This window comes from Sceloporus occidentalis, unplaced genomic scaffold, assembly GCF_023333645.1.
Source record: "Sceloporus occidentalis isolate IW3139 unplaced genomic scaffold, rSceOcc1.0.p SCAF_73, whole genome shotgun sequence".
Classification (NCBI taxonomy): Eukaryota; Metazoa; Chordata; class Lepidosauria; order Squamata; family Phrynosomatidae; genus Sceloporus; species Sceloporus occidentalis.
This window is the reverse complement of record NW_028317053.1, coordinates 4845435-5071914: the sequence shown is the minus strand read 5'-3', so window position 1 is coordinate 5071914 and position 226480 is coordinate 4845435. Positions and strand designations below refer to the sequence as shown.

General features: G+C 40.1%; 3 protein-coding genes across 13 annotated transcripts; 2 read left to right on the top strand and 1 right to left on the bottom strand.

Annotated features, from left to right (window-relative positions):
• The first annotated feature begins 19394 nt into the window (after positions 1–19394).
• Positions 19395–54590, top strand: GOLM1 (golgi membrane protein 1). 4 transcript variants are annotated; one of them, XM_089494577.1, is made up of 10 exons: positions 19395–19568; positions 32031–32181; positions 33472–33651; positions 37709–37763; positions 41552–41654; positions 43292–43430; positions 48247–48397; positions 51259–51573; positions 52900–53025; positions 53407–54590. In XM_089494577.1, exons 2-10 carry the CDS (start codon positions 32050–32052, stop codon positions 53475–53477), a joined length of 1272 nt encoding a protein of 423 aa, XP_089350703.1. In that variant the 5' UTR covers positions 19395–19568; positions 32031–32049; the 3' UTR covers positions 53478–54590. The 4 variants fall into 4 exon arrangements, with proteins under 4 accessions (XP_089350703.1, XP_089350700.1, XP_089350702.1 ...); XM_089494574.1 differs by having other exon boundaries at positions 19484–19568; positions 51259–51564; XM_089494576.1 differs by lacking the exon at positions 52900–53025 and having other exon boundaries at positions 19484–19568; positions 51259–51564.
• Positions 54591–55866: 1276 nt separating this feature from the next.
• On the bottom strand, positions 55867–89345 carry NAA35 (N-alpha-acetyltransferase 35, NatC auxiliary subunit). Of its 3 annotated transcripts, none has more exons than XM_089494544.1 (24): positions 89139–89345; positions 86689–86772; positions 85119–85252; positions 84531–84564; positions 81705–81819; positions 81331–81405; positions 78934–79101; positions 77823–77889; positions 77639–77682; positions 77222–77272; positions 76646–76729; positions 75944–76058; positions 74021–74199; positions 73477–73536; positions 73284–73390; positions 71917–71983; positions 65083–65181; positions 62982–63160; positions 61816–61952; positions 60189–60256; positions 58381–58521; positions 57983–58105; positions 56945–57025; positions 55867–56168 (listed from the first exon to the last, which is right to left on the bottom strand). In XM_089494544.1, exons 3-24 carry the CDS (start codon positions 85240–85242, stop codon positions 56109–56111), a joined length of 2178 nt encoding a protein of 725 aa, XP_089350670.1. In that variant the 5' UTR covers positions 85243–85252; positions 86689–86772; positions 89139–89345; the 3' UTR covers positions 55867–56108. The 3 variants fall into 3 exon arrangements, with proteins under 3 accessions (XP_089350670.1, XP_089350672.1, XP_089350673.1); XM_089494546.1 differs by having other exon boundaries at positions 86689–86769; XM_089494547.1 differs by lacking the exon at positions 58381–58521.
• Positions 89346–89390: 45 nt separating this feature from the next.
• Positions 89391–194284, top strand: AGTPBP1 (ATP/GTP binding carboxypeptidase 1). Of its 6 annotated transcripts, XM_089494543.1 has the most exons (29): positions 107094–107279; positions 112954–113115; positions 119007–119105; positions 125336–125463; positions 127582–127649; positions 128416–128479; positions 128704–128850; positions 132645–132776; positions 135762–135855; positions 136876–136913; positions 140228–140436; positions 142415–142592; positions 143352–143449; positions 145819–145935; positions 147998–148701; positions 149538–149576; positions 151500–151583; positions 152521–152607; positions 152691–152839; positions 154384–154471; positions 154811–154955; positions 156441–156594; positions 157746–157926; positions 159516–159645; positions 161396–161521; positions 168321–168497; positions 169289–169449; positions 189847–189914; positions 192005–194284. In XM_089494543.1, exons 3-28 carry the CDS (start codon positions 119074–119076, stop codon positions 189881–189883), a joined length of 3567 nt encoding a protein of 1188 aa, XP_089350669.1. In that variant the 5' UTR covers positions 107094–107279; positions 112954–113115; positions 119007–119073; the 3' UTR covers positions 189884–189914; positions 192005–194284. The 6 variants fall into 6 exon arrangements, with proteins under 6 accessions (XP_089350667.1, XP_089350669.1, XP_089350664.1 ...); XM_089494538.1 differs by lacking the exons at positions 189847–189914; positions 192005–194284 and adding an exon at positions 179721–180040 and having other exon boundaries at positions 107096–107279; XM_089494539.1 differs by lacking the exons at positions 107094–107279; positions 189847–189914; positions 192005–194284 and adding exons at positions 112550–112641; positions 179721–180040.
• Positions 194285–226480: the final 32196 nt, after the last annotated feature.

The window sequence follows — 226480 nt, the reverse complement described above, 5'->3', positions numbered from 1 at the left end:
AATTAGATATCCGGATCCCCTCTAACTCTATGATTTTATTATTAAGATCTGAGCTCAACGTCCAGTAGTGTTGAGAGGACTGTACTCACTCAAAAATAACTTTCTGTCACAATGCTGTAGCGGTCTTCCCCCCCCCCCCCCCTTTCATATTGTTCTCTGGCACAGAGAGCTGCTGTAAGCAATCCTGCCCCAATAGTAGGACAGTCTACCTCCTGTTGTGATTTGGAATGTCCCGTCCGCCCATCACAGTAGCTATCATAGTGACTGAGGGCACAGTCAGTTCCACCGTCACCGATGCCTTCTTTTATCCTTTATCATTCAATCATCCTTAAATATGAAGGGGCTTACAAGCACAATGTGCATTTAGACATCCCCTCCACATGTTCAAGGTAGCATCTGTTGTTGTCTGCCTTCAAGTGGTTTCCAATTCATGGCAACCCTAAGGCAAACCTATCATGCAGTTTTTCTTGGCAAGATTTATTCAGAGGAGGTTTGCTATTGCCTTCCCCCGAGGCTGACTTGCCCAAGATCACCCAGTGGGTTTCATGGCTGAGTGGGAAATTGAACCTTGGTCTCCAGAGTCATAGTCCAACGCTCAAACCACCATGCCATGCTATCTCTCTCAATGTAGATTTACATAGGATAGAGTATATGTAGCCTTAGTTATTCCTGGGGAGGTTCAACAACAATGGTTGTCATTTGTATGTATATATGGTCATTTAGTATACTTTTGACTGATAATTCCTGAATGGGCTTATCTGCCTAGGAATCTTGGAGGTCAATCTTACCTGACCATTTTAGGGAAGGAAGGAAGACCTCAGTCCCTCTACCTAGTTTTGCAGGGCCTCGCCCCTGTTCTGATTCAGAATACTGTGTTCAACAGCCAGTTGGAAGAGGCCTGCTCTCTTAAGGCCAAGGGAGACTGATGTACAATATGAAGGACATTTCAACATCCAAAGAGATTGGCCACTCATCCTCCAGAACAGTTGAAATTGATCAATGATTAACAATGGTTAATTATTCTCCCAAATAATAATTGAATGCTCTTCTGTTAATGATCATACTAGTGCTAGAATATTAAATGAATTGGAGCTGCCTGTTATGCACATTTTAAAGTAACAAGCTTGATGAAAACAGGATGTGCATTTTGGAAGGAAGATGTGGCTTATACTTTCGGTTTTTTAATTTTATGACAGCATGTAATAATCTTGTACTGGAGAAATAAAAAAGTAGATATGTGCTAATTAATATTGCACATTTTGCCATTTTCTCAGGCAAGGAGTACTCAGAGGTGCTTTCGATACTTCCTTCCTCTGAAATATAGCTTACAGCAGCTGGTATTCGTTGGCAGTCTTCCCTCTTAAGTACCAACCATGGCTGATGCTTCTAAGCCTTTAAGATTTGAAGGCACATATGCAAACACACACACACAATCCAGCATAATTTAGTGATTTGACATTGGACAGTTATTGGATACCAGGATTCAAAACCCCACTTGATCATGGAATTTCACAGGATGACCTTGGGCAAGTCACACTCTCTCAGCTGCAGAGGAAGCCAGAGGGTAGCCCCTCTAAACAAATCATGCCATGAAAACCCTGTTACAGCTACACCTTAGGGTCACCATGACTTGGAAATAACAACACTCCTAAGGGAGAAATAAACATAAAGGAGCAACTTGTAGAAGCCTCCGTTCAGTTTGTGGTTTGTAGGATTGAGAACCTCTTGATTTACGAAAAAGAAGTAACAGGAAACAGTACATGAAGGAAAAGAAAAAATGGCCATGACAAGTAGATAGCAGCATTCTACGCATTATTTGTGTTCATTTTTTCCAATCTTTATGTAAAATATGATAATTTATCTGCTGCATAACACTAATGAAAATATGTAATTACACAATCTGATAAAATTTTATTATTGATCTTATAGTGTGATTATATTTAAGTAAAAATTCTAATTTATTAGATCAGCCCACTGATAGGATATTGAACTAAGGGCTCATTCCCACTTACATTTGAACTGGTTTGTGATTTGCCTCACTGCGTGTTGGTAAATCAATTCCAAAAGGTCCGTCGTTCGCATTATGAAAATGATCATAGAATCATAGAGTTGGAAGAGACTGCAAGGGCCATCCAGTCCAACCCCCTGCCATGCAGGAAATCACAATCAAAGCATCCCCGACAGATGGCCATCCAGCCTCTGCTTGAAGACCTTCAATGAAGGAGACTCCACTACACTCCGGGGGAGTTTGTTCCACTGTCGAACTGCCCTTACTGTCAGGAAGTTCCTCCTAATGTTGAGGTGGAATCTCTTTTCCTGCAGTTTGCATCCATTGCTTCAGGTCCTAGTCTCTGGAGCAGCAGAAAACAAGCTTGCTCCCTTCTCAATATGACATCCCTTCAAATATTTAAACAGGGCTATCATATCACCTCTTAATCTTCTCTTCTCCAGGCTAAACATCCCCAGCTCCCTAAGTCGTTCCTCGTAGGGCATGGTTTCCAGACCTTTCACCATTTTAGTCGCCCTCCTTTGGACACGCTCCAGTTTCTCAATGTCCTTTTTGAATTGTGGTGACCAGAACTGGACACAATATTCTAGGTGGGGCCTGACCAGAGCAGAATATAGTGGCACTATGACTTCCCTTGATCTAGACACTATACTTCTATTGATGCAGCCTAAAATCGCATTGGCCTTGTTAGCTGCCGCATCGCATTGTTGACTCATGTTCAGCTTATGGTCTACTCGGACTCCCTTTCACACGTAGTTTCATTCAGCCAGGTGTCCTCCATCCTATATCTGTGCTTTTCGTTTTTCCGCCCTAAGTGCGGTACATTATCTTTTCATTATCCTTTTGGAATCACTTCTTTTTTTTTTTTTTTTGGCACAATTGTTGTCCCCACTAGTTTGCACTGCTTCAAAATGCATGTCAATCATCTGTGCATCATCAGTGATGTAAGCGGCAGCCTGGCTTGGGAACGTAATTGCAAATACCATTGGCCCTCCGTTTTTGCAGGGGATCCGTTCCGGACCCCTCTGTGAAAACAGAGGCTTGTGCTTATTCAAGCCCCATAGGCTTGAAGGAGCGTGCTCCTGGGCACGCACACCATTCCAAATAGCGGAGGTCACCCCTCCACGTATATTCAAGGGCACGGATCTCAGATCCCCACATTAGGAGGGGTGACTTTAGTTGCAAAACCAATGAATCAAATCTTCTATTATTATTATTATTATCCTTTATTTATGAAGCGCTGTAAACTTACACAGCGCTGTACATGCAATCTTTTTAGTTAGACAGATCCCTGCCCTCGGGTTTACAATCTAAAAAGACATGACACAAAAGGAGAAGGGAGTGGTGGAGGGAAAGGGTAAGAGGTCCAGCAGTTCCTCTCTACCTCTGAGGCCTGGACCAAGGCAGATGGACTGGAGGGAGGGCTTGGCTTAATAATGGATGGTTAATCATTTTCCAGGGAAAATACATACTCTCAAGTAGGATAATGCATATACAGTACATAGCAATACAGGAAATGGTTTGATAAACAGGCACCAAAAGAACATCAAATAGTAAGCGACAATTATGCAATGCCTGGGAAGGCTTCTCTGAACAGGATGGTTTTCAACTCCGTTTTGAAGCTGGTTAAAGAAGTGATGGCTCTTGCTTGTGGGGGAAGAAGGTTCCAGGAGTGAGGGGCAGCAAGTGAAAAGGGGCGAATCCGGGATGGGGCAGAGGAAATCCTGGGCTGGGACAGCAGACCTTGACTACCAGAACGGAGGGCCCTGGTGGGAAGGTGAGGAGAAAGAAGGTCTGATAAGTAAGGAGGGGCCAGTCCATGGAGGGCTTTAAATGTCGACAGCAGGAGCTTATACTGAATGCGGAAAGGGAGGGGGAGCCAGTGAAGGGATGCCAACAATGGAGAGATGTGGTCAGCGCGGTGGGTGGAAGTGGTAATGCGTGCAGCTGAATGCTGAACAGAGATTAAAGGACGGAGGTGAGAAAGAGGAAGCCCAGCCAGGAGGACGTTACAGTAATCAAGTCATGAGATCACTAGGGCATGGACCAGGATCTTGGCAGTAGAGGCGGAGAGATATGGTCAGATTTTGGCAATATTGTACAAAAAGAATCTACAAGCCTTGGCTGTGGTCTGGATCTGAGGGATACACGACAGAGAAGAGTCAAAGATAAAACCAAGACTGCGGGCTTGCTGGACTGGTTGAATAGAAATGTTGTCCACAGAGACAGAAAAGGAGAGTTGAAGGGTGGGCTTAGGAGGAAAGACAAGAAGCTCTGTCTTGGACATGTTGAGCTTCAAACGCCGATGGCGCATCCACTGCGAGACAGCTGCGAGACAAGACGAAACTTGCTGTTCAAGCCTTGGAGAAAAGTCAGGGGTGGAAAGATACAACTGGGTGTCTTCGGCATACAGATGGTAGGAAAAGCCAAAAAAGCTAATGAGTTTTCCTAAGGACAGTGTGTAGAGAGAAAACAGAAGGGGACCCAGAACAGAGCCCTGGGGAACTCCAACAGATAAGGGAACAGGAGAAGAAGTCTGACCGCCAGCAACCACTGCAAAAGATCTGCCAGACAAGTAAGATCTAAACCAGTCAAGAACAGAGTCTGAGAACCCAAGTTCAGAAAGTATATTAACTAGAAGAGAGTGATCAACAGTGTCAAAGGCTGCAAACAGATCAAGAAGGATGAGAACACAGTAAAGGCCATTAGCCTTGGCCTGTAAAAGGTCATTCGAAATCTTAGTGAGAGCTGTCTCAGTCGAATGCCTTGGGCGGAAACCAGACTGAAAGGGATCGAGGATGGAGTTGGGTTCAAGAAACTCAAGACAGCGAGAATAAACAACCCATTCCAAAACCTTAGAAAGAAAAGGAAGAAGAGAAATCGGACGATAGCTAGACAAAGAGGAGGGGTTGAGAGAAGGTTTTTTCAGAATTGGGGAAATGAGAGCATGTTTGAAGTCCGAAGGGAAGGAGCCTGTAGAGAGAGCGAGATTGAAGATATGGAGAAGCGAGGGCAGAAAGGAGGGAGCTATAGAGATTAGAAGACGAGTAGGAATTGGATCAAGAGAACAGGTTGCATGTTTGGAAGAGTTCAGGAGTGTAGAGAGTTCATCCAAAGAGGCAGGAGGAAACACAGAAAATTTGTTAGGCGAGGGCGATAAAAGATTAAGAGAAGAAGAAGAATCAGGGGGGACTATCTCAGAGCGAATAGTGGAAATCTTAGAGATGAAATAATTAGCAAAGTCATTAGGAGAGAATGATGAAGAGACAGGAGGAGAGGGAGGTTTAAGCAAAGTGTTGAAGGTGGAGAACAAACGCTGCGAGCGCCTCTCATTGGCGGAGATCAATGATTTGTAATAATTCTGTTTTGCTATAGAGAGGGCGCGTGAGAAGGAAGAAAGAACAAATTTGAAATGGATAAAATCAGCCCACTCTTTGGACTTTCTCCAAAGACGTTCGGCCGCTCTAGAGCAGGACCGGAGAAACTTAATGTTGGGGGTAAGCCAGGGCTGAGGTCTAGTCTTAGAGGAAGAAGTGCGTACAGAGACAGGGGCAAAATGGTCAAGAGTTGAGGAAAGAGTGGAGTTAAATAAAGACATAGCTGAATCAGCAGAATCCTCGAGATTTAGGGAAGAAAGAGATGAATCCAGGGTCAGACCAAGATGGTTAGAGTCGACAGATTGAAGATCACGAAAATGGCGTTGAATAGTATGGCAAGGAGGAGGAGTATAAGTGAGAGCAAAGGAGATTAAATGATGATCGGATAGTGGAAAGTCAAGTGCCAGGTAGTCAGAAATGGTGCAGTTTGCAGCAAGAACTAGGTCAAGACAGTGACCAAGAGAAGGAGTTGAAGAGTTGGAATGTTGTTGGAGGCCAAAAGAAGCTAGCAGAGAGTTAAAGCGAGATGTTGTAGGGTTATTGGAATCGTCAACGTGGATATTGAAGTCACCTAGGATCAGAGTGGGGACTGAATCTGAAAGAAAGAATGTCAGCCATGATTCAAAGTCTGAGAGAAACTGGGTGGCAGAGCCAGGAGGGCGATAAATAACTGCGACCCGGAGCTGTAGAGGAGAAAAAAATCTATCAATTTTTTTTAAAAAATAGCAGATTCACTTCATTGGTTTTGCAACTACATACCTCACCGATTACAAGTAGTTGCAAAATCAGTGAATTGAATCTATCAAATATATATATATATATATATATATATATATATATATCACGCACCCATAGTTCACACCACAAGCACAAAGTCAGTGCCGAGAGCAGGGGGATGGTGGATCTACCAAAAACTGAGGAGGGATAGTAAACACCCCTCTGCTATTAGTCCCTCTCTTTCAGAACGATGCAATTCAGATCTGTCGTTCCCACTTGTTAAACATGTTTCGGAATCAATTTTTTTCAAAAGAACTGCTAGGAAACTAGTGTCTGGAAAAAACATTTTTGTTTTGTTTTGTTTTTTATGTTTGCCTTGTTTTATCATGACAGGAAATGATCAAAGTAGGGTCGGAACCAGTTTCAAATGGGAACGGTCATATAACCTGATCAGCGATAATCTTTAAATCACAGTGGGAACACGCCCTAAGTGTCAATCCTGTCTGCTCCAGGTTATTTCAAAAGCAGCACCTTCATAAACCTGAGCCAGCATAAACAATAGTGAATATAGTCCAAGAACAATTGGAGGAGCACACACTTCCTTCATCCCATTGAAAGTGGGAAGGGGTTCTGACTTGTTCTTTGTCTCAAACAGGAAAAAACATTTTACTGCAGTTCTTTTTAAGTATCCATGGAGGACTCTGCAAATCTTAGAAACATGGAATCATAGATTTGAAACAGTCCCCAAAGACCACCTAGTCCAACCCTTTGCCATGGATGCAATTACATTACCCTAAAAGGTGGCCATCTAACTATTGAAAAACCTCCAACAAAGGGCAGTCCATCATGGACTGTCCATTCAGACAGGCATTAAAAATAGAATAATTTTAAAGAGTGGTCTGGGGTACTGTATTGTTTTAAAGTATTTTAAGCATTTTTATCATGTAGACGCATGGCCAGAAAAGTGCCATGACACTGCGTGCCATGTTATGCAGTGCATGGTGTCATGCTGGCCTGGGGGTGGAGTTGGTGCATGCATCATGTGGATGCCAAGATGAATCAACCTTGGAGTTTTCTTGGTAAGATTTGTTCAAAGGAGGTTTGCCATTGCCTTCCCTTGAGGCTGAGAGAGTGTGGTTTGCCCAAGGTCAACCAGTGGGTTTTGTGGCTGAACAAGGAATCAAACCCTGATCTCCACAGTCAGTGCAATACTCAAATCACTGCAACCATGCTGCCTCCTTTAGTCTAGATCAATGGTTCTCAACCTTCCTAAAGCTACAACCCTTTAATACAGTTCCTCATGTTGGGGTGACCCCCAACCATAAAAAAAGAGGTTCAGTTTCTATGATCTTTGGAAATATGTGTTTTCCAATGGTCTCAGGCGACCCTGTGAAAGGGTCATCAATCCCCAAAGGGGTCGCAACCCACAGGTTGAGAACTGCTGATCTAGATGTAGATGCTTTACTACTGCCAACAGAGAGGAAGGGATAATTTAAGAGGGACACACAGGTATCTTATCCTCTTGGTTCAGTGTGGGGAAATATGAAGCCTACTAGATGTTGTTGGACTTCAACTGCCCAGTAACCTGTCTGCTCCTTAAACCCTGCACAAAAAAGATCGTTCTAATAACTTTTAATCAAATCAGGATGGGTTGTTTTATTTCTATTCTGCCTTTCCACTAAAAATAAAACAACAATAACATACAGATCAAATCAACAAAATTATAATTCAAACATTAAAAAGACATCAAACAAAGATAGGATGAAGAAGATAATAACAGCACCCAACATACAAAAAACCCATTTCAGCTGCAAATTGGTTTCAATACTCCCAAATGACCTGAATATAAATGTCTTTGTGTGTCACATAGCTATGGTATGATTATGAATTCAGAAGGTGGTCCTCAGCTAGTGAAATAACTAGGACTTCCACAAGGCAAATCCAAGCTTGGCTATACTATCCATTGAACCTCATAACAGAGCAAGGAGGATCAGAAGATAAGTCTCTCATATCTGAGACTGCATACTGCTCCGTCATTCACTACACTACATTGGTACAGTATGTGCGTGCTCTCGCTCATGGCATTTAAAAAGCATAATCTATGGGAAAATAAAGCTCTTCTTTTTCATTTGGCAAGAGCAGCTAGCTTCCAATATTTTATGCTCATATGCAGACTTTGAAAAGTGCAAATACTTTGCATCTTATGTTCCCCAAACGGCAATATAATCCTTTAAATGATATGCACACACTATTCGCATATTTTGACTTACAGTTAGATTTGAAAGCTGGAGACCCCATATTGTGAAGGTGTTGTCAGCAGAAACTCAGAATGACAGCACTTCTGATGGCTGGTTGGCAGGACATGTCAGGTTTTCTTGGCTGAGAAATGAACCCAAAAGGAGAAGGGAAGGAAACACTTTGAATGTACCTGTTGTTGTTATGTGCCTCCAAGTCTTCTTTTACTTAGGGCAACCCTAAGGCAACCCTATCATAGAGTTCTCTTGGCAAGTTTCTTAGAGGCAATTTGCCATTGCCATTGCCATCCCCTGAGTCTGAGAGAGAGTGACTTGCCCAAGGTCACCCAGTGGGTTTTTTTAAATGCTAGACTGGTGAATCAAACCCTGATCTCCAGAGCAGCAGCCCAACATTCAAACCACTATACCATGCTGGTTCTCCATTTGACCTCCTCAAATGGCGTCTGACTCTGAATGCTCTGTTTCCATTCTACTCCCTTTACTACTTGGGCAGGAGTGCCTATCCACAGTCTGGTATTATCCTGACAGCCCAAGCACATGATGAGAAACAATGCAACAACTCAGCTAAATGACAATCCCACTAATAGCTTCTGCATTTCAAAAGCAGCATTACTAATCACCCAAACTGTCAAAAAGTGAAACAGCCAAACACACTGAAAATTGAAAGTGCTATAGGTGATAACTGGAGCCAGCATTGTGTAGTGGTTTGAGCATTGGAGACTAGAGAATAGGGTTCAAATCCCTGCTCAGCTATGAAACCCACTTGGTGACCTTGGGCAAGTCACATGCTCTCAGCCTCAGGGGAAGGTAATGGCAAACCTCCTCTGAACAAATCTTGCCAAGAAAATCCCATGATAGGTTTGCCTTAGGGTTGCTGTAAGTCAGAAATGACTTGAAGGCACACAAAAACAGAAAGAGAGAGAGAGAGAGAAAGAGAGCAGGACTGAATTGGACAACAGTGACTTTCTCTTTAGCCTGGAACAGACAGCCCAGAAGGAGCAGCCAGAGGCCGCTCTGGGACCATGACAACCACATAGCCAGCTCCTGAAGTGGGATGCCACCGTGGTCCCAAGCTCACTGCTGGCAGGAGCAGATTTAATCTGTGGAAACCATTGGCCTACTGGGGGCCAAGTCAGCCTCTCAGCTCCTTTGTTCTATTCATTCCTTTCTGTCAATGAAGACTGCCTTTTCCTGTTCCTATGTAAACATTCTGTCTCATCTTATAAGCAGGCTGCTGTCTTTACAGCAAAGCACTTGCTCTGTGTGCCAGCAGCAAACCATGGACTTTGCTCCTTGCTTCCATCCTGCTTGTTCCTGCTTGACTCCTGGGCCTTGCTGGTTCTTCTGCTTCCTATTTACCTCATGATTTCCTTCTAGTTCATCCTCCATCTGTCCATTTCAGTTATATTTAACTTACCTGCCTGGGCTGCCTGGATTTAAACTCCTCCAAAGGAGCCAACTAATGATTGGATCTTATCCTGTATATCAGAACTGGCAATATGTCAGCTTAAAGCAGGGGAAGGCAAGTGTGGAAGGCTACGGTCTGCATTAGGAGACTTTGGAGGGCCCGACTTGCTCCCACAAAAAAGCCCCCAAAGGCCTCTAAGGGGCTTGGGGGCATTTTCATTATGTTTCAGGTTTCAAAAAGCCCACTCACCTGTGCCTAAATTGACCCAGGGCCCCCACAACATTTGTGGGACATGCAGCCCATTTCCACTAATGAACATTTTGAAGCATTTGAGGGCAAAACAAATTTTCTGAACATTTTAGCAAAAATTGTTTTTCACCCCTACTGGGACCAGGTGGCCTCCATACTTTGTGTAAAACACATCCCTGCAGTGTGTTCGGGAGTGTTTTTAAAATATTTTGGACCCCTGGGAGGGCTGTAGGCAGCCCATGAGCCACAATTTGTATGCTTCTGGTTTAAAGGTTTTCTAAACTGTAAAACTTGGAACGTGACTCCCGGTCACAGAATGGAAAGGATATAAATTAGTTTTATTAGAGACTACAAAACTAATAAGTGCAGTGCCCATGAGACCCCAATACGATGTATTTACCAACTATAAGCTGAGGCTATACTATAGAGTTTATTACAAGTCACTGGTGTACCATTTATTTTACTTAATAAGGATCCAGCATTACCCAACAAAAGGTGAGGAACTGGGGGGGGGGGGGGTCCTCATCAAGTATATCAGCATGTTGGTGAAATTATCTTTTGCAAGAGGCTGGGTAACCTTTAGGACTTTTTGCACATGTATATACCAGTAATAACTAAGAATTGTATGATTATCTGGATCATTCATATGCCTTGAGTCTCGCTTCTTTTCTCCTGGGAACCCAACCTAGTATTCTTAAAGGTCATTGTGACCTATGAAAAACATGCTGGCTCCAGGTAGGAAATATGAAATATGGGGACCCAAATTACAGCACTGGGTTTGCAGGGTGTGCAAACATCTGCCACCAATATAGAACGTAATTCAACAGTTATGTCCTGCAGCACACCTTTTGCATCTTCAGTGGAAAAGGGGATGGCCAAGCCCTCTGATTTTCAGGTGAAAATGAAATCTTTACCAAGACCTGAGATAAAAAGTTCAAAACTTAGGTGTTGTTCTTGGTTCCATTATTCACAGAAAAGGTTCTGGTGACTCATGTGAAACATAATGTCTTTCACCAGCTTGTGTTGGTATCTCTGTGATGACCCTATCAGAAGATGGTTAACTTGGCTGCATTGATCCATGTTCAGGGTAATCTCCTGTTTGGACTATTGCAATGCATTGTATATGAGACTGCCTTTGAATGCAGTTTACAGATTACAACGTGTACAAAAGATGGTTGCAGGATTCAGGGTGTGATAGTGTGAACATATATGTGAACATATGATGTGATCATCAGTCCTGCCTTACATTTCACTTGCTTCCAATTTATAAGCAAGGAGTACATGGAAACAGTAAATAATACTCCCATTTCTCTGCTGTCCCAGACGCCTGAGGTTTCTTGCAGGTGAGCAGGCACAGCAGTTCCCATACTCTCTAACTGTCCTGATTTGGCAGGGACAGTCTCAACCAATTTTCTGTCATTCCAGTTTTTAAAAAAATCCAGTTTTTCTCCCCTCTTTTGTCCCCCTTTCCCCTGGTGTGCTTCAGCTGCTGCAAGCTGAATTCAAAGTGCAAAAGGAGTTTGCATTCAATTAAATCAGCAAGGGGGAGAGAAGAAGAGAGGTGGAATCTGGCCCTTCCTAGTAGGATCAGGCAAAAGCAAACTGCTGAAGTGTCTCCTAGCTTGTGTGTTCTTCCCCATTAATACCTTTTGCCATGTTGAACACACTCTGGTGTTGCTTGGCCACACATATCCTGGTTTTTATCTAGGAAAATGTTGGGGGATATGAATGACAGATAATAATGCAGTGGGCTGCACTTGCTTCCCAGCTGAAGAACACATCAAAGAATTTAAAACTTAGCTTGAGAAGAAAGCTTCAAGACTGGTGCACTTTGCAGGTTATAATAACAAAGAGGTGATTGGAATCAAATGCTCCTGCTGGTTGTCTTCTCTCTGTTAGTAGTTTGTTCAGCTTTTCCTGCTGCCTCTGATTGTACCTTATGAGACCTTCCTTGAAGAATGATTCACTTCATAGTTTAGCTCAGGCATGCTGGGAGTCAGGTGGTCCCTCAGATGTAGGTGACTGCAACTTTCAGCATTACTAGCTAGGGCAAAAGGGAGTTGCAGTTCAATAATATCTGGAGGGGTGCATGATCCTCACCTCTGGCCTAATGATTCTACTACCAATTCCTCTGAATTGGGGTGGGCAAAGTGTAGTCCACAAAGGGGACTTTTGCAACCTAACCCTGACTGCTGGGTTATATGGCTCTAGTTCATTCAATGAGTGGACCTATAAGGCCCCCGTGGGCCTCGGGTGCAAACTATTTGAAAGACCATCTCTCTAATGATTTTGACACCTTTTTCTGATGAAGAAGCCAGTGGAGTTTCAACACCTTAAAACTTTTTATGCAATTTGGTTGGCCTGATAAAGGTATCACTGTTTTGTGGATTTTAGATGTTACTGTACTTTGCTTTATGGCCAATACAGCTGGCCCTGGATATGCTTCCAGGAAATGAGTTAACCTTTTAAATAGGTACATAAGTAACAACTCTCCATTTTTTTCAAAGACTGTTCAGCCATTTTGTCTCCACCAGTTTTTTGCTTTTATTGAGTAGGTGCCACAGAGTTCCCAGAGAATTTGGGAGGGGGCAGAAAAACTAGCCCTTGGATATCCAGAACTTGCCTACCCTTGTTCTGTACCTTCAATCAACATTCCTCTGTGTTCTGCAGGGTTAGTATATTTAAGATATGTGGCATCCAGTGTGGTGTAGTGGATCTCAGTGTTGAATACAGCTATGGTGACCAGGGTTTGAATTCATGCTCAGTGATGGAAATCTGCTAGGTGGCTTCAGGCAAGTCATACTCTCTCAGCCTGACTGAAAGGCAAAGATCCTCTGAACAAATCTTGTCATGGAAACCACATGATGGGTTCATCTTAGGGTCACCTTAAATCAGAAACAACTTGAAAGCACACAAAGACAACAATAACAACAACAACATTTAAACGGGTACGTATCCAGAGGTAGCTGTGTTGGCCATATAGCAAAGTACAATAATGTGCAAAATCCACAAAGCAGTGATACCTTTATTGGACCAACTTCACTTTAAAAGCTTGCCAACATGTATTTTACGCACATCCTCCTCTGGCAGAACATGCATGGCAAACAGCAAGCACTCAATTTTTCTCGTGTAGCCAAAAGGGTACCACAAAAAAGGTTTCAGCATATTGGGGAAAATACCAAGCTGTGCAAACACACACACACACACACACACTAAATGCCTAGTAGCCATGGAAAGCTGACAGACAATTTGGGGGGGGGGGAGAGGAAAAGTTGGGGGGAAGAATCGAGAGAATTAGGGAATCCTCTCAATGAGGAGATGTTGGTTGAAACCCTTAGTGGGAGAAGGGCTTCATATGCTGCTCTGTTGCAGGTTCCACATGACCCTCTCTTTAAAGCTAAGCAACATTCCAAACATACCAAACATAGGTTGGTTTTTTGTTTTTGTTTTTTAAGAAGGATTTACACCTAACTCTTAAACAGGCACTTCACTGTTCCATAACCTCTGCTCCCATGGCTCCTTTGTATTTCCTCCTTCTTTGAGTGCAAACAGAATCCTCCTTAAACTGAATTACATGCAATAATGTAATTCCTTCCTTTAAATGGATGCCATTCTCATTGTTTGAATTATGAGTACGTGCAATAATGTTACCTCTTCCTTTAAGCTGCGGCCATTATGACTGTTTCTTCTTCTTCTGAAAGCCCTATGTAATATTGACATATTAAAAAAAAACTTTTTTGGCTTAGAGGGACCCCTGATGTCATATCTACATTGTAACCAATGTTGTTGTTGTCATTGTTGTGTGCCTTCAAATTGTTTCTGATTTATAATAATCCTAAAGCAAATTTATTGCAGGGGTTTTGGGGGCTGAGAGGGTGTTTCCATGGCTGAGCAGGGAATTGAACCCTCATCTCCAGAGCCATAGTCCTGTGGTCAAACCACTGCACTGGTTCTGAACTTGTACATGGCAGCAAAACAAATGTAGGGAAGTAATGCAAATGTTCCCCATGAATGCAGGGAAGCTCTTCAACTTGTCAAAATGACACTAGTTCAGACTGCAACCCTATATAATTTATGTGGGAGTAAGCCCCACTGAACTGAGTGGGTGTTACTTCTGTAGACAGGCACTGAACGCTATTGTTAAAGATATAAACTGTTAGTATGGCCATCTGGGAGCCCAATTCCAGTCAACCTGTTGAATATTTATAGCTTTTGTGGTGATATTTAGTTCCATTTCTTTCTCTAATCTCCTACACTGAGGGTGAGGCAGTTTCTAGTTATCCTGTTTGTGACTCAGAGTAATAATTTCAAAGCCATGTAAGTAAACACCAAACTTTGACGACATCACCTTTTTTTGTCAACCTTTCCCAAGAACTTGTTCCGCATTGCAGCTAACAATACTCAAGACTGTCTTTCTGGTGGTGTAAAAACCTTGACAGAATATAATGTGCCACTGCCTTGCCCAAACAACATCATGCCAGTTCACTGTAATAAAACCTGTCACCAGGAAATTTATGCCAGGAAAGGTCTAAGGAAAAAAAACAAATTCTTCTCATAGCTGAAGATATAAATCTTCCAGAGCAATTATCTATTTGTTCCATCTGAAGAATTCATGTAATTGTGATTTCCAGCACATAACAAAACATTTCAAGCTAATGACCGAGGAGGACAATGCATTTTAAAAATCAACATACAGTCGCTATTATAGGATATGCATCTTGTCAAATTGGGGTTCTGAATGAAAAGTTAGCTCCAAATGATGTAGAACCTCATCAAAAATAAATAAGGTGACTATTGCTCAGAGATGGCATGGATAATGCAAAGCCCTAATGGGGCTTTCTCTCTAGAAAATGTATTCTTTGGGTTGCAGTCATGCAGTATCTATTTCTGCTCAAAAGACCCATAGATGAAATCCATCCAGTCAGTTCTGTCTAGGGTAGACCAAAGAAAATAAATGGGGCTTGATATAGCAATGACTAACAGGTCCCATTAATTTCTGTGGGTCTTCTCGAGGTAGTACTAATGCTGGATTAAGCCCAATGTCTCTGATGAGTTTACTTCCATAAATGAGTGTATAGGACTGCAGTCTTCATTTATGTTTACTTAAAGGACATGCATCTATTCAACTTATACAGCCACGATGATCAGTTTCTAGTCAATATATCCTAAGCAGAATACAGCAAGTATAAAACAACGTGGGTTGAACTTTGTTAACAATCCATCACTTGTTTGTATTGGATCAATGTAAAAGGGGGAAAAACCTTGCTTTACTTGGAAGATTACAGGATCTAAAATAGTGGTTCTCTGGCTTTGAATTTCAGCTGCCAGGCTCTGTGAAAAGTGGACACAGTGGCTGGGAATTCTGGCAATTGAAGTCTAAAACATCTTGATGGTGAAAGCTAAAAAGATTGTATGTACAGCGCTGTGTAAATTTACAGCGCTTTATAAATAAAGGTTAATAATAATAAATAAAGCTGCTAACTACGGCTCTAAAAGCAGTATCTTCCTGCAATGAAATTACAATTAAGACAGATGACCACTGTCCCACAAACACCTGCTAATTTCTACAAGGTTGGGCCTAAATCTATGCTGAATTCTCTCTCACCTATGCTCAACCATATTACATGCCATTTACATTACAACTAATAATGCATTAAATTTACAATTACATTACAAGTTTATTCACCTACATATGAAATATTTATTTCCACAACTTGAAAACATTCATTTTCCTTTGCAAATGACAAAGCGACAGTTTTATTATGAAACTAAAATATGATATATGCTGAGCTATGTTATGGCCAATAATGTATCCAAATCATGGATGTACATCACAGATAAGTGCACCATGACACTAAACAACCAAGTTAGCTATTTAGCTAATGGGGTGCAGGAAACAGGGAGATAAAGTTGCCTCTGCTGGATAAATGGTGGTGTAAAATCTGGTATGTTCTGATTAAGTTAAAGATACCATTAATAATAAAAGTCTAGGCTGGACATGATCGAGCTTTGATCTTGTAAAATGAAAACAGGTATAAATGTGGCATTTTGGAATAGATTGTGTAAGGAAGGCATGTGGTTTGAAATTTTGTCAGTCTTACATTTTATTTTTAATGGAAGAAATCATGAGTCCATATGTCATTCTTGTGCAGGGATGATGCTAATCTTCCTGGATCAAGCATGGTGGTCTTAGAACAATCAATTTGTATAATCAAGTTTCTAATAATTACACTGCATTTGAAAATGATTTATAATGTTTCAGTAAACCATTCATGACCCTTTCTCTTGTCCTTTCCCCACAATCTTTCTTTTAGATTAGACTCAGTATTTTTGGGTTACTCACTTAGTCACATTTGAAATAACTGCTTACTTTCTTCTACATTTTTTTTAAATCTACCTATCTAGCTACAGAGTCACACTATTTACACTATTTACCTAGGATGCAGCCCTAGAAAGTTTAATTACATTTGAATCTAGCCGGTATGTAATTATAATAAAGATAAGGCATGGCTCACCTTCCAAAGATAAAAACACACATTTTATGTCCAGTTGATTGCCTAAAGGAATAAATAAATGCATTACATGGTAGCATATATAGTAAAGTTACGACACTGTAGTATAAGTATTGCATGAATAGGGATTAGGCCTTTCAATCAATCAAACAAATAAACAAACCAAAACCAGCAGTCTTTGCTTCTACCAGGGATAGCTGAATGAGACTGGAGAAATAATGTTAAACTATTTTTTAGTTTTAATATTTGGGGAAGTCAGGACAATAGAGAGCAGAACTCATTTTAATATTTTGTTTCAGTACTTAGGAGACATTTATTTTTTGGCTGACAACTCTCACACTCTCCTAGTCAGCAGGGCCACTATAGCCATGCTTTGTTGTTGTTACTAATTGCCTTGGACCCATATTGTTAACTGACTTTGACCCATGGCGACCCTATGTATGAGTGACCTCCAAGTCGCCTCAGCCGCCCTGCACTCTTGGCTTCTCTGACTATCCATTTGGAATGCAGTCATCCTCTTTTCCTATTTCCCTCCACTTTACCAAGCATTATAGACTTTTCTAGTCATGATACGGTCAAACTATGACAATCTCAGTTGAGTATCTTTGCATCCAGAGAGAGTTTGGGTCTGATCTGCTCTAGGATCCATCCACTGGTCTTTTTAGCAGTTCACTATACATATTCTCAGTTCTCTTCTCCAGCCCCACAACTCAAATGAGTTGATTTTCTTCCTATCAGCTGTCTATCTTCGCTGTCCAGTTTTCATAAACATACACAAAAATAGGAAATACAATGGCATGCATAATCTCAATTTTGGAGTTTAATAATGTATCTTAATACTTCAGGATCTTTCTAGTTCCTTCACAGCTGCCCTTCCAAGCGCTAGTCTTCTGATTTCTTGACTGCAGTCTCCACTCTGATTGATGACTAAGACCAAGTATGGAAAATCTTGGACTATTTTGATCTCTTCACTATATGTTTTAAAATTATGTAGTTTGTCTGTGGAGTTTATCATGCTGGGAACGAAGACTGGAGCATCACGAGAAGCTCCTGTTAATATTGCACAATGTCGCAAATATCCCACGATTATCCCATGAATAAGGAGGAATTATAGTGCTGCTTTGTATTCATGGGAAAATCTTTGCCAAATGGCACGATATGGACGGAAGCATCCTGTGATGCTCCCATCTTTGTTCCTACTGCGATCATAATTTAGGCATGTTGCCTGGGGGGATTTTGAGAGCTGTAGTACAGAAACTCAGAAGGAGGAGGAATTGAGATAAAAGGAAAGAACATCAACAGTCTAAGATATCCCGATGATACCATACTAATAGCAGGAAACATCAGAGACTTGGAACAATTACTGAGGAAGGGCAAAGGAATTCCAAAATGTACTCCATTAGCATAGCTAAGAAGCATAAATTTACATTTATATCAGTGGTGTTTTTTAAAGCTTTTCTTTGGTCCTGCCCTCCATTTTCTGGAATGCCCTCCATTTCAAACTCCTGTCTAGGAGGAATTCCACAATGCCCTCCATTTAGGGCAGAACTAAGAAGCATGAATTTGCATTTCTATGAGCGTTTCTAGCTTTTCTTTGGTCATGTTCTCCATTTTTTTCTGGAACACCCTCCATTTCAACCTCTAGTCCAGGTTGCTGTTGTTTTGTGCCTTCAAGGTGTTTCCAACTTCTTGTGGGGTTTTCTTGTCAAAGTTTGTTCAGAGGAGGTTTGCCATGGCCTTTCCCTGAGACAAGTGTATAACTTGCCCAAGGCCACGCAGGGGGTTACGTGGCTGAGCTGGGAATCGAACCCAGGTCTCCAGAGTTGAAGTCCAATACTCAAACCACTACAACATGCTGACTCTCCTCCAATCCAGGAGGAATCCCCAAATGTCCTCCATTTTGAGCACGGCTAAGAAGCACGAATTGATAGCCATATGAGTGTTTGTTAGCTTTTCTTTGGTTGTGGCCTCCATTTTTCTGGAATGGCCTCCATCCCAACCTTCAGTCCAGGAGGAATTCCACAATGTCTTCCATTTTGTGCAGGACAAAGAAGCATGAATTGCTATTTCTATGTCTGTGACCTTTCCTTTGGTCATGCTCTCCATTACAACCTCCAGTCCAAGAGGAATCTGTAAATGTCCTTCCTTTGGAACAGGATTCAGAACTATGCATTTACATTTCTCTGAGTGGGTGGTTATTTTTTAGCTTTCCTTTGGTTGTGGCCTCCATTTTTCTGGAATGCCCTGCATTTCACCCTTCAGTCCAAGAGGAACACCACAATGCCCTCCATTCTGAGCAGGACTAAGAAGCATTCATTTACATTCCTGTCAGTGTTGTTGTTGTTGTTATTATTATAGTTTATTTCTATAGTGCTGTAAATGTACACAGCACTGTACATACAGAAAATCAATCAATAAAAATATAAAACCTGCCAATGGCATACAATCTACAAAATACATATAAACAGTAGCTTTTCTTTGGCCACGTCCACCTTTTCTTTTCCAAATGCCCTCCATTTCAGCTTCCAGGAGGAATTCCACAATGTCCTCCATCTGGAGCAGGCCAAAGAAGTATGAATTGCTCTTTCTATGTCTCTTAGCTTTTCTTCGGTCCTGCCCTCCATTTTTTGGGATGCCCTCCATTTCATCCCTCAGCTCTGGAGGGGGAATCCTCCAAGTGTCCTCCATTTGGAGCAGGACTGAGAGGCTTGCACGGCGCACCTGGCCCTCCATCCCCCTCCTGCTTCCTGGCATGGGCTCCTTCCTCCTCCTCCTGGTGGGCCATCATCATCATCCTCATCATCATCCCCAGCCTTTGCCCATGGAGATGGAGGAGGAGGAGGAGGAGGAGGAGGGCCGGGAGGCGGCCGCCGGGAGGAGAAGCGGAGCTGGAGGCGTCTCCTTCTGCTTCTCCTCCTCGCCCTGGCGCTTTCCCTCTCTGGCGGCCGGGGAAGGAGGCAGGAGGAGCCATGATGCCCTGCTGCTGCTGCTGCTGCTGCTGAGCCCGGCCTTTGGGGGAAAGGCTGCCCAGAGGCCGGGAAGGTGAGTCCCTTCTTCCTTGCGGGAAGACCCTCTCTCTCCCCTTCGCATTTCTCCATTGCCTTTGGCTTTGTTCCATCCCTGTGCCGCCTTTCTCCCAGAAGGGGACCAAGGCGGTTTACAGATTGGGGGGGGGGGAACATTTGAAATAATAATAATAATTTGATGATGAGGATGATGATGATGATGAAGATGCTCAATGCCTCCCTCCCTCTCCCCGTTTCTTCCCGGGCTTTCCCTCCTGAGGGTCTTTCTTCCTCTCTCCTCTCCTCCTCTCTTTCCTTGTCTAGGTTTGCTTCTGCCTTGGCCCTCACTCCCTGGTCCTCCTTTTCCCGGACATGCCTTACAGCCTTTCAGCCGAGAGGGATCCCACAGTGGCCTTCATTCTGAGCGGGGACTAAGAACTGGCTTTACATTTCTATATGAAGTGGGTTTTCTTTTAGTTTGCCATGCCCTCTGTTTGCTTGTCTTTCCCCCTGGGACGTCCTCCATTTTGTGGTGCCTTGTCCTCCTGAGGGGTTTTGGCCTCAGTGGAGAAAGGGCCCCTCTCCCTGAGGAGAAGGCACTGAGGGGCCTTGGCTTAGCTTTCCTCAAGAGAAGCCCTGCTGGCAGCAGGGCCAAGAGGACAGAGAAGCAGAGATGATGGGGACCCCAAAGGCCATCCAGTCCAGCCCCCTGCCATGCAGGGAGACACAGACAAGGCCCTCCCTGGACAGATGACCATCCAGCTCAGAAACCCCCGAAGGAGGACCAGACTCTGCCAGTCCAATGCCCAGCAGGGCTTATGTCAGGAAGGTCTTCCTCACCCGGAGCTGGCATCTCTTTCCCTGTTTGCAGAGGGATCTTGCAGCACCTTTCAGACTAACTAGTTTGTCACATGAAGGAGATCGGGAGTTTATCCCGTGAATAGCCCAGAAAAACTGCGTCATTACACAAAATGATTTTACACAACGTCACACAAAACCCACCATTAAACTGGTCACAAAGAAGCCTTAGCGTGCATCTTTTTACTCTCGGGATTTCAATGCATTTCCAATATCACTTTATTTGCACATTTGCCTGTGATAATCATTCACGCAGTTACTCGCCATCTTTGTTTTCTTTGCGGGATGCTTTAAATGCACTTTAATCTCTCTTTAATGCCAAAATTAGCCCCGGTGTGATAAAGTCCTAACTGAAAGAGAGTAGTAGTTGGAGTCCATTGCTCTGGGTCCTGTTCTCTGGAGGTGCAGAAAACAAACTTGCTCCATCTTAAAAGCATGACATCCTTTCAAAATATTTAAACTGAGCCATTGTATCACCTCTTTGCTGTCTCTTCTCCAAGATAAGCATCCCTAGCTCCCTAAATCACTCCTCACAGGGCATGGTTCCCAGACCTTTCACCATTTGGGTCACCTTCCTTTGGACACGCTCCAGTTTCTCAACATCCATCTTGAATTGTGGTGCCCAGAACTGGGCACAGTCTTCCAGCTGAGGCCTGACCAAAGCAGAATAGGTATATGAGTATGTGGCAAAAGGGGGGGGGGGCTTTCCCAGTTTACCTGAAGAAAGAACTATTAATACTCTCTTTTTATTTTATTTTATGTGCCTTCTCAATTCAAGAGAGCAGCCTTTTCTTTCTGCTTCTTTCTGCCCCTTTCATCTCCAGCTGCTCCCTGTCTGAGACCCACACTGACTCTTTTCATAGTCTCAATGGGGAGTTGGGGGGAGACACAGGGGTCCTTCAGTTCAAGTCGGCAGCCCTGATTTCCTATCTATTCCTACCCATCTAATCCGGTGGCACAACAAAAGCAACACCTGCCAGAATTCTGGCTCTGAACTTCATTTATTTAAATTTAACGGAGAGAAAGACAGAGGAAGAAACCTTGGCTTGAGAAGCTAAGCAGAAGCTTCTGTTTGGAATCTGACATTTCTAAGCAGAGCTGTAGCTCTTGATGGTTGGGAAACCACCCTGTTTCCATACTCATTCCCAAATGCCAACATCAACACTGGTCTCATCTTGCCACGGCTGAGAAAGTTTGAGGCCAGTGTTGATGTTGGCCTTTGGGAATGAGTATGGAAACAAGGCAATTGTAGCATGTGGTATTGAAGTCTTTCCTTATACCACGAAGGGAGGGCTATCCTATAAATTCAGAAGATACTCTCTTCTGGGGAGCCTGTATTTATGTTTGAGCTACTTTGGTTGCCATTACTCAGACCCAATTACTCATAAAGTGGTTTGACTTTTGATAGGACTGAGAGTATGGCTTGAAAATAAAGAGCCTGTAGTTTCCTTAATGTTTAAAATACCCCCTTCTTGGTGGTATGAATAATGTCTACCCAGTGTTTCAGAGCTTGCGGCATTTATTCTTATTAGTGATTTTGTGAAGGTACTCTTAGCCAGTGTGGTATGAAAAGGAGGAAGGAAGGGGAGAAAAACAGAAAGTAATAAATGTGGTATCACCTTTAAGACTGTCTTCTTTGGATGCAGTACCAAGTGATAATAAATGCTTAGGTATAAAGCACATTTGCACATTGTGGGAGTGGAATAGGATGTAATAGGATCCAGAAAGATGCAAATCATGACTCTTGCCCTAAATTTTCAGAGGGCTGCATAATGTGATAAAGGTCCTTCACATCTTCCCAGTGATGAATTAGTTTTGATGTGTGAATGCAATAAACCTCACCAGAAGTAAGTTTCCCAGGGTTGAAAACTCTCTCAGATTCCTTTTTGTTATATGTGCAGTAGCAAGGACTCTTGTATTAATGTATGTAGTGTACCATGAAGCTATTGTCTTTGTGCATACCTTTGCTAGTGGATTGGAAATTGTCAATGTAATTCAGTTCAGTGTTTTCTCTTTCTAGTCTTCCTTTGTCCTTGTTAAGGACAGCAACCTGTAAATCCCTTACTGTGTGTCCAGGAATGTTGAAATGTTCTGCAATTGGCTATGGGGCATTTCTAATGTCAGATTTGTATCCATTAATCTTCTTGCATAGAGACTGTCCTGTTTGTCCAATATAGTGTCTCAAGGGGCACTGCTGGCATAGATCACATTGGAGGAACAGCAAGTAAATGTACTTCTGATGTTTTGAGGAATGTTATTGGCCCCTGTGGTATTGCTTTCAGAGTAGATATGGGAACAGAGTTGTCATATGGGTTTATGACAGTGTCTTGTCTCTAGTATCACCACTCATGTTATGGGAGCAAGGAAGCACGCTTGTTTTCTGGTGCTCCAGAGAACAGGACCAGGAACAATGGATGCAAGCTACAGGAAAAGAAAATCCAGCTTAACATTAGGAAGAACTTCCTGACAGTAAGGGCTGTTTGACAGTGGAACATACTCCCTCAGAGTGTAGTGGAGTCTCCTTCCTTGGAGGTCTTCAGAGGCTGGATTGCCATCTGTTTAGGATCCTTTGATTTAGATTTCCTGCATGGCAGGGGGTTGGACTGGATGGCCCTTGTGGTCTCTTCTCTACGATTCTGTGATTCTGTATCCTGCCGTGAGTAGATGTTTATGATTTGGATGTTGTCTGTAGGTCAATAAAGGTCTGCCTCCCAGAGTTTGTGAGAGGGCTATGTCATTCTACAGAACTGGTTGTACCTCTTTGGTGATGTGTTTGAGTGGTCTCAGTGTTCTGTCAGTTTGTGTTTTGATCTGTCTTGTAGGAAATGGTTCTTGCATTAGAGTAATGGTTGCTGGGTTCTTTTCAATTTGTTTCTTCACCTCCTTAGGTGGGTATTGTTATTTGAGAAATGCCTGTTGTTAATCCAAGAGCTTTGTGCCTCTGTCTTGTGGGTCTGAGTAAATGTGGTTATACTAGAGGGCTTGACTGTAAACAATAGACTTGGTAGTGTGTTCTGGGTGAAAACTGGAGGCATGCATGTATGTGTAGTGATTAGTGGGCTTTCAATAGAGTTTGGTACTTAGAAGACCATTATGTAGTTGCATACTGGTGCCAAGAATGTGAATTTGTTGTCTGCATTGTTTCTGGCTCAGGTTGGTGGTAGACTGGAAGTTATTGAAATCCTGGTGGAACTTCTCAAGTGATTGCTTTTCATGTGGCCAAATTACAAAGATATCATCAAGAAACTGTAGGTAGAGGTGAAATTTTGGGTGGTATATATTGAGGAAGCATTGTTCCAGGTCACCCATGGAAAGAATTGCATACTGTAGTGCCATGCAGGTGTCCATGGCAGTGCCACTGACTTGGAGATACATATAATCCCCCAAAATGAAGTAGGTATAATGACAAAGTGGCAGGATTTGGTGGCTGGATCTGTTGCAGCCTCATTCAGGATGGTATTCTTGATGGCTTGTAGTCCTTCCTGGTGTGAGACGTTGGTATATAGGGATTCCACATCCAGTGGCTAGGATGGTGTTTTCTGGGAGGTTGTGGATGATATAAGGCTTTTGAATGTTGGATGACAGCTCTGCAGACCAGAGTTTGGCCATGAGAACCCACTGGGTGACTTTGGCCAAGTCACACTCAGCCTCAGAGGAAGGCAAGGACAAACCCACCTCTAAACAACCCCCTCCTCAGAAAAACCAAAACCAAAAAAAGAGCAAGAAACAAACCATGTGATAGAGTCACCATAAGTCAGAAATGTCTTGAAAGCCTACAATAACAATGAAGATATTGGAAATGTTTTATTGGCTGGCTTATCCAAATGTGCGTCACCTCAGATAGTTGGGTGATATATATGAATTTGATGTTCTTTAATGTTTAGACCCATACATTTACTGCACTATGTAGTCTTGTGGTATATGGTTTTAACAAAAAAGGAACTTGTGGTTATCGGTTGGCCTATACTGCAGCTATGCAAGCAGGCAAATTGTTTTAATTTTTTAAAAAGTGCTAAAAGTTCACGTGAAGTAGTTTAACTTGCTTTGCTGCTTTGGCGTATAATGTTTGTGTTGCTGACAAGGGAAGTATATGATACTTTGTGTGAATTGTTAGTGTAGTATTTTTCAGATTCCCATAATATATACTTCATAAAACAAAGATCTTGAGATGCAATCGTATAAAGATGACAAAACCATTATCTTAAAAAAAAACTTTATCAGAAGTATGGTGGATTCTTGAGATTCAGCATTATTTTGTACTGAGAGACTTCAACAACTTCAGGGAACTAGGATTTAGGCATCTCGATAAATTACCTAAACATGAGTGAACAATGTGATGCAGTGCCTTTTCTTAAATGCTGCAGCAACAGAAGAATAATGTCTAGATCAAGGGAGGTAATACAGTCTACAGGGTTTTTTTTTAGCCATGGATTCAACCACCCATGACTTGAAAATATTTCAAAAAATAAAATTTCAAAATTCAAACCTTGATTTTGTCATTTTATATAGCAGACATCATTTAACTACACCATTGTACATAATGGAACTTGAGCGTCCATGGATTTTGGTATCAACAGAGGGTCTTGGAACCAAACCTCAATAGATATCAAGGGCTTGCTGTAGTACCATTCTATTCTGCTTTGATCAGACCTTATTTGGAGTGTGAGCACCACTGTTTAACATGGATATTGATAAGCTGGAGTATTTCTAAAGGATGGCAACCATGATGGCAAAAGTTCTGAAAAGTGAGCCCTGTGTGGAACAATTGAAATAGCTGAAGAAGAGAAGACTGAGGCTGTGTCTACACTAAAGAATTAATGCATCTTGACATGGCTTTACTTACCATGGCTCAGTGCTATGGAATTCTGAGATTTGTAGTTTTGTGAGATATTTAACCTTTCTCAGAGAGCTCTGGTGCCACAGCAAAATACAAATCCCAGGACTCCATAGGTTGGGACCATGACATTTAAAGCAGTGTCAAACTGCATTAATTCTGTCTAGTTTGACAGCAGTCTGAGAGATGATATGATAGCCATCTTCAAATGAATAGCTGTCATGAAGAAAATAGAATGAGCTTGTCTTCTGGTGCTTCAGAGTGTAGGATCCCAACCAATGGATGCAAATACAAGAAAAGAGATTTTGAACCAAATATTAAGAAGAACTTCCTCACAGTAAGAGCTGTTTTAAAACCTCATATGAAAGAGAGTCCATAAATCTCTGAAGTACTGTAATGTACTGTATTTCCCTTTCATACCGCTCTTTTGAAGAAGTTAGATGGACACCTCTCAGAGTGGTAGCTTCCCATATTACATTTTATAAGAATGTTGAGATCTCTCCCAACTCAATGATTCTATGAAAATAAACATATGTTCCAGAAATAAATGAATTATTAAGAGTCTTGCAGCACATTAAAACTAACAAGTGAGGGCTGCAACCCACTTCACCAGATGTAGGAAACATACATAATCTTCAACCAACTAACAGGACTACCCCACTTGGAAATAAGTAGAGTCGAACCTTCATATCTATGGATTCAGCCATCCATGAATTGAGAAATTATATATATATTCCAAAAAACAAACCTTGATTTGGCCATTTTATATGAGGGACACCATTTTACTACACCCTTGTATATAATGAGACTTGAGCAGCCACGGATTTTGGTATCCACAGGGGATCCTGTAACCAAACCCTAGCAGATACCAAGGAGCCACTATAAATCTTCAGGATTGCAGCCTTTGGCTGTTAAGCATCTTTGTATTCTTAAGTACCAAACTACCCCACCCACCCCTCCAAAACAAAGAAGAAATGTGAGCATAAATACCAATAATGAGTACTCTGCACTGTTAATCTTTCAAACTAATACAGTACTAAAGTTTTAGAAATAGAACAGTAGTGGTCTAGTCTAGATTATAGGGTGAGGTAAAGAAAGATCTTAGAGTAACAGTGTGGTTATAAATGTCACTGGTTGTAAATGTCACTCATTAACTTCCCACTTACAGTATGGTTTATGAAAGGAGATGGTATGTTAAAGGAAGTGATGGCTGTGTTTGACTTGTAGCAACTCATTGTAAGAATGGTTTTATGTATGTCTTTGCAGTAGGAGATCAAGCTTTCTGAGCTAAGCCACAAAAAAAAAGAGTAAAAGTGGCACTGAAAAAGTATAAAATTTAATAAAATGGTAAAAATATCCAGTGTGAAGACATATTCCAAAGGTGTTGAAAAAAGATAAATAAATTAAAAATAGGTTACATAAATAATACTCATATTGTGACCAGTTATTCTGGTGCACAGATTAACACAACTACCCCTTTGGATAAGAAAGATAGATAGATAGATAGATAGATAGATAGATAGACAGACAGACAGACAGACAGTGTGTGTGTGTACATACATACATTTCCTTGTTTTTATTATGACAGTTTTTCATGATTTCCCCCCCAAAAGAAATTGAAGGGAAGCTTCCTACCCTATTTTCCTACCCCATTTTAGAACATGATCAATGCTGTACTGATTATTTTCCCAAATGGGAACAGGAAATGGGTTTGTCTAGCAGTATTTTTCTCTGTTGCATACACTTAGGGTTGACAGGGGAGGTTGCAACCCAGAGAGTATGTCTGCAACTCTAAATTTCACAGTGCTGGAGAAAGCCTGTTTCTTCCTCCTTGCAGACATGTCCTGTGGTCTGAGCAGGAGCTGAGGTTGGAAACAGACAGTAACGTGGAAGAACTGAATGAATATGCACAGCTGGCAAGAATGACAGAAAGATAACAAGAGGCTTGAATGGGTCTGAGAAATCATGGCTGCCTTTTATGTTGTGCTCTATTTCTCTCACGCTTTCAGAGCTGCAAACACTGAATCTTGTTCTTGAAAAAAACAGTTGGCTTGTGCATAAGCTATTGGCATGTTTTATTTTGTCCAAACTAGAAATGCCAATGATTTCTCCCATGTATTATGCTTCTCCCACAAGATGTGGAGAACAAATCTCATAGAAATTTAGATATCTATTCTTGGCATGAGCTTTTCTGTTTAGTAATTCAACATGTGCTTACCAGCCCTGTCTGCTTTTTGTAGTATATGGAAATTGTGCCTCTAGGAGAAAACTTTCAAGTTCTCGTTTCAGAAGCTCAAACAAGTCATCTATATGCAATGTCTACCAGTTTTATGCTGTTGGTTACAGACTTTTGGACAATTCATCACATAACTAGCATTTAAGTATGGCAGCAGTTATTTAAACATAATTTGCAGCATGTGGTAGACGAGTACAATTTACTTATTGTATATTTATTGTTATGCATAACTGCCAAGACACATAAAGTAATAGAGACAATTTGCTTTCTTCCTCAAGCTGTTGGCTCAATAAATGATGGGGGGGGGGGGTATAAAAGGTATTGGTATTTCCCTTTACACACAGGTGAATATTCAAAAGGATGTATTCTTTAAGAACAGGACTATTTAGGAGATTATCACACATGGCTTTTAAACCACAATTATAGTTGTAAAATAGCACCTTTGGTGATCCTTATATGGCATTGCCTCCAACCCATAGTTACGGTGTCTGTGAAGAGTGATTAGGGCCTCTCTTTTTATTGATGGGGGAAACCCATAAATAACCTCTCATACATGCAGCAGTCCCATTAGACTCCATGTGCAAAATGTTGCTGCTATGGCACTTGCAATATTGGATGTCACATGGCATCCGTGTCTCCTCCCTCCCCCCCCCCCCCCATCCTACCTCCCCCTTGCAGTTCCTAAGCAGCCGGATTATCATTATTATTTTTAAAATTTTAAATCACATTTGCAGAACTCCAGAATTGTGTTTAAAAATAAATAAAATAACATTTAAAAAAACCCAAAAGGCCCACTGGGTAGGGCATAGGGCAGGGAGGTGGAGTTAAAGAGGAGTGCAGGAGAGAATGCAATGGCAGAAATAGCCCCAGTTACATGATTGCAAAGACATGTGATAGTGGCTGCCCTCAAACCGGTATGTTTCCAATTTTGTTAACTATTGCAGTTATGGCAAGAACAGGGCTCCTGGGAAAATATCCTTAGTCACTAAAAAAACAGCTAAATAAAAATGTCCGTTTTGGACAACTATTTTTGACTGAGTTGATAAGCAATCTCAGAGCCTTTTCCGTTCATGGAAGCCTTAGATCCAGTGGCATCCAAACTTTGGTCCTCCAGGTGTTTTGGAATTCAGTCCCCCAAAGCCCTAGCCAGTTTGGCCAACACTCAGAAATTCTGGGAGTTGAAATCCAAAACATCTGAAGGACTAAAGTATGGAAACCACTGTGTCTCTCCTCAGTGACAAAGGTGTTTCTGCTCTTGCTGAAAATAGTTGGAGAGGAAGTAACAGCACTTCCACCTGACAGTCTCCTCCTATACTCTGCCAGAGCTGGGGAAGGTAATTGGCCCGGAGATTCAGGAAGTTGTAATCCACCAAAGTAACTTTTGCAAGTTCTGTTCTTGGTCATATTCACACCAGTTAAGTCTCTGATACAAGGCATTTTGCACATGCCTATTCATTTGAAGACCCAAGTGAGAATATTTAGAAACAAATGTGTCTGATAAAGTTGATCTTAAATCTAGTATTACTTTGCTTATCTTAAGCCTTATTAACTTCAGTGAAGCTTGTGCTTGTTCATCCCTCTGTAGCACTAATTTCCCTTGTTGGTTTTCTGGATGTTTTTCTGCAAAGTGATTAGAACTTAACTTTGTAACAAGCAATTATGTTTTTAAAAAGTTGCATTGAGATTATGTACACATAGGCTTGCCATATCCCGCCTGGGGGCGGGACTTTCCCGGTTTGGGGCAGGTCTGCATGGTCCCGCCCCAGTTTGGCCCCGCCCCCGGGTTCCCCCCCCAGCGAGGCCCTGGAGGCGGCTGTGCGTCACCCTCCCCACCTCCCTGCCTGGCGTAGCCTAGAGAGCAGGTCTTCAGGACACCTGCAACTCAGAGCTTTTGCCCGCCCATGTTGGTATATATGCCCTGCAAGAGGCATTACTTTCCAGGTTTCAGTGAGAGAAAAAAAGGCCACAAATCGTTCATGTTTCACTGGGAGTCTAAATGCCTCATCTTTTAAATGTATACTGCGTCAGTATTCTTGTAATTCTTTATCACAGGATTGTTTTTGAGGCCCTAAACACCTTTACTTGTAATATGCAAATTTCTCCCGAAGCAGACCAATGGGAAAGAAGCAATCAGCCCTCTATTTGGGTTGGTTTTCAATGGCTTGGTGAAGGAAGAGATTTTGCCTTGCAAGTTGCTGGTAAATAATAGAAGGCTTTGGGGTAGCAAAAGGCTGCAGAAATAGTTTGACCCCCCCTTAAACATCCATGGCTCAGTGCTATGGGATTCTGGGAATTGTAGTTTCTTGTGGGACCAGAGCCCTCTTGACAAAAGGAGGCTGAATGGTCCACAGAGCTACAGTTCCCAGGATTCCATAGCCTTGAGGAGGAGGAGGAGGAGGAGGTGGTGGTGGTGATGGTAAGTGGCCAGAGGCCTCAAGGTTTTTTTAAATTTTATTTTGCGTGCTTTTAATGCTAACAAGTCTCCCTTGCTTTGACAATGACAGTGTGGTGATGGTGATGATGATGAGTGAGCTTGAGAGGCATGCAACTACTGTTTCTGAAGCTGAGAAAGTGTCACCTTCCAAAGTGTGTTTTGGGTGCTTTTAATGCTAACAAGTCTCCCTTGCTTTGACAATGACAGTGTGGTGATGGTGATGATGATGAGTGAGCTTGAGAGGCATGCAACTACTGTTTCTGAAGCTGAGAAAGTGTCACCTTCCAAAGTGTGTTTTGGGTGCTTTTAATGCTAACAAGTCTCTCTTGCTTTGACAATGACAGTGTGGTGATGGTGATGATGATGAGTGAGCTTGAGAGGCATGCAACTACTGTTTCTGAAGCTGAGAAAGTGTCACCTTCCAAAGTGTGTTTTGGGTGCTTTTAATGCTAACAAGTCTCTCTTGCTTTGACAATGACAGTGTGGTGATGGTGATGATGATGAGTGAGCTTGAGAGGCATGCAACTACTGTTTCTGAAGCTGAGAAAGTGTCACCTTCCAAAGTGTGTTTTGGGTGCTTTTAATGCTAACAAGTCTCCCTTGCTTTGACAATGATAGTGTGGTGATGGTGATGATGATGAGTGAGCTTGAGAGGCATGCATCTAGTTTCTGAAGCTGAGAAAGTGTCACCTTCCAAAGTGCCTTTTCTGTGTGTTTTTGGTTCTTTAATGGTGATATTGATATCAGCAAGCCTCTGAGGCTTGGCCAATGTAAGTTGCTGTGATTTTTACAATCTCATGCGCAGTGAAGAAAAACCACAGTCCCTTGACCAAGTACACACTTCTGAGAAGTACACTTGGGGCAAGAAACCTGAAATGGCAAATCCACTTTTTGTGAAACCACCTTAACATGTTCAATATGCATAGCCATGTTAAACCATGCTAAGCGTTAAACCCAACAAGGAGTTTGGTTATGGAATAAGACTCTGAAATATGCAAGAGATTGCCATGTTAAGTAAAGCCATGTTCAATGCCCAAATGTGCTGTTTGGAATGGAGGGAGGGGGGGGTGGCCAGAAAGGGAAGTACATTTCTGCCATCTGTCTAGGAATAATGCCAAAATGCCTTCCATTTTGATCATGCCTAAGAAACATGCATTTAGATTAACATTTTTAAAAAATCACCAATTTTTCTCGCGTGTCCTCCATTTTTAGAAATGTTGTCCTACACTTGTCCTACATTTGTCCCGGTTTGGAGGTCCTGACTTATGGCAACCCTATGTACACATAATATCATTTTAAAGAGATTCCTAATAGTTCATGAGCCTAGTAGAACTCCAGTATTGTTCTTGTTTGTAGTGATAGTTACAGAATGGACTTTACTTTTGAAAAGGAGTACCAATGTAATTTCTAATTTAAGGTTGCATGCTCCTCCTTCAAACTACAGGATATTTGTATACAAGAAACAAGTGCTCATTTCATTATATGTATGTAGTGGAAAGCTAAGGTGATAGATGCATACAGATCCAATGTGAGGGACAATGTTTTAAGGTGGTAGAATTCAAAGATCTAGCCATGTTAGTCTGTAGAATCAGTACATAGAGAGATCTTGTAACTAACTGAAAGAAAGAAATTGGCAGCATGACCTTTTGTAGACTTCAGTCTACTTCCACAGATGCATACTGAGGAAGTAGACTGAATTCTATGAAAGCTCATGCTGCCAATTTCTTTCATTCAGTTAGTCTGAAAGGTGCTACAAGATCTCTCTACTTCATTAAGGTGAGAGAGAAGATTATATCACCATGCTAAACTAGATTTCAGAAGCTAAAATAGATGAGCCTAGTTAGTATATGTGAGAGACCACCAGGGAATCCTAGTCATCTCCAGGTAGGTCCAGGAAAGAATCCTAACCCTAAGGAGCTGTCATTGTCAGTCAGAGTTGACAATACTGTAGTGGGCTAGATAGACCAATGGTCTGACTCAGTATATGGCAGCTTCCTATGCTTCTATGAATTTCCACATCCATTTGAAAATACCGTACCAGTTTATGTGAAATTAACAAGGCCTAGCTCTGTTTCTCCACAATGTTTAAAGTTCAGTGAAGGGAAATATAAACATGCCTTTTCCTTTTAACCTGCAGAGATTCAGATCTCCTCTTTATGATGGTGGGACTAGGAAATAGCCGTCGTGGGATGAAGGCTCCGCCTCTTCTAGTAGCAGCACTTGTGGCTTGTACCATTGTTCTGGGATTCAATTACTGGATTGCAAGTTCCCGAAGTGTTGATTTGCAGGTATTGCTTCACTATTGGTTTTCAAGTTGACTGAACTGGCAAAATGGTTCCAACCCCCTTTGTTTTTGACTGACAGGTAATAACTCAAGTTTCAAAAGCTCAATCCAGCTTTCAGATCTTTGCACCTGACACATATTGGATGTTAGCCATAACAACAAACAAGGAAGGGGGAAAAAGTACTTGAGAAAATACTGTAATTAAAATGACTAAATACTGTGCTGCATCCTGGTTAACCAGGAAATTCTGTAGTTTTTATGCTATCAGTGTTGCCTGGTATCTATACTAATATAAAAATCACTTTTCTGTTTGTTTCTCAATCTGTGCTCATGCATCTGCATGCAGAAACAGACCTAGTGCCAAAGGTAACATTGCCTGTTTTAATCAGCATATGAAAATTGTCCTTCAGCTCACCGGTGCATTGATTTTGCCCTGCTGCATTATTATGCATGTCTGCTGCATTATTATTACCAGTTATATATTCTTCTCCATCTGCTACCAATTTTTTATTATTTTTTTATTGAAAAAACAAACATACAACACATACAAACAAACCTACAAACATATTAAAATACATCGCAATTATACAAAGTTTCAACCACATTTAAATACCTTTATACAGTCTTTCATACGCTTCCAATAATTATTTGAGTTTTTAATTCTATGTTCTTCATTCTTCGTTTTTCTCATTCTTCTCCTTTAATCCCCTACTCCTCCTTTCTTTATTCCCTCTCATTTTCTTTTTTCCATTTCTTATATCAGCTTCCTTAAACCTCATCTCCTAACATCCTTCTCCAAAACTTTCTCCTCCTTCTTGACTACATTCCCTTCATTTTAACCTCCTTTCAACATACTTTTATCCTCTTCCACATACATTACCCCCATATATCTTTGACCCTCAATTAGCCTTTAATTTCTTCACACTTCTTCATCCCATACAAGCATTCATTCAAAAAAAGAAAGAAAAAACAACACCTAAGACAAACATCTTCATTCGTTTGACTTCACTTCCAGATATTTCTTCCTTGGAAAGCTACCAATTTTCTCAAATTCTGTGATACCAAGGCAGTTTGCAGCAGGGAGGGCTGGCTCTCTCTCTGTGTTTTTTTATATTAACTACATATTTATATCTCTAATGTGTATGCCCCTGTCTGTGCATATCTAGATAGAGAAATACAATTTTGCTTTCTCTGTAAGCACAGAAAGGGGCATGAAGTTCTGATTACAGATATTTCCCAGGCACACTATTTAGAGATGCCTCTCCCCCTAATTTTTGCATTTGCTACCTCATAGAATCGTATAATGGAATTAGAAGGCAGAGTCCGGAGGGCAGCAGCAGAAAGAGGTGCTGTGGAACTGAAAAAGAATGAATTCCAAGGGGAACTAAAGAAACAGAGAGAGCAGATTGACAAAATCCAGTCCATGCATAATTTCCAGATGGAAAATAACAACAAAATGCACAGAGATGAGAAGGTAGGTGGTTCCCCCCCCCCCCCCAGCTTTTAGTTCTGCTTAGGAGTCACAGTACGATTTTTCATTAAAAACAACAAGTTTGGGTCTTGCTGCCGCCCCTTTGCTCACTAGGTTGGGTCTGCAGCAACTGCACACCACACCCCCAACATGGCTGGTTCCCGGCGCGAAAAGGAGTAGCAGAAAAGGGTGCTGGGAAAAGAGTGTTTATGCTGCTGCGGCAGCGGGTTTTTTGTGTGTTTCTTCAGTGCAGCATGTGCAAAAGCTCTGCCATGGAAACGCTGCCCACTGTGCGGTTAGGCGGGAGGCATGACGCCACTTTGGGGGTGGAGTCAGAGCATGTGGCATGTGGTCACCATGCTCCCACTCTACTCTGACACCGACTCATAGTGCTCATCTGTACAGCCTCTCAATTTAATTCTTATGTGGAAGCATCACCAAACTGATTATGTGTTCATTCAGCTTGTGACATACTTCCACTTCTTTTGGCTTTTTCTACTAATTTGCTTTTTGATAACAGTTCTTCATGCTTGCCTATGGAAGAAACTGTACTTCTTTGGTCATGTGACTCTTTCCTAGTCTATGAGGCAATAGGAGTTATCCCAAACATGGATGTATCCTTCCTTGCAAACAATACACACAGTAAGGGGCTGTGCAGACCGGCAGGAAAAACCAGCCTGAGGGCGGAGTTGCGGCATAGTGTCCATATGATGCACGCCCTGGCTTCGCCTCCAGGCCAGCATGACACAGCACATCACACCACACAATGCGTGGTGTTATGGGGCTTCTCTGGCGCTGTGTCTGCATGACACAGTACCGAAGGAGCATTTTAAATCTGTTGCCATGACTATCTTTCCCTTTGCATGGTGCAAAAAATAGCCACTTTTGGTGGCTCCTTTTTGAGCCCTGCAAAGGCCAGATTGGGGCTGTGGCATGCAGTTGCTGCAGCCTTGATCTGGCTGCACATCCCTACATTCTCAAAGTTCCAGTTCCCTGCATGTGTCACTATATAATCTTTTTCAAGGGGAAGCCATTTCCAAAGGCAATGAAAATAGGAAGGCCTGGAATAGATTATTTATACTGACTGCAGCTAGATTTTTATAGTCCCATTTACTGTCCTGCTAATTTATAAAGTAAATCTAACACACTATGAAACCTAGATCAAGGAAGCATGTTCATCGTGGAAATCTGGGACGAGCTCACCTAATTACTAAAATTTTATAATATATACTCTCCTCCATCCCTGAGCCTCAGGATACCAAGCAGTACTTTTTAAAAACCAGATGTATCCTTACAAAACCCTGGAGAAAAGACAGAATGGTTGATGATTCTGTTTCATATTAAGGGAGGTAATCTCCTGGGTGAGGCTATGGTGGAAGTGGGATTTAGTTCTGGGTTTCAGACTCTACCTTCAACATAGATTTAGTGAGCGATTTAGGACTTGACATTCTTTAGTCACAGTTTTATGGTTGCAAAATGAGAATGAAAATGACCTACTTTAGAAGTTGATCAATCTAATGAATGGAGAAAGAGTTCTGAATCAGTCTGAAGAACAAAGTGAGCTGTAAGATCCTGTCTTTCCCAAACAAGTTCTGAAAGGATCCTTTGCCTAACGATGAGTAAAAACAAGGTGGATTTGTTTATGGGTCTAGCTGCCTTGTTGAATCGTCCCTGACTATAAGGTTTCAGGTGAGGTGCAAATGGATTTTGTTCAGTTTCCAATCAAATGTAAAACCTTATAAACAAGGCTTAATATTAGTCTGAGATTGTTGTTGAGTTTATACTGGCAAAAATAGGGAGAGATACTTATGGGATTTACAAAGTGCCAAAATAATCAGGCTGGTCACTACTTGGATAATGACTTTGGGCAGGAAGCATCTTCTATTCTGTTTCAGGCAGCAAAATGCCTTGGGTCATCTCTGCCTGCCAGTACTATACAGATTTTCTTTTCTATACTACATAGGCCTTGTAGTAACAATGTTATTCCAGCTTTATTTTGAAGTTTTGTGTCATATTTTATCCATTTGAATAAAGTGATTTTAGCTTGTAGAACAGTGGCATACAAATGTTTTAAACAAAAATCCTGTTATGTAACAGCACAAATCATAAATAATTAAAGTTGCTGGATGAACAAGGAAAACACCACAGGCAGTGCTGGGTTGGCAACAGAATACAAAAGGATTTAATTGTCAACTTCTAATGTAAGAAGTGTTGTGTTGAAGCATCTGTTAATCTTGATACTATGCTGCTACAGCTTTCTTTCATTTTTGAGTAACAGTATGTGCATGGCTGTTTTAGGGAGATCTTGAAATTTTTAATTGTAGATTATCTTTTGTTGTTGTTTTAATAACAACAGAGCCACTCTAATATATTTCCACACAACTGAGTTGTTGTGAATAAGGAACAATAGATTCTATTACTCCAGTAATCCAGGTATTGATCTGACAAGCATCAATTCTGAGTTCCCTTGTCCCTGTTTGGTATGGTCCTATTTACCACAGCCAGTTTATGGGTATTTAACTCTGCCCAGGACTGTTCCCTTGTCTTTTAGTTACTCTGAAATTCCCCTCCCAATAATTTAAGATTTTCATTAGCTGATCTTATTGACTATATGCATTTGGACATGTCACTATTTCTCAAGAACCATATAGAAGTGAAATCTGTGTTCATGACCACTGGCGACTTTGCCTGGGGCCTATTCATGCCTTGTATTTTGCTTTTTGTAGTTTTTAGTTGTCATTCTTTCTGCAGGAACTCACTTTAAAAATGTTTTCAGGGTGCCATTTCCACATTTGATGTCTAATTCTGTGCTTGCACAATTATAGCCCATCACAGCCTAAATCCATAATATTTTTATGCACTGGTTCTGACACATACGTGGTACTTATACACAGTGAAGTATTTTATACATTGTCTAGAGCAGTCATTCCCAAAGTGAGTGGTACCTCCCCGGGGGGGGGGGAGGGCGGTGGGAGAAAAAGGGGGTGGCAGGGGGGCCTTCAGTCAAAGTATTGGTATGCAGGAAAGACGAGGAGAACCAGTGGTCTTTAGGATCATAGTGGGCATGAGGATTACATTAAACGTCTTTTCAGGGCTCCCAGAAAACCACCGTACAGCCTCACTGATCATTTTGTGTGGTGGTGTGTCCTGCCTTTTGCCTGCACATATGCATTCACTCCTTACCGGCATTCTTTGCTAGTACGTAGTGGCATTTGGGAAACCTGTGTGAGGCTTGGTCACAGGGCATTGCTTCTGTAGCTGAGAGCAGCACGATTTTGGGACAAACTGGAGCAAAGAGTTAGAACACATGGTGGCAGGGAAGAAGTGGTGGCAAAAAAGGATCTTTCGAATTTGGCATCCTGCTTAAACTCTGTGATCTTTTCTGGGGCTTGGCTAGTAGGTTGGAATTGCACTGCTGCTCCTGATTTCTTTCATCAGACAGAAACTGTTTCTACTATGGTAATTATCTTAGTGGATACTGTGATGAAGAAAAATGTAGAGCAGGACAATTTTCTTGAATGATCATTTTTTAAATAAAGTACTACTGGAAACAGTTCTAATTATTTGTGTTACACCCATTCTTGTGTTGTTTTAGGCTGAGGTGGTTCTTTCTGCATCACTTGGGGATCTATGAGAAACTAACTTAGTTCTTGTTTTCTTCAAAATCTGCTCAGGATTTTAGATGTTCTTTCAATAAAACATGTAATGATGTTGCATGTGCATTAATGCTTATGTACTAATATTGTTGGGTATGTGGCCAAAGGTAGTCTTTGTTCTTTTTATTTTTTTACCAATCTGCAAAAATGGTTAAGAGTTATTCTACTCTTTTTTGAGGATGAGCTGACATTTATACTTTACAGGGATAACAGAGAAAGTAGATGTAAAGTCATGGAATAGATCTGTACTGAGCCATACTTAAAAGTAGACTTATTGAAATCAATAGAACTTCAGCTAGTTATATCTTAAGTTAAATCCCATTGATTTCAATGAATTTAATCTGACTAAACCTGGATTCAGATAGAATTTATCAGATATTTAATTTCCTTTTTGTTTCTTTCAGGCAATGTTAATGAATAATATCACAATAAGTGACAGATTGATCCAGAATCTTCAAGGTAAAATACAATAAACAACCGCTCACGCATCGTATACTTTTGCTTGCCTCTGTGCTTATGTCATTATATATCTACTAACAGAGGTTTACATTGCAGACTAGTAAAGCTTCTAGTCCCAGCACAGAATTATACATAGAATGTTTACAGTGGTGTGACCTACAGGTTTATTCTTTGAAGGACCAGTTTAGAGAAGAAATTGGAGTTCAGTGGTTGTGTAATTTATTTCCTTTAATTTTTTAAAAATAAAAAATAACCATGGAAGCACCTGAGTTGGATCAAGATTTTAGTGTTGGGAGAACACATTTAAAACTATTTCCCACATACCAACATCGTTCATGTAAATCACCTTCCCCAGAACTGCTGTTTACCAGCTCACAGAAAAATGAAGACTGAGGCTGGGGGGTAAGATGGGGTGGTATGTTCATGAAAAAAATGTGTGGTTGAAAAGTTTACCCTCCAGTGCCATGTTCTCAATCCAAATCCTATTTGTCCTTTTTGAAACTTTTAAAAAGACAGTGATCCAATAGCTCATAGTTTTAGTATCATGATTAAAATATGTGCGAAAGTGGTATACAGGTAACTAACTCACTAAGGATTCTTTTTTAATCAGAAGCCTAGATACGGATGACTATAACTAATTAGACACTCCCTAACCTACAAAGAACATCAGTTTGTGAAAGATTGAAACCAGGGTTGAAATCATGTGGCCCTTCAAATGTTGTTGAACTGCAACTCCCAGCAGCCCTACACAGCGTGGTCAGTGTTGAGGAATATGTGAAGGCCTACATGGTTCCACCTGTGATTTAAAATATATAGTTGCACACTATATTGCAGTTATGGATTCATAACCTGGAGTTACAGATCTGTAGCTGCTCTGTTTTCAACTGTGCTACCTATTCAATAAATTGTGACACTGTTGCCATGATGTTAAATGCTTCCTGAAACCCACCTTAATCTTCAGCGAATAGAGAGAGGTCTATGATGCAGTTGAGTGGGTGATTCAGGTTGACATGGCCAGGCCCCTCCCAGCCACATTATCTTGAGGTACCTCACTTGACTACTCCACAGACCTCTGTGGTGAGTGGTTCCCTGAAGTGTAAGATGGATTTGGGGGTCTATTCCTTAGGTCACTTGTGGGTATGTTTACATAGCTGTGAATGTGATGCAGGATCTTGATCTACATTTTTTATTGCTGGTAGTATATTAGAAGCTTAAATCCACATAATTAATGGAGAAAGAGCCAATAAGAATAGGAAAGATTGCATAACGATCACTTAAAGGTTTTTGTTGAAGGGGAAATGATGGAAAGGAATGCAGTTTATATTCTTCTAATGGGAATTTGAAGTACAGAGGGCCCCTTGGTTCCACCATCCCCCGTGGATACCAAAATCCGTGGATGCTCAAATCCCCTTATATACAATGGCAAAATCAAGGTTTGCTTTTTTGATTTTATGCATTTTTAATATATTTTCAAGCCATGGATGCTTGAATCCATGGATAAAGAATTGTGGATATGGAGGGCCAACTGTATACTCTACTAGTATTCATTAGCATCATAAAGAGATGCTTAAAGACCATTAGGAAAAAAATGGTGATTCTGATCTTTTACGGGACAGTTTGGTATGGATAAATAAATTGAGCTCTGCAATGTCAGATTATTCATCTATCCTCTTGGAACAGTCAGTTGTGTTGCTAAGGTTGTAGCGCTAAATGTACATGTTGGGATTTTGCCTGAGTGAATATGGTAAGACTTAGCTTTGAGTCATGTCATCACATCAGCTAATAGGAGGAAAGGTCCTGATGAATAACCTGAACCCAGGACAAAAGGCTACTGTCAGGACAGAATACAATGACATGAAATAATTTCCCATTGGCAGAGGGGTTAGACAACGCTGTATTTTATCACCCTATCTGTTTAACTAGAACATTGAATGTATCATATGTAAAGGTGGATTAGACTCCACGAAGGAGGTGTGAAAATTGGAGGAAGGAACATCAATTTCAAATATGCAGATGACAGCATACTACTACTGGAAAATAGCAAAGACTTGGAATGACTATTATAGTAAGTCAAGGAAGAATGTGCAAAGGATAGATTACATCTGAACATTAAGAAAACAAAGATAATGAGCACAGATTATTTACATAACTTTAAAGCAGGCAATAAAGACATTGAAATAATGAAAAATTTCCAATATCTTGGCTCAGTCAATGGAGACTGTAGTCAAAAAATCAGAAGAAGACTAGGACTTGCCAGGGCTGTTAATCCTTCAGGGATTAGATAGGATTTTCGTGTGTGTGTGTGCGTGTGTGTGTGTGCGCGTATGCGTGCATGTGTACGCACTCACTTGAAATTCTTGTCTAATTGCTTCATAGCAGCTCTACCAAGTCCTAGTCTTCTGATTTCTTGACTATGGTATCCATTGACTGAGCCAAGGTATAGAAAATTTTTCACTGTTTTAATGTCTTCATTGCATGTTTTAATGTTATGTAAATAATCTGTGGTCATATTTTGTGTATGATATGTATATTATATACATATTGTGTGTATGTATATGTATGTATATGTGTAAGTGTACACACAGACACACACACAAACATATACATATAAAACATGCACACACATTATGTTTAAAATATACATAAAATATATAATTGAATATCAAAAATCTGGATTATCTATGCCATTGTATTTCTGGTTTCTATGCATGGTTGTGAACGCTGGACAGTCAAGAAAGCCGGTAGGAAGAGAATCAACTCATTTGAAATGTGCTACTGGAGAAGAATTCTATGGATACCTTTGACTACCAAAAATGCAAATAAATAGGTCTTAGAGCAATGGTGGCAAACCTGTGGCACACGTGCTAGAGGTGGCAGTCAGAGCCCTCTCTGTGGGCGCATGTGCTGCCACTGCAGCACAGAGTTCACCAGAGTTCGTTATTAAAAAGCCAAAGGGATGCGGCATTTGGCGATAAATAAGTGGGTGTTGGGTTACAGTTTGGGCACTTGGTCTCTAAATGGTTCACCATCACTGTCTTAGAGCAAATCAAGCCTGAACTCTCCTAGAAACCAAGATGACTAAGGGCCACAACAGACCACTCGAAAAGGGCAGATTGGAGCCACCCCAGCACCACTCAGCCTGGTGCCATGGCAACCACACACCACCGCCCCAGTCCACCCTGGAGCCAGCCCAAATAAGACCTTCTTGGGCTCATAAAAACCTGCGTTAGCTGATCCGGCCGCAACCCCAGGGTGGCTTCAAACCATTCCATCAGTTTGTGGCATGTAAAGGCCGTGCTCCCAGAGTGTCTTGAAGCCCTCCACGTCTGGTTGATCAAGGTGGCTTCCGGACCTCTTGGGTGCATGCAGCATCTAAACACCATGCCCCCAAGCCGCCCGGAAGCGGGCTTTACTGGCCAGTCTGTTCCAGTCCTAAACTGAGACTATTGAACTTTCGAATTTCCTGAGAAGACATGACTCATTAGAAAATATATTTGTTAAGATGTAAGGAGGTAGGAAAAGAAAGAGACCACATTACAGGTCAATAGATACAGTTAAAGAAGCCATGGCCCTTAGTTTGCAAGACCTGAGCAGGGCTGTTGATAACAGGGTGACTTGGAGGTCTCTCATAGGGTTGTCGTAATTTGAAGTCAACTTGACAGCAGTTAACAGCAACAACAACTATAACTGCTTGGTGAAAGAAATAAGCCTTTCCCATCCGTCATCCATATTTCCTTTTTTTCATACTTTTATATTTGTTATTTCTTGATTTTTCCTTGTCTACTCAGAACACCTGAAAGAGTTGCAACGGGAACATGGAAAGCTCCAATTGGATGTATACAGCTTTCAAAAAAACCAGACTAACCTTCAGAGGAAATTTACGTATGATATGTAAGTTTGTACATGGCTACCCATAAGCAAAATGGCCAGAAACCAAATTAATGTTAAGCTTACATTTAACAAAATTATTTAGTAGGTGGGAGGCTGCTAGTCTATTTTTATATGTACTTACATGGGAGTACATTCCGATTAAATAAATGGAAATTACTTCTCAGTATACATTTATAAGATTTATGACATTCTTGCTCAGATTAAATCAAGGTATGTGGATTTAAAGTACACTACTTTGCATGTGTGTTGTGGATCTAGTCCTCAAGTCAAAATTAGAGCATTGTATTATGTAGAGATCAAAATGACAAGGAGCATATATGATCTGTATTCAAACTGAGGTTATTCCTTGCTGATTTATACTCCTAAAATCTGAAAGGTGTGTCCAAAGGTAGAAAGAAAATGGCTAAGAGAAAATGCATATTCTTTTTAATGAGGTTCCTTTTTTAAAGTAAGCATGCACAACTTGTAAATGTAGAAGCTGTATGCAGATCCCGAGCCATGTACTGCAGCCCATGAATGGTTCAGTAAACTTCCTGATTCTGCAAATCTCTCAAAGTCAGCCAAAGTATAAAGATTTGAGTATCTTCTGGATACAATATGTGCTTAACAGGCTAGGTTTCGATTATTTATATGTTATTCATAATCTGCATCTCCTTCAGTGAACTCTGTCTAGTATGCAAGTGCTTTTAGCAATGAAAACAATATGTTTTGGATAGTTCATTAACTTTGAATAATTAATGCCATTCATGTAAAGAAAAAAATGAAATTGTTGACAACATTAATTTGTGGAGCAAGGTTGCACAGGCTGAATGTAAGAAACAATGTAAGTGGCTGCAATTATACATTACAGCCTATGTAAAAATATGATTTACCTTCAGAAGAGAACTGGATGGAACATAACCCTAAAAATGTTGTTGAAATTGATGAAGCAAATATTTTATGGGAATTTAAGAATTAAACTGATAAACAGACCATAATATGCCAAAAATAACTGGTTGAGAAAAAGAAAGCCAGGATCATAGTAGTAGGAAGTCTGAGGGAACAAAAAAAAAATGAAGAAAGAGGCACAGGAAAATTATGAAATATCAAACTTACAATTTGAAATTCAGCACTTCTGGGTGCAACTGTGGCTCCATTGGTAATAGTTGCTGTGGGCACAGTTCCAAATAGATTGATAGAACATCCGAATGTAATTGCCACAGACAAGTTCACTATAATGCAATTACAAAAAGTGATACTATTTGAAACATGAGCCCATTTGAAACCCAACAATACCTCACTGATTCCTAGATCCTTGGACAGAATCTAAATAACCGATGGTCCAAAATTCTGATCAGTAACACCTGATAGACTGTGAAACCATGGAAGTAGTGGGGGTGATGATGATTCTGATTCTCCTACCCCTCTCCACAATGTTATCCTCTCCATAACCCTGTGAGTTCAATTAGGCTGAAAGAGAGAGTAGCTGGTCCCAGGTACTTCAATGAGCTTCATGGCTGGCTTATGATTTGAACTAGGGTCTCCTAACACCTGACTTGACTACTGTACTGAATGTATTTGGTGTCTTACAAGTTGTGTAGAATTTTGTGTAAAAAAAGAATGCACCTGGATATCTGTATTCTGTGCTTTGATTCAAGGTCTCAGTGTATCAGTCAGATGAAGGAACTAAAAGAACAGTGTGAAGAAAGGATAGAGGAAATCTCAAGAAAAGGAAATGAGATACCACAAGAAAAGGAGAAGAAAAACATCTCAAATATATCAGACAAAAATTATCACGTAAGTTGTACAATTTAATTTTAGAAGAGTATCTTTTACACTAGCAGTAACCGAGCCCTGTCAGCCCACTCATTATTCAGCACACTGCATTAGAGTCAACAGCTATTGTGACCGAAAGTGATTCTGAGGAGTCTGATCTTTTTGAGGTTTATAATTTCTTTAATGCTATGCTTTGTTTTGATGAGCATAATGATGGCATCCCTCTGCCCTTCCCATGGACTCCCTATTCAGGGATGAATGGTCCCCATTTATTTATTTATTAATTAATTACATGCAGCTTACAAGATGCCCTGACTAAAAGAAAGTACCTGCATAAATGGCACTTAGATGGTCACCTGATTGAGCAGTGTCACAGTTTTTAATATTTAGGGATACATTGTTCTTGTAATGGAAATGGAAATGCCATGTAATAACAGCCTGTAGTACAGCAAAATAATGACTAATCTTTGGAAGGGTTATGGAGGTTCTCTGGTATGAGCCATCTTTATTGCCAGAGTTTTGCCACAGCTGCTCTATGGAGTAAAGATATGGGGGTGGGAAACATGCTGCAACTGTTGAGACAATTCAGAATAGAATTTTGAAAGAACTGCTAGCACTCCCTCCAGAGCAGGGGTTCCCAACCTGGCGGTCGCAACCCCTTCTCAAGGGTCGCCAGGTTGGGAATCCCCCCGCCTCCCCCTCCCCTTCTCCCTGTGGGTGTGGGCGCTGGCGCTGGCACCGCGCGGGGGAAAAGGGGAAGGGGGCGGTGCTCCCTCCTTTCCCTTCTCCCTGCGAGTGCCCACGCTGGTGCAGGCACGCGCAAGGAGGAAGGGGTGGGTGAGGGCTGCCTCTTCTCCCTGTGGCTGCCAGGCAACCGCGGGGAGAAGGGGACTGGACTGCAAGCCCCATCGGGCTTTGCGGCTGGAAGTCCCGCCCCTTTCCCCTTGGCGGCCTCCCTAATTGGTTGGGAGGCCGGGAAGGGGCGGGACTTCCAGCCGCAAAGCCTGCTGGTGATTGTAGGCGGCCAAAAGTCCTGCCCCTTCCTGGCCTCTCAACCAATCAGGGAAGCCGCGGGTGGGACTTTTGTCCCCAATGGGGGTCACGGCCCAACAAAGGTTGGGAACCGCTGCTCCAGAGGTACCCACTTCATTGCTAAGGCTGGAAGTTGATCTCCCTGCTATTAAGGCTAGAATGCATAAAGCGTCCATGTTGTTAACTGCCCACGAGTCAACCTTGACTCATTGTGACCCTGTGGATGAGACCTCTCCAAGATTCTCTGTCCTCCACTGTTCTGCTCAGGTCCTGCAGGCTCAGGCCCATGGCCTGATTGAGTCCAGGCATCTGACATGTGGTCTCGCCTTTCTACTGACCTCTACCTTTCCTAGCATTATTGTCTTTTCCAGTGATTCATGCCTTCTCATGGTATGGTCAAAATACAACAACCTCAGTTTAGGCATCCTGACTTGGGTTTGATCTGTTTTAGAACCCATTTGTTTGTCTCCATGATTTCCTTGACATTCTTCTCCAATACCACATCTGAAATTAATTTATTTTTTTCTATCAGCTTTCTTCGCCGTCCAGCTCTTACATCCGTACATGATGATGAGAAGCACAATGGCTTCCATACTTTATGAGAAAAGATCGATATACTCATACAGTACAGCTATAATGTAGTGAAACTTTGTTTCACTGAGCAACTCACTTAGGGTGTATGGACTCTTTATTGGTCATCATTGTCCCAATCTTATTTTGAGGATGTTGAGACTTTTATCATCCATAAGGACAAATATTTTATTAGAGACGGAATTTTTGAATTTGATTTTTATGAAAATGTACTTGCCAGTCAATAGCAAGTGTTATCTCCATGGTACAGCCTTGTAAAGAGAGAACAATACTGCCAACAGTGTTTTCAAGACTTATCATTGGTTGTACTTAGAAAAGCTTTTATTGCATGCCATTTTCAAACAATGCCATCAACTTATCTTGAGGGAAGGTATAAAGTGATCCCCTACACACAGTGATTATGTATCTCTGGTTCTGGGGAGGCGGAAAACTTAGTCCACTATTTATTACACTGCCCATTAAATACCAAGCCCAGGAGGCATTTTTTGGGGGAGAACTCTTGAGAACGAGGGTGGGTTGGATGTTGCCTGATATTTCTGGCCTGTTGGCAGATCGTTCTAAATCCATTACACTCATGGTTGCAACCTTCAGAGGAGCCCAAAAAATCTGCTGCAAATTCTTAAAAACATCAGCAGTAGATTGTAAAGGGGATCAGTTGTAATTGCCACTATTATTGTTGGCCCAGCATTTTATCATGTAACTTATTGTTTTGTTCTTGTACATTTTAAACAACCTGCTTTGTAATTCTTTAATTGAATTATGTTAATTGTATATGCCCTATCCAGTGATGACCATATTCCAAGCATTCTCGCTATTCTACCAGGTGTCCATTATAAGCACTGTATGCATGTTTTCCTTTAAAACCCGAAACATTCCCCTATCTTTGCTTGGAGGCATCTAGCATTTGAATATAAATACCTATTTTTGTTTTCTCTCTCCAAATGTATCTGGTGGGTACATTTTCCTTATGGTCCACTGGCCTTATTGCCTGTGATATATATTTTACTATATGCTAATGACCTATTTCCAGACTTTTGAACATTACTTATTACATAAAAAAGGTAATAGTGCTGCCAGCTGTTAACGTTATTTGCAAAAGGAGCGTACGACTCTGCCTTACACAGAATCAGACCATTTGTCCAACAATACCAGTATTATTAATTCTGACTGATGGTGATTTCTTGAGGGTCCAAGCAGGATTCCTTTCAAGCCTTGCCAGGAAATCTCTGGCATTGCTCAGTGGTCTCTCATCCATGTATTAAACAGATCCAGCACTACTTAGCTTCTTAGTTCAGAAGAGATTGGAGGGTGTTTGGGGGTGGCATGTCTGCTGTTATGCTCTTGTGAGCTTCTAACATCAGACAAAATGTTAGTTCCATCCTATTCCTATATCTGTTTTATATCCACTTGGATAATATAAATCAGTCATCCTCATCCCCTAAGGAAGATTCAAATCTGAATCACACAATCCCTAACACCCACCAGAGTTTAGTTTAAAAGCTTTGTTACCACCTTTTGATCTTAAGTAGCTGAAATCTGATTCCCTTTTGCTAAGACTCTCATGACTTCAGAGTTGCTGTCTCACAGGAAATAGGGTGCTACTATCAGATCCTGAAGGCCTTGTCTGCCAATTTCTGTTTTCTTTCCATTGTTCCAAGTCATCAACCATGGTCTTGAAATAAAATTGTTCCCAGAGAGCCAGGAACTCATTGTATTAGACACACCCATGTTTAGTTTATTAAACTAAAAAGTGAAGACATTATCAAGATGAGGAAGGGGTTAGCTAAGGTGTTATTAAACTAACAGAGGGGTTTAAATCACAAGTGCGTAACTTTTTCCTACCAGCTTAATGAGAGCCAGTGTGATGTAGTGGTTTAAGCATTGGACTACGGAAATTATCAGATGGGAGCAAAGCATCCTTATGCCATCCTTAAGCTGTGGTATTTGCACAATCAGGGGGAAGATTATCACCCCTCGTGCTTGTCCCGTTCTTCTCCCATCCATAAAGAGTAATGGACCCATAATTTGCTATTAAAGGAAACTCCCATTAATACCAAATGATGGGTCTACTACTCTTTATGGATGGTAGAACAGGATAAGCATGCAGGGGTGTGCTAATCTCCCCCCCCCCCCCCCGATCACACAAATACTAAGGGTTAAGGATGGGATAAGGATGCTTTGCTCCATCATCTGATAATCTCCAATGACTCTGGAGGATTTGAATCCCTGTTCAGCCATGGAAACCCACTGGGTGAGCCTGGCAGATCACTCTCTGAGCCTCAGAGGAAAGCAAAGGCAAACCCCCTCTGAACAAATCTTGACCTGAAACCCCTCTGATAGGGTCACCATTACCTTTGTTCACATATCTGCTCATTCCAGTCCCTTAGCAGCGGTATGGATCAGATCCCAGCATATTAACAATGTTGGCAGACTACTGCTCCTGTCTGTCTTTACAACAATAATGGACACTTGCAACATAAAAATCTTGTATTTCTTTTATTATCCATGGTTAGAATGATTATGGCTAATGGATGGAAACATGCTGAGGAACTGGATCGTGCATAGTGGAGGATGGTGGAGAATCTGGCATTAAACAAAAAGTTATCAGCCAAGTATAAAGTTCTTAGAGCAGAATCTAGGACAGTTATATTGAAATATGGCAGTCTTAAATTGCTTTATACACCTGATATCCTTACCTGGGTTTTATCAGAAGTATTGAAAAGATTTGTTATGGGATATTTTACTTTCAGTAAAATTTGGGAAAATAATTATTTACTGTGCTGGAAACATGATAATATCTCTGTGAGGATCTCTTTAGAATGTTATATGATGGAATACTCATTGAGTTTATCTTTTTGTTTTGTAGTGGTATAAGATGTAAGATTGTTGTTTATTTTAAAGAGTTTATCACTGTCTTCTGAGTTGGCTGCTGTTCCTTTTCCACCACAAGTTCTCCATGGCTCCCAAGCATATCTGTATACAGTGATATGGATACAACCTGTTATTTAAACAAGTAGTCTCAATTTTCAAGCCACAGTACAGTACCGGGTAATACAAACTACCTGTTCTTGTATTTTGTTATAGTATTTAGTTCTGCCATATAACATTATTCTGTCTGATGGAATTTTTAAAAAATAAATAAGAAATATATTTAGGGTATTCATTTGTATTAATAAATCAAATGGGTGTGGTATTGCTGTTGGTTATTTTCCAGGTTAATATTCAGGTGCCAACATTTGGAGAGCCAGAGATTCAGCATCATGATCTAACAAAAGAAGAAAATGAGCTTGAAGAAAAACCAGAAACATCAAGGCCATCACTCACTGCAAAAAATGTAGCAGAACTGGATTATCACAGAGAAAAAGGCAAGAATATAGCAACAAAGATGACATATGATTTCTGATTCTGTTGACAGAAATAGATATGAGATGTGGATCTGTGTTTCATGAGCCAGACTTTCACTGAGTTGTAACATGTTTTCCAATACATTGGCATCTAATCACTTCTCAGATCAATCAGTGGTTCTCAAATCTGGTTTGTTATAAAGTCCATGCTTTTCAGTTTACACCTTTAGGCATCCTGTTAGTGTCTTAACACTGACACTGTAAGTCACACTTTTGGTTGTTGCAGGTCAGAATTCTCTACCAACCTTACACAGTAACCAAAATCTCACTCCAACTCACCTTTTAGCTGCAGGTGCCCTCTGCTGTAGTCATTTGGTGATGGGTGGAAAGCAGGGAGAATGAGAGAAACATTTGGCTATGTCCCTGTACTGATGTGCAGAACAATAACATCCATCAAGAATTCTCAGAGGGGGAAGCTCTTCATGTTCTGGGTGGTGGTGTAGCAGGAGACATATGAGTAGTTCTGCATGTTGAAGTTTTGCTCTATGCCTCCACAAAGCAATACCCAGATTAATATCCCATATGATGAATTAATGTTTCCTGACATAACATTACAACTTGGGCTGATGGTGAATTGATTTGACAGATTTTACCTACTTGTGTCCTTTGGATTTTGTTCATCTGTGGGTGAATACTAAAAGTGAGTTGCAGTTAGGACACATTCCCACTGACAGTCGGGAAGAACCTGACTTCTGCTGATTTCCTCTTTGCCCCATTGCTCCCAGAACCACCTGTCATACAATGTCACAGGGCTTGATGGAGATGGCATTGGGGGAAGAAGTGTAGCTGCAGAAGTTGTCTTCTTCTCTGTCAGTAAGATCCCACCACTGGTTCAAAAGTTTTCTGTGGATAGAAGGAGGCTTCTCCTATGAGGAAGGTGAGGTTTGGATCCAACCTATTATCTTTATAGCTGTCAGGTTCTGAGATTACCTAGACTAGAAGTGTGGATTTTGTTCTAGACCTTGATGTTGTGTTTTCATGATCTGCAGGAGAAAGGAATGGACTTTTTGCTCCTTAAATTAGTGAAAGGAATGGGATAACAGCTAAGGGGGATGAGGAACAGAACAGTTTAATATTTTTTATCACCTTTGGCTAGTGGACCCATTCTCTTTCATATGTTTCCCTTATGGAGTTTTGAAAGGCATTTCCTCTAGATTGTCCGTCATCACCCTGTGATACAAGGTGTGGCTGATTTGTCAGTCATACTGTGTCCATGTCATTTGGGCAAGATTACATTGATCTGGTAGACTATAAATATATTCCCCCTTCCCTATATGATCAGTCTCTGTCTCAGATTACAGTCAGCCCACTATATGCATAGATTTTTTTATCCATGGATTTAACCATCTACAGCTTGAAAATATTCCAAAAAATATAAATTCCAAAAAGAACACCTTGATTTTGCCATTTTATATGATGGAGATCATTTATCTACACCACTGTACAGAATGGGACTTGAGCATCCACAGATTTTGGTATCCACAGGGGGTCCTGGAAACAAAACCCCAGAGGATACCAAGGGTCCACTATATGTACTTTCTGAGTAATATATAAAGAAATGCTCAGATTACTTCTAAATTTGCGAGTAGGCCAGGAATGCACAGATTAACTTCTGTTGGGGAATCTGTGGCCCTCCAGAAGTGGTTGGACTTGTAATACCATCAGTCAGTTCCAACCAATGAGGGACTGTGAGGGTTGTATTTCTTTGTCATCTTTAGGATCACATGTTATGCAGCCCTGGCATAGGCTATGTCTTGCTGCCTTGCCACATTTCCCTTAAAATTCAAGATCTTACACCAGCTTCTTTTTGTCTAGAGCAGCTGGCCAAAGAATGGCTAGTTCTGTTTTTAGCCACTAGTAGCCACCCTTGTAAGGAGTTAAGCTGTTAAATTGTAAATCAGTTGGGGCAGCTTTATTCTAAAGATCCATGGCAAATTCAGCTGTTATCTCATGGATGCAGCTGTAAGTTTATTTATTATTCCCTGTATACTGTGGAACTCTGAGAGTCCCTGACTACTTTTGTACTTTGCAGATGGAGCTGTTTTGCCAGGCCAAAATAAGAATCCTGAATCCCCCTTTTCTTTTTATCTCCTTAAGTAAGGCCTCCCTATTCCTTCTCTCCTTTAGAGATTTTAGTAGAATATGCTTAAAGTGGGAAAATGAGACCCAGCATTATGTGCATGTGTGAGTTATACATCTGCTGCAGTTTCAGTGCATCCCCTGACATCTGAACATCTTTTGTGGGTGTTAACACCTGCCCAGTACACATCAAGTAATACAAATATTTCCTGACACATTTTCTTTGCTTGAAAATGGAGACACCTTTTGATTGTAAATGGAAGACAGCTTGAATATGATATATTGTATTTGGTGGTTACAATAAAAGAATTTTTAAAAATGGAAAGAGAAAGTAGCTACATATAGCCAATAACCCAATGGTGTATGTAAATTGTCTACACATCTGCTTTATGCAGCAGTCAGGATAGAGAGCAGATTATGCATTTTTCCACTTTTGTCCTAGTCATATAATTGCCTCTGTCTATGAATAGGTATCAACACATAACTTCATGATGGTCTGCAGAATGTGGAACTATGTGCTCAGTAATTAACTGGTCTGATAACCCATTTTTAAAAATCAGTACTAGATCAGCTGCAGGCCCCAGAAACAGGACTTCTGAATTTTATTGATTTTCTGAAACTGCCATTCTGTGAAATAAACTAAGCAAGGGGGAAAAACAGATTATGTGATTATGCTTAAAATGCTTAATTTTGTTACCAACATGGTTCTTAATTCTAACTGTAGTTTTTATGATGACTTATAGACGGAAATGATGATGATACTGCTGTCAGCAAAGAAAAACCTACGAAACAGGTGTCAGACCAGGATCATTCACAAATATCTGTGAAGCCCAGCTCAGTTAATAAAGAGCTGCCCCCAGAACCAGGGATAGATCTGAATCCAAATGAGAAAGTCAGAAATGTTAATAGAGAAGTAGTTGAAAGGCAGACTGGCAAACGGCCAGAACCTGTGAGTCATCAAAATACTAATGAAGCCAAAGCAGACGATGAAGAAATTGAACGAGAGCAGCTCTTAAATGATGATCTGCAGCAGGATGACCAAGAGCCCAGTAAGGATGGTTGGTACAAAAGCTTCTTCACTCTATATGTGCCCTTGATCATATTGGGGGCTGAAAATCATTCCTGAACATCTGCAATATCTCTGTTAACTGTAGTTTAGCATCTGTCATAGTAAATTTGCAAGCCATATAGTTTAACATGGCTAGGAAGGGATACACCTACATATAGTCATTAGATTTGAGAGCTAAAGAAAACAACTTGTTCAGAACCAGCATTTCTGAGTAGATGTTAAATAAAATGTGTTACCATAGTGGCCTGTTTCTATGTTCCAAAGAGCTTTATTATTTATTTCATTTATATTCCACCTTTCTCCCAAAACTTACCATATATACTCAACTATAAGTTGAGACATTTATGCCCAAAAGTGTACCCTAAAATCCTGGGTCAACTTATATATGAGGTTAATACACTAATACTGCTTAGTAAAGCCCTGAAAGAAGCACTGCCCTGTTTCAGTGTAAGCTTATCTAAAATGAGATGGAGACTGTGCAGGATGGTTTTTTAAAAAGTAATAATCTCTTAAAAAGTATGATGGGGCAGGGAGAGTAGTATGTATATCTGTAGGACTAACACCACTTGTATTTGTCAGTACCTTGTGTTACATTATCACCCATCATCAGTCTGGCTTTCAAATGAAACTATAATTTAAAGGAGTAACCAGAGACTCTCTCCAATGTTATACTAGATATATTAATTTAAGAGAAGATGCTTGATAATCCAGCCTAGCCTCTGCCTAACTACTTTTCAACAGACCTTGGCTTGACAGAAAGATCACTCAGCATCAAGCAGGGACTGTGGAAACACTGGTGCATCACCTTAAACATGCTATGTTAGTGCATAACAGCCAGTGTTTTTAGGAGATTATCACATGCCTCCGTGCCCAACTCATCCACGTTGTGTACCCAATCCAGACTCCTGGCATACTTTTCAAAGAACAGGAAAGTATTGTTCTTTGAAAAGTATGCCAGGAGTCTGGATCAGGTATGGGATGCGGCTGAGTTGGGCATGGAGGCATGTGATAAGATCCATTTAAGCCTGTGCCCAACCTGTGCCCGGATTGGGCGAAAAGAGGCATACAACAATCTAATCCAATGCCATCCTTTAGTGATAGTTTATCAGGATACAGATGCTATAGGAGAAAAGAAGAACGTTGATTTTCTAAAAACCATTGATAATAGAATTTTCCTCTTAAATTCTTTAATTTAATTGCAGAAAAAGCTCCAGGCAAACATAGCAAAACAACTGTTTGAAATTCTAGAATGATAAGTGGGTAACTTCTCCCTAGCACAGACAGACAGAGGTATTAATTATATATGTCTTTGCAGATGAATTTGGAATAAAAAGAGTGGACCAGGATATCAAAAGAGTGGACTACAACTTAGATGTAAATGAGGCAGAATCTGAAACTGATAAGCAAGCTGCCCTTGTTGACCAGCAAAATAAATTCAATGGTAAATTCCTGTATCATCCTTCCTGAATTGTCCTCATTGTCCTAAAAGTTTTAGAATCCTACCAAAATTACTTTGCAATTTGATTTGTCTGGCTTCTGGTTAGCTTTGGTGCCTTTGGAAATATTTTTTTTCATGTTAAAATAGGGAACTTAGAAATGATTTAGCAGTATGGAAACAAACTGCATGGTAGCTGAAAATTCTTTCTGAAGAAAATTATTTTTCATTTACAAATGAAAAAAACTTTGTCTCATTTGAAAATACTAATAGTGCGCTGTTATCCAGAGATATACAACATCTGTTATGCAAATATTCTGTCATAGATGCATGAGTTACTTTAGCATTTTCAAAATACAATTTCATTAAAATGTTCTTCTTTTTCAGTCCAGAATCTTCATGATCCCAAACTGCAAAACCACTTGTTTAACCTTGGAGACCATCAACAGAAACTGTGAATGAGTTCAGTGTGTGACTCTGGCAAAAACTACTACTATTGAACCCATCTGCTCAAGACTTGAAAAGTTCAATTCAACTTGATAACTATTAGGGTTTATTTAAAACATTCTGACCTCTTTTATGGACTTGTCTTCTTCTGACTTAACTAGGCCATAGTATTGTTCTAGGATAAATAATTTTTTCTTTGAGGTACATGAAATGTTTACTTGTTCTTCAGCTGCTTCATCTGGTTTTTCCTTCCTGAACTAATGTGACGAAACCCAGTGACAAGACAACTTTCAGCTAGGAAAATTGTTGCTTTAGAACTCTTCTGAGTCTGCACCCCTAGCCCATCTCATATTGCGTCATGTCTTTGTGGGTTCTTGCTTTTATAAACAAAGCAAACTTAGAGAATAAATTTATATTTATTTTGTGTAGTAATTTCTTCCAGAACAAACTTATCTACACAGCATTTTGGGGCTGTTAAATACCTTGCTTTAAGGTAAATTATATTTATTGCTGTAGGGCTTGAATCAAAATAAAGATGCATAAGACTTGGGTATATTTATATATCCCATTCAATTAAAATATTCTCTAAAGTTTTTTGTGTTTTTTTCGGGCTATGTGGCAATGTTCTAGAAGAGTTTATTCCTGACGTTTCGCCAGCATCTGTGGCTGGCATCTTCAGAGAAGATGTTCTCTCTTTGGAAGAGCAGGACTTTACAAGAATGATCACTGTAAGCAATGGATGACCTGGAGTTCTGTAAAGTGGGTTTTAAACAATGGAGTTTTCATGTACAATAATTGCTGACCCTGTGATTATGATCTTGCCACCATTTGGATACATGTAGAAAAAGATCCTACAAATCCTACTGTATTTGCTGCTTCATGACAATTATCTTATTGGAGTGCAAAACGAATAGCTGTAATATTGTCAAATGCTAAACTGTTACTAACAAAAATTTCATGAGAAAACGTTTGTTCCATCAAAGTAAAATTTCAATTACTTTAGTAGATTATCAAATTTAACAGGTTTTGTAGATCACATTGTGTTGATTTTAACTGCTAGTGTTTAGGAAGGAAAAATCTATTACAGGATCAATGGTGAATTAATGAGTTTACAAGAATTTACTAATCTGGTTTATAATGTTTTATTTCCAATAAAATATTGCACACAGTGTGAAACTGTGTACTATGTGTCTGGACTAGTTATTTGTTCTTTATATCCAAGCAGTCAACTTATATTCTTCATAGCATTCTCAAGCTATCTGCTTATTTGAATAGACAAATCCTTACTTTTCAATATTGTTTCTTAGAAAACTACAGTTCATACTGAATGTTTTAATTTTTTATGCTTCAGAGATGTAAAACAAATATCCTAATTATGGCTCAAAGCAAATGTTAACACACTGCATAGAACATTTAGCAGACTACACAGGAGCGCATCCAAATGTAGCCTTCACACTTGACAGAGAATCTGCTTTTAAAAAAAGAAGTGGAAACAGGACTTTGTCTAAAGTATCTAAAACTAGTACAAAACCCTTCATACCCATCAATACATTCAGATGCCTATTAATAGCCAGATGAAGAAGGAACCAAATAAACAGACAAAAGTAAATATTGCACCTTTCCTGTGTTTCTGAAATAATGTATTTTCCGGCATATAAGACAACTTTTGAACCCTTTTAAATCTTGTCAAAAGTTGGGGGTCGTCTTATACGCCACGTAAGCCCAACTTCCTCAGGCCGGAAAAGAGCCTCACGGCCCAGCGCACGCACCCAGCCTCCTCCTGCCCTCCAGCCCTTCGGAGGCCTGCTCCTTCCTTCAAGGCCTCCGAGGAGGCTGGAAGGCAGTCCCGCGGCCCGGTGCCCACCCACCCTGCACCTGCTTTCCGAGGAGGCCAGAAGGCAGCCAGAAGAGAGGCCACAGAGGCCGGAAGAGAGCAGCGCAACCTGGCGCATGCAACTGGCCTGCTCCGTGGCCTGGCATGATTGCGACCGGCCTCCTCCCACCTTCCAGGGGTCGTCTTGTACGGCGAGTATATAGCAAGGTCTATATTTTTATTTGAAAAGTTGGGGGGTCGTCTTATACATCCTGTCGCCTTATACACCAGCAAATATAGTATTAATGAATGGAGCACAGCAGTGACCAAAGAGGAAGAAGGATTTGAGTCTCCTCTATCTTCAATTTTAATAATGTGCCTTCAGAAATTATGTATTATATTTTATGTTTGGGGGTTCTTAGGGAAACATTCCACATTGCCACTAAAGCATTTCGATGTGTTTTGGTTAGAGGTGTAATCTGTGAAAACTCCCTTGTACTGTACTTTCAAAGTGGTCAAGTATGTTATGAAATGTATATAATTGTTCTGAGACCTTTCACAAAATTTATAGATAAATGGACACAAGATCAAAACATACAATGCTTTAATAATGAAATTGATAAAATCTGCTCCAGTGGTAGGATGTTACATAATCCGCTTTAAAATAGTTGTCCTTCCGGTTGTGTAAGGAAGCCTGCCTACTGTTGCTTCCAATGCAACAGTACTTTTGTCCAAGAGTACCATGTCCTTTTTGAGCACAGTGTATGTCTACACAAGGCAGCTCTGTTACACAAATTACAGTTCATTTGTTCTTATAATCCTTTGCCTTTCAAACAAGCTTCACTACAGGGAAGTATCTATGAGGAGAGAAGTCAAATTCTGGTGGAATCTAGAAGAAATATTTTACAATAATTTAGTGACCTCTAAATGACAGTTTATTAAACTCCCAATGGTTCTTTAAAATGCCAACAAGGAAAGAAAAATTCTGAAGCAAAAGCTAAACCACAACCGGGGAAGACAAGACTAAAATCTGAGACAAACGCATTGACTCCACCGAACTCGCATTGGTTTTAGAAACAGAGATATTACAGATAGAATTTAGCAGAGACTTTGTGATCCCAACTCTGGCAGAACTGAACCAGACAAAGATATAATCTCTGCCCTGAAAAAAGGATACTGTCAGGATGAAGTCAAATCAAGATTTCTTTTGCTATAACCACAGGGACAATCAATCAGGAATATGGCATAGCTCTAAGGAACATTCAACAAGATGTATACTTTGTCCCTACTTGCCCCTATTGCTCTGCTCTTATACAAAGTGTAATTGAAAATACCTAGATTTTCTACCACATGCTAAGATTCTATGAAGGCTGAGTCAAGACTGTCCACTGATAGTCAAATATTAAGGTATGTAAGGTACAAAACTCACTGGAACATCCTTTCAAGTAAACATTTAACATTCAGTGGTTATTGTAATTACAGTAGTGTACCCCACCACTGTGGTTTGGCATCAGCTATTTGTATTGAAACTGAACACTAATAGCACTAACAACAAGCCATTAAAGTACAATGATTAGTTCTGGTGCCCTAGCTTGTGACATATTTGTAGTATATCCACCCCCTTTGATTATGTTTTCAAAAACACTTTAGCCGTGATATACTTACTTTAGAGTCCTTTTTGTGACCACCTGCCAACAACTTCATAACAACAATATTGGGTTTAGCAACTTTAAGAATACGGTTGACCTAGACAGAAATATTAAAGTTTAATAGTTTAGACAAGAAAATAAATCTTGAGCTCAGTAGCAATGAATACTTAATATGACACTTGCAGTCATTATTGCACTGAGCCACTGAAAGAGATCTTTGACATTTTTTTACTAAACCACTTATAAACCAGCAATGTACTCTTTTTATAAATACCATTAATCTGGTTCCAACACATTAGAGCCAAATTGATACAGTACTTTTCTTTCAACAAATGAACACTGATAATATACCAGTGTACATGTATCTATGCTAAAGCCACAGTGAAATAAGCAGGACTTGGGCATATTGAACAGCAGCATTTCAAGGCTATACATATATTTGATAATATTCTTTTTTCACACTGGGTGATGGGAAGACCTTCAGTGTCCCTTCACCCAAATCCAAAGTTTTGGGGACAGTGGATATACCACTACACAGCTGGCTGTCTTCTGACTACTGAATCAACTGACAAGAAAAAAATCAGCCAACTTGCATGCCACAAGCCAGGAATCCTGATTTATTTGTGGACGCTACTTGATAATTTTTGCTGCAAGCTGTTTATTATGAAATGCAAATCTCCTGGTCCTATTTTCTGGTTTATCCCACAGAAAGAATACAGCATTTGTTCTTCATTAGTTGGGAGAGAAACAAACCAGACCAGAGGAAGCTGTCCAATAAACAAATTATGAAGCAGTCTGTTTAGCCAGAAATGGTAAAGCATATTACACCAGAGAAACTGTTTGAACTTGACAAGCCAGGATTCGTGCAAATGTCATACCAATAATAAAGCTTCCCACTGACAGGAATGGGTAGGCCCTGCCTGTTTCTGTGTATGCCAAGAAAATTATAATTCTGCAACAAAAGCCATTAAAATGTTTAATGTTTAAATTCACAACTCATGCAAGTGTAAATCCTTTCACCTCTCTATTCCTATGTCTAGAGAATGTGTCTTACCTCCTGGTCTGGGTTAGGAATATTTTCTAGTATCATCTTAGCCTGCTGGAAGTGTTTGCTAGCAGCCATGTAGAGATCAGAAGACTGGGGAGGAGGACTATATTTGTTTAGGTCAGACATCTCCTAAATATTAGGAAAAAAGTAAGTATCCATTAAAAGAAATTGCTCCCCAAAAGAGACAGATCTTTGACTTATTCAAAATTAGACTGTCATTTAGCACATAGATGAGACCAAATAAAAGTGAAGATTGCTCACTAAGGAGGAAGGAGAAAATATTGGGACAATTAAAATAAAAGTGCTTAAAACCCCTGAAAATCTTTTCAATTAAGAAAAAACATAAAGCAACACTGTTAATAAACAAATGGCCTAGTACAGTTAGTAATTTAACTATGATTCACCTTGAATTGCAAATAGTGTACTGGTGGTGGTGTTATGACACTGTTGAATGGTGCAAACCTGTGTTCATATCGAACTTGTTCACTATCGAGTTCAAACTTCGGCTTTCTCACTTTGCCATCCATGTCAAAAGCAATCATAGTCTTCAGAAAAAAATGGGGAGACAAAGGAAAAATAACCCAGCAAAATGAGAAATCTGCTTCTTACAACACATCTGCAACAGAAGCACAGGTGAAGGCAGTGGTGCACATTACCCCACAAAAGTTACTCTGAAAAAATGCTTCCTGAGGACTAAATGTAGTCACAACACAAAGAAATGTAATACACTTGGATTCTATTCATCTGTCCCTCTCAAAAGAGGTGTAACAAACTACACATATTTACCAATCTGCCAAACTGACCCTAATAGGCTCCTTGAAAAGAAATGATGTCCCATGCATCACACACATGAGGATGAGCAAGAAAAGAGAAACACAATTCCTGCCCCCCCCCCCAGCAATGAAAAAATTGAACTCCTGCTTGATGCCTCCACCAAACTGAAAAAGATTTCTGAGATAGGAGATTTCTGAACAATACAATAATAAATAATAAAAATTTTATTTGTATACCGCCCTTCCAACGATCAGGGCGGTGAACAACATGTTAATAACACAGTACAATTACATCATAAAACACAATAGAAATACAACACAGCATATTAAAATCAAATTAAAACCCTGTCAGCCAGCTACCACTGCCGTCGAAGGGGGAAGACTAGCTGGAGCTTGCTTCGGGGAATGCTGATCGAAATAAGAAGGTTTTTAACTCCCTTCTAAACTGAGCCAGGGAGGTAGCCGAGCGGAGCTCTATGGGCAGCGTATTCCAGAGGGCCGGGGCGACGATGGAATACGACCTCCTCATAGTGGAGGCTAGTCTGGCCCCTGGGGCCCTCAGTAGTTGCTGCCCAGAAGTTCTGAGGGTGTGGGGCGGAATGTATGGAGAGAGGCGGTCCTTCAGGTATCCTGGGCCCAAGCCATATAGGGCTTTATAGGTTATCACCAACACCTTGTACTGTGCCCGGAAGCGGATGGGCAGCCAATGCAACTCTTTTAGTATAGGTGTAATATGACTGGCCCTGGAGGTACCAGTAACCAGTCTGGCTGCCATATTCTGTACCATCTGTAGCTTCCGGGTGTGGTATAAGGGTTGCCCCATGTACAGCGCATTGCAGAAATCCAATCGAGAGGTTACCAGAGCATGTACCACCGTTTCAAGGTCTCTCTGGGCCAGGTATGGGCGCAGCTGCTACTTTTAGTTTCTCATCACAAAACAGAAAGATTGCCAGATATTCACATATTGATAATTATTATGTGATGTAAGTTACATTCTCAACTTTGAAAGCACACATGCTCCCTTGATCATTGTTTTTGGCTTCAATAATCTAATATATTGACTAATTCAAAATTACAGTTCACAGAGTCAGAACAATATTTAGGAGAATGTTATTGTATATAATGGTGCAGATACTCCCTGCAAATTCCTTAACTACAGTATTACAGCATCTCATCACACCAATAGTAGACATTCCTTTGTCAGGCTTACATTGTACAATATGCTGTTTTTTGACAGTAGTGTTAACACAGTTAAAACTAAATTGGGGTCCTCTTTACCCAGAAACTGAATTTGTTTCACCAGCCCCATGTAGAACATTATTGAAATATAAAATCCTTTAAGAATGTTCAGGTGCAATTCTCAATTTTTAGAATTCTACTTGTATCTCAGGATGTATTTTTTTAAAAGATTCATTTTATTACAATCCATATTACATCACCTTATACATCCCAGCACACATGTTTTGATAGGCTTGGCTCATGGTGATCTCTCTGCTCAAAGGACGAGCTGTAAATTTAATATATGAAAGTATTTTACTACAAAGTTATGAAAACTTCACTGACATTAAAAATACAATAACTCAACATGTAAGCAGATTTTGACATAGAAACTGGGCACTATGATAACACATTTTATTTAACATCTAGTCAGAAATGCTTGTTTTCAACAAATTGTTTTCTTTAGCTCTCAAATCTAATGGCTATTTGTAGGTGTATCCCTTCCTATCTGTGTTGAACAATACGGCTTGCAAATTAATTTACTATGACAGATGCTAAACAACAGTTAACAGACATATTTCACATGTTCAGCAATGATTAGGCCAAATTCATGCTAAAACTTCTCAGGTGGTAACAAATGAAAATTCTATTCACACAAAGGCTTGGCTTTTCTGGGGGAGAGATTATGGAGTTACACTAAACTAATTATCAAAATGGAGTTGCTGCATGGGGTGAGGAACCACTTTCACAGGCAAGGGAAACTTGTTTTGGCCCACATTACATCAGTAGTAGCCTATAAGGAATTTAGTGCGTGGGGATGAAGGCAAAAGTAAATGGCACAAGTGTGGGTAGCATACCAGATCTCCTCAACATTTAACTCTCACAGCCACTATCACACCATTCATTCATTCATTCATTCATTCATTCATTCATTTGTTCGCTCTCTCTCTCTCACACACAAATACACAATGACCCTGTTGCACTATACTTAATCTTTGAAAATGTCTTCTAGGCAAGCCAAAGAAAGCTTTGGGGTAGGGAAGTGTTACCGCTGGAAAAGTGGAGTTAGCCCTCTATTTCCAGCTGCAGACCTTTCCCTACCATGCCCAGAGAGCTAGAAGGCTTGCAAGAAGTCCAGCATTGGCTTTAATAGTAGTTTTTTGCCAAGCCTACTTGTGACATTTGGGGCTGGACAGGAGATAGTGATTATGTAGTGGAAATGGGAGGTGTCCTACCCAGCAGTGATGTCCCCTGAAAATGCCAGCTCATCACCACCACCACCACCTAAATACATAATCACTGGCAGCAACAAAATTTCCTTTGGCAACAAAGGGGACACTGGGACAGAAGAGAAACTGCGGGTTGGATCAGGAAGGCCCAAATCACAGTCAACTTGTAGCCTGGTGAGTCTTCCATTCCTGAAAGAACTTGGATGACAAATAAATAAAATAGAGTTTTGTAGCATTGCAGCTAGGCCATATGGGATTGAGTACTGCAACACAAGTTTACTGAGTGTAGAAGTAGGAATATTGGAAAGTGAAATCCATACTGCCAAATTTAGGAAGCTACAATCCAGATTCAAAACTTAATTCAATTTAGGAGTAGTGAACAAGAACACAGCAACCCTATCATTCAGTCCTATGGAAAAAAATCTTTTTCACTCTTCAGTTTAAAATTATCAAATAAAAACATTAGATGCAGCTGCGAAATTAATTCAGGATGAATTCAGCCTTCTAATTTAGATGGCTGCATGAAGCTGAAAATAAATAACCACCATTATTTTCAGGTGCTTTAAAAGAAACGGGGGGGGGGGGGGGAGCACACAAATGATCTGAACAGCATATATACCTTTTTTCTTTTTCTTGGATTTTTTATTACTCCGGCCTTTCTGCTGCTCTTCCATTATTCTTTCTTCTGCCATCTGTGAACTATCAGCCCGACTGAGAGTTGACATTAGCCAGGCATAGAGAAACTCCGAGAGATACCTACAGTGATAAGATATTTTGTAATCAGATTATTTGAAGACAACTCAATATTTTCAGCATACAGGCCCTTTAGAGCAAAACAACTAATCACAACTGTAATTTTAAAACATTTCTGCTGGTTTTCCTACAGACAACCTTTTCACCTATAGCCAACCATTTTCCTAAGGGGAAGTTAATCAGCTGAATCCAAAGGTTTGGATTCTAATGGAACTTAACAGAAGGGAGTTAAGAGAAGGATAGGTCACTTATCTGTGATTGTGGTTCTTCGAGTGGTTATCTGTGCCTTCACACAAATGGGTTTTTGCACCTGAGCAGAAACTCAATTGGAATGTTCTAGAGCTGAGTAGCTTGGCGGTAACCCCTCCCTCTACCTGTCAACCAGGCATGTCTAAGACCATCAAGCAGCTTCCCTCAGTTTCAAAGTGCACCAGAGAGTACACAGGAACCTGAACCAGAGGGAAGGTAGGGAGGATTGTGTGCAGGCACAGAAGGCCACTCAAAGAATGATACAGATCAGGGAAAAAAAGAAAAGAAATGACCCCACCCCTGCAGCCTACAAAAAGGCTCTCTGCATGGTCAGAGAACCCTCTGAGCTCTATGAGATGGGACTTTTAAGAAGAGGGTAATAATAATAATAATAATAATAATAATAAAGATTTATTTCTAGCCCGCCCAATCACGAAGAATCCGGGCGGGTTACAACAATAAAATACATCAAGTTACAATAAAGCTAAAAAACCAAACCCTAGATCTACCCCCTCCCATTCCCAGTACTAAAACAGAATTAAACAGTAATAGTATAAAAAACATTAAAACATTAAAAACAGTATAGTAACTTGCCTTTCATGAACTTCTTCAATTTAGGATCCAAGCCTGCTTGTGGGGGTCATTCTAACGGAAAACTATGCCTGGATCCACCCCTATATAAGTGGCACCTAATACACACCTATGGTGCATGGTCCAGTCCATTGTAGAATGCACTGTGTTCCATTACTACTAGTTAGCAAAGTACCTGCTCCCAATTCTTACCAATATATGTAGTAATACTCATGCATACTGTATAGCTCCAGTTCAAACCCACTCAGAAGATACTGTATCATTATGCGTAGGTTGTGGTAAAGGACCCAAGTGCCCAGACATGCCAAGTGTTGCCTTTGGGGTTCTTGTTTCAGCAGCATACTGTGAAGTGCTGCATCTACTTTCTCTGCCTAGAAGATCGAAAGGAACAGTGTTCAGAACAACCATCAGAATTGACAATTTCACAAATTATCCTGACAAAATCCCAAACTCTGCACCCTGCACTAGTCCTGACCATAGGGCATACTTCAAAGTGCATCTTAGAAACTAAAATGCCCCAAGTAACTAGGGATGAGATTGGTCCAGCCTCATGCTATCAGACAGGTCATTTCAGTATCCTGAAAAGTTTTATTGTAAAGCTTCCATAGAACTAGACCTACAAAGTAGGCATTTCATGACTTTATTGCATGAGAAAAGAAAACCAAAACAGAGTGGGAGGGCAGTGGCTTTCTCAATGCTTCTCTGCATACTGTCATAGTACTTCCATTCTTCTTCCTGAGGCAGACTGTTGTATCTTTTTTCTAGCTGGAAAAATCCATTTGACAAAAGGCAAAATTTTACAATTGTCTCCCTCAGGAAAAAAATGGAACTGCTATGATGCCATGTACACAGAGAAAGCCACTCTCTCCCACTCCAATTTAGCTTTTTCTCATGCAATAAGGCTCTTTGTTACCTCCAGAGTGTTACACAGTACCCCTGCCACCGACTTGTACTTTAAAAGGAAAAACAAAAATGGGACAAAGTCGTCTTATACGCCAGAAAATACTGTAAGACGACCCCAAACTTTTCCAGTTAAAATATAGAGTTTGGGATATATTCGTCGTATAAGACTACCCCTCTTCCAACGCACACCAAATAATTTTTTTTAAAAAAATCAGATTTGATTTCAATATGGTAATTTTAATTCAAATGCTTATGAAATGCAGGTACGTAGCAGGAAAACTTGTTGTATACAAAGCCTGCTTGGATTGGTCAGCTCACCCTGCCTGTCCAGCCCTCCCTGTCTCCAAGACTATCAGAGCGGTAGCGCAAACACAGCTCTTTTTTCCATACCCCGCGGCTGTTTTTGAGCTCCCCCCACCATATGCGGCAACCACAGATTCTCCAGTCTGGCTCAGAAGTTTCAGCACCTGTCATATCAGATGACCCCCTGGCGTATAAGATGACCCCCAACTTTTGAGAAGATTTTCCTGGGTTAAAAAGTAGTCTTATATGCCAGAAAATACAGTAAATAACTAGAAGAGGGTTATCACAGGTTGTGGTAGCAGAGGGACCAACCAAATAATAGAGATTGCCTCCCAAGAAGGACAAGTTCCTCAGAAATAAAAAATTTTCACCAGCTTAGAACTGGCAGATGGTCTGCTACCCAAAGGCTAACATAAATTAGAAGCATTTGACAGAATAAGCCAACCTCCCTCTCCTCGTTAATTCTGCAGTGATGCAGCAGATTAAAAAATCCAGTAGGTATTGCATTTGTTTGCAAGGAATACTGTAGCATGAAGTATCATGTTCTGATTACTTGCAGAGTGGCTGGAACAAAGAGTGCACCTTCATTGCTGGATCTATTCCTCAGCAGAGGAATATTTTGTTGATGAGGTACCCAATGGAACCATTAATTTTATGTCTACCTACAAATAAATATGTCTTCCTATAGAAAAACGGAGAGCTATTTTCCCTCAGGTTTTATGTCTCTTTCAAAATCTGTTTGGTTAATAACCAAATTTTCAGTTGAAGACTAGTATTATTTTGTAGTATACTGAAATTCCATTTGTAACATCATGTTTGCAGGAAATGACATCTGACAGCTGCTCAAAACAATGTTATGTCTTATGTGCACACATGTTTTCTGGGCATCTGGGTTTTGTGAAGTACTTTCATTATCATCTGACAAACATGCATGGGAATGTGAGACATTTTCATTCCACTAGAATTCCCATGAGGAACGTAAATACCCCAGAAGTCACTCAATGCACAGGAATGGGGGAAAGCATAAAAAGCAAAGCAGTTGTCATAATAACATATTTTGCATCATATTCCCTGCCTCTTACATTACCTCATCTTGCAAAGTAGCAAATTCTTCAAGAATATGACCAAGTTTATCCCTCTGACGAGCCCTATTGTGCCCGTGAATCTGAATTAAACTACAGAATGGCTGGGGAGGAAAAAGAAGACAAGTTAGTTTTTAGACTTTTACATCATTCTCATATCACAAACTTGATTTGTAACACAGATCTTCAGATCAATACTGCAGGCAACAAGGGGCAGGCTAACACTGTATTGCATCAGTGCAAATCTGGAACCTTTTGAAATACAGCTACAGGAAATTTGACTGAGTTCTTGGCTCACCTCCAAGTCAATTCTGATGTCTGACAAGGCAGACAGGATACTGATGACCTGAGCATATGCACCTGTTGTAAATCACAGAGCCAAACACATTTAGGACGGCACTGAAACAAGCATTTCCAGGAAGAGCATGTGCAATATGATGCCAGTCAGATGGTACTTTCAGTGCTAATGCCCTCAATAGAACTGAGCACATGAAGTACAGTTTCTGCAGATGTCTAGCATTCTAAGATAACAGCAATTAATATCATTAGCAACAACAGGGATGAATCACAGATTGACATGGCCCAACATAGACTTTTTATTTTCTGTTCTATGTGAAAAGCTCTTGACAGCTTTACCAAATACAATATGAGGGGTCAGTGAGCCATGGACAGCTACAGTGATGAATATTTGTTATGACCCCTATGACTTTGGTTTGGCCAGAAAATAATAGGCAACAAGTAATGTTTTGCTCAAGGTTGGTGATCTCCTTGTGTTTGGTGTGTAATTTCATTTACACTGGTGCCTCGGGATACGAAATGATCGGGTTACGAAATTTCCGGGTTACGAAAAACTTGGATTGGAAAAAACTATTTCGGGTTACGAAATATTTTTCGGGTTACGAAATGCATTTCGGCGCGAAATTCAAATGATGCAAAGTGCAGCTACAGGCTTTCCAGGGCTAACGGAAAGCTAAGGGGGCTGGGTTAGGGGTTAGCTTTGGCGCGAATTTTGAATTTCGTTAGCAGCAGTGATGGGCTTGAGAAATCAAGCTGATCATCTGGATTGGCTAACGAAATTGGGGGGGTGGCCTGGCTTGAGAAACAAAAGCCGGCTTCCATTGATCTGCTCCTTTGTCTGGCCTTGTGGACTGTCTGAGCAAGAGTTTCTTCTGAGCTCTAACTCTTGGTTCCACTGTTGGTCTGGACTTTTCCTGGCTTTCTGCCTTTGGACTTTGCCAGGTGTACTCTTCGGATCAAGACCGGCCATCAGGAATTTCTCTACAGGTAGGTGGATGGATTTTTACCTTCTTCTTGTGGGGTGAGACAGTGTGAGCATGCTTTTGCTGTGTGGATTATGGGCTTGGGGTGCTGGTTTGCTTTTTTTTTTTTTTTCTTTGCTGTTTTCAAAGTGTGGAGTGTGGGTTTTAAAACTTTGGCCATGGTCCCATGTGGGCCAGAGAGTGTGACCTTGGGGTGGCATTTTCAGATTTTGGGTTTCTGGCCTTTGGGTTTGTGTTCTTGGGTGCTTTGGTCATGGCTGTGATGATTTGAAAGTGTGGGCATCCATTTTTGCAAGTTTGGCCTTGGTCCCATGTGGGCCAGAGAGTGTGACCTTGGGGTTGCATTTTCAGATTTTGGGTTTCTGGCCTTTGGGTTTGTGTTCTTGGGTGCTTTGGCCTTGGCTGTGATGTTTTCAAAGTGTGGGGTGTGAGTTTTAAAAGTTTGGCCTTGGTCTCATGTGGGCCAGAGAGTGTCACCATAGGGTGGCATTTTCAGATTTTGGGTTTCTGGCCTTTGGGTTTGTGTTCTTGGGTGCTTTGGCCTTGGCTGTGATGTTTTCAAAGTGTGGGGTGTGAGTTTTAAAAGTTTGGCCTTGGTCTCATGTGGGCCAGAGAGTGTCACCATAGGGTGGCATTTTCAGATTTTGGGTTTCTGGCCTTTGGGTTTGTGTTCTTGGGTGCTTTGGTCATGGCTGTGATGTTTTCAAAGTGTGGGATGTGAGTTTTGCATGTTTGGCCTTGATTTGATGTGGGCCAGAGAGTGTGACTTTGGGGTTGGATTTTTAGATTTTGGGTTTCTGGCCTTTGGGTTTGTGTTCTTGGGTGCTTTGGTCATGGCTGTGATGTTTTCAAAGTGTGGGATGTGAGTTTTGCATGTTTGGCCTTGATTTGATGTGGGCCAGAGAGTGTGACTTTGGGGTTGGATTTTTAGATTTTGGGTTTCTGGCCTTTGGGTTTGTGTTCTTGGGTGCTTTGGCCTTGGCTGTGATGTTTTCAAAGTGTGGGGTGTGAGTTTTAAAAGTTTGGCCTTGGTCCCATGTGGGCCTCAGAGTGTCACCATAGGGTGGCATTTTCAGATTTTGGGTTTCTGGCCTTTGGGTTTGTGTTCTTGGGTGCTTTGGTCATGGCTGTGATGTTTTCAAAGTGTGGGATGTGAGTTTTGCATGTTTGGCCTTGATTTGATGTGGGCCAGAGAGTGTGACTTTGGGGTTGGATTTTTAGATTTTGGGTTTCTGGCCTTTGGGTTTGTGTTCTTGGGTGCTTTGGCCTTGGCTGTGATGTTTTCAAAGTGTGGGGTGTGAGTTTTAAAAGTTTGGCCTTGGTCCCATGTGGGCCTCAGAGTGTCACCATAGGGTGGCATTTTCAGATTTTGGGTTTCTGGCCTTTGGGTTAGTGTTCTTGGGTGCTTTGGTCATGGCTGTGATGTTTTCAAAGTGTGGGATGTGAGTTTTGCATGTTTGGCCTTGATTTGATGTGGGCCAGAGAGTGTGACTTTGGGGTTGGATTTTTAGATTTTGGGTTTCTGGCCTTTGGGTTAGTGTTCTTGGGTGCTTTGGTCATGGCTGTGATGATTTGAGAGTGTGGGCATCCATTTTTGCAAGTTTGGCCTTGGTCCCATGTGGGCCAGAGAGTGTGACCTTGGGGTTGCATTTTCAGATTTTGGGTTTCTGGCCTTTGGGTTTGTGTTCTTGGGTGCTTTGGTCATGGCTGTGATGATTTGAAAGTGTGGGCATCCATTTTTGCAAGTTTGGCCTTGGTCCCATGTGGGCCAGAGAGTGTGACCTTGGGGTTGCATTTTCAGATTTTGGGTTTCTGGCCTTTGGGTTTGTGTTCTTGGGTGCTTTGGTCATGGCTGTGATGATTTGAAAGTGTGGGCATCCATTTTTGCAAGTTTGGCCTTGGTCCCATGTGGGCCAGAGAGTGTGACCTTGGGGTTGCATTTTCAGATTTTGGGTTTCTGGCCTTTGGGTTTGTGTTCTTGGGTGCTTTGGTCATGGCTGTGATGATTTGAAAGTGTGGGCATCCATTTTTGCAAGTTTGGCCTTGGTCCCATGTGGGCCAGAGAGTGTGACCTTGGGGTTGCATTTTCAGATTTTGGGTTTCTGGCCTTTGGGTTTGTGTTCTTGGGTGCTTTGGTCATGGCTGTGATGATTTGAAAGTGTGGGCATCCATTTTTGCAAGTTTGGCCTTGGTCCCATGTGGGCCAGAGAGTGTGACCTTGGGGTTGCATTTTCAGATTTTGGGTTTCTGGCCTTTGGGTTTGTGTTCTTGGGTGCTTTGGCCTTGGCTGTGATGTTTTCAAAGTGTGGGCATCCATTTTTGCAAGTTTGGCCTTGGTCCCATGTGGGCCAGAGAGTGTGACCTTGGGGTTGCATTTTCAGATTTTGGGTTTCTGGCCTTTGGGTTTGTGTTCTTGGGTGCTTTGGCCTTGGCTGTGATGTTTTCAAAGTGTGGGGTGTGAGTTTTAAAAGTTTGGCCTTGGTCTCATGTGGGCCAGAGAGTGTCACCATAGGGTGGCATTTTCAGATTTTGGGTTTCTGGCCTTTGGGTTTGTGTTCTTGGTTGCTTTGGTCATGGCTGTGATGATTTGAGAGTGTGGGGTGTGAGTTTTGCAAGTTTGGGCCAGAGAGTGTGACCATGGGGGTGGGGGTGGTTTCCAATTGTGGCTTTTGCTCAGTGCCTGTGCCTTTTGTCCTTTTTAGGCTTGAGCTATGGCTCCCAAGAAAGCCACAGATAAAAGCGGCGGTGACAAAAAGAAGAGGGCTCCCTTGTCCTTGGAGGACAAGAAGGAAATCATCGCCAAGCACGAGAGGGGCGTGCGCTTGGTGGACATTGCCAAGGAGTATGGACGAAACCCTTCGACAATTGGCACTGTCCTCAAGCAGAAGGAGGCCATCAGAGCTGTTGTGGCTCCAGCGAAAGGCGTGACAACGATTGCCAAGCAGAGGACACCGAAGCACGAGGAGATGGAGCGCCTGCTGCTCCTCTGGATTAAGGAAAAGGAGCGAGTCGGGGACACTGTGACCACCTCGGTCATCTGTGAGAAGGCCACCACCATTTTCGAAGACCTGGCCAGCAAGGAGGCAGGTGAAGGAACTTCTTCCCAGGAGGAGCCAGCCACCCCGGAATTCAAAGCATCACGTGGCTGGTTTGAAAGGTTCAAGAAGAGGACCGGGATCCACTCTGTCGTCCGTCACGGCGAGGCGTCCAGCGCAGACCACCAGGCCGCCGAAGCATTTGTCATCGAGTTCAAGGCCATGGTGGAGGAGGAAGGCTACGTCCCGCAGCAAGTGTTCAATTGCGACGAGACGGGCCTCTTCTGGAAGAAGATGCCTCGCCGCACCTACATCAGCCAGGAGGAGAGGAGATTGCCAGGCCACAAGCCTATGAAGGACCGCTTCACACTTGCGTTGTGTGCCAATGCCAGCGGGGACTGTAAGGTCAAGCCCCTGTTGGTGTACCACTCTGAAAATCCAAGGGCCTTCAAGGCACACAACATTCAGAAGGACAGGTTGCCAGTGATGTGGCGTTCCAATGGCCGCACATGGGTCACACGCCTCCTTTTCGTGGAATGGATCAACAGTGTCTTCGCCCCGACTGTGAAGCGGTACCTGGAGGAAGAGGATTTGCCCTTGAAGTGCCTCCTCCTCTTGGACAATGCTCCTGCGCACCCGCATGGCCTGGAGAAGGACATCCTTGCAGAGTTCTCCTTCATCAAGGTCCAGTTTCTGCCGCCCAACACGACCTCCCTCTTGCAACCCATGGACCAGCAGGTGATTGCCAACTTCAAGAAGATCTACACCAAGCACCTGTTCAAGCGTTGTTTTGATGTGACGGAGAGCACACAGCTGACCCTTCGAGAGTTCTGGAAGCAGCATTTTGATATCGTCGTGTGCTTGAAGATGGTGGACTTGGCCTGGCAGGAGATCACCAGGCGCAACCTGATTGCTGCGTGGAGGAAGCTGTGGCCTGATGCTTCTTCCTTGGAAGGGTCACAGACCGAGGGTGCTGAGCCAGGTGAAGAAGAAGAGGTTGCTGAGATCGTCTCCATCGCAAGGTCCCTGGGACTCGACGTGGACAACGAGGACGTGGAGGAACTCATCGAGGAGCACAGCGAGGACCTGACAACAGAGGACCTGAAGGCCTTGGCGGCCATGCAACACTCGGCCGTGGATGAGGACGTGCTCCATTTCGACAGGGGCCAGCAGGAGGAGGCTGCGGGGGCATTTTTGCCAACAGCAGAAATTAAAGACATTTTGCGGCAATTCCACAATGTGTCTTCATATGTTGAGAAGCACCACCCTGAGAAGGTGCTCACCAGCCATGCCATTGCCCATTTTGATAATGTCTGCCTTAGCCATTTTAAGAACGTGCTTAAGGCCCGGCAAAAGCAGACATCCTTGGACCAGTTCTTCACTAGAGAGGGAGAACCGTCATCCAAGAAGGGAAAAGGTGACCCTTAAAAAAAAGGTGACCCTTAAAAAAAACACCAAATTTTTAAAAAAAAAATTGTTGTTAAACTGGTTAACTTTGTTAAATTGGTTGCATTGGCTAAATTGGCTGAATTGGTTGAATTGGCTAAATTGGCTGAATTGGTTGAATTGGCTAAATTGGCTAAATTGGCTGAATTGGTTGAATTGGCTAAATTGGCTGAATTGGCTGAATTGGCTGAATTGGTTGAATTGGGTTGAATTGGTTTAAATTTGGCTTTTTTGGCTGCCCCTCTCCTCCTCCTCCTGCCTCACTCTGAGATGCCAGGACCAGATGCCAAGACCAGCAAAAGATAAGTCAAAAACATTTTTTTTCTTTATCCTTTAGAAACTTTAGAATGGACCTGCCAGTCATTGTTAAGCTCTTTAGTGCCTCAGGCAACTTTGTATTACATTGTATTGTAGGGTACTTAGCTTAATAGGCCTCTATTGTACCTTTGTTTTCACTTGCAGGTTCAGTCTGAGGTCATAGAACGCATTAGTTATTTTCAATGGAAAAAGCGTTTCGGGTTACGAAATTTTCGGCTTACGAAAGGAATAGCGGAACGAATTAATTTCGTAACCCGAGGTAGCAGTGTATTCAGTAGCGCAGCAATCTAGCAAAATAAAAGCTTGGCACCAAAGGTTTGCAGTCTCTGGACATAACAGGATACAGGTCTCTCTTTCTTGATATGAGGGCATATCTTGTCCTACAGCACCTAGTCAACAGATCCTAAGAGCCCTCTGCTTTTCTAATTAAGAGAATGAATTTCACCTTTTTTTTGGGGGGGGGGGGAGCGAAAACAAAAGTTTAATTGCCCTTAGTAGAGACTCTGTCCCTTTCCAAACTTAAACCAATAAAAAGAGACAATCTGAGAATTTGGTGTAGAAATCATTAGCTGAGGTGTCTCATGTTCTTTACTGAGAGTGCTTCCATCAACTAGATAGGGAATTGTTGGGGATTTATGCCATTTTTAGATTTTAGGTTTTCCAGAGAAATCTCCAATTTTACCATAACTGTGTTTGGGCATCAGCATTTCTATTCCTAAACCAATGATCACAAATTCTTCACAATACCACCAATACTCACACGAACACAATGTGTGACAAAGGAGTCAATGTAATCCTTAGCCTGATGGTTGTTATATAGACAACACCTGAGAGGGAATGAACAAAATACTTCCAGTGAAAATCATTGACCTAAGGATTATGGTTATACCATATAACACACACACCAAGCCTTGTGAAGCTCTTTCTAGCAGAGGAATCCTATTTTCTATTGAGACCCCATAGCAGGGTGGATGGTTTCAGAGCCCAAAGTGCCACCATCTCCCATCCTTCATGTTCTCTCTCCTTCTTTTCTCTCTTCTTCCCAACATAGAAGGCTGTTTGAAGAGGGACACTCTGATCTGAACTAAGCATCTACTTAGCAAATGTGAAATTACACTAAGATCTATGTGTAGCTCCAGGACCAGTGACTGCCCACCCTCATTCAAGGGGATTAGTAAATTACAAGAGCTAGACTGTTTAAAGGAATGTGGTCCTTGGCTTAAATTCTGGTATATAGCTGTCTTAGTGAAGACGTTACATGTTGCCTTCCACATATTAAATTAAGGGTATTTAGTAAGAGGCAAATATTTGGTAGTTATCCAAAGCCTGCAGTGGAAAAGAAAGATGAATCTAACTTCCAGACTACAAGTTAACAACCACGGGACTTCTTTTAGAACTGCAACAATATTAACCATTATTACTTGTCCAAACTCAGGGAGGAGCTATGTTGGTCCAAAACATACTGTAGAAATAATCCATTTTGAGACTACTTCCCAGGCCTTGCCTGGAAAGAAGAAGAGCCCTCCTTCCCACCACCATCTTGAGGGGGAGAGAGGCAGGCCAGCAACAACAGGCCTTGCCTGGAAAGAAGAAGAGCCCTCCTTCCAACCACAATCTTGAGGGGGAGAGAGGCCTATGAGAAAGAGCAGATATGCTGGACTTTCCCCCTTCCCTACTGTCATTCCCTTCTCCTTTTGTGTCTTGTCTTTTTTAGATTGTAAGCTTGAGGGCAGGGAAATGTCTAATTAACAAATTGTAAGCCGCTTTGATAGCCTTGGCTGAAGAGCGGGGTATAAATAATAATAATAATAATTATTATTATTATTATTACTACTACTACTACTACTACTTGAACTGCCATGGATCAGTGCTAAGGAATCCTTGGAACTTCAGCACCAGAGCTCTCTGACAGAGAAGGCTAAATGTCTGACAAAACTACAGTTCCCAGAATTCCCCAGCATTGAGCCAGAGTAATTAAAGCGGTCTCAAACTGGATTATTTCTGCAGTATGTTTTGGACCATTTATTTATAAGAAAAAGTGGATTTTATTGGAACGTATACCTTTTTAAACATTGAGACATGCAATAAATATGTAGACAAGTACCAATCCTAAATTATACTACTTACTTAGGTGAAAGCACTGGAGGACTGACAAATGATCTTAGGGCATCTTTGACCATGTCTTGCATGAGATGGGTCCCAAATACCTTTTTGTTATCTACAAGAAAAGTAGTCTGCAAGAAGGAGTAGTTGTGTTACTTTCCTCAATTATGAACACACAGTTAAAATATTTTAATGTATATGGTATTTTCCTACTTGCCTGTAACAGTGATCTTGAAAGAACACAAGGTGACTGTTCACTAAATTCACAGAAAAAATCCTAACACATAAACAGAATGGAGATAGAAAAGAGCCATTATCAACACTACACATATAGCTGGACACCTATAAAGAGAGGAGTTAGGTAATTGTTTGGAAATCTGCAGTTGTCGAATGAGCACAGACCCTCCCTTCAGAATGTTATGAGTAAATGTTACATCTTTCAGGGAACCATCAATGCCTATGTGATATCAGCAGCCATTATACCCCAAAAATCCCCTTATTAATCTTCTAAATGTTGTTCTCTGCGTCTATAATCCTTATACATTTATATACTGGACTCAGCAGGACTTACTTCCAAGGACACACACATAGGATAAGACTGTAAGCTTCCATTATATTTTACTACTAGTGTATGAAACAACAGACATGGAAGTGAAAACAAGAAGTGCATCAACACTTCTGTTCAAAAGTCCTAGGAATTGTTCCAGGTAGCTATCCTTATATTCTAAGTCTAAAACAAACTTCACAAATTTCAAACTTACCAGTATGCAGTGCAAATTAGTTAAAGTAACAACTTCACACACAGTTTTTATTCGGTCAATAAGTTTTGAAAAATAGTTGACCATTTCTTCCCTTTTAATAATCTTTGCATATCGAGGAAAAGTTGGAGGAAGCAGTCTCTGATTAACAAGGGGTTCAAAACCCATCATAATAGGATGATCTAAAAAAAAAGTAATTCAGTTACTGTTACTAATTCACATTAAGTGATACATCATACACCAATAATTTGAATGAAGGGGAAAAACATTTAATTTTATTTACTTAAAAATAATGGACATATGTCACCAATCAGGACAGGGCCATAGTTGGCCAAAGGCTCTGGAACAATCACATATTTTGTAGGCAAAATTTTTGCATCTGTAAGCCAGTCAGTACTACATGAATAAACTATGTATCATAGGAAGGCCTAAATTAGATCCCAGTCTCAGTTAGAGCAGACCCACGGAATTAAAGGATTCTGTAAACACAATGTGTCTACTCTAGCTGGAACTAGCAAACAAGTTTCAGTTAGAGATGGGAATGAAGTGGCCTTCCAGATGCTGCTGGAGTGTGGTCTTTTCAACACACTTGTGCTGCCATCTGAAAAAAATGGTTGGGTGAGTCAGTCTCACCTTCACATAAATGGTGGCAGTGGTGGCACACAGTAAAAAGGAGTGAAAGATTTTAAGAGATTTTGCCAGTGCACATTGTCACCTTCACACCTACATTTTATTTATTTATTTATTTATTTATTTATTTATTTATTTATTTATTTATTTATTTATAGCATTGTAATTCCACTTTAAATGCTACAGCTACAGCTCATGGAATCTATGGTTTGTAGTTCTGTGAGGCACCTTCACACTAAATAATTAAAAATGATGATCACACTTTAATTGCCATGGCTCCATACTATGGAATTGTAGGATTTGTACTTTCATGAGGAACTAGATCTCCATGGCAGAGCATTATTTATTTCATTTCATTTGCATGCCACCTTTCTCCCAGAAAGGGCCCAAGGCAGCTCACAGGTAAAAACATTTTTCAAAAATTACAATAAAATTTAAAACTGTCAAGGTCATCTAAAAACATTATAATATTACAATAAAATATACAAAAGCTAGAAGGCATAATTAAAACACACATAGTCAATAAAAGCCAACCTGACATGATTATATGTTGAATGTCTGCTTAAATAAAGAATTTAAATAGCCCTCACTAAATGACAAATCCCAGGATTCCATAGATTGTTAAAATGGAATCATAAAACTATTATTCTGTAGTTTAAAAGAGACCTGTAACTCTCAGCACTCCTTACTGCTTGGTAGGGCTTCTGGGACTTGCAGCTCAACTACATCTGTTCCTCTCTCCTCTGTAGGATTCCCACCTTTGGTTTAGGCCAATGTTTTCACCTAAAACATCCATGTCTAGAATGCTTGATAAAACTAACATAATAGATTTAAAGACAGAAAGATCAGTTACTGTAAGTACTGTATAGCTCTCCTGAAGGGGCGGCTTGAAGCTGCTCTTTCCAAAGACAGATTGGGGCAACCACATGCTGTGAACCCAATCCATCTTGAAGCCAGCCAAAAAAAAAAGCAGCAAAGATCCACTCCTTTTTTGGCCAGCAAAAAGCTGGCTTTTCCAGCCCCGCCAAAGCCTAAAGCCAGCTTCATGACACTTCAGTGGCATGTGGCATATAAATACTGTACTGCTGGAGTGTCATGAAGCCACCTATGTGTAAATGGCCAGAGTGGCTTCATGGCGGCTTCCAGACATGCACCATCAAAACGCCACACCCTGAAGCCGCCCAGATGGCAACTTAAAAGGGCTGTCTTTTCAGCCCCTAAGTGTACTAAATACTTTGAATTTCAGAAGGCCACAAAAAGAGGGAGAAAAGAAAATTTCTGAAGATAACTGCATACCTCCTTTTGTTGTGTCATTCTGAGCCTGAATGCCATGGTGTAATGAGTTGTGGATAGCAGAAAGTAAGTCAGTTGCCTGAGTCATCAGTTTCTGAGCTTCTGCAACTGCACTAGTCTGTTAAATATCAGTTGTATAAAAAATTACTGTGTCAACATTAGTAGGCAATAACCCATCATTACAAAAATAGTGTAAAACAAAAGAATATTGATCACATAATTAAAAAGTATATATTTGGTATCTGTGCTAACCTTTTAAAAATGTTGCATCTGACAGTCTGACATGCAAAAATTAGAAAGTAATGTTACTGGCGTGATTAATGTGGTAAGAAATGGTTACTTCTAGAAATATACTGACCCACTTCTCCTCACACAAGAAATGGCCTTACACTGAATCAAACCAGTGAATCATCAAACCAACACTGCCAACAGTAGAATTCCTGGATCAAAACAAGAGTATATCTAGGACCGCATCCTATTTCATTTAGCAGCCAACAGATGCACTGGGAAGCCCAGAAACAGGGCATGATGGCAAGAGCCTTCTTGCCTCCCACCCATCACCTCCTGCTTGCACACATCATCTAATACAGAGAAAAATACAGCCTCTGCATATGAAAGTTCCATGTAGCAATCAGGCTTAAACACTCACACTGCCAATATTTTGTAGCATAAACATAGTTAAAAAGTTACCAAGTAATCACATACCTCTTTTTTGGTAAAGGCTATCAGTACAGTCAGTAATACTCGGGTAAACTTCACTCTACTGAATACTGCAAAGCACTGTTGATGCTACAGGAAATCAATCCTCAAATTAATACTTTTCAAATGTCTACACAACAAAGGCAAAATACTTCAAATAAGCTTTTTTACACATGCACACTAAACCTATTTTATAATTTTGGAGATCAAAATCAAATTTGAATGTAAATTCACATTCTGAGATCAACTAATCAATTCTTTCTGAAAACAACTCAGTGGTTAGTAGTAACAAAATTTGTTATACCAAGATCTTACAAATAATGAAGTTAAATTATTACATCATTTATACAATGAACCCGTGTAGTTACTATTTAGTCTGATACATAATTCAAGTCTAACCCAAATCAAGATAAAATCCTCTTCTTTCAGCATCTTGTGATTTTTAAACACAAACTGGTCTTCTTCCATATTTCCTTTTAATTTCTTAATAAGGAGATATATATAATTATAGTGCACATTCCAGAAAAAAAATATCAAGGGACAGATGTTATATGATTTTGAAGAGCATATAATCAACCTTACCTCAAGTTCCACTTCTGGATCTCTTTCTTCTCCTTGTCGGCTTCGAGTGCTCTAGAACAGTTAGAACAATTGCATGATACACTAAACGAAAAAACAAGATTTCTCTCATGGTCCAAGTGTCACTTACATATCATTACTTATTTCTTTCCAATGATCAAATAGGAGTATTCTTTACATATAAATATAACCTTTGACAGAATATATGCAGATCACAGCCAGTGAATTACACACTTGGACAAGGAAGACATGGGTTCAAATCCCCCGCACAACAATGCAGTGACAGGAGGCACATTTATTGGCTCTCATGTCTGCTCTGAATTAAGGTGACCCTATCCTAGAGTTTTCTTGGTAAATACTTGGAATTTCTATTTAAAAATAAAATTATTTTAAAAAATACCCTGTCAAAGAAGTATATACCTTAACTCGTCGCTGCATGTCATCTTCAACATCTTTCAGCATACCTGAAAAAAATCAGTTCAGATCAATGAATCTCAGTTGGAAAAGCTGGTTGCCCACCTAGGTGAAGATTTACATCCTGTTTTCTGAACCATTAAGCAGTACATTTTAACGAAAAAGTGACTATGAGTTGCATGAGCTTTACCTGTAACTCGAAGATCAGTCACACTATTTGCCATTTTAAATCCGTATGTCATGGATTGAAAATCTTCCTAAACATAAAATGGAAAAAAGGTTACAACCAAGGCAACACTTGCTTCACAGCACTCCTGAAAAGTTCAGAAATTCAATATCGAGCTTTATGCTAGAGCTATACCTCTAGATATTTCCAAAATATTACTAGAAACTTGCAAGAACCAGGATTCTGCTGGTGACATACTCTACTGTACACCTATTAGGCCAGCATGTATGCTTTTTTCAGTTGTTGTAGAAGAAGCTATCAAATAACTCCCTGCACAACATCTTCCACCCCCAGTGCACATCCCCAGTGTGCTGGAGCTAAGGTGCAATTCAACACCTGATCAGTAGCCAGCAAGAAGGGAGGAAAGGGCACCTGGAAATGTTTCGGCTGCAATGTTGAAGCTAGGAAAAAGGAGAAGCCACTGTAGTCCTGGATGTGTGGAGTATTTCTTGACATTAGTGAACTGTAGAGACCTAAAATTACTGATATTTTTGAGTGGTGGGAAAATAAATCCACTGTATTTTTTTTCTGGAAAATACAGTAATGTTTTGAAAAACTGTAATATGTGATAGTAATATCCTTTACAGACTGACAGTCACACTGGTGGGATACAGACCATCCAAAAAGGACAGTCTCCTGGCACCTTGCTTTGCTACACGAGGAAGCCGCAGTGGACAAACCAAAAGCAAAAAGCGGGTTCTTTCTGCGGCGCGATTATGACACCGCAGTGCGCCAATGACACACTCGCAGCATCATAATGGTGCCGCGACATGCGGACGCTAAGCGTCCCTCACATCAAAATGGTGGCGCCCATGTGTACAGGGCGCCGCCACTTTTGACGCCCTCATCACGTGTGAGGGGCAAGTTGCATCTGGAAGCGCCGCCCCTCGCACGTAACGACGGCGCCCCATAGGGCCCGTCTGTAAAGCGCCTTTGTTACTTTAGGGACATAAGAAAGAAAATTTCAAAATAAAATGATCTATCTTATCTATCTTTTAGAAAAACAGATAGGAACTACAAGAAAAAGCAAGTTCTGAGGGAAAAATAATAAACTGATTTTTTTAAAAAAACTTACCTCTTCAAACACAGCAGCTTTATTCACCTTTTCCCTGGCAATGTCACAGATTTTTAGGATCCCCAGAGCAAAAGCCTTCATGGCTGGGTCCTCTATAAAATCTGGATTATGAATGTAAAGGCAAGTGAATACTGTCTGTGCTAAAGAATGGCCTTCCAACCATGTTATCTGAAGAGATCAAAAACATAAACATTTTAGTGTATGCTGTAATAATAACCTCATTCAAAAACATAAAAGAACAGCAGGCCAATTTTGTCACTCAATTCAAATATTTCCCTCAACAACAATTCAGTATTTAATTTCCTGTCCATTCCATGACTGAATACAAGTGGGGAAAACATTAGTTGCAAAATTGCCTACTTTTTCTCTACAAGCGACATGGAACAAAAGATAAGATGCTCTGATTTTTAACATGTTGCCTACAACCAATATATTTCAGTGAAGAAGTGATGGGGAACAAATAAATTGAATATCGCAGTAAAGGATACATACATAATCTGAGACTTGGGGGAAAACACACTGTGGTAACCCCAAGACATAATATTTTTACAACCATCTTAAAAGTTATTTTAAAAATTGTTAATCACTACTAACATCAGCAGCAGGTTAAGTAATTATTAGAATTTCACATCATTTTAATTTCTCACGGGGGGGGGGGTAATTTGAGGGAGTTCTGACAAATTTTTATTAAGACATATTTTTTAAAATCCAAAACCAATGTGTGGGCAACGTGATATAAAATTATTAACATTGACAAATTAACAGACTAACCATAGCATTTCCAGTGCCTCAGAATATACACGAGACCCATGGATTAAGAGACTCCAATATCATTGCTGAATTTCAAGAGCTTCAAAAACACTGACAAATCATTGGGTTCTGCCATATCTGTGCAAGGCATAAAATGGCACACAAGGTAGGCTTGACAATGGAAGCCCCACCATGCCCTTCACCACAGCAAAGCATCAAGCTACTTGGGTCTGTAAATAGAAGTTTCCTCTTAGAGTTCAACAGTGATGAACACTGCATGGCTACAAGAATCCTACTGTCATTATTACAGCCATTTCATTTTGGACATTACAGCCTCGAAGCAGGAAAGGGCCAGTTTCACAGAAAGGAAAAGGTAAACCTCCTCTGAATAAATCTTTCCAAGAAAACACCATGATAGATTCACCTTAGAGTTGCCACCAGTCAGAAATGACTTGAAAGCATACAACAACAACAACAACAACAACAACAACAACAACAACAGCGGACCCTTTCTGTCTCTTCCCATCTCGCAGAGAACAGCCCTACTCACTACGCAAGCACCATTAATTGACACATTCTATGATTGTCCAGCTTGTTGGGGACAATTGGCTTACACATTGTAAACCAGTTAGGGAGTGCTAGTTCACTGATAGAAATGTAGTTGCTATTGCTATATGCCTTGCAATACTAATTTTTTCCATGGGCTGCACTGGCATAAGATCTGATGCATAAATTACATGTCATGGCCCATACACGTATTATGGGTTCCAGGTTATAATGCATATACAGTTGATCCTCCATGTCCACAGATTCTGTGTCCATGGATTCAGCCATCTATGGCTTGAAAACACGCCTGCCTCCCTCCAAAAATTCCAAAAAGCAAACCTCGATTTTGCTATTTTATATAATGGACACCATATTACTATACCAGTGCATATAATAGGACTTGAGTATTCAGAGATTTTAGTATCCACAGGATGTCCTGGAACCAAACTCCCGAGAATATCAAGGGGCCACTTTTTTTTTCTTTCATTGGAGAAATAAACACTACTTCTCAATGGGTAAAGATATCAAATTTTATATTGCACATAACTCCATGGTATTAAAGGGTTGACTGCTGAAGCAGAACAATGTTTTTGAAATGAAAAATTCAAAGAGGATGTATTGCTGTTTTAATCTGGACCCAATTTAAAGTACAGTTGTATGCATGCTTACTCAGAAGTTATCCCACTGTCTACCATGGGAACGTCTCCCTCACTGGTTTGTTTAGGACTGTGCCATTAGAAATTACTACTGTAGTTAAAACTCATTGGGAAATTTTAATTATGTACTCTTTTTAAGAAGCTTTTGATAAGTGGCTATTTTATTACTCTAACTTTAAAAAGAGCCAGTGTGGCATACAGGTTTGGGTGATGGACTATGACTCTGAAGACCAGGGTTCAAATCTCAGTTCAGCCATGAAACCCACTGGATGACCTTGGAGGAAGGCAATAGTAAACCCCCATCTGTTCAAATATTGTCAAAAAAAACCCCAAAACCACCACACCCTGTGATAGGTTCGCCTTAGGGTCATCATAAACTGGAAATGACTTGAAGGCACACAACAACAACAAAACTTTAAAAAGTTAAAAACTTTAATATGCTTACCAAGCAGCAAAAACAAGTATCCATTATCCCGATTAACTCAGGTAGGGATAAGTCTTTAATTTTAATGGTGCCATCCTATAAGAGAATAAATGAGAGAACATGCATGAATATTCAGTCAGTAGAAAGTGATATTTAATCAGCCTAAAAATAAAGCACCTGCTTAGACAGTAGAAAGACGAATCTTCTTCTGGTCTTGTGAAATAGAAAATAAGATTCTTTAAAGTGAGGTCTGGTGAAAGAACGAACCCTGGATGATTTACTGTAGCTCAGCAAATTTCAGGCTCTTGGTTGTCCAGTAACAACACCAAAAAATAAATAAATAAATTCCACACAAGTTTGATAATGAAACTGAGTAAAACAGAAATGATGCCAACCTTAATAGCTTGTTCAAAATTCAGAACTTTTCGGTTGACTTGGTTTCCAATCATACCAGCATCCATCTTAGGGTCCATCATTTCAATAGCAGACATGGCTTCAAAAAGACCAAAACTAAAGAGAGCAACATAAAGGGAAAAAATCTGTTGGCACAACTAACTTTGTTATTAGAATAGTTTCTATAAAACAAAAACGAATAATCCTTTTACATGATTTATGCAATTCCATAATTTTTAGGTATCAATTTAAGTTGACATGACATTCGAGAAGCAAAATACCAGCTAAAAAGCAGAATTATTCTTTCCTTAACAACACAATCCTTTTCATGTTTACTTAAAAATAAATCCTACCTTAAAATGGGGTTTGTTCCATAATAAGGGTGTAACAAATAAGTATCAAAATCTAGCAAGAATGAATGTATTCTGCACTGAAAGTTTAATAAAATATATACAGTAAATGGTGATTGGTTATTACTAGAAAGCAGGTGAATAATACTACTATTCTGATATGTAACAGCTATCTCCTTTTATTCAAACTGATTTTATGTCAATAAAATATAAAAATATATTTTAATTGGTCTAGCAGCTTCCACATACGTATTCAGAGATAAATAATATCCTCTCATTAAATCTTAGATAGATTCAAAATTGTAATGAGAGTTCTGCCTATGCTTGAAGAAGGGAGCAGGCCGCAACGTCCTTGAGTTCCCCACTTTGCCCTGTAGTCCCCAAACTACTTCCAGTGCTAGCATGGAGAATTGAATGATAAGGCTGGATTTGACTCATTAAGAAAATTCATGTGTAATGCTGGAGTTTAGTGCTATAATGCACAATTGGAAAGGAGACCACAGGAACCAAGTCTGTGTGCTTTCCTTATTCCCTCTTTTCTCGTGCACAAGGTTTAAACCACACTTTCAATTTAACAGACTCCTGACTTCTCATTATGTGCAAACTAGAAACCACAGTTCAAATGAGTTCAGTTTAGTTGCTAGAACAATCCAACAACAAATCTTGGCTTGTTCTCCTAGACTGTTTAACATCTCACAACTATTTCAAACGACAATGCTTGGTTTGCACACAATGATCAGCAGGAAATCTGCTAATGAAAAACATTTTTTTCCTCCTACCAAATTTCCTGGTGGTGGTGGTGTAAGCAGGTATCCCTTTGCACATAGCTTTTTTTGCAAACAGCACTGAACTGTGGTTTAGCATTGCACAGAAATGCTGTCATCTCAAGGATCATAGAACAATGAGTTATTTGTCACCAAATAGTTTTATGCACTATATCCATAGGATGTATTTAAACCATTACACATTCATAATTTATTTTGAAGAATAGTGTAAACAAATATAGATAAGAATCAAATTTAGCTCCAATTTCTTTCCCTAATTTTCATGGTTATCATAATCTCCCTCAGCTTTTACAAACTCTTACAACTTGTTTACACCTCAAAGCCATAAGAAACTGGGAAATCGAGAAGTAAAAGCAGATACATAACATATTCATGTTTTATTACTATGAGCCGGTAACAAGAATGGTCAATACCATACAGGTCCTGTGTGCATTTTACAGTTTAAAACACAGTTCAGTTAGTATTTAAGTGGTTGGTTTTCCATCAACAATTTAATTACTATTGATTATATCTTTGATTATATTTTTAATCTGTGGATATCATGCAAACCTCCTGTTGTAGTCACATGACAATATTTGATAATCTATAGCAGTAGTTCTTAACCTGTGCTCCACAGACCCCTGGGGGGCTCTGATGTCTTTACAGGAGGTCTGCAGTACCCCACCCTTCCTCTTTCTCCTGTGGTGGGATGCATGTGGAAGTGCTGGGCTCTGCGAAGGGAAGGAGCCCAGGAGAGTCGCATGGCAAGTAGAACCCCCTCCTCTGCCAGACACTGTCACCACTATGCTCCCCAGGGGACTCACTCACCCTCCCCATCTCTATCTCAGTCTCCTCCCTCCCTGCCTCTTTTTTACCTGTCCAGGGAGCATGTGGAGGCATTGGGTGCATCAGAGGAAAGGAGCCCAGGAGGGTGGGCTGGGCAAGCAGCAGGAAGCAAAGCTACCCCTCTGCTGGGTGCTACTGTCACTGTGTTATTGGGCAGGTGGGTTCGCTTGACCTCTCTGCCTTGTTCTTTCCTCCCTCCTTTCTCTGTCCTCCCTGTCTCTTTCTCCAGCAGCTGGGGCACATGTTGAAGCACTGGGTGCAGCAAAGAGCCCAGGAGGGCGGAGCAGGTGAGCGGTAGGAAGCGAAGTTCCTTTCCCTGCTCCCTCCAGGCACCACCCCTGCCATGCTCCCTAGAAGGCTCACTTGTTGTCCTTGTCTCTTTCTCTGCCCACTCTCTTACTCTCCCAACCTCTTTCTCCTGCGACTGAAGCACAACCCATGTCATCCCAAGTTAAGGTGTATGGTAAGTACAATATTTGATGCACTTCAGGGTTTTAAATCTTGAGTTAAGTCTTGGGGTTAGGTATGCTCATGGCTAAGGCATACAAATCCAATTTTGTTTCTGAATTGGGCACTCTAATCCTCAACAGATTATTTTCCTGAAAGAATTACAATCAATAAACATGGTCAAATCCAGATTTACTTAATTTTTACTGAGTTTAATAGGATTTATTCCCAAAAAGCACTCAGACTCAAACCCAAGTTGTGTTCAACAGAGTTTTCAAGCAATGTGTATTCATGTTCTTCCAGTACATACGGAAGAGAACAAGACTGAAACTGTAAGCACTGGATGTAAGTGATTGTACATTTGTTTAAGATGGAGACCTAAAACATGTATTAGGAAGCTGCATTCTTATGGTACACTTACAGTTTATCATGAAGCAACTCCCCCAACTTCAATTCTAGAAGTCAATAAAAAAATAAACAACTAATTATAGCAGTATTCTTATACTCAGCATAGTCATATCATTGAAAATAAATAAAGAAAAACATAGCATATTGTCATATAAATATATAAATAAATAAAAATATAAACTGTAAAGATAAACAGAAGGGGTTTTTTTAGTGTTCTCAAGTAGAACAGAGACTGACAACCTCCAAAGGTCTTGGAGGCTCTGATCCCTCTCCTTTTTTATGTGTAAAATTTACACAGGCATTGAGTTAAAACATTGAATCTACTTACACAAAACTGTTATAATTTGAACAATGTTATTTCCTGGTAAAATGTTAAAATAGGAATATACGGGAATGTGCAAATAAAAATAAGAACATTAAAAAAACAAAATATTTTTATTCATATGCTACATGGAGGGTCACCATGAGTTGCGGGCAGATAATAAAAAACTATGTTGGTGGGGGGCATGACATACACATGTAAATGTAAAGGGGGGATGTCCCCCAAGGGTAAAAAGTTTGGGTACCACCAGCTTGCATCCACCCGCATAGCGTGATTTACCTCTACAGCAATCTTCAAAATCTTGGGTAATATCTACCCAGCTTGTGTTACTCTTCTCCATCTTCTCTGGTATGTTTAGCTCCCATCCTGAATCATCGTCTTCTACTGAAGCCTTCATAACCATGATCTGACACCTGTGCAGACACGGGGCACCAAAAACAGGAGAGACAAATGTCAGTTTTTGGAAAGCGCAGGGCAGGGATGATGGTGGTGGGTATTTATTTATTTCAAGGATTTATATCCTGCCTTCCTCCCACAGTGGGATTCAAGGAGGCTATGATAGCCATGTTGTAGAGGTTTGAGTGTTGGACTGTGACTCTGGAGACCAGGGTTCGAATTCCCAGCTTGGCTATGAAACACACTGGGTGACCTTGGGTGAGTTAAACTATCTCAGCCTCAGGGGAAAGCAAAGGCAAAAAAACCCCATAACTATGAGGAGGGAAGACAAGACAAGAAAGGTCGAAGGGGGAAGAAATAAGGAGGTCAAATTAATATGAATAATGACGAAAAAGAGGAAAAGTAGAAGAAAAAGAAAAAAAGGTTGGAAAGGTTATAAAGAAGAAGCTAAAAGCAAATGAAGATGGTTTAGAGAAGATGCGAGGGTATGAGGAAGTAGGAATTATATGAAAGGAGGTATACACAGGTAAGGTGACAGGTAAGAGTAGAGAGATAAGTGGATTAGAAAAGAAGAGAGATAATGAGTGAGGTAGATAAAGAGATAGAAAGATGAGGTGAATAAAGCAAAAGGTTTTGGAAAGTGGAAATGTGAGCAGGATAGAGGGAAGAGAAGGTAAGGAAGAAAAGTAACTGAAAAACCAAAAGTAAAATTTAGAAGAACAAGATAACGTTAGACGTTCCAGACACCATCATAATGAATATATTTTTTTAAAAAAAATAATATAAGTAGAGAAGGAAGAAAGGGTCAAATGGTGGTTTGCTGGTTCGTTCATTGAAAACGGATCTGCTTGTTTATGTTTTACCTCTCTTGGGGATTTAGAGTGTGAACTCTTGTATAGACAGTATGTGAAGTCGCAGGCTTTCATGGCCGGCATCCATATTTTTTTGGTGGGTTTTTCGGGCTATGTATAGGCCATGTTCTAGAAGAGTTGATTCCTGATGTTTCGTCAGCATCTCCGGCTGGCATTCTCTGAAGATGCCAGCCACAGATTAAATTTAATTCCTTTTTAAGGGAGGGGAGTAAGATTATTATTATGTACTGTTTATTATATATTGTATTGGTTTTTGTTTTAATGTGTAAGCCACTTTGATTGCTATTATAGTAGAAAAGTGGGATACAACTAAAAGTTTTATTATTATTTTAGATGCTGGTGAAACGTCAGGAATAAACTCTTCTAGATCTTGTGTATATACAGTATATGTTTGTATACACACACACACAATGAAGGGAAAAATAAAAAAGAAGAAGGAAAGAGGGTTAAAACAATGTAAACCCTGTCAAAGCGACTATCTCGGGTGAAACGTAAAGGAGTGAAACGGTGGGGAAAGCCTTTATGAAAAAGAAAATAGAAGAATAACAACCAATGGGTTAAGTAAACACATGTTTACTTACAAACTCTGGACATACAAGGAGGGCAGTCAAAGGAAAAAGTGTAGCCAGTATTCATCTGCCGCTTCTAGGCTCTGGAACGACCTGCTGGACGAGATCCATCATATTAGGCCTTTCCTGAATAGACACCCGGCTACTAAAAAGAAAACCAAATTTGTTGACCCTGGTTCTGCTACTGCTATTGTGTATTGTTTATATTAATGTTATTATTTTAAGAATGTTTTAAAATTGTAGCTTGTTTAATTGTATTTTAAGGGAGGGCAGGAGTGGGAGTCATGGGATTGTATATTTTAGTGCATACTTCCCCTAAAGGACGAAGTTCGCAGTTTGGGAGTACTCCTGGATTCGTCTCTACAATTATCATCTCAAGTGGATGTGATGGCCAGGAGTGCTTGGTACCAACTTCAGTTGATATGCCAATTGCATCCCTACCTGGACCAAAAGGACCTTGAAACAGTGGTACATGCACTGGTAATCTCTCGCCTTGATTTCTGTAATGCACTCTACATGGGGCTACCCTTATACCAAGTTTGGAAGCTTCAATTGGTTCAAAATGTGGCAGCCAGATTGGTCACCGGTTCATCCAGGTTTGACCACATAACACCTGTTTTAAAATCTCTGCACTGGCTGTCAATTAGCTTCCGGGCACAATACAAAGTGTTGATCATTACAGTTAAAGCCCTATATGGATTGGGTCCGAGTTACTTGCGGGAACGCCTCTCCCTTCATAATCCGCTCTGCACTCTCAGAACAACTGGGAAGAATCTGTTAGAACATCAACCAACCATATTTGTAATGACTTCCCAAAGAGCTTTCACTGCGACTGCTCCAAAATTATGGAATAGTCTTCTGGAAGAGATCTGTCTTATTGCCTCCTTGGAAGCCTTCAAGAGGGCACTTAAAACAGATCTCTTCCGACAAGCATAGCCCCTTGACCTCGTGTAAGAAATACTGTTCCACTTTCTGATCACCATGTAATTGTATTGTATTGCTGTATGATGATGAGCTAGTTTTAATGTAATTATCTTTATTGTGTTTTATTGATGTGTTCTTGTATGTATTTTATGGGTTGTAATCCCACCTCGATCCATTTGGGAGAGATGGGAAAATGTAAGTAAATTATTATTATTATTATTATTATTATTATTATTATTTTAATGTTGCAAGCCGCCCCAGTTGCGTTGCGCAGAGGGGTGGGATATAAATTTATTATTATTATTATTATTATTATTATTATTAGTCTAGAAGCCTTTAAAAAGGCTGTCAAGACAGATCTCTTCCGACAGGCCTTTCCAGATTAGCCCTTTCAGATGAGCCTCCCCCTCACTGACATCAATGGCTCCATCACCCCAATAAAAAGATACTTGTTGCGTCTCAAATTTACCCCTAATTTTAGAAAAAAATTGTATTTAATTTTTTAAATTAATTTTAATTTTTTAATTTTTATTTTTATTGCTTTTTAGCTGTTAATTTTCCTAAATTCTTAAGACTAGGGAGGGCTGGGGTATGGCATTGTTTATAATTGTGCATTTTTATCCTTTATTATATTTTACTGTTTATATTTGTTCTGTAATCCGCTTTGATTCCTTTGGGAAAAGGCGGAATATAAATAAATTATTATTATTATTGTTGTTGTTATTATTATAACAATGTGAGTTACGTTGAGACTGTGTGCTAATAAATATAATAATTCTAAATGGTTACATTGTTAAATGGGATTGTATTGGTGCATGCCATACTGCTAAAGAGGGAAGTGTAATAATAATAATAACAATATAATAATAATAAAATAATAATATGCAATACTGCTAGAGAGAATAATAATAACAATAACAATAATGTCATAAATAATAATAAAGCAGTACTGCTAAAGAGGGAAGTGTAATAATAATACTGTAATAATAATATAAATAATAAATAAAAATAAAATAATAATAAAGCAATACTGCTAAAGAGGGAAGTGTCATAATAATACTGTAATAATAAATAAATAAATAAAATAATATGCAATACTGTTAAAGAGGGAAGTGTAATAATATAATAATAATAAAATAATATTACGCAATACTACTAAAAAGGGAAGTGTGATAATAATAATAATAATAATACTAAAATAATAATATGCAATACTGCTAAAGAAAGAAGTATTATAATAATAATAACAAAAACAATAATGTCATAAATAATAATAAAGCAATACTGCTAAAGAGGGAAGTGTCATAATAATACTGTAATAAATAATAATAATAAAATAATATGCAATACTGTTAAAGAGGGAAGTGTAATAGTAATAACAATATAAATAATAATAATAATAATAATAATAATAAAAACCACAGCCCTCTGAAGGAATCTTGCCAAGGAAACCCTTTCATAGCTTGGCATGAGTGCTAGGGGGCCATGGAGCCACACAACTGCCATTGCTTTGACATCCCTTCCCTTCATAAGGATACCTTGGCAGCCCCCAGGGAAACCACTGACTGAGAGGGGATGTATGCGGGCCTCCCACTCGCCCTTTCAGGCCAGGTGAGCCTCCTCGGCCTCCGTAGACGCTACTCCTCCGACCGGCAGCGCGCGACGACAGGCAGAGAGAAGGGGGAAAGGGGGCGGAGCCAAAGCCCCACTGGCCGCAGACAGAGACCCTTCTCTTTGCCTCTCGCACCGGCGCAAACCATAGAGAGCGAGAGAGACAGAGCGGACGCGCCTTACTGCACTTGCCCGAAGCCAAGAGGCGCCGGAAGTAGGGGGGCTCCACTTCCGTTCTCACATAGAGCTAAGAAAACAAAGAGGCGTGTGAGTTTGGGGTTTTTGAGAAGACAGACCTAGGATTCCATTTGGACTTTTATTTTATGTTATTTTTGTTGCTGGAAGCCTGTTTAAAATGTTGTGAGCCGCCCCTTTTTGGCAGAAAGGCGGCCTAAAAATGAAATAAGTCAATGTATGTGTATATGTCTATTGTCTTTCATCTTTGAGATTTCCTGCATGGCAGAATGGGGTTGGGCTGCATGGCCCTTGTGGTCTCTCCCAACTCTATCAGTCCATAGGTCCAAAAACACACTGCAGGATGGAATAACCCAGTTTGACACTGCTTTAAGTGCCCTGGCTCAATGCTAGGGGATTGGGGGAGATGTTGTTTTGTGAGACATTGAGCCAGGGCAGTTAGAGCGGTATCAAACTGGATTATTTTCTGCAGTGTGTTCTGGACCCATGATTCCATGAATTAATTAAAAGTGTAATGGTAAAATATCTTTTGGGGTTTTGGTTTATTTTCTTGGAATGGGGGGGGGGATCCCTTTTGTGTTAGTGTTTACTGTTTCAGTTTACTGTTTTAGTATTTGTGTTTTAACTTTAGTTTTAATTATACATAAGTATATATATGTGTGTGTGTGTGTGTGTGTATCTATATATATTTCTATTTCTCTCCCCGCCCCCCATCCAAATGTTTCTTTGGTTGTGAATTAGATTAGAATTAGGAATACACTGACAACATTAGATCAGTGTTTTTACTGGTGTATAGGAGGCATGGGGTTACTTGTCCTCACTGGTTTTGTAACCCAATAATGTGGCGCATTGTGAATTGCAATTTAGAATTGTTACCTCTGTATTTGCAAGATTTGATGTTAAGAAGTATATAGACTTGTCCCAAGTATATACATTTGTTTACATTTATTTCATTTTGCAAGTGTATTTTGTCAGCCTAAAAAGTGTGCTTGAATCGTTTAGGATGGAAATGGTGGCATATAGAGAGACTGACTGATCAATAGATCTAGTGTCATTTTATCTGTTTCTGACATTCACTTCTTAATATTGTTACTTAGCCAGAAACAGCATTAACTACATGCAAGGATATGCATGCTCAAAATTCTGCAGCATAGACTCCAGCCATCCAGAGGTTCAAGCGGGATTCAGGAAAGGAAGAGGCACTAGGGACCACAATGCAAACATAAGATGGCTAATGGAGCACACAAGGGAATTCCAAAAGAAAACCAGCATGTGCTTTATAGACTGTAGCAAAGCCCTTGACTGCATAGATCATGAAAGGCTATGGAACGCTCTTAAAGACATGGGAGTGCCAACACATCTGTATTCAGGACAAGAGGATACTATCAGAACAGAACATGGAGAAACAGGATGGTTCCCAATTGGCAAAGGGCTCAGGCAAGGCTGCATCCTTTCACCCTATCTGTTAAACTTGCATGTAGAATATATTATAAGAAAAGCAGGCTTGGACACAGAAGAAGGAGGAGTGAAAATAGGAGGAAGGAATAGCAACAATCTAAGATATGCAGATGACACCATAAAACTAGCAGAAAACCTCACAAACATGGAACACCAACTAAGGAAGATCAAAGAACAAAGTAAAATAATTCCCATACCTGAGATCAAACATTGAAAGAAATAGGGAGTGCAGCCAGGAAATCAGGAGAAGATTAAGAATGGGGAGGGCAGCTATGAAAGAACTAGAAAAGATTCTAAAATGCAAAGATATACAACTGAGCACAAAAGTTAGAATCATGCAAGCCATTGTATTCCCTATTACCATGTATGGATGTGGGAGCTGGACAGTTAAGAAAGAAGATAGGAAGAAAATCTATTCGTTTGAGATGAGGTGCTGAAGAAGAGTGCTGAGGATCCCATGGACAGCCAAAAGGACAAACAAATGGGTCCTAGAGCAGATCAAGCCAGAAACCTTCCTGGAAGCCAAAATGACCAAACTGAGGCTGTCTTACTTCGGACACATCATGAAAGAAGGACTCATTGGAAAAGACAATATTGCTAGAAAAGGTGGAGGGAAGTAGGAAAAGAGGAAGGCCACATGATAGATGGTTGGGCTCTATTAAGGAAGTCATGGGTATGCGGTTGCAGGAATTAAGGAGGGCAGTGGAGGACAGAGGGTCTTGGAAATGTCTCATCCATAGGGTCGCCGTGAGTCAAGATTGACTTCAGGGCAGTTAACAACAGAGAGACTGATTGATAAATAGATCTGGTGTCATTTTATCTGTTTCTGACATTCAGTTGTTACTATTGTTACTTAGCCAGAAACAGCATTAACTACATGCAAGGATATGGAAGAACCCTGTTTTTTGTACAAATACAAACAATATTTAGGAACGAAACTCCAAAGATAGCTAAATGTGGTAGTGACCACTGAAGACTGACTGACTATTGCAGGCAGGTGCCTGTGCAGGATCAGGTGGGACTCCTTTCTCTTCCCCACTGGACCCATTGTGCTCCTAATGCTTGTTAAACAGCTACAGTTTTCCATAGCTAAAGGAGAGAAGTAAAAAAACTGCTATATCAGGCAACATATTCGAAAATGGAGGGGGTGGTGGCGGCTTGATGTGAAAAGAAGAAAAAAAGGGATACTTTTTTTTGCACTGGTCGGTGAGGATCAGGATAAACCCATCCTACTGGATGTATGCTCTGCACTGACTAGAGAATGAAACATAGCACCTTACAGATGGACATGACTGATTCACTGGAATAGCGAAGGAGGAGGAGCACATTTTGTTTCAGTTCCCATATATTTATCTTTAAAAAATGGTTATTCAGTAGAAGCCTGCAACTATATGTAGTAACCTCTTTCCTTTGTTATGTACGTATTTAAGGAATTCATATTGCAGCCATTTAGCTCCCTCCTATTATTATTATTATTGCATTTATATAAACCAGAGGTGGCAAGTGTCCGACCCTACAGATATTACTGGACTGTGGTTCCCATCAGTTCTAATTAGCATAGCTAATTGTGAGTGATGTTGAAGATCACAATATCTGGAGAGCCATATGTTCCCCTGCCCTGCTGTTTGTTGTTGTTGTTGTTGTTGTTAGCTGCCCTTGAGTCAACTTTGATTCATGGCAACCCTGTGGATGAGACACCTCCAAGACTCCCTATCTTCCACTGCTCTGCTCAGACCCTGCAAATCCATGCCTGTGACCCCCACCCCCGATTGAGTCCATCCATATGGCATGCGGACTTCTCTTTCTTCTTTACATTTCCTAGCATTATTGCTTTCTCTAATGATCCATGACTCAATTTGATCATCTTGGCTTCCCAGGAGAGTTCTGGTTCGATCTGTTCAAGGACCAAACTGTTTGTCTTTTGACTGTCCACGGTATCCTAAGCACTCTTCTCCAGCACCATATCTCAAATGCACTGATTTTCTTTCTGTCTGCTTTCTTTACTGACCAGCTCTCACATCATACATGATGATGGGAAATACAAAGGCCTGGAAAATTCTGACTTTAATACTCAGGCCCCATTCAGACTCGCTATTAGCCCTGGATGGAACTGGGCAGAATCGGGCCCCCTCCCCCCCGAATCTCTCCAGAAGCAAGTGCTGACTACGAAATATCTTAATCGGGGTTATTTACCCCTGGATGTCATTGCAGTTCCTAGAGGAGAGTTCACATTTGTGGTAACCGATTTTAAAATATCCTCCTTTGCTGTCAATCAAATTCTCTTCCGCTTTGGTAAAGGTGACATTTCTTACAATGATTGGACAACAGGATGGGTGATTTCCCCCCTTTCCCCCCTCCTTTAAAAAAAAAAAATAGGCGCCCAGTATGCGCACATTTTGTCAAACCTAAAAACCTTCTGTTTGTGTTGTGGGGATTTGGGTCACTGCAGGCTATGGCTCCTCCCTTGGCCCCGTTTTTAACCCCAAAATGCAATCAAATTTAAAAACCTCTTGTGTGTGTGTGTGTGTGTGTGTTATGGATCTTCCCTTGGCCCCATTTCCCCCAAAATGCAAACTAATGCCATCTCTGCATCCTGCATCCTCTCTCCTTGCCACCCCAGAATGCCTAATAATAATAATAATAATAATAATAACAATAATAAATTCCTCACCTCGGAATGCCAGAAATGCCATGCATCCATTGCTTTCCCTAGGCTACCCCTGAATTCCTTAGAAACAGTAACAAAAGCATTCTGTATCAATTTGCCAAATTGGAAAGAGCAACGTTTGTAACATTCGCATTGTAGCATTCTCATAGAAAAAAAGCCTTGCAAATGCCTTTTGCAAAGTGCCTTGCTGCTGGAAGCCGAAATGAAAAGGAAGCAGGCAGCCAGCCGCTTTCTATCTATCTAATATCTACCTGAAGCTAAAACCATGCACATAGTCTGCAAAAAATAATTTAAAAAAATTAAAAAAGAGAGAAATCTGCCTGGTGGGAGAGCAGAGGCTTGCTCCATTTGGTGCCCTCCCTCTGACCTGCCCTGAGCTTGACCCTTCATCTTGCTCCTTCCTCCTCCTCCTCCATTACATTCTATCTATATAGCTATCTACCAGCTGCAAAAAAAAATGCACATTTTCTGTCAAAAATAATTTTTAAAAAATAAAAAAAGAGAAAGCTTCCTGGTGCTTCTCCTCCTGGTCCTGCTCCCGATTGCCCTCCATGGCCCCCTGCTTTCCCCCGGCTCCTTCATCTTCCTCCTCCTCCTGATCCTCCTCCGTCTCTGGGGACCCTTTGGCTCCTTCCTCCTTCTCCGATGAGGGGGAGGAAATGCTCTGCCTTCTGCCCTCCCTCTGCCCTAAACCCCTCCCATGAACTTGACCGGATCATGCTTGAGGGCAAGTTCATATTCGCAGAACCCGGGTTTTTAAAAAAGAGACGGCTTTTTCTCCAAGTTGAAAAGACCCGCGCCAAGGGACATTTGCCCCTGAACTGATGTGAAAGCCTCTCATTCGCTTGTGATAAATTCGGGGCCAATATGAACTTCATGTGCAAGATTCGATTTCTGATCTAGGGTAAAAGGTAGTCTGAATGGCCCCTCAGTTGTATATCTTTATTCTTCAGGATCTTTTCTAATTCCTTCATAGTTGCCCTACCTATTTCTAGTCTTCTTCTTATTTCCTGACTGTAGTCACTTCTCTGGTCAATGTTTGATCCTAGGTATGGGAATTCTCTGACTATTCCGATTTCTTTATTGTATAGATTGAATGTTTCTATTTCTATGGTCATTATTTTAGTTTTCTTTATATTCAGCATTAATTCTGCCTTTGCACTCTCATCTTTAACCTTCCAGGTTCCAATTCTGTGCTCTTTTCCACCAGTATTATTGTGTCATCAGCATACCTTAGGTTGTTGATGTTCCTTCCGCTTATTGTTGCTCCTTCTTCTTCTGAGAGCTAAGCTTTTCTTAGCTTTTCATGATCTATGCAGTCAAAAGCTATATAAAGCATATGAATGTCCTGCTGGAAACCTCAAATTATGTGAAGAGAGGAACTTGTGGTAGATGTGCCTCATTAAAGTAAATAATACCTTAAGATCCTAAGTTTGTACAAGAAGTAGTGTTCTTATCTTAGCATGTTAAGAGAGGATGGCTGCATTTTATATAAGTAAGTCATACATTTTAATTTCCTTTCATATATCATGTGTATATTGTTGTTGCTGCTGTTTTTCTGTGGCTTCAAATCATTTTCAACTTACGGCAACCCTAAAACAAATTTATCACAGATTTTCTGGGGCTGAGAGTGTGTGATTCACCCAAGGTGACTCAGTGGGTTTCCATGGCCAAGTGGGGAATTGAGCCCTAGTCTCCGGAGTCATAGTCCAGCACTCAAAACACTACACTACGCTGGCTCTCTCTCAATGTACAATGTACTCTTATTAATTTTTCAGTTTATAAATAGACTTCATTATGCAATACCTCCAGCCTTCAGTTTCCAAGAACTCCTAAAATATAAAGAGGATTTTGAAATGCAGAGATGTACAGACGTTTCAGAGTCTAACACTCAAGTGTGTTGACTAATTTTTAATTAAATATAGACAGCCTAGTGCAATTTACAAAGCAATTTATGAGTATTTAGTCAGAAGTATGGTCCACTATGTTAAAATGAATGTACTCCCTAGTAAATTTGTCTAGGCTGCAGCCTTAGCCTTTTATCATGAACCATTTTAGCTTGTTTCAAAAGACTGTTTTTGTAATTTTTCATGGAAATCAAAATAAATTTATTTATTGTTATTATGGTTCAAACAGATAAAAATTCCTATCTGTTTGGATCATAGCAGTAGATTTAATGCAAAACTGTAGAAAAGATGAGGGAAAACAACATTCTTATTGCTCAGAAAATGTTGAGGAATGTTTAAAGTATCCAAGAAAAATGACTGTTCGTGGGAAAGAAGGTAACCTGCTATGGCCTATTATTAGTATGTTCATTTTATTCCCAAAGGCTAGATTATTTCTGTTTGTTATTTAAAGATTGCTTAATTTCCTATTTAGGAAGTGTTCAGAAACAAACTAAAATTTAGTGTTGGTTTGCTTGAAATACTCTCTGCATTTCATTTTAAATTTCAGAAATCTTTATGCTGTCTACTAGAGAATCACTCAAGGTGGCTTACATATACAACTGAATACAACATCAGGCACTTCTAACCAAAATAAGCAGTTTTAAAATAAACATATGGGTGAAAAAACATAACAGTAAAGATGACAGTAACAACAGTTAAAATGAGTAAAATATAATCACTGTTAAGCATTTGGGTTCAGATGTAGTCTGGCTTCTAAAAGGTGGGAATGAACATGCTGTGCAATCATGTCTGTGGGGAATGTTCCACAGCGGAATCCAGGGCCAGCCATTGGATGGAAGCAAAGGAAAGTGACATTCTCCAGGACCACCATTGCAGGGGTTGAGGGGAATATATGAGGGCAGCAACTAATATCTAAATGAATGCTGGGGAGCCAGTTCCTCTCCAGATCCTGCCAAAGTTCAGTTCTTATTATTCCTAGCCACTCTGGCCACAGGACAAGACTAATAGCAATAGCATTTACATTTCTATTCCGCTTAATAGTGAACTCGGCGCTCTCTAAGTGGTTTACAATATGTAAGCCAGTTGCCCTCAACAAGCTGGATACTCATTTTACCGTCCTACGAAAAGATGGAAGACTAAGTCAACCTTGGAGCCCTGCGATTGAACTCGCAACCTTGTGGCTGCAGTACTGGCATGTAACCTCTGCACCACCAAGGCTTCTTGCAATGGGACTAATGGGAGTTGTAGTTCAGCAACACCTGAAGTCCACAGGTTTTCTAGTCCGGACCTGAATGAATCATTCAGCATTGGCTCCAGTAGGAGGAGTATCGTATGCTCATTTTGATCACTCGGAATCCTTTGGCCATGTACCATTGGCCATATATCTTTCTGGGGATGAAAGAGATTAGGTGACTCTATTTTCTGCAGTTGAAGTTCCTAAAAGTAGTATCAGTGTACGTCAAATATGGTGGTGGTTCAGCTTTCTTCCCTTGATACTTGTATTAAGGGTTCTATTATGTTTCCTATGTCTTTTAGCAGCTGTACAAAGCTGCTAGATGATGTCATTCGGAGTGAGGTGTCATCAATATGCTGATGACACCTAGCTCTACTTCTCTTTGTCATATGAGCTGGATGAGCTTGTGAAGCTGCTGAATCAGTGTCTGGATGTGGTAATGAGCTGGATGAGCACCAATACATTGACTCCTGGCAAGATTGAAGCACTGTGGGTAGGTCATTCTTCTGTCTGGGGAATTGTTATTTTTTATTTGGACAGGATTGCACTCTCCCTGAAAAAGCTGCCACAAAGTCTGGGTTACATTTAGATCCAGATTTCTCATGGGGGCCTTGATGGCCTTGGTAGCATGGTATGCCTTTCACAATCTGGTGGTGCGCCAGCTGCAAACGACTCCTGTACGTGAATAAATGCAGTCAAGGACCTCCTTGGATTACTACAAAGCAATGTATATGGCAGTGCCCTTGAAAGATACAAAGAAATAGCTATTTTAGTGTCTTGCAGCATAAAAAGGAGTAAGGGAGGACAAGACAAAAAATGAGTGTGGCAGCACCTTTAAGACTGGTTTTTATTTTAGTATAAGTTTTCATGGATATAAACCCACTCTTTAGATGCAGTACAGAGGGATTTTAAAGCCTTAGGTTATAATGCATATTTTTACAATTATGGAAGTGGGATACAATGTAATAGGATCCAGAAAGATTCAAATCATGTCCCTTGCCTTACATTTTCAAATGGCTGGGCAATATGGCCTTTCAGTTCTTTATAGTGGTCAGTTACTGTTGATGCGTGGAAGCAATAAATGTACTTATCAAATGTTAGTTTCTCTTGGTTCAGAATTTTACCTGAGAAAATATCTTTTGTTATATGCACAATAGCAAGAATGTGAAGTCGAAGGCTTTCATGGCTGGCATCCATAGTTTTTGGTGGTTTTTTTGGGATATGTGGCCATGTTCTATAAGCGTTCTTGCTACTCTTATAGTAGCAAGAATGCTTGTATTAATATTTGTGGTGTACCATGAAGCTTTCCTGGTTACTGCTGAATCCTGAGTCTCCAGGCTCTGGGCTGAATCCAAGAGTACCCACAAACTGCAAACTGGTGTTTTGACTGGGAGTGTAATGCAGACTGAATCCCTGTTTCCAGATCTGACTCAGATATGTCTTTCAACTAACCAGGAGCACCTCTATCTTGTTTGGATTAAGCTTCAGTTTATTCATCCTTATTACAGCTGTGCTTTAGCACAGAAACAGCTTCCTTGGAATTAGGTTGAAAGGAATAATAGAGGTGGATATCAGCAACATAAGGGTGACACCTATACCCCAAACTCCAGAAAAACTCTCCCATCATTTATGTGATAATAGCATAGTGGACAAGAGAGAGTCCCAAGGGATTCCATGGGCCAAGGAGTTGAGCAAGAAACCCCAGCACATACTTTTGAGAACACGCCTCTAGGAAAGAATGGAGTCACTGTAGACCAGTATTGCCAAGCCCCATCCCAACAAGGTGACCTAGAAGGATACCATGGTCAATGGTATTGAAAGCTACTGAGAGGTCCACAAGAACCAACAGGAACAGACCTTTCCAGTTGCTGGCATAGGTCATTCACCAAGGCAACCAAAGCCATCTTTGCCCCATAACTGGCCCTGAAAACAAACTGAAATGGTTCTAGAAATCTGCCTCACCAGGAATTCTTATACTGATTCATTTTCAGTAAAACAGGTCACTATTTTTGGGATAATTTATTCAAAGCTGGTATATGCACATTGAATGAACTTTCATTTGAATAAGATTGTCAAGCACTCCCTTTCCCATGTCTGGTGTATATATCTTGGCTAGTTTTACAATATTAACAATAACGTGTTATCTGATGGCCAAACTAATATTGGGGAAGGAAGGAAGCCACATATTTCTTACTTGCACAGGTGTGCTGTTCATATATAAAGAAGAAGGTAAGGGTTTTATTTTAATCAAAATAAATGTCAAGTTGAGATGAGATGAGTATTCTCTTACTATTTTGTCTTCTCTCCTCCTTGCATGCCATTGTTTAAGATGTTAAAAATGGAGTGGGAAAATGTGTATGGAATAACAGAGGATGGAACAACATGAAAAGATATGGGCTTAAAGAAATGGGCGTGCCACAATATTTCATTGTCCTGATGCTTAACCTGTATGGTTACCTGTATGGAGAAACAATAGTTTCTAATTGGGAAGGCACTATATCTCTTCAACTTTTATGCCAAAAATATCATACCAGAAGCAAGATTAGATTCAGAGGAAGGAAGCATGAAAATTTGAGGAAGGAACAACACCATACAGATGGCACTACTACTAGCAGAAAATAGTAGAGCCCTGAATTTATTACTGAAGAAAAACCAAGAACGTAAGTGCTAAGGCAGGTTTAATACTGAATGCTAAGAAAACAAAAAAATAATGACCACAGATAATATACATACTTTTAATGTCGACAATGAAGAAATTGAAATAGTTAAATACTTTCCATACCTTAGATCAGTCATTCATCAAAAAAGAGACTGTAATCAAGAAATAGAATAAGACTAGTATTTCGAAGAGCAGCTATGAAAGAACTAGGCATGATTCTGAAATGTAAAGATATATCATTTAATACTAAAGTTAGAATTGTCTGTGCCATTGTATTTCCAATTTCTATGAATGCTTGTGAAAACTAGATGTGAAGAAAGCAGCTAGGAAGAAAATCAACTTATTTGAAATGTGCTGGGGAACACTTGAACAGATATTGTGGACTGCCATAAAGAGCAAATTAAAGCTGAACTCTCCCTAGAAGCTGACTAAACTGAGACTTGTACTTTGGACATATCATGAGAAAACATGACTCACTAGAAAAGACAATAATGCTTAGTAATGTAGAAGGCAGTAGGAAAAGATGACCGCATTTCAGACAGATAGTCTCAATCAAGGAAGCTACAGCGCTGAGTCTGAAAGGCCTGAAAAGGGCTATTGAGAACAATGTCTTGGAGATGTGTTGTTCATAGGGTCACCATAAGTCGAGGTCAGCTTGAAGACAGTTAACACACACATCACACAAATCCATTTAATGCTAATAATCTTCTTGTTTCATGAGAATAGAAGGGTTTATACCATTTTAAAGTATTTACATTTTTGCAATGCAGGTGGTATGATAAAGTAGAGGAGGCATGCATGAACCAAAACTTCCCAAGGTCTTTCTGGCTTATATTGGTTACAACTTAACTTGTCACATTGGAACAGTGGGGCTTAAGTAATAGAAATGTTTTCGGGTTTGTTTATTTGCTTGTCAATCTTTTTCTCGAAGCAATGAGTATTTTTAGTAATTTTTCCCTGCTGTGAGAAAGTCTTTGAACACTGCATAAGTGTACTTCAGGACTTATTCTGCATAAAATTTGCACTTGGTGTTTCTTCACAGAAAACAGCATTTAATGTGTGGAAGAAAATTTTGTTTCCTGCACAGAAAATGCTGCAGGTGGGGACTTATTCTGCTGAAAATTCACACATTGTTGTTTTGAGCAGCAAACAGCACTGTATGTGCAGATAACATTTTCTGCATGGAAAAGAATGTTTCTGTGCAGAAATATTATTGTCCACACTTACAATTCTGTATCTTGCACAAAAGAACCGTTTGCAAATTTTACACAGAATCAGTCAATGACAACACCATTTTTTGTGCAGGAGATAGCATTTTCTTCATGAAAAAAAAATCCTGTGCAGAAAATAGTATTTTGTGAATAAAACAACCCCTTGCAAATTTTGCCTAGAATAGGTCCCAAATGGCAAGGATTCTTTTCAGTCAAGATTCTTCTCATCAAAGCTTTTCAGTGCTTCAGAAACACATTTTAACCATTTTCCAAGTATTATTTTCATCCCTTTTAAGCACATTTTTCTGTGTATGAGAACAATGGATTTTGGAAAAAAACCAGATGTTCCAACAAGCCAACAATATTTATGATAACCCAACAAAATGTATGCTTTGTAGATATAATGTTTTTCTCTGATGCTCTGAGAGGATTTTACATAAATCAAAAATATTGCTAACCATCTCCCACCTTGCTTTGTGTCCTTTGCTACAGAATGCTGCTCATTAGAACATAGAGCATACAAGGCCATGTCTCAAGATATATATATTTTAAATTTGACCTTCCAGAATGTAAGAATGTGATACATATTTAGTGCTAAATGGCAAGTTAACAAATGCATAGCTACGGCATTGTTGGTGTGGGATATGCATATTGTAACACCACCACCACTCAGTAATGAAGATGAAACCATTTAGAAATGTTCAGTTTCCTTGATTGAACATGTTTGGGTACTTTACTACAAAGGCATAAATAATACTAATTCTAAACACATTTATTATAGACAAAGGTCCACTGAACGATATGCGTCTACCACCAAAGATGCACACATCATCGGGAAAAAGTGCTCCAAATGTTCACATATTATTAAAATGCTGTGCGCAATCTGCACCAATCTCCCTTCATTTTAAAAAAAGATAACTCTTCAGCAAATCAGCCTATATATTGATAGAATTAGTTACTTTACTTAGAAAATTACAATTTCCTAAGGGCTATTACAGATGATTAATTCTCATGCAGAAGATCCTTGTCAAAAACCAATCTTACCAGTTCCCCTACCTAATGGGTTATATTAAGATATAAAGAATATTAATATCTCTATAAAATGTCCATGTGAACCCTGATTCAAACCACTACTTGGAAGCATGTGAAGAATACTGTCTTAATCCACTTGAAATGGTGTTCAGAAAACATTATTAAACAGTTAAAAAATTATTTAGATCCTGTGCTTTACATAAATGAGATTTACTGTTGTAGTAAATATCCTGCTTCTACTATAGGACAGAATTTGTCTGTTTACTTATGGTTGAGTATATACAGTAATTAAAACTGTATATTCAAGGAAGTGTTTCTAAAGATTGCTAGAATGTAGTTCCAAAGAAAGCCATTTATTCCATAGATAACTTGGTTTAGGATTCTGTATTTTTACAATGGAAAAACATGCTTTAACCTAACGTGATACACAATACCAGAGTATACATAGCATTTTTCTGCAAATCATGTAGATTTGATTTATTAATCCGATAGAGCACAAGCTATATTTTAGATGGGGAAAAACAGCACAACATTCTCTAAGTAAACATTGAAGAAATTTGCCAGGCATATCCTGGTAACAGTCTATATATTTATATGACACTATAGCCTGTAATACCATTCAGTATAAAATATTTAGATTCTGTATATTGCTGCTATAGCTGTTTGATTCTTGTCTTTGTTAATACTGTGATCATATTATTCAGCCCTGTGAAGTATATGTCATTAGGCTTCCTATCATCCCAGATTAAATGCCTTTGCAAGACCTTTGTCACTTTTTAGTGTCACCTAACAGAATACATTTAAAGACAGATCATATAGTACAGTTATAAATCTTTGCTTATTTTGTTTCTGTATGCAAGAACAATTAATGCTAACAACTTTCTCCTTGTTTCATGAGAATACAAGGGTTTCTACATAATTTTAAAGTATTTACACTTTGGTAGTGCAGGTGGTATGATAACAAAGTAGAGGAGAGAGGCATGAACCAAAACTTCCCAAGGTCATTCTGCTAGGAAGAAACTGAATGGAAGAGCAAGAAGTGGGACAGTATGGGAGAGAACCAAAGTTGTTTTGAGATGGTAATGAATGAACAATTATCCTACTAATTTTGAAATTATGTGCAGTCTAATTAGGCATTGCTAATGCTTGCTATTTAGTTCTGACTATGAACGTCTCTGGTGTGGACCTATAGTAACTGAATAAAGGTTTGCTGATGTTAACTAAAGCCTGAATTTCTGAATTTGGTTAACTGCTGAATTTGACAACTTGTGACAAAGAAAGCACACATTGCCTGCCAACACAGAGACATCATTCCACATACATATTTACCCAACCCTTAGTACAAACCTATATGTGGATTCAGATGGAAGATCCACCATATTCAGTAGAGTTTACTTCCAGATACATTTGCATGGGATTATAGTCCCAGTCTCTTAATCTGGATTTCTTCCTGACTCATATCCATTGAATCAGATTTTTAGATGTATTAGACTGAATTAAGAACCAGTTGAACAAATATAACACATGCTACTTGCCAGCACGAATCATACTATGATGGCAGTTGAAGAGTGTATTATTACTAGTTAAAGTATTTCTAAATCGTCTCCTGGAGCAGCAGGTCCCAAGGAGATGCACGACAAATAAAAGTAGATTTAAAAAAAAAACTTGAAAGCTCATTAAAATACTCTTTAAAAATATTTTAAAACACCCTTAAAACAATCCTTAAATATAATTTACAAGCAATCAAAATAAAAGAGAGCAGTTTCAAACATCAAATGCCATGCGGAACACTGATTTAGCTGCCCACCAGAAGCTCATGGCACCTGTCTGACTTCCCTTGGCAAGGAATTCCATTATTAGGGTGCTGCTACACTGAAAGCCCTGTTATGTCTGTATGGTTCAAAACACACTGCAGAAATAATCCACTTTGAGACCACTTTTAACTGCCCTGGCTCAATGCTAGGGAATCCTGGGAATTGCAGTTTATTGTGGCACCAGAGCTGTCTGACACAGAAGGCTAAACGTTTCAGAAAAATAGTTCCCAGAATTCCCTAGCAGAATTCTTATTTTTGCAGTGTGTTTTGGACCTATGTCAACCTAACTCATGAGATGTTGGGATATTATTATTATTGCAACAGAGTCCACTGAGGATCTCAGAAATTTAGCCAAGCCCATATGAGAGGAGGTGGTCTTTCAAATATCCTGGTGTCAAGTCATTTTGTGCTTTGTAGGTCAAAACCTTGAGTTGAGCTTGGAAATGCTACAGAGATCACCAAAGCTCACAACCCAAACATGATCTCGCTCTGTCTGTGGAGATCTTGGTTCTTCAAAGTCATCTTCTGGAGACAACACTGACTGTGAACTGGCTTCCACAATGGCCAGGTAATAATACTGTCTGCACATTAGATTTGTAGGTGTGAAAAGTTGTTTTTAGTGGCTACCTTTCAACTATGGAACCCCATTTGAGATTTCAGACTCACTAAAGACCAAGTAGGGTAATATTTTTGCGTGCATCATCTTGAGGTATACAGTTGACCCTCCATATGCATGTATTCTGCATTCATAGATTCCACCATCCACAGTTTGAATATTTACATTCCAGAAAGCAAATCTTGATTTTGCCATGTTATATAAGAGACACGATTTTACTACGTTATTGTCTTTAATAGGACTGGAACGTTCACAGATCACAGATGTAGATATCCATGGAAACTACCCAGCAGGTACCAAGGGTGCACTGTACAATCATTTTATGTATGTTCGAGGACTGGGGTATCAATCAAACAGCTTGCTCTCATGCTGCTGAAGCTATGTGAAAGTTTGGGATAATTTTGGTGGCAGGTATAGCACTACCTTTGAAAAGAGGGAGAGGTAATCAGAAGTGTTCTTGCGGTGTGTAAGTGATGTTTCTCCAGGATGGCATTAAACAATGCAGACTGTTGATTGAAGTTTTCTGTTTGTGAAACATTTAGAATGTTTTATGTCTTTAAATGACTTTTGTATCAGTTTTATCTATGCTTGAATATATAGTTATGTTACTTGCCTATGACCTCCAAATGTAAAGACCTTTTCTTTTAAACAAAAAGTACAAAACAAAACTGGACAAATCTAGTTATTTCCAGGCATGTAGTTTACAAGATTGCAGCCTTAGAGGTTTAATACCCACATAACTTTGTATAGTACTGCTATAGCTATTCTTTATTCTGTTAAATTTTAATAAATATTAAAATATTAAATATTAAAGCACACCACACAAGCCAACCCAATCCAGAGGACCGAAGACAGGTAAATAAATTTGAAACGATACTAGATTTCATCCAGGGCAAATCGACAGAATAATACAAACTCCCTGGGGCTTCTGGAAGATGAGGTCCGTCCAACACACCTGGAGGGCCAAAGTTTGGGAACCCCTGGTCTAAATGAAGACATTCTCTCTCTCTCTCTCTCTCTAGCTGCAACCACAGGGCAGAAATAACTCAATTTGGCACCAACTTCTGTGGCTCAGTGTTATGAAATCCTGGGGACTGTAGTTTGTTGTGATGCCAGAGCTCTCTGACAGAGGTGGTTAAATGTCTCACAAAACTAAAGTTCCCAGAACTGCATAGCATTGAGCCATGGAAGTTAAAGTGGTGTCAATTTGGATTATTTCTGCAGTGTGGATGCAGCCTTTCTCTGGAAATACAAGTCTTGAAACTGAAGGGAATGCTGAAAAGCAAGTGGAAAAGTAGAAAACAGTGAGGAGAAAAGCTCCACCTGCTCTGGGAAGACCAATTGTTTATTTAGTTTTGTTTGAAGCTCAGTGTGTTTCAGCATTCTTCAGGGGTCTTCAAAAGAAATTGATGGAGTTGTAAATACTCTCCAAAATACAGGGTACAGTGGGACCTTGACATCCACAGGGAATCAGTTCCAGACACCCCCGTGGATCCCAAAATCTGCAGGACCTCAAGTCCCATTGTCCCCAATGGTGGTGCATGCACATGGCCACACCAACATTAGGGACAGCCCCACACTCTCAGACCAGGTTAATGACAACATCCCTCAGAGCGTTCACAGCTACAGCCCCTAAATTGTGGAACACCCTGCCGGAGGAGATCCATCTCATTACAACCTCGACCTTATACAGGAGAGCATTAAAATAACTGCCCCACTTTGGACTACGAATGACTGATTATTGGATGATTAGGCAATGGTTTAGCTATTTATTGCATGAATGTTAGTATTTATGATTATATTTTTATATTGTATTGTGTTGTTTTTGTTGATGTAATCCTGCCTCGATCTGCAGGAGAGGTGGGAAATATAAATAAAATTATTATTATTATTATTATTATTAATGGCGGTGTGGCCACATGCATGTGCCACGATTGGGGCTTACCAGGGCCTGGAGAGTTATGACCAGCACTGCCAGTTTCTGGGGAATTCCCTAGAATCTGGGGATTTAATTAATTTATTTCTGGGGATTTTGACTGAATATTCCAGTAAATATTGGGGAATTCTGGGGATTTTGGATTTCGGTAAAACATTCCGGGATATATCTTTGAGGCTTGTTGTCAACACTGGTTATGACAATGTTCCAGAAGAAGATGGCTTAATGATATTTGAATAAATGTAAATTGTTGTACCATACTTAATAAAAAAAAATAAGACATCCCCTGAAAAATAAGCCACAGAGTGTCTTCTTGAGGGAGAAATAAATATGACTTTTTTTAGTCTGTTTAAAATGTTTATATATTTTATACTCTTACAATGTTTTTATATTGTTAAATTTTATCTTTTCTTTTAATATAATTTTGTAATTTGATAATTTACTATGGTGTTTATTTCATAGAATCGTGTGATTTATTACGTTTGTTGACTGATGTCTATTTGATGTTTGACCGGTCGGTCGTAATAAATTTATAAGGCAGTGTCTTATTTTTGGGGAAACACGGGAGCTATATTAAAAATTACACTTTCAAATCACAACTGTCACAGGCGCAGCCTAAATGTGTTTAATTATACACAGTGAAGATTCGGTCGAAACGTCGTGTGGTTAAAGATTTATTTTTTTAAAAAAATTCAATTTTTTGAATCTTTTTTTGAAATTTTAATTAAACAAAATTCTAGGGCGATTCCTTTCTCCTCCCACTGAGCTTCCTCTCCATTGCCATCGTCTCTTAAAGCATTTCAATGGGAAGCAGATGAAGGCCTAAATGTACGAGGGGCAGTGTTGTGTTGTCTCAGACACAGACACCCCTTTTTAGGGTGTCACTTGGTACGGTCCTCCTCATCCAGGACCCCCCCAACCCCCTAGTGACGTCACTGGTCCTTGTATTAGGTTTGGGCGTTGAGGGGGAAGGCGCGCGCCAGAAGGGAACTAAGGAGGAGGAATAACGGTCGCTGAAGGGGGTCGGGGGGTGGGAGAGAGAAAGGCGTTTATTAATATTAACCGCCATCCTCAGGCAAAAGGGGGCGGGGCCCAGCGCCAGGGAGGGAGGAGGAGAGCGCGCGCCCCCCCGCCCGCGCGGTGACGTCACCAGGATGCGGACAGGTCTCTACCGCGTCCGCTGGCTCCTCTTAGGGGCCGCGCTTTCCCTTTCTCAGCAGCAGCAGCAGCTTCTCACCTGCCTCGCCCCAGGAGAGTGCTTCCCTTCTGCGGCTGCGCAGAGGGCGGTGCGGCGCTGAAGGTGCCCGGAGGAGGAGGCCGCCTCCTGGAAGAGAGAAGGTGAATGGGGGCCATGGAAGGAGAGAGGGAAGCAGGGGAAGCTGAGCCCCATTTTCCTCCCTTTCCTCCAAAGACCCCCCTGCCCCGCCCTCCTTTTCCCGGACGCGTCCTACATCCCAGCCCTCTGTCCGGAAGGAGGGAGGAAAGGCAGCCCCCCTCTTCTTCTAATTCCCTCCTCAAACCCTTCTGCTGCAGCCTTTTAAACTCTATTGCTGCATCCACACTGGAGAGAGAACCCGGTTTGGCACCGCTTTAAATGCTTCTTGGCTCAAGTGCTATGGAATTCTGGGAGTTGGAGTGTGTTGCCCCACAACAAACTCCAACTCCCAGAATTCCATAGCACTTGAGCCAGAAAAGAGTTAAAGCGGTGCCAAACCGGGTTATTCCTCCAGGGTGGATGCAGCCGACGTTTTCTTGAGAAATGGCTGGGTGGGTGGGAGGAGGAGGAGGAGGAGGAGGAAGGGGCCCACCTTTGGTATCTCATTTGGGCGTTGTGTTGGGGGGGATCCATGGGTATTTTATGATGTATGATGTATTTTATACTGTTTTTATCGTATTGTAAGCCGCCTCGATCCTGAGGGGGAGGCAGGGCAAACATAAAATTTATTATTAATCATTATTATTGTTATTATTGCTGTGATTTGTTCATTATGGCTTTATGGGGCGTTCTGTTTTATTGTATTTTAAAGTTTTTTAATATTGATGTAAGCCACCTCAATCTCAGGCAGGGTATGTATATTTGATCCAATCTACGTTGGAGAAATAATCCGGTTCGAGCCCGCTTCAAGTGCTAGGGAATCCTGGGAGTGGTAGTTTTATTGTGGCACCAGAGCTCTTTCTGACAGAGAAGCCTCAATGTCTCCCAAAATTACAGTTCCAGCATTCCTTAGCTTTTAGCCAGGGCAGGTAAAGCAGCCTCAAAACGCATTACTTCTGCTGTGTGCTTTGGACCTTTAAGGCAGATCTTCAAGGCGTTTTTTCTCTTGTCAAGGGCTGTCTGTCTTGTGTTGCCATCACCTTCTGACCTTGCTGTGTATGTTTCTCCTCTCTATTTGTATACATATGTGTTTGTTGTTGTTGTGTGCCTTCAAAGTAATTTACAACTTACGGTTTTCTATCATGGGGTTTTCTTGGCAAGTTTCTTCAGAGGTTTTTCCCCCTATCCTCTGAGGCTGAGAGAGTGTGACTTGCCCAAGGTCACCCTGTGGGTTTATATGGCCCAGCCAGGATTCGAACCCTAGTCTCTCAGTGCCTTACACCATACTACATACTACACCATACAGTCCCCCTCCCCCCATTGCTGGTAACTCTCGAGGGACTGGCATCCAATGACCCATGGACTGGAGCGCCACTTGAAGGAGCACTGATTTACTCTGGTTGTTAGAAGAACAGCCTTGTAAAGGGCACCAGAAGAGGATCCCTCCATGATGTGAGAATGGGTTCTCTGATGCCAAATGAAATTGACAATCAAATTAGTACATATTGAGGCTGAAAGAAGAAGTAAAGGCCTTTGTGCAAGCGCTGCTCAAATGTCAGCGTACAGTAACTGACTGGGAAAGGGAATCATAGTGTTGAGAAGGGTAGTTTTGTGATCACTTTGGCCAAGTGTGCCACTGCTGTAAAAATGGACAAATGCCACCAAGGCATAATTAGAAAATGACCTAAAGACGAAATTGTCAATATCATACTGTCCTTGTTGTTGTTAACTGCCCTTGAGTTGGCCCTGACTCATGGCGACCCTGTGGATGAAACAGCTCCAAGGCCCCCAATCCTCTCTGCTTAAGACCTAAGCCTTAGGTCCTGTAAATTCAGGCCGGTGGCCTCCCTGATTGAGTCTATCCATCTGGCATGTGGTGTTCCTCTCTTTCTACTGCCTTCTACTTTTCCTAGCATCTAATTAGTCATGCCTTCTTGTGATGTGGCCAAAGTACAACAGCCTCATCTTGGTTTCCAGGAAGAGTTCCATCTCTGCTTCCTTCACCGTCTGTCTCTAACATCCATACATGGTGATGGGGAATATGATGGCTTGTACAATTCTGATTTTAGTTTTCAGTAGTACAGTGGGTTCTTGTTATCTGCTGAGGGTTGGTTCCAGGATCCCCGTGGATACCAAAACCCATGGATGTTCAAGTCCCATTAAATACAACGGCATAGTAACATGGTGTCCCATATATAAAATAGAAAATCAAGGTTTGCTATTTGGAATGAATACTTTTCCCCCAGTATTTTCAAATTGTGGATGCTTGAATCTGTGGATAAAAAAAGCAGTGGATAAGGAGGACTGACTGTATATCTTTACTCTTTAGGATCCTTCGTAGTTCTTTCATGGCTGCCTTCCCATTCCTAGTCTTCTGATTTCTTGACTGCAGTCTCTGTTCTGATCAGTGTTTGATCTATCCATATAACTTTAAGTTTGTTATAGTGCATCCTTGTAACTTTAAATATAAGGATATACTATCCTTATACAAGGGCCTAAATACCCTAATTGGACCAGATCCCATGTGATATTGGAAGCTACACAGGGTCACCCCTGCTAATACTTGGAGGAGAGGCCACCAATGAATACCAAGTGCTGTTGACTATACTTCAAAGGAAGGAACTGGCAAAACCAGCTCTGAGTATTCCTTGCCTAACGAAACCCTATGAAATTCAAGTCAACAGGCAACTTGAAGGCACACATACACAAACATCTTTATACAAATCTATGGTACAAACTCACTTGGAATACTATACAATTCTGGTCCCCACACCTGAAAAAAGAATACTGTGGAGCTGAAAAAGATGCAAAAGAAAGATAATCAAATCAAGGCACTGGAGCAATTTCCTGTGAGGGAGGGTTACAGTGTCTGTGACTGATTACAGTATTGAAGGGCGGGGGGGGGGGGGAATAGAAGGAAGTAAGCAAATATGTGTTTATAGCATTGTACTTGGTATGTGTGGTGGCTAGGAAGAAGCTCCTTTTATCCTCTTGTGATACTATAATCTGGTCATGTACTGAAATTATGTATTAAGAGATTCAGGCGAAATTAAAAAGAAGTACTTCTTCACACAATGCATGGTCAAACTGTAGAGGTTGCTACCACAAGGAGAGTGATGGCTGCCAGCTTGGTTAATTTCTGAGTGAGGGTTAGATATATTGGTGGAAAATGAGGCTATGTGTAGTTGCTAGTCATGATGAATATATCCCCTTCAGTACCAGAGGCACTTGGTGTTCCGTTGATCTGAACCAGCAAGGCTCTTTTTATTTTCTCAATGTCTGACAAGTTTATTTATTTCTCACAGGTGTTGCTTCTAGAATAGATATGAAATCCAGTAATACTATCCATAATCCATGTTATATTATCCAGAAGATGCAGTGGTACTCTTAGGGCATGTTTCTGTTTATTAAATAAGCTTGATTATTATTAATCTCAGTCCATGGAGATGGCTTATTTTAACCATTCTTACATTGTATATTATCTCTACCCTCACTGTTCTAGAGGTGGCTTGCTTTAGCTATGACAAAACCATAGTGTTTAAAACAGTTGAGAGTTAAGCCAACAACATTTTTAAAAAGTGACCTGATTATTAAAAAATGGGAGTTGTGTCACATGCAACATAGGGCTCAACAGATGGCTGTAAAGGGGCGGAAAAAAGTACCCTTTCTGCCTCCGCGGCTGCTTTTGGTGTTTCTGCGGCGTGGCACATGTAAGCACTGTGATGCAAAAATGCTGTGAATGCCACTTGCTGTGAGGTCAGTGGGGCAGTGTGACACCAGCTTGGGGCAGTGTTGGGGCGTGTGCCGTGCATACACCACACTCCCTCGTCACCCTGAAGCTGGCGTTTTTTGCCAGTCTGTTGTGGCCCATAGTCACCTACATGCAGAGAATTCACATAGCCAGGTCCTTGCACCTATTTGCCTGCAACATTAAAGTGCCTGTGCAAGCACCTCACATTCCTATGAACTTCTGTGTCTTTGCCTCATCCATGAATAGTTACGACTATTCTGCCATATAAGAAACTTGTGCTGAGGTTAGTGAGTGATTAGATGAGATTGTGGGAAATGTGCAAAGGCCTTATATTGCTCCTGAAGTCTGGCTACACTGGATATTTGTTTGTAGAGGTTTGTAGAAGGGTGGGATTACATGATGTTACATGAGCCATGTAACATAGAATCATAGAATCATAGAGTTGGAAGAGACTGCAAGGGCCATCCAGTCCAACCCCCTGACATGCAAGAATCCAAATCAAATCATCTTCGACAGATGGCCATCTAGCCTCTGTTTAAAGACCTCCAAGGAAGGAGACTCCACTACACTCCAAGGGAGTTTGTTCCACTGTCGAACAGCCCTTACTGTCAGGACGTTCTTCCTAATGTTGAGGTGGAATCTCTTTTCTTGTAGCTTGCATCCATTGCTCCGGGTCCTAGTCTCTGGAGCAAGTGAAAACAAATTGGCTCCCTCCTCAGTATGGCATCCCTTCAAGTATTTAAACAGGGCTATCATATCACCTCTTAACCTTCTCTTCTCCAGGCTAAACATCCCCAGCTCCTTAAGTCGTTCCTCATAGGACATGGTTTCTAGACCTTTCACCATTTTACTTGCCCTCCATTGGACACGTTCCAGTTTTTCAACATCCTTTTTGAATTGTGGCGCCCAGAACTGGACACAATATTCCAGGTGGGGCCTGACCAAAGCAGAATAGAGTGGCACTATTACTTCCCTTGATCTAGATACTCTTACTGATGCAGCCTAAAATTGCATTGGCCTTTTTAGCTGCTGCATCACACTGTTCACTCATGTTCAGCTTGTGGTCTACTTGGACTCCCAGATCCCTTTCACACGTAGTCTCATTCAGCCATGTGTCTCCCATCCTATATCTGTGCATTTTATTTTTCCACCCTAAGTGCAGTACCTTGTATTTCTCCCTGTTGAAGTTCATTTTGTTAGCTGTGGCCCAACTTTCTAGTTTATTCAGGTCATCTTGAATGTTGATCCTGTCCTCTGGAGTGTTAGCTACTCCTCCTAATTTGGTGTCATGTGCAAATTTGATAAGAATGCTTCCAATTCTGTCATCCAAGTCGTTGATAAAGATGTTGAATAGCACTGGGCCCAGGACAGAACCCTGTGGGACCCCACTGGTCACTTCTCTCCAGGATGAAAAGGAGCCATTGTTGAGAACATCATTTCACTTTCAAAGAGTGGGGAAAAATTAAGTGTTATGTTACCATAGATTTTGATTGATTCTTTTTTGCTTTATTTTTACCCCTTGTTTTGTTTCAAAACTATTTTTGCGCACTAAAAATCAGAGACAAAAAGTAGATGTCAACCCTTGTGCAAGGTACTTGCAGCAGTGCTTCACCTGAAAATCTTAGCGTTTGTAGGTAAGAAGACACTTCTAATGTACTTTGAACACAAATGAGGGTAAAAGAATGATTAATTGACCTAATATGTTTTGAGTTACCAAGTAAGGACTGTTGCTAAATCAAGGCGTGGCTTAAGGAGGGGAGCCAGTAAGGACTCTTGATGCCAGTGGTTTAGAAAGAGATGGAGTGCTGTAAAGTTGTTTTGAGACTGATACTCTTAACAAGTGCAGACCTGTTAAAGGTGAATGTTGTTTGTGATACACTGTCCTTGAATATTGTAGTGCTAATATTTTTTTCTGTGGAAAACATTATATTTGTTGTTGCTAACAGCCGTCAAGTTGATTTCGACTTATGACCACCCATGAATGAGAGACCTCCAACTCATCAACAGCTTGCTTAGGTCCTGCAGATTCAGGGTAGCTGTGACTTCTTTTATCAAGTCTATCCATCAGGAATGTGTGTTTTGCTCTTTTCCTACTGCCTTCTACTTTGGTAAGCATTGCTTTTTCTAGTGAATCATGTCTTTTCATAATACGGCCAAAGTATAACAGTCTCAGTTCAAACATCTTTTCTTCTAGGGAGAATTCAGGCTTCATTTGCTCTAGACACATATATTTATCTTTTTAGCTGTTCATGGTATCTGTAGAATACTTCACCACCAGTACATTTCAAATGAGTTGATTTTCTTCCTATCAGCTTTCTTCATTGTCCAGCTTTCACAACCATACATAGAAATGGAAAATGCATGGCATGAACAATCCTAGTTTTATTCTTCAATGCTATAACTTTACATTTCAGGATCTTGTCTAGTTCTTTCATAACTACACATCTAAGGCCTAGTCCTCTGATTTCCTAACTGCAATCTCCATTCTGATTAATAACTGAGCCATTAATAACTGGAAAATCTTGAACTAATTCAATGTTTTTGTTGTCTACTTTGGCCCCATTCACACTAGTGTTTTTGTGAGGAGTAGATCCAGGGAGATTCGATGATGCAATACCAAATCAGAGTTCCCACTATGTTTATCCCAATCGAATTTCGCCATGACATTTTAACCCTGATGAAGTTCACATTACCATTTGTGATACCATTGTGATTGTTCTCGGGTTTGCAATTGTTCTTAGGGCTTTTTTAAACTGTCAGTCAAATCATGCACATCTATGTCACACTGTTTGGCCACCACCACCTCGTCAGCCTTGGAGGATGGCAATGGCAAGCTTCTCAGAACAACCCTTAGCAAGAAACCCTGGGATCAGTTATCCTTGGGGGCAAGTCACACTCCCTCAGCCATATAATAATACAATCTCTCAGCAATATAGTATGTGTGAGAGAGTTTTAGTTTGCACCAACTTGGGTGCAGAGTCTGTTGTAGTTTTATTTCTTGGGAAAGAGTAAAAAATGACTCGTAACTCACAGCCGCACTGATAGGGTATTTAAAAAAACAACATGTCAAGCAAATCATGCACATCTTTTTTCATACTGATGATCTGAGTATTTAAAGGTGCAGTTTGCTGTGGCCATGCAATAGCAAACGTGTGCATAAACTGTCAATTAAAAAAAAATTACACTGTCTAATGATGTTCCCAGGAGAACCGCCTCTCTGGCTTTGGTAAGCTCTGGGAATTGGACATCGGTGCAGATAAGGGCACTAAAAATCACTGGCAGAAGAGGAAAAAATCCGGGCTGCACTTTAAAGAGACCGCTTTCCAAAGCATGGGAAGTTTGAATCCACTGCATTTCTGGAGCTGCTTTTTTTATTCCTGCAACTGAGTGTCAAGAGGGAAAAATAATGGCACTTGGCTGGCAGGAGGAGAGCAAAGGAGTGGGCATGTTCCTTCCCCTGCACATTAACCCCTCCCTCTGGAATGCCCTGAATGAAATTGGGAGCTAATTCCCATTGACAGCACCCTGATAAAACCTGGTATTTTGGAAAAGAAATGGGGAAAAACTCAGTCTTGGAAAAACTGGGTTAAAGGGGATTCGCGCTGCCCCCCCTTGAATTTGGGTTGGGAAAAACTGGTGCAAGTGTGAACGATCCCATATTAAACTGGTTTGCAAACTGGTTTATAATGTAGTGTGAACGGCCCCTTTGAAGTTATGTAAGTTGTCTGCAGTCATTGTTTTTGTTTTCTTCATGTTTAACTGTAAACCTGCCTTTGCATTTTCTTCCTTGACTTTCTTTAGTAATCATTCCAAGTCTTTGCTACTTTCTGCTATTAGTATGGTGTCATCTGCGTATTTTGAATTGTTGATGTTCCTTCTTCCAGTTGTCAAGCTTCCTTTCTCAGAGTTTGCATATGATATGTTGCTTGACCCCTGCTGACAATTGGAAACTGTTAAATTTCTCCATATTCTGCCCTAATAGTAGCCATGTGCCATGAGTATAGCTTATGCATCAGGACAATCAAGTGCACCCATTTCTTTAAGAGTGATTAATAGTTTTTCAAGCTTTACATATATGACTTCAGAACAGTCGATTCTCATGTCTCTGCCCTGCTTTTAAATTCATATACAATTTGTAGATGACTCTATGCCATGAAAAAGTGTGATATGAAGTGTTTTATAAAGATAAATGAACATTTACTATTTTAGTGCAAATAAAAAAACCTGGCTTGTGTGCGCACGACTATTACTACAAATACCAGAAATGTTGTAATAGTCATATTCTGTGCTGTCCTTCAATTAAGAGAAGACTCGTTGATCCAGCATAAGGCTCCATGAACTGAAGAATGTGTGTGACAGTAACTTTACAATTTCCTTGAATTATTTTCTCCCTTTCTCATATCCAGTATGTTCTGAGTGGGATCCTTTACTTATGGCCTATGTTCCATATTCTTTGTTGCAAAGTAGTTCTGCAGCAAGAAAAAAGTGGAAACTTCCTCTCACCTTCCTCCTTCATTCCTCCTTGAAGTGCTCCCAAATCACAAATGCTCATAAAGAGAAAAGTGATGCCCTTTAGCGTCCTCTTTGGCAACTGCCCAAGTCAGTCTGCATTTCTGGCAAGGCCCTTAAGCTCTTGTCTAAACCCATTCCTTTGTCCAACAAACTAGAAGAGATTACTTAAACTTTGCAGTGTGCACTTCTATTCATTTGTTGTTCGGGGTTTGTTTATTCAGATTATAAAATGAATTATATTCCAATTTGTGCATAATTGTTTTAGACCAAATACATTTTTCAACCTTCCTGTATTGCATTGCATAAGTCTTACCACACTTCATTTGGCCATAAGGAGCTGACTTTGCTCCACCCTAGTATGAGAGTGTTTGTTCAAGATAGTTTTTCCCTCTAAGTAAAAGTTTTCAGGAAGATATCTGCAGTTTTCGTACATATCTTTCACCCAAGTTGCAGTCAAGTTATCTTTTCCCCACATCTGTTTCTAGAAATAGAGAACTGTGTTTCATTTTTCTTCTCTACACTCTTGCAAGGCTTTGATACATGAGGTGCCTGGAGAAGATAGTCATGTTTCATTGGGATGGTGATTATATGGTTTATCCTGCCACAGTGGTGATGACCCTTCTGACTCTGTAGCACCTATATAGGAAGTGCTTTTCTGTTTCTTCATCTGGTTATGCTGCTGAAATGTTTCACTGTGCCCATGTGGTTAAAAGGCCTCTGACTTAATGAGTTCTTTTCATGCAACATGGGTGTATGATGAAAATTTAGGACAATGTCTGAGGGGAAGGCATTAAACTTGGCCCTGCTGACTTGGTCCTGAGCTTTCAGGCATTGCATTGATACTGTGGGATAAAACTATAGAAAATAATCTTCTTTGTTACTCATGTAATATGCTAAGATCCCAGAGGGACTGGTAATTTTATCAGTGCAGATACTTGGTAAATGTAGTTTGTAGAAGTATGCTTTAAAAAGACTATGTTAGAGATGGGTATGGTTGTGACAAAAAATAAAAATAGTCCATTCCTTTTGGGTAGAAGAGGGATTTTTATATAAAGAGGAAATTGTAGCTGCTAACCATAATGTTTCTTACCACAATCAAACACAGACTCTAGTATTGTGGTGCAAGAAGGTTGTGCAGTTGTGTTGCAATAAAAGTGCTTCCATTTCTTCCCCCTCATTAATGGATTTTTGTCGAAAGAAAAGGGGTGAAGAAGCAGTGGGAAAATATATCAGAATTCCAAGAGGAAGATGGTGTCTGGATCGCTCCCTTTCCATGTTCTGCGAATGAGTTAGTGCAGTTGCATGATGAAAGACTTGTCTGGAAGCACTGTAGGATCTTTTGGGAACAAAAGCCTGAGAATTGTAGCTTTCTTTGTTTTTCTGCTAGGAGTAAATGATACAGTTAAGCAAAGCAACAAAAAACAGGAAGTATATTGGAAGTGTGAGATCTTGCTGCATAGAAATGTAGGAAAGTGAAAATTCTTGCCCACTGGGGCTATGATAGTTATTGTTCAGTGTGAGTCCAAATTTGGAGAGTACAGAAAGGCCTGGTACAGACGGGCCCTTTGCAGCGCGCCCATGACATGCTAGGGTTGCTTGGGGGCAGGGCGTACACATGCCCCGCAACTCTAGCACGTCATGGGCGCACCGCAGCTACGCGGCACCATCCAGATGGTGCGTGCAGCAATGACATGTGAGCAGCGCAGCGTCCAAATGGGGCTGTGCCACTGGCATGTCATCACACTGGTGCTGGCGCTTTGGTGTGGTGCAAGTACGCTGCAAAAAAGGAGCTGCTTCCGTGCACTCCTTTTTTACTGCACAGCGGTGTTGCCCAATTGGTTGCTGCGTCGCTGCTGTGGAGCCAGAAGAGGCGCCTCCCTGGTGCCTCTTTTTGGCGCTCTGTACCATGCCAAAGTCATCTTATGAATGTGATCTTGAACTCAGGATGACAATGCTCATTGGACATTTGGACTAAAAAGAAAACTATGGCGCGTTACAGACCGCTGAGAAGCAGCGGTCTGGCTCTGCCTCCGCTTTCAGCCTCCGGGAACCACAGCCTTTAAATGGCGCAGCTCCCGGACGCTGCAGAGAAGGAGTGCGGAAATCACGCTCCTTCTCAGGCCCCAGAAGAGGTGCTGTGAGTGCCAAAGGGCTCACTCGCAGCGTCACTTTTGGTGCGCCACATGCGGACGCAGAGCGTCCGCTATGTCAAAATGGCGGTGCCTGTATGAACAGGGCGCCGCCATTTTGTACGGACTGAGTCCGTGATAGGGTAAGGGGCGTCTAGAAGAGACGCTCCTTTTTCAAATTGGGATGTCCTCAGGACGTCCCTAATGGCGGTTTATAACCCGCCAATGTAAAAACTAAGTGATGATGATATTGAACTCCCACTGTCATTTGGGTGAAATGAGAGTGTAACATAGTATGGAAACTTTGCATGTTATGTCAGTTAGGTTGACCATTCTACCAATGGTATATGCAGCTAAGTACAACTTTGTATCTGTTATAAAATCATTTTCAAAATAAAGGGATTCTAGAGACAACTCTATAAGTAAATATTTTGGTGGGTAAAAATTACAGTGATGATTATATAAGCAAAGCATACTGTTCTTGCAAAAATAAATCCTCATGTGTTTACTTAGTATCTTTTTTGAGAACATAGTAGCATCCACTAGACAAAAAACAAAATTTAAAACTATCTACAAATAAGGAAAATTTGGATCTCTGCTAAATATTTTTCTTCTAAAGCAATTGCACATACAATAATAAAAATGAAAACGTACAGCCAAATAATTTGGCAAAGTTGGTGATGTTATACGTCATTTTCAAGATAAGATGAGGCGTTCCAGACATCTTTATATATAGAACGTTTGACACAATGTTTTCATTGCATTACATTAATACAAAATACACTCAACAATGGCTAGTCAGAAAAATTTTCACGTGGCATTTCCCAAAGAGATGTCAGCATTGTTGTTCTGAAACTTTCTGTAAGAAACAAATCTAGGGCACATTGAGGCTTTTTCCAAGATTTTTTTTTTATGGAGTTACAATTTCTTTTATTATTTGGGGTTTTAAAGAAAAACTAAAGTGTTCCAAAACTTTCACGCTCCCAAGAGAACAGAAGTGTCCCATTACTTGTTGCTTCACTTCTTCTAGCAGTGTTCTTTATTGTCTGCTTTACCATGTCATTCCAACATAACACGTTGATTCTGATTTGATTATAAGTGCACCATTTCAATCTAAAGAGTCTTCTTTCTCAATGTTGTCAGAAGTGGTAGTACCTATGTTGTATAGAACTAAGCATACAATTGACATTCCATTAAGAAGTCAGCCACATTTTCCACTAGTGTTATATTACTTCTTGCGATATAGGTGTGTAGTTCAATAAGATCTCCTAAAATAAGAGTATTTAGTTGTGTTCAATAAAACTCCATATGAATGTACCCACACTCACATTTCCTTTTTGTTTCCCACCTACTCCCAGAACATCTAAAATGTTGATACGAGGAACTGATCTTTCCAGGTTGATATGATGAACAGCTCTTTCCAGCATGAATAAAATAAAAATGGCAACAGAAAAAAGGTAAGTGGATAAAAAGTAAATGCTGAGATGTCTACATTTCTAGGAGCTTTTAGACACCCAGGTCTGTATTCCTGGAATATCAACATAACATGACATTTGTGAATATTATGGAAAAGAGAGGCATCCAGTATTTTCTGTAAAACACCAAATAAAAGCTTTGATTTGTAGATTAAAATTTAGGTCGTTGGAAAAAAAATTCTGTGGATTTGCTTCCATGAAGGTTACTTAGATGTACTTCCTTCTTCCAGAGACAACATTTGATGGGAAATGTTCCTTTAAAATCATCAGATAATTTGTCTTTTAGGATGAAAGTCTTATCTCTTTTCTTCTCATGATGGGAGTGGTCAGTGGACAGTGGTCAGTTGAAATAAATACGCTGTTTGTGTAACTGTTACAAAAATTTCAACTTAATTGTTTCGGTTTTGAAGCAATTACATTTGTTCTAATATAGGATTGTTCTTTATTTCTCAATTTGAAGAAAAAAAAACTATAAATGATTATCTTTATTTTTAGGAAAGAATATTCACCCTTAAAGTATTGTCTTTAAAGATTACGAGCCCATACCATTTAATGAATTTCATAACCTTTACCTTCAGTGAGGTTTTGCAATATGTAAATTGTATTTAAACTTTCTGAAATATAAGTACCTAAAATAATTTGTGTGAAATTCAAAAAGCCACAAAATAAATAAATAAAAACAACATTTAAAATCATCATGTTAAAATAGTTCAAAGTTATTTAAAACAGATTCAAAAGTTAAATAAAGTATGTACCCCGACAAGAAGCCTCCCCGCGAGTGATTACATATTAAAAGCCTGCTTAAAAAACAAAAAGATTGTTGCCTGCCAGCAAAAGGAGAGGGCCAGCCTAGTCTACCCCAGAAGGGAATTCCAGTGGGTGGGAGCAGCCACTCAAAATGCTATCTCTCATGTCTTCACCAAGCAAGTCTGTGCCAGTGGTGGGACCTAGAGAAAGCCTTCCTCTGATGATCTTAGATGTGTGCGGTTTTTTTTTGGGGGGGGGGAGATACAGATAGTCTGGATTTAAATTGTATGGGTCATGACCAGCACTGTGAGTTCTGTCTGGAAGCAATGAAGCTGTTTTAATTAGGGAGTTGCATGCTCCCTATAACTGGTCCCAGTCAGCTTTTTGGCCACAGCATTTTTGAGCCACTAAAGTCTGAGAACAATTTCCAAGACGTTCCATATGGAATGTGTTACAGTAGTCCAAATGGGATGCATTCAAGGCTTAAGTCACTGTAATTATATCTGACATCTCAAATAATAATAATAATAATAATAATAAAATATTTATTTATATCCCGCCTCTTCCGTTTGGGGATCGAGGCGGGTAACAGCAGAGTTTATATGATACACAATATAAAAAAACAGTAAAGCCCAGAAAACCCTGACCCAACCCTCTCTCCCAAACTATAAAATTAAGATAAGACATGATTAAAATACATAACAATACAACACTACAACATTATTCTACAATCCGCGAATGACGAGGAGATATAGTAGGAAGGATGGATAGAATTGGTTCTGGGCAGTTATCACTCAGGGAAGGATGTACACTGCTGGCACACTAGTTTTAGCTGTCCAAATGGCCACTGCTGAAACCTGGGCACCCAGGCTCAGAGCTGAATTCAGCAGAACACCCAAGGTGTGAGCTTGTGATTTCAGGGGGAGTGTAACCACATTCAGCACAGATGGAGTCCCTATTCCCTGATCTACTTTTTGACCAATGAGGAGCACCTCTCTTTTGTCTGGATTAAGTTTCAATTTATTTTCCTTCATCCGGTCCATTACTGACAACAGACATTAGTTCAGTGCAGAGACAGTTTCCTTGGAATGAGATGGAAAGGAGAGGTAGAGTGGAGTGTCATCATTTTGGTGCTACTGAATTCCTGAACTTTGCTCCCTGTGGTTTCATATAGATATTAACCAGGATGGGGAACAAAATAGATCCCAGAGGGATCCCACAGGCCAGTGGCCAGGACATTGAACAGGAGGCCTCCAGCACCATCTTCTAGTTTGTCCTTCCAAGAAATAACAGAGTGGTTCCAGTCCTTCCTGGAAGTGCAAATCCAGAAGGTGGTGCCAGAGGACTCCTGTTTGACTTCCTGGTCTTTGTCCTGTGGGGTCCCGCAGGGCTTTGTTTTGTTCCTTATGTGCCCCCAAGTCCCACTGCAGAGAGGTGGCCGAGAAGGATAACATGGTCAGTGGTGTCAAAAGCCACTAAGAGACCCAGCAGAACTAACAGGAACACTCTCCTTGTCCAGTTCAAAACTGCAACATACACCTGCATCAAATATTTCACAGACAGAAGAACACACAACATTTTCGTTCTTACACACAAAATTGGATACAAAAAGTGCACAAACAGTGGCTCTCTCCATATACCTCCACTGATTTTGCCTTTATGTATTGCAAAATTTATAAAAGACTTTAATGTAGAATTTGGCACAATCTATGATTATTTTACTTTTGATCACTCTTTATATTATTGATGGAAGCCCTTCTTTCAAGTAAATAAAGTGAACAACTCACATGCTAAAATAATTAAAAGCATGCTACATGTAGTTATTGTAAAGTGTGAAGTAGCTCTTCATCCATTATATTTTAAAGAAATCTGTCTCCAGAATTATTTAATTAAATTCAGTATAACTGTCTCAGATGATGGGAATGATTTGCTTCTTGACTGTAGACAAAAAAGAACTGTATCCTTATGACATGAAATGGTTGCCCTGGTAACTTACCAGGATGCAGTTGTGTCTGTGACAGGCTCTAGAATTGATTACTGTATGAGAAATGATTAAAGTATAGGTTACAGCTTGGTAAAAGCTTTGTAGTTTGGTAAAAGGCATTTGTAGAGGAACGAACGTTGGCATGAAGCGTGGTCATCGATTCCATGTAGCAGTTAGGATGTTCAGACCACTTTCAAAGTGGGTGGGTCTTGAGAACTCTACTCACCATTGGCAAGCAGGAAATGTTCCTCGGTGAGTTGAAAAACCTTTTGAAGCTAGCTAACAATGAGGAAAACAATTCCTTCCAAATAAGAATTACTTAGGATGATAGCAACATTTATTCATACTTTCAAGTGCTTAATTTATTTTTATGTCAGCCTTGAGAGAAACTACCAACATTTTCATAAGAATTTGAAGTACAGGGACTGAAAGGGTATCAGTTTACAGACACTTTAATCATCTTGATCTTCTGGAGAGTCAACTGGAGGCTACTGCGGAAGGTTCCCCCATACCGTTTATGAGGAAAAATATTTTGAGATTAATAGATTCTTCTTTGTATGGCTTTGGAAAAGTCCCCCACACCGTTTCCAGCCTCCAGCTGCCTCCAGTGGGGGCTTTGGAAAAGTGGAAGAACAACATACAAAAGCCATTTATTCAGAATCATATTTGTCCATGATATGGACAATAAATGTAAGAGAATTAATTTACATGAAGCCAGCTTTCAGTTAAAAATTGATGCTTTTCATCCACTGTCCTCCAGAACTGGAGAGCACTAGTCATCCAACAACTTGATTCTAAATACACAGTATTTATAATTGCAGCAGAGTTATTTCATAACTGCAGCCGTAGAACATAAATCCAACATCGCCTGTGTATACAATCACTGACATTATTTAATAAACTACTGCCATATAGGTTTTTGTTTTATTGCAGATAAATCACTATTTCAGTGTATGCATACAATAAATTTTCACTTTGCTATATTGCTTTGTTATAAGCTGACAAGGAGAGTGGTTTATAGTTCTAGTTACTAAAATGAAACAGTAGTTCCTTGTTTTTCCAAAATGGTGTTTCAAAGAAATCTGTTTAAATCCAAATTTCCACTGTTTCTGACATTCAGAGATGAGTGCTGGTGCTTGTATAGCTAAAACAGTACTACCCACACACAAGAGGAACATAGGATTAGGGAAATATCATCTGTAGAACCTGCACCCATCCCAAAACAAAATCCTCAAGGAAAAATATGGAAGCTAAACCAGAGAATAGCTCATTAAGAATTATGCATGACTCTGGAGACCAGGGTTCAATTTCTTGCTCAGCCATGAAACCCACTGGGTGACCTTGGGCAAGTCATATGCTCTCAGCAATGGCAAAACCTCTGAACAAATTTTGCCAAGAACCCCCCATGATAGGTTCACCTTATGATCATCATAAGTCAGACATGACTTGAAGTCACACCACAAAAACAACAGATGCTTAGTATACAGAGAATGCTGACTGAGGTGGGTATATCTCAGTAAATGCCAGTTCAGGGTTGATTGGTATGCTGCACATTTCACAGCATTTCACACTGTAACACTTTGATTATTTAACTTGCATATATCAACCCCATGAGCCTGCCCAGACCTTGAGATCTGCAGAGGAGGCCCTTCTTTCAGTCCCACTAACTTTGCAGGTATGGTTGGTGGGAATAGAGAGAGGACCTTCTAAGTGGCTGCCCCTAGACTTTGGCACTCCCTATACTGGCTTCCTCCTTGCTGCACTTCCTTCAGTAGGTAAACATGTTGTTTTTCAGACATGATTTTAGAATTGAAGACTTTTACGAAAAGGGCTTTTAAGAGAGTTCTGCAATTTTAAATTGTACACATTTAATTGCTTTTTATCATTTTATGTGTATGTTTCAAATATTTTTGACTTTGTAGGTTAATTCCATTTCAACTTTTTAATATATTGTAATTATTTTTAATTTGTAAGCAACTCTTGAGTCATACTCTTGGAAAAACGATAGGGTATAAATGAGAATAATAACAACAATAATGTAAGAGGTTTAATGCTTACATTTCAATTTAGAAATCTAAAGCTTAAAGATTCTTAGACTTAAATTGAGGCACCTGATAGGCAGTTCAGGATGTAAGAAACTTTGACATCACAATTTGATATCAGAATTTCTAAGGGATCAGTTGCTAATATGATCTTTGATATTGATCCAGTAAATTCTTTACAGTGATTAGACTTAGAATATTCTAATGAATAAAATAATAGAATTTCTGCTTTAGGTTCATGTTAAGACTTGAACATGAGGTGTTTCCTAAACACATCAAACTAGAAAATTGGGAGAGTCCTAAACCCCTCAAACCAGCAAGTTTCCTAATACTAAAAATATTTTTGTCTAAAGCCAGATTTATTTCAAAAAACAGTACAGCATGCCTGCTCCATACGCAGGTGCGCCATACGCAGCTTCCGGTTTACATGGAAGCCACTCTGCTATTCATTGAATGGCATGCGTGCACCATGCCACTGCTTACACAGTATTTGCCTTTCGTGGGGGGGGGGGGGTCCGGAATGAATCCCCACATAAGGCAAGGCTCCACTGTAGTTACAATTGACTGCATACAGCATTAAGGTGTTAACACTGATCTCCTTCTGATTGTGCCAGAAGAAAAGAGAGCAGAAGAAGCATGTATTGTAACTGGAAAGCAGATGGGTTCATTTTCATTTTCATTATGGTGAAGCATTGTTAATTGTGAAATTTTTTCAAGGCTTATGTGACCTAGTTGTGCAGTTTTGTATATGCATTTGTTAGTTTGTTGAAACCAGATTTTCTGTTGAAGAACTAATATCCATTCTGAAGTGCAATTGGAACTTGTCTTTTTTTTCTTGTTAGCATGCTTGCTTGAGATATTTATTTCTAATTCACATGATTCTAGATTTCTTTTCAGCACAAAAATTAGGCATGCATGCGGGGAATGGTTTTTCCCTGCAACCAGAAAATATATTATTGTGTATCTGGTAGAACATGCTCAAAATTAGAACCTTAGACAAATTTTCAAGAGCTGCAATGTGCACAGTTTAAAGCCTTTGCTCTAGATTCTGTAATATTACTGTAAGATTTCCAGAATAAAACCAGAGTTTAGGACTTAAAAAAGAGTCTTATTTAGACAAACAAAAAAGGAAGCATCAACTTAAGCACACATTGTTATGAAACTTGGGTATGAAAGCTGTCCCAAAACAGGAAGGACCAGATTTACAATAAAAAAAGAAGAGGGAAAGAGCTGGAAAACAAACAAGGCAGAGGCTGCTGCTGCTGCTGCTGCCTTTCCTTAATCAGATGAGACCAACAGTGCAGCAGGTTTTGTCCTCAAAAGCTATAGCATTGATTTATTTTAACTATGTATATTTATTCCAAGGTTATAGTACTCATTTAAGACACATACTGCACATTTTAAGTGGTTCACAACATAAACGTATTTGTTTTTTCCAGTGTAACTAACAATTCTCGGATTGTGAGCTTATTGGCACAGCTGGAGAAGATCAATGCAGAATGTTTGGTGGATGCAGATACTGCCAGATATGTTACATCAAAGATTCTACACCTAACCCAAAGTCAAGGTAAATAGATGCACTTTGAAATAAGCCATAAATTAGCTGGTACTTTTACCTCTCCCGAATTCTTGAATATGTTCTGTATGTCATGTCTGTCATTTTAAGAAATACAGCAAGTCCTTTGTATCCATGGATTCCTTATCCATGGAGTCAGCCATTCACAGCTTGGAAATATTTTAAAATATATTAATTTCAAAAAGCAAACCTTAGTTTACCATTTTATATAAGGGACACCATTTTACTATGCCATTATATTTAAAGGGACTTGAGCATCCATGAATTTTGGTATCTTTGGGGAGTCCTGTATACCAAAATACCACTATATATATACATGATATGAGCATTTTTTAGAAAAGAAATGTGTGGCTTCAAGTAATGTCTAACTTCCAGTGAACCTAAGGCAAATCTTCCACCAGTGATACTACCTTTCCACGGTGGTGGTTCATGTGGAATCCTGCAATTTGCAGTTTAGGGAGGGGCATTTAGAATTCTCATCTGGAGAGCTCTTAAGCTATGCTGATGGCATCGGTGCTGCTGGTAGCATCTCCCATATGCTTTTTGCTACTAGGCAGCAGCAGCAGTGAAAGTTGACACTGATGGAGGAACTGTCAGAGACAACAACAGTGGCACCATAGTTAAGACGTCTTAGTACTGTGCAGAAGGAGGCATGGAAAAACCCCTTTGAATGTCTTTTACCATGAAAACCCTATGGTGAGACAATCCAAAATGAATAAAGAGATAGTGCCAGAAGATGAAGCTATCAGGTCAGATGATACTCAGTGAGCTACTGAGGTACAACAGAACCAGCTAATGATACAACTAGACTCGAGCCAAAAAGACATTCAGCTGTTGGCGTGCTCAAATGTGAAAGGAAAGTCAGAAGCGAAACAACACATAGTATAAGAACATGGAATGTGAGAGATGTGAATCAGGGGAAGCTAGACATAGTAAAACAAGAAATGGAACACCTGGGGTGGGCAAGCTAAAGTAGACAGGAATGGGACATTTTGAGTCAGATAATTACAGTGTTTTACTCAGAAAATGAAAATATATGAAGAAAGGGGGAGGCATTAATTGTGAGGAGAGAAGTAGGACAACATCACATTGCTGTTATAATGCTATTATTTCACTTTAACTGCTATGGCTACCTCCTGTGGAATCCTGGGATTTTCAGTTTAGGGAGGGGCATTTAGAATTCTCATTCAGAGAGCTCTTACTAAACTACAAATCCCAGAATTCCATAGGAGGCAGCCATGGCAGTTAAAGTGGAATAATAGTGCTATAACAGTGTTGTGTGATATTGACAGTAGGAAAAGCAGTTGAAGGTTACACAAAGTCTGACTGAATCTTATCAGTAAGATGCCAAGGAAAATCTATCAATATAACCATAATCCAAGTTTATGCTCCAGCTACAGAGCCAGAAGAAAAAGAAATTGAAAGATTCTGTGCTTGAGTCCACACAAAAAAGCAGGTCTTCTTGCTAATCATAGGATATTGGAATGCAGAAGTGGGAAACGAAGCAGACTTAAAGATTGTAGGAAAATTTGGCTTAGTATCGAAAAATGAACCAGGAGAGCAACTGACTGAATTTTGTTAGGCTAACAGTTTGTTCACTGCAAACACATTCTTCAAGTAGCCAAAGTAGTGATTGTATACAGACATCACCTGGTGGCCAATATAGAGTAGACTACATAATTGGAAGCAGAAGATGTAGAAGCTTCATTCTCTCTGCAAAAACAAGACCAGAAGCAGATTGTGGCACAGACCATGAGCTGCTGATATAAAAATGACAGTAAAGCAACCATTGTTCCAAAATACAACCTGAGAACATCCCTGCAGAATGTAAAGATTAATGGCGATAGGGAATGCTGTTAGCTGCTCTGTTCAGGAAATTAGCTACCTGCTGTTACCTTTTAAAGGATACTACATTTCCCTACCCACATCCTTAATTTTCTAGTTCCATTAGTGTTTAAATGAGTTTATTGATGATGATGTTGTTTTTGCTCCTAGCAGTATTGGAGTGTTTTCTATACATTTTTTGCTACAGTTGAAATTTAAACCTCCTGTTTATTAAATTATATTGTTATGCATATAATGGAAAGAATGTGCATCTCTAACTTTCAGAAAAAATCAGGAAGGAAATGACAGCCAAAGGTTCAACAGGAATAGAAGTTATTCTCTCAACATTGGAGGTAATTTGTCTGTGTGTGAGAGAGTGAATTGCAATCTTTTGGTGATACAGTGCAGGGATGGGCAACTGCAACCATCCAAATATAGTCCATCAGCTCAGTGATGCGTTACCATTGACAGTGCTGGCTGGGTTGATGGAAGATGTAGTCCAACAACAACATGTGGAAAGTGACACTAGCTCCCAGATATAATGAGTGAGTGGACAGCTTGATTGAAATATCTTGCAGTTTGAAAGCTAGCTTCACAATTGCATAATCAGTGTAGTTTATTTATAGAATTTTTGTGTTGGACTAGAGTAAAGAGCCTATTGCTTTCTTAGAAATGTGCCATATAAGAATTACCATTAAGTATGCTATTGCTTACCTGTGGCAACCTCTGTTTAAACAACAGATTCAAAATTTAACATACAGATTGATTATGTATTATCATCGGTTCATGTAAAATAAATGGCAACTTCGGTTAGTGTTTGTATTTAGCATGTAATTAAAAAAACTAGGGCATGATGCAGCCAAAGCTGAGCCCTTTTTAAAGTCATATTGATGTCAGAGATGTACAAGAAAATATTGTCAGTTGTGTGAAATATTCTACTGTTTACTTTGAAGCACTGATTCTGGAATGAAAGAAGACTTTTAAAGTTCAGACTCCAAACCTTTTAAAATCATTTTGAATAGCTAATGTTTTTCTTTTTATAGTTTTACATGCATCTGTTTGTAGATATGAAAGATGTGACATAGATACCATGAAATGTGTACTATTGTTTCATTTTAGAATACAAGAGATTTCCAGACTACAGTCAATATCTTAAACATCTTATTGGAATTGGTGGCAGTAGGTAAGCTTTTGTGTCTGTTTGACTATATAGTGCCATTAGTAAATATTATTTTTAAGATACATTCCTGCATAATTTAGAAACACACACAGCTTAGCATTTCTGACATCAAGAAAATAAATACTCAGCGTGGCCTTTTAACTATAATTTCATTATCCTCATGATAATGCCTTAGGGATGTCTGTATGTCTTAGGGTTGCTGCTGATGGCTCATACTTTATTTCTAGGCAGTAGCCGCAGAACAAGTATTCTGGTTTCTAGAGGAGGGACACAGATTTTATTGCATTTGCTTGTGAATGTCAGTAAAGAATCTCCACCAAATGAAGACTTAATGGTGCTACTTCATTCTCTTCTTGCAAAAGTTGGTCCCAAAGGTAAGTTTAATTTGAAAACGTCCTCATGATAGCTGCTGCTTTTGTTGCAGTGAGTGGTGTTGGAAGAAAAGTGCAGACATACTGCCCAGTGCAATTCTTAAATTATGCCTCCTGAACAAGAGTAGGATTACAAATAAATAACTTTGCACTAACAGAATGGGAAAATGTGCTAGCTTTAAACTGAAGTAACTGATAGGTTGATATGCTATTGGCACAAGGTGCAAAAGGACAGAGGCACAATGTTATATCTTCTAAAGAGTTGCAGCTTCTCAAAGCATAATCATTACTACTGATATTATCTAGAAGCTATTGAAATCATCTAGATACCATCCTGATGCAGTCTTCTGTACGTGAAGTCTTCATAAAGATACGAGTCAGTAGAAAGGACAGCAATAGCTTGTTAGATAACTAGATGTGGTCATGTGGAACATACCTTCTGTTTCTTCATTTATTATTATTATTTATGGTATTTATACCCCGCCCTTCAGCCCTAAAGGCTATCAGAGCGGCTATGATATATATTTATGATATATATGATATATATATGTGAAGACCTCTTGAATACTGAATGGCTATACTGGTGGGGAAAATCTAAAGTCATTATGGATTCACAAGCCAAGGATCTTTCCCTCTCCTGATATTATGAAGTATGCAAGTGAAGCCAATAGCAGCAACAACACCAGTTGGTTCACAACCACCTTTTTTGTTCTAGAGATGGTTCTTCTGTCTTTCCAGAATGAATGGCACAGTAATACAGTGCGTCCACGTCATATGCGGGCGTGCTATACGTGGATTTGAGCATATGCTCAAATCTGCGTAGAGCCACGTGGGAGCACACGGGGTGCAAGTGGTGGCACATCCCATTGGAATGAATGGGGTGTGCACCGCCGCATGCACGAGCCCCATTTATTCCAATGGGGTTTAAGCATGCGTGGAATTCAGCTTACGTAAGGGGATCCGGAACGGATCCTCCGTGTAAGCCGAGGGCACGCTGTCATAGCTCAACTACCTGGGGCAAATTAGTAGCTAGATTTCACATCATTTTTGATTACCTCACCCTGATTACTTCACCGTGCCTAATGTATCAGGTGCCTTGACCAAAGGTGCGTGTCAAATCTGGTAACCCCCTATGTTCAGAAATCTAGGCTTCAGCAGTAAAACTCAGAAAACGTTTATTCAACAGCTACAGACCTACATCAGCGATGATTATAGTAAGAACTAAACAGTAAGTGTTAGGCATAATTAAAGCACACACAATTTTAAATCTTTGGTGGGCTGTCCTCTCATTCATCACAAAAGGAAAACATTTATTTTCCCTTTTCTGTTTCCATGAGGCCCCATATCTTTACTTCTTTTGCCTGGGTTCTGCTTGTTAATCACAAAGGAATGTGATTAACAATCTCTAGCAATAAACACCCCACTGCATGTCACATTGTTTTCCCTCAGTATTGTAGAATACATTAACACCAGTAAACATCAAGCAAATGCAGCTATCCCCTTCTAGGTTAACACCTCAAATCATGGCAGGAAAGATGTCTGATGCAGCTCCTAACAGTGATGTAGGTGGTGAATGGAGGGAAAGAACATATAAATTTATTCCTAGATAGGATCATCTGACACCAGGTCCAATATCTTCCTGGTGTCTTGCAAAAACTTTTTTCATTTTTGAGCCTATTTCTGATTGTACATGGTCACTTGTGTGCATGACACTGTGTGGTTTTTTAAAATAGTTTTATTTTAAAATATACTTTTAGTCCCTTGTAAGTTGCTCTGAGAGCCCCATGTGATCATCTATGGAAAAATTCCCTATATTCTCAAAAACCAGCCAGGGAAGTTGGCTTCTTTTCTCCCCCCACCCCCTTTTCTCTTTGCACAGTTTTACCTTATTAATGGACAGGGCAGGAATTAAACAGCAAATAAATAGAAGATTGAAAGATAGTTTAAACTTTACAAGCTAGTAAAGGTAAAGGTAGTCCCTTGACAAGAATATCTAGTCGTAACCGACAAAGGGGGCAGTGCTCATCTCCATTACAAAGCCAAAAAGCCAGCATTTTCCAAAAACAAATCCGGCGGTCACGTGGCTAGCATGATTGCACCGAATGCTGTTACCTCCCCTCTGAAGTGAAACCTGTTTATCTACTTGCATTTTCATGCTTTTGAACTGCTAGGTTGGCAGAAGCAGGAACTAGTGACAGAGCTCGTCCCATTATGCAGCACTTGGTCCTCGAACTGCCAACTTTCTGACCTTACGATCATTAGAATTGGCATCTTAACCATTAAGTCACCACATCCCCCTTAAAAGCTAGTAGTGAACTCTTAAAAGACATATGTGCCGTTGCAAAATGAGTTCCCTGAAAAATGGTAAATATCATCAGACCAGTTTAAGGTTTTGGGGTAAGGATTTAAAACCCCTAATAACTTAAGGCAGTATTATCTTTCTCCATAATCAATCTGCATAGTCACTTATGTCAATGAAAGAGGCACTTGTGGTGATCTGCATGGGACTGAGTTTTGTTTGGAGACATCCAGGCATTAGAACTTTTAGTGTAATACCTGATGGTCTACATAATTGCCTATCATCTAATAATCACACACCTATATTGGTCTTCTCTGCATCTGTAAAATATATGTTTATTTAGAGGAGTCTTTCGTAATTGAAATACCACCCATGGTTTTACTATTTTAATTGCTTCCTCTATGGTGAGTGAGGCTTAAGCAATAATAAGTAGAGACAGCCTATATTGACATGAAAAGACCACATCTTTATTTGTTACAGCTGAAGAGGCTTGGCATCAGCATCAGTCTAAAGCCAGACTTTGGCTAACCTGCCTGCCTACCAATGTTAACCAACCCATCAAGCCACTCTGCTGGGCATGTCTGGAATGAGATAGGTGGTAATCCACATAGGCAGGGCCACTGTATAACTCACTCCCTGCCACTGGGGGTAGGGTGGAACTACCATCCCTAAACTAGGCATGACTCCATTTGCCCACACTACCCAGGTCCTTTGAGAGGGGACCCCCAAATTAAGGTAGGCTGAAGATATTCTTGGCATTCAAGATGCATGGGGAATTAGGGTAACTTTAATGCTCTGGAAAAGTTGCTCACTTTGATGTAAATGTATTGACTGATCAGAACTCATTGATTAATGACAAGTTTCAGTTTCCCTTACTGTGATGTCACTAAAACTTACCGTATATACTCAACTATAAGTTGGCCTCATGTATAAGTTGGGGGCAGGTTTTAGGGCCAAAATTGGGGATTTTGATATTACCTGTGGATGTTGAGGATAAAATATAGGGTCTCAGTAACCTTCCTCTTCCTCCCCAGCCAGGCTCCCCCTCCACAGCCCGGCTATCCCCTTCAGAGACAGCTGGGCTGGGGACGACGCTTTGGGGGCGAGCACTTGCCCTCCCTCCCCCCCCCCCACCCTGGCTGTTTCACAAGAGGCAGCCTGGCTGGGGACGAGGCTTTGGGGGGGAGTGATTGCTCTCTATACTCGTCCCCAGCCTGTCTGGGAATAAGGTTTGCGGGGTGAGTGCTTGCCCTGCTTCCTCCTCCGCAACCCAGCTGTCACTACAGCTGGCTGGGGAAGAGCCTATTACTGTATTGATCTCTGTATAAGCCAACCTAGGTTTATTGGATCAATTTTTTGCAGTCTTTTCAACTTATACACAAGTATATGGTTGGTTAACTTAATTCATTAACTATGCTTTAATGAATTCTCTAAATATATTGGAGTAAGTTTTGACTTGCCATTGGTACTAATATTTCTTCTCCCTGTTGTTTTCCAGATAGAAAGTTTGGAGTAAAAGCCAGAATTAGTGGTGCTTTAAATATAACTCTAAACATAGTGAAACAGAACTTGCAAAATCAAAGGCTAATACTGCCTTGTCTCCAAGTGTTACGTGTGTACTCAAGTAACTGTAAGTATTGTAACAGCTGTTTAATATGTAAGATGAAACTGTCTTCGTATTGCATTAACATGGGTGCTAAAAACTAGTAGGTCTCTTCCCTAGCCAGCTGTTTGTGTGTGGTGGTGGTGGGGAGATTTTTTTTAAATCACTGGGACCCCATTCCCACTGGGCATATAAAGTGACATATATCACTGCGAGTCTGGATTGGATCAATTTCCGAGTCATATTCGAATCAGGTCCATCGTTCCCATTATAAAAGGGAGCAAACAGACTTGGTTTTCCTTTACCTATGTTCTCGTTCCCATTTTTATTTCTCTGTTGTATTTTGATGCAGGGTTTTTTTTTGTTCCCCATTCCCATTGCCTTTCTGGAACTGTTTTTTTTAAAGCTGTCAATCAAGCACTTAGGTGATTAGACGTCACAGTGACATCTAATCCCTCCTTTTTCTTCTTATCCCCCCTTCTTCAAACCACCCCAACATGTAGCAGCCAGCCACCACTTTTCTGTCTCAAAAAAGGAAACAAGGCTGGATGCAGGAGCCACATTCAGGGTTTGGGGTTTTTTTCTCGCTCTTTTTCCTTTCCGCTCACAAAAAGTTTTCGCCAGCCTTTTCTCCATATCCGTTCTCCTCTTTCCTTTCTTTTCTCTTCCCTCTCCAAAAAACCTAGTTTAACTTGCTTCTTTTTTTTAAAAAAAGTTTTACACACTTGAATATTTATTATTATTATTATTATTATTATTATTTGCAAAGAGAGGGAGAGAAGGATGGCTCTGTGGGGAATTTGAAGAGAAAAAAAGTTGGGTTGGATAGCTACATAAAGAGAGAGAGTTGTATTTCTTAGCGTTCCTCCTTTTAATTTTTTGGGGGGTGCTTAGGCAGCCTAAGGCCCTTTTATTACAGTTGGGAGCCTCGGGGATTACCAAGGCAGAAAGAGGCACCCATTTGAAAGCCAATGGGGCTCCTCGCGAGCAAAAGCCTCAGGTCCATCATTCCTGCCTCAGGAGGATTTGGGGGAAGGCATTTCCTTCCCACCCCTTTTCTGTCTCAAAAAAGGAAACAAGGCTGGATGCAGGAGCCACGGATGCGACACGGCAGCTGCAAAAAAGAAAAAACCTCTGGAAAAGTGCAGTCAGGATAACCTGGGTTATCCACTGCTGATTCAGGTTTTAGCTAGAGAAATTGATCAAAATTGGATCGAACGCGGATTCAAATGGCAACGATTTTCCTTAAACAAGGATCGAATGCGAGTTCAAATGGGAACGATGTTCCTATAATCTGATTCTTGATTTGATTTATAGCTCAGTGGGAATGGGGCCTGGTTTTCTAATCAAGGGTATTGCAAGTACAATACATGACATCCCCACAGTTGCTCATGCAACAGCTCCATCCTTTTCTTTCTTTGTGATAGCCTGGCTCTTACATTCATAGAAATCCATAACATCTGCCTTTAATGGGGCTGACCCTTGAGCACTGAGTGATAGGCATCACTTCACAAATAATCTGTCAATAGGTATGAGGATTACTTAGCATCTGTAAATGAAAGGAGGATCTTGCCTGCTTTATTCTTAATTAAATGTTGTATTATCAGCACTACTTGTTTAATGCTAATCAGGATTCCCTTGGTTAGTAAACCCTTGTTAGTATTAACCATTAATATAATGCCAATATGATATTTAACAGGAGGGGGATGCAGAGCCTGTAATCTTCTTAATCATAATTAAGAGAATGTCAGTATTAGTTCAGCAACAGTTGTAAAATTAAATATGGTTAAATATTTCAAAATAGTACCCGTGTAGCAAACAGTTCCTTTGGTATGGAATCAGTCTACCACTTAGACCTTCTGGCTTGCCAGTCATCATATTTCCATTAGTATGCTTAACTAAACAGATTAGTATGGAAGAGATTAATTAGTGAACAAATGCAGTAAAGTAGTTATCCTGCCAATACTTTTGCCTCAAGAATAATTTATAACCATAGCAGATAGTATTTTATAAACATTATAAAACAGAGCTTTTGTAGCATACAGCATTATGGTCTTGCTTAACTTTGGGCGTAACGCTGAATTCAGGTTTGGAAAGCATATCCTTGGGACTGCACTTCATCAGTGGGCAGCACTGGGCATGGTCTGGAGCTGGGGATAGAGTAGATGAGGCCAAAATAGGCAGAACCCAATGTAATTTTACCAGTATTAACATTTCCTTATCGAGCATACAAAACAGCTCATTTTAAAAAAATATCTCTTAAAGTGAGCCCTAGCAAAGCAACTTATAGGCATGCAAAGCACTGATGGCTCATGAACCAAGCAAGATGGGGCTCACCATCCTGCAATAGCAGTGTAAGGTGTGCCACTGCATAGACCTGATGCCTCCACTGATGCAAAGTATAGCTTAATCCTGTGTATGTTATTTACAAGCGGGATGCTTGAAGTTAAAATCTTTAAATGCTCTCTTAATGTCCAGTCAGTGCTTGGGAACAACAGCAAAAGAAGTCTGCAGATTATGTTCAAGTGCTAGAGGTTGCCCATCCCTGTTGTATACCTTTATATTTTATACTCTTAAACTTCACTAGACATTTACATAGAGAAGAAGTAGGCAAAGTGTGACTTGCAGAACATATGGAGCCTACTAGGCCATTTTGGCGGCCCCTTGGCTTGCCCTGCCCCTCTGATGTTCAAAAATATCCAATTACTACTGTAGCAAGAAACACCCTGCTACTTCCTGCCCCCCTAACATCCAAAATCACGAATAGATGTAAACCTGAGGCCATCTTGGAAGCGCAGGAGCCTGCATGTCCATGGGTTGAAGAATAGTTCCATGCATCTCCTGTAGTTGTCCACCACTTGCATACAGTATTTCATTAAGGAAATGTTTAATTTTGGTATATCATCAATTATAATAGGTAAGATGTTGTCTTAGATGTGCAGTGTTTTAAGTGCAAATATTTGTGTCATTATGTTTGCATTTTGGTCTAAAAATGTGATCTTTTGTTTTCAGCTGTAAATGCTGTGTCCTTGGGTAAGAATGGAGTTGTAGAATTGATATTTAAGATAATTGGTCCTTTTAGCAAGAGGAATACTGGCCTTATGAAGTGAGTAGAATATTGGAATATATTGAAAATATGTACTTCTTAATAGTTTGGACATTATTTATTTTAAAAGAAGATTTCAGATGAAGCATGAATGTCATCTCTAAAGATTTTTAAAATATTCTGCTAAAGCAGTAATTCTCAAACATTGGGGCAGGACTGTGGGGAGGCCTGATCCCTCCTCCTTCTGTGCTTCCCAACTTTTTTTCCCCTGAAGGCAAAGAGAAAGGCAAGGAGGATGCTTGGAGTCTCTGTCAGAGGGAGAAGAAAAAGAGGCCAGCTACTTTATAAAATGTTAACATGAATATACATGAATGGGTGAATAAAAATATGCACACTAAAAAACAAAATATTTTTATTATATACTATGCTGACCAGGGGGCGTGCGATATCTGCATGTACATGTAAAAGGGATCCCAAGGTAAAATGCTTGAGAACCACTCTGCTAAAGAACTGATGTTAAGAAAATTGAATTAGTTTGTTACTTTATTTAAGAGGTGGCTCCTGAGACTTGATGCACAAAAGCAGTCTTTTTATTCTTTTTATAAGTCACAGTCCAGACAACATGTTCTTTGTACTGAAGAAGTCTTTTGATTTCTCCATTCCTCACAATAGCTTCCACATGAAACATTCTTAATAGATTGCTTATATAGTAACAGAAATTGGTAGCTTAATGTCTTTTTTATGTTCGCTTATTTGAAAAATCAATTTCAGCACAGCCTGATCCTGTATATTGTCTGTAAGCTCCATTAAAACATGCTATAGTAGGAATGCTTGGAATCAACAGAAATCTTAAGTTTACAAAACCAGTATCTAGACTATGTATACTTGTACTGTTGTAAGGAGACAAATCTTGTGGACTATAAAACAAACATCATTTGAATTAATTTTATTCATTTTTATATCATTGCAGTTTAGCACTGTAGTCCTATTAGGCTGCTTAAATACAAGCAAGACTGCATGCTGTTTTTTGATTTTTGTATTTGATTGTCTATTTTTTCTTTTGTTTTTTTATATTCACAGGGTTGCATTAGATACCCTTGCTGCATTGCTAAAATCAAGTAAGTGTATGCTTCAATATTTATCAAAATTATTATAGAATACCTGAGATATGAAAAGTTTTAAATAGGTTTTTGTTTGTTATTATGCCAAATAATTAAAATGGAAAATTAACATTCTGTTACTCAAAGCATCCAAAAGCAAAAACCTTTGACTGCATAGATCATGAAAAGCTATGGAATGCCCTTATGGAATGACATGGGAATGCCAGTATACGTATATGATAGTCCTGATGAGATATCTGTACTCAGGACAAGAGGCTACTATCAGAATGGAACATAGAGAAACAGAATGGTTCCCAACTGGCAAAGGGCTCAGACAAGGCTGCATCTGATCACCCTACCTGTTCAACTTCTATGCAGAACATATTTGTAAGAAAAGCAAGTTGGACACAGAAGAAGGAGGAGTGAAAATAGGAGGAAGGAATATCAACAATCTAAGATATGCAGATGGCACCATAACACTAGCAGAAAATCTCATAGACCTGGAACAACTACTAAGGAAGATCAAGGAATAAAGTGCAAAGGCAGGCTTGCTTTTGACCATAAAGAAAACATCATCATCATCATCAAACCTTTATTACAGTCAACAGACCTCCAGGCAAAAAAATAAAAATTAAAAACTTAAAAACAGATCAAAACAGTTAAAACCAGTTTGACATAGCAATGACATATTGAGCATAATTATGCAAAGTCTGTACAATTAAAAATAATACATTCAGTTAGGAGCATATCTGGCCCTTGTTGTGCAAAACAGATACTGTACACTGTAAAATGAGCTAGGTCAAAAGGGGATGTTTACTGTTGATTACTAATACCAGTTATTTATTCTTGCTGTAGTAATTATAGCCCTGCGTGTCTTGATTGCTGCAAAACAAAATTTTGCCACCTCTTCTGTGACCCTTTTGTCAGTGTCCTTCAATAGGTATCTTGTACACCAGCCCTGAGATCTTCCTTGAAATTTAATAAGGGTTTAATTAATCTCAGTCTGTCATCCTTGTAGAAAATACATATGAGAAGGGTATGTGATATAGATTCTACAGACCCTTCTCCACAAGGGCACAGACGATCTTTATATTCAACATGCTGAAAACGGCCTTCCAATACTGCAGATGGAAATACATTAAATCTTGCTTTAGAAAATGCCAAGCGATATTTGGGGATTGTAAGATTTTTCAAGTAATTTGCGCCACCCTTTATATTAAATTCTAGGCCTAACTTAATGGGAGAGCAGGTTGTGTTGGCGAGTGATGATGAGTGCTGGTTGTCGATATCTCTAATCCTTTGTATGAAGATTTTCCTTGCCATTGTCCACTTTAACATGCATAGAAAACTATCTGAAAGGCCCAATCTCTGAAGCTTTTCTTGGATCGCTCTGAGTGTTTGAGATTTGTATGAGTTGTTCCATATCAGGTTCATGAAGCCTCTTTCTGGGCCTGCAAACATAAGCTTTAGCCAGTATCTTAGAGCCCATTCCCATGCAATACATTCCATTGATATACATCCAGATTCCAATCTCAAGGTAGCTGATGACACACATTTTGGGACTCCAAACAAATTTCTAAGAAAGGTTGATAGAACCTGTTCAACCAATGAAGAGAAGCCCAATATCCATATTGGAATGCCAAACAGTAACTGAGGGATAACCTTAGCCTGCTGTACCCTACATGCAGCTGGTATAAATTGGCCTCCCTTGGTGTGAAAAAAACGGGATATTGCTTTACTGCTGTTACTTGCAGACTGGACAGCTGCTGTGCGATGAGATACCCATGCGCCATCTGCTTGAAAGATTATACCTAGGTACTTAAAACATCTAACCTGATTGATTTTATGACCCGCTATTTCCCAATCATTTACAGTACGAGTCTTAGAGAAAATCATAATTTTAGATTTATCATAATTAATGGTTAGTTGGTTTTCATCACAGTACTGTATAAATACTCGTAACAGGCGCTTTAGTCCGATTTTAGTAAAAGAAAGGAATAAAGTGCAAAGGCAGGCTTGCTTTTGACCATAAAGAAAACAAAAATAATGCCAACGGAGAATCTATACAAATTCAATGTAGACAATGAAGAAATAGAAATAGTAAAAGAATCCCCATACCTGGGATCAAACACTGATAGAAATAGGGACTGCAGCCAGGAAATCAGAAGAAGGTTAAGAATGGGGAGGGCAGCTATGAAAGAACTAGAAAAGATTCTAAAATGCAAAGATATACTACTGAGCATAAAAGTTAGGATCATACAAGCCATTATATTCTCTATTTCCATGTATGGGTTTGAGAGCTGGACAGTTCAAAAAGAAGATAGGAAGAAAATCAATTCATTTGAGATGTGGTGATTGAGAAGAGCACTGAGGATTCTGTGGACAGCCAAAAAGACAAACAAATGGGTCCTAAAACAGATCAAGCCAGAAATCTTCCAGAAGCCAAGGTGACAAAACTGAGGCTGTCATACTTTGGAATCATCATGGGAAGACACAACTCATTGGAAAAAACAATAATGCTAGGAAGAGTGGAGAGCAGTAGAAAGAGAGGAAGATTGCATGCTAATAGATGCACTCTATTAAGGAGGTCACAGGTAGGAGTTTACGGGAATTAAGCATAGCAGTGGAGGACAGGGAGTCTTGGAGATGTCTCATACAAGGTCACTAAGGGTTGAGATTGACTAGAAGGCAGTTAACAACAATACTTTATATAGAAAGAATCAGGAATTCCATGGTGTTAAAGTCAGTGAGTGATTATGCTAAGGGAAGGGAAATGCAGAAAATTGCACTGATGTATCACTACACTTCAGGATAATAACCACATTTTTCAGTACTCATATTTCTACTTGCAAGTGCTGATAATATCTGTTTTTACAGATTTTTTGTTAGATAGAAGTTTCTATGTAAGTTAAGTATTCCAGGGAGAAGTACATTTTTTCTTTCCCTTTCCAGCTTATCCTCACACGAATATGATGTGGTAAGCTAAGATGAGAATGTGTGTGACTGATCTGTGAACAGTCAGAAATTTTAATTTTGGATAGAGACTGTAAGTCTCCCTGTTCTAAATAAAATATTTTAGCTCGTATCGGTAACGTTATTGACTTGTGCAAAAGTTTGCATATATATGTCAGTTTCAAACATCTTTCAGGAATCATTTACAGTGCTTGTTTTTAAATATTTTGTCTACATATGTAATATGAAAACAAAACAATAAGACATCAAAATGACAGCAGAAATAAAATCAGTTATTTGGATCTTATTCTATTTGACTTGTTTAACTGTTTAGAATTCTTTGACAACTTGCTAATGCCTAAATCTTCTCCCTCCCCCAGAAACGAATGCAAGGCGAGCTGTAGACAGAGGCTATGTCCAAATGCTTCTAACAATTTATGTAGATTGGCACCGTCATGATAGCCGGCATAGACACATGTTGATCCGTAAGGGAATCTTGCAGTCTATTAAAAGTGTTACAAACATCAAATTGGGAAGAAAAGCATTCCTTGATGTTAATGGGATGAAAATTCTGTATAACACTTCACAAGTAAGTTTTAAGACTTTATATTGTTAATAATGTAATAATAATAATAATAATTTGTTTTATTTATATACCGCTATTCCAAAGATCATAGCGGTGAACAGCAAGTAAGCTAATTAGCAAGTAAGCTAATTTGCCCCCAACAGTCTGGGTACTCATTTTAGCGACCTCGGAAGGATGCAAGCCTGAGTCGAGCTTGGGCCCTTTTGCTGGTCTTGAACTCGCAACCTTCTGGTTTTGAGTAAATGGCTGCAGTACAGGCATTTAACCACTGCGCCACCAGTGTACAGTGGTACCCCGGGATACGAATGCGCTGCCTTACGAAATTTCCGGGTTACGAAAAAAATCCATTCAATTAAATAGTTCCGGGTTACGAAGGTCATTCCGGGTTACGAAGAAAATTTTTGGTGCTTTTCGGCGCGATTTCGCACGAAATCGCGGCTTTCGCTATTAGCGCCTATGGGCTTTTCGGCTAGCGAAAGTTTCCGGGTTACGAAAGCGGCGGCAGAACGAATTAATTTCGTAACCCGGGGTACCACTGTATACTGAAGGTTCTTTATATGCCAATGAGATGACAATGTAAATATGCATTATTGATAAAATCTTGAACACTTTGTTAATTATTGCTTTTCTTCAGCTATATAACACTGATATTTCATAGGGAATTACGTTCAATCTGATCTGCTAATTTTGACATTCTGAAGATTCAGCTAACTTTCACTTGACTGTACTGCCTTTTATAGTTTGCAGTTGCCCTTGCTCTTATTTCCTTGGCACATTTTATCCCACTGTTCAGCCAAAAATATTCCAGGCCATTGTACACTTGGCAAATAAAAATGTGAGTTCTCTCTGCAAGCCTGTTATTTAAACTATCCAAAAGAACATACACAACCATGGCCCCCAGGTTATGGAATAACCTGCTGGAAGAGATCTGTCTCATCACTACCTTAGATGCCTTTAAGAAGGCACTAAAGATGGATCTCTTCCGGCAGGCATATCCACCCGACCTTCTAAAAGAACTGTAGATAACCCCTCTTCTGGTCATAATAGCATAACTTGATCGATGTATTGTTGTTGCTGTGATGTAATTTTATACAATTTGATGTTTTTAGTATATGTATTTTAGATATGATTGCCATTGTATGGAGATTTTCTGGTTGTAATCCCACTTCGATCCATTGGGAGAAGTGGGAAAATACAAATAAAACTTATTATTATTATTATTATTATTATTAAACATCAGCAGAAAAGATAGAGGGGATAATAGCAAGAGTTGGTATGGTATAGTATAAAAAAAGAATATGATTAATCATGTTGGATTTAAAAGCAATGACTAGCCTGTATGGAAACACAACAAATCTTTAGGGTTTTGGGGTTCTTACTTTAACAGTTTTAATAATAATAATAATAATAATAATAATAATAATAATAATAATAATAAATTTATTTATTTGTATCCCGCCCCTCTGAGAACAATCGGGGCGGCTAGTGTAATGTGAGATCTTCTATAACGTCAAGAGCTAGAACAACATTAAAGGCCTTAAGGTCAAATTAATAACCCAATAGTGATGAATTGAGTCTCTCAACAGCTCCATGCAGGATGAAGTGTCCTTAATGAAAATCTGAACATGGGATCTCTATTCACTAATACCTGCTGAAAGGGGAGGCTTAAGCAGTATGTGTGCATTCCATTCTCTTTCCTTGCCTCATCTATTGGAAAACATCTGTTGCTTCATTGTTCATGTTTTTTAATGTGCACCAATTTTGTGAACTCCATGCCAAGAGATGAAAACATTAATTTGCATCCTTTAATAAAAAAAGTATTGGCTGATCATCTTTACTATAAACCTTTGGTTTTTAATAATATCTGGTTGGCAACAGTAAGATGCTTTTGTCCATGAATTGAAGGGAAATATTAAACTTTGCAGAGCAGAAACTCTGAACTAATAGCAACCATTTTAAAATGACTTATTTGTTGTAATAGGAATGCCTGGCGGTAAGAACTCTTGATCCACTAGTCAACACTTCCAGTCTAATAATGAGAAAATGCTATCCTAAAAACCGTCTTCCACTACCAACCATTAAAAGTGCTTTCCATTTCCAACTGCCCGTCATACCTGTTAGTGGCCCAGTGTATCAGCTGTATAGTTTGCCTCCTGAAGGTATGGTTCATTTTGAAATGTAATGGGTTTGTCTATATCTGCTCTTAGAGAGTAAAAAAAAAAGTATGTTGGTATAGGAACATAACATTATATAATCTTTTCTCTTTTTTGTTTGCATTCCTGAAATGTTATACAGATTCTATTTTTTAAAGTTGACCTCTTTAAAAAAAGAAAGAAAGAAAGAAAACGCAAGAAAAAAAGAGATTGAACTGTGATCCTAAATTTTCCTTTTGACCTCTGAAGCAAGACTGTAAAATAATAATAGATTGGGTTTAAAATAATTTTAGTTAGTTTAACTTGTCCTAATGGCTTACGTCCATTTTTTTGAACAAGTGGAAGACAGCATGCTTATTGAAATACTGCTCTTCCTCTGCTCTCTCCCATCCAAAAGCCCTTTATTGTGGGAGGGCTGTCAAACAATGTGGACTGCTTTGTCCAAATAGAGTATTATTAAGGCCTCAGGTACCACTTAGCACTGCATCTGAAGAAGTGGGTTTATATTCACGAAACCTCATGCTAAAAAAACAAAAACAGTTAGCCTTCAATATCTTTTTTATAAAATAATATATTTATTTATGTGACTTGAAGAATCTGTATAATTAAACATACAGCACATGGTCTTATGGGAAATTTAATTCATATATAATAATAGGTATCAGTTGATGAGTGAAAAGTTTCACATGCATCATTTCTTTTCTGGGATGTACATATTGTAGAAAACGTACATCTGCCCTACTTATAGAGCATTTTATATCACAGTGGATGACGTAGTAGATGAAAGTGATGACAATGATGATACCGAAACAGAATCTGAGATTGAAAACGATAATGAAGATGACTCAGATCAACATTTTAAGGTTGGTAATAGAACTGAGGAAATAGCACTCACACCTTGTTCTGAAAATATTTTTTTTAGTTTGTGCATCATATTTTCAAAAACGTGAGGGTTGAAAACTTTCAAATTCAGTTTAAACATTTCATTTCATTAATGGACCATGTGGATATTCAGAGGGGGTGAAATGTGGCATATATTTTGTGTGTGTGCTCATGCAAATACTTTCCAACTGCATTGCATGCAAGGTGTGACTAGGGTAAATGATACAGAATGGAATTAATGTTTGAGCAGTTTCAAAGTGAAAGAAATACACCATGGATTTACATGGATAATGATTTTACTGTCACAAGTAAATAGTCTTTAAATTTATCAGAGTAAATTTCAGAGTATATGAGCTAAAATAATACAGAAAGTTTCAGATGTGGAAGCATCTGTTGGTATGTTATCCTACTAAGCTACTATAGCTACTACAAATTTATGTGTCAGTGGCGTGATATCATAGCATAATGCATTTTAATCACCAAAATGAATAATGCCATGTCTAGAATCAGAAACCAGTTTTTAAAGCATTTATATCATCAAAAAGCAAAGGTATGGCTTTTTTTTTGAAAAAGCACAATTTTATGCATCAGATTTGTTGGGATTTATTTATTTATTTATTCTATAATAAAATGTAAAGTTTTATGTGATAGATTGTATCTTATTCACAGTGTTTGTGGCAACTTAAGCTAATAACATGCACTGTTGACGTTGAAAATAGAACAACAAAACCAGATAGCACAGTGCAATTTAAGACTGTTATCTTAATGTTCAGAATCTTTATATATTCAGCTTCCTCCCTGAAGCTTTTTAAACATGAGAGACTCGCTGCATATTTTACTAAAGGAAGAACTATAAATGTCCAAAAGAATCACTATGCAGGTAATTCCGTTATTTTAAATGAACATGGACAAACCTGCAGAGAAGTGTATGAAGTTTGGGCCAGAATGCCTTTATGCAGAACTGGAACATGGTTATACTGTTTTCTTAACATCCATTGTAGTGTGGCTATTCCCTATAGTAGCCTACTTGTTGATCCTATTTAGAGTAGATCCATTGAATCAATGGGAACTTGGTAAAACATTTATGCAAGTGACTAAATGGGTCTACTCTATCTAGAATTAAAATTTAGAGCATAGTGTATTAAACTGTATCTTAAATGTTGAATACATTTTACCTTTGCTATTAACAATATTTCACACATGGGACATAACTGACTTATCATCATGTAACACTGAGTTAGAATATAGCATAAATGTAAGCAAAAAGAACCGGAACAATGTGCTATGATAAGCCCCTCACCGCAGGCAGTGTGAGCAGGGAGAAGCCCATATTTAAGTTCATTTCCCCCAATTCCTGGCTTATAGTTGTTTGCAGATCACAAACCATGGGTTAGAATAACTTTTACTTTGTTGAAGAAGCGAGGGATTGTAGTTTTCTTGCTTTAGTAACATATTAGAGTTTACTTGAAACCATGATTCTTGGTTCACACATAATATCAATCAAGGAATTGGCTGAATCCTAGTATGTTCCTCATGTCAGCCGTGTGAAGCATCAGCTTAAGCCCAATGCTTCATATGGGCTTCCTTCTGCTCATAAAAAAATAGAACTCTTTAATACTTTTGAGTTAATCGGTGTTTAGAGATTTTCATGCATTTCCTCCTGAGTTGTTTTCTTGGACATACTGTACTTAATAAATTTAAACTGAAAAGTATATCAGTTACTATAAGTACAGTCAGCCCTCCACTCTCCCAGTGGATAAGGGTGCAGCCCCCTTGGAAAAGTGGAAAAACTTGAATATCTCTGAGTGACCCAAATTGTATTTAATACATACAAACAGTACCTGCACTGGTAGAGTGTCTGGTCCTGCCTGCTGGCACATTCCCTCATCCACTTGCTTGTGCAGATAAGGGGGAAGGAGTGGGACATGGGGAGCAGGAGGAGGGGGAAAAGAGACACCTGGTCCATCTTCCTCCTGGCCACATGAATGAGTGAGTGAATGTGCATACTTTCCCTCCTCACGCTCCCCTGTCTCACCCCTTTCTCCCCTCCTACATGAGTGAGTGCATGCACCTTCCTTGTGCTTCCCAGATCCCATCCTCTACTCCCCCCCCCCGCTTGAGCACACACACCATCCCTCCTTGTGCTCCCCCCATCCCATCCCTTCCACCGACATATGTGGTTGGGCCCACCTACTCCACCAATTTGATTCCCTCCCAGCGACACCAGTGTTGTAGGGTGGTGACAAATATTGTACAGTAGTCTGTGAATAATTAAATCCCTGAATGCTTAATTTACAAATATGGAGAGGCGACTGTATTTAGTAATGTAGATTGGCTTTCCCTTCCCCAGAATGATGACATAGAGACAGATATCAACAAATTGAAACCAAAGCAAGAATTGGGACGACCTTTTGAAGATCTACTGATGTATGAACAATTTTTTCCAGAACTTACAGAAGACTTTCAGGTATAGATGTTGATATTATTCTTAAAAATGTACCATTCATGAGAAATGCAAAAGAAATACCAAACAGTTAATTGAGCTGATACTTTTCTTGGAAATACAAGTAAGTAATCAAAATTTTCAAGCTTGCAACTTGCTGCTTATAGTTTGAATTGCTTTGAGAAAGTACAAAAAGTTGTCATAGCCACTAACAGACTTACATCACCTACAGATATTTATGCAACATCGAGTAGAGGTCTTAAGGTATAAAATGTTTCTTTTGACACTTTCAGATATGTATATATACATGATTATATATTGTTTCAATGTTTAAAATATTTAATTTTTAAATTGTTTGAGTGTTTAATGTGCTTTTGGATTGTTTAAATTGTTTTTAACTTTAAATTGTTTAAACTCATTTTGTTGTAAGCCACCCTGAGCTTAGAACAGGATATAAATATTTTAATAAACAATAAACTGGTTGCTGCCTGGGGTTTAAATCAAGTTTTTTGTTCATACTAGAGTACAGCAATTGAATTCATGGAACTTACATAAATATTGATTTATCAAGTTTCCATTGATTTAATAGATCTATTCTAGTTGGGACTATGGTTGGATTTAGGTGTTGAGTTCCCCAGTAGATGAAATGTGAAATATAATGGTGGACTTCCATGGTGGAAGACTTGTGGAATATAATTGTCCTAAATAAATCAATGAATGAGTAAGGCATTTTTTAATATTTGGAGTACCACTGCTACAAATAAGGTTCAGGTTTTGTTAGTGTAGAAAAACGTGGTGGAAGGGGAGACATGAAAAAGATTTTTATGTTCATGAGTTAATGAAGAGAGGATTTCTATTTGCTTTTCATAAAATTAGAATGTGGGGGCTAAACAGATTGGCATTTAACACCAGCCTCGGGGCAGAGTGGGGGTGTGGCACTCACATACCCCAACACTAGCATCACACCACACACCTAACCGCATGGTGAGCGGTGAAAGGGCATGTCCTTGGCATAGCATTCAGATGCACTGTGCCAAAAAAACTTTAAGAGCTGTGGCGGTGGTGGCAAGGGCGGCTTTTTGTTGCTTTAACTAGGAGTGGCATTTTGTCGGCCCTTTTTGGACTGGCAGAGTGTTGGATCGGGGCCGTGGTGTGTGGTTGCTGCAGTCTGGTGCTCCCAGGGGCAGCACGGAGCCGCTCTGTCGGGGCAGACTGTTTTGCCCCTTAATGTTACCCAGTAAATTTCATTTAGCATGGAAAGAAGAATTTATGCAGTTCATGACCATGGTATGTGGTGGCTTTTTGAAAGGATTAGACAAATTCATAGTTAATGTTTATTAATTATATTAGTTAAAGGGAACCGCCATATATTTTTCAATTGCAAATATATGACTTTGATTGAAATAAAAAATGTTACTATCATGTTCTTGCCTACTTTGCAGTTTTCTAATGCAGGGGTAGTTTAGATCTTCTGTCAGTATTCCTTGGTTGAAACTTGTCATGATCTTTATTAAAGTAGTAGGTAGACAATTTCAGATACCTTGAGTGAATAGCTTTTTATTGTTCCATATCCAAAGAGAGAAAAAATACACTGAAGCATTCTCCTTCTTCATCTTTTGAATGTTCCTTCCATCAGCTTTATAGTTGGGAAACAGGCCAGGATGGTGTAAATCATATCATTTTACCTGCACCAGGCCTGGTGATAGGTATGGCCTGAGTCTAGGGGACTGGACTGAATCCTGGAAGCTCATATTTGGACAATGGTTCCATGTTTTTCCATCCCTGGCCCCACAGGTTGCTGTTGCAGACCAGGTGGTAGAGTAAGAATGGATATTAATTTAGTCCAGCAAGGCTGTTTTTATAACATGGCTGTCTGTCAGTATCTGCATCAGTGTGAAGGCTATTCACCTCCAACTACATTTCTTCCCATTATTCACACATTTTCTTTCAGACCGGCTCACAAGCAGTTGACTCCCTTTTCTCCTTGCCTTACTTCCCTTATAGGTATATGCTTTTGCCTGGAAAAGCTTCCCCTTTATGATATCTTAACCATCCACTTTTTTCATTTCCCTGTCTTTATGTTAAGGAATGTGACCTGGTTTCCAAGGAACCAAAGCCTCTTTCAACTAATATAACACAAGGAGGGCCTATTGTTGTTCCTACTGCTGGAGTGGAGCAGTCCCCAGCAAATCATGGAATAGAAATTCCTGTGAAAGAGAGTTATCCTCTACAAACAGAGGACTGTAAAAAAAGACCAATGTTTTTGGGTTTGGTAAAGAATGATAATAGCATGGACACTCTGCAGCTCCAAGGTGATCAAATGAATTTACTTCCATCATGCCAGTGCCTAAACCACGAAATAATTAAAGATTTTGACAGAATTTCTTTGCAAAACACTTCCAAAAATGAACAATCTTACACTACGAGGGCCATGACCAAAAAAGAATGTAAAACTAGCCTTAGTGAAAATACCTGTAATAAATCTTGTCAGCATGTCTCATCTTGTGGAGGTGTTTTATTTGAGGGAAGATCTGTCCAGCTGGGAACGCTATGTTGTTCTGGACCTGATCCAGAAGAGGAGGACATTTCCTGCTCAGTTTCTGTGGGAGACCAAGCAGTGCCTGAAGTGCCTGATACATTGCAACTCCATGACCCAGAACTTTATATTGAGATAGTGAAAAATACAAAGTCTGTTCCTGAATATTCAGAAGTGGCTTATCCTGATTATTTTGGACATATTCCACCTCCATATAAAGAACCTATTCTTGAAAGACCTTATGGAGTGCAAAGGTGAGTATTACTATCATGTTCAAGTTTAAAGTTAAATTTAAAAGGTTAAATTAATTAAAGATTAGATTGGGGCCTTTCATGAATGTAAGGATCTGAGTTTGTATAAATAGAAATGTTGTGGGGGCACTTTTCATGTTCAATTGATTTTTTTTTTTTTGTGCGCCCCTCTGCACCATACCTTGCAAAACCTGGAGGATTTGCAGAGGGCAGGAGAAGCCATGACCTGAAAGTGCCCCATTCCAGGAATGAAAATCCTCCCATAGAACTCTAAACCCAGCTCACTGTCTTATTGTCAATAAGGAAGAATTTGTATGGCTATTGTTGTTAGTTAATGTGAGAGGATATTTTGGGAATGCTGAATTCTGTTGCGTCTGGAGATTTGTGTCTACATATGATGGAACTTAACATTTAAATAATGATGTCCACTGAGAAATTGAAATATGATATTCTGGGTACTAATTTTTTAAAAAATAGAATGTGAAATTGTAATACATAAATCAGGGGAGACCATTATTTGATGTCATGGATAAGACTGCATTAGTCCCCAATTCAGATTTCTTCCCTGTCATGAAATCCCAAGGTGATCTTGAGCAATCTATTAATATTGGTTCCACCATCTGCAAACTGGGATTATAATAATTTGAATGGGAATGTTATATAGATTACTGAGATTATGTATGAATATCTCTTTGAACACTCTGATGAATTATATTAATGCTGAAAATCATCATCATCATCATCATCATCACCCACCACCACCACCATCATTAGAAAAGCATAGGCGTCTTAGAATTTACAAAATGTAACCTCAAACTTTATTCCTTTTCTTCCACAAGGAAGAAGAGAATGGCTGGCAGTCACATGCGAACTCTGATGTATGTGAAAGAAATATTGGATATTTCTCCTTCATAACATCGGGGTTTCTTGAACTCCTTTTTGGCAATAGTTGGCAGTGAATGGGTGTGTGCAGTTTCCTTGAACTTCTTATTCCAAATTGTTAGGGCAGAAAATCCAACTACTTTCTAGTTATTAATGGGGTTTTGTTGTTGTTGTTTCTCATTTCTCTACCAAAATCTGTTTCCCTTTCCTAGTATTAGAGCACACACATACATGGAATTATTTTAATGTTTAACGTGAACTATTGCTAAAGCTTATGCTTATACACTGAACCGTCATATAGCCCAGAGTCCCATTGTACTGTGTAGATACATGATAAATAATTACTGATTCACATGCTAATAATTTGATTTTAGCAAAACATTCAGGTTGCTACCATCCTGCCCTCCAGCTTTCCTTTGTTAATAACACACCATGCTACTATTAAATGTCTTGATCCAGTAAGTTTAGCATTTTTGTACTGGTACTTTTATTTCCATATTTAAAATGAGAACATGAGTACACCAAAGATTACACTGTTGTGAAGCAGAACTCCACCCTTGATTATTACCAGAGGAAATTGCATACATTATAGTAATGCCAGACTTCAAGAGGGCCAGTCTTACATTCATCATAAATATCTGTTATGTGTGCAACCCATTTCATACACTCAGTAACTTTGAGAACTCTGATTCAGAACTGGTTCAGTATAAACGTGCAAATCAATATGGATTGTGTCCAGTGAGTTGTATCCAATTGCATCCACCTGCCATCAGAGCAGGCACTCCTAGCAAAATGGATCCCACCTCCCCCTTATAGCCTCTGTTCACTGATTTATCTCCTCTGTAGCACCAAGGTTGAGGATGGGAGAAGTGGAAGTCATTCTGTTACACATTGGAAGTCACCCATTTTGGACAAATCAAATTTTACACTTAGAAAGACCTTTCTCTGATACCTGTACCTTTAAAACCTACATTTTCTGCTTTCAGAGATGGGTTTGTGTGTTACAGTTTTAACTGCATATTTCACAGACTGTTTTAGATGAAGGTCTGATCCTTCAAATTGCATTAATTATTTCTCAGAAGTATTGCAAGAAAGACCCTTAGTCAAATACAGTTCTTGCAGCATGAGCCAGTTTTCCCAATATCCCAAAGAGAATTAATCTGTGTTTGCAGTTTCTTTTTTCTTGTTCACTATATAGTTTTTTAAAATTTAATTTTTAAAAATCTATTATTTTGTGTGCTAACCATACTTTTCCTATATCTTTTCTGAATAGTTCTGAGCACATATTCCATATAAAGCTATTCTTCGACATGCAGAGAGCCATTTGACACTATCAGCCCTAGAGCCAATGGAGCCAGTTAAGCTTCTGTCCTGCAGAGATAATATGCTTGTATAAAACGCTATGTTTCCATGCACTCATGTATGCTTGGGAGTGGGGGAATTCTATGTACTTACTGGGACGTATGTTCATAATATTTACAATGACATTTCTTAGAGGTGAGAGGCTCTCACACTAACCCAATCACTGCACAATAATAGTTTCTGAAACTTTTTAACCTCTCTCTACAGCTATAATTGTGTTAATTGCTAACATAACTTGCTTTCAAATCTTTACTAGTGTTAGTTACTAACAACACTTGAAAAAATGATTACTAATGCAAACTAGACATATTGAAAGGAAAAGATTCTTCTTTACTAGTAATGTAAAGAATACTTTTTTAAAAACCTTAATGCCTTGAATACAAGAGCTCATTTTTCTCCATGCTTAAACATAAGCAGTAAACAGGATAATATGCAAAAGTAGAAACCACGCTTTGAAGGTCAATGTCTTTTTGCTTTCCATATGACTTAAGTTTGATAGGTGATAACTACACTGTTCTAACAGCTGGGAAAATGACACGAGAACTCTATTTTTACAGGACAAAAATTAACCAAGACATCGAAAGGCTAATCCATCCTAATGATATTATAGACAGAGTTGTTTATGACCTTGATAATATCAGGTAGGTTTCACAGTGCCCATTCTTCTTCTCTTTTACAGAGGTATTTTGTACATAGAGTACATAATTTTTAAAACGTGATGAGTAAGTGAGGATGTGATAGTCCACTGGTTTTCTATACTGCGTGAATGCTTTCAAAAACCCTGTCAATTTCAGCTTGAGGCAATCATAGATAAATTTTGACCAGATCCATATCAAACATTTGGTAAGAGGTTATGTAGAAACCTCTTTAGTGTGCTGTAATTTTTATTGTTCTTGTCACGGTTTTTACAATTTTATATTCTCATAAAGTATTGATTTTAATATGGTAGTTTTTAAAATTCTTCTTGAAATCTGTTTATTATCAATTTTTCATGCATGTATCTTGCTTTGATTCATGCATGAGCCACCTTGGGTCTTATTTGCTTGAAGGATATAAATTAAATCAATTGAATAAATAAATACTGTACATAATTACTTAAAGTAATCTTTTAAAAATTGTTTTGTGTTTATTGACAATTAAACCTTATTAAACATAAACCAGCAATATGTTTGTTCAACTTTTGAGACAAAAAAGGGAAAGAAAAATTATTCAGGGAAAATAAATTTTTATTATTCATATTTTATTGTAAGTGAGCATTCTGTGATGCTTTATCCTAGAATAACTATACTGATAAGCAACTTAGAAAGATTCTGCCTGCTCTACTTTTTTCACTCATTTATATTTAAAACAAATTTAATAAATATTAACTATGTGTTGGGGAACCATTCCTAGAATGTAAAGCAGTTTAATAATTAAGTAATAGAAAGGATGACTATAAGTGACATTTATAGCCGTCAATGGAATACATTGCATATTTTTTCCATCACCAGTTATTATGTGTACTGAGTGTGGTATTATATTAGAATTAAATGACTTCCCAAATATAACCTTACTTTCCTTGTAATTTTATTTCTTAAGTTATCCAGTGCCAGATGAAGGAGATGTTTTGAAGTTTAACTCCAGATTTGAGTCCGGAAATTTACGGAAAGTTATTCAGATCAGAAAGTAAGATATTGTTGTTATTTATCCTATCATTGCACTGTAGATGCTGTTAATTTTAAGACTCTTTTCTTTGTATTCATTTTTAGAAATGAATATGATCTCATTCTGAACTCTGATATAAACAGTAATCATTATCACCAGTGGTTTTACTTTGAAGTCAGCGGAATGCGGACAAGCATTGCTTACCGATTTAATATAATCAACTGTGAAAAGACAAACAGTCAGTTTAATTATGGTAAGACCTGTTTTCCTTTTGTATTGAAAAAAATAACTTAGAAAGTACAAGGAATTATTCAGATCTATGAATCCTTCAAACTTTTTTTCTTAATCACATGGGCAAGGAATTTTGAATGCTTTTAGATCCCATCCCCTGAGAAATATCAATCTACAATAGGGCTTGTGACTCTTAAAATCAACAGCCTTTCTCTAGTGGGTTCTTAATTGACTTTTTCTATAACTGCATTCTTTAGGAATTCTTCAAGTCAATAATGAACAGGACAAGTAAATGAACTGAAGGCAACACATTTAACTCTTTATTCCTTTCTTTCTTGTATGAAAAACAGGACATTTTATCAAAATGTGAGAATTGCCTACCACCACTATGACCATCATGCACAGTATGCCATATATAAAATGAGTAGGTAACAAAGCCTGCTTAAGCAACTAGAATTTGCACTAGTCATTTTGAGTTTTGATTGTTGGCCTACCACTACTAATAATTACATTATATAAATTATGTAACACCAAGATAACCAACAGATTACAGAATAGAAGAGTGAGTATAGCAAAAATATTCCAATTTTTTAAAAAAATGCTGAGCAAGAATAAGAGTTGCACAGATTTCTAAGCAGTTGATAATAAGAAAAGGAAAACCTAGCATGGAAACATGTTGACTGCATTCAGATGTTACCCAGTTCTCCAAAGCATAATATAAAATGGGGTCAACAACTTAAACAGATCCAATAAATCTTCACAGCTCCATTTCTGCTGTTGTTGCAGTGCCAAAATTTCACAGCAAAGGGAGAATGGCATTTAATGCTGGTGTTTTTAAGGCTTGCCTTGAATTGCAGCAGCTCCTCTGCAATCTTAAAAAGAGCATTGCGTTTTAGTTTTAAAGGAGAATTTCCAATTTGCTGCTGAAATTTGGTGATGCAGAGTGGTTTGGAGGACTGTGGGCCACGAAAGTGACATTGAAAGCATACACAGCTTGTATATCCTGCTCCTTTGCTTTAAAAGATTAGTATCAGTCATGTGCACATATGCCTTCTCACCTTCCCTCAAGTGGTTCACTTAATGAATCAAACTAATTTGGTTTAAGCAAATGCCATGAATAAATATTGCAATTCCTAGTCTGATGCTAGTCTGCAGTGCTAGTTTGGTAAGCTCAATCAAGCCACAGTATCCCCAATTGTAAACTATTGCTTGTGGAGCACAAGAGAGCAGAAAAAGCAAACACTTGTTCTTAGTCCTCCAAATCATACCTTGCTAACAATAGCAATGTTCAGTGCTGATTGTTTATTATCCTCATTGCTTTTGAGGATCAAAAACATGATATTAAAATGCAATCATTGCTTTCAATCGCTTATCATATACGAAGTTAGAAACAATGCAAAAGAACCTTGAAACAATGAATTGCTATTTAATTTATAATAATATCAGTAATCAAAGTAATAACCTTAACTGATGCTGTATCATAGTATATTCAAAATGCAGAATCATTTCTATAATATATAATTCTTCACTGGACAAATACAGCTGTCTAATATATTTTTCTGGAAGGTATGCAGCCCCTCATGTACTCTGTTCAAGAGGCACTAAGTGGACGACCCTGGTGGATTCGTGTGGGAACAGACATTTGTTACTATAAGTAAGTTGTATAGTATTTAAATCAAATATTGAATACACTACAAAAATTAACTTGAAATTTACTGTCAGGGAGCCATATGTAACACTAGGCATGCACTGGTGGAACTGGATAATCCAGAATTAGGGAAGGTGCAGTCTTCTCTTTTTGCTGCAGCCCTGAATATTGTAAAAACCTGTTCTACAAAAACCTATAAAAGAAATTAACCCCCCCCCCGACTTTTATTAGTTTTTATTAGAAGTAGTGTTTGAAGAAGTGATGGGTGTCTTTAGTTTATTTACATGCAATGGTAGAAATAACGGTCACTGCATCTTTAAACTAAAGTTGACATTTTGTTTCTAGGAATCACTTTTCAAGAAGCTCAATTGCAGCCGGAGGCCAGAAGGGAAAATCCTACTATACAATTACCTTCACAATCACCTTCCAACATAAGGACGATGTTTGTTACTTTGCTTACCATTATCCATATACTTACTCAGCTTTAATGGTGAGTTAATTTTCACTTGAATAGGTTCATGGTAACTTGCTTCTGTGTATGATTTATTTTAACATTAAAACAGTTTTATTAAAAAAATAACTAAAAGTTGAGGAAATTAAATCAGTGGGCCATGGTAACAAATGCTATAAAACATCAGCATTAGGTTTAACACTATCAGGTCTAGTAAGTCAAGGTTTTGCAAGTGTAGACTATATAGTTCTTAATATTTGTTATTATGTGTACAGTATGTATCATATAAATTGGATATAAAATCAGAAAATGTAGTATTTTTATTTTGCACTCTACAACACAGTTTTCAAACTAGAAGTGACACTTTGTAAATGCCAAGTGAAACTGGCCACTTACAGTTATATTAATAAGTGTTAGAAATTTTTTGAAAACAAATCTGAAGAAGAAATGTTCTGGCTGAACTGTTTAGAATGCAGTAGAACATGTCTTCTTATATCTAGGCTGCCTGTGAGCAGAGCTGCACACATGGGAAGTCCCTACTGGAGGAGTGGGAAAATAATTCCTCTTTTCACTTGCAGCTCCCCATGCACACACCTATTAAAGAGCCGTTTGAGAGACTCAGGGAAGCCATCCGATAGGTAGCATGGAGAGCTGCAGAAAGAAGAGAGGTCATCAGAATTTGCTTCTGATTGGACCACGTGTGGACCTCACTCTGTTCAGTGAACCAAAAGGACCCTTATAATTTTAGTAGGACAATGCTAATCCAACCTATGTTTTATAATATGCAGCCAATGTTGTCCATCAGTGTTGTATTTGTAATTGTGTTTTCAGTTGATTGACCTTTATGTTACGTTTTACTCAATATGTTACGTGAATCTTGTATCTTCGCATTGTTAGCTGCCTTGAGCATCTTTGGGAGCAGAAAGGCAGGGTAGTAATTTTATAAATATGTAAATCCCTCCTAGACCATGAAAACTCATTGGATGACCTTGGGCCAGTCACATACTCACAGCCTCAGATGATGGCAAGGGCAAATCCACTCTGAACAAATGTTGCCAAGAAAATGCTGTGATAGGGTTGCCTTAGAGTCGTCATAATTCAGAAATGACTCAAAGGCACACACACAAAATTATAACTGCTGTTATTGTTATGTGCCTTCAGATTTACTCTGACTTTTGGCAACCCTATCCTAGAGTTTTCTTGGCAAGATTTATTTCGAAGAGGTTTTGCATAGTCTCCCTGTAAGGCACAGAAAGAATGACCTACTCAAGAGGGCTTCCCTTGTCTCTCTGGGTCCTGGTGGTTACATGTAGCAAAGAAGATGTGTTTAAAAGTGAAAAACAATCCAAAACAATACACAAAAAAGTTAGAATGAATCAGTGTAAGAATGTTACTCAGTATTTTTAAACAGTTTTTTTAAAAAATAATAATTAAAGTTCTGAAAATGAAAGGTGTTGAGCTACAAGTAAAAGATATACCAAGCCATGGAAGTACATTTACTGTCTCATTCTTTTTGTGATGAAGATGCATCTCCAAAAATTAGAATCAACACATAATCCTCAGCAGATATATTTTCGACAAGATACCTTGTGTGAGACCCTGTCAGGAAACAGCTGTCCTATAGTAACTGTAACAGCCATGCCAGAATCAAATTACTATGAACATATTTGTCAATTCAGTAAGTATAACCTTTTCCTCTTCTTTGCTGTGATTATATTAAAATAATATCAAATGAAAAATCTGTATTTTTGGCTTCCCTATGAAGGTACTTTTTTTTCCAATCCTGTGTGGGTGCACACACCAAGAGTTATATTATGTAAATATAGTGAGTACATCCCCTAGAAGTAGGTATTTTAGGCCCCATTCCTGTCACTGGGTGAGAGTTGTTTTATTTTTTCTTGATGGGATAATTCGAAGTCATTGGGTCCTGGGAAGGCATACTGGGCTATAATGTATTATGGAGTTTCTTTTTTATGCTCAAACCTCTCTTTCTGTGTGTGGAAAAGGAAGCCCTGTACATAGGTCATTGCTATCCTGATGGTGGTTCTTTGGTTGACTGAGTGTTCTTAAGCACATCTAGTTCCTTGATACCCTTCCTCCCAAAGCTGAGCCTTAACCTATCCTAATTCATTCCTCATATGGTGTCAGTGAGAGGGGAAGTTAAAAGGAAAAACCCAGCTGCATCCTGTTGTGGCCACACTAAATTGAAAAGGCATACTACAGATTCCCCTCTAGCAATCCATCCCAAGCTGCTTTTTTCTTAAAGACTTTATTTTTTTTAAGATGCTGACTCTGACGATCGCAGGGTTGGCTGTTCAAGACTCAAGTGCTGTGTGATGGAGTGAGCTCCCATCACTAGTCCCAGCTTCTGCCAGCCTAGTAGTTCAAAAGCATGTACAATGCAAGTAGATCAATAGGTGTCACTTCAATGGAAGGTAACAGCATTCTGTACAGACATGCTGAGCACATGACCACAAACTTGTCTTTGACAATGCTCGGTCCTTTGGCATAGTAACAGAGATGAGCACTGCCCCCTACAGTCGGACATGACTAGGCAAACTTGTCAGAGGGGAAAAACCTTTACCTTTTACCTTTTATTCCCAAACTGAGATTTGAAGCAGCTTCTAGTCTTTGTAAAATGGCTTTGTTAAAAGACTGGATGAATCAAGCTCACAATATTCATAAACTGCATAACTGTAAATAATGTGGTTAGAAATTACTGAAATGACTATGTTTTACATTTAATTTCTTGTTTTTGAATTAATAATAAGCAGATTGCTATGATGAGTGGTTCATTGTATAATACCATTTTGTTTGTGTTCAATTTAGGAAACCGTCCTTATATTTTCTTATCTGCTCGTGTACATCCTGGAGAAACTAATGCAAGCTGGGTTATGAAGGGAACATTGGAATATCTCATGAGTAATAATCCTTCTGCCCAGAGTTTACGAGAATCCTATATTTTTAAAATTGTACCAATGCTTAATCCTGATGGTGTCATCAATGGAAAGTAAGTTTTTAAGTAAAAACAATAGCAGGGTTAGTACTATATGAACACTCCTAAACCCTGTGAGGCTCCTTCAGTCTGGAGCAGACTGACTGCCTTTCTATTCCTGAACATAGAATCATAGAATCGTAGAGTTGAAAGAGACCACAAGGGCCATCCAGTCCAACCCCCTGCCATGCAGTAACTCTCAATCAAAGCATCCCCGACAGATGGCCATCAAGCCTTTGTTTAAAAACCTCCAGGGAAGGAGACTTCACTACACTCCGAGGGAGTGTGTTTCACTGTCAAACAGCCCTTACTGTCAGGAAGTCCCCCCTTAATGTTGAGGTGAAATCTCTTCACCTGTAACTTGTATCCATTGTTCTGGGTCTTGTTCTTTGGAGCAGCAGAAAACAAGCTTGCTCCCTCCTCAATATGACATCCCTTCAAATATTTAAACAGGGCTATCATATCACCTCTTAACCTTCTCTTCTCCAGGCTAAACATCCCCAGCTCCCTAAGTTGTTTCTCATAGGGCATGGTTTCCAGGCCCTTCACCATTTTAATCACCCTCCTTTGGACACGCTCCAGTTTCTCAACATCCTTTTTGAATTGTGGTGCCCAGAACTGGACACAGTATTCCAGGTGGGGCCTGACCCAAGCAGAATACAGTGGCACTATTACTTCCCTTGATCTAGACTAGAGCTGTATGTATTGTGTTTATTATTATGTGTATATTTAATGGATTACTATCTCTTGTACTACCATGATTTACATTAATATGTCTTGCTAACTTTAAAAAAAAATCATAGTTTTGAAATTTTCTTCTCCTGGATAAGTATTTTTGTACATCTTATCTGCTGTACTACTGCTAAGTTTACAGTGATATGAATGAGTACCTGTTGTGCACTCAGTATTTGAAGACTTGAAAACTATTATATGTTGAATGGGGCTTTAAGGAGCTAGATACATTGCTAATTCTAAAATTTTGGGAATGCCTGTGTGCTTGGCAGAATTTAAAATCGTAGGTTGGATCTAAACTTAGTTGTGCTAAGAGTAGACCCATTGAAATGAATCAACATTATGTTAGGAACAGATTTTATTTATTTTGTAGTGTTTACTGTAAACCTAACTAAATCTGACACTAATGTAATAGTTAAAACAAGACTAATCAAATCTGTTGTGCATTTTTCCTTACAACAGATTAGCATATTCTTAAATATCACTTCAACTATAATGAACAAACTTGGCTAAAATTAACATAAATTTGGTAGAAAGCTGAGAACCATTGGCTCTTCTGAAAATAAAAACTACATCTGACTGAAACATAAAAACTGAGTGGGGGCAGGGGAGGTATGGTTTTTCTTTCACAGCAGGTTGAAATCAGATTGGGGGATAGGCAAGATATATCTTTTCAGCATCTTACTTCTGTTTAACAGACATTTATTTTTATTGAACAACTAAGAACAAGACTTAAAATAACTCCTTTTTCTTAATAAGATTGCAGTGCAACTTCTAACACCCACAAAAGTTATGAACATAACATTACTTGGGGAGGAAAACATTTTTATTTGGCAAAACAAGATTTTACTGGAATTATATTTCCCTTTTAGTCATCGTTGTTCTTTAAGTGGGGAAGATTTGAATAGACAATGGCAAAATCCAAATGCAGATCTGCATCCCACAATTTATCACGCCAAAGGACTGCTCCAGTATTTGGCTGCTATAAAACGTTTGCCACTGGTAAGTGTGTGTGTGTGTGTGCTCACACAATTTAATTCAGCTGAAGACATGCTGTCTTTGTATAAAAATGCTATTAATTTGTAAAATGCTATTACTTTTGATAGATCTTTGTGTACTTAAACGTAACAGGCATATTTTCAGAAGTATCTACACATTATCCTAGCAAATTGTATTGTGAAAAATTAAAAATGACCACTATATTAGAACCACAGACAGATGTAATTGTTCCTGTGAGGAAAGTAGTAGCTTTAATTGGAAGAGTGCTATGTTATGACTGATTGAAATACAGTCTGCCCTCCCCATATGCTGGGGATCTGTTCGCCCCCCCCCCCCCATTGTATGGGGAAAAGAGTGTATGCTCAAGCCCCATAGAAAATAATAGGGCATGTGCTTGTGGTGGCGTGGCTACACGCCCCATTACTTTTGCCGGGGCTGGCCTTCTGCATAAGCTCAAAGCTGTGGAAGGCAAGCCTGCCTATGAGGAGGCCTGACTGTACAAAGATGGTTCCTTTTCTTCAACTTGGCTCCTATTAAAACTCTTTTTATGTACTGCCATCTTGTGACAACTCCAATTGGCATTGGAATTCTCCTTGGAAAGCATGGAATTTGAGTGGTGGATGGCAGGCAGGGTTTATTCCCCATGACTCAGACATACTTTTGGATAACAACATCTCTGCCCCATGTGTTGATGGGCAAACAAAGTAACCAAAGAAATGGGTGTGTTTTCTAGGTCAAGTTTGTCCTGCATTCATTTTTTTTTAAAAAAAAATGCAAATGAGAAGGTTGTTTTGTTTTTAAACACTTTTGAGACACTAGGGAAATGTTTAGTGTTGTTAAATTTTCTTCCTCAGGATTTATTCATTGAAAATTCTATTATTATATGAAATAACATTTAAAAAAGATTAATAGTGCTATTCCATTTCATTTATAGCCTTTAGGGCTGAAGGGCGGGGTAAATTGATTAATATTTCTCTAATAGTTCCATCTCCCACTTTAAACCACAATTTACTTTGAGCAACTACAGATGTCATGATCCCAGCTTGATTGGCTGAGTGTGTGTCTGCAGTTTTGTTTGTTTATTTTATTTACAGCTTATCCTCTTCCTGCCTATCTTTCCTCTTCTTTAGCAATGCTATAATTAAAAAACAACAACAACAGAGTTTCCTTGACATGTGAATGAAGAAATGATGGTTTAGCAGGGAGCCTTAAACCAGGGATTCCTTATTCTGACATAAGAAACTAAGGTTTAAACTGTGATAACTTTGTAAAAGCTAGGAATGCACAATCAGCATGCACAATTTCCTTAAGTAGATAAATCTTAGTACAGTCACCCTTCTTTATCTATGGATTTTTTATCCACAGATTCAAGCATCCATGGTTTGAAAAATATTTTAAAAATATATAAATTTCCAAAAGCAAACCTTGATTTTGCCATTTTATATAAATGGCACCATTTTGCTGTGCCACTGTATACAGTGGAACTTGAGCATTCACAAATTTTCGTATCCAAGGAGGGTCCTGGAACCAAACCCAAGCAGATACCAATGGGCCACTGTACGTTGGACTGTTACATCTGAGCCAGATATCTGACACCCTATTTAAGAAAATGTGTAGATCAAACTAAGAAAAGGCATCACAGAAATTGAGCAAATAATATTCTAATGAGCTGGACTGTGAAAACGTCTCATCTCCATTTTTGATATGTGTAATAATTTATCTTAAATTTTTTGGAAAATATTGTTTCTTGTAGGTTTTTTGTGACTATCATGGTCATTCTCGTAAGAAAAACGTGTTCATGTATGGCTGCAGCATCAAGGAAACAATGTGGCATACTAGTGCTTCCTCTTGTGATCTGGCAGAAGACCTCAGTTATCGGGTGAGTTACATTTAATAGGAGGACACAACAGACTTTCATTTCCTGTTTAGTTTTTGTCCTGTGATACTTCTTGAACAGTAAGTTGCCAGTCAGTAGTGCTTTTGTAGAAACTTAAGCTAACAAATACTACCATTACAATATTTTGTACCACTCCCATTGATTTCAGTTGGTTCTCAGTTTCTTTGCACAGATGAGTAATGCCCAAAGAAAACTGATTAGTACTTAGGGAAGAACCATAACTCTGTGAGGGAGTATATACTTTGCTGGTGTTTTTGGATTGATCCAACATAGCCAGACATCATTTATTCTCCATGAGACTGAAGGTACAGTCCACACAAATGGGTAATCCCCTCATGCCAGCTCAGTCAAGTAGGATCCTCCAACATTCTACACCATTAAGTTTTTTGCTTCTAACCTTCTCTCCACAGAGATTACTTATTTACAGAAATTAGAATATGGCGAGGCTTAAAATCAATACATTGCCTTGGGAAAGAATGGTTATGCACGAAGGAAATAAGAAACAGAGAGGTATAGAGGATAATGTTGGTGATGATGTTTTTTTAATACTGGACAAATGTAAACGACAGTCAGAAGCAGGACAAAGCTTTCTAACACCCCAAAAGTTGCAAGTAAGCAGTCTATAGAGGGTGAGGTCCATGAAGAGCATACACAAATAGTACTTCAGCCAAAAGTGCAACAGGCTATTGAGACAGTACAGAGTCGCTACCTAAAAAGATTTTTCTCTTGTCCAGCAAGACTGAGTCAGAAAACCGGTCATTGCAGCAGTGGGAAAACCCAGTTGTAATAGGTAAAATACAATAAAATAAAAACAGAAAAATAAAGAAGAATACAGCAAAGGTAAAATGTCTACCTGGGTCATCGGTTCTAACTGGTACTGCAGGCATGGAGAACAAAAACATGAAACCCACTTCTGGTCACCATTTTGAAAATGACAGTTCGACCCACAAAGTGAAGGTGGGTCAAAGTAAGGGAACTGACCAATCAGCTTCAAACACAAGCTATAAAGAAACAATGATGGACAGCGCACTGGAGTACAACCAGCAGCAAAAGCAAGACTCAGGAAGTTTCATTGATGCAGGCAGCGGCGATTCAGCAAACCAATACATAAATTATGTAGTAAATATAATAAAGGGGAAGCCAGTATGGCAACTGTATCCAGTGTTTGGACCCAAACAATAAATCACACTCCAACATGTAGTGGTGATGAAATTCATCAAGTGATATTGTTAACTATGGCCCGTTACACACGGGCTGAAAAGTACGTGCACAGCGCGTACTAGGGTTAAGGCGGGGCGGTGCTTCTGCACCACCCTAACCCTAGTGCGCACTGCGTGTGCACAAAATGGCAGCGGCCGTTCCACACGGCCGCCACCGTCGATACGTCACGGCCACGCCGCCTCCAAACGAGGTGGCGCGGTTGTGACGTATTGGGGTCGTGGCTGGGCGCCTAGGGCGCCCTTTCCGCAACCCCGGAAGGAGCTCCGTTTCGGAGCTCCTTCCTGGTTTGGTCCGCTGGGCGCAGCCTTTAGACGGCTGCGCCCAGTGGACCAAAGGAGAAAGGGGCCAAACGGCCCTTTTCTCGTTCTCCCCGCCGCCGTGGGGTGTCCTTGGGGCTTGAAGCCCCAAGGACACCCCTTTCCAGGCTGCGGGGAAGGGGCCTTTTGCCGCTTCCCCGCAGCCCAGAAAGCGGCGGATCGGGGCTTCAGCGGCTGCCGCTCTGGCCACTGAGGCCCCGATCCGGCGGGAAAGGTGCGCCTACAGGCCACCCCAAAGGGGCGGTCTGTAACGCGCCTATGCTACAATATTTAATAAGAGCATAGATTCAAATGGGCATAAATTCATTAAATGAACAATGAATTTAGAATGCAGTGTCAATAGAACAAAAAATATTGATTACAGAAATTCATCAAAAACCACAAATATGATAAATAGTTTAGCAAATGTGGATAAAAATGATTTAATCAATATAATTAATCAGATGACTAGAAAGAACTCACAAGGTCAAACTAGCAATGCCAGAGAAACACGTGATTTTAATGAAGTGTCATCTAATGATGTGTATAGCTCAAGTAGAGGAAATGTAGAACAGAATATAGACAAAGATTCAGAGACAGTAAGCCATACGAAAAAACAAAAGACAAAAACATGGAAAATCTGGAAAATGATGATAATGTCAGGGTAAAAACATATACACATAATATACCATTACAGACTATTTCAGATGAGGACACTGACCTACACTCAGATACAGAGAGGATAGTAAAACACAGGCTGTTTGATATGGAGCATTTCAATGGGTTACTTGGAAACACTAAATTTAAGTGCAGCAGAACAACTTTGCAAGACATGGGACAAAGAAATCATAGCAAAATGGCAGTGGTAATGCAGCTAATGACACACCAGGAATTAGAAATTCCTATTCCTGACGTTAAAAAAAATTATTAGACTAGGAATGGGAAAATCCTTTGAGGGCTAAGAGATAAACAGTCTTTACACTTGGGGGGCCCACTGCGAGGATCAGTACGCACAGGGTCAATGGATGGTTTCAGAGAGGCTTCAGCATACAAACCTGGAAATGAGAGCAGTGAGGTCAGTATTGCTACGTTTTTGGCCCCAGATAGGAAAACAACATATGCAGATTTACACAGACAGTGTCATAGTGAAGGCATATTGGTGCAATCAAGATGAGATACACTCACATATTCCACAAAAATCCTGGTGTGGGCAGAGAAGCATGTACAAACATTGACAGCTTATTATTTGCAAGGAGCCATGAATATAACGGTGGATTATTCGAGCAGGGATACAGTATTGCCAGGAGAATAGAATTAAGTGTTCAGTCTGTTGCAGAGTCATTATGGAAAATTCTCAATTGACCTATTTGCATCTGGCAAGAATTTCAGATTAAGAAGGTACATTTCAATAGATGGAAGTCCAGCTGCCACAATGCAGGATGCAGTAACAGTAAGATGGCTGAAAGGTTCTATTGTATGCATTCCCAGCATTGCCAATCCATCAAAAAGTGTTGATGAAAGTTTAGCTGGAGAAGGCCCAAGTAGTGCTTATCACTCCGTACTGGCCTCGAAAGCCATGGTTCCCAAGACTGCTGAAAATGTCAGTTGGAGAAACATTTCAGTTACCAGAGAGAAGACATTTACTTATCCAGGGTCAAAGAATTTGAAACTAGCTGCTTGAAGGTTGAACAGAGATGGTTAGAAAATCAAGGACTGTCTCATTCAGTAACAATTACTATATTAAATTCTAGATGTAAATTTATACAATGGATTTATGTGAACATATGGAAAGTGTTCCCTGCCCTCAGCCTTACAATCTAAAAAGACACAACAAAAAAAGAGAAGGGAATGGTGGTGGGAAAGGGATCAGGTCCAGCAGTTCTTCTCTCCCTCTAAGGCCTGGACCAAGGCAGATGGACTGGACAGAGAGCTCTGCTTCTTAGCTTAGGCCAGGCCCAATGGAGCTGGGCCTGTATGTCTCCCTCCATTGCTGGATGGCACCAGATGGACTGGAGGGAGGCCTATTATTTTGAGACACTAAGAGCTGTGTCATTTAAAGTCCTCTTTTTAGTGGCCATAACATTGGCTCATCATGTATCAGAGTTGGCAACTTTGTCTGTTAATAAAAGTCTGTGCAAATTTGAGGAGGATGCCTTAATCTTGATAATTAATCCAACTTTTCTACAAAGTCATTGTATAAGGCACTAAGACAGAATGCAGGCCTAACAAGACCAAAATGTCTTTGGGCTCGTTCAACAAGATCTATGGCAACAACAACAGCATACCATATTGCTGTATCAATACAGGATATTTGTAAGGCTGCCGGGTGGAAAAACTATCCACTTTTATAAGGCACTATAAGATAGATAAATATAGATCAAGTCAGGCAGCCTTTGGTAGAACTGTACTGCAGGCTGTACTTACTAAGAAATAGTTATCTTTCCCTGTCATGGATGGCTTGGGTATATCCCATTTGTGTGGATCTTACCTTCAATCTCGCGGAGAATGAATAGTTGATACTTGCCAAGAAAGAACAGTCAAACCTACCCACCTATATATATATATATATATATATATATATATGGGAAAGATTTATGACATAATCAGTTAAAGAGGCTAGGAAACAAAACTGGGGAAAGAGGGGTTAGAAGCAATGTACTTTATGGTTGGGAATATTGGAGGATCCTGCCTGACTGAGTTGACCCATTTATGTGGACTGTTCCTTCAGTCTCGTCAGAATGATCATTCTCCGTAAGTATCAACTACTCACTCACAAACACACACATACACATAGAACCTGGATCCTAGAAGGATACTATAAAACTGAAGTTTAATAAAATTATTGAAAATAGGTTTTTATAAATAGCATCAAATACTGCCTTCCTCAGTATTGTCAGTTGGAATGGGAGATATTAGCAGTATCCAGTAGCAGTTACAGGATTCCCAGCATCTGGAGTGGTATTGTCTTCTAAATTAAGGCTATACAGTGTCAAGATGTCAAGTTTGTAGATCAAGCAGTTTCCCCTGTTCTTAGACACGATTGCATCACAGGATTTCTCTATTGGAAATAAAGCCATGTTGGAAAAACTGTGGCCCTTGAAATTAAAATGTTCAACAAGAGATTGTGCCAACTGTTTGGTAGTAATATGTATGATTCCTGAATCTTGTGCTCAGATTGGTGATAGCTTTACTGACATATTACATGCTGCATTTGAGGTGCTCCCATTCAATCACATAATTATTTATTTATGGTATTTATACCCCGCCCTTCAGCCCAAAGGCTTTCAGAGCGGCTTATTATTTTAATTAGACAGTTCCCTACCCTCAGGCTTACAATCTAAAAAGACACAACACAAAAGAGAAGGGAATGGTGATGGGGAAAGGGATCAGGTCCAGCAGTTCTTCTCTCTCTCCCTCTGAGGCCTAGATCAAGGCAGATAGACTGGAGGGAGAGTTCTTCTTCCTAATCGAAGCTGGGCCCGATAGCGTTGGGCCTGCCTTTTCACTCCTTCCAGGCCAGAAGATGACAGTTGGCAAGGAAGGAGGTCATTGTATGACATTGGTGGAAATGCAACCAATGTTATGTTTAATGTGATATAGTTTAGTTGTGTATCTGGTTTTAATTGTTGTTTCATATTTTATATTATGTTCCATTTCTGTATCCATAGAATGTAGTTAATACCATATCTGTTCCACTCTTTGGGAAAAGGCATGTTACAAATAAAGTGATTGATTTTATAGTATCATATAGGTGCATTACAGACCGCTGAGAAGCAGCGCTCTGGCTCTGCCTCCGCTTGCAGCATCCAGGAACCGCAGCCTTTAAATGGCGCGGGTCCCGGATGCTGCAGAGAAGGAGCGCGGAAATCGCGCTCCTTCTCAGGCCCCGGAAGAGGCGCCGTGAGTGCCAAAGGGCGCACTCGCGGCATCTCTTCTGGTGTGCCACGTGCAGACGCAGAGCGTCCGCTACATCAAAATGGCGGTGCCCGTATGAACAGGGCACCGCCATTTTGTACGGACTGAGTCCGTGATAGGATAAGGGGCGTCTAGAAGAGACGCCCCTGTTTCAAACTGGGATGTCCTCAGGACGTCCCTAATGGCGGTTTGTAACCTGCCACTGTAAAAGTATAATTTTGGAAGTCATAATGATACTTCAAGATACTGATCATATGAAAGATTAGTTAGTCTCTGGACCGTCCATAGAATAGTCAGGGTAAATGATCATACCCATAATCAAATTAACAAAGAAATACATGGTGATTCAAAAAGAATGGTACAAACATAAAGCTGTTCTTATTTGCTTTGCACCGTTTGTTTTGAATCAACCTGCACCATGCTTTCTGGTATGTATCAAATGCATGCTTTCTAGAATGTATAGTAAACAGATACATTTTGTTAGAAATAATAATCAGTACAAAATGAAATGGGCAATCCAAAGGAGCTAAATTGACAAAATCTTGCCATTTTAAGATGATTTTCTAATTTCAGTTTAGTATCACAGTAATATGTATTAACAGATAAATTAACTGATAATTTATAGATGTGTTTGTATGAGAATGATTTGCAGCCATTCCATCAGGGGTAAAATGCAGTGAATGGCAAGTGAATTCCAAAAGGGGAATTACTATTTTATTTAATATTTCTATAAATCATTATTGCAAAAAACTAGTTAGGAAAGGATTCTTAAGCTGAACCTCTTGGGTAGAGTATGCTAAAGAGAATGAGTATTGAGTCCTGGTGGCATAGTGGTTAAATGCCTGTACTGCAGCCACTCATTCACAAAGTATAAGGTGGGTTTGATACCAGCCAGAGGCTCAGGCTTGACTCAAGTTTGCATCCTTGTGAAGTCGCTAAAATGAGTACCCAGCTTGTTGGGGGCAATTAGCTTATTCATTGTAAACCGCTTAGGGAGTGCTTAAGTGCACTGATAAGCAGTATAGAAATGTACTTGTTATTGCTATTGAGATGGCCTGTGATGGAAGACTTAAGACCATTTCCTGAGTCCTGCTGAATTTATACCAGTCAGCACAGCAGGTGTAGTTAGATGGCTTTTTACACCACTCCCTTCCCCCCTTTTTCTTTCTCTTTCATTGGTTTATTTGTTTTTTTGCATGTAAAAATAGAGAGAGAGCAGACTTCAAAACAACTTTACATTTAGTTCTTATATATTCTCATATGCTAAAATAAGTGTTGCAATTATATTAATTATGCCTGTTAAGTGTTATTAAAAATCAAATTGCCTTTACAATGCTTATTCCGTATAGACTCTTCCTAAGATTCTGAGTCAAACAGCCCCAGCATTCTGCATGAGCAGCTGCAGTTTTGTCGTGGAAAAGTCTAAAGAGTCTACAGCACGTGTAGTAGTTTGGCGGGAAATAGGTGTTCAAAGGAGTTACACAATGGAAAGCACATTATGTGGATGTGATCAGGGGAAGTACAAGGTAACAAAAAACGTTTGAGAGCAAAAAAGCATCTTAACTTTGTTTGAATTTGAAATATGTATTGTCCAAGGGAGCAATTATACATGCTTCAACTGAACGAGCCACACTCTGTAATCTATATATCCTTCTAGATTCCAAAACATGTTTCTGTTCAGGTTTATGCCACTGCACTAATTTTCTGCCAAAACTGATCCTGCCAAAGGCTGCTGTATTTCCCAAATTACTGTTGGTAGTAAAAAGTCCCTTGATGGCAGGTGAGTTTCAGTGGAAAGGTCCCCAGATTTAAAAATAAACTCACCAGATGAAGCCCTTTTCAAAGGCATGTAGTTTGTATGGGGAACGTCAACCCAATGGAAATATTATTTCCCTCCTTCACTCCCAGAAATCTGAAACAGAAAGCAAGACCTTGTATGTCCCTGACTTTCCTGTATGAAAAGAATTCTAGGTGTGTTTAATCAAAGCAGAAGAATCCTTATCCATTATTTCCTGCTCTGTGTAGGAAGGTCAAAATATAATGGAGGGAATGGAGTGAGTAGTAACAAAATTGACACATGCATCTCGTCTCTCCCTCCACTTGTACTTTGAATTGGTGGCAGAGGTATGACTGCATAGTGCTAGTATCTTAGAAAGTTTAGGAAGCTTCTGGTTCTTCTTCATGTGACTTCTCTGACTCACACAAGTGGAGTTTGTCTTTCCCAAAGACACAGTATAAGTCAGTATTTCAACACATGAAATATATTGCATATGATTACTCTAAGCTGCCCATTCAGTATATATGTTTTCCTGAATAGGGATTACAGATTGGGACACGTGAACTAGAAGAGATGGGAGCCAAGTTCTGTTCCGGTCTATTGCGTTTGAAAAGATTGACATCACCACTGGAATACAATCTGCCCTCTACCCTCTTTGACATTGAAAATGAACTGATTGAATCAAGTTGTAAAGTGACAAGGTAGTACAATTTTTTTAAAAATAGTTTATACTAAGTATTTCTTTGTATGAAATAACTATAGTAACAGGCAGATCATTTAGCAAGTAATCATCTAAGGAATGTAACTAAGAAATGTGACAAATAACAGTGATACGAAACACTTTAATTTGGAACCATAAAGATAAGTATTACACATTACATGCACTGTTTCTCTATGTGAGACCATATGTGGAATGCTCTGCATCCAGTACCCTGGGTTACTATATACACAATTCAGACACTGGTCAAAAAAATCTGAATCCAACACTCTCTGAAAGAGCAGTTTTTCTTCTTCGTGGTCTCTGCGAATCATACAAATGGGTTTTACTGCGCCTGCGCAGTGCTGTTCGGAAACCTCTAGAATCACTGGGCAAAGTACACTTTGCAACATATTAGAAACTTTTTGGCGGTAACCCCGCCCCCCTCCTATAAAGCCCCGGTTCCCGCTCTTTTCCCCAGTTCCATTTTTTCCGCCGCGTTTGGCTGCTGTTTGGAACTTCGCTCTTGTTGGCTCGTTTTGGAATCACTGGTTTTGACTCGGACTGTTTTTCGGATTTTGGCGTTTCTTCCTTCCCCGTGTACTAGATCTTTGGACTGTTGACTTTGGCTTTGGATTTCGTTTTGGACTTGTCGACCTCGTTAGCAATGTCTCCTCCGTTTAAGAAATGTGACATTTGCGGGGGAAAGGTGCCGGTGCAGGACCCCCACACCTCCTGCCTTTTTTGCCTGGGTAAGGACCATGATGTTAAGTCCTGCTCCCTCTGCAAATCGATGTCTTCTCAGGCCAGGAAGAATCGGGAGTCGCGGCTCACTTCTGCTATAGCCCAGGGTAAGATCCGGGAAGGGGATCCTCGTCCGTCTTCGGCCCCTGTAGCCCCTGTCTCCGCGGCTCTCTCCGTCAGAGATGGCTCGTCAAGTGCTCCACCGTCGACATCCGACCGTTCCGGGGGTCCCAACCCTGAGGCAAATGTGGCCCGTGGATCTGACAAGCCCAGTGCCACCACCAAACCCACCAAGCACCCGCATAAATCTGGGTCTGTGGGTACCGCCGCCGCTTCCACCTCATCTCGGAGTCGGGAGGCCCCCGCTAAGACCTCGCGGCCGGCATCGGAGCATACCTCCCGTAAGGAAGCTCCATCGGACCCGAAAGACGGATCGGGTACCGGTAAGGACTCCTCCTCCAGGGCGAAGACGGCCCCCCGTAGGGAGGACACACCCAGACCGGGTGGAAGGCTCACGGAGTCCCCTATTCCTTTCTTCCCTCTGGATGTTCCGCGGGGCTCCGCTTCATCCAAGAAGAGGAAGTCTTCGGCTTCGGCTCCAGAGGCTACGGCTTCCAAGAAGTCCAAGCACTCTAAGGACCGTCCCCGTAAGGAGTCTAGAGTGTCTAAGGAACCAGAGCCCTCGACTCGTCCTCGCATCCGGGTGGAGTCTCCGAGGCAGGACACTCTGTCGGTCGGGTCCGAGAGACCTCCACCAAGGGAGGCCCGTCAAGAGGTGGCCACTCCGGGACCTTCGGCAGCGGCGACCGTGCCTTTTCTTCTCTCCAATGAGGAAGACTTCCAAGACAGGCTTTCGAGGTCTCCTTCTCGGGAATTGCCCCCGCGATCTCCATCCCCAGCCCGGAGGGATCGGGACCCGAGGTCGCCATCGCCAGCTCCCCTGTCTCCCTTGCCGGTGCCAGAGGATGACGACGTGTTCTACGACTCTGAAGCAGACCAGTTCTACCTGAAGGTTTCTAGGAGAGTTGCAATGTCCAAGATGCCTTCTCGTGACCGCCCCCGTGACCGTTCCCGAGATGATGCACAGTTAAGCAAACGCCAGATGGACTCCGTCCCAGCTTCCAGAGCAGCTTTGCTTCAACCGACACCGCGACCAGCTGATAGAGGCGATGTCGTTGTTCAGGTGGAGTCCTCCGATTCTGAGGCGGATGCTTCGATCGCGACGGAAGACCCTTCCGAGGTGGAAGACCCCCCGCGCCAGTCTCCGCAGGATCTCCACTATCCAGAAGCGGCCTCGCCTTCGGATGATGTTCGGTCATTCGCGGAACACATCATTAAGATGTCCAGGGCCCTGGACATCGACCTTGTTTATCCAGAGGCGGATGCAGAAGACCCAGTCGAGCGCCGGGTCCATGGTCGGGTCCCGACACCCCCGTGTGTCCCATTTTTGCCATCCTTGCAAACGATTCTTAAACGTTCCTGGGACTCTCCTTCGTCTCTCCTCGGGCCCCCAAGGAAGATTGAGTCACTGTACAGAGTCGCGGCTCCAAATGCTCCGTGGCTCATGTCACATCCTCGACAGAATTCTGCCATTGTGGAGGGTGCTCAGCAGACCTCCACCCAGCGCCAGACCACCTCACCAGTCGATAGAGAGGCCAGGAAGATAGACGCTCTGGCCAAGAAGGCTTATGCTGCAGCTGCTCTGGCAGCAAAGGCCTCTAGTTACACGGCATGCATGGGAGCTTATGTCCAGACATTGATGGAGGGCATCTCCCCAATTGTACCTGACGTTCCCGATGAGGCCCAGAGGACTCTGACCCAGATCAGGGATGAAACCCACTCGATCGGTAGCTGGCTCATCACCGCGGCTAGAAACGTCACGGAATGTGTTGGAAGGGCGATGTCGGCTTCCATTGCGTTGAGAAGGCACGCTTGGCTCCGAGGCTCTGATCTCAATCAGAGCGTGAGATCCACCATCGAAGACATGCCCATTGACGGTTCGGGATTGTTCCACGCCGATACCGACGAGCGGCTTAACAAGAAGTTCCGCATGAAGGCGGCCGCTCGCAAGCATGGCATGTCCACACCAGGCCCGTCCTCCTTCCGTAAGCGTCTCCGGCCCTGGCAGCACCACCAAGGTCAGTTCCAAAGGTTCCCTTATCAGGAACGCCAGTTCCATCAACAAGGGTCGCAACGGCAGGGCTATCCCTCTCAGCAATCATCTTCCTCGGGCCGTCGCAACCAGTCTCGGTACCGAAAGAACCGCCGACAGGAGCCCGACCAGGGGAAGAAAAGGGCATGAAGATCCCTAGCGCACTTCGCCCCCTCTAATTTGTTTTTCCTTGACATTTTGAGGCCCTTTGCCACCACATGGGCCTCCATCTCCTCCGACTCCTGGGTCTTAAACATCGTCCGAAGGGGCTATACCCTGGAGTTCGAAGAGCTCCCGCCCACCGGAGCTTTCATTTCTACTGCCCCCTCGGGCACCCTTCTCGACGAAGTGCGCTTTCTCCTTCATAAAGGAGCCATCTCTCCATTGCCTCAGGATTTATGGCCCAAAGCATTTTTCTCCAGATACTTCACGGTTCCAAAGCCAGATGGAGGAATCAGACCCATCCTGGACCTAAGGGAACTGAACTCCTTCCTAAGATATAGACGTTTTCGCATGGTGACGTTGGCTTCCATTTTGCCTCTCCTCCAGCAGGACCTCTGGTTCGCGACGGTAGACCTGAAGGATGCTTACTTTCACGTCGGGATAAGGGAATCCCACCGCAGATTCCTCGCCTTCGCCATCGGCTCCGACGCCTACCACTACAACGTCCTTCCATTCGGCTTGGCCACAGCGCCTCGGGTCTTCACGAAGTGCATGGCCCCAGTGGTAGCCTATCTCCATCAGAAGGGATTCAGTGTTTTTCCGTACCTCGACGACTGGCTGCTGACAGCTCCATCGAGACTAGGGCTCCAGGATGCAATACACTTCACTCTAAATCTCTTGTCGGACTTGGGACTGGTAGTCAACCTGGAAAAGTCCCACTTGACTCCATCCAAGCAGGTCCGTTTCATCGGCTCCGTGCTCGACTCCGAAGAATCGATGGCCTACCTTCCTCAGGATCGCTTCCAGGCCCTGTCAGCCGCAGTGCTCACTGTGCACTCGTCCAGAAGGCTCAGGGCCAGGGACATCCAGGTCGCGTTGGGACACATGGCCTCCACCACGTTCGTTACCCCTTGGGCGCGACTGCGACTCAGACCGCTCCAGTCGTGGTTTCTCTCCGTATTCAACCCGCTGACAGACTCGCCAAACAAATGGCTCACCGTTCCAAGGGCCGTGACTTCCTCCCTCCTCTGGTGGCTAGACTCCCAAAACGTGTGCGTAGGTATGCCCTTCGTCCAGCCTCAACCACAAATGACCTTGACGACAGATGCGTCCATGGATGGCTGGGGCGCTCACCTTCGGGACCTGTGTGTGAGGGAAAAGTGGTCCCTGCAGGAACGTTTGCTGCACATAAACGCGCTCGAGATGTTGGCTGTAGAGAAGGCACTCAAGGCTTTCGAGTCCACTGTTACAGGCAAAGTGATTCTTCTCAGAACCGACAACACAACAGTGATGTTCTATGTCAACAAACAGGGAGGCACCAAATCCAGGACCCTCTTGGACATCACGTTGAGGATTTGGGACTGGTGCATCCACAGACGCATACTTCTCCAGGCGATTCACTTACCGGGAGAAGAAAACTTCCTAGCAGATCAACTCAGCAGAACATCAACCTGCCACGAGTGGCGTCTTCACCCAGAGACAGTCACCGACCTGTTTCGCAGGTGGGGGGCCCCCCAGGTCGACCTGTTTGCGACAGCCTCCAACACCCACTGTCCCCAGTTCTGTTCTCGAATGCGACACGAGAGTCCTCTCGGAGATGCGTTCACTTTCGACTGGTCACGAGTAACGGTGTATGCCTTTCCCCCGTTCCCGCTATTGACCAGGGTGGTGTCCATGATGTCGAGAGAGAGAGTCGACGCGATCCTCGTCACTCCGTGGTGGCCGAGACAGCCGTGGTTTCCACTGCTTCTGCGCTTGTCCAACGGCGAATTTCTCCGGCTGGAACCGAGGCCGGACCTTCTCACCCTCCAAGAGGGGAGGGTCCGCCATCCCGACATCGACTCGCTGCCGATGGTGGCTTGGAGGCTCCTGCTCTGACGGCGCTGGCTCCTCCGGTGCGGAGGGTGATCTGTGCCGCGCATAGGCCTGCAACTCAGAAGTCCTATGCCTCCAAATGGAAAAGGTTCCTTTCTTTCCTGGTTGAAAGGAATTTATCCCCTGACAGCATCACCGTGCCAGTGGTGCTTGACTTTTTGATGTCTTTACTGGATGCGGGACTGTGTCTCTCATCCATCAAATGTTATCTGTCTGCTATTTGTTCCCATTTTCGTTTTGATGGTTTGCCTTCCTTTTTCAGGGACCCCTTAGTAAAAAGCTTTCTGAAAGGGTGTAATAACCTCTACCCCCAGGTTTCTCTCCCTCCCCCGGCTTGGAGTCTGGACATTGTCTTGTCGGCTCTCCAATCCAAGCCTTTTGAGCCCTTGGCCACAACTGACTTGAGACTTGTAACCTGGAAGGCGGTCTTCTTGGTGGCCATTACCTCGGCCCGCCGGGCGGGAGAACTCTGTGCCCTGCGGAGGGATGAACCATTCCTCCGGTTCCATAAAGACAAGGTGGTGCTCCGGACTGATATTACCTTCCTACCTAAGGTGGTATCCTTGTTCCACATGTGCCAGGACATTGTGTTGCCGACCTTGGCTTCGAATCCGTCAACCGTGGAGGAGCGAAACCTCCATATGCTTGACGTTAGAAGAGCCTTGGCTTTCTACCTGGACAGGACTAGGGGCTCGAGTCGTTCCGAAAGGCTCTTCCAATGTTACTCGGAACCGAAAAAGGGCTTGCCGGTGTCGCCCCAGAGACTCTCAAAATGGGTGGCCAGCACCATACGCCTGTGTTATGAGTTGTCGGGTAAACCGGTACCGACCAGAGTCCGTTCGCATGCGACCAGGGCGGTTGCAGCGTCCTCTGCCTTCCTGGCTGGCATCTCTTTAGAAGATGTTTGCAGGGCTGCTGTCTGGTCCCAGCCATTGACTTTTATAAAACATTATAGGCTGGACACCAGGGCAATTCGGGATGCAGCATTTGGGAGGGCTGTCTTGGTTTCGGGGTTGCACTGATGACTTATTGTGTACATGGTGCTGGTCAATTGGTCTATGGTATGCTTTTTGTTTTAGCTTCGAGGGAGATTGGTCTTGCATGACCTTACATTCTCTCCTCAGGTTCTGCAAAGTTATGATTACATTGCAACTGCTAATGATGTTTACACAATGCCAATGGGTATGGTCGTGCGTGACCTTGCATACCCTTCCTTGCCTTGTTGGTTTTGTCCACATTTGTGGTGTGTGCAAGAAACAGGACTGACTCTTGATGGTTCACAAGTTTATTGCTGTAATAAAAGTTTCTTGGTTTACCATAGCTTGGGTCTCAGGACACTCCCTCCGCCGTTTACCTAGGCTTGTCAGTCTAAACCCATTTGTATGATTCGCAGAGACCACGAAGAAGAAGGACAGGTTACTCACCTGTAACGGTATTTCTTCGAGTGGTCATCTGCGAATTCATACAAATCCCGCCCATCCTCCCCTCGGTGTCCTGCTCACTTTGGCTCTGTCTTACATCGCCTACTTGGCGGAAAAAAAAAAAAAAATTTGGAACTGGGGAAAAGAGCGGGAACCGGGGCTTTATAGGAGGGGGGCGGGGTTACCGCCAAAAAGTTTCTAATATGTTGCAAAGTGTACTTTGCCCAGTGATTCTAGAGGTTTCCGAACAGCACTGCGCAGGCGCAGTAAAACCCATTTGTATGAATTCGCAGATGACCACTCGAAGAAATACCGTTACAGGTGAGTAACCTGTCCTTATGCAGTATATACATAATTGCTTGTTGGGTTTGTGTTTTTTTTTAAAAAAACTTTTAACATTTCAAATAAAATTAGAGTTTAAAGATTAGGCTTGCTTACTATCTAAGATTAAATCAAAGAGCAGGGGCCAATTAAATCTTTAGGACTGGATTTCTTTCAGAGGTACATTTTAACAATATCGCTTGATATATTTTAAGATTAGTTTGAGTAAAAATGTTATATTTTACTATGTTCGCATCGATAGTAACCAGTGATTCTGACTGTATGGGAATTGGTAGAATTTTCTTTTCTTGGACATCTTGGCCTATAATATGAGAGGGGAGTTTGCCATTGATTGGCTAATTTGTTGAGTTATCCTGGGTCCTTTTGCTTTGGTGACATACTGGTGTGCTGTGTTTTAATGTCTCTTCTCTCCTTTTGAGTCATACTTCTTTGGGTGTGTTTGGGATCTCATCCTCTATTTTATACTAGCAATATTTTTAATTTTATATATCAAATATGGTTTGTAAAAAAAATACAGTGTACTTTTTATTGTTGGGAAGGTAAAGCTTTGGTGAACTAGAGACATCCTTCTAATTGAATTAATTGTATCCTTCATTTTGGTTAATATGAATTGCCTGCTCCTTTTTACTTGACTCATTAAAATCATTATTACCTTGAAATTGTAATCTTGGAACAACTTTCTTACAAGCACTAGTCTTGGTAATGTTGCTGTGAAGATTACTTTTTTGTTATTGGTTGCCTTTTAATTATGTTGGTTTGAAAAACTAATTTAGGCAATTATGCATCATACATGCTGCTGAATTCAACTGTTACTCAGTATAAAAAACAGGAATTTTAATTTGCTATGTATTGTGTACACCACTTCATTGAAAGTAGGCTTCCATAGGTCTTAAGTGTGCATTCAAAGTTCACTGCTTAATGATTTGTTGAAGCTGAACAGCAATTGTATTTAATGGTTAATTTTCTTGTGGATTAAATTGCACCACATATCCTCCAGTGTAAACCCTTTGTATCTTACAGTAGCCACTCAATTATTTTCTTAGAAATACATCCAAGAATAAATTAAAAATAAGATGAAAGATAATGTGTATTACAATAGTGCCTGTCATGATAGTAAAACATTTCTCATATGTAAAGAGATAAATGGGAAAAATTAAGGCAGAGGGCAGGGTAATGTGCAGAGGTTCCTGTCAGATTCAATAGACTGTATGAAAACATTCTACAGTGGTTCCAAATCAGTATTTCATTATAAACTTGTGAACTATTTTGATTATTCTTTTCACAACAAGCATTTACCAGGCAGAGGTGAGAACCTGTGGCCTTTCTGATATGGTTGGACTCCTATCAGCCCTCATTAGCCTGGCTAATGGCTAGCAGTAGCTGAAAGTTTTTTTTAACAGCATCAGCATTGGAAAAATGGTAAAGGCAGTGTCATGTTATAGCATGGTGTCTGTAGTAAACAATGCAATAAACAAAACCTGAGCTGGGAAAGAGCAGGATCCTATTCTTGCTGATCCTATTGTAGCTGTTACGTGTCTACCGACAATAGGCAAGGGACACAGCAGCTGATTCCAGAATCCCTTACAGAGCATTTGGGCAGCAAAACCCAGAGGCATGCGAGGAGTAGAAAAGCCTGCTTCACCAGCTACCTCCAGCATTTTAAACAAACATAGATCTATAAGTCTGACCACAAAAATGGAAATTATATGAAAAGTGGAGGCTGGTAGAAGATGCATATTTGGAGAAACTTTCAAGTAGTCTATTGAAGGTTGAAAATGTTTTTGTTTGCTGATGCAAGGCTTGCCTTATCTGCTTGTTTAATTTTACATGAGCATGTTGTTAGTTTTGGATAAAAGTTTGTTGAAACATGTTGAACTGCATTCTTTTTTGATATGTAAGAACCAATGCATAATCTTTTCATGTTACTTCTATCTCTACTACCACATTTTCTGCAAAAGAAATACATCTGTATATACCGTATATACTCATGTATAAGTCGACCTCATGTATAAGTCAAGGGCAGTTTTTGGATCCAAAATTATGGAATTTGATATGACCCATGGATAAGTTGAGGGTCAAACACTGGAGGATGTTACAAAAGAGCTAAAGGGGGAAACAAAGCACCACTTCCCTCCCTATATCTCCCTCTCTGGACTTCTCCCAAGCATCAGTCTCAGCATGGAAAAGAAGAAACAAACCTCAGCACATGTGCACGTGCGCGCGCACACACACACACACACACACACACACACACACACACACACACTTCCCCTTACCAGAAGCATCTCCAAGGCTCATGGCTTGTGAAAAGGAGGACAGACCCCACTGTCTCTCTGCTCATCACCCCCAGGACTCCCAAGGCTCGTAGCTTGCAAAAAAGAGGGCAGATCTTTGTCTCTCTCTGCCTTTCACTCCCAGGACTCCCAAGGCTCATAGCTTGAAAAAAAAGAGGACAGACCTTTCTCTCTCTTTACCCTTCACCCCCAGGACTCCCAAGGCTCATAGCTTGCAAAAAAGAGGGCAGATCTTTGTCTCTCTCTGCCTTTCACTCCCAGGACTCCCAAGGCTCATAGCTTGAAAAAAAAGAGGACAGACCTTTCTCTCTCTCCTGCCTTTCACCCCCAGGATTTCCAGGCAAAACGGGGTACAAGCCTGGGCATACTTTCTGTGTGTTTGTGTCCCTTTCCTCAGCAGCAGCTTGTTAGCTCTGGCTGCATGGGAAAACAAAGACACACACACAGAGAGGGAGAGAGGAGAGTGCGCCGGGGCTTCAAACAGGGAGCCGTTACAAGGCTGCAGAGGAAGGTGGGCACTTCTTCTTTCAGGAAATTTATAAGCATTAACTCATTGCCCCGTATATAAGTCTACCCATGATTTTGGAGTCCATTTTGGGGTATAAATTTTTCGACCTATAGTCGACTATATATGGTATCTTATATATAACTTATCATGCTAGTCACATTCTATTAAGCAATGATTTAAGCCTTTCAGGGTCATATTACACAAACATTTCTGTACTTTTGGGGATGTGTGCTCATTATCCAGTAAGATCTGCTTCAGGGAGAATATTTAATTTGCTTGTGAAAAAAATATCCTTGGCTCTCTTTACATCAAGTGTTCAAAGTATAATGAAGCCCAAGTTGACACTCCGTTGGTCCTTTTGTAAGTCAGAGAAAACAGGTAGGAAGTTGAAAAATCTAGGCTTAGATTTCCTTTCACTTTCTTCTGCCCAGAACTACCTCCCCACTCCTCAAAAATTTTTGATATAAAAACTGACTATATTTGAAAGATTATTTTTAATCCAAAAGGTACAGTTAAATTGAATTCCTGTTTCTTTATTCAGGGAAGGTTCAATTCTTCATTCAGTGAAAGATTTAATACTGAGTTTTTCAATGATACATTAAAAAGTGATCCAAAACTAATTGATAAGAGTTATAATGTTAGATGTCCAGTGCTTCTTGGTCTCATGTTAATTGATAAATTAGCTTTCTTCTTGTATTGGATACTTTTTAACTAAATTAAATAGCTTCACATGACTTATTAGACTTAACAGCCTACTCTTTGGTGTTATTGCTGTAGTCCAACTACATATGTTCTGGAAGAAGATGAACCTCGCTTTCTTGAAGAAGTGGATTATAGTGCAGAGAGCAATGATGAACCAGATGTTGATTTGGCAAATAATGCTGCTGATTATGAACCGTCTCTTCAAGAAGATGGACTTTCTGACTCTGAAATTACAAGGACGCATTTGCCTTGAAACATCCTTGGAACGTGAAGAAATTCACTGCTGTGGCTTATTTAAGATGGACATGGTGGGTTATTTAATTTTGGGGTTTTGCTCAAGCAAATTAACTACAGTCAGCTCAGTTCAAAAACAATAAATGTTTCTGGCTTTTAAATGAATTGACACTTGTTTTATTTAAATATTTAAGTTCTACACCTTAGTACTGAAATTGTTTTATCATTTGATTTCCTGCTAAATAATACTGCATGGCCTTTTTGTATTGATTCCTATATTCACCAAAAAAAATTAAGAAATTCTTGGTGTTCAGAGGGCATACTCTAAATATTATTCCTTGTGATACTGTCTTCCTAAGTGATTACTGACACATGCACAAAAGCAGATTTACTGAAATGACTGTACCTGTGTGTACTGACATTTCCTCCCTTCAAATTCTGTTGTTAGTGTTTGATGTAATGCAGGTCTAGTTTAATTTGCATTGCATTTGAACTAGTTTGATTTGCATTTAGATAATTCAAAAGAAAATTGGTATACTGATTGACAAATATTTTGGGATTTAAATAAAACACTCTTATACCATTTTGCTACACTTTTAATTTAAAATAGACAATGATAATTGAATATCCAGTTCAAGTGTTTTGCTACACTTGCCAGGTAAATGTATTGGTACTCATACAAAGACGTCAACTGGTGCCCATACACTGCTACTTCAGCCTACAGATTGGATTCATGTGTTAGACTGCTTCTCCTTATTAATATAGTTGCTACATATGGAATACTGGCATGTCAGGAAGGGGGGCAGGCAGGAAGAAAACTCAGTTTCTAATATTGTATTTGAAGGCATAAGTGAATCATGTGATTGAATACTCCTCCATACAAAAAAATGATATCATCCAGATACAGGTTTACTATCTCATCTGTTTTTTGAGAAGTTGACCCAGTGGTTGACCCCCTCAGAGTGTCACCCAGTGAGGGGGTAGAGCTTCCAGGGGGTGTGGCTAAAAGAACAGCCCAGGGGAGAGAGGGGGGTGCTTTCTTTAAAGAGAAACCCTGCAGCTGGGGGATGAGCGCACACCCACTCTTCCCCGCAGCTCTGTCCCAGGCTTTTCCCTTGTAGGAAAAGCCCCAGAAGGGAGGAGGAGCATATGTGTGTGTGTGCCTTTCCTGGTTTCTCCATCCTCAGCTTCCTCTCCAGGGAAAAAGCCTGGGACAGAGAAGTAGGGGTGTGTGTTCACATGCCTTTGCAGACTGTTGCATCCCAGGCTTTTTCCATGAAGAGGAAGCCCCAGAGGGAGCAGCCTGCAAGGACACATGTGTGGTCTTCCTCCTCTGTCCAGTCGACCTGGAGCAGCCGGGAAGGGGAGGAGCGTCCAACTGGATGTCATCCCTCTTCTTGGTCATCTGGTGGGTCTGCACACCCCTAGTAATGCCAGTGAGTAAACCAAATGTGCCCATTTATCATCATGCCCAAATTCCTTCTGAAGTTAGCAGCTAAGTTGAAACATTGAGAAAACATGTTTTTGGTAAGCTTGAGCAGTTAATTGTATGTGTATTTATTGATATAATTACTAATTTATTTTCTATATTTAATATGCACATGGTCAAAGTGCTTCAGATATTTTGTTTATATTTTTCAGTTTATATATGGTTTTGATAGAAGTATAGTAGTACTTAATTGGGTTTCTTTATGCATATCACTAGAATTTATTTTCAGTGTGAAGGAAAAAAAATTGAGAATGCTTGATTCTATTTTTATCATTATACCTGTTCAAAACACAAAGACCTTGCACGCTTACATTTTCAGTTGGTCTTTAGTGTACCTAACTTTATCATGAGTCTATTTCCCCTCCCATTGTTTTCCTGAGATATCATAGATTAAAGACAGTACAAAATTGGTACCAAGACATCAATGATGAAGAGAGCATTTCTTCACATGTGGTTTATCTTTGTGGGAAAAGTCCAAATGTGTTTTCCCTATGTTGTTTTGGCAGTGGTAGGACTGCCGCTCAGCTTTGATTTTTTTTCTTTTGCATTAATAAAAATATTATAATTGTTGACTATTAGGAGAGATTACCTTATTTTGCAATTGGCCATTAGTAATTCCCCCCCTAAAAAGCAGTCAATTTGCATTGTTGATGTTTATCCATCCACTTTCCCTTCTTCATCTTCTTGAATCACCAGCCATATTTTATGTTGTAGAATAAAATTAATAAATATGCAAAATATTTTGAACAGAAATATGAGAATGAATAATAAATTTATTGATTCATAACACATGCATGTTATTATCCAATGCTTTACTACACATGTAAAATTGTAGGATGTTAACCAGTACTCGTTTTCATCTTAAACAAAACCAGTGCTGTGTGAGCAAACACATTACATGAAGCCAGAATTCCATGGGAAACTTGGGTTGTCAATTTTGGGTAGCATGCTGGTTCCCAGTGCTCTCTCTTGTAGTAGGAGCAACTAAACCACTGACATTTGGTTAAGCATGATGTCTGAACCAGCAGGAGCCAACCCTCTACCTTGTCCTTCCGCCAACAAGTCCGAGAAATAATCCTTGGCTTTTTGTGCAGTTATTTCTATGGCTTCTTGAGGGAAAGACAAACCAACAAATCAGCATGTGCCAAGTTCAGATGTCATGCTAAACAAACCATAGGCTGAAGGCTATAAAAGCTGGAACTCTTAGGCAGGAAGCAAGCTGGATAAAGCAGTAGGAATCAGCAGACCATCTCACCACCATAAACTGCAGTTAAACAGAATATCAACTTCTTATGATTGGCAAGCATCAACATGCTTTCTTAGTAGGGATATACAGATGTTACAGTTCTCACCTGGGCAGGAATAGTTGAAGCAGTTTCTCCTGGTTCTCCTGGTTCTTCAGAAACAATATGACCACAAGCCCAGCATGTTCCTAGATGTCAACAGGTATTTGAGAAATATCAATAGATGTCAACAGGTATTTGAGAAATATCAATAGAATGCCATGCAGTGTTATGCAGTGTAGCAAAATTGTGGATCTGGCCCCAAATAGATAGTTTTACAGCCAGCCCAAAATTGCTGTTTGCATTGTTTTAAAAAAAATTACTGTGAGAGGTGGGGATTTATAACTTGATATTGACCTAACAAGCTGCACTTTTTATTTCAAGATAACCAAGCTAATCTCTTGTACTTTATGGAATAATTTCTCCCTCTTGAAAGTCTTTGAATATTTTTAAATCAAAGTTTTATTTTGATAAAATTACTTTAATGTAAAACACTGCGTATCATGCAAGTATGATTTAGGATTCCTTTTTTCCATTTCAGAGGACTTTCTGAGTTGAAGTGATAAAATTACATATTAAATATATTATTTCTATCCAGTAATATATTGTAATAAATACTGGAATCTTCCTTTTAAATATTGTACCTCTCAGGCAAAGGTTGCCATTTGTGCCAACTTTCAGATGTTAGTTAATGTGGCATATTGCACTTCTTGTAGCTGAAGAAAGACAGCAAATACTCAGTTTAAATAAAGCTGTTGAAACAAATATTATGTACAAAGCCAGGAGATCTAGGTTTTAAAATTATTATTCATTGTACCCCTGTAATGATAAACTGTGACATTATTGTGCATGATCCCTGTATACCCAATTTATCAAGTAAATGTATAATAAAAGAAGGATGACCATCTGGTTCTGTATAAGGTTTTTTTTTTTTTGAGCAGGGGAGGGGTAGCGAATCTTGGCATATTCTGAGAGCAGTTTTTGAACCAAACTAATTGGATATGCTATATTTTTCCAAGTGCCCTTTGAGTCTCCATATGTATTCAATGCATTTCTTGTGAAATGTACGTGTTAAGAATTGGTATCTTGAATAACAGAAATAGCAAGTTCAGTGCCTTTAAAGCTACAAATGGGAATACTACCTCTCTGTACCCATTTCTCTCTGCATTTAACATACAGTGAAAAAATAAGCTAAAATACATTTCCAATCTGCATGTGTGTATGTAGAATCGTAGACTCATAGAGTTGGAAGGGACCACAAGGGCCATCCAGTCCAGCCCACTGCCATGCAGGAAATCAAAATCAAAGCATCCCTGACAGATGGCCATTCAGCCTCTGTTTAAACCAGTGGTTCCCAACCTGTGGGTCGGGACCCCTTTGGGGGTCAAACAACCCTTTCACAGGGGTCACCTAAGACCATCGGAAAACACATATTTGCATGTAGCAATGAAAATAATTGTATTGTTGGGGGTCGCCACAACATGAGGAACTGTATTAAAGGGTCGCGGCATTAGAAAGGTTGGGAACCACTGGTTTAAACACTTCCAAAGAAGGGGACTCCACCACACTCTAAGGGAGTTTGTTTCACTGTCAAACAGCTCTTACTGTCAGGAAGTTCCTCCTAATGTTGAGCTGGACTCTCTTTTCCTGTAGCTTGCATCCATTATTCTGGGTCCTGTTCTCTGGGGATCCAAACTGGTAATTTTATTAAAGAGAGAGATCAGATTAGTCTGGCATGATTGACGTTTGAGAAACTCATGCTGACTTTTTGTGATTATGGCATTCCCTCCTAAATATTTACAGACTTTGTTTAAAAAGCTGCTTTAGAATCTTTCTTGTCAAACTAACAGATCAATATTTTTGGGATCCTCTCCTCCCCACCACCTTTTTTTTGGGATCCTCCCCCCCCTTTTTTTTTTTTTGAAGATGGGAACGTTTGCCCTCCTCCAGTCTGCTGAGACTTCTCCTACCCTCCAGCTGTTCTCAAAGATTATTACCAATAGCTCTGAGATTATATTTACCAGTTCTTTTAATATATGCTCATTTGGTTTAAATCTATTAGATTAACCAGGTATTTCTCTACTACCTCTTTATTCTGTGCTGTGTTTCCCCTATTCTGTACTCTGCTCCATTTTCCTCAGGTGGAGCATCCTTTTCCTTTTGTGAGAAGACAGAGGTAAAGAAGGTGTTGAATAGTTCTGCCATTTCTCCGTCCCCTGTTAGCATTTCTCCATCTTCTCCACACAGTGTCCCTACCATTTCCTTTTTACTTTCGCTATGGACATACGGTGCACCCGCACCATATGTAGCTTTCAGCTTACACTCAAGCTACACTGTAATAAAATGAATGGCGCACACCATGAGCACAAGCCCCATTGTATTCAATGGGGCTTGAGCATATGCGGAGGAGATCTGTCACATTACCAACTTAGATAGCTTTAAAAAAACTGTCAAGATGGATCTCTTCCAGCAGGCCTTTCCCGAATAGGAAAACCCCAGCCATAAAAATTGAGTTCTCTTATGTTGTGTTTCCCATTGCCCCTTCGCCCAGTTTGAAAAACTGTTAATTTTATTATTTTAAATTTTTAGAGAGTCTAATAGACTATTTTAATTGTCATATGTTTAATTGTCATTTTAAGGGGGGGGGTGAGTAGGTCATTTATATAATGTATTGTTATAATTTTAAAGTATAAGCTGCTCCGATTGTTTCTAACAGAGAAGCGAGATAGAAATAAAAGTTTTATTTTTATCATTTATAGACCTCAAAGAAACTGAAGTAATCAAAGAACATCTTATGGAAAACAAATTTTCCAAAATAGACAAAAGCAAAGGGGTCAGAATACAAACTCAAAACATGGAAGACAATATTGATATGAGAGGTACAGAGGTAGTAGGAAGGTTATTAAACTTTGGCCACTTATGGCCCATATTAACATCAGATCAATGGATATTAAAGGCGGTAAGTTCAGGATACCACATTCTATTTGATGAAATTCCCAAATCAAGATATCTTCCTTCACCCATACCAATGGACAAATTGAAACAACAAATAATACAAAAAGAAATTCAACATTTATTACATATTCAAACAATAGACGAAGTCTTGAACGATCAAGGATTCTCAGGATTGTACTCCATCTTTTTTAGTTTCCCAAAACAATGGAGGGTACCATGCAGTACTGAATTTGAAATGTCTAAACCAATACATGAGATATTACAAATTCAAGATGGAAACATTGCAAACAATCAAAGGCCTGTTACAGACTGCCAAAATAAAGCTGCTTCGGGTCTCTTTGGAGGTATGCTATTTAAATAATGCATGGGTCCTAAGAGTCCAGAGGTCACGCCAAAGCCACACTCCATTCCTAAGCACTGGAGTGCAGCTTTGGTGAAGCTTCCAGATTCTTAGGATGCATGCATCATTTAAACAGCATACCTCTAAAAAGACCCGAAGCAGCTTTATTTTGGCAGTCTGTAACAGGCCAAAGACAGCTTAAGGAAATGAGACTTGATGGTGTCAATCATAGAATCATACAGTTGGAAGACACCACAAGGGCCATTCCCCCTGCCATGCAAGAACTCTCAATCAAAGCATCCCTGACAGATGGCCATCCAGCCTCTGTTTTAAGACCTCCAAGGAAGGAGAGTCCTCCACTCTCCGAAAGAAGCTTACTTGCATGTACCAATGGACCTACAGAGCAGGAAGTATCTGAGATTTGCATACAAACAATAGCATTACCAATTCAAGACACTGCCTTTCAGGTTGGCGTCAGCACCTCGAGTCTTCACAAAGGTCCTAATACCTTTAATAGCTTATCTGAGGAAGAAAGGAATACAAATATTTCCATATTTGGATGACCTATTAGTGAAGGCAAATATAGTGACAAAGATATAAGAAGATACACAACAAATAATTCATGTACTGGAGATTTATGGGTTTCTTCTGAATTACCAAAAAAATCGTCTGACACCAGCCACAAGATAACACACTTAGGTGTGGAAATAGACACCGAGAAGGAGTGCATGACTTCGTTGTTAGACAGGCAGAAAAATTTGATTTTTTTGGACAATTTTAATAAAGTCAAAAAAAGCTGATCTGATGTGGTTGGCCAAAGTGATGGGTATTTTTTTTATCAGCAGTACATCTAGTACCTTGGGGAAGGCACCACTCAAGATCTTTGCAAATTCTGTTACTTCCTTATCAACAGGATATAGGAATGAAAATGCATCACATGGTTGCAATTCCAGAATCAGTCAGAAACAACTTAAAATGGTGGTTACTGACCAACAACTTGAGGAAAGGTGTTCCCTTTGTAATGAAAAACCAAGTGAAGATAACAACAGATGCCAGGGGCGCACATTGTGCTCATCTCACTGCACAGGGAACTTGGAAGGGATTAGACAAGAGTCAAAGTATACATTTCATGGAAATGAAAGCAGTCAGGCTCGCATTGTTGAAATTCAAATGAATAATCCACATGAAAAATGTTCTCATCGTCACGGACAATATCACAGTTTGATATCACATAAACAAACAAGGGGGGGGGTTTACATTCATGGAATCTAATGATGCAATCAGCAAAAATACAGTATTGAATTGGTCAGAGAAAACCTAAAATCGATAACAGCTGTTATCTGAAAGGAACATCAAATAGAACAGATTACTTGAGCCACAATCAGATAAATCCAGCCGAATGGACATTGAATATGGAGGAATTCAAAAGGTTGAATGAGAAATTTGGACCATTCGCAGTAGATTTGTTCGCAAATTGCATGAATCACAAAGTGATTTTTCAGCAGAGAATAGATACGCTGAACAACCAATGGCCAAAAGAGACATTATATGCTTTCCTTCCTGTGAAAATCATTCAGAAAATCCTAAACAAAATTCAAAAGGAAAAAGCTCATGTGCTTCTAGTAAACAGTGCCAAAGGGGCATCCTCATGCTGTGCAGAGGCAGCTATGACACCCCTTCAAGGGCACAAAAAGGACCCAGTTTTTATGGCTCCTCTTTGTGCTCTACAGAGGCCAGATCGGTGCTGTGGCATTTGGTTGCTGTGGCACTGATCTGGGGCTGCCCCTTCCTGCCAATCTGTAGAGCCCCTTACAGACATACTGGATTTGTTAACTCAAGGCCCAGTTTGCCACTTGAACCCAGGATGGTTCAACTAACTGCATGGGAATTGAAAGGATGAAACTAGAAAGATGTGGTTACCTGTCTCAAATAATAGACACTATAATGGCTTCAAGGAGATCAACTACACAAGAAGTGTATAATCAAACTTGGAGAACTTTTAGTTTTAGTCTTAGTGCAAAAAGAAAAAGGTTGATTATCAACACATTGAGATTAAACATATTTTACAATTTTTGCAGGAGGGAGTGAATAAAGGATTACGACCTAACACACTAAAAAGGCAAGTTTCAACACTATCAGTTGTTTTAAAATTTGGAGGCGAGAGACTATCAAAAAATGAACATGTTCAAAGATTCATAAGGGGAGCAACTAAATAAACTTTCCCAACAAGGCATAGATTTCCTTCATGGACTCTAAATATAACAACAACAACAACAACAACAACAATAGGATTTACTGTATTTATATGCCACCCAATCACTGGGAATCTGGGCAGTTTACAACAGAAGGGATAATAGACGGTTCCCTGCCCTCAGGCTTACAATCTAAAAAGACACGACACAAAAGGAGAAGGGAATGGTGGGGGGGGGAAGGATCAGGTCCAGCATTCTTCTCTCCCTCTGAGGCCTGGACCAAAGCAGATGGACTGGAGGGAGGGCTCTTATCCTTAATCGAGGCCGGGCCCGATGGCGTTGGGCCTGTCCTTTCACTCCCTCCCAGGCCAGAAGATTACAGTTGGAAGGAGGGAGGGGAGGGCTATATAAATATAGTATTAAATAGACTGACAAAAGCTCCTTTTTAGCCCCTATACACTTCCTCTTTAAAAACATATGTCATTTAAAGTACATTTTTTAGTAGTAGTTACTTTGGCCAGAAGAATATTTGAGTTAGCAATGTTATTGATTCAACCACACTTATGCAAGTTTGAGGAGGACAGGCTGGTTCTTTCAATAGATCCATCATTTCTGCCCAAATATATTCGTAAATCAGGATTTGAGGAAAAGATTTATGTACCAACATTTTGTCCACAGCCAAAACATCAGAAAAATAATGGCATACATTAGATTTAAAAACAGTTACAATTTATAAAAGAAGGTGAAAGGAAATAAGACAGACTGAAGCTTTGTTTGTATCTTATAATCCTAGAACACTAGGACATAAGGCATCTAAGAAAACATTGCAAAGATGGATAAAAGTGTGTATTTTATTGTGTCATGATTTGGAAGGAAAGCCAAGACCACAAAATGTATATTCTCATTCAACTAGGTCAATGGCAATATCGACAGCTTATTTTACATCATCATCATTGAAAGAGATATGTGAGGCAGCAGGATGGTGTCATGACAGAGTACACTTATAAAACATTGTAAGATAGACAAGTTTAAGTCATCTCAGACAGCATTTAGTCATAGAGTGCTGCAAGCCGTGGTAGGGGACTGTTAGAAAGTTAACCCACCCAGAATTAGAGGGCTTGGGCATATCCTGAGGAAGGTGGATTGATCCTCCTGCCATCCTGAGAATGAGAGGTTGTACTTGCCATGAAGGGTCATTCTGGGATGGCAGGATGATCAATCCACATCCTTCCTGGGAATTGGAAAAAAAGTATACAGTTGTCCCTCCATATTCACTAGGGTTAGGGGAACAAGACCCCCATGAATATGGAAAAACCGCAAATAACAAAAACACTGTTTTTACCTGAGAGGACACCTCTCTAGGAATCTCTAGGTCCTCCAGTGCAACTCTGGTCAATGTCCAACATATACTGACCATAGAATGGCACTGGAGTAGCTACAAATGGTCTTTCAGGGCAACTTTTAGTTAAAGTTACCACAGAGTTGCACTGGAGGACCTAGACAGTCCTAGAGAGAACATAGTAATGAAATCCATGAATAATCAAATCCGCAAATATCAAATCAGCAAATATGGAGGGATGACTGTATACTGGATACACAGCTAGGCATGATTTAATGGTACAGCTTGGTAAATACACTGACAGAGAAGGGCGTTAAGAGTTTTAACAGAAAAGGTTAACTGATTAGAATTCTGACTCCTGCCTCGCAGATGGTGCGTGGGGATAAACCCAAGGAAGGTGGATTGATCATCCTGCCATCCCAGAATGACCCTTCACAGTAAGTACAACCTCTCATTCTCCTATAATTTCTTGAAATTTCAGCTAAGCATTTGAAACATGAGACCACTTAATATATGGAACTTTTTCTTAAATTCAGCAAAACTGTGTTGTACAGTTTACAAGACTGTACAATGCCAATGGCATATCAGATGCCAGAGAAGATTATGTATAGAGTTAGTCCTCCATATGTGATGTGGTGGTAAACCATCTATTTTAGAAAGGATTCCTGCACCTTGGTTGCACATGCTAACTGGAGTGTCCACACTAATGAAGAAATTTTGTGTGGATAGAAACACTAAAGAATAGTCAGTGATATGTTCTAGTATCTAACTATTTCATTTCAATATAAGCCAATGTATATTTGTTAAAGTGATTAACTAGATATTTTTGTTAAAGTAATTAACATACATCAAAGATTAAAAGCAAAGCATTTTTTTATTTTGGTTTTGCTTTAAAACTTCAACATTTCTGTTGTAAATATATGGGTTAAGTGGATAAATGGATCCTTGTAGGATCCCAAAACTAATTTCTCTAAAAGTACATTTGAGATATGTTTGAGGTTTCAAAAAATCAAATACAAATATATTTAAAAGTTTCCCTTTTCAAAAACAGTTGAAGGGGAAAATACCTTACCCAACCAGAACTAATAAGCTTAAGCCCTTTGAGGGCCAGGAAGCCTCACATAACCAGTCTTGATAAAGACAAAAATGAAAGCGCAAGAAGGAGTTTAGAATAGACTTTGAAGCCGCCATCAAGGATGTTACCCTGTAAGTGGTACTGAAATGCAATTCAAGTGCACTCAAGTTAAAGAGCTATGAACAATGTGAGACAATTTCAGAGAGTTTCATTTTTTATCCTAGGAAAGATGGTTGATTGCTATGAGTTTGAAAAATTAAGTGTTTACAGAACTTGGAGTTCACAACCATTAATTATGTGCTTGCTCAATAATATCATCTGTACAGTCCAAGTTTTAAAAACATTGGGATACAGTGGGATTGTTCACTAAATAAGAAAATTCCTTAAGGTATTTACCATAGTCTCAGTACTATCCAGGTTTGGGTTAGACTTCTGTTCAGCATGGTGTTTGTTTGCCAGGATTTAAACTGGTATAAAGTTATTCTCATTAACTTGCATAGTTTTATCTGTTTTTATTTTTTATTTGCCTTTCCCCACTATTACTACCAACTTATCCCCTAGAATAGTCCATGGGTTGTATCCAATGATTCTTTCTGACAGAAGAATGCTTTTCATTATGAGAAAGGAAGTTTTGGATCTGGCTCACAAAGTAAGACAGAAATAAAAACAACCAACACCTTTTTAAAAATAGAAAAGATGCAATACATCAGTAACTCATTGTAGAAATGAAAATTCAAAAGGAACATTGTCTTTTGATCTTTGAAAAGCTGGTGCCTAGAATCATCTTAAGTTCAAAACTTGACTGTGACACTTTTCAACACTCAATAAAATAACAGAAAATAAAAGTGTACAATATATGGGCAAAAATGCCTTTAGCAGCCAAGAAAAATGAAGTGAAAACCTTGAAGTTCCTTATGCAAATGCATGAAATCGATCTATTCTGCTTTACTATGTGTGTTGAAACCTTACACAACATGAAAACATTTCTTCTCTTTGATGAGTTATGTTCATAGTTAATGTAAGAAACCTCCTTTATTGTTTTTTCTATTCCTGTATATTGTGTATTGTCTTGGCTTGCACTTCACAATCAACCAAACAGATAGATGTACACAGATAATAACTATGCGTCAGTGCTTAATGTTTCAGTTTACAAAAAAATACTTAAAGGTTATATTTCAGGATGGGGAATTGTTTGAAAGTTAGACTCCAAGATGCTATTTCATAGATCACTTTTCCTTGTTTGCATTTCTTTCTTTATTAAATGATATAAATTTACTGCTGGTTCCACATTGTCCTACATGTTTTTCTTTTTTAACCAATCTGCTATTCAGCTGCCTCAGGTTTTCACTCATTTCATTACTATATTTAATTTTCATTCCTGTACACGCTTACACTGCAGTAAGCCTAGAATAGTCTTGAGTCCTCCTTTATATCCCTTTACTTTTACTACAGAGAACCAATGTGGTGCATTGTTGAATTAAGAATCTGGGAGACCAGCGATCAAATCCCCACTCAGCCATGGAAAATCAGTGGGTAACCTTGGACAAGTCATACTCCTTTAGTCTCAGAAGAAGGCGATAATAATAATAATAAGAAGAAGAAAACCTGGTGATTGGAAACGAAGGCACGCAACAGGTTGTCAGAGAATTGGATCTGTAGATGGTGTCCAGTACAAGTCAAATTTTTAAAAGACCATAAGAAGGAGAGCAGGGGCCTTGAAGCTGACCCTTTTCCATTGAAGATGACCCTTCCTATTATATTGAGATATGCTGTCATTATAATTATTTCTAAATTAGCATGTCTATGTATAAATTAGCACATGCACATTTTATTCAAACTGTTTAAATTTGGGTGATACAGTTTACTTATGGGGTAGGGTAAGTGATTAACTGAAACATGTCCCATTGAGTTCAATGGGACTTAAAGATATGTATCAGAAAGTGTTGTAAGCAAATCTTGTTCTCATACCTAATGTAACATGCTACTATTGTGCTGTCTCTCTTTGGAGAAGGACTACAGACTACATGACACAATTCAGTTTCAGACCTTAATTTACTTTAAAAAATGAAAGTGCTGTTTTGGAGGTGACAAGGGGGAATGGATGGATAAATGTGTCTTTAATATCTGAGCAGAGTTTTGAATTTCTTTTCTTTTTTCCTTCATTCCCTTTTTTTTTAACCCTCAACCACTGTTTAGGTCATTTTTGTTGCCTGTAGGTTTTGCATCTTTATTATTTCTCATAGAATTGTAGAGTTGGAAGAGACCGCAAGGGCCATCCAGTCCAACTCCCTGCCATGCAGGAACTCTCAATCAAAGCATCCCCGACAGATGGCCATCCTCTGTTTAAAAACCTCCAGGGAAGGAGACTTCACTACACTCCGAGGGAGTTTGTTCCACTGTCGAACAGCCCTTACTGTCAGGATGTTCTTCCTAATGTTGAGGTGGAATCTCTTTTCCTGTAGCTTGCATCCATTGCTCCGGCTCCTAGTCTCTGGAGCAGCAGAAAACAAGCTTGCTCCCTCCTCAATATGACATCCCTTCGAATATTTAACCAGGGCTATCATATCACCTCTTAACCTTCTCTTCTCCAGGCTAAACATCCCCAGCTCCCTAAGTCGTTCCTCGTAGGGCATGGCTTCCAGACCCCTCACCATTTCAGTTGCTCACCTTTGGACATGCTTCAGTTTATCCACATCCTTTTTAAATTGTGGTGCCCAGAAGTGGATGCAGTAGTCCAGGTGGGGCCTGACCAAAGCAGGATAGAGTGGCACTATTACTTCCCTTGATCTAGATACTATACTTTTACTGATGCAGCCTAAAATCGCATTGGCCTTTTTAGCTGCCGCATCGCACTGTTGACTGATGTTCAACTTGTGGTCTACTTGGACTCCCAGATCCCTTTCACATGTAGTCTCATTCAGCCAGGTGTCCCCCATCCTATATCTGTGCATTTTATTTTTCTGCCCTAGGTGCAGTACCTTACATTTCTCCCTGTTGAAGTTAATTTTGTTAGCTGTGGCCCAACTTTCTAGTTTATTCAGGTCATTTTGAATTTTGATCCTGTCCTCTGGAGTGTTAGCTACTCCTCCTAATTTGGTGTCATCTGTAAATTTGATAAGTGTGCTCCCAATTCTGTCATGTAAGTCCTTGATAAAGATGTTGAATAGCACTGGGCCCAGGACAGAGCCCTGTGGGACGCCACTGGTCACTTCTCTCCAGGATGAAAAGGAGCCATTGTTGAGCACCCTTTGCATTCAGCCAGTCAACCAATTACAAATCCATGTAACCGTTACTTTGTCTAGCCCCCATTTCACTAGCTTGTTTGCAAGAATGTCGTGGGGAACCCTGTCAAAAGCCTTACTGAAATCAAGATATACTATATCCACAGCATTTCCTTCATCTACCAAGCTGGTGGGAAAGCAATATGTGCTGACCAAGGGATTGGACTAGGACTCTGGGAGATCAGGGTTCAAATCCCCTCCCAGTCCTGGCAACCCACTGGGTGTCCTTGGGCAAGTCATACACTCTCAGCCTAAGAGGAGAGACAGTAGAAAATCTCTTCAGAATAAATCTTGCCGAGAAAAGATAGGTTTGCCATAAGCTGAAGTCAACTTGAAGGCACATAAACAACAACATTCCTTCTAGTATGTTAGATTTCATTCCTAAACCAACCAGAATGTATCTCAGTGTTTAACTTTTCTTTCATATTTGGCTTTGTCGGAGAGTTTTCATCACCACAGATGTATTAATTTATGTGTGTCACTAATAAAAAACTTCTCTATGACTATGCTGATACTTTCCGTATTCCCATTCTCCACCCTTTCCAACATAGCTATACATATCTGCCTATTGAGACATGCCTGTGATGAAGTGGGTTGGAATCTGCAAGAAATATCATAAGCACTGTCAAATATCTTTCAGTGACAATATTGGTTGAGTGTTCAGTAGGCCTGGTTTTGAACTATACAGGCTATGTAATCTGCTGCAATAACTATTATGTCCATGTGTGCACACACAGACACATGCACCTAATTCATATACAAAATTGAGTAGTTCCACAGTTGTACTGTCTGTCTAGCCCTGCTTTTTTTACACGGATTATGTACTGAACATGTCCTGCCCTAGATGGCAGTCTCGTGCTGTCTGTTCCTCCTCAATAGCAAGATCCAGCTTTTATGAAAACAAGAATTCAGCAGCCAGTTCTAATGAAAGAGAGATCTATAATATTCATGTTGCCAGCTCCCATCCATACCAAAATTTCAACATGCTGATTAAGAACTGAGTCAACCCTATGGCCAAGCAGAGTGAGACAGTCACTTCAGGCAGCTGATTTTGGATGTCATGAAAAGGCAGTCAATTTTTAGTTATTTAAGTATGATGGTTGTACTTAATTTGCCAGAGAGGAGTAGGATTTTATTCTTCAGATATTGCTATTGCGTGGTCACCCTCAGATAGCCTGCACTTTACTGTGGCTGGGAGCAGGGCAGGCTTTTCTGATCTACATCAGGCAGGAAAATGCCTTGGGCCAAATGTCCAGCTCCTACGGAATCACAGAATTATAGAGTTGAAAGAAATCACAAGAGTCATTTGATCCAAAGCAGGAATCCACAGCTAAAGCTTCCCTTGCCTGCCATCCAACATCTGTTTAAAAACTTCCAATGAAAGTCGTCCAAGGTATTCATTAACAGCTTTTACATACTCCTGTTGCTGCATCCTAAAATTCCATTAGCTTTATTTTTTTCCTTTTACCACCCCATCATACTGTTGACTCTTCTTTAGTGTATAGACTTCTAGATCTTTTTCAAATGCATTGCTGTCAAATCTGGAAATCTAGTTTTGCTCTTCTTCTCCAACATTTGGGGATCACCTTCTGCTTTCTGAGATATTAGCTCCTCCCAGTTTAGTGTCATTTGCAAATTGCATGAGCACATCCTGAGTTCCCTAAACTAAATCATTTATAAGGATGTTGAACAAAACTTGGACTCAACACACATCCCTAAACACCCTCGCTAGACAGTTATGCTGAACTACCAGTTCAGTTTTTGCATATCTCCTCAAAAGTAAGTCCCATTGACTTTAATAAGACTTCCTCCTAGTTGTATGTGCATAGGATAACAACCATAGCTTGTTCAAAATGCGTATTATGTCACCCTTTGTTTACAAAACTCTTATACGATATCAATTCAAACTAATACAGATACTGAGTCAGAGGGTTTTGTAGGTATACAAATCCCTGTGACAGACCAATCTTGCTTGAACAATAGAAATCCCCTCATCTTATATCAAACAATCCCAAAACCAATCAGGTTTTGTTTACCTATCTAGAGCTTACAAGTAACTTACAAATAGTAAGTCATTTGTAATTTCTTCCATTGCCTAATGAAATGCCATTCCAACTCTCATAGTCTATAAATGAAGTCAGTGAAGCAGGATAGTCTTAGGCTTTTAATGCTATACTCCCCAAATCTGTAATGCTTGCACAGATATCCCATGATTTTCAATATGCAGTTGTATTTGTCCATTATTGGTATGTTAATTTTCCTCATATCAATAGAAAAAGTGCCCTTTACTAACAGGTGCCAAAGTTATTCCACTAAGGATAAAAAAGAGGCCTTTGTTGGGCCCATTTGGTCTCATTTTTATGGTATATGAAAATTCTTCTTCTGAAGTCTGACTTTTTTTATTATCTGGAGGAGGGACATCCAGTTCTTGTGTGTGGTTAGGAGAGGAACACTCCTAATTCACTGAAGCAAATGTGTGAATACATATGAGCCCACGTGCAAGTGATTAACATCCCCACAATGTTGCTGCTTGTGAAATGCAACAGACAACAACAGAGAGAGAAAAATGTCTATTTTGGTGGGTTTTTTAAAAAATGTAGTGTTTCATGCATGCATGCATTTATTACATGGTGAGTTTGAAAAGGCTTTGGATGAAAAATATGTTTTTGAAGAGGGACAAAGAGCTGGTACAGCAAAACATGGCAACCTTCAGCTGTGTCCTAGTTGCTGTAGTTTCTATGGTTACCTCAGATACATTGCGTTCTGTGGCTAGTTAAAAGTCAGCTTCAGAATTGAGGGGTTTAAATGACTGCCACCAAGCTTTACTGACTGAGCTGAGAAAACTGAGGAAGGAGGTAACAGCATGCAAGGAGGGTTTGCGTCACACTGGCTAATTGAAAACCTACAGCCCCACACTGGTTGTTATTAGAGCAAATTTCACTCTCTTCCCAGCTTTATATACTGTCAGGTTGTATGTGAAATGCAACAAATGGTCCTCGATGGTAAGACATACAGAAATAATATTTTCAGTTGAAAACAAAGCACACCTTTAATACCATGTCAGTTTTCTGAAAAGTCCATTTTGCACAGTACAGTAAGTCGGGAGTCCTCACTTATCAGGTAGAAATAGTAGACTCATGCAAACTACCCCCTCATTGTCACATGCAGCAAGAATGCCTAAACAACACACTGAGCAAACTACGTTGCAAACCAGAGGATGCACCTAGTGCTGTGGTAAGTTTCTCTCCAAACAAACTAGAGATGAAACTCACAAACAAGCTTAAAACTAACTGGTTTGTAGGAAGAGGGGGAAAAACTGTACAGCAACTCTGATTCACACACAATAAGCCAAAAAAGCAACATTCTGTGGTTTGATTTGCTATACCTATTACAAGTTTCAGTAACTGAGCATAAGGTCAGCCAAGGAAAAAAAAAGACTCTTTGCATTGTTAAACAATTGGGAGTCAGAAAACCTTGAACTACTACCGCAAAACGTTGGATCTACCAGAAGAACCCAATCTACTGTCTGCCCCAGCCTATAGCCTGTAATATTGTGCATGCCAACTCAACAATAAGCTCCAAGCAAGATTTCTCTCAAGTACGTATAGGATGGAGGAAATGGGTTTGGTGAGTGACCGATCCAGCACATAACCTTTGAATGTGCTTTATGAGGGTCTTTCTGACCACAAAATAGTGGATTGCTGGGGTTTGGTTCCAGGACCCGCCATGGATACTAAAATCTGTGCATGCTCAAGTCCTGTTATATACAATGGAGTAGTAAAATGATGTTCCTTCTATAAAATGGCAAAATCAAGGTTTGCTTTTTACATTTCTTTTTTAATATTTTCAAGCTGTGAATAATAGATATAGATGACCGACTGTACTTTGGAAAGGGTTGGGTCCTTTCATAACACCACTATAGCTACATAATCTACAGCTGCATTGTGTAGTATCCCTGCCCCAGTCTGACCCTCTTTACTGCTATACACAGCTATTTTAATCCAAACTGAAATCACTTTGGAATGGCACACTGGACCCCCGTTACATAGCTATATTAGTGCAAGAGGGTATTTCTACTGTGTGCACATGCTCACTATATTGGTTTATGCCTAGTCACACAACCACAGCAGCTATTTTTTTTAAAAAAATCTTGCCACGTATATGCATATGTGCAAATCTGATGAATCAAATAGCCTTTGTTTCCCCATAGTTCTAATTGCCCACCTGCACTTTTATAAAATGAAGCCAGTAGAGTAGGGGAAGGTGCAATGCCAACCCTGCGCAACAGTCTGTATGCCTTTTTCTGATGCCAATGGAAACAAGATCTACCCTTCTGTGGCAGGAACAATCAGGTGATCTAGGTGACCACCCACAAATCTGTCCCCACCCCTACCTCTTCCACAGTGATCCCAATTCAGGTGTCAAATTGTGTGTTTTTAGTGGCGTAAAACTGAGGTGTTTTTTTTAATTGCTTTAAAGCTTTCAGGCATTGAAAAGTATTTTCACATCAGAATGAGAGGAACATTGTGAGTCCCAACACGTCTGGGGTTGAAGTAAGTATGCATTATTTAGCATAGGTAGATTCAGCCTCATTTTCACTATTTTGTAGCTTTCAGGAATCATAATCTTAGTTCTTGTAACTGTCCTCCTGAGACGTTGTTTCTTTCTGTGGCATCTCCATGTGTGCCATTTTTCATACAAATTTCCCCCCATAAAATTATATCACTGTTGTTAGAATTCTCTTTCCACTCAAACTGCGTAGCCATCCTTCATAACTTCTCAAGTTAGTACTTAGGGCCATCTTTATGTTACCTCATTTCTACAGCAATGGTATGCAAGGAAAGTATTCTCTGGGATGTTCTCCTTTGCAATATTTGTCTCTACATAAACACAATAAAATCCTGCATCTATTTGCCCACAGTGCAGTAGGGGAAATCACCTCCAAAGTGGCTACTAAGCCTATAATTTTATCCAGCTGTGGGAAAGAGAACAAAATGTACAGATGTTTTTATATTTCTCATGATAGTTGACAGGAAACATAATCCTTTCAGATTTCCAAATCTTGACTCAGGTTTGAAATCTAAATTGAAGGAGACTAGTTTAAATTCCACTCTGATACTGCCAACTTTTGTGTTGCTTTCCTCTTCTTTGGCAGCATATAAAAAGCTACTCTGATGAAGACACCGTCAAAGTAATTTAGAGTGAAACCCTTGCAACCCTCCTATATTATTGGAATATGAATCCCAGAAGTCCTAGCCAGCATAGCTAATGATGCAGAATGCTGAGAGTTGTTGTCCAACAATAACTAGAGGATTGCATGATTCTCACTCATGTTCCAGTCAGGGCCTTCACTGTTTTTACTTCCACTTAAATTTTATTATTACAAGTCCCAGCATCCTTCAGCCAGCATGGTCATACTGGTCAGAGGATGCCGGCAATTGTAATCCCCCAAAAGTACTTTTTCCAAGCTCTGGTTTTAGTAATACTATTAACATTCTTTCAGAGACAGTCACATAAATGACAAAAAGTTTACTCTGTATGAGGGAGGAGAGAAAACTTAAAAGGCATTACCTTAGCAAAAACACACAACCAAATATAAACACACACCCCTCTTAATATGGCCCTATTAAGTGAGCATGTATGGATTCAAGTATTCTCTGGGATGTTTTCCTTTGCAATATTCATCTCTAGGACAAAGGATGTCCTGGACAAAATCACTTCTCATTACTATTCACCATAATCCAGGACATCTGGCAGCACTGGAAGCCAGTTTCAATAAGAAAATAAACATTGCTGGCATTATTTCCCCTTCTTTTAGAAAAGTATGTATAGCAAATCCCTATTTTTTCCCTAGTGTCTTCCCTTTTGTTTTGCTACTGTTGCTGCCCTTCACTTTATTCCCATGCCTTTCCAGAGTTCAAAGACATGCATGTGTGTCTCTTCTTGTCCACAAGATGGCTTCATTCTGCCAGAGAGCCATGAGAACTAAAGGAAATGGAAATATTTTGCATGGAGGCTCTGGATAGCCTCACAACAGGCTGACTTACTCCTACTATGCTTGGAAAGATGGGGTTCGATTGTACCAGGTAGTGGGGAAGTCCCTGGGATGGGATGAAAGGGGAGAAATCAAACTTTCCACAATAAAGGTAGACATAGGGCACAGGGCATAGCCTAGCCATGCAAAATAATGACCCATGCTTTGAATTCCAGGGACAAAGATGGAATCAAAGTCAGAGATGCAGTGTCTCAGAGGTTAAGATGCTGACTCTTATGATCACCAGATCAGCAGTTCAAAGCCCAAGCACCGTGTGACAGAGTGAGCTCCTGTCGTTAGTCCCAGCTTCTGCCAACCTAGCAGTTCAAAAGAATGTAATAAATAGGTACCACTTTGGTGGGAAGGTAACATTGTTGCATGCAGTCGTGCTGGCCACTTGATCACAGAATCATCTTTGACAACACTGGCTCTTTTGGCTCAGATGAACACAGCCGCCTACAGCCAGACACAACTTGACAGTCTTGTCAAAGGGGAAACCTTTACTTTTGGGGGCACAGGGCATGGGATAGCCATGCAAAATAATGACATATGCTTTGTCTTCCAGGGACAAAGGTTGAATCAAAATCAGACAAGCCCACTAAAACATGCGAGATAGCAACTGAAAGTGCCATCTGCATGAGGACCCAGTCAATACAGTCGGGAGGGCTGGGTCCCCTGGCTCACAAGGAAAGAAGTGCACTAAAAGCCTAACATGTGGGAGGCAGTGACACAGATGAAGGACATTGCTAAACATCTGGAGTTAATTTTTGCACAGCTAGCCACACAGCACATAGGAGGATGGGCGTATCTGAAAGCCAGGCACAGCACACAGGCATGGTAGCTCTCAATGCACATGCCCACAGTGTTTGTGACATAACATGGGGTTTTACTGATGCACTCCAGATCCCAGATAGCATCTCTCCACTGGGTATAGTGTCAAAGAAGTTTGCAGGGGAGGACATTTTAATCAATAACTTTTGTCATTTCAAAAGGGAGCATCAGTGAATGATACCATTGACCCAAACTTGATCACTGAAACACACCTCTTTTGATGCAGTGGTGAGAATGCTAGGCAAAGGAGTCATGATAGTTAAATGTAATATTAAATCAGTGTTCAGGCTCCTGCCTGAGTCCTGATGACTCTCGGGTTTTTACTTTGAGGGAACACCTTGTTATGATAAGGCAATGTCTGTGGTGTGCAGAATCTCTTGCTCCACCTTTGAGAAGTTTAGCACCTTTCTCAATTGGCACAAATAGATGATATCAGGCAATTCATCCATAATGACACCAAATTAGGAGGAATAGCTAATACCCCAGAGGACAGAATCAAGATTCAAAATGACCTGAATAGACTAGAAAGCTGGGCCAAAGCTAACAAAATGAAATTCAACACAGAGAAATGTAAGGTATTGCACTTAGGGCGGAAAAATAAAATGCACAGATATAGGATGGGTGACACCTGGCTGAATGAAACTACGTGTGAAAGGGATCTAGGAGTCCAAGTAGACCACAAGTTGAACATGAGTGAACAGTGTGATGCGGCAGCTAAAAAGGCCAATGCTATTTTAGGCTGCATCAATAGAAGTATAGTGTCTAGATCAAGAGAAGTAATAGTGCCACTGTATTCTGCTCTGGTCAGGCCCCACCTAGAATATTGTGTCCAGTTCTGGGCACCACAATTCAGAAAGGACATTGAGAAACTGGAGCGTGTCCAAAGGAGGGCGACAAAAATGGTGAAGGGTCTGGAAACCATGCCCTATGAGGAACGACTTAGGGAGCTGGGGATGTTTAGCCTGGAGAAAAGAAGGTTAAGAGGTGATATGATAGCCCTGTTTAAATATTTGAAAGGATGTCATATTGAAGAGGGAGCAAGCTTGTTCTCTGCTGCTCCAGAGAACAGGACCCGGAACAATGGATGCAAGCTACAGGAAAAGAGATTCCACCTGAACATTAGGAGGAACTTCCTGACAGTAAGGGCTGTTCGACAGTGGAATGCACTTCCTCGGAAGGTGATAGAGTCTCATTCCTTGGAGGTCTTTAAACAGAGGCTGGATGGCCATCTGTCAGGGATGCTTTGAATTGGATTTCCTGCATGGCAGGGGGTTGGACTGGATGGCCCTAGTGGTCTCTTCCAACTCTATGATTCTATGATTCTATGATTCTATGATTCTATGAACTCACTATTCAATGAATGTATGTTTGTAAGATGTGGTACCAGTGCCTGTTAATTTACACTTGAGGCATTTCAGGAGCTAACAGCCTATTTGAGTTTTCCCTTAATGCCTGAAAAGACTGAGGGTCCAGGTACCTACCTCACTTTTTTAGGCATAGAGTTAGCCATAGAGAAGGGCATCTCATGCCTACCGGAAGAAAAGCTGAACAACCTGCTAGGGATAGTTCAGCAGTTTCTGAGGAAGCAGAAGGCAACACCCAAGGAGTTTCAAGTGCTGATGGTGCAGCTAAATTTTGCATGTAGAGTTGTGGAGCAAGGCTGGTCCTTCTGCACTTAGATACATGAGGCAGCAAAAGGTGCACAGGTGCAATACTATTACATCTGAAAAATAGCTGCAAATAGGGAGGAACTGCAGGCCTGTTTTACTTTAGGCCTGGGTGTTCAGCTTTCATTCTCAATGCAAAGAGACATCTTTGAGTTGATCGGGAGGGGGGGGAGGGGGGGAGGGTTGAGATTCTGAAGCTATGTCTCCCAATACTGCCCCTCAAGCCTACTTTTTAAACAATGCAGACCCCCCCCTCCAAAATACAGATGTTTCCATGTTGCTGGAGAGTGACAGGCTTCTACAGGGCTTTCCATGGAGATGCCTGTTGCACCATGACCAGCTACAGAAAAAACTCATCCCCTTCTCTCCAGCAACTAAAAATGGCTTTGCTAAGGTAAGTAAAGGGAACTTCACTGCTTGAATTATAGGTTTTGGAAGGGACTTTTGGTCATTGCATGGTCAGAAGAGACCTCTGACCAGGGACGTAGCCAAGGGGGGTCCTTGGGGTCCGGACCCCCCCTTCTATTAGAAAAATGAATGGTGTGTGCTGCTGTGCTGCCGTACCCAAGCCCCATTATAATGGTGGTACTTATTCTGGAGCCCCCCCCCCCCTTCCTAAAATCCTGGCTACGTCCCTGCTCTGACATGCACAATGACTGTAAAAGTGAATTGTAATGGTGAAAGTCAGAGTAACACAATCTTAATTAAGAACAGAGTGACAACTGTGGTTTGGATATAATTAAAGATTCATTTCAAAAAGCAAGCTTGAAAAAAAGCAATAGGAAGATTTTGAAAACAATAGTAGCAGGGAGAGGAATGTAGATCTCTTTCTTTGCAGCTACGTTATCCTCCCCAAAATCCTTCCTGGAACTTCCCCAAAAGCTTCCCGGAACTGCAAAGCCACAGTAGTATAACCTCTCAAACAGAAAGAGACACTATATGTAATCAAAAAATACAAGATAACTTAAGTAACAGAAAGACATAAATGAAACCATGAAAAGGAACTGTGTGAATTTCGGCACTTTTATACAGAGCTTGACAGAGAAGTTGGATGCAAGATGAAATGGATATTTAATCACATTACTACCCTCCAGCCCAAATGTCCTTTAAGGTCCTCCAGAAATATTATTTTAGCTTTTTTTTCTACATCCCTTTTCTAAGCTTGTTATAAATTTCCTGACCTTTACTTTGCACAATATTAGTTTCACAGTCACTCTGATGTAACTCGAGAGGCGATATTTGCAGTAGTATGCTATTTATATATAATCAAAATTGCGGGGATGTTAATGATACTGTAATAATAAATTTTGCAATTAGAACTGAGAGACAATATTTTCATTTAAAAGTTTAGTCCTTCAGCTTTATTTGTAGATAATATTTTATTGCTGCATAGGGACGAGTCTCTCCCTTCTTCATCATGTGTGTTGTCCAAGATGAAGAGGTCAGCTGTCCCCATCAGCTTCCTATTTGTCCTCTTACATCAGGCACCCCCCCTTTTCATATTTTTTTAAAATTATTTTTGACCCAATATGCGCATGGTTTTTTTTCTTGAGGCAGATAGAGCAGGGCTAGAGGCTTCTGCACTTTCCCTTTCATCTGCTCGCTTCCAGCAAAGGGGAAATGTTGTGAATGCAAATGTTACAAATGTTACAAATTCGAATGTTACATTTTTTGCTCTTGTCAATTAGACAAAGTGATACATGCTTTTGCTACTGACTTCAGAGGCAGCCCTGAATTGCTTTTAAAAGCAAAAAGAAAAAGAAAAAAAGAAAAGAAAGAAAAAAGAAAAAAGAAAAAAAAGGAATGCATGGCAATTGCATCCTTTTCTGGTATTTCTGAGGTGAAGAATTTATTATTATTATTATTATTATTATTATTATTATTATTTCATGTGTAAGAGGCATTCTGGGGGGCAAGGAGTGGGGGATGCATTAGCTTGCATGGGATTGAAAATGGGGACAGGGGCAGATCTGACCCAAATGCCCACACATACACACAACAAACAAAAAAGAGGTTTTTAAACAATTGACACTGGGGAATTTTGTGTGTGGCTCTTTAAAAAAAAGGAGGGGGGAGGACACTTCCAATGCCCCTGCAAAACGTCACCATGACGATCGCTTGATTGACAGCAGGCACCTTTGGCAGCAGGCACAGAATGCATTCGATTTAAAATGCCCCTCTTTTTGTAGTGGGCACTTGCTAACGGAGAGATTCGGGGGAGGGGCTTCTGAATCAGCCCAGTTCCTTCCAGATTTTTGATGCCAGTCTGCATGGGGCCAAGGAGAGGCAACATGTGGCCTGATGGTTCAGGACCAGTTTTTGTTCTACTTAGGAGTGGAAACTTGCACAGGTCAGTTACAGGGGTTTTAAATTATCCAATCAGTGTGACATGTTTGAAATCTAGGTTGTGGGTGTGGTTACCTGAATCCACCCAGACTGCAGCCCCCTCTTCCCTCTATCCATCACCTTGGTTAACTCCCCTCCACAATTTACTACATGCCAGGTATAACCCCTTCCAACAGTGCCTACAAATTGGATTCATTTCTGACAAAGCCAAAATAACAATGTGATAACCATTTGTTGGCTTTCAGGTATAGACCTCGGCAAGCATGATGTGGATGTCTAAATCAAGATTATGTTTGGCTTCACATTCACCTGGCCAGCTTTCTCAATGCTTTCTCCAGAATCTGAAGCACAAAACAGAGGTCCAGAATCTTGAAATTGATGCACATCCCTAAAATGTATATATATCATTAAAATACTATAAAATATTTTAAAGTACGCACCATCACAACTCCTTCTAAAGACATGCTCAGGTATCCAACAAGACTAAAACCAAATGAGACACCTAAAAAACAACAAAACAAAACAAAACACCACTACAACATCATAAGGCAGAATTCGCATGTGTGCACAACCTTGAGGTGTGTAGAAGTAGAATGCATTTTTAACAAGCACCAAAGGTGACAATTTGTATCATCATCATCATCATCATCATCATCATCATCATCATCATCACCACCATCTGTATTTATATCTCACCTTTTCCCCAAGACTGGGACTCAAAGCAGCTAACTCATTAAAAAGACTATAATTTAAAAGCCGCATTAAAATTGAACTAAAAACCATATTAAAAGTATACACTCTAAAAGATTTTAAAAACAATGAACAGTACAATTAAAACAATGCAACACTTACAGCCCTTTTCCAATTCTTTAAGTCTCTCTGAATAAAAAGGTTTTGGCCTATCAGCAGAAGGCAACAAAGAGGAGATCATTCTAGCCTTCTTAGGGAGGGAGTTCCAAAGTGTAGGGGCAGCCACTGAGAAGGCCCTCTCTTGTGCTCCCAACAGCCTTATCTGTGAAGGTGGCAGGACCAAGAGAAGGGCCTCTCCTGTGGATCTCAGCGTCCAGACAGGCATCTATTGAGAGATAAACCAGGGTGACCATAACCACAAAGGAGGGCAAGGCACCGCAAAATGTAGGACATCAAAGAAAAATGTAAGACATTACAAAATAAAAGCCAAAAGCACACATATAAATGTTAATTCATGCTTCTTAGCCATGCTCAAAATGGATGCCATTTTGAAATTCCTCCTGGTCAGAAGGTTAAAATGAAAGGCATATCCTGGAAAAAGAGGACATTTGGTCCCCTTGAACATAATGGTCTCTCAGATAGCCTGAACCTGAGTTGTACTGAACAGTTCTGTGAGGACTGAGTATGATATTGGCTATCTCTGAGCCATCAAAATTGGGAAAGAAGACACCTCCCCCCTAAAGAGAGTAAGGATTTGTAGGATAGGAGAGTTAACTTCTATTGATTTACTACATTGATACAAGGTATGGAAAGATTACTTTTTTGGACTACAGTGCTCAGAATCCCATGCTGTGTGAGGAATTCATGGAGTTGTAATCCAAGATCTGAAAGTAACTTTTTCCATCCTTATTCATTCTGGAGCTTGAACAGCACTGCTTTATCTATGAGGATGCAGCTGTAGGTTCCACTCCTTTGGCCATACTGTTATATCCATGTTATGTCTCATGTCAGATTTTTGAACCTGAATTTCCCTCTTGCACATTTCAGAGCCCAGTAATATTACTTTCCTGGACTAAAACTCCCCAAATCCCACCAGTCACCCTGGCAAACTCTGCACACTTGTGCTGAATGGGGAAGGCCAAACAGATTACTTCTCTTGAGGTCTAAACATCCCCGAAACTTTCATTTTTTGAGATGATCCTATAGCATAATGAGGTGATAGTAGAAATGATCAGCTTGAATAGAGTTCGGTGCACATAACAGATTGTTTGTCTGATGCTGAATAAGTAGCTTCAATTTAAGCACAGTGTGAGATTTGGTTGAATTCATTCTTCTTTTAGGCATGAAAACCAATATGAAAAATACCAACTGCAGTTTCAAGTTGCAGCCCTTCACACCAGCTGAGAGTTCATTACGTTTTGCTGGTTTCCACAAGGCATTGTATGTTTTTAGCACTCTCCCTCCCTCTTTCTCTTAGTCCTTTTTAGCAGGTGACAGGAAAGACAGCAGCAAATTACAGAACAAATTATCACCAGCTCCTGTGGTGCTGAATGTCTCCTTGAAGAAGCATGAGTGGGTTTAGGGGTGCTAACTGGTGGCAATAACAAGAGAGAGCATTGTGAGCAATTAACAACTAACCTGTGAGCTCCTCACTAGTTCCCCTGCCATCTTCCATTTTAAGTTTAAAGCATGAGAGGAGCCTTTTGTAGACCGCTGCAATACTGTGTGCCTACATGGGTAAAACTAGAAGTGCATGGCCAGCATTCAGAAACTGCACTGGATTACTTTTTGCTACATGTGTACATATTGTATTTCTGACCTTTGGATCACACTGATTTCTACTGATTCCACTGTGAGTCAACTGCTAAGTGCAGAAAAAGGAGAGGCTGAAGGAACATTTAACCTCAAGTTTTACAAGAAATTTGTTTCTCCTTCACTTACATCTACAGTACCCCAATAATTGTTACAGATTGCTCAAAGCAGTATGTTTTATTCCAGTTACCACATTAAGGCTCTGAATTTTCCCCAGATTCTATATATAATTACATGGGCATTATAGAGTCCTTGTGGTGCACACAAAGTAACTTAATGTTGGCATGCAATGGTCTATTCTTTTCTCTTCATGACTTGTCATCCAAAGAACTTGTGACACATCTCCCAGCCATCCTCCAGTTCATGGATTTTTTGTTTTGTTTTGTTTAAAAAGCCCCATGTATAATTCTCCTCTTATTTTTATATTCCCTTCATAATGAAATTCTATTGGTTTGCTAAGGAATGTTTATACTCACAAAGAGCCCTACATTTATAGCCAGAATCCTATTAACTAGACACATTGAATTAACAGCTGAATGTATTTCAGCCTCCTTGAATCAATGGTTCCACTCTAGATGGCACAACCAGTAAAGTTCAGGCCTATATATATATATGGATGGGATAGGAGAGAATCGTGGCAGTTAAAATGGTGTCAAACTACTTTAATTCTGCAGTGTGGATAGTCCTTCAGAGACAGTGAGGAGCCACCAGGAGAGATAATTGCAGCATGGAGGTAATGTGAAAGAACTCAGCCAAGAAGAAGCTTAAGAGCTTGACTCAGCAGAATCTGAGAAATAAACTCCCCTGAGACCTGTGTATAAACTTATGCTCCAAAGATGCTGAGTTGCTGGATTTAGCATCTGCGTTTGCCTGCTGTGAACCCTCCTCCTGGCATCCCTGCTTGATGCTGGACAGGAGTGGTTGTGGGGAAGGTAAGGTACTGCCTTCCAAATAGGAATTTTGCCTCCAGAAATTAAATTTTCCATCTTTCCCCAAATTTCTAGCATTTCACAGAATTAAACAGTGAAAATTGTTTACACCTTGAACTCATGTTTGCTGTAGAAAGATCTTGTAGCACCTTTGAGACTAACTGAAAAAAAGAAATTGGCAGCATGAGCTTTCGTAAACTTCAGTCTACTTCCTCAGATGCATTTGTGTTTGCATTCTCTTGGTCACTTTGCCAGCCTCTTTTCTTTGGATACCATAACTGTATTTCTAAATGCTCAACTGAAATGTCAAGCTACTGCAATGCTACAAACTTAGAGTCTGAAAGAAAATTTCACTGAGAGGCAGAACTTTTATTTGGGTGGGAATGCCCTTGTTCCAGCCCCTACAGCTCTTGACCTACTTGACTTCTCTAACCTTTGGTAATTTCCTAGATCTCTCTTATACCTGTCCCCTATTTTGCATTAAAACCTGGTAGGACACTTTTTTGTTTATCTGACCTGGGCTTGTTTACTAACAACTGTCTTGTCCTGCTCCTTCAAATACCAGTGCCTTGTGAATCTGTGTGTATTGATCAGATCTAACCCCTTTTCTTGTTGCTCCCCTGCAATAGCAATAGCAAGTACATTTCTATACCACTTATCAGTGCACTTATGCACTCCCTAAGCGGTTTACAATGTCTAAGCTGATTGCCCCCCACAAGCTGGGTACTCATTTTAGTGACCTCGGAAAGATGCCAGGTTGAGTTGACCATGAGCCCCTGGCTGGTACTGAACTCACAATCTTGCAGTTTGTGAATGAGTGGCTGCAGTACAGGGATTTAACCACTGTGCTACCAGGGCTCCTGATTTCACAGGCTTGAAAAACTGAGGGTCATAAAACACACACACACACACACACACACACACACACACACACACACACACATATATATCTGGTAAGCCAATATACTGTAATCAGCAAATACTAACCTCCTTTAGATTGTTCAGGAGTGGGTTTATTACTAACTCCATCCAATCATCCATCCACCCATCCACCCATCCATCCATCTCTTTATTTATACCTTGCTTTCCCCCCAAATTGAGACTCACACTGCATTTGCCAATCAGCATCCTGGCCAAGGAGGATGGGAATTGTAATCTCTCTCACACACCATGACAGTTGAATATTGGTTGAGGGCACTTCTGCATGCAATAATTCTCCTAATATGTGGATGGCCTGCAACCGTCTCATCACAGCTGCTGGAAACAGTGGAAGCTTGAATAAGGATGTGATGCCATCACATCAACAAACTGGTCCTCACCAGTGACTATATATACAACTATGGTACTGTACATGGAAATATCTAATAATAGTTACCTTTCCCTCTTTTGTAGCCAAAATTTAGTATATTTAGGGGTCCAGACATACTTTGAAATCATCTTTTTAGGGCATTCTAATGTTAAATTTAGATAATAGTGGAATTTTGGACACTGAAAAAGGACTTGTGAGTGGATTTTTTTAAAAAAAAAGTACAGTGGACATTTATTAGGTTTTATAGTTATCAAAAATGGATAAAATAGTAAGGTTGGAATAGATATGGAAGTAAAGATACAACACTAACGCCCTGTCCCCTTTCTGTTCAGGTGCCTAACAGATATTGTGTTGCATTTCTGCAGCAAAGAATACCTCTTTCAGAGAACAGAAGCAACCAAAGTGTACTTCTGCTGGACAAAGGTATACTACATTGCTTCAAGGTGTTCTTCTATAATTGTCTACTCCTGAGCATTGACAAGTGATGGAATGTGAGTTTAGAGAGATGTTCAGATGAGGTATGTAGACACTGGAGTTAACTAAAGATTAAAAACTGTGATTGGAAAAGCAACACATATCTTAAGATAGCTGTAATCTAATGCCAGTGGCATTTGGTGTTATTGGTATTCATGTTTGCATCAGTTTTTCCAAAACCAAAAACATGTGCATCCTTTTAATCAGAACACACTCTTCCCATTCTGCCCGTCCTTCTCATACACATTTGTTAAATACTGACTCTGTTTTCTGTTTGGTGTGCTGCTAGGACTTGCTGTTCTCATCTGTAGAACAGAAGTTAGGTTTTTCAGTGGTAGGCAGTTCAGATTCTCTTGTCCTTGTTAAATTCCACCGTGATTTGCTAGCTGCTGCTGACAATAGACTTTCATCTTCTAAATCCAGAAGAGTTCCTGTGATCCCATTATAATGACCCATGCACTCTGTTCATGAGGACAGGCTCCAGACTCTGAGCAAACGTATATGGTTTTCCAGTCTCCTCTGATGCTCTCTGCTGCAAATCAAGGCCAGAAAGAAGTGGAAGCAACATTGCAAATGCACGAAAGTAACAAATGCAGAATGTTTGAAGCCAAGAAAACCTTCCAAGTGTTCTTTTGGGAGTCTAGGAAGTATGGCAGTTGCAAAGGCAATGCAGAATTTGGAAAGAGGTGTTAAGGAACGACTGTGGAGATATCATCATGGGATACAGGCAAGACAACCTGAAGACATATTGTTACTGAGGTTGAGGAGGAAATGGCACTCTCCGTTCACTCAGGCAAAGGTGCCTCATACCCTAAGCTAGCCAACACATTTGGACACATGAGGCAAAAATATAATATTAACCAAGCAAACCTTTAAGAACTTGGTGCATTTCCACAGAGTTTGGAAAAGTTAATAGTTTTAACTTGCAGGATTTCCAAAATACTATGGCTGCCTTGTAGTTGAAAAAATGAACATTTTCAAGCTTGGCTTTTTCATGGCATCCAAAATCTGCCACCAGAGGTGGCAATCACATAACATCTAATGGCTGGCCTGGCCTAAATGTATGGGAAAAATGATTTCCTGTCTTGGATCAGACTGTTCAAAGTGGTTGTTTATAGAGAGTGTCATTGTAATGTTCTATCATAATTGATTTCAACCAGAGTTTCACATAGTGTTTCTTCTGATAAAAAGTTGGGAGCACTGTTTCACTTGTTCCAAAGGTCCTCACTTGCCATCTTGATACATGCCCCTAGTGCGTTATGGTTATATCAAAAGGTCACAATTGACTAGAACATGCAGCGTTTTTATTTGTGAGTACATATGCAGCATATTCTAGGTTCCATGTATAGGGAGGCCATTAGATTAGAATGTTTGCTTCAGAAAGTACAAACTGTATATGTGATTTTTCTTTTGTATGTATGTGTTGAAAGCAAGAAGTTTCTGTATCTCAAACAAGTTTCAGGGAGATGCTTCAAAGCTAGGTTTGAAAGCACAGGCAACATGCCTGAGAATTAATGGAAGCCCAACAACATAATGTGCATCTGTTCAAAAATAAGTCCATTGAGTTCAGTGGGACCTGCAGTGTGTACAACACTGTAATCTTAGGGGCTGTACAAATGGGCGGCATGAAGCCGCCCCTTTACTGGCCGGATCATGGCCACGGCAACCACATGCTGCGGCCCCGATCTGGCCTCTGTAGAGCACAAAAATGAGCCGCCAAAAGCGGCTCCTTTTTGTGCCCTCTATAGGGCCCATAGCTGCGGTAGTGCAGCTTTGTGGTGCCCCTTCAGTGCTGCATGATGTGGATGCAGCACCAGAGGGGCATCATAATGCCATGTGCTGTCTGGAAGGGCGTGCACCATCAGGACGCCCTGGGGGTGGGTTAGGGAACACAGCATGCGGATGCTACACCCTAACCTTGCCCACAGGCCAGCACAAAGTGAAGGGATGACAACAGAGGGGAGACATGGTCATACCGGCGAGCGAGTGAGATAATACAAGCAGCTGAGTGCTGAACAGAAATCAATGGGTGGAGGTGAGAGAGAGAGGAAGCCCTGCCAAGAGAAGATTGCAGTAGTCAAGTCGAGAGACCACTAGGGCATGGACCAAAGTCTTTGCAGTAGAAGCAGAGAGGTATGGACGGATTTTGGAAATATTATAGAGGAAAAATCTACAGACCTTGGCTGTGGCCTGAATCTGAGGGATAAATGACAGAGAGGAGTCGAAAATGAAACCAAGACGGTGAGCTTCCTGAACCGGCTGAATAGAGATGTTGTTGACAGAGATAGAAAAGGAATATTGAAGGGTGGGCTTAGGAGGGAAGACAAGAAGCTCCGTCTTAGACATGTTGAGCTTCAAACGCTGATGGAGCATCCAGTGAGAGACAGCTGTCAGACAAGATGAAACTTGCTGCTCAAGCCCTGGCGAAAGGTCAGGGGTGGAAAGATACAACTGGGTATCATCGGCATACAGATGATAAGAGAAGCCGAAAGAGCTGATAAGTTTGCCAAGAGATAGTGTGTACAGAGAGAACAAGAGGGGACCCAAAACAGAACCCTGAGGAACTCCAACAGATAGGGGAACAGATAAAATAAAATAAATATACAAATCAAGAACACCCACTGGATACCACTGAAAGCCCACCCCAGTCAGTTTCCAAAAGCTTGATGGCATAAGAATGTTTTGACTTACTGGCAGGATAGGAAGGAAGGAGCCATTCTGGTCTTCCTAGGGAAGGAGTTCCAAAATCTGGGAGAAGCTACTGTGGCTGCATCTTCACTGTAGAAATCATGCGGTTTGAGATGGCTTTAACTACCATGGCTCAGTGCTATGGAATTCTGGCATTTGTAGTTTTGTGAGTTATTTAGTTTTCTCTATCAGAGAGCTCTGGTGCCCCACCAACTACAAATCCCAAGATTCCATCTTGAGGGGGAGAGAGGCAGGCTAGCTCCAGCAGGCCTGCCTGGAAGAAGAAGAGCCCTCCCTCTGGTCCATCTGCCTTGGTCCAGGCCTCAGAGGAAGAGAAGAACTGCTGGACCTGATCCCCTCCTCCCCTCACCATTCCCTTCTCCTTTTGTGTCGTGTCTTTTAGATTGTAAGCCTGAGGGCAGGGAACCGTCTATCATCCCCTCTGTTGTAAACCACTCGGATTCCCAGTGATTGGGCAGTATATAAATAAATCCTATTATTATTATTATTATTATTATTATTATTATTATTCCATACCATTGAGCCATAGCAGTTAAAGTGGTGTCAAACTGCATTTTTCTGCAGTGCAGATGCAGCCTGAGAAGGCCCTCTCCCTTCTTCCCAGCCAATGAGCATGAGAAGGGAGTTGGGTAGAGGGAAGGGCCTCTGTAGAGCTCTAATGGCCACATAAAGAAAGATAAGGTCTTTCAAATAGTCTGGACCCAAGCTCTACACATTTTAACTGCAAATTGGGAAATATTTTTGAAGCAGAAAACTATATCATATAATTCAGTGAAGTAATCCAAAAGATAATTATAATTCTATATGCAGGATAGTGTGGGATATGTTATTTGGGTCATTTTGCCCTGGAATTCATGAAGGGCACATTTCTCACAGCCTCCCACGTCTAGAAATCCAAACCCCAGAACCCCTAAGCTCCCAATAATATGAGAGCATTGTCTCTCTGTTTGTAAGATGAAGGCCATCTCTCTCCTTATAGCTTTTAACAATTCCTTTTCATTTAAGGTAAGTATGGCCTTTTTATAAAAATTAGTCATTATAAGAGAAATAAATCTCTCAATTGTTCTCAAGGGGCAGCCTTGCTTTAAACTTCAGTCATGGGAACTGAATCAGGTTTCCTCCTGTAGTTAACATTTATATTGGTTTCCCTGACAGCTTTACATTATAAAATGAGATCTTTTAGCAGATTCCATTAAAAACAAATCAGAACAGTGGAGAACACTTCTGTTGCTAAAACAAAGACTCATTTCACCAAGCTGTTTAAACTTCCACAGCTGTCAAGTGGCCAAACTCGTGTGTGTACATTTTTTTTTAAAATCTGATTTCCTTTTTAAAGTTGTAATGTATATATTGCCTTTGGGCCATGGCTTAGCATGGAAAGGTAACTATTAAGGATATAAATGACTAATGTGGACTCTGTTTTCTTATTTGTCAAGCATGGCCATAGCCAAATGCAAAGGTGCACACACAGCATTTCACCTCTCCAGCTTGTTCATAATTTCAACTCCTTTTCCTCAAGGTTGAAAATGACGGAACTGGGTGATCAAAAAGAGCTTTGCCATTGCAAACTGCCTGCTGTGAGACAGACTGATTGTACCAACACTGAGCCATCCTCAATATATGTGCAAACAGCCACTAGGCATCACTATGGAGTGTTCCAGAGCAAAATCTGGAGCAAAAGGTGAGTTTTAAAAACTCAATTTAGGCAGGGAAAGGGCAGATTTTGTGTGGATTTGGCCTTCATGAAATCAGTCCACACCTGAATTGGAGTTTTGGCCCTGTGTTGTGAAGGCAGGTTATGGTGAGGGTTGGGGGGGAATCTATTTCAAAGGCCTGTGTAGATATGCTCCAGAATCAAGCCATAAACTGAATACTAAGGGGCCATTCACACTACCTTTTAAACCGGTTTTGAAATCGATTCTTCCATGTGAAGTTCATATTGGGTCCAATTCTTTCACAATCCATGTTGAGGCTTGCACAAGGAAATGCCCCTTACCGCGGGTTATTGGGAATCGGGCTAAAATCCGTCTTTTCTGAAAAGACCCGGGTTCCGCGAAATATGAATTTGCCCTCGATCATGATCGGGGCAAATTCAGGGAGGCATTAAGGTCAGAGGGCAGGCTGAGGTCAGAGCATTCCCTCCCCTCATCTGAGGGGAGGGGGAGGAGGGGGAGGGGGAGGAGGAAAGAGCCGAAGGAAAAAGGGGGATCTGGATGCAAAGGGTGACAGGAGGCAAAAAGTGGGTGACTGATGGGGTCAATTCAGGGCAGGTCAGGGCACTACAGCAAGGGAAGCCTCTGCTATCCAGCAGAGACCTTTTTCCTTTGGATTTTAATTTTTTAAAATTATTTTTGGCAAAAATGCGCATGTTTGTTGCTAAAGATATATACATATATAGATAGATCGTGAGCAGGAGCAAGGGTCAATTCAGGGCAGGTCAGGGCACTACAGCAAGGGAGGCCTCTGATATCCGGCAGAGACCTTTTTCCTTTGGATTTTATTATTTTTTAAAATTATTTTTGGCTGTCTATGCTCATATTCTTTCCTTTGGAATGAATGACTGCTGCAATGCGAATGAATGTTACAATTCGAATGTAATGCTTCTCTTTCCAATTAGGCAAACTGGCAAATTGATACAGCTTTTGCTACTGTCTCTAAGGAATTCAGGGGTAGCCTAGGGAAAGCAAAAAAAAAAAAAAAAAAGCATCCTTTTCTGGCATTCCGAGGTGAGGAATTAATTTTATTGTTATTATTTTTATTATTACCAGTATATGAGGCATTCTGGGGTGCCAAGGGAGTGGGATACAGGCTACAGAGATGGCACTAGCTTTCATTTTGGCGTTGAAAATGGGGCCAAGGGCAGATCATAACCTACAACACTGATCCAAATGCCTACAACACACACACACACACCTGAGGTTTTTTAAATTTGACAAGTGGTGCTTGGTCCTTTAAAAAAATGGAGGGGTGGAAAGCACACTTCTGATGCCCCTATCAGTGCTGGAAATGTCACCTATGACCATCGCGGAACTAACTTTGATTGACAGCCAGGCACCTTCACCTTAAACCCGAATTCTCCAAGAGGCCATTTGTGTTAAAATGCCCCTATTGGTAGTCAGCACTTACTTCCAGAGAGATTCGGGAGGGGCCCCCCGAATTTGACTAGTTCGTTCCAGAGCAATGCTGCCAGTGTGAACGAGGCCTAAGGTGAAAACCCCCATCATTGCCGCTGAACTCAGATGGGTGATAGTAGACTGGTGGTAGAATTCCATCATTCCAGATATGATGATCGGTTTAATTCAGAGTTGGTAAAAGTTACATTTTAGACTATAATCTCTTTTGGACATTTTTTTTTCTGATCCAAAGTGAAATGTTTCCTAGTTCAGGTTGAATCCTGAGCAAAACAATATAAACCCATTGGTGTTAAACAGATTTGTTGCCTATGACCCCTGTGTGTAACCCATCCAGTCACCTATTACTTAATCTATGGAGTTTATCACTTGGGCAAATAAGCCGGTTTCCCTCTTCCAGCTTCAATTCTGGATGTGGGATACCTCCAGATGTTATCATACCTCAGTTGCCACCTAGCTAGGTGGGATGCTGCTGCCTAGATGCATCCTGGGTCGAAGCCTCGCTCAGCCAAATTTTGAAGTTGGAAACTCCCGGAATTTGAAAAAGTGCTGGCTGAGCGAGGTTTTGACCTGGGATGCATCCAGGCAGCGGCATCCCAGCTGGACAGGTGGTGATTTAGGTACAATAACATCCGGGGGCATCTCAGATCCAGAAGTGAAGCTGGAAGAGGGAAACCTGCTTATTTGCCCAAGCAATAAGCTCCTATGATTTTTCCCAGGGCAGAGTGATAATTCAATTGAAAAGAAAGCATGGATGAATTTTAAAACTGCTAGTAGTGATGGGAGAGGGAGAGATATGTAGGGTCAGGCATGGTTAGTATTTGGAATGGAGAGTGCCAAGAAAAACCAGGTGCTGTAGGCTATATTTAGAGGAAGGCAGGTGCATGCCACCTCTGAGTATTCCCTGCCCAAGAAATTTATGTGGCTTCTGTAAGTCAACAGGCAACTTGACGGGAAAGCCTGACTCTCAGGGGAAGTTACTTTTCTGCTTCTAATGGAGCTGAAATTTTGTTACCTGTCTTTTAATGCCCTTTGTCCCTCTCCCCACATGGTCAAGAAGCAGAGTGGCCTCTGCTTACATCCATGCATTGAGGTCCCTCCAGAACATCTTAACTGACAGCAGAAGTAACATATGAGACAAAATGTAGACCTGCAACTCTAACACCACCACTTTCCCCCCCTCCTGCATGATTTTCAGCATCTTTGCCTGTTAAAGAAGCCAGTGAAGCTTCAAAAGCTTGCATTATGTATTTTGCACATTTTGGCTAGGGAATAAAGGTGTCACTATTTGTTTAGATCTTGTATTTTGCTAAATGGCCAACACAGCTACCTCTGAATAGACAATTTGAAGGGATATACTATTGCTACTACTGGAACTATGCATTACTCACTGTGTTTCTTTGTGGCTAGTCCATGTGCTGAAAGTTGTCTCATTTCTTCTGAGGTATTTACAGAATAAGCCATGTACACATACAGCACTTGGGGTTTCACAGAACTATTGTGTCGCATAGAAAAAGAACAGCCAGAACCTTTATATCATAATGGGGCTGTTTGAAAGGTTTTAAGGTAGGAAAGAAGGACATGAGGAGGAGCAAAAAGAACAAACCACAACTAAAGGGAAGATCTGTAAGAAACTCTGTACTATATCAAATGGATCACAATATAGTTATTGTACACTGGAGAATATTTCTGGCAGAGGCTTGTAGCAGACCCACATACAATCGGCTCCTTGGGAGAACAACACATCTAAACAGATATCTGAGCCATCAAATGAATATTTACAGAACTGACTCACATCTGCTTTTCTTACGTGTAACTCTTTTATGACTTGGTTCTGCAGCCCCAGCAAGAGAGCCCATTGACATCGTGTACATTCCCTGATATAACCCCTGGAGCTGTTCTCAGCTTCCCATTTTGAGCATATAATCAACATAAAGAGGGATAAATTGGCCTGTAACTGCCCATGTCTCAGTTTTGCTTAGAGTACAGACTGACCTTTGAAGGGCACAGTTTTATACAGGTTGGTTTGGTTTTTTTCACGCTTGTAAAAAGTTGCAACTGACAAATAATATATTTTATTTTAAGAGAAATACCGCAGCAGTGCTATGGATTATACTTAATTATAAATTTTTGTGAAAATTTTCTACATTCTGTTTTTTAAAAATTATCCTTTTTATGTGTATTTTTATTTTTGAAATATAGGGAAATTGTTGATTGAGGGGGAAAAATCTTTTATTTGTCTCAGTTGGCAACCTGAGTTCTTTACAATAATATATATGTTTTAATAGAAATCTTTGCTGACACAAGTCTGAAAGGTTCGAACTGAACTGAAGGCTGGAATTATTCAAAATGATTTGTGTGTTTAAACATTTCTTTTGTATTTGAAGAGAAGGCTTAAAAGTTCGTTGCATTACTTATTCTTGTACAATGATTTCTACAAGATACCTGATTTGAAAATCAAAATTAGCAATGGGTGGCATCTGCTTGGCAGCTTCTCCCTGCTGCACATGGAAGAAGCCTTCTAAACCTTTTCAAAAGCTTTAGAAGGAGTCTTCTGCCTCAAGCCATTTGCCTAATGTATTTACTGTTCCCCTCTGAGAAACATGCCCCACGTTCTGGGGTCAGGTCTTGCCTGCTGCTTGAAGTGAATGATACCAACAAGACGGTTGATAAAAATATACAAGTCACAAGTCAAGTTGAGTCAATGAGTAATTTATTGCCAAGTCAAGTCAAAATTGAGTCACTGAAGCAACTTGAGTCCGACTTGAGTCTGAGTCAATCAACTCAAGTCTAGATTACGGCCTACAACCAACTTATTTTGTCATATGAAGCAGAATGTTCTTCAGATGACTCTTAAATCACTGGCAATAAATATACAAGAATAGTAAAGGACATAAGCAGCTTTTATGACATTTCAAGTCTATGGTGTCTACTTCATTAATCCTAATGGCAGGATTGGCTCTGGTGGCCCTGGTATTTGATTTGCTCCAGGCAGATGGTTGTAACTTTATCCCTAGGATTGGATCATTTTCATTTCCATGGTCACATTTTGACTGAGAGTCTCTTCAGTCTTGGTAGTGGAAAGGCTCTGCAGGCATACATATGCAGTGATGATGCCATTCCTGCTGAAAATTAACTGTCTGTCCAGAGCCATTCCAGTGGCTGTTCTGGATAAAGCTGTGGCCATGCACTGGTCTGCTTCTTAAGCAATCTTTTTGCACTCCCAGTGAATGGCAAACTGCTTACACAAGTAGGTACTGGATATTTCCTTATACAAGCCCATAAAAGGGAGAGCCATGGTATAGGCAGAATGCTCAGATGGTATTCTGACCTATGTCTTTTACCATCTCCTACACAGTTGCTGTGCAGTTTTTAGAGAATGGCATGATTTAATTCCTAAAGATGACACTAGCTAGCTTTAGTTGTTTCAATGTTGCTCTATATCCAATTTATCATAAAGTGGGTAACAAAAAACTCTTCTATGTCAACTCTAATAATTAATTGGATGGGCACATGGATTTGATCTGGAGTGCTCTGTATGTGTGCATGTATTAAAATATTCTTTACAATACATTACATCTTTGTTACTTTAAACTCTTATAATGTGTTTATACTTATATTTCCACAAAACTATCAGTACAGTTTGATGCTTTCTTTATCTTGGCATTGCCCCTTGGCCTGTGTGTTCTCTTCAGAGTTTTAACAGGTCCTCAGTCCTGTCACTGTTATTGGCAACTCTTTACAAAAGATTTTTCACTCTTTTTTTCTGCCTCTCTCCCATCCTTATCTGCCCACTATATTTAGAGTGTAATGTACAGCAATAAAGAAGATTCTTATGTTTTGTGTATCCCTGGCATTTTGTGCTTCATTTGAATTTTGACTATTTCAGGCCTTCTTCTTATATATTTTCCCTCTCTGGGAAATATTGATAGCTTTCTAAATGGTTGAAAGGTGGATTTTCTTACAGGCTGGTTTTGAGATTTGGACATATTTTTTTAAACAATGCTGGAGGAGGGGGAGGGGAGACAGTGCATTTGGGCTCCAATCCAATACAGAAACCAACAAGCTAAAGAAAGAACAGCTCTTTGCTGGATGACAGATCTTTGTTGGTGATTTGTGTGTGTGTGTGTGTGTGTGTGTGTGCTTCAAGTCACCTGTCGATTTATGGGAACCTCATGAATTTCATAGGGTTTTCTTAGACAAGGATTACTGAGAGGTTGTTTTGCCAGTTCCTTTCTCTGAAATATAACCTCTAGCACCAGATAGCACTGGTGGTCTCCCATCCAAGCACTAACCAGAGCAGATCCTGCTTAGCTGCTGAGTAGATGGGATTTGGTTCCTTTAAGGTATTTGTGTACTTTCTCTGTGTACTTTGTGCTTTTTCTGTGTTGTCACTGTGTTAGCCTTTCTTCTTTATGATCTGACAGTCTTTCTTGTTATGCATTACTGCTATTGCATCCATTTACTCTGATTAATGTCAGCAATTGTTCATTTTATCTGTTAACTTATTTCAGCAGCATGTGACTGCATCCCATTCACATGTGTGTGGTGTGCATGTGTGTCACTTTCCCCCAACAAACAGGGCCAAATATATAATGGGGGAAAGGGAGCAATTTAATAAAGGAAGCCATTGGAAAACTGCAATTATGGGAAGAAGAAGCATTCATGTTCCAAAACATATAATCACTGCAATGTAGAGAGAGTCTTAATATGGTTGCATGATGAATTTGTCTTGCAAAGATGTGATTGCTCCCCCACGACAAACACATTTCTTGAATATGGTAGGATATGTAAAGACAAAGGTCAAAAACACACTGCAGTAATAATCCAGTTTGACACTTTTTTAACTGCCCTGGCTCAATGCCAGGGAATTTTGGGAACTGTAGTTTTGTGAGACAGAGTTCTGGTGCCACAATAAACTACATTTCCCAGGATTCCCTAGCATTGAGCCAGGGAAGTTAAAACAGTCTCAAACTGGATTATTTCTGCAGTGTGTTTTGGACCAAAGTCTGAAGTCTGAAATCCTGTACAGAGCAGGTGCCATATTCATGAGCTTTACCTGTGGATGGGTCAGGACAGTCATAGAAAGGGGTAATGGGGGCCTTGTTGTACACAAACTATTTGTGTAGAGGTGCCATGCTCTTTCAGAAAGCACATTTAGGGGTAGTAAACAAGCATTAGAATTCTGAGCAGATCTGCAGAGCTTGCAAGAAGTGAAACTCTTCCAAACAGCTGCAACCTCTTCCCAACAGATGGGAGTTAATAATAGCTTTGGTTCAATGAGGTTCTCTTGTCACTTGCAATAACAAAGCAAGACAGTCCTTGGCTTTATCAAGCCTGGCCTGAGCACAGGAGCAAACCTGAAGGACGGTTTGGGCTGGGGAAGGGCCAACGGATCATGCCATTAAAAAAAAAAAAAAATTCAAAGAGCAGAATACCTAACCTCTTTCCCACCAATCTCTCTTTGCCTAATGCCACCCCAGTTACTGACTCATTATTTCACTTTCTCTCTCTTCCTATCTCTTGATAACGTTTTGAAAACAATTCTGCTGGGGAAATCACATATTCTCCAAAACAATGATTGCAGATGACTTAATGATGAGCTCGCTCTCTTGACTTTGTGTTTTCTGTTTTCTTGCAGGAACTTATGCTCAGAAATGATGTCTTAAGAAACAGCCATGGGAATTCAACTTGGAAAGGAGGGACTGTGCTGCTCTTTGGATGCAGACTATTGGAAGCTTTAGTAAAAGATCTGCAAGCACATTTTGTCCCTCTTCCCCAAGTGAAGGGTCTGATGTTTTGTCATGTTCTGGCATGCTCTGCTGAAACATTAGGTAATAGTTGTACAGAGCTCTTGAGAGAGCAGTAGTAATACGCAACCACCTCTTTGCTGCCCTCTGGTGTTTTCTAATTCAAATGTTTAGCTGATTGAACAGGAAAGACCCACAGTTCTTGGTTTATAATTACATTTCAGACTTCTGTACTGCAGAAATAATCCAGTTTGACACCACTTTAACTGCTGTGAATAAATGTTATGGAATTCTGCGAATAGTAGTTTGTTGTGGCACCAGAGTGGAGCTCTACCATTCCCAGAATTCCATAGCATTGAGACATGACAGTTACAGTGGTGTTAAACTGGATTATTTCTGCAGTGTGGATGCAGCCATTCTTGCCACTTGGAAAATGTCACATCAGAAGGTGCCTTATAGCAGGTCAGACTATTATCCATCTGCCTACAGTGCATCCACACTGTAGAAATAATTCAGTCTGATACTACTTTAACTTATATGGGTCTATCCTACAGAAAAGGCTAAAGACCTTGTAAAACTACAAAGTCTAGTATTACATAGGATTGAACTGCAGCACTTAAAGTGGTGTCAAAATGCATTATTTGTACAGTGTAGCTACATCAGCTGTATTGTCAGTTCTGACAGGAAATACCTCCCTATATTCTCAGGCTGAGGTCTTTCCTATGACCTGCTGCCTTGTTCTTTTTGAATTTAAGTTGCCAGGGATTGAAACGGTGTCCTTTGGTGTAGAAAGTAGATATTTTATACTGTTGGCAGTATACTTGAAATTTCACTATATAGGACAACAGCTCCCATGTTAGTTGGAGTGATCTGGGAGCTGTAGTCCAAAGTTAACTTTGTTAAGCTCTGATTCATCCCAAATGAATTATTTATTTTACTTATTTCATTAAAATATTTATAGCCCGCCCTATATCATAAGTTCTCAGGTCACTCTTCGTGTAAAATCGTTTTGAAATGATATATAACAAAATGAAATAATTTAAACAGTCTAAAAGCATTTAACAAATGAAAATAAAACTGTTTAAAACAAATCTGAATTGATTAGAGAGCCACCGTGGTGTTGTGGTTTGAGTCTTGGATACTGGAAGACTAGAGTTTGAATCCATACTCAGTTATGGAAACCTACTGGTTGACTTTGGGCAAGTCACACTCTCTCAACCTCAGATGAAGGCAAGGGCAAATACCCTCTGAACAAATCTTGTCAAGAAAACCCCTTATGGTGACCATAAATTGGAGATTTCTTGAAGGCACACAACAACAGCAAGGAACTAGAGTGAAAATTTTAAACACAAAACCTTTGATAAAATACCATATTTAAACCTGAAGCTGGAAAGAAGTCAGCATGAGTCCTAATCCAGCATCCAAGGGGCTGGATCTAGACGCCACAGCAAAAAAGGGTCTCTTCCACAATCTCACACACTGTATTATTTTAGCATACCCTATATCGCCCTGAGCTGGAATATGGGGTTTCATATTTTGCTATCTAGAGCTAAGCATGATTTTAGAGAGCACAATGACCTTTGAAACACTAGGAGGTTTCTCATAGGAAAGGCACGCTGACCTGAAGACATGTGGAAGATCCAGATAGATAAAATCTCATGATGTAATCATTGATATTCTACATTGGCTAGTTAGTTACATATGCATAACACACATATGTATAACTAAGTAGATATGTGAAACTAAGCAGATACTCATTCACCAACATTCTGATGTTGTCTTGTTTGGATGATGGAAAACTGGTGCAAGCAGTCTGGACAATGTCTGGTACATTCCCTACAAGAACGGGGGGATAATACCCTTAAAATATCTTTTTAAAAGCATACATGTTTCTCTAGTTCTTCTAGTGTATTTTCGACTCTGTTGTTATGCGCCTTCAAGTCATTATTGATTTATGATGACCCTAAGACAAACCTATAATGTTTTTTGGGCAAGATTTGTTCAGAGAGGCTTTGCATTTCCCTTCTTTTGAAGCTAAGAGTACAACTTGTCCAAGGTCACCCAATGGATTTCCATGGTGAAGCAGGGTTTCAAACCCTGGTCTCCAGAGTCATAGTGCAACACTCAAATATAGCGCAACACTCATAGTGCTGGCTTCTTATATTTTTGACTTATGATATCACATTTCACTAACCCTGAGTTGTAACAAAAACAGCAACCTCAGCATTTCTGCTTTGGGCCTCTAGTCAAGTCAGAGGGAGGGATCTTTTCCTTGCTGTCATCTACCACTTAATTGGAGTTATTTCATTTGGCATAGTCTCTGCCATTCCTCAAGACTGAAATGGGATTGTCCATCTCTCTCAAATATGTGATGTGCACATAAAATAATAATAATAATAATAATAATAATAATAATAATAATAATAATAATATATTTATTTATATCCTGCCTTTCCCTTTCCAGGATCTAGGTGGGTAACAACAGTCTAATATAACAATTTAAAAACAGTAGTAACATAATCCCAATCCCCTAGCCCTCCCTCCTTCTGCTAAAATACAAATAAACATCATACTATATAATAACAGTAACAATATCACACATTACATCCAGTTGCATAGAGAATGCAGTTAAAATTAGGAGCCTAGGAAAAGAGTTTACAGGAATGGTGATAGGGAGAGACAGTAGGTAGGCGAGCAGTTCAGGTTCTCATTTTGGAGGTTAGTCTGGGAAGGCTCGCCAGAAGAGATCTGTCTTTATTGCCTTTTTAAAGGCCTCTAAAGATGTAATTTGGTGGATCTCCTCCGGCAGGTCGTTCCACATTTTTGGAGTGGCAGCTGAAAAGGTCCTCTGGGAAGTTGCCACCAGCTTGGTTTTCTTTGGCTGTAGTAGGTTCTTTCCAGAGGACCTGAGTGTGCGGGAAGGATTGTATGTGGGGAGGTGTTCCCTCAAGTAGTCTGGACCCAGGCCATGTAGGGCTTTATAGGTAATAACCAACACCTTGTACTGAGCCCAGAAGCTAATATTTGACCCTCTTTCCTGAACAGAGGTCTACATACTTCTTGGTTTCTTAAAAAATAATGAACAATAAGAGGGAGTGATGAATCCAGGGCTCAGAGTTTATTTCCAAACACTGAAGGTCCTGTGTTTAAACCTTTGCATCACCAGCTTTAAAAAGTCTCAAGTAGTAGGTGCTGAGGACACCTGGAGAACCTTTGCTTATCAGAGTAGACAGTACTAGGCATATGGAGAAATCAGGTGACCTTGTATGAAGATGCTCGTAACATGCCTCTGACAAATTAGTGAAAAAAAATCCCCATGGTTTCAAACTGCATTCAGTAGACGCTCATGGGAATCCACCTCAACAGATTTAAGGACAGATGGTGAAAAACTATTTGCTATGAAAGTGCACAGATAGTTTAGGTTACAGAAACAGAGCTTCGGGAGGGAAAAAAAGGTGACTCCATGTCTGAGTTGCCAAATTCAAGCTTCCTTCACAAAAGGGTTTTCATAACAACTTAAATATAAAAAGTCAATAATAATCCACAACCCAAGAATCAAAGCGTGATTTCTTAATTTTATTTTTTAAATTATAAATCCAGATATCAGGCACCAGGCTGTTTGACAGCATGGATGCTTTTTTGCACTGCAATTATACATATGCTAACAAAACAAGACAAATGACAGAGAGGTCTTCTTTTGCAAATAAGTGTTATTTCTTTCCATGGATCCTGCTGTGTAATTATATCACATTCACTGATATATGTCAATAAAGCATCATTATCAGGGTTGTCGAAAACCTCAGGCCTCCTAGACTGATATCACTTTGCATGTTAATTGCCATCTTTCTTTCTTTTTAATTATTGTGCAGTTTTGTGTTCTGTAATACTTGTCTTAGTAAATATTCAGGAGCATAAAGAAAATAGATCAGATCCCAACAAAGTTAACCTACAATGCAGTTAAATAGACTGGATCCCAACGAAGTTAATGTGCATTGGTACACTGACTTGGTTAAATCTTGTTTGGATTACTATAATGTACTCTATATGGGCCGCCACTGAACAGTACTCAGAAGCATTAGTTTGCTCAAAGAGTTGCAGTCAAGTTGTTAACTGGAGCTGGCTACAGGGAACACATAACTCACATATTGCAACAGCTCCATTGCCTGCCAGTCTGTTTCTTGACACAATTCAAAGTGTAAAGTCCTATATGGCGTGGGTCCAGGTTATCTGAAGGACCATACCACCCTTTATGATCCCATAAGAGTGCCAAAATAGTCTGAAGAGGCCCTTCTCTCTGTCCCACCACCTTCTAAGGATCATTCCATGGGACCAAGGGAGAGGGCCTCCTTGGCGCATGCTCCCAGACTCTGGAACTCCCTTCCTAGAGAGGCCAGCATGGCCCCATCCCTGTTCTCCTTCTGTGGCAGGTAAAATCATTTTTCTGCCATCAGTTTTTTTCAAACTGCGGAGGGTTGGGCTTTTAAATGTTGTGCAGTTCAGATGTCAAAGTTTGTATATAGTTTTTAATACATTTTAATATTTTAATATGTAATGTTTTAAACTTTATAAATGGTTAATTATTTTTTAACTTTATATTTCTACTTTTTAAATATTTTTGCATTGCTTTTCATTTGCTCTGTTTTAAATTTGTTGTTACCCATTATATTGCAGAAACATCATCATCAGTAAAGGATTTGGAATTCGGAATAAAACAATACAATCTCATCCCAGAATCCCCCCCTCCAAAATACAATTAAACAGTACATAGTTTAAAACATATCTTAAAATATTAAAGAAATAAACATAATAAACACAACTGGGGCAGCTTACAAGATTAAAACATACATTCCTATATCCCACAATCCCACCCCCACTAAAATGGAATTAAACGGCTTACAGTTTAGAACATAGCTTAAAATAATAAACAAAACAAATAAGCCATGGCTACAGTGGAAATTGGGTAAA

Excerpts from the sequence above, each read along its gene's own strand:
- GOLM1 (XM_089494577.1), top strand. The coding sequence starts at position 32,050 with ATGATGGTGGGACTAGGAAATAGCCGTCGTGGGATGAAGGCTCCGCCT. Across the intron at positions 37,764-41,551 it reads ATTGATCCAGAATCTTCAAG|AACACCTGAAAGAGTTGCAA; the intron begins GTAAAATACAAT and ends TTGTCTACTCAG. Across the intron at positions 53,026-53,406 it reads CCAGCAAAATAAATTCAATG|TCCAGAATCTTCATGATCCC; the intron begins GTAAATTCCTGT and ends CTTCTTTTTCAG.
- NAA35 (XM_089494544.1), bottom strand. The coding sequence starts at position 85,242 with ATGGTTATGAAGGCTTCAGTAGAAGACGATGATTCAGGATGGGAGCTA. Across the intron at positions 77,273-77,638 it reads ACATGCAGCGACGAGTTAAG|AGCACTCGAAGCCGACAAGG; the intron begins GTATATACTTCT and ends TAACTGTTCTAG. Across the intron at positions 73,537-74,020 it reads CTAATTTGCACTGCATACTG|GATTTTTTCTGTGAATTTAG; the intron begins GTAAGTTTGAAA and ends TTTATGTGTTAG.
- AGTPBP1 (XM_089494541.1), top strand. The coding sequence starts at position 119,074 with ATGAATAAAATAAAAATGGCAACAGAAAAAAG. Across the intron at positions 151,584-152,520 it reads TATGACCTTGATAATATCAG|TTATCCAGTGCCAGATGAAG; the intron begins GTAGGTTTCACA and ends TTATTTCTTAAG. Across the intron at positions 152,608-152,690 it reads AAAGTTATTCAGATCAGAAA|AAATGAATATGATCTCATTC; the intron begins GTAAGATATTGT and ends ATTCATTTTTAG.